Below are 243793 nucleotides of genomic sequence, written 5' to 3' on the forward strand. Positions count from 1 at the left end.
CCTGAGCGCGAAGTCGAGCACTTTACGGTAGCACAGTTTAACGAGGACCAATACAATGACATATATATATATATATATATATATATATATATATATATATATATATATATATATATATATATATATATATATATATATATATATATATATATATATATATATATATATATATATATATATATATATATATATATATATATATATATACTTTCCCTTGTCTGACAAAGCAAAGATATGACCAAAAAATTCGCGAGAAAGTCATAGAAAATCTCGCCAACTGTTCTTTGAAATTCTGTACTCCGAATTAACCTTTAGCCAGATAGAAAGTGATTAAAGCGACATTACAAATGAAATTCTACTATTCACAAGTCATGTGAATAATGAGGACAAGACTACACTGTAGCAAAAAAACTATATCTGCATCATTATCTATGGCTTTAAATAAAAATAGACATCGTCTTGCTGCTAAAAAACTTCATCGTGGTTAGCCCCGGGTGGTTTATGAACAATGCGGTGAGGTGAACATCATGTCGGCATATCATGATTACCGAGATTAGCTTTCAAGAGTAAAATCATGATTTATAATTTATTTTCCAAGGCCAAATATCAAGTAAAAAAGCTCAGAAACCACTGCCTAATAAACCCAAATCATTAATTGTATTTTTTGCGCACATTTCTGATAGTAACTGTAGATGAATGCTTCAGTTTCATTCTTACAGAAAGATAATATATATATATATATATATATATATATATATATATATATATATATATATATATATATATATATATATATATATATATATATATATATATATATATATATATATATATATATATATATATATATATATATATATATATATATATATATAATGAGATTGACCAAATTGATTGGTTTAAAGAGCATGATGCTATACATCAATTATTCCCCCTGATAGGAAGGAAAAGAATACAATACCCAAAATCATTTTCTATTGATATTGGACATTTAATTTCACAAAGTCAATTTAAAAAAAACAAAAGCGAATAATTGCAGTGACATATTATTTAAATCTCTCAGTGGAAATATATATTTGTTTGTAAATTACTCTTGAAATAAAATTAAAATTACGAATGAAATTAATGTTATAAATTAACTTAAGATTAATATTTTAAATTCAAATGACTGACACGTAAAAATTTCAACGTTTCAAGAAAGACATATTTTAAGGTATAATGATTATTAGTATGACTTCTATGTTTTGCTCTCATTAAAGGTTTTTCTTTCATTTCTTTTTATTTCAAAAAAGACATCAGCGTTGAGTTGAGTTCGAATGAAGGAACTAAAACTGATGTTACTGAAAGCGATGATGACTTAGAAGTTCTTCCTGATGAAGAACTTCTTGACATACTTGGTGTCAATGTGAGACCAATGTGGGTCGATGAAAAAGAACCGTCAATGGTGGATAATTTTGTCAGCTTGGGAGAAGTGTTGACGGATGAGGAGCTACTTGATATGCTTCATGTCACTTTAAAATCGATGTTGACAGATAAAACTGAGCAAACATCTGTTCATTCCATAGATGTATTGACAGATGCAGAATTGCTTGATATGCTTGATGTGCCACAGAGAATTTTAACTGTGACTCAAAAAGAGCAATCCGAGCAGGTCACTGAAAATATTGGCTTCATAATGGAACATCTAACTGATGTGTTTATTGCTGGTAAAAAGCATGGAATCATGTTAGTGGACATCAATGATCCTAAATTTGATGATGTGATAGACAAGTTGGGGCTTACAAACCCTTGCCAAATTGCTTATTTGGACTTGATTTTTGATGTCTCCAAAGAACTTTTGGTGGATTTATATCAGTGAGTAAAAAATTTCTATAACATTTCTTAACTTAGAAAGGAAAGGTTTGGATCAATAAAATATTACTTTTACTTTCATATCTTATCGGAAAATGATTTTAGTGCAAAATGCTACAAATTTCATCTGGGAAATAAAATGTTTCTCTGAATTGAGATCTTACCCAGTAGAAATACTGTAAACTTGTATATTACTTGTCTTGAAGAACTACTAAGGAACAATTGGATGTGAAAATATTTCAGTTGAAAAGAAAATGGTTGACGGCAAAATTGCCCCAATCTTGCGACTAACTTTAAGGACATGGCTGCTGAAGATCTTTACATCAAAAGAGCTGATCTTTGCACCTTAAGAGCACAGTTAGAATTAATAATAAAATATTTATTAAACAACCACTATTCATAGCTTTTCTTATGCTCTGCAGCCTTTCTTATTTTTAATATTTAAAGATGTAAAGTTAGGAAGACAAAATGTACAGAGCCAGAAAAAGTTAAAAAAAAAAAAAAAGAAATTTTTTTTGAAAAGGAACTTTAATTAATTATTGCATAAATCGTCATTTTTTACTCAACAAAAACTTTGAGGACAAATGGATAACGAAAACACAAAAATTAGGTCTCTAGTATTAAAAAAAAATTTTTGTGTTCTACTGCATTATTTAAGTTTGAGATATTTAACTTTTTGATCACACTGGTCCAAATTTGTTGTTGTAAAATGAAAAAACAATACAGATTAACGATTAAAGTACAAAAGAAGAAAAAACATAGTTATACTTGATTCATACAAGTTTTCAAAGCTTATCCTGTAAGATAAATTTGGTAGAAAGCAGACATACTGAAACATTATGAAAAATTTTCACACTTGGAAACAATACACCCTTACATTCATAGTAACATATTAAAAATGTTTTATTTTTTTTATAGATTTGAACTGTGTCATGTAGTTAAAATTATTTATTGATAATTATTTAATATCTCTTTAGAGAGACACAAGAAGTGCCTCAACCATGGCTGAAGCCAAAAAGGTTAACTCCACAGCCAACTCTCCCATGCGATAAAAATAAAATATTGCCGGTGCTTCAGAAAGAAGTGGAAAAAGCTTTAGGGCTCATACCAAAACATGAAACAAATGCATGGGAAAATAAGAGACCTCCATGGTCCATTATGAAACTAGGCTGCATAGAGAGAGATCTTGTGGATTATATTTTAATAGATGAGATCAAACAGGAAGAGCCAGATTGGATCAATTATGATCAAGAGGAAGTAATGGTTAAATCACAAATAGCCGATTCCATATTGGATTTGTTGATAGATGATACCATTGCAACTCTGAAAAAACTAGAGGAAAATATGAATGGTCAAACATCTGGCTTTCTTTGATCAAAGAGTGTGTAGTGGCAAATTATGTTTCAATGTTTAACTGGACTTGATAAATGGACTGGAACTGGACTTGATAAATGGATTGGAACTGGACTATAAATATTATGATCAAGATTAAGTAGCGGTCAAGTTCTTAACGGCCGATTTCTTACTTGATCTTTTGACTTGAACTTACTTGATCACGAATCGGTAAATATTGCATTTTCTTTGATTCGAATGGTGTGTTGTGTTTAATTATGTCATACATATTTGGTTTTAACCTCTTATGCCTGGATGGCGTTATTAAATCAGAAAATAAATATATTTAATGATGGAATTTCATTTTATCCGTATATAGTTGAAAAGTAACTGTTAGTTTATTGCTTATCCTCTCAGATGATGTTCTTCGGACACCTGATTTTCCCATATTTAATTTAGTTAGAATAGTCAACAGCTGTTTTATTTTATTTTATAACCGACCCAATTTAGGTTATACGACTACAAATATTCCACTGTGAACCCTTGTTTCTTGAACCGAATCTAGAAAAGAAGTAAACTCCAGGATTAAATATTACGAGAAATTTGCCTTAGTGGATGGGACTTACTTTTAGATGGGACTTACCCGCATTTGCGTTGCATTGTGAGGAAAACCATGGAAACCTCCCACAGTTAGTCTGACGGCAAGGGGACTCTAAACCTATGATCCGTCTACCACTGAGGATATTTAACGCCAACTTTATTGTCCGTGCGATCTGGGTGCGGAATTTAAATCAACTAGCCATCGCTGGGAGTTAAACCCTTTTTACTTCATTGGGAGGCGAGAGCTCTATCCCCTATGCCACCACGGATCTGTCAACAACCATTAACAATAACAGAATATAAATAAAATTTCACATGGATCTAGAATATGAATAATTTTGAAATTCATGGCATTGACTCATGTTTCAGCCTTTTGAGAAAATTCAAGTTCTATTAAAGTTTATTTAATATGCAATTAATTATTGTCTTCAAAATTAATGAAAGGAGCATACTCAAAAACAAATTTTAATTATTTAAAACTATCAGTTTTATTTTTAATTCTTAACCATACCATACTTAGTCAATTCATATTTAATTCTTAGTAACGAGTAACTGAATTCAGACCACTTGATTTAGCATTCAAGAGTGCAGAACAAATTGTTAGGCAAGGACTTATCAACTTTTAATTATAGAGTTTAATGAAACATTAATGAAAGTAAAAATATTCTTAAAAATGCTCTCCTCTTTAATTGTTGTGAAACTGGTCAGAGAGACATGTGATATAAATAAAGAACTCTTTGTTGTTGCTTAGCAACGTTTAAATAAATTGATAAATCATCACCTCTGTTTTCATCAAATAATGCATTGAGAAAAACTGATCATCTTTCTTTATTATCTCATTTAGAATATAAAGATTCCATAGCTGCAGAAAATCTTTGAGTGTCTAAAAACAAAGAAAAATAAAGTGAAATTCAGAATCTCAAAAAAAAAGAGAAAAAAAAAGAGACATTCATGTAATTTGAAGACAAAGGCTTCAAAGCTGCAAAAGATTATTTCAATTTATAGAGAAAAAAATTCACATTAACCGTATTATTGTAAAAAAAAAATTCAATATATAAATTGAAAAAATTATTATTACCCTCTATTAAGTTTTCGAATGAGCAGATAATTTGGTACTTTTCCATTTCACTCATCCAGGAGAAAAAATTGTCAATGCAAAATAATCGATAGCAAGTAATTTCAGCTGCTTTTATAATTATTATTTTAAGTGACAACCACATTTTAAGAAGCTTTCCCTATCGTGATCTACGGTAGACTAATCGCCAAATCTTGGAAAGTCCCGGGTAGAAGTGCGCGAAAACATTATAAAATAAAAAAATAAGAAAAGACCAACTTGGAAACCAACATACCAATCCTGGGCAAACTTCTCTACACTTCTTTTTTTTAAAAAAATCTATTTGCATTGACACATCACAATGCGAAAATATCGCCGCCATTTTTAATAATTAATATGAAATAAACATAGAACCTGAAATTAGCCAACCCTGGACAAGCTTTTCTACACTTTTTGTAAAAAAATTGCAAATTTGGAATCCATTTGCAGCGACATATTACAATAAGGAAATATCTCCATCATTTTTAATAATTAATATAAAATAAACAAAATACCTGAATATACATTAGCCAGCGAAATGGAAAAGAACCGTTATGTTATTATTCCTTAAGTATTCATAAAAAAAATTGCCAAATGATCAGTTTAAAGCTACAAAAAATGACTCTTTAAGGAATGGACAGTTAATACGTATTATTGTGGATTTGACCTTATTCAGCAACTATTTTTGTTAGTATGGTATTTTGTTAAACAGAAGGAAAAAAGTTCGAAAGGATTACAGTTAATTAAAAATCAAGTTTTTTTACTTACTTTTAAAGGATCGAAAAAAATTTGCTTTACCAATAAAACTCATAAGTTTGTTCTCAAAATATATAATAACAAATAGCAGCAAATAATTGGTGAACAAATCTTTGCACGAATCTTTGCACGAAATTGAATTTCACACGAAATCTTTGCGCTTCAAATTTAATAAGTTATTTTGAAAAATCGTCATAAAGGGTAAATTTAAAGGTAAGCTTAACGAAGTTTAACTTTCTGCACAAGCATTAACTTGCATTAAAAGTTTATAATCGAAGCTTTCACTTAATTCACAATTTCCGTTTTTGAAAAATAGAATTTTTTGAAATATATTTTTAATTAAGACTTATTTATTTAAAGAGGATTATTTTTACGCAAAACTGAAAGCAAATTTTACGTCTTGTTGGATAAATGCTAATCTAATTTTGTAATCTATCCAACATTAGTAAGTACCTGCCAGATTATATATTTTAAACATTTAAATAGCGTTTGGAAGCTAAACATTCAAATTTTAGTCTTCACTCTTTTCGAAAACAACATGAAAATCAGTTTTAAACGAAAATAAATTAAATAAATTATTCAAGTCCAAGTAGTTTCCTTTTCCAAGTAGCAACTTTTTTTCCAAGTACCTTAGTTTCCAACTACTTTCTTACGATCCTTTATTTTTGTTAAGAAAAATAGGCCGCTGTGGTCACTGAAAGAAAGATACTTATGGTAAAATAAAAAATTTATGAAGTTCTGTTGTTCCAAAAAAAAAGTCAACAAAAATCTGCTTTTACAAATTATTGACTCTATAGAGTAATGAAAATAATAACTGAAACTAAATGCTGATAGACTGATTCTTCAAATCCAATTTTATATTATTTTTTTTTATCAATTTATTTTGATTATTTATTTATTTATTTATTACTTGTTTATTCATTATTTATTTATTTTTTATTGTTTTCCTTTAATTTTTAATGGGTAGTGTTTTCATGATATACAAATAATAAATTGAATTAATAACATTCCTTTCGTATATCCGTAACCTAAACTATACAAGGAAATTTAAGTAAAAGGAAGAAAAAAAAACTTTTTAAAAGCAATTAACTCTTTCCAGCATAATGTTGCCAATCTGGCAGCACGTATTCCAAACTGCTAAAAATATAGAACTGATAGCTTTTATAGTTTCGCCGTTAGTGGCTACTAAGTTAGTCTACCGACCACTGGCTACTAACAGAAATTTTTAATTTTCAAGTCTATTAACAGTAATACATCTTAGGCATTACTTTGTGATATTTTCAAAAAGTTTACATATTGAACATTCTTCTGACAGGTTAAAAGTTATGTCGGTGATCCATTTTTTTCCGATTGTACATACAGTATTTTAAATTGATCAGTTCAGAAAAAGCAGTTTTTTTTTTTTCGTTTTATCGAAGACAAGTTCCATTTCAGATTTGATTGTCATGGTGATTGTAAATAAAAAAATTAACTCTCTGAATTTTGCCTCAGATATTATTGATGATTAACTCCAAATAAATCTATCATTAAGGCAGCGGGAAAAAAAATTGTCATTAACATTTTTGGTTATTTTTAATTTTATTTAATTTTGCTTTTTTGAAAAGTCAATAATAACGTTCACGTCATATCACTGGTATAAGAAAAATTTAATCATGAATCGAAGAAAGAATTAACCGTTTTTAAAACCAATAATAAGATAGCGTTATTATATTATTAAAATTAATTTTATAAAAGCACGATATGTTTGAAATTACTAATTAAATTTATTTTTAAAAAGTACAATTTGAATAATTTGGTAGGGTTAAATCTTACAACTCTTTTATAAAAATGAACTTATAAATCTATTAAATGTATCATTTCATTGTTTTTTACAAATGGACAAATCGAATGTATAAGTGCACGCATACAAATCAATATTATTTCTCAATTTACAAATAAAACTTAACGTCAGCTCATTCAGTCACAGAACTCGTTGAAAAAGAGTAATCAAAGACATAACAACAATAAACACGCAACCATTGATTAATTGTATTAAAACTCAAAGCTTTTCTGGTACGTATAATCTCAAAGACATAATCTATTAAAAATAAGTTTTACATAAAATATGATTACATTTAAGATTGAAATATGAAATATGTTTACGTTTCGCTTATGTTTTAAATATGCTAACGAGTGCTAATGAAAGAGTCGATTATTGAATTCCATTATTTGTTCTGTGGTATGAATGGTAAGAATTATTCTGAATAGTTTGAATGTCTCCAAGCATCGTGAAAAAGCATTCTTCATCGCTCTTATAAAAACCATATTTCATAAATATCTCAAAAATGTTTTAGATGCGTGTAAAACCATTTTTTGCTCTCTTTTTTAGATGTGGTGCTCTGCTTTACTTATGATGATAAATGGTTCAAAATATATCAAGTCATTAATTACGATGTTTGGATCAGGATTGAACTAAAATTAAAAAAAACTTTTTCAACAAATTCCTTTGACAACAATGGATAATCTAAAATGACTTCATTATAAGACTATCTGTTACATTAATCTTCTTTTCCGGGTTGTTTATTTAGAAAATATTGAATATATTATGAAAGACTTAGGGCATTCTGTGTCTGTAATCCTATCTAAACAGTTATAAAACCACGTTCTTTCCGTTGGAACTTCTGGATTCTGATCTCCTAAACACATCTAGATTTGGATTTAATCTTCATTTGTGTAACCATTACAATCTACATACTTGAATCACAGAATTTTATATAACCAATTGTATCTAAGAAATTATATCTAAGAATTTGAAACTGAATAAAACGTATTAAGCTGATGGACGAAATGCAAAGATACACTGGTATTCAGAAAAACTTGCGTATCAATATGGATCAATCCAATCATTTTGGCCAGTTCATTTCGTTGGCGATATTCAGATATCTAGGCTTTTTTGAAAATTACACAGAAAACTCGTGGAACAGGTTTATTTTTTACATTGTTCGAACTTTCCTTGCAATTGGTTATATTGATGCTATGATTAACGCTTGGAAATATTTAATGAATTATCGTTTTGTGAAGATTGGTATTTGTTACGTAGTGTACTCATTCACAAATCTTCTGTTTGTGATAATTATGAACTTGAAACGAAAGAGGCTAACAAAATTTCTCCTTTCCCAAAACAAAACGATGCCACCGAAAAATTTAAAATTTCTCATGGCAGCATATTTTGTATTTTTGTCACCAATTTTGGTGTCGGTTACTGAATTTTTCCTGAAAGATGCCAATGAATTTAATGAGTATGATATATACGGTTACACTGTAACAAATTATTCTTTAATACTAACTATTAAAGCAGTAAGAAAGGTTTTTGAAGGACTTGCGTTTTCTGTGTGTCATTTAACGGCATTGCTTTACTATACGCTTTGTGGTGCCATCTGTTGCCGTATAAACAACTTACAAAAAACTATATTGAACGTTTCTGCCGAGAACTTTAAGAGACCGATTCAAATTACTGTTATTGAACAACAAAAGGACATTTTCACGTTTCTGAAGCAAATGGAAGACATATTTTCGGTTTCAATCTTTTTAGTAATTTCTTCGTATTTTTGGCTGTGTTTCTTCTGTACAGGATCTTTGACTGTAATTGATATGTCACTTAAGGAAACATTTTTTAAATTTCAGTATATCTTCATGCTTTTCAGCAATTTTGTTCCTTTGGTTTTGGTTACTTGGCAGGCAGCTCAAGTGTCCATCGAGCTGGACACTTTAAAGGAAGATATCTCAGAAAAAATGGATGCCAGATATTTGCGGGGACTCAAATCAGAAACAGAAATAGATCGATCCTTGTTTGAAAAGCCCAGTGTCGTTCTGTCTGGCCTGGGAATTATTCACTTCAGTAGAAGTTTCATACTCGGCATTCTTGGCACACTTATTACTTATGCCTTACTCATGATCAATGTCTGAATATATTGGATGTTGTAAATAATAATGAGACTAATGTAAAATTTGTGTTAAAAAACTGCAATTATTGTACATTAAATTTAAGCGAGAAAAAGTCATTATGGCTCTCAACATCTATTTATTTTACTGTAACGAATGTGAAACGATTGCCCGGTATGCCCTAGATCAAAGCTTTCTTAAGGTCCAGTGCCACTGCCCTGTATGCATTTAACCGGTAATCTGAACACTGATGTGTCTCCAAATCAATCATCAGCAGATATTAAAATATCGAAAAAATTTTATAATATCAACGAATAAATTAATATCAAATCGTATATAATAAATATTTCGGACATTTACCGAAGCGACTATGTGACTGTTGACGTTAACCGGAGAAAGTCGACATTCTCTTGATTTTAGACATGCACCGTAACATAGACACACACTAGATATTTTTCATTTGAAATGTCATACTTTTGAAATTGTGAGCAATCTTTGCAGTTCACCCGATCAGAATAGAGATTAAAGGTGCAAAACATTACTTGGCATGATTTTATTGCTCGTGGTTCATTATTGTAACTGTCACAAGTTTCCACTATCTACTAATTTTCTCCGGTACATATCCCATTCAAGGGACCGTAAGACACGTAATTCCACCATAACGGAATGAAAACAGCTTAGTATTGGTGCATTATCAATATAATGCTTTATACCAACATTGGTTTATTTAGTGACGATTCAAGAGGGGTTGCCTCATTTGAACTTTCTACGAAATGCATTAATCAGTAGCAAATGACTGGAGCCGAAATTTCAAAAACAAATAAGACAAGTCTTAAGAACATGACCATTTCTCTATCTGATCATTGATATATGTTGAAAATATTTATAAGTAGTGGTGGAAAAAATGCATGGAAATATTAATTCACTTTTTTGCTACCACTGGAAAAACTATTGTCTAAAACTACAAAAAAAAGTTTGTAGAAGTTTTAATAAAACTCTACCAATTACTATAATACCAGTTGTACACAGTACTGAAATAAATAAAGCGATATCTGTGGATTACGATTTTCTACATGATTCCCTTTAACGAATTTTCGAATTATCTTTTCCCAATTAAATTTGCTTTTTAGTCTATGGCATAGATTTTTTTCTTTTTAAATTTCAATCAATACATATTACCAATATTAGGCACGAGGTCAATAATAATATGGCGATATTTTATGGTTTCCCAAATGAATCTTTTCACAACAAACAAAGCGAACAAACAAATGTTCTCGGCATTAATTTGCCTTTTGGTACTAAGTCATTTTTTTATTTCAACTAAAACACATTACAAACATTTATTTAGCATCATTGTCGTCAATAATAACGTCACGATTCTTTATGGTTCCTTCAGTCTTTTAGTGGTTCTTTTAGTACTTTTTAGTATGTACCTTAATTCTATTCATTTTGCTTTTTTGCAAAAAACAAAGCGAAAGATTATTTCAATTACTTTCCTCCACCGCTAATTACAACTGCTCGAGGCAAAACATTCCTAAACATTATTCCACCGCGCGAATTACACCTTATGCTCGGTGTTATTAACACTGTTTTCACGCATATGTAGAAAGAGTGTGAAAATGAATCACTGACATGGGCAAAAGCTTGTCACATTCAGCGTGAAATCAGACGATGATGTTCTGGGTTTAAAGGAAATGCATGCAAAACACTTTTGGATAAAGTAGACCTTCTGCGCCAGTTTAAAAATCTTGCAGTACTGAACTATGTTAAAGTATTTGACGAATTCAAAAAAGTGGTTTCTGCATGCTTCGGAAATAATCTTGACCAAAATTACAAAGCATGTATAGAAGCTTTCAAAAATAGTTACATGAACTTAGGTGTCAGCGTTACACCAAAGGTTCATGCAGTTTTTTTTCCACATTGAACAGTTCTGTGTCAAAAACGGTGAAGGATTAGGTAGCATTTTTTGGGGAGCAGACGATGGAGTCCGTACATTTTGATTTCTTAAAGTCCTCCTGGGAAATGAATAAGGTTGCTGCAAATCACCCGGATTATCCTAAACACCTTTTGAGCGCTGTTTGATGATATAATGCTTCAAATGCTTAAATATCTGTAATTATAATTAAATTATGTTACATTTTCATATTTTATCAGCAGTAAAATGTTGAAATGATAAAAGTTTAATAGAATTACAACAGAAAAATTATTATTACATAAATTTTTTCTTTCTATTGATATAAAACAACGCCAGATTTTCCAAAATATCATACTTCGTGAGCAAAAATGTTCAAAGTAGAATTTTTTAAAGATCTCCCCACTGATTATTTTGATTTTTTAATTTTTATTATTTGTCAACATTGTCAATTCAGAATCTCTTCTAATTTTCAAGATGTAAGATAATTTTATTTAACTTTGGTTAAGGCACACCTTGAGTAAATATATTGCAAATATATGAACAAATATATAGCAAACCCACCCTTTCTTACCCACCCTACGCACTACAAAAATGGTGACACTTAGTATTCACTCGAATGAATTTAAAAAAAAAAGTCCTGGTTTGGAATTGAATGTGATAGGGTGCTCCACATAACAAGCGAATCATATTTGAAAAGAAAAAAAAAACATTTTTTGTTCTTGTATACCTAATTGATGATAGGTTAAATTACAGTAATTCTTTTCCCTAAAGTTATAAGTCCTCTTCCCAAAGATAAGTAGGTAATATATTGAACCAATTACCTAAATTAAATAATTTTTATTAATTAATTTGTTAAAAATGAAAAAAAAAATTTAAGAGTAAATTTTTTTTATGCATTCAGAAATTTCAGACTTTTCATACCAATGCGTAGATTTTTATGTTGATTTGATTAAGAAAAAATTGCTAACAAATTTATTTAGAAAATTAGTTATTGAATTGTTATGAAATTTAATTCAAATTTGCAATTATACTGTCAAATTGAAGCACTTCGTTTTATATGTTTTACGAGTAAGACAATAAAAAAAAGAGTTTTTCTTTCGTAATAAGCATTTATTAAATTCATAAAAAATAAAATTTTTCGCAACAACTTAAATTTCATTAATTTTTCTTCTCTCTAGGATATTTTTATTACATTTTTACGTTATTTTTATTTCTATTTATTGATATATTTATTTTGATAGATAGTTACCAGTAGCAACGAAATTGTTTCTAAGGCAAGCAGGTAGATTGTTTAATTGCAACGCACAACGGTTCTGAGAAATTATTTTGCATAAAAAAAGTTCCTTTACTTGGATAACATTCAATTTATTTTTATTTCTTTATTCATACAACTGTTCTTTTCCTCTTGATTGTATTATAGGTTATAAAGTAAACTGGCATCGGAAATTTTTATCCCTGAGCTCCACTGACATAGCTTATGAAAGTGTTTCAAAGTAGTGATTGTGCTTTATATTTCGTCATTTTTTTTTCTTCATCGGAGAAACATTTATATTTTTTGCCCTACTGACAATATCTGCCTTAAATCAAATAAGTAACGTAGCTTTTTGAAGTGGCGGAAATGTCTGTCAAGTGGGTGTGAAATGAAGAATACAAAAAATTTATAATATGCTCTCTAGATTGACAAATTATTCGTCACAGACTTTTGGAAAGAATTTCCATCCGTCATGGCAAGCAAACCCTTTATAAATATTTTACAGAAACGGTTTCAATCAACCTGGCTTACAACTGCTACAATTAATTTAAAGCTTCGTAAGTGCTATGGTTTAACTCACCACTCTTTATGCGGAAAAGAGGGCTACTATGTGAGGAGAGGGCAAAACAGTTTTCGTTTTAAACTTCAAAGCTAATTAGATATATAAAAAATATCTTACCTTTTCAACATTATGTTTGAGATGAATAAAATACAATATGAAAAATTTTACGTTGCTTACTCTATAGATTTTAAAAGTTTTAGTAAAATAAAATCACTTTCATTCTAGAAATTATGGTATCTCGTACTGAAGTAGGCGTTACTTTCCTTCAAGTTCCTATTCCAAAGAAGAAAAATACGATCCGTCTTGTGTACTTGATATTATCCTAAGAAATTATTGTTTTATACCAAACGTAATGGTGGATTTACAATCATCAGACAACAATTTCCCTTCCCCTGACCTGAGAAACTTAATAGAAATTACCATTCCCAAACGTTTCTCTTCGCTTCCTCCTGCCCATCCGAGAAATAACGATCTCTCCCAGAGGGCGTTTTGTATTATCTTCTTGCATAAGTTTTTAGTTACCATCGAAATGCATTAAGGAATTAAAATTTGATAAAAAAAATTTTAAAAATAAAGCTGGTGAAAAAAAATTTGAAATATTTTTTTAGTGTTATTTAATGTCTAACACAGGTATGGCCCAGATCTTGGCCAGAGGATACTTCTTTGTTCGCCAAGGCCCAGATATCTTAGAGGAAACGTTGTTTCTGATTCAGAATATAGTAGTCACTTATAGTCCGTGAGTACAACTCATTTATCGTTCAAGTTCGCTCCGATATTTTGGGAGCAATTTTTTCTTTTGACAAAATGATTCAGAATGTTTTAGTATTTTTACATAATTTTATAAAGTTCTTCAAAAATTATTTGATCATAATTTAATAACAATACATTTTATGACGCACTCTCTTTTGCTGCGAAAGTGCGCTTTCGTACTCTCATCCAGTCGAATTATTTTTTCCTCAGCCAAGCTAACCAATCACGCATTATCTCCTCCACAACTGCTTACAGCAATGCTTGTAAGCAAATCGTTGGTAGCATTGATGCTAATTTTCTGGATTTCATTTTAATCCTTTGAAATTTTTTAGTTTATTTAATTAAAGGTTTCTTTTAAGAGCCAACTATATATTGATAATACTTCATTTTTCCGCTTTGTTGGTAAATATTTGATTTTCATTTCGAAATTCGAATTGTGGCGTGCCCTATTTTAATTTTAATAATATTGAGTTACAAATATAAAGCGGATATTTATATATAGATACCGCTAAAGGAAATCAAAGTATTGTGGTTATGTTGATAAAATATTAAAATAAAAAAATTTTAAACAATTTCCATTACTTTATGAAGATAAAATATTAGTTCCAAAATAATTTTAAAAAAACTACGAATAACGTTTATGATCCATTATTGTTAAAAAATTTTATTTTTGTTTCACTAACAAAGGTCCTATGGTAAGTATTGTTTCAAAAGATGGTTATTTTAATGGCTTATTTATCTTATATCTATGATATTAAACATTTGTGTAGAGTCAAGCGCACATCTTATGTTGCTGGCTTTTTAAATTGACTTAATTATTACTTCTTTTTAAACTTTGGTGTATAAATTCAAAAGAATTTTTTTTTTTATTAAGATGTCCTTATTCGGAAGAAAGAAAACACAACTTTTATATGCTTTTTTTTTTGCTCTTACGAAAGAGCTGTGAAAATTACTCCTCTTAAATAAATACTTTTCTTAAGCTATAGGAAATTTAAGGGGATTTATTTAGGTTTTCTCTGTAGGCTCTGCAACAAGAAATTCGACAATTTCATATTTAATCATTGAATATTTTTGAATTGAATTTGAAAACAATAGTGGAGGTTCAAAACATGATTTATACATTTAACTTCAGATAGTGGTTTAAAAAATGTGTTTAATGAATTTTTCAACAGGCACTGTTTCGACAAATAACTAAAGAATTTCTCAATACTTATATGTAAATGAATTATTAAATATCAAACCATAATGGAATTTTTAATTTTTAACTGAGTGGTGGAAAAATTTTCATATTTCACAGAATTCAAGTTTTAAGTATTTTTACAAAAATAAATAAAAAAAAACTGAAAAATTATCGCAGATACAGTGTCATCTCCCTTCATATTATAACTATAACTGCCATAATCTGTGTTTTACCTTTTTACATTGAATTATCAAATCATCATGATTTAAGATAAATAAAAAAGATTTTAAGATCGTGAAGTAACTATAATTGCATAAAAATTTTGAAGTACATACATATTTAAGTGTTTTAGTGCAAAAGAAACATGAACCAACGGGAGGTTATCGTAGTATGCAGACAACTGCTTTTGTTCTGAAACTTCTTTTGAAGAAAAATGTCGCGAACTGAAAAGTCAGAATTTTTTAAAATCAATTTGGAACTAATATTTTATCTTCATAAAGACTGTGGCTGTCGGCGAGAAGTCAGAGGCTGGCTGGTCAGAGAAGGTGGCTTCATACCCAACGCAACAGCGATACGAAACACTATTTCGCTTCTTTGCTGCAGTGTGTCTGTTGCAAGTGATTGCAATGCAAGTACCTTTACACCGCATGCGACAACAAACCTGTTTCCTGGCTAGTATATGCGCTATTTTCTTCTGTATCTAGTTTTTGTTTCATAGCTCATTTTATCATTATTTTTTCTTTGCATTTATAATATTTTTTATATCTATATTATTTTTTATATTTATATTATTTGTTATATAATTTTTTATATTTATTTTTCTTTATGATTTCAGTAGAAGTTTCTTCATAAATTGCCGAAATAAACTTTGCGTCACATTTTTACAAATATTGTATCCATAATTTATTCTAAATTATTTATTTATTTTTTTAAATTTTTGTCTTATAATTTTGTCCACTAATTTTTAATACTTAACTAATCTTTTTTCGGAAGGAAAATTCATTTTTTCTGTAAAAAATTTTTTTTCTCGGTTATAAACCCGTATTTTCATTTTCGTAAATAAAATAAATTATTGGAATTTTAAGAACAAAATAAAAATAAATAAAATAAAATAAATCAAATGATAATAGAAAATTAAATAATCCAAATACATAAGTTAGGAAAAATGAAAAATAGAAATTATTTTATTATCAAAATTCTTGTTAGGAAAAATATTTTTTTCCAAAAACATTGTTGTGAACAATATTTTGAATATTGCAAATATATCAAGTTTGCAACTTAACATTTTGTATAGAAGTGATAGAAAAGATTTTATATCCATATACAAAAGCCTCAATATAGTGTTCCGAATTCGGATTGGAGCCACTTATCCAATATTTTTAAATGGATACCTTTTATTATTTAGTGACCCTTTACAATATGAGCCTGAGATATTACATTATGAGAAGTACAGAAATGTGGAAGTGTTTTTCTTTTTTCATTTTCCAAAAATTGTTGAAAAAATTTAAAAAAAAAAAGGATTACATCTTACATCACGTTTTAAATATGCTAGATATCTTTTTCTTGCTGAATGGTACTGTCGCATTAAACCAGGCATAATCAGTCTGACAGAACCACTCGTAGCTATATTTTATAACACTCCAAATAAAAATTCCTGGAAGATAGGTTACGATACCTCAACTATCAACGACAGACACGTGAAGCCTATAGCATAACAGAGAAATATAATAAAAATTTAACAATTTTATAAGTAATTTCTGTTCTTGAATCTGGTCCATTCACTTAATTGGCGAAAAATTTCAAATATGTTCCTAATCTTCTTTGATTTTTTAAACTCCCAAAAGTTTCTCTGAGCAAATAAAATCAATTTACTTCTTTCAGGAGTGGAAAGCGAGACGGAAACGAGGAAAGGCTGGTAGTAAAACCATTCCAGTTATAGCTAGTTTTGGGGAGGAGCTTACTTACTCTTTTTATAAATTTTTCAACAATATCTACTTTATCTTGGAAAAGAAGCAGTTTTATATATATGCCAGAATTATAAAAGAAATCTTGTTAGTTACAGATATTTCATTTTTTTCGAAAAAAATGCTGGAATGAAATGTTTTACGTACCAGGTTTTTCTCTTTTCCGTCTTGCTATATAAGAGGTTTCACCCATGACTTCTATTGTTTAGGAAGCCACTCTTGTACAGTAACATCTTTTTTGACAAGATTTGAACTTCTATTTGAACTCTTATTATTATTCAGAACTCTAATTTTCCATACAGATTATTAAAATAAATACTGCATACTGCCCTTTCAAATTGAAGTTGATCATACTAGTTGGCACCACTAAGGCTTGACAAAATTTATGTAAAACCTTCACGCCTATGAATCACGACTTTTGTATATATATAATCATCATTTATTCATGCTCATATTCAATTTTCTGTACATATTTATGGCAATTAATGTAAATATCTCTGTTCAAGTTGTACTGTTTTCTAATCAAGGTTGTATTTTCTGTACATTTTTTCATGGCAATTACTGTAAATATCTCTGTTCAAGTTTGTATTTTCTCTAATCATGGTAATATTATTGTAAAGCTATCACAACGACTGCTTATATTCAAAATGTTTTTATCTCATCTTTGTAGTTTCATGATGAATGGGATAGGGGCCGCTGCGCGGCCCAGGTGCCCAGCTGTTTTTAAATAAAGTAAAGTAAGTAAAGACTTCTTTTGTTTCTATGAAAATATTTAAGTAGGAAAAAAGCGTTCTTTTTTCATCATTTCTATACGTATCCAATTTTATCCGATCATGATGAACAATACCGAGTTTTTTCATACTTCCATAGAATAACCAATTTTCACTAAAAAAAATTATTTTTTTGTTTGTTTTTAAATGTTTTATTTTTAAAGCCAAAGATCGATCTGATTTCATGCAAATACAAATTCAAGCAATTCTGTTAATGAAGTTGATTTTGAAAAGAAAATTTAAGAACCTGGTTTTGTGCACCATTTCCGTATTTGTAAAATTTTATGTAATCAAAATTTTTCACGAAATTTTCCAAAACTTTTCATTCAAAATTTTAGTTTTTGTAATAATTACCCATTTATGGTCCCTTCATTAAATAAGAGTAAAATTGAATTAAAGTAAATAAGAGTAAAATTGAAAATTATTTTTGTTAAAATTAACTACAATTTCCACAAATTAAAAAAGTTTGTCTGATTTCATGGCATTAACTCATTAACGTTAGCTTTGCATTTCTTTATGAAATATAATTTTTAGAAATTCTTTTCTAATAAAACAAACGTTCTAGTTTTTAATAATAAGTACTTTTTAATAGCAAATAAAAAACAAAATTTGTTCACCAAGAAAAATATATAATTAAAAATAATTAAATAAAAATAATTAACTAAAAAATACAGCTTTCTAATCTCTTAAGCGCTAACTATCCGCCATCTTTTCCTTATTTCACTGAACCTTTTACTTTTATTTTTTAACCATTTCAAGAATAATGCTTTAATTTTTTATTCAAGGTTTAATAAAATCAATTTAAAATTATTTTGACTAGCAATAAAAGAATTAATTTAAACAGCTTGATATTTATTTGAATGCCAATTTATATTCTAGCAAAATTCATCAATGATTCCCCGTTTAATTGACTATTAATAGCTATTTTACTACCACTTGAGAACATCTAAAATGAAGAGCAAAAAAAAAAAAAAAAAAAAATTAAACAGATATGCATTTAAATATATATTCTGTTCACTTGTGTATCAACAATTACAAATGTGTAAAATAAACTAAATGAAGAAAAGAATTATGCTATTAGTTTTTCGCAATTCAAATACTTATTCAAAATATTCAATTCAAATAATAATTCAAAATACTTTTAGAGAATTGAATAGAGAGAGTATATATACAATTCACTTTTCATAATTAACAAAACGCACTAAAAAAGCATAAACCAAAGTGAGATTAGCAGATTAATCCCACTTGAGAATTTTGAAAATTTATCTTAGGAATTTATGAAGTTAGAAACACTCTCAAAATCAAGACCTATCAATATATAATTTAAAAAATTTTTAATCAATGTTTTTAAAAAATTTATATTATTTTATATATATTTAAAAAAAATTCAACTAAGGTTTACATAAATAGGAAAATTTAAAATACATCTTCGTTATAAAAATATCGTTTAATGTATGGCAAAAAAATCTTCCAAATATTTTATATAAACATAAGTCAGTATGTTCTGAATGATGTTAACATTAAAATTATACATGATTTCATCGCATTTTCCCTTTGAGATTAGAAATATATCTTAATCGAATTGAATCTCTGAGTCTGCTATAGCGATGAAAATTGAACCCCATCCAATTCTTGAAACCAGTGAGACGGTGATCGTTCAGGGCTCGAAAAACCACCAGTCCGCCCGTCCTCGGCGGTCAAAAATTCACTGCGGGCAACAAATTTCTCGAATCCGACGTCTGCGCGGACGGCCATTTTCCCTTTAATATTCGTGATACATTTTAAATTTTTGTTATCTTACAAGAGTCTAGCGCTTCACTTCTAAAATGACCCTCTAATCTAGAAATACAGCAACATACTGCGCTCTTTGGAATTGATGTTTTCTCTGTCTGGGAGTACTGCAGTGGTTGAAAAAGGCTTTTCAGCAATGAGCTTACAAAAAAACACATTACTTACTGGTCTTAAACAAGAAGCATTAAACGCAATTATGAACATCCACCTAAATGGAAAACCCCTTTCATATTTCTGTGCAGAAATCTCTGTAAATCATTGACTTGATTGTGGAACTGGCTAACGTCATATTTGTTTCATTTAAAAAACGAAGTACCCTCGGATAAATTGACATTCCAGATAACTTGACCTTTGTCATTTACATTATTTCATAAACGAAATAAATTATTTCATAAACGAAATAAATTATTTCATAAAAGAAATACTAGGTTTTACTATTAGTAACCTAGTATTTGTAATCCTAGTAACTACTAATTCATTGTGCAATCTATATAAATGTTTGTAATAAATAAGAGAAAATTATATTTTTATTTATTTAGAAGCTACGGGTTAGTTTCAAAGGAGGACGGGTACATTGTTGGACAAGCCGTCCTCGGAGACGGATAAAATTTCTGACTTTCTTATTCGGATAAAATTTCTGACTGTGATCGTTGGTTGTTGCAACAACGGGAGTATGAAAAAAGTGCGCATGCGTTAAGTCATTGCAACATGCGATTTGTTGCTATTACAGTCGGTATAACTTTCATTCCCCCGGACCCCCCGGTTCAAGACCCCCGGTCTCAAAGAAGTGTTAGAGATTGTCCCTGTTTCCTACCCTTATACCATTGATATTGTAGAGGTGACAACCAAGCTTCCCAAATTTTGCGCTTTTATACAGTAAAGTATCTCTAGTGAGTCAGCTCTGCAGATGAGGAGATGACTTAGGCCTTCTTTAGCAAGGCTGTCAGCAATTTAATTCCCATAGATGTTAGCATGTGAAGGAACATTCATTCAGCACAGCTTCGAGTCCTGAGTGGATTGCTAACAGTTAACATCGAAACACAGATCTGAAGACTGGATTAGTTTGACTAAGGGAAAAACTGTCCAGTCTAGCAGACATTGCACGCATAAAAAATAATATTATTTATTACAGGGATCTCGTAACAATTATTAAACGTCTTTGTTTTCTATAGAAGAAAATTATTTTAAAAATAATTAGCGCACTATTTATATTAAATTAGCACACAATTTATTAAAGCTGCTAACTGGACTTAAATCAAATTACTGAAAGAAGAATTTTTATATTATTTTTGGTGTAATACCATGAATTTCTGACAATTTTGATCCCATGATTTGAGATGATTTTGGTCCCACACCAATTTGACATTTTGAGGTGAATTTTCATTCCCCCTAAAAATTCAAACCTCCTTGAATTTTCCTCCAATAATAACGTTCACGTCATGTAACTAGCATAAGAAAGATTTAATCATGAATAGAAGAAAAAGTTGACTGTTTTTAATACCAATCATAAGATAGCGTTATTTCCTCTTTAAAATTAAATTAATAAAATCACGATATGTTCAAAATTACGTATTAAATGTATTTTGAAAAAGTACAATTTGAATAATTTAGGTAGGGTTTAATCTTACAACTCTTTTATAAAAATTAATCTATCAGACTATTAATAGTATAATTTCATTGTTTTTCACAAATGGGCAAATTGAATATATAGGTGCAAGCATACAAATCAATTTATTTCTCAATTTAGAAATAAAACTTCGTGCCAGCTCATTCAGTCACAGAACTCGGGGGAAAAAGAGTAATCAAAGACATAACAACAATAAACACGCTACCAAAGGATGCTATTGTTGATTAATTATATTAAACTTCAAAGCTTTTCTGGTATGTATAATTTCAATGACATAACCAATAAAAATCCAAAATAAGTTCTACATAAAATATGATTACATTTATGATTAAAATATGATTACGTTTCGCTTATGTTTTAAATGTGAGAACGAGTGCTAATAAAAGAATCTATTATAGATTCTGAATAGTTTGACTGTCAACAGACATCGCGAAAAAAGATTCTTTATCTCTGTTATAAAAATTATATTTCAGAACTATTATATTTCATATAGTCATATTTTATAAATAGAAATTTTTGCATCTTTCGTGCGGAAATGGTTTAAATATATCTAACATTAATTACGCTGTTTGGATCAGGATTGAATTAAAATATGACAATTGTTTTCAAAAAATTCTATGGACAACAATGAATAATCTAAACTGATTTATGCATTAAAAATCTACCTGTTACATTAATTTTCTTTTTCGGGTTGTTTATTTAGAAAATAATGAATATATTATGAAAGGTTTAGAACATTTCGGGTCTTTAATACCATCTAAACAGTTATAAAACCGCGTTCTTTCAGTTGGAACTTCTGGATTGAGATCTTATAAACACAACTAAATAACTCAGATTTGGATTTAATCTTCACTTGAGTAACCATTACAGTCTATACTTGAATCACAGAATTTTATATCCCCTGTTGTATCTAAGAAATTGTATCTAAGAATTTGAATCTGAATAAAACGTGTTAAGCTGATGGACGAAATGCAAAGATACGCGGGTATTCAGAAAAACTTGAATATCCATATGGATTAATCCAATCATTTCAGCCGATCCATTTCTTTGGCCATATACAGATATCTAGGTTTTTTTGAAAAATACACAGAAAACTCTTGGAACAGGTATATTTTTTACATTGATCGTGCGTTCCTAGCAATTGGTTATGTTGATGCTATGATTACCGCTTGGGAATATTTAAAGACTCGTCATTTGATGAGGATTGGTACTTGTTATGCGGTGTACTTGTTCACAAATCTTCTGCTTGCAATTATGATAAACTTGAAATGAAAGAGGCTAACAAATTTCTCCTTTCCCAAAACAAAAAGATGCCACCGAAAAATTTAAAATTTGCCATTGTAGCATATTCTGTATTTTTGTCACCGATTTTGGTGTCCGTTGCTAAATTTTTCCTGGAAGAAACCAATGAATTTAATGAGAATGATATATACGGTTACACTGTAGCAAATTATCCTTTAATACTAACTATTAAAGTTGTAAGAAAGGTTTTTGAAGGACTAGCGCTTTCTGTGTGTCATTTAATGGCATTGCTTTACTATACGCTTTGTGGTGCCATCTGTTGCCGTATAAACAATTTAAAAAAAACCGTATCGATCGTTTCTGCCGAGAACTTTACGAGACCGATTCAAGTTACTGTTATTGAGCAACAAAAGAGCATTTTTACGTTTCTGAAGCAATTGGAAGACATATTTTCGGTTTCAATCTTTTTCGTAATTTCTTCGTATTTTTGGCTGTGTTTCTTCTGTACGGGATTTTTGACTGTAATTGATATGTCACTTAAGGAAACATTTTTTAAATTTCAGTATATCTTCATGCTTTTCAGCAATTTTGTTCCTTTGGTTTTGGTTACGTGGCAGGCAGCTCAATTGTCCATCGAGCTGGACACTTTAAAGGAAGATATCTCGGAAAAAATGGATGCCAGATATTTGCGGGGACCCAAATCAGAAAAGAAACAGAAATAGATCGATCGTTGTTTGAAGAGCCCAGTGTCGTGCTGTCTGGCCTGGGGATTATACACTTCAGAAGAAGTTTAATACTCGGCATTCTTGGCACACTTATTACTTATGCCTAACTCATGGTCAATGTCTGAATATATTGGATGTTGTAAATAGTAATGAAACAAATGTAAAATTTGTGTTAAGAAGCTGCAATTATTCTGCATTGGATTTAAGCGAGAAAAAGACAATATCCCTATCAAAATCACTTGAATGAACTGCAACGAATGTGAAAAGATTGCCCGGTATGCCCTAGATCAAAGATTACTTAAGGTACAGTGCCACTGCCCTGTATGCATTTAACTGCTGATCTGAACACTGATGTATCTATCTTCTGCAGATATTAAAATATCGAAAAAATATGAAAATATCAGCGAATAAATTAATATCAAATCGGATATAACAAATATTTCGGACATTCACAAAAGCGACTATGTTATTGTTGACGTTCACCGGTGAAAGTAGTCATTCTCTTGATTTCGGACATTCACCGTAACATACACTAGACATTTTTCATTTGAAATGTCATACTTTTGAAATTGTAAGCAATCTTTGCAGTTCATCCGATCAGAAGAGAGATTAACGGTACAAAACATTACTTGGTATGATTTTATTGCTCGTTCCTCATGATTGTAATTATCACAAGTTACCACTATCAACTTATTTTCTCTGATACATATCTCATTCAAGGGGCCGTAAGACACGTATTTCCACAGTATCGGAATTAAAACAGCTTAGTATTGGTGCATTATCAATATAATGCTTTATACCTATATTGGTTTATTTAGTACTGATTACAGAGAGGTTACTTCATTTGAACTTTCTACAAAATGCATTAATCAGTAGCAAATAGCTGAAGCCGAAATTTCAAAAACTTATATCAAAAGGCTTAAGAACATGACCATTTCTCTATCAGATCTTTGATATATGTATAAAATATTTCTAAGTAGTGGTGGGAGAAGTCTTTTAATTCAAATGCATAGAAATATTAATAGAGTCTTTTTGCTATCACTAGAAAAACTATGATCTACGAAATAAACTTTGTAGAAGTTTTAATAAAACTGCACCAATTACCATAATACCAGTTGTACACATTACTGAAATAAATAAAGCGATATACGATTTTGTAAACGATTCCCGTTAACGAATTTCTCAATTATCTTTTCCCCATTAAATTTGCTTTTTAGAACACGGCATAGATTTTTTTTTTGAAAATTTCATTAAATACCTATTACCAATATTAGGTATAAGGTCAATAATAATATGGCGATATTTTATAGTTTTCTAAATGAATCTTTTCACAAAATTATTGGCGAACGTACAAATCTTCCCGCCATCAGTTTTGCCTCTCATTACTAAGTAATTTTTTTTGGAACTAATACACATTACCAACATTAATTAAACATCATTGTCGTCAATAATAGCGTCACGATTTTTTATGGTTCTTTTAACCTTCTAGTTGTTCTTTTAGTATTTTTTGGTAAGTACCTTTAATCATTTTATTTTACTTTTTTGATGCGTAGCTTATTTCTTTTATTCAAATATGCATGTAAAGTAAATCATTTCTGCAACAGCCCGTTGTGCGCCATGGGTAGGTCAGAGAGTTTACGGCTTCAAAATTTCGTGACTAACAATCTGATCGTGACAATAAAGGAAGCACAGTTCGCAAGCTCTCTTCACTTTCCAGGCAAAGAAGTACCTATTGATTAGAAGCTGGGTGTGCTCCAAGCCGCCATTGGGGATCGAACACCAGTATATATAATGACAGTTCAGTGCCTTAACCAACCAGTATTTATTTATTTGCGTTTCGTTAAACGAATTAGTAGCACTTTTTAAATCACTTTGCCTGCAATAAGATGTCTTATAGATACGGTTGATTAGTTAAATGATAGGTTATTAGATGATAGGTTAGAATATCCATGCGGTATTGTTTAAAAACTGATGCGTCGATTTCACGCAACTCTCGCATTAAGGATGATGAACGATCAACTTTACTTTTCGTAAAATTAATATTTATTTTTCTGAATAGGAAGAAATTTACTGATGTGTTGCCGATTAACATGTTAGATAAATAGCGTTTCCAGGAGTCTTAGAAAAATTTAATTGAATTGAAGAACATATGTTTTTAAAATCAATAAAAAGACATCGTTTTTACATGATCAAGAATAGTTTAATAAAATCTCAACTCATATACAAGTACTAGTTAAATATGTTTTGAAAAAGATAACATTTTGATAATTTACTAGGAGCATTTAAGATTGCTTAGCTATTGTTCGATTAAAAACGATTGTTCGTGCTTTCCTTGTAATTCTTCATATTGATACTATTATTTACGATTGGGAAAATTTCATGATTGAGCATTTTTGGAAGATTGGGATTTGTTTTGTATTTTACTCTTCCGCGAACCATCTGGCTGCAGTAATATTGAATTTGAAACGAAAAAAGACTGACAAAGTTCCTTCGCTCGCAAAACAAAAAAATGCCTTCGAAAAGTTTGAAAATTGCTATAGTAGCATATTTTATACTTTTGCCTCCACTATTTCTGTCCATCACTGGAATTTTCTTTGAAGATACTTTATTGAGAATCATTTATTGAGTATGGCATTTACGGTTATACTGTATCAAGTTCTCATTATATAGTAACAATTAAAGTTGTAAGATGCGTTTTTGAAGCACTTGCATTTTCCGTTTGCCATTTAATGGCATTTCTTTACTATACACTTTGTGGCGCCATCTGCTGCCGCATAAAAAATGGTAAAAAAACCAAAGTTTCTGCCAACAACTTCAAAAGACAGTTGCAAATCATTGTTATAGAACAACAAAATGACATTTTCATGTTTCTGATGCAATTGGAAGATATATTTTTGGTTTCAATTTTTTTCGTATTCAATTCATATTCCTGCATGTGTTTTTGTTACATTGGCTTTTTCAGTGTTGCTGATTTACCACTCTTGGAAACATTCGACAAATTTTAATATCTGTATATTCTTTTTAGTAATTTCTTACCTTTGATTTTGATTACGCTGCAGGCAGCACAGGTGTCCATAGAAATGGACACTTTAAAAGATATTATATGCCAAAAGATCGAATCACGATCTTTGCGGGGACTTAAATTAGACACAGAAGTAGACCCACTTTTGTTTAACAATTCCAGTTTAGTTTTGTCTGGTTTAGGGATTATTTACTTCAGAAGGGGCTTCATTCTCGAAATTCTTGGAGCACTTTTCTACAGCTTACTCGTAATCAATGTCTGAAGTGTATTTAGAAAATAATAAATCAAATGTAAATTTTGCTGAAATGGACACTTTAGTTGCAAACATTGTGTATACGCAACTGAAAGCCTCGAAATCATACTGCAATTAAATGCTTACTAAAACACCATTGACAATACCAACTGAAAGAAAAATTTATTTTCCTTGCTTTTCTCTTTTCTTTTGATTTTTCTTGTAGTTATGTTTCTTCTATAAAATATTCATATTATGAGATTGTTCTATAGAAAAGGAATTTTTTTCAAAATTGCGTTCTGTATTGACTGATCTTAAGCATTCTTTTCAAAGCTTTTGTGAAAATTAAAAAAGTATACTTCTTACAGTTTACCATGCCGTATTTAATCTAGCAAAAGACAATATAGATATAAAAATCTAACAATTTACTAGTAAACAATTGTTAAATAAAATATATATGTAGAAACTAATTTTATATCTGATTGAACATGAAGGTTTTTTGCAGAATCATTTTAACTCATTTCAACTCTTCCTTGTAATCAAACTGCCATTTGAGCTTTTGTCTTTAGTAATTTTACGGCGTTTTCGCTTTGCCTTTTTTTGCCCGAAATGTTAATGTATACACTTTTTTACGTCCTTATTGATAAAGATTTTAATACACACATAACGAGGGTGGTTATTACGTTGTACCATGTGCGTAGAAAAAAAAGTATTTTAAATCTTCCTTCTTTTGTATGATAACTGTTTAAATTTTTTTTTAAATTTCTCGCGAAATCTTTGCGTTTAAAATTTAATTAGTTATTTTAAAAAATCGTCATAAAGGGTAAATTTAAAGGTACGCTTATCAAAGTTTAACTTCCTGCACAAGCATTAACTTACAATAAAAGTTTACAATCGAAGCTTTTACTTGATTTACAATATCAGTTTTTGAAAAATAAATTTTTTTAATATATTGCTCAGATAATTTCAATGCTCAGATAATTCTGGAAATTGTTACTGCTAGTATTAAGCTCATTGATGCAGTACCAAATATACTAATATCGATTCAAAGTATTATTTTCCATTTGGTCTGATTAAAACTGCACCACTACTGTACACTTTTGACAGAGAAATGTTTTTTTTTAGTCTTTCGAGAGTGATAAAAAGAGGAAAAATTCTTGATTTGGGTAACTTTTGGCCATGAGGAGATAGCTTCAAGAAACAAGCATCATGCCAACTAATACTGATCACAATTAAACTTTATTTTTAAGAATGAGCTATTAAAAACTGGATTTGGTTAATCTAATAACGGGAAGGCACTCAGAAGCTCATCTAATAACAATACTATTTTTTTTTTAAAAAAAACTACTTATTATTTTAACTCAGTTTATTAATTGTTTCGGTATATGTCTTTCAGATCTGTATATTATTTTGTAGTGTTGATAAGTAACGATAAATTATCTACTTCTATTCATCCTGTTCGAAGAATTAGTGTTCAGCTAGACATTATTAAGAATCATAATATCAATGATATATGGTACATAGGCAACATATTAAATAGGCTAATATTACATGGCTATTTTAATATTTAGAAAAAGGAGGAAAATATACCTCTTTTTAGTTAATTTCTTTAGACTTTTCAAGAATATAAGAATTTCAGCCAATAAAACTGGAAAGGAAACGTTAAAACTTAATTATTCTGAAACTAATTCGAAATTTAAATATCTTATTTACAACATAAAAGTATGTGGCAGAGAAATATATTGATTCTACTGTGTCCTCGGGTGTTAGCAGACAGTGTTTCCCTGATGAGGTGCTGTTTTTGCTAACATATATTTCGTTAGAATTTCGTCGTTGTTCGTTTTTTGTTCCTAACTTTTTATTTAAATGATTGTTTTTCCACTTTTTATTTTGATTTCTGTATATAATGCATTTTACATGTTTAATTCTTAATCGATAAAGTAATTTTAATCATGAAATTTAAGTGAAAAATTGTTCTTTTTGAAACCAATCATAGGAAGTCGTTTTTATAACATTACGAATAGTTTAATAAAAGCACGAATTGTAAAATATTACTAGTTAAATGCATTTTTGAAGCGATCGAGTTTGAATAATTTAGTCGAAGCTTTTAATGATGCTAAGCTTTTAAAAAACTTAAACTATAAAAATATGCATTTTTACATTTTATCGTTTTCCCGAAATGTGCAAATAGAAAATGTCAGTCGCACGCATACAAATCAATCTTATAATTGGTTTTGAAAAGCAATTTATTTTAAGCTCATTCAGTCTCAGCGAACTGGGGAAAAAAGCAATCAAAAACAAAATCGCTAAGAACAAGTAAGCAAAGGAACAATGAGATTAATTACACATTTGTGATAGACATAATCTAAAAGACATATGCGACACAAAAAGATAAGTTCTACTTGAAATATGATTGCATGTTACGGTCGTATCGCTTATGTTTTAAATGTGTTCATCAGATATTAAAATACTTCTATAACTTTTTAAATTAAATTAAATGTTCACTTCTATTAATGATAATAATTACTGAGAAAGTGTTGAATAAATAAAGATATCGTGAAAAATCATCTATCGCAGAAATGATTTAAATATGAATATACTGAAAGAGATGAATCATTTTTTTCTTCTTTTGTAAGAAAAGTTCTACATTATATTCTTGATTTAATTGTGATTTTGTACGATAACAGTTGAAATACATTAATACATTTGATTTAAAAAGTCTTTATCCATTTTTAGACTAGAACGAAGTAAAATATTGTGAACAGTGAAATCATTGTAAGAATTGCTGAAAAGTAACAAGATATTAATGCGATGATGTTGGATCATGATTAAAGCAAAATACCGAAATTCTTTTTAATTTACTCCATTGACATTAAATAATCTAAACTGATAACATTTTGATTATTTAAAGCTATTTCATTTGAAATTAAAACACTACTGTATCATAAATCTACAATTTCTGCTTGTTAATCAGAAAATAATTGAATATCGTAATTTCTATTTATATCTAAGAAAGTGTATCTAAATATTTGGATTTAAAAAGACGTGCCTGTCTCTAGGACGAGATGAAAAGAAACTCGATTATTCAGGAAAACTCTCGCATCCGTATGGAGATTAAATCCTATGATTTTAGCCGAATAATTTCTTTGTCGATATATAGATACCTGGGATTTATTGAAAAATATACAGAAAAACCTTGGATATGGTATAAATTTTTCATTGTTCGCATTTTTCTTGTAATTTGTTACATTGATACGATTATTTCAGATTGGGAAAATTTCTTGTTTGAATATTATTGGAAATTAGGGATTTGTTTTATACTTCACTCGTCAACAAATCTACTCGCTGCAGTAATGATGAACTTAAAACGGAAAAATCTGACAAAATTGCTTCTATCACAAAACAAAAAGATGCAACCGAAAAATTTAAAATTTGTTTTTCTAACAAATCTTTTATTTTTAACACCAATGTTTGTGTCCACAACTGTACTTATATTTGAAGATAACAAATCAATTAAAGAATATGTTCTTCACGGCTATACTGTTACTAATTATTCTTCTATAGTAACTATTAAAGCTGTAAGATGTATATTTGAAGCGCTTACGCATTCCGTGTGTCATTTAATGGCATTCCTTTATTACTCGCTTTGTGGTGCCATCTGTTGCCGCATAAAAAACTTACAAAAAACCATATTGAATGTTTCAGCAGAGAATTTCAAGAGACCATTTCAAATGGATGTTATTGAACAACAAAATGCCATTTTCCTGTTTCTGAAGCAAATGCAAGATATATTTTCGGTTTCAATCTTTTTCGTATACGTTTCATATTTCTGGATGTGTTTCTGCCACATAGGATATTTTCCTATTGCTGATACGTCACTTATGTATGCACATGAGAAATTCGAATATGTCTACAATGCTGTTAGCAATTTTGTTCCTTTGGTTTTGATTACGTGGCAGGCAGCTCAAGTATCCATCGAGTTGGATACTTTAAAGAGTGTAATCTGCCAAAAGATGGATGCAAGATATTTGCGGGGGTTCAAATCAGAAATGGAAGTCCATCGTTTTTTATATGACAAGCCCAGTGTCGAGCTGTCTGGCTTAGGGATTATTCACTTCAGAAGAAGTTTCATACTTGGCATTCTTGGGACACTTTTCACCTATAGCTTGCTCATTATCCATGTCTGATTATATTGGATGATTTTGAGAATAACTAATCAAATGTTAATTTTGCTCTAAGAAATTAACACTTTGGTTGAAACTGTTATGCATACTTAACTATAATCACCTCAAAACTAACTCTACTGTAATTAAATCTCAACTAAAAACACCATTAAAAGGCGCAACAGAAATTAGAATTTAATGTTGCTTTTATTTATATATTTAATGATAACATATATTACATTACATTTTATAACTGAAACAACTATTGTTGATGCATCAATAAGTTTGTTCACGTTTCATAAAATATAAGTAAACAAATAAAATACATTCTCACTGTTTTTACTAGCTTAATGAAACTGCTTTAATCGGTGTGTATTTTTTTGAATCATTTTTTAAACAAAAACTCGTAAAATAACCATATTTTCATTTATATATTCATTGTCTGAATTTGTTTTATTTATAGTTTAAATCAGTAGGGAAAACTAAAATTGGATTAGGCCTCTGATTGCTGATAATTTGATAATTTTAATCCAGAATCTTTTCAAAAAATGAATTTTTCACTGTTTTTTTTAACTTCTTCGCTTGTAGTAGAAACAGAAGAGGTTGAATTTAAAGACTCTGTAGAAAAACGTGATGGCACTAAGGTTACAATATTTTTTTTCATTGCTCATGGGGTAATTTATTTAGTATCAGTGGGATTGACGCCTAATTACGATGCATTAGTATGCTATATTTAAAGAATAAACTCTCGAGCATACATTCTTCGTATATGTTTTAAGTATATAATAAAAGTCTTCCAAATTCAACTCGACACCATACACGGCAATACTTTTACTTTCGTTACTTGAAAGGAAAGTAAAAATTATATACTTCGTTACTTTTTAAATTTATTATTTTAACTTGTCTTTTCGTTACTTTTTTTAGAAAAAAAAAGTATATGTATTTGTAACGAAAATGTCGAATGAAATCGTTTCTTTTTTTTTATTGTTTCATTATTTTTTTTTTATTTTCACCTTTTTAACATCGTTTACCCTTACCTAATAAAAATACTCTTTTTCCTCTCTTTTTACATCTCATGATGAGAGGTCTTGCAAAGAGGTCGAGGGTCACAGTGTAACCACTTGCAAGCTCCTGGAATTTTACAGCCACTCCACCTGCATGACCAATTCTGTTTATATCGGAAACTGAGTGTCCTGGTAGAATCTTCTGTTCTTGGTTTAAAAAAAGTTGTTCTTAACAGATTTTTAGCGGACGCAGCAACTGGATCAACGCCCGTCGAGGTGATAAATGTACCATTTTTAACCGACTGGAACATTTATTTCAAATGGCACTCGATCTTGTCTTTATTTCTTCAAGGAAAGTGTTGACCGTCTTCTTTCTGAATTTCTCCTCTTCTACTCATGACCTGGGGAGGGTGGTTACACAAGGTCCTTTGTTCTAATTTTAGAAGCAAATTTCTCCACTCTGTCCTCCAGTGAGCTCTAACTCGACACCACTCACGTCGCAAACGGCAGTGATTTAGAAGTGAGTGGAATGCAAGCTACAGGGCGTTTCGCTCGGAGCTGTACTTGAAGTAACCGATGAGCGACAGTTGTGGGACTGCAGCTCGAATGTTTGATGCAGACGCAGTTAGGTGGCCGCAGTCACATACCGTAAACGGCGATCTTCTCCTCTGAACAGTGCCGCTTGGGCACCCAAAACCTGGTCTTCTTGAAGCAGTCCCTTGGGAAAATTTGCTATAGCTTTGTCATAAAAAATGCCGTAGGATATTCCTATGGGGTTTTACCTGTGGTAAAATTTCGCCATACACTTTTGCCATACATGTATGGCAAAATTGACTAAACTGATTGGTCAAACTGATTTAAAATTATTATTATAATTCAAAAAGTTCAGTGAAATAACATGAGCTTCGCTAGCACTTTAAATATGAAAATAAAATCTTCCGGGAAAACCGGATGATGTTAACATTAAGATCATACATGATTTCATCGCATTTTCCCTTTGAGATTAGAAATATATATGAATCGGATAGAATCTCTGAGTCTACAACAGCGACGAAAATTGAACCCCATCCAATTCTTGAAAACAGTGAGACGGCGATTACTGGTTGTTCCAACGAAAGGAGTATGAAAGAAGTGCGCATGCGTCAAGTCATTACAACATGTGATTTGTTGCTATTACAGTCGTTGTGAAAGCCTCCGGTCTCAAAGAAGTGTTAGAGATAGACCCGGTTCCCTATTCTTGTGTCAGTGATATTGTAGAGGTGACAACCAAGCTTCCCAAACTTTGTGCTTTCATTCAGGAGAGTATCTCTAGTGAGTCAGCTCTGCAGATGAGGAGATGACTTAGGCCTTCTTTAGCAAGGTTGTCAACCATTTCATTCCCATAGATGTTAGCATGTGAAGGGACATTCATTCACCACAGCCTCGAGTCCTGAGTGGATTGCTGACAGTTAACATCGAAACACAGATCTGAAGACTGGATTAGTTTGACTAAGGGAAAAACTGTCTAGTCTAGCAGACATTGCACGCGTATAAAAGATTATTATTTATTACAGGGATCTCGTAACAATTATTAAACGTCTTTGTTTTCTACAGAAGAAAATTATTTTAAAAATAATTAGCGCACTATTTATAATAAATTAGCACACAATTTATTAAAGCTGCTAACTGGACTTAAATCAAATTACTGAAAGAAGAATTTTTTAATTAGTTTTGGTGTAATACCATGAATTTCTGATAATTTTGATCCCATGATTTGAGATGATTTTGGTCCCACACCAATTTGACATTTTGAGGTGAATTTTCATTCCCCCTAAAAATTCAAACCTCCTTGAATTTTCCTCCAATAATAACGTTCACGTCATGTAACTAGCATAAGAAAAATTTAATCATGAATATAAGAAAAAGTTGACTGTTTTTAATACCAATCATAAGATAGCGTTATTTCATCTTTAAAATTAAAGTAATAAAATCCCGATATGTTCAAAATTACGTATTAAATGAATTTTGAAAAAGTACAATTTGAATAATTTAGGTAGGGTTTAATCTTACAACTCTTTTATAAAAATGAATCTGTCAAACTATTAATAGTATAATTTAATTGTTTTTCACAAATGGGCAAATTGAATATATTAACGCATTATTGAATATATTGCACGCATACGAATCAATTTATTTCTCAATTTAGAAATAAAACTTCGTGCCAGCTCATTCAGTCACAGAACTCGGGGGAAAAAGAGTAATCAAAGACATAACAACAATAAACACGCTACCAAAGGATGCTATTGTTGATTAATTATATTAAACTTCAAAGCTTTTCTGGTATGTATAATTTCAATGACATAACCAATAAAAATCCAAAATAAGTTCTACATAAAATATGATTACATTTATGATTGAAATATGATTACGTTTCGCTTATGTTTTAAATGTGAGAACGAGTGCTAATAAAAGAATCTATTATAGATTCTGAATAGTTTGACTGTCAACAGACATCGCGAAAAAAGATTCTTTATCTCTGTTATAAAAATCACATTTCATAACTTTTATATTTCATACAATCATATTTTATAACTAGAAATTTTTGCATCTTTCGTGCGGATACGGTTTAAATATATCGAACATTAATTACGCTGTTTGGATCAGGATTGAATTAAAATATGACAATTGTTTTCAACAAATTCTATGGACAACAATGAATAATCTAAACTGATTTATGCATTAAAAATCTACCTGTTTCATTAATTTTCTTTTTTGGGTTGTTTATTTAGAAAATAATGAATATATTATGAAAGGTTTAGAACATTTCGTGTCGTTAATCCCATCTAAACAGTTATAAAACTGCGTTCTTTCAGTTGGAACTTCTGGATTGAGATCTTATAAACAAATCCAAATAACTTAGATTTGGATTTAATCTTGACTAGAGTAACCATTACAGTCTATACTTAAATCACAGAATTTTATATCCCCTGTCGTATCAAAGAATTTGAATCTGAATAAAACGTGTTAAGCTGATGAACGAAATGCAAAGATACGCGAGTATTCAGAAAAACTTGAATATCCATATGGATCAATCCAATCATTTCAGCCGATCCATTTCTTTGGCCATATACAGATATTTAGGTTTTTTTGAAAAATACACAGAAAACTCTTGGAACAGGTATATTTTTTACATTGATCGTGCGTTCCTAGCAATTGGTTATGTTGATGCTATGATTTACGCTTGGGAATATTTAAAGACTCGTCATTTGATGAGGATTGGTACTTGTTATGCGGTGTACTTGTTCACAAATCTTCTGCTTGCAATAATGGTAAACTTGAAACGAAAGAGGCTAACAAAATTTCTCCTTTCCCAAAACAAAAAGATGCCTCCGAAAAATTTAAAATTTGCCATTGGTGCATATAGTGTATTTTTGTCACCGATTTTGGTGTCCGTTGCTAAATTTTTCCTGGAAGAAACCAATGAATTTAATGAGAATGATTTTTTCGGTTACACTGTAGCAAATTATCCTTTAATACTAACTATTAAAGTTGTAAGAAAGGTTTTTGAAGGACTAGCGCTTTCTATGTGTCATTTAATGGCATTGCTTTACTATACGCCTTGTGGTGCCATCTGTTGCCGTATAAACAATTTAAAAAACTGTATTGATCATTTCTGCCGAGAACTTTACGAGACCGATTCAAGTTACTGTAATTGAGCAACAAAAGAGCATTTTTACGTTTCTGAAGCAATTGGAGGACATATTTTCGGTTTCAATCTTTTTCGTAATTTCTTCGGATTTTTGGCTGTGTTTCTTCTGTACGGGATTTTTGACTGTAATTGATATGTCACTTAATGAAACATTTTTTAAATTTCAGTATATCTTCATGCTTTTCAGAAATTTTGTTCCTTTGGTTTTGGTTACTTGTCAGGCAGCTCAAGTGTCCATCGAGCTGGACACTTTAAAGGATGATATCTCAGAAAAAATGGATGCCAGATATTTGCGGGGACTCAAATCAGAAACAGAAATAGATCGATCCTTGTTTGAAAAGCCCAGTGTCGTTCTGTCAGGCCTGGGGATTATTCACTTCAGTAGAAGTTTAATACTCGGCATTCTTGGTACACTTATTACTTATGCCTTACTCATGATCAATGTCTGAATATATTGGATGTTGTAAATAATAATGAGACTAATGTAAAATTTGTGTTAAGAAACTGCAATTATTGTGCATTGAATTTAAGCAAGAAAAAGTCATTATGGCTCTCAACATCTATTTATTTTACTGTAACGAATGTGAAACGATTGCCCGGTATGCCCTAGATCAAAGCTTTCTTAAGTTCCAGTGCCACTGCCCTGTATGCATTTAACCGGTAATCTGAACACTGATGTGTCTCCTAATCAATCATCAGCAGATATTAATATCAAATCGTATATAATAAATATTTCGGACATTTACCAAAGCGACTATGTGGCTGTTGACGTTAACCGGAGAAAGTCGACATTCTCTTGATTTTAGACATGCACCGTAACATAGACACACACTAGATATTTTTCATTTGAAATGTCATACTTTTGAAATTGTGAGCAATCTTTGCAGTTCACCCGATCAGAATAGAGATTAACGGTGCAAAACATTACTTGGCATGATTTTATTGCTCGTGGTTCATTATTGTAACTGTCACAAGTTTCCACTATCTACTAATTTTCTCCGGTACATATCCCATTCAAGGGACCGTAAGGCACGTAATTCCACCATAACGGAATGAAAACAGCTTAGTATTGGTGCATTATCAATATAATGCTTTATACCAACATTGGTCTATTTAGTACCGATTCAAGAGGGGTTGCCGCATTTGAACTTTCTACGAAATGCATTAATCAGTAGCAAATGACTGGAGCCGAAATTTCAAAAACAAATAAGACAAGTCTTAAGAACATGACCATTTCTCTATCTGATCATTGATATATGTTGAAAATATTTATAAGTAGTGGTGGAAAAAATGCATGGAAATATTAATTCACTTTTTTTGCTACCACTGGAAAAACTATTGCCTAAAACTACAAAAAAAAGTTTGTAGAAGTTTTAATAAAACTCTACCAATTACTATAATACCAGTTGTACACAGTACTGAAATAAATAAAGCGATATCTGTGGATTACAATTTTCTACATGATTCCCTTTAACGAATTTTCCAATTATCTTTTCCCAATTAAATTTGCTTTTTAGTCTATGGCATAGATTTTTTTCTTTTTAAATTTCAATCAATACATATTACCAATATTAGGCACGAGGTCAATAATAATATGGCGATATTTTATGGTTTCCCAAATGAATCTTTTCACAACAAACAAAGCGAACAAACAAATCTTCTCGGCATTAATTTGCCTCTTGGTACTAAGTCATTTTTTTATTTCAACTAAAACACATTACAAACATTTATTTAGCATCATTGTCGTCAATAATAACGTCACGATTCTTTATGGTTCCTTCAGTCTTTTAGTGGTTCTTTTAGTACTTTTTAGTATGTACCTTAATTCTATTCATTTCGCATTTTTGGTACGTCATTTCCACAGAAGCCAGTTGTGGACCATGGAGGGTCATAGAGTTTACGGCTTCAAAATTTCGTGACAAACGATCTGATTGTGACAATTTGGTCAGCGCAGTTCAAAATCCGTCTTCACTTCCAGAACAAACATGTACCTACTGATTAGAAACTGGGTAAACTTCAAATCGCTATTGGAGATCGAACACCATTTCTTCATAACGACAGTTCAGTGCCTTAACCAACGAATAATTTTTTTTATCTTTCTCTTAAACGAATTAGTAGAACTTTTTAATTCATTTTACCTTCAATAAGATGTCTTAAAGAGGTATTTTATTACATGTATTAAAGGTTAGACTAAACATGAGGTATTGCCTAACAAATGATGCGTTGATTTCAAACAAATCTCTCATTTAAGTTAACGAACGATTAACTTTTGTAACTTTAACATTTATTTTTCTGAATAGGAAGAAATTTACAGACTTGTTGTAGATTTACACGTTAGATAAATAACGTTTCCAGGGGGTCTTAGAAAAATTTAATTTAATTGAAGAACATAACTTTTCAAAATCAATAAAAAGACATCGTTTTTATATGATCAAGAATAGTTTAATAAAATCTCAACTCAAATAAAATTACGAGTTAAATGTGTTTTGAAAAAGATAACATTTTGATAATTTACTAAGAGCATTTAAGATTGCTTAGCTATTGTTCGATTAAAAATGAATCCTATAAAAATATCTATTATATTCACATTCTTTTCTATATTTATTCTATTAGGTTTTATCTGCATAAATGTAAAAATAAAATATGTCAGTTGCACGCATACCAATCAATAATACGATCAGTTTTGAAATGTAACTTAACTGCTGCTCATTCACCTAACAATACACAGGGGAAAAGGGTACTCAAAAACTTAATAGCTAGAAACAAGTAAACAAAGGAACAACGTAACATAATTACAACAACATAATTACATTGAATTTTAAAATTTTCTGGTACACGCAACTTCAAAAGCATAATCAATACGAAAAGAAACAATTTCCTTATAATATGATATCATTTTAAGGCTGTTTCGCTTATGTTTTAAAAGTGTCAGTGAGATATTGAAAGATTCGATTTATAAGTCCTATTATTTCTTCGCTTGTATTTACGGTAAAATGTATCCTCATTGGTTTGACTGCCACCAAGATTAATCTTTTATTTCTTATATATGTATATCACCCATCATTTGCTAACTAATCGACAAAAAATAAATAAATAAAAAATAAAAGAAAAAAGAAGAAAAAATTCTTTACTTTAAAGTTTACAACCAGCTTTTATTTCGGCTGTTTTTCCTATGACTGGTATTTAAAAAAATCGGATTCCAAGGGGTAAAAATGCTCAAAAATTGCCGAAAATTCTGAAAGCTTTGGTTTTTAAGTGTCTACCAATCTATAAAATATTTTACAAAAAGGGTAGTATTGGGCAGGCCCGGAGATCAGTTGTTATTATAGGTTCTATGGTGATCGTTGTTTATACACCATTATCTCCGTCTTGTGATTGGGGGGAAATTTAAATGCATGTGTGATTTTAAGGGGCTTCCTGGTCAAGAAATGTCAAAATATCCATTCGTTTTTATCGCATGTTTCGATACCTCATACTTAGCAGCATACGTGAACGAAACAGTCTCCCAAGGAAGCGGACCCTTCCAAGCTTTTCACACAAATATAAGGGATAATATTCAAAACATGGCAAACCTTCATTTATGTTTTGATATTGATTTTCTTTAAGCTCTCAACTATGTAGAATTTGTAAGTTGCAGGAAAGTCTTTTGAAAGGTAAAATTGCGAGTAAGTTCAATCACAAATTATAATAATGAAACTTCCTTGAATATTCAGCCTGTTCACACATCGCCTCGTAAGCATAACATAAGCGGAGGAATACACCGGAAGTTTTCTGAATTTCTTCAGGTTTAAGGAAGCGCGTTACTGCTTACATTCAGTATCCATACCAAGTGCTCAAAACTAGAACATGTCCAGAATATCGCAAACGCTCCAAGTTGGAAAACAGGTATCAAAAAGCTCCACTCCCCCACGCTTTACTTAAAAGTGATCGAATGATTGATCATCTTATTCACATGGCGAAATATTCTCAAAAGAGGTGCTTAAAGGGGAGAAAGATATTGTTTCATATCTGCCAACTTTTACACATATGGCTGAAAAATTTATTTCTATATTTAAAGTGGTAGTAAAATGCATGCTTTCTATGTATTCCTTATGCCAACCAGGTGGCCGAGTGGTTAGCGTGTCTGACTGCGGAGCCATTGGCCGCGGGTTCGAATCCTGCTCAGGTCATGGATGAATCTTTCTCTCTCTGTGTTCTATGTCCTTTCTTCTTTGTGTGAATGTGACCCACCCTATAAATGGGTTTGTGGTTGTGTGACGTAGGCGACGCTGCTCCACCGCCGTGACTTCGCCACAGGTGCCCACTGGGTAACGAGAAGAAAGCAGCATTTCTGTGGCCAATGGGACAAACCACCATAGAGTTGAAATACTGGGTAGAGAGAGTAGAATAACCCCCGACCCGTGGACAAGATAAAGTCACGTGACTGTAGCCCAAACTTGCCGTTCACTGAGACCGCTTCGATTCCCGTCCATTCGTTTAGCATTGCGATCGTCTGATGCAATTAACTGTCTGTCTTTTTAATTCAGAAATAAGAATGGTACAAAAGTCCTGAGCATTTTGCTGCACGGAGAAGTTTTCTAGGGACTATCCGATAACTTTTTACAAGAAAGGGCGACATTTTTTTTTCACTTTTTCTATTTTAAAATTGATTTTAAAATTTTTCCGATACTCAGTCATGCTCTGATAATCATGTTTTATTTGCTTTAATAATCAATTACGCTCGTTTTTGCTCACTTTTTTTGCATTTAACATAAGTTTTTATTGTTTCTTAAACTTTAAACTTATAATGTTTAAGTATATTTCAATATATATTCTATTTTTAGCTGAAATAGCTGCAAAGCTTTGTTGGCTTCCTTGGCGAGATACTTTAGCGCCAAGGAACAGTTGAGTAAACTTTCGGTTTTGTTTTAGTTCTCTTTAAATGTCGATATCATTTCTGTATATTCTGAAGATTTTGTATATCTTTACCTCTTGATTACTAAAACCCAATATTTATCTTGTTCTAAAATGTTTCCTTTAAATATATATATTTAAATAAAAAATATGGTACATAAGAAGTTGTGTTTTTTAAATTACATAGGAATGCTTAAAAACCAAATTATTTGTATATTCTTATATGTTTGATGAATAATTAAATTCTATGAAATATTTTTAGTATTTAAATATAAAATAGTGTATAGTAGTTTTAGTGTTAATTTTTAATAAAATTATATAATTCTGTTACTATACATAAAATGAATACAAATTATGTACTATTTAGAAAATAAATTAAGGTATATTTAATATAATCATTAAGTACTTGTTTATCTTCGTTTTATTTAAAAATAGTTGCTTTATTGGAAATACTTTATTTTACTAGTATATTAAAGCGTAGAATTAGTTTGATTTAGTGCAACAAATTTAGAAAACATAACATAGAAGTGGATAAGTTGTATAGGAGTAAATTAGTGCAGTAAATTAGCGCATGTTATGCATTGGTATGGAATAAACTGCTCAGACGGCCAAGGCTAACAGCTGGCTGTGGTGCAAAAATTTAGCATCGTGAACCTTTCTTGTAAAATTTCAACTGTTTTTACCTTTATCTAGATTGTATATATTTAATTTGCAGCTGCCTAAAAGATATAGTTTTAAATGCACATACTATTTTTAAGAAAATTACATTTTTTATGGATGAGCATTGTAATTTTCTTAATGTCCATAAAATGATTATGGTTCTTTTATTTGTAAAGTAAAATATGTTTAACTGCTACTTTTTGAGATACTGGTTTTCTGTATAAAAATTATTAAATATACATTGACCTATAATAGTTGCATAAATTTACCTCATAAAAAGTTGCATAAATTGCAATTTCTATCACAAATAAAAGTAAGATATTTTAATTATAAGTTCGTCATTAGTTTCAATCTACATTTAGTACAAAGTAAAAATTCTAATTGCTTTCTCTTTTATTTAAGTATTTTTTGTTTAAATTTCGAAAGCTTTTCTACTAGTCTCTTTGTGTGTACAATTTAAACTTCCTAGTAATTTATGGAATTAGATTGTACATGAAATACAAAGTAAAATTTCTAATTAAACTCTTTTATTATTTTCTTTGATTAGTTTAATGCTTTTAATCTTATATTTTTCTCTATTCGGAGCTGAAAACTTTTATATTAGAATAAATATTTTATTTCATATTTAGACAAATTGTTGAGTATTAAGTTAAAATGCAACAGCAGTTTATTTCTGAAAATATCTATTTTAAGTGTCAGGAAAAAAAGAAGTCAAAATTCTAAATTAATAATGTAAATAATCTTTATTGTATAAATAATTTAATGTATTCAATATATAAATAAAATTCTAAACGTAATTAAATTTAATCAAAAATATGTTTTCTAACTAATCTGTTCTACTAAAAACGGGTTTTATTTTCCCCGAAGCTATTTTTCCCGAAATTTGATATTACCTCTCGAGCAGTCTCTTGGTGAGCATAAATAAAAATGATAAAAGTGTTGCAACATTAACGTTATTTCTGAGCATCGAACTTTTTTCAGACAATCTGTTTAATTTTACAATTTGTTTTATCTAACAGTGATAAAACTTTTAAAACGTAAAGATTAAATTAATTTTTTAAACGAACTTGTGTTTCATTAAAAAAGAAGGGCAACATTTTCAAATTCACATTTTAAGCCCTGGTAGATTTAAAAAAAATCCTGATTTTTGTATCGAAGTTATTATTTTTTTTAAAAAAAATAACAATAGTTATTACAATATATATTAGTATTTTTTTTTTTAAATAGGTCTTTGCAATAAAAACATTTAAAAAAAAATTTCTGAATATAGTAATAAATATAAGTGATGCAGAATATCGTTTTTTATTTTTATATAATGAATAAATTTTAAGGAATAGTGTTAAGGGTACAGACGAGAACTACTGAATTTTTTTAAATAAAGGCAGTACTTTAATTAAAAATTATTTGTTAAGAGAAAAAAAACTCCTCATGTTTTAAAAACCCATTTAAATTTAACCCATTTAAACCCATTTAATTAATAGTAAAGAAATATGATTAACGAAAATATTTTTTTTCTCTCTTTCAAATGCTCCGATTATTTGCGCATCGGTAATATCGAAATAAAGCTGTTTAAAAACTTAGTGCGCCAACATTTGTGATACTGCGCCAAGTATTGCACTCTTTCCATCACGTGATTGTAACTCTTTGCTTGCTATCTGTGGCGTGTCTTTTCGGAAGGAATAAAGCGGACTTGGTTCCTCTACCTACTATATCAACTCTATGCAAACCACAAGTGCCCGCCATTAATATATATATATATATACATACCCTCCAACTGCTACGGAATTTCCGTAGTTTCAGAAATCTTCCTTTCAGACGGTAGCAAAATTAATGTCTTAATATTTAAAAAAAATTAATTTTAGCGTAACTTGTCCACTATTACTTATAAAAGTGCAGACCATATGGCTAGATTCTTAAGTTCTGATAAACGTTTTATGAGAAATCCATTTGCTTTAAAAATTTCTACTTTGGTTCGCTACCACTAGAAAGAATTATTTTCAAAATCCTCATAAGTTGGAGGGTATGTATATATATATATATATATATATATATATATATATATATTCCTCACATTCATAAACTTAATTTAAAATCTTTTTGACCACCACTATTTTCAAAAAAATTAAACGTAAATACAATACCATACCTGCCAACATTCACTCTTTTCGAGAATAGATTTTCCAAGTGGTAGTAAAACAATTACCGAAAAACTATCTTCCACAAAAATATATTAATATTTTAATCAGGCTGAAATTGCTATCGTAAGGAATAATATGCTTTTATATATTTGTTGTAATTATTTATATGTAATGGTGGTCAAACTGATTTAAAATTATTATTATAATTCAAAAAGTTTTGCGAAATAACATGAATTTCGCTAGCACTTTAAATATGAAAATAAAATCTTCGGTGAAAACTGGAAGAGTTGGCAGCTATGCAAGTGCGTAACAGTCCATTCTTATGTCAAAAGTCCCAGCAAGCTATATGATTCGCAGATGAACGCGGGCAGGTAATCTGGTCTACCACCTATTAAATCAAGTCAGTGTAATAGTCCAGTTTTGTAAAAAAAATTCCTTCTTGTAAATATGTCTTCTACTTTTCTATACGTTCAATTATTTGTTACTTATTACAAAGGCCTGCCAACGTTCGCCAAATCCATTGGCGCTAGTTTTCAGTTTTGGCGCGATTTTCGGATTCACTGATAATATCGGGTTTGGCGAAAATGGTCGAAAGGATAATCCCAAAGTACCGTTTTAATACAAAAATTATCTAGGTACAGTTGTTAAAATACAACTTATTTTCAATTTTTCATTAAAAATGATGCAGTGCCATGCAAAAATGACACATTTTGATTTATAGATATGTTTACAAAACTGTTTTCTTTCTTTTTTCTTTTTTTTTTATCGTGGTTCATGATTAGTTACGCGATTCTTATTTTTCATAATTTAGGTTACCACTTCGCAAATTTCCGCCATGGAACATCAATCCATTCAGTAAAGATGCAGCTTTTTTTCTTTCTAAGTTCTTAACCTTGAATCTAGAAGACAGGAAAACGCCAGTTTAAAAAAAAAAACAAAGTCGCATTCACATTCAAGAGGAATTCTTTTAAGATAAAATAATCACTAAATTTAGCAACAATGAATGTGAATATAATTTGAGGAAAATGTAGGCAAGAATCACGAAAACATCTTGTGGTTAGCCCGAATGTATGATAATTGTAAAATTACAAATGGATAGAGCAAAAGGAGAGATGATTAAAGTTAATGAAGTTGGCCAGTTTTATTAAATTGGTTCGTTAAAAAAAAAGGAATACATTTAAAATTAAAAACAAACACTTGAAAATGATTGATATAAAATTTATCAAAAAACAAACAAAAAATTCATTGTAAAACAGGAAGAAAAAAAACAATAAAAGTTTAGGTACTCAAGTAATATTTCTTAATTAAATTTGAAATATTTATTCCAAAAACTCAACTGCACACAAAATATACTTTGGAATAAGAGGAAGAAAAATGGATGGTAGCAGAATTTGGTAATGGAAATTTTTCTTAGAATTTCTGTATTGTTAAGTAAATAATGATATGGAAATAATGGGCGGAATAATAAAACTATTATACCATGTTTTATTATTTCATACATCACACAACAATAAAGGAAATTAAGTAAAATTATATTGCCGAATTATTCTACTACCAGCCAAATATTCCAAAAGTAAAATATAATGCAAGAAAACAGAAAATACAAAATCTAAAATTATATAGCATTAAAATCAATGCAAACTAATTTTATGGCGACAATAATGTTATGGCGACAATGTTAATGCATCATTAATAGCAAGACATTCCAATTCTGTGACAGCATAATTTTTCTCAGAGTTCCTTAACCCTTTCGCGCCGACTGTCACAAATACGTGACAGCAAAAAACCGTATCAATCAGGGTAAGAAGATAAAACTGGTAATCAAAGTATTTTTTTAGCAGTTTATTTGTAGGCGGAGTTATAATTGTTTGATTTATTTAATTCACCATTACTTTGTTCAAATTAAAACTATTTAGTTATACTTTGAATTAACATTGTTTATATATATGATTAAACTAACAATAATTAAAATAAAAGCAAAGTTAGTCTGTCAAATTAGTAACGACTACATTTAAGTTACCGTTTTTTATTTAATTGCAACTTGATTCTGATTTTGTACGAATGCTTTTCTGAATCACCCGTCCCCAAGGGGTTAAAGATCGAGAATGTAATGCTATTGGATGTAAGACACCTGAAATATCTGGCTGTTTCAAAATTGCTCCAACACCACTTTTACTTGTGTCAACAAAAAATGACTTTGTAATTTAGGATTAAATATTTTCAAAACAAATTTACGAATTAAAGCATTCTTTAAAATTTCGAATGCTTCTTGACATTTGGGAGTCCAACACCAGGTTGCATTTTTCTTTAAGAGTTTATTTAAAGGTGCTTTTATTTTATCATAATTATTTATAAATATATCATACATATTTATTGAACCCTATTTTACATTAGTTGAAGGTTTAAAATTTTTAATTTGCTTCGTTATCAGGAGTTACTATACCATTACATATTTCATGATCCAAAAATTGAATTTTAATTTTAAATTTTCAAATTAAAATTAAAATTAATTTTAAAAGCTTTTAATTTTAAATTTTCAAATCTCCATCTTTCAAAAAATTCTTTAAGAAGATTTAAATGTTCTTCAAAACTATTAGGATAAATAATGATATAATCAAAATAATTAGCTGGAAATGAAACGTTATGTTTAGTGAGTATTCTGCGTATTGTTCTTTCAAAAATACATGGGGAGTTCTTCCACCCGAATTTCAATCTTAACCATTCGTACAACTCACTGTTGGCGACAAAAGCAAGTTTTTCAGTGTCATCAGGGTTGTTTAAATCATCGGGGAAATCATGTTTAATACTTCAATTTTAATTGGCATTCGAGTATATTCTTAAAACCTTACAAATTAAAAGAAATTGAAAAACAAAACTTTTTTTTAAAAAAGTTTATTTTTTCGAATTGTTAATTTGTTTACATAAAAAAACGAAATATTTATCAATATTCAAGTAATGGTATGAGTTTAAGCAACATGCTGTACTCAAGCCAAATATCAAGCTATAACTTAGTATATTTATAAAAAGTCGAGAAATTTTACACACTAGTTGAAAGAATTTGAATTGGGAAAAACAGAAATATAAATAGAAAACATTTGCACCACTTTGTAAAAAAAATATTTTCCAGTGGTACCGAAACTGAAACTCATTTATCCACCACTATATATCAAAACCTCAAAGCATGTTCTCAAATACAACAGTGTTGCACTATTCTCGTGATGACACTTTCGAAGAGTTGGTGTAATTATTCTTATTCTTTTAGTTTTACTGTTTAATTCGCTACCAATTTCTTAAAAATTTTACAGAAAGTGGAGCAGCTGGCATCTCTGCTACCTAAAACTTTGTACCAAATTACTCAGAATAAAATAGATCATAAAAAATAATTTTTTTCGGAAAATCGAAAATTTTGTTAGTGAAAAAACTATCTAGACCTCTGAAAGCGGTAGCAAACTTGAAAATATAGAAGTTTTTAGTTACATCAATAAATTAAAAAAATTCCGTTTTATAGCAAATTTATTAGGATGCAATAAACAACTTAATCATTCTTATTTTCAAGTGGTAGCAAAATTTAAACATCTTACAATCTCGATAAAATTTAGTAACTGATTTGATTCTTCGCAACCTTGTTACAAATATCAATGCTACCACTAAGAAAAACATTCCAGGGAGAGTACAGATTTTGGAAGTTACGATATCCTAAAATGCAATGCGTTTGTGCTTACCTATTCTGAATATTTCAGCAACTGAAAAGAGGTCGGCTACAGAACTTCACATATCAAGAGATTTCGTAGTAAACTCTACAGTGGAGCAGGTTTCCGTAGCTGAATGCCACAGATTTATAAATGAATTGCTCTCTAAAGGAATTGTCTTTTTAAAGGACTGTATTCCTTCTTTCCCAATATGAACATTCATTAGTTCTTGAATTTCCACCGGAGTAAGCATCTCAGATTCTTCTGCAAATCTACACAAGATTTTGTGCAGCTTAGTGTTGCTACCACTTGCCATTGCTCTTTTAATACTTGAATATACTTTATAGAAATCAATTTTCTCTTCTGGTAAGAAAGTGGGTCTACTTTTCAAAAAACGTTGGAGATTTTCAGTAATCCTCAAAGCTTCAACTGTGGAATCATCTTCAAAATTAGTTTGCTTTGCTGTATTGATGTATTTTTCTCCAGTAAACTTTCTGACGAACACGTTAAACAAAAGCAGAGTCCCAATTGCATCAATATCCTGAAAAGACTTAAAACTTGAAATTCTGTTGATTGTTCTCTCTTGTTTATGATCTGCTAGACGAACTAGCTTCTGGTCTTCTTTTGTAATGGAATCAAAAGACCTTGTTTTAAAATTCATAGATTCATTTTTATTTAAAGTGCTTATCGTTAAACTTCGAAGGAAACGATTCCTTCTTGATTTGAGATAATCAATTATTAACTTAGATGACAAATTAACAGCCAAGTCGTAGGGAGTTTGATTTTTAAGATTTCTTGCATTCAAATTAGCTCCTCTTTCAACGAGATACTTGACAATATTATATAATTCATAGTGAACTGCCAAGTGTAGAGGTGTACTACGGAATACATCACTTGTAGGCTCGTTCACTGAAATACCCAATTCTTCTATAAAATATTTCACAGCACTCAGATCATTCAAGAATATAGCTTGATGTAAAGGTAGTTGGCCGCTTTCGTCTCTCAAATTTATATCAACTCCATTCATAGCTAACAACTTAATAATTTCTACTCTAGTTTCACTATCCACTTTTGCTTGAATAGCTCGATTTAAAAATCCTGCGTTGCATATGCCTTTAGCACTCGCATCCTTTTCTATTAGATATTTCACTATATTCAAATGTCCGGCATAAACAGCAGAGCAAAGTGGTGGGTCAGATGCAGATGACCCCTTCTCAATGTCAGCCTTTCTTTCTTGAATGAAATACTTAACTATGTCTATATGACCATAAAAAGCTGCTTCACTTAGTAACACGCAATCTTTTGGGTTTATTTTATCAAAAAAATACTTCATCATGTCTAGTTGATCGAACTGATTTGCATCGCAAAAAACCCATGGGCATGACTTGGGGCAACGCGGTGGGATATGCTTTTTAACAATTTTGTTGTAGTCATATTTTTTTTTCTCAAAACCATATTTTACTACATCAATATGTCCGTTTTGAATGGCATAATACATGAAATCATTACTCCGTGAGTCAAAATCATAAATGCCTCCTCCATTACTGATTAGATAATCAATCATGTCCAAATTTCCTCCTTTTGCAAACATATGTATGGGTGTTTCGCCGTTGCTATTTTTGACATCCGCAGATGCGCCTTTGACTTTTAAAAATTTCACAACTGCTGAATGCATATTTTGAGATGCCATATGAAGAGGAGTCTCCCCAAGATTATTTTTCAGTTCTAGTAGACTGTGGTCACGTCTTAGGAAGAGATCAACTACAGAAATGGCTCCATTTAAAGCTGCCTTATGAATAGGCGTGTTACCCATTTCATCTTCCGCTCGTATATCAGCCCTTTTATCGAGGAGCACCAGAACGTTTTCTAGTCTTCCACGATATGCAGCTTCATGCAATGGCGTTGAACTTTTAAAGGTTCTTGCATCTATTTTAGCTTTATTCTGTATGAGAATACTAAGTATATCCGGTTTTTCTCTCATTGCGGCTAGGTGAAGGGGTGAGTAACCTTCCTGTGTTTGCTGATCTATGAGAGCGCCACGTTTAATTATTGCTAAAAGAACATCTTTTCTCCCGAAAGTTACTGCAAAATGCAAAGCTGTAAGCCAACCATTAGCTGCTGTTCGCACTTTAAGTCTCTCATCTTCTAATAGACGTTTACTTACATTATCTTTTCTGAAAAATATTGCATAGTGAATTGGAGCCCATTTGTTATCATTAGTTCCTTCGTTTATTTTTATCCCTTCTGCGCCCAGAAGATAGTTCACCATCTCTAAATGCCCCATCATTGCTGCATGGTGTAAAGGAGTCATATTATTGTCATCACCAGCATTGATATTAACTTCTTTACTGTTAATTAAACTCTGTGCTACCTTCATATCGTTGTTTATCACTGCCAAATGAAAAGGCGTCAACTTTGTTTTGGACTGTGCATTAATCGAAGCCCTTCCAGTATTTACTATCATATTAACTACCTGTTCACCGCCCATAACGGCATTATGCAGAGGAGTGAATCCTGACATATCTTTGGCATTCAAGTCAACCGTGCTTGTTAACAGATTTCCCAATGTTTTTATGAAACCATTCCGGGCTGCCAAATGCAGAGGAGTAAAAAGTTGAGGATAGGATTGTACGCCAATGGTAGACCGATGTCTTATCAGCAGATTCGTAAACTCCTCCTGTCCAGCTTCTACAGCAACATGCATAGGAGTAAAACCAGCTTTGTCTCGTGCATTTTTCTCTGAATAAGGTTTTCCCAAGAGCAAACTTGATGCGATTTCAGTATTGCCCCATTTTGCAGCTGCATGAAGAGCTCGCCTGCCATTTTCAAACATCGCGTTTGCATCAGCTCCTTCTCGTAACAAAATTGTTGCAGCTCTCATACCTGATTCTTTATCAGGACTATCAACAGCATCGTAGAAATCTCTATTAATATCAGTGAATTCAGTCTCATAGCTTTTAAGTGTCCCAATTAGTTTCGGTGTTTCGCCTAAGAATTTTCTAAACACGAGTCTATCTCGCCGTAACTTATCGATTGGTATTTTAAGAGTTGGGCAAGCTCTTTCCTGTACGAAAACTGGATGGGACCATTCTCCAATCCTTGCATATTTATCACCACTTTTGTACTGAACCGCATAACTAACTCGCTTACCTTCTACCCAATCGCCGATCGGAGTTTTTATATTCCTTTTAAACGAGAATTGCACAAAGTTTTGTGGTTCTTCTTCTATTGCGGGTAAGGTCATATTTTGAACTTTTAATTTAATGCTTTCAAATAATCGGATGGAGTCTGTCAAGCGTCTAGCTTTCGTAGCCCAAACAAAATCTAAACTATTCACTTCTTGCAGCAATTCTATTACTCTAAGCAGCAATGGTTCCTCTTTTCCTGCTACGCCTCTTCCGATGAGAGACCTTCTGAAATCTTTGAAGGTGTTTATCATACCATTTAAGAATCTATTATAGTTATCAACGTCACTCATACGGAAAAAGTAGTTGACCAAATAAGCATATTGTTCAATTAAAAAGAACATAACATTAACATACGTATGCGAGCCATATATTAATGCATCAATAGCTTTGAATGCAGCCTTGTCATGAGATGTTTTCGGAATAGCGTATCGCAGCTTTATGATATTTAGCAAGAAGGAAAGCAATCCTTCTGGGGTTCTATAGTCTGATAAATATTTTAAAAAGTTATTTTCTCCATTTGCTAACCTATTGACATAATCATTGTTATTTAAGCCTTTTATTTTCTCGGATTCAGTGAAGAAATATTGAACGAAATTATTAATTTTCGATATTATCGGATCTACTTGGGTGATCTCGATCGTTTCTATGACCTCATCGAATCGCGCATGCATTTCGAGTCTGGTTTGTTCAACGGAATTCAATGTTTTATTTACTAACGTCATAATCTCCCTCATAGCTGCTGTTTGTTCATCCAACTTCCTGTCAATTTCGTTGAATCTTCTATTCATAATCTCTTTTATTTCGTCGAATGGGAGATCGCCGCAGTCCACTGCTGTTTGAACTATGTCTAATCCCCCGGAAAATAAATGAGACACCACTGAAATACCTGCAGTAAAGTCGGCCAAGAACTCGCCAATAATAGGAATAGAATTTAAATCATTCACAATATCATTAGCCGTTGAAGAAACTTTCGACCCTAATTCCATTGCTTTGCATGGCTCAGCCTTTGACGTTTCACGTTTTATCCTGCTTGAGACACTTAATTCATCCATTTTATATCTTGATGACGTTGCGGAGTCCATTTTGCGAGATTTTATATTTTAGAAAACGTCCGTAAACTTCAATTTTGTATCGTAGTTGAAGAGTTACGTGGAAAAAATGATTTAATTTCCTTATTTATATAACTTCGAAATCAATTATTACTTCCCCTTTGCTGCACCTGCAGGAACTGATACTCTCATTAATTGAAAAGAACTTTATTTGTTCTGTCAGGGATATTCAGCTTATATGACATATGTTGATGGAAAAACTATTAACTTTGCACAATGTTCCGAGACAAGTGTTTGGGTTGAGAAATAATTTTGAAATGGAGGTACAATAAGATATGATATCTACGCGTGCAGCTGTAACTTTGTGCTGAATATTTTAGTTCCGAAAGAATTTTGCGAATAATAATGTTATTAAGTAGAACATTTAATATTTTGCTTCGATAAATATATCTTATATTCAACCATTACACTGCAGAACAATTTCCTGCAGCAGACGTTTTTTTTAACTTATTTTAGATATCGTTGCTTTGCAAGGTTGAATCGGGCAACTAAAAAAAGGAAAAAAGTAGTGATTTATTAAATTTAAAAGATTATTACAAGAGATTAAAATTAGCAACTTTTTCTAGCATATTTTTGTTTTCAGTTTACTTTAAAAGGTATTTAAGGAAGTTTTTACTATGAATACTTTGAAATATAAGTCTTTGTGGTATTTCTGTTTGAATAATTAAATGAATAAATAATGAATAATTAATGAATTAAAAAGAATTAAGTTTCCACCACTTTTTACATTTTTATTCACTTGTGATATCCCTGACTTCAATACTGCAAGCGGTATTTAAAGTGTTACCACAATGTCACAAAAACAAAATGTCTTATTCACTGCATGATTTTCTCGATGCATGGTAGGCCGCTGCGTGGCCTAGGTACCCAGTTTGTCATAAATAAAGAAAAAAAGCAACCGTTTTTTTTTTATACAAGCAACAGCTTACCTGACAACTTGAACAGTCATTGAAAAAGATTTTTCGAAGTTGAAGTAAAACAACAATTAAGTTAGAAAGAATTTTCTCAAAACAAAACTATTGAGACATGTGTAAGCACATTAAGCAGTAAATAGATCTTATCTGCATTTTTTTTAAATTATTGATTCGTCGTGGTAGCTTAAATTTTTTTTATTCGAAACTAGCCAAAAGGCTAGTATCACTAAGAAAACAATTTCTCAATGACTGTAATAGTTGGCTACCATATAGGGCAGTACTTTTACTTTCGTTACTTGTACCGCCGGTACAAGTAAAAAGTACGTACTTTTACTTGTACTTCGTTACTTTTTAAATTTAGTACTTTTACTTGCACTTTCGTTACTTTTTCAGGGAAAAAGTACGAGTATTTGTAACGGAAATGTCGAATGAAATCGTTACTTTTTATCAAAACTCGGTAAGCTTTCTTAAGAGAAAAATTAAATTAAAAAAATGCTTATGTTTTTTTTTAATTAATTAGCAAGTTATTTTCATTCATTTTCGAGTTTTATGCATTTATTTAATACATTTTAAATATAAAATGTTGGATTTTGTTATTACGTTTTTCAATTTTCTTTCTAAACTCGCTAATAATGCATTTTTGTCTAAATAAATTTTTTGCTATATACATTTTTACCTAGTACATTTTTTACTAAAATTATGTTTATGTCCGACCTTGTCAAACAACGCCCAGTCAAATCTCTAAGAACTTCAGAACTATTTCTGTTATTAAAAAAGCTATAATAATTACTATTTTAACTCTTGAAAACTCGAAGCCGCTGATGCTGAAATTCGTTTACAAATTTTAATTATTCCGTCAGGGAGAAATGTTCGGAAAATTATTTTTTCGCATGATTTCAGCATTAGCCATTGTTACAAATAAAACTGTAGACTGTTCTGTTTCAACTTATACTGCACATTCAATTATTTTTTACTAGCTCAAAGATCACAAAGTTATCTGAAACTCCGTGTTTGCTTTGTTTATGTTTGTGCTTTTAAAACCCGTTTCTATAGAGTAAAACAATTTTAAATCAATGGTACTTTAAATAAATAAAAATAAGAAACTAAAAATTAAAATCAATAGATAAAATTTCTTTTTCGTGCAAATCCATAAAAAGTTTGATATTAAAATTATATCTGATTTTAAAAGTATATTATACGATTATATTATAAAATTATATAATAATATTGTTCCGAATTTAAAAATAAATGAATGTCCATAACCTTCAAAATTAAAAATAATTAAATAAATAACAACAATTTTGCAGAAACATTAAAGAACATAAGAATATTATTCAATAAAATTTTAGGTTACTTTGAATTTTCGATTTCCTAGAAATGTACTTTTAAATCGTTACTTTTTTTGCTCAGTACTTGTACTTTTTACTCGTTACTTTTCAAAAGTAACGTTGCCATATATGTTGGCTACTAAGCGAAAGATTATAATACAAGTCAACCAACTCACACTTGTTTAGTAAAAGTGATTTAAAAATGAATAATGATGCTTACATAAAAAAAAGAGGTAATTATTATTTTTTTTTTCAAATGAGATTTCTTTTGTTTCTTACCACTTTATCTTTAATAAAAAACACTATACGTTAACTTCAGCTAAAACATAAGTATTGATATTATTGTAGGAAAACCTATTTCACCTATGAGAAATTAATTTTAGAAATTAACTAAGATTAAAAATTTACCCCTACCCAGGATCTTTGAAAATTCTCTCAAGTGAATAGAAAGTGTCTCCACTTCTCTGCTGCGTAGGAAGAGGTAGGAAGAAGGCGTTAGTGCATTTCAGTATGTGATGCGATTCATTATTGTCATATGTTTTTTGTTTTGAATGTTATGTAGACAAGTGCATAAGTATATATATATATATATATATATATATATATAATTTCTTTTTACATTTTTTCTTTTATTTCATGATTTTTTACAACATAAGGTTTTTTGCGATATCGACACATATAAAGAATAATTTTTATCTTAGGATAATTATTCTTTATTCAGAAATATCGCATTTATAGCAATAGATGTGTCTTGATAACGACTATTTGCTTTCTATAACTGCAGTAAAAAATTTGCTCTCTAGTATTATTTATCGATATATCTTTCTGTAACAATATGAAAATGGGAGATAAAAAATGATTGAGTAGGTACTAAATACCAGGGTTCGTACAGTACGTAATTAATTTTAAAATGTTTACAAAATTAAGAGGATTGAAATATATTTTGGCATCTAATTATTACAAATTTTCAATAACTTTTATAGGCTCGGCTTAGGTTTACGCGTTTTAATTCGCAACTGTAATTGAATAATATTAAATTTGCAACTCACATGCAAAAAAAATTAAAGCTCTAGTTTTATTTTTTAAACACCATATAAATACTGTCAATATTTATACTCAGCTCTAAAAATGTTTTAAGTGGTAGCTATATTAATATATTATTTTTATATTATTCTGTTCTGAATACCAGGTAATTTTCTTTTCTTTAAGTAAATGTATAAAGATTCAAAGGAAGCAGGTATAAAGTTTAATTTTGATTGTGATTGCTGAAGTCAAAAAATTTAATTCTTCTAAAAATTTAAACTTCGCTTTAACAAAATTGATACCATTATTAATTTTTTCCAGTTGACAGGTGCGTACAAACCCATATTGTTTTGTTATATTATAATTATTTTTGACCTTGTCAATAGATTTGTGTCTACCGTACTTTTAAAAGCGCAGTTTAAAAGTTATAGTTTTTATTTTAGAAATTTAAAAAGTGGTAACAAAGTGATTAAAATTTAGAACTTAATTTCGTACAAACAAAGGCAGGATTACCACAGTTTGGAAAAATTTAAAAACTGGTTCAAAAAATTGATAAAAAAATATTTTAACTGAATCCCAAGCACAAGAATTTTTTTGTAAATTCAATATTTGTAAATTAATATAATATAATTATCGCACTGATCAACAGACTTTTTGAAAATATACTGTAACAAAATTTTTTATTATTTTAATCAGCTTCATTATATTTAGCTGACCACGTTTCTGACATAAATAGAAAGGTTGCTGCGGCAACTAATAAACTGCAAGCCTTATTCTATCAGCAGCACTTAAATCTTAAAATGAAAAAGCTTCTTTACACATCAATGATAAGAACTATCATGACATACGCATCACCTACTTGATGTAATGCCTCAAAAATGACTTAAAAACCTTTACTGTGCTACAGAATAAAACCCTATGTAGATTAACCGGTGCCAGGTGGTTTATCAGAAATGACGCCAACCACAGGGATTTAAAAATTTACAAATTTAATCAGTACAGTGAAACTTCTCCTAAAGGCCATCTCTACTAAAAGGCCACCTCTATTAAGGGCCAATATTTTGAGGAACGAAAATTTTCCCCATAGACATAATGTTAATTTTCCTCCCATTAGAGGGCCACATTTTCCTGACTACCTCCAATAAAGGCCATTTTTTTAAAAAAAAATTTCTCAAAAAAGCCATTTTTTTACTTTTTTCTTCTCGCAAAGGCCATAAATCTAAACAGGTGTGTCCAATTCTTCAGCTAAATGTTTTGTAATAGAAACAATATTGTCTTTAAAACTTTATGTGGTGAATCAGCTAATGTTGATAAAGATTTGTGTCAAGACTGGAAATCAAGGCTTCCAATCATTCTGGCCGGCTATGAAGATCGTGATGTTTATAACTTAGATGAGACAGGACTTTTTTTCCGTGCCTTACCCACCAAAAGTTTAGTTGAGAAAGCAGAAGAGGCCAAAGGAGGAAAACAAGCTAAATAGAGGCTCACTGTGTGTTTTTGTGCTAATGCTGCTGGTGAAAAGGAAAGCCCATCGTCATTTGGTACTCCAAGAAACCTCGTTGTTTTAAAGGTAAAGATTTATTACAAATGGGAATAAAATATCATTATAAAAAGAAGGCATAGATGGCCATGGAAATATTTAAAGATTGGTTGTTTAGTTTTGACAATAAAATTACAAATCAAGGCAGAAAAGTGGTTCTTTTTTTGGATAATGCACCATGTCACTCATTTTACGAAAACTTGAAAAGTGTAAAGCTTCAATTCTTGCCTCCAAATACTACGTCTGAAATTCAACCTCTAGACCAAGGAGTTATACGCTGCTTTAAATTAGAATACCGATGTTTTGTTTTGCGAAGACTCCTTTCTATTATAGATTGTGATAAAAATTCATCACAAATAATTCAATCTATAACAGTATTAGATGCCATTCGGTGGATTAGACACGCCTGGGAAAATGTAAAAGGACAGACAATTGTAAATTGCTTTAAAAAATGCGAGCTAAGCAATACAGCTTTAGAGGCCACTATCGATGCAGCTGATTTAGAAAATGAAGTGGCTGAACTTTCAAAAGCTGCTGCAATTCAATATGACCCAAATTCAGATAAATATGAAAATGGGCTAGAATGTTACGATGATTTATCGGAAGATTGGGAGAAAAGATTTATAGATGATTTAGATACAAGTAAAACATTAATATTCATTGTTTTAAGTTTTAAAAAAATACAATACATATTTTTTTAAACTTATTTGTTTAATTTTTTCAGGAGTTCAGTCTGATTCAGATAATGAGAATGAGTCCCCCGTGCCATATTTATCAAACCAAGAAACGCTAATAGAAGTAAATAAACTGATATCCCAATCCAAGGCATTAATAAATGATGCGAATTTAACTAATTTGTTTTATAGAGTTAAGGAATCATTAAAAACTAAAATTGTTTGCGAAAAAATTGTAAAAAGTAAACAAACTTCAATTGAAAATTTTTTTAAACATGTATAAAAACTTAAAATGTTAATAAACAGTTTTTTTCTACATAAATTTTGATTTCCTCATTTTATTTTTTGGTCACCCCCATTTAAGGGCCACCCCCCATAAGGGCCAATTTTCAATGGAACGACAGGTGGCCCTTACCGAGAGGTTTCACTGTATTTTATTAAACTCAACAGAAATTTCTTTGACAAGGCATTAATTTGTGACGCCTCCGATTAACTGTCTTCCGCCAAGTTAAAAGAAAATATTAATATCATGAAAAAGTATTTGTTTACAGTTTGCGATGGCACCGAATTCGAGTATATATTTTAAGACCACTTAAATGGTACGAAAGTTATTTGCTTCATCCCCTGAAAGAACGTTTAATGTTGCAACAGCATGGTAGAAAAGATTCTTCTTTAGTTAGTTACTTCTTTTAAGATAAAAAAAGGAACTTATTTACTGAAATGTTTTTAAAAAAAACAATTGTATAATTAGGGAGTTAAAAACTGAGGTAGCAATTATATCTTTTGACTTTAATTAATTTCTAACGAGTTGATAATTACACCGAAGATTTATCTCATTTTCTTAAAATAAAGAAAACTACTCAAATAACTAGCCCAAGGGTGTAAGTAACAACAAAAAGGATATATTTTAACATGAGGTAAACAGGACAATGGTTACTAATACAACTACATTAAAAAGCGTAGATGTCTTTTTTTACAAGAATTTTTTGACAATTAACGATGCCATCTAGTGGTGGTTCAGCAAGTATATTTCCACCAACGGGGACGTCCATAATATCTAGTTAGGATTAAATTCAAATAACATTGAAAATTGAAACAGCAATTGAGAATCGAGATAACACAATTTCTTGAAATATTTTTATTAATTTTTTATTTGAATTATTTTTGATTTTTGATCAAGACTTAAAATAAAATTTTATAATTATGTAATTTGAAAAAAAAAATGGTCTGTTGATTAATAATTTAATTTTGCATACCACACTCTTTTTAGAGAAAATGTGTTGATTTAAAACTTGAAATATAATAAAGTTTAGTCACAGCTTAATTTTCCGCGTTAGCAATATTTTCAATATTCACCCTTTTTTTCATAATTTCCTTTTAAATGATGGAATACAAAATTTTAAGTCTAATTGTTTTTAAGGAAGGAAAATTTCATGCACTACTTTTTTGTGTTTTTATTGCTCTGTAAATGCTGGACAAAAATCTATAAAAATCTCTATGTAATATAATTTAAATAGGTAAACAATACACTTTCTTTTTAAGTCTTTTAAGATAAGCACAATGAATCAACACTGACTAAAATTGAAACCGTTTGTAAAAAATCATGTACCTTCAATAACATTTTAAAGTAAATTGAGATAACCCCTAAGAACCGACCAACCTCCATCAACGACCATTTTACTGTGAAACAGGGAGTGGTCGCTCCCGAGAGGTTTCTCTGTAAATACATATATAACACTTTAAATTTCATTTGATCTAATTGATCGGATTGAGTACGTCGAGTTTTCTTCAATGTGAATAGTTCTACCTCCTTACCTTAAATAAGCTGTTTTACAGCTGTGACCGATGTTTTAAGTAACGAAGCGAAATACTTAGAAGTTCGGTCTCTGAGCAAACAAAACTTTTCTTTTACATGGATTTGGATTCTGGACCCTCAAAACATGGGGAGTGGTCGAAATTTAAGCTGTTGAAATTAATGAGACTGCTCAAAACTTTAAACCTCTTAGTGTGAATTTTATTTTTTACGTATTTTACAATATCCCCGGAGCATTTTAAGCAAATCGATATATTTTTGCACACAATTATAAAATTCCTTTGTCCAAAGATAATTCTTTACAAAAACTTAATTTTAATTTGGTCTTTTTCATTACTTTTTCTAATAACAGTCAAATCAATTTATGAATTGTGATGTATAAAAGTTTTTACATCTTTTCAAAGAATGTACTTTTTGGAGGTAAAATGCAAATTTTTGACGAAGTCAATCAAATAGTTCTCGAGAGATTGAATTGTAAATCTACAGCTATTTTAATGATTGATTATTTATAAACGATTAAACCGATTTTGAAATGGTTTGACAAAAATCTAATGGGTTTTATTAATGATCTCAGCAACTTTTGTCTAAAGATCTCGAATAAATACTCTTTAACTTTAGGTTTATTAACTGAATAAAAGTGGGCTATTTATTATTGCTATGAAAACTTTATTGGTAATAATAAGAAATTTTAAATAAAAATAACTATTCAGCAAATATTACTTCTCCTCCAGTAGCTTATAAGCTACTTAAAATACTTGCTCAGTACACCCATGCCCTAAACTAATAATAATTAAGCCATTTTCTGTAAAATATTCTGTGATGAACTTATAATTGAGGAATATATTTTTAATAAAAACATAAGCTCAATAATTTAAATAAAAATATTATCATTAAAAAAATTAGTTTCGATAAAAAGGTTAAAAGTTAAAATTAACAATAAACAATTTCAATTCTTAAATATCAGTCCAAAATGAAATCCTATTAAACTTGGGACAGTCACTTGTGAGTCTAAATCTTACTAAAGAAAACATACCACTATTTTCTTTAAGTACTTAAATAAAATTATTAATAATATTATTAAAGAAGATTTTTCTTGTATTATCACTATTAATCAACATCTATTTCAGAATTTATACAGCAAACTAAAATTAATTTTACTGTGACATTTAATTTCCACGATCTCTTCAATGGCTTTTTCACTTCTAAACAAAAAGATGTTCGTTTGAGTTTCTACTGTGATTATAAAAATATCTTAAGCTGTAATTTTGAATGTCAGAAAATCTAACTAATTAATGCCTTTATAATTATCTACGGTATGGAAAACTTTTTTTTAAAATTCAAATTGATGGAATAAACCAAAGATCTAAATTTTGGTCACGTTATTTTTGCACTTTTATGAAAAAAACTATTATCTAAATAATAAATTTGTTTTTAGATTAATTGAAGATTTGATTATCTTTAATTTCAAAAATTATTCCATTTTGTAAAATAGTATTTGCCCCTAGGAGATAGTCTTGCTTCGTATTAATAGCGATAATATTAATATTAATTTTTATTATTTAAGCAGTAAAAAAGAACTAGCACGATAATGGAAATGGTTTTACGTTTAATATTAACTAAATACAGAGAGTTATAAAGTTGCTAAAAAATGTATTCATTTTTGTAAAATAGAGCAAAAGATTTTACAATTATATTTATAAATTCGCTTCGTCGCTCATGAATTTTACAAATCCTGCCACAGAGATTTTGAGCAGGTTCCAGTACTACTTACCAATGGAAACAACGATAAAGTAACTGGTATCCACAATCATCCCGAAAATAAACGCAAAGAAGATGATGTCAAACAACTCGTTCCAAATGAAACTGATATTCCTCTCACAATATATTCCCGCATTGAATTCCAGTTTTTTTAGCAACGCAGAAAATCCTACAAATCAAAATTTAAGGATATTTTCGGCGAAGTATTCGCAACTGATAATATAATACACAGCCCATTGATAGCCTTTTTCTATTCGGAAGATATTTTTTGCAAACAATATTGTAATATCGCACATGGCCTTTTTTTCCATCATTTTAATACCATTCCTATATATCAGAATGGTGTAACTGGGAAGTAACCCACCAGGCGCTGAGGACAACAACTGGAGAGGTGGGTTTAATCGGCTTGTACCTATAATGCCATTGTTTTTTCTACATTAATGTTTCTGCCGTCCATATAGTAGATCAGTGTTTCCCATAGTGTGGTACGCGTACCCCCAGGGGTACGGGAACAGTTTAGCGGCGATAAGCGTTCTTATGCGAAATATCTTGCGACAAACATAAATTTTATTTACAATCGAAACTAGCCATGAAAATTTACGATTACGTATTTTTCTATTGGCTATTTTTTCGCGGAGTTAACAGTTAATAAATAGTGGTGTCAACAGTCAGTTATGATACTTAACTTTTGTGCTATTTTTTATAGTAAAAAATAAATTTATTTTTTTATTAGTGGTACACAGCGTTGCTGAAAATTTAGAAAGGGTACACAAAAGTCATAAGTTAGGGAAATACTGTAGCAGTCCGTATGCCTCTTGGCAACCTTGGGTAAGATGAAGAAGCAAATGCAGAATCCTCAAACAATACCTAAGGTCGAAGCATCATGTGATTAGTTAAGTCAAAATTAAAGTGAAAGCAAAAATAACATAAGACATACACATACTGATGCAAAAACTTTGTTAGTTTACTGATAATTATTTTTTTTCTCTTATAATTTTAGTTTCATCTTCAAAGTAATCGAAAGGAACAATTCAAGGAAAGGAACAAGGAATAGGAAGGAACAATTCAATTCCGAAACGGGTTGCTAGACACTGCAAATGGAAATGATTCAGTCTCTTGGAGAACTGGGGCTTATAAGTTCGATTCTGATAGCAAACGTTCGATTCTATAGCTGAAAGTCCTTATGTTGGATGTTGCGAAGAAATTTAGATGAGAAACGCTTACCTGAGCGATTCATCCCTGCTGTGTATGTTTGCGTATACACATGTGTATACACATTATTAACTGTCAGGTGAACCTGAAATATAAACGTCAAATTCCAGAAACACCCGTATTCAACAATTGAACACTATTAAAAAATAAAGGGGAGATTTCCCTATCATGACAAAATAATCGCTGGTCTTGGCGACTTCCAGGCAGCGACCAAAGATAAATTTAAAAAGAAAATAAATAAATAAATAAAACATCGCAGGAAAGGACTAAGAAAGGCAAAATTCCTCGATACCCCAAAGCAAATATCTAAGTTTTTTTTTTTTTTTCTTCTTTAAATTGCAAGTTTAACCCTTTGACTGTCAGGGAAATGAGCAGTTTTCGTTTCATTAATTCGCGCAGTATTACGAGCAAACAGTGGTCGAAAGTGGCAGCTGTTTTCCACCGCCGTTCTTCCGAAAATGTCACCCTTCTCTGGCTAAATGTCAACTGCTCCGCTTTCTGGAATTGTTATAATAGAGTGGTAGCAAATTATGTAATAAATTTCGCTGGAGAAGGACAGCTACGCCTACTATTTAATAGAGTAACCAGTAGATTGTTGCTTTAACGTTGCATTTCATATGTTACTTATAGTTTTTGATATTTAGTGGTGAGAAAATTACTTAAAAGGAAAAATACTAAACTGAAAGTAACTTGACTTTCGCTATCACTGGGAAATACTATTTTACATAGCGGAGCAAGTTGGCATCTCTGGATGCGGTAGATAGCTCGCCTCACGCGTTTTAAAAATTTCTTCAAGTATTCGTCGTACATAAATAACAGTTTTTGCATACTTTTCGTTTTTAACATAGTCAATGCAGAATAATAATGGCGAACAAGCTCAGCTCGTCAGCGCGTATTGGGGAAAAATTTCACTTCGCGAGTAGTGCTCGTTACTAACCATTACGGGCGAAATCTTGCTCCCGAGCGGAACTCGTTTGCGTGCATTATGAAGCACGATTCGATTGCAAGCTGAACTCGTCCATAACCGTCAAAGGGTTGAAAAGGATTTGGCATCTTGCCGATAGTAGTTGGTGCAACAGATGGCGATGCGGATGTTATGCTCAAAATAAATGCATAGATTTTTGTTTTCAAACCTTGCATTTCTGTTTTTTAGAAAGGACAAAAAAATTTTAAAGCAGCAATAAAGATATTTTAAATTTAATTAATTCAGTCATATTAAATGTCTAACAACATTACGTTACTTATGATTGTACTTTGCTGTGCATTTAAATAAAATAAAAAAATACTCTTTGAAATAAAAGATCGAAAACTTTTTAATCTACTAATTTAAATTGATGTAATCAAAAACAGTTTTTACGAGCTAATAGCTCACCTACCTAAATTACGAGAAACATTTGTTACTATAATAACGTTACAAAACTGAGTCACATTGTAAAAAATTTAGTTGCGAAAATTCTGTGGTTTGATTTATTTTTATATTTGATGTGAAGTATTATTCTTTTTGTTAGTTTAAAATATTCGAAGAATTAAAAAGCATATAAATATTAGTTTTTAAAACTCATTAATTGCTTATCATCACAATGAATATTATGTATAATTATGCTATCTTTAAATTCACTTTACATCAATTAATTTATCGATTAAAAAATTATATCGATTAACAGCAAAGATTTTACAACAGTTAATTGAATTATTTAAAATATATGGTATCGATTAAATTTATATTTGCTTGACACAGACGTTGCTACTGAGTCACATTAGCAGAAGTAACAGTGTGACAGACAGACTCTTCCCATTATCAGATTTCAATAAGAGGGCGTTGTTATCTTTAAATTCAGTCCTCCGTCAATTATGTCTACCTCCCGCCTAGTAGGGCATTTCAAAATATACTTACCTTCCGCGCATGTTGAACGCAGAAAGTGTTAATAATCTAATTTTAATTTTGGTATCTACTTTTGACTACTGATATCTTACTTGTAAATATGTAAAAAAAATTAATATATTTAATTACTGGTAGTTAAAATATTGAGTTGTGTTTTTGATATTTTAATGAAATTGGAAAACTATCCTATTTTTAAGATTATGTCCATTAGGTTTTATCGATGACGGTGGAAGGAAAGTACTATAACCTGTAATGATGGTATGGAACTCACTATTTTTTCCTAACCTCTATTAAAGTTATGATATTTCATAACTTTATTAAAGTTCATAATATAGGAGAATAATAATAGAGTTTAATAGTAAGTGCATAAATGAGCTAGAATTTTCAAAATATTCAGAATTTTTAAAATTTATTTAACAGTTTTAACATTGTTCACATTATGATATTTTGAAGATTAAATTTTATTCACGTCTTTCGTTGTTTCATTCAAGATGCTTTTATCATACCCAAGATGTTCGTACTGCAGAGGAAAGAATAGAAGAGAAAGTAGGCGTTACTGTCTAAAGTAAAGCTCACCATTTTTTGGACGATTAACTTTTAAGAAAATGACAAAAAGTTCATATATAAAATGCATACATGAATATTCCTCTTTACTCTCAATTAGAGCAAAAGGACTCCACCATTGCTTTTCATCTTCATCAACTCGTGGTACACTCCTTCCATGTTTTCCAGATGGCATTTAATTCATGTGTAACTATCCTTCGCCAAGTTGAAAGAAAATATTAATATTAAGAAAAATTATTTGTTTATAGTTCTGTTCTATTATTTGTTTATAGTTCTGTATCTGTTATTTGCACAGAATTCGAGTATCTATTTTAAGACCACTTAAATGGTACTTAAGTTATTTGCTCCATCCCCTGAAAAAGCGTAGACAATAAGCAATAACAGAGTAGAAAAGATTCTTCTTTAGTTAGTTACTTCTTTTAAGTTAATAAAAAGCAGCTTAACCTAGAAATTGAAAATTATTTACTGAAATGCTTTCAAAAAAAATATTTGTATAATTAGGGAGTTAAAAACTGAGGTAGCAATTGAGAATCGAGATAATACAATTTCTTGAAATATTTTTATTATTCTTTCTTTGAATTGTTTTCTATTTTTAATAAGGACCTAAAATTTAATTTTATAATTATATGATTTAAAAAAATGGTCTATTGATTAATAATTTAATTTTGCATACCACACTCTTTTTAGCGAAAACTCGTTGATTTAATACTTGAAATATAATAAAGTTCAATCACTGCTTGAATTTCTGCGTTAGAAATATTTTTAATTGTAAGGTAATCATATTAACTCTTTTTTTCATAATTTCTTCTTAAATGATGAAATACAAAATTTGAAGTCTAATTGTTTTTGAAGAAGGAAAATTTCGTGCACTACATTTTTGAATTATTATTCCTCTGTAACTGCTTGGCAAATATCTATAAAAATCTCTATGTAATATAATTTAAATAGGCAAACAATATACTTTTTTTTTAAGCCTTTTAAGATAAACAAAATAAATCAACACTGACTAAAATGAAAATCGTTTGTAAAAAATCATGTACCTTCAATAGCATTTTGAAGCAAACTGAAATAACCTTTTAGAGCCGACCAACCTCCATCAACTACCATTTCACTGTGAAACAGAGAGTAATAGCTCCCGAGAGGTTTCTGTATAAATACATATATAACACTTTGAATAAATTTTGATCTAAATGATAGGATCGAGTACGGAACTAGTAAGTTAGTACTTTTCTTCAATATGAATAGTTCAAGCTCCTTACCTTAAATAAGCTGTTTCATAGCTGTAACCGATGTTTTAAGTTAAGAAGTCAAATACATAGACGTTCGATCTATGAACAAACAAAACTTTTCTTTTACGTGGATTTGGATTCTGGACCCTAAAAGCATGGGGAGTGGTCGAATTTTAAGCGGCTGAAACTCCGGAGACCTGTCAAAATTTAAAGCTCTTAAAGGGAATTTTAATTTTTTACGAATTTTGCAATATCTCAAGAGCATTTTAAGCAAATCGATAAATTTTTGCACACTATTATTAAGTTCCTTTTTCCAAAGATAATTCTTTGCAGAAACCTAATTTTAATTAGGCATTTTTCATTACTTTTTTTAATAACAGTCAAATCAATTTTTGAAGAATGTACTTTTTAGAGGCAAAATGCAAATTTTTGATGAAATCAATCAAATACTTTTCGAGAGATTGAATTTTAAATCTTCAATTATTTTAATGATTGATTATTTACAAACGATTTAACCGATTTGGAAATGATATGACAAAAATCTAATGGGCTTTATTAATGATCTCAACAAATTTTGTCTAAAGATCTCGAATAAATACTCTTTAACTTTTGGTTTATTAAGTGAATAGAAGTGGGCTGTTTATTATTGCTTTAAAAACATTATTGTTAATAATACGAAACTTTAAATAAAAATAACTATTCAGCAAATATTTCTAAAACTGACCAATTAAGCTACTTAAAATACTTCCTCTGTACACCCATGCACTAAGCTAAAAATATTCCATGATGAACTTATAGCTGAGAAATTTATTTTTAATAAAAACATAAGCTCAATAGTTTAAACAAAAATATTATCATTAAAAAAAATTAGCTTTTGATAAAAAGGTTAAAAGTTAAAATTAATAATGAACAATTTCGATTCTTAAATATCAGTTCAAAATGAAATCCTATTAAACTTAGGACAATCACTTGTGAGTCTAAATCTTACAAAACAAAACATGCCACTATTTTCTTTAAGCACTTAAATAAAATTATTAATAATATTATTAAAGATGGTTTTTCTTGTATTATCACTATTAACCCCTTGGGGACGGGTGATTCAGAAAAGCATTCGTACAAAATCAGAATCAAGTTGCAATTAAATAAAAAACGGTAACTTAAATGTAGTCGTTGCTAATTTAACAGACTTACTTTGCTTTTACTTTAATTATTGTTAGTTTAATCATATATATAATCAATGTTAATTCAAAGTATAACTAAATAGTTTTATTTTGAACAAAGTAATGGTGAATTAAAAAAATCAAACAATTATAACTCCTCCCACAAATGAACTGCTAAAGAAATACTTTGATTACCAGTTTTATCTTTTTACCCTGATTGATACGGTTTCATGCTGTCACGTATTTGTGACAGTCGGCGCGAAAGGGTTAATCAACCTATTTTAGAATTAATTTTTTTTGACATTTAATTTCCATGATCTCTTTAATGGCTTTTTCCCTTCTAAACTAAAAGATGTTCTTCTGAGTTTCCACTGTGATTATAAAAATATCCCAAACTGTAATTTTGAATGTTAGAAAATCTAACTAATTAATGCCTTTATAATTATCTACAGTAAGGAAAACTGTTCTTAAAAATTCAAATTGATGAAATAATCCAAGAGTCTAAATTTTGGTCACGTTATTTTTACACTTTTATGAAAAAAAAATTATGCTTTGAATAATAAATTTGTTTTTAGATAAATTGACGATTTAATTATCTTTAATTTTAAAAATTATTCAATTTTTTTAAATAGTTTTTGCCTCTAGGTATTAGTCTTGCTTCGTATTAATAGTGATAATATTAATTATTTAAGCATTAGAAAAGAACTCGCACGATAATAGAAACGATTTTACGTTTAACATTAACTAACTACAGAGAGTTATAATGTTGCTAAAGACATTTATTCATTTTTTGTAAAATAGAACGAAAAGAATTTACAATTATATTTATAAATTCACTTGATCACACCTGAATTTTACAAATCCAGCCACAGAGGTTTTGAGCAGGTTCCAGTACTACTTACCAATTTAACCGGTTAACGCCCAGCGTCATATATTTAGGACAGTTCCTTTTTTCAAAAACATTCATTGTGGTGGGAAACTTTTTTCAGTACTTTCCTTTATCTGGGTGAATTAAAGGATTCTCAGATACCACAATGATTTAGTTATTTCTAATTAGATTTAGAATTCTAAGGAACAAGTACTTTTTGATCTATCAAAGACTTTTTGAATGCCTTAACAGTAGAAAAACCAATTACTTTCGATAATATATTATGAAAATATTTACCCCGACCAGCCCCAATTCAGGGCATACGGGTATTCGATAATATATTATACCACTTTTTCCATAAAACCACTTTTTGTTTCATTTCAATTTATAAATTCGGGACAAAACGGGTTAAACAACAATAAAGTAACTGGTATCTGTAATCTTCCCGAAAATAAACGCAAAGAAGATAATGTCAAACAACTCGTTCCAAAGGAAACTGATATATAGCTGGAGATTTTAACTGTAAATATTCCTTTTGGTGATGTAACAGAAAAAATAACTTTGGTGTGTAGCTGAAAGATATGATTAATAAGGATTATTCACTCGAAAATCAAACCACACCAATCTTTCCTACCATATGAAGAGTACGGCTTAGAGGAAAAGACTCGCATAAGGAGGGTTCTCCTCAACAATCAATCATCCATCTTTCTCGTGATTCACATTTCTAAAGCCTTTAGCCACATCTGGCATCAAAGAATACTGTTCTAACTCATGAAATTAAAGCTTTGTCCTGTTTTAATTAAACTCATTCACAGTTACTTAGTCAATCGATCATTCCAAGTTGTATATAATAATACCAAGTAACCCAATTGCGATGTTATACTTGGTATCATCCTAGGGTCTATTCTGTATATCTTATTCCCACATGACTTCCCAAAAATAGTATATATTATAACAGCATCTAGACATTTTATGCCGATGATACAGACGAAATCGTCAAATCCAAAATTCCAAATCACGCCCTCTTTAAACAACAGGGTGTGCTGTACAAAATCTAAGAGTGGCGTTTCGAGAGGAAGATTTACGTGAATGCACAGAATTCTCACATTTTAATGATTCAAAAAACCAGAATACAATTACTTCCATGATAATCAACTTTTTTCTACAATACTCTTATCCTAATTGTCAAAAGAGTCATTTGTTAAGTACTTCTAAATGACAACAAGTTGACACGCTCATATCAGACAAAACAAGTCACGCTCCAAGTTGCAGTTCATGAATAAAACCACTGATTTACAACTCCAGAGTGAGCCTCTAACTCAGAAACAAGACTTCAGTTAATATCACTGTTAAGACCTATCCTTACTTAAGCGTCACCTGCTTGGAACACATAAGCCGTCAAAACTCAAGACAATATAGCAATATTATAAACACATATGGCTTAAGACACATTCAAGTGGTCTTAAAATTAAATACATAATCGAATTCGGGGCTTCACAATCAATGAAAAATTCTAAAAAATAATAAATTATAAAAAATCTATAAGATTTTCAATGAAAAAAAGAATTATTTTCTTACGTATAGCTTTTTTTTCTTCATTAAATTAAAGTAGTGAGCAGAGGAAAAGGATTAAATACTAACTAAAGTATTCTATCTTATTCCTCTCTGTCATATGCAAGAAGAAAAGTTTTTTTTTACGGGAGGGGGGGGGGGGGATACATTCGTGTGAAGAAACATTTGTGTCGTTTGAAAAAAAATCAAGAAGTCTTAAAATAAAATATATAATCGAATTTTGGGCCTAACAAGGCATAGAAAAACTGTTCAACTTCATCTAAAAATTTTATTTCAACTTATCGAGGGGCACATGAATTTAAATTAATCTGCAAACCATGGAATTAGTCAACAATACATAGAGAAAGAGGAAGTATAATGATAGATGACCTATACTTTGAATGTATAGAGGAATATTTATTTTATATCCTCGCGGTCATTTCCTTGAAAGTTAATCGTCAACATACACAGTCAGCATATATTAGCCAGTAACGCCTACTTTAATCTTCCATACTTTACTCTGCAGTACGAACAACTTACATATGGTATCGATCTTATCTGCAGTAAGATCTTATCTTAACCGTTTAACGCCCAGCGTCATATATTTAGGACAGTTTCTTTTTTCAAAGACATTCATAATGGTGGGAAACTTTTTTCAGAATTTTTATTTATCTGGTTGAATTACAAGATTCTCAGATACCACAAAGATTTAGTTATTTCTGACTAGATCTAGAATTAAAAGGAGCAAGTACTTTTTGATCTATCAAAGACGTTTTGAATGCCCTAACAGTAGAGAAACCAATTAATTTCGATAATATATTTTACCACCTTTTCCATAAAACCACTTCTTGTATCATTTCAATATATAAAGTTGGGACAAAACGGGTTAAGTGAAACGGCGAGCAACGCGCATAAATTTTAAAGGCCGCAAGTTTAAAATATTTTGAGAATTCTCTTTTATTGAGGCAATCACAACCAAAAAGATACTATGTAATATCGTAACTTTATTCAAGTTCTGGCGATAAGATTGTATCCTACATCATCAACAATTTACTGTGTTTTTCCTTGCATTGTCATTCATAAAACATAATATGATGGTACTCGTATAATGTTTATTTTTTTCAACAAAAAAAAAATCAATAAAAATTAATTTAAAACCTTATTTTTTAAATACCAGTATATATAATATATAAAATTTATTAATATAATTTAATAACAAATAAATTTTAATAAACATAACAGTGACCACTCAACTCAATATATAAAAGCTCTCTGCGCAATAAATAGGCGCGGAGGGCATGACTGTAACGGCAATAAAACCTCAACTAATCGGGATAAAATCTAATCGCATTTCCTTCCTTTTCCATTGTCGCAACTGCCAGGGATTGACTCAATCGCAAACTAAAAGACATTAAATTATTTTAACTTTTCGTAGACTTACCAGGGACATGGCAGAAATCCAATAATATCAAGACGGGAAAGAGTAAAAACTGGTAGCAAACAATTTTTAGATTTTTTTTTCGAGAATAATAAAATATTGGAAACTATAATTTTTTTTTTTTACGGATAAAATTTATATGCAGAATTGCTTCTTCCCCGAGAATTGATTAATTTCGGTGAATTGTTTATAGTTAAGAATAGATTTACTCCTCCCGAATATTATCTAATATTGAAATAGTTCTACTACCAGTATTTTCTCTTTTCCGTCTCGCTTTGATTGAGTGTATATATATCAAAGATCAGAGTTAATTAAAGATTTGGTTAACTATGCTTAAAATTTAAGCTCCGGAGGGAATCAAAACTCCTTAATTGGAAGAAACTCTTTTTCGAAACAGAATAACAAATACGTATTAAGATTAATTTTTAAATGTTGCATAATTGCAATCTAGTTAAAATAATAGTACTGATTTCCAGGTTGTTCAATATATCAGGTTTTAAATTAGTGAGCTTTAAATAGCAACAATGGAATAAAAATTTTATTGCCTTCACGTTTTAGGTTTCAGTTTTAATGGGTCGAGGGGGTGACCTCAAATTGCCTAGTAAATAAGTGCAGACAATATTTTAAGTTACGAAATCAGACGTAAGAACATACTTTCTCAGTATAAACATACCTTTTTCAGACGGATTCAGATTTTTGATCCCCAAAATATAGGGGGTAGCCGCAATCTACAAAATATGGACCCAATAGTTTGGTGGAGAAAATTTTGACCCCTAAATGTTAATTTTACTTTTCGCATATTTCGTTATACCTCAAAAACTTTTTAAGCGAATTGAAAAAATTTTGCACACAATTGTAAAATTCGTTTGACCTAAGAAAATTCAATGCAAAAAATAATCTTTATTAAATATTTATTATTTTATTTAATTATATTCGAAACAATTTTTAATTGTAAAGCATAAAATTTTTTGCATTTTTTTTAAAGAATATAATTTTACCTGACAAGATACAAAATTTGATAAAAATCCGCTGAATAATTCCTGCGAAGTTGTATTTCACAAAAGTCAGATATTAAAAATTCTCTAAAGATGTCATAACCAAATTTTAAAATTTTGTTAACAAATAAAAATGGAGCACATACAGACATCAAGTAACGTATACAAACTTGTTTGTATACGTTTAATTTTATTGTTATTATTATTAATATTATTATTAGTGCCATTTTTTTAAGAAACATTTGAATTCAACTAAATTAAGGGTACAAGTCATATCCATTTTAACAACAATATTTATTTTCCAGTTAAATTAGGGAAAAATTCTGACATATCTGCATTCTTATCAGATTATGATGCACAAGTTATTTTGTTGTCAAGTGATTCATATATAGCTTTAATAATTATATGGAAACAAATTGTGCACCTTATTAATTATTTATTCTTGTATATGAAATTATTATTTCTTTTTTTGCTATAACTTTTGACTTTTTCTACATGGTTAAAAGATGTGAATTTATTATGTCTTAACAAGATGCCATTCCATTATTTCATATTTATATGAGGTTTACTTTACGTTTCAGATACAGAAAATGGGGTTGAGTTAGAAATTAACTCATCATTTGGTGATAACACTCAAGAAATATTAGTACAAAGTATGTTGAAAGCAAGTTTACTTTAGTATTATTAAAATATTGACTTTTGAGTTTGAAAACCATAGTTTATTCTTAAAATTGTCACTCACTTTTAAAGAATAATCTTTTTTCCCCCCTCCTATTTCAAAAGTAATATTCTATATATAGTCAATGAAGTAAGTGACATATATAGTCAATGAAGTATATAGTAAGTAAAGTAATATAGTATATAATTACAGTAATATTGGTTATATATTATATACATGATATATAATATGAGCAATAATTTAGGCAGTAATTATAATGCAAGTATTCTGAATGGTTTAAAACAGTTATGTAGTTTAACTTGCTTCCAATAACTGAAAAAAACTTACCCTAGGTTTTTGACAGGTTTCCTACGTGTCATGACCAGTTTTTGAATTTAATCTTGGAATGCAGTTTTTGAATTAAATTTAAATCTTGGACTTATCAAGCATATTACAACTTTTTACTTTCAAATTAAAGTATACTATTTTTTACAATTTCTGTAATGCAGTGTTAAATTTAATTTATGTATTTCCTTTACGTATTATAATTTTTATATTTATATTTTTGGCGTACCGTCTACCTCAAATCATCTAACAAAAAAAAAAGACTATTCGGAAAAGGAACACAGAAATAATTTTGCTTAGTCTGGAGAAGACAAACAATTTATTGAAAAAGCTATGCACCGAGCGAAATGAAGATGAACATTTTTCACAATTGATTTCTTTCTATGTAAAAGATGTGCCAAAAGATGAAAAATTGAACATTCATTTAAAACTTTTGTCCGTTTTAAAAGATGAGCTAAATAAATGCGATTAAAGAATGCTATGAAAAATATGTAATTATATACAATTCAATATCAATTACAAGCTTTTGCAATGTGCATTACACTTAAAAATCTAAACAAAACTTTTATCTGGGGCTATAATGTTAATCTCGGGTATATGATTGAATATTATGTATCTAAAGTGATTTGAAAAATAATGTATTTCTGAATTGATTTGAAAAATAATGTATTTCTGAATTTGAGATAAGTGCATACGTGCCAACTTTTACGCATTTGGCGTAAAATTTTATTTTCATATTTAAAGTGGTAGTAAATATGTACTATTTTTTCTTTTATAAACTTAATTTTTAAATGATTTTGATCACCACTATTCCTAAAAAAATACCAGTGGGGAAAATGGAAGGGATTAAAAGTTGGCAGGTATGTAAGTGGGTTTAAAGTTTTCATTGCTAAGGAAAATGCATAAGAAATGCTTTAGTTTGCTTAAACGAAGATTACCTTCAAGTTGAATTATGAGTTGTGCTGGTATTGCTGATGAAAGAATGTGTATTTTCATATTTACACCAATTCTTAGTCCAAAACGCGTGTTTTTTTAGTTGTGCCACTATTGAAGCCCATGAGCGATATGCATTACTTATTAAAGAAAAATCATAGGTGTCTTACATTTTAAGTTAGAATACACGCAATCTATGACGAATGAATACATACTAAAACATGAAAACAATATAATAAGACTATTTACAATAAAATTACAAACATTTAGTGGAGAAAAAAATAGGTCGTTATTCATTGATTACAGAATTTTCTACATATTTTACAAAAATAGTAATTAATATCATAATAATAGCTTAAATTGATTCTCTACATTACTTACTCGCCATGCAGAGAATTGAGAATTGCAGCTCAACGTAGAAAGAATGATTATTATCTAGATTAAAGTTCGATGTGTTTTGACATATCTCCATCGCTCATGAAGAAGGCTGTTGCCAAACTAAATTTGTTGTTGCTGTAATCTAATAAGAAATCGAATACTTACACAATTAAATACACTCGAAATCGAGTACTTGCATTTAGCATTTGCAGGCTACTATTAATATTGTCTATTTTTATGTAAATATATATAATATCATGTAGTTTATTTCAATGAGCTAAAGCTGAGGAACAGCTAAAAGTAGGTCGAGAGCATATAATATAAATATTCCTTTTTAGAAATATGCATTTTGGTATATAAAGTCATTTTCGAGACTTCTGCTAGCACTATGACTAAAGCTTTATCATTTTTACGGTTTTTTGGAAAATTGTTTGTTGTAAACAATTTGATTAAAATTTGTTTTAAGAGTCCCCATATGTATGTAAAATTCTTATAAAGTGGATTGTTTTTTCTTTTTCTCTCACGACGAAGCTCTTTAAATGTTGCCAAAACTAATCAAAATTCAAAAAAACTTCTAGTTCTAAATTGTCTACAATTCTATATAATATTTTGCAAAAGGGTAGTAGGTTACAGACCTTGTTATGACATATATAAAAAAGCATCACAGCATATTGGCACGAAGCGCCAATATGCTGCGACAACCATTTCATCGAATCTATTTCACATAGAATGAGAAATCCATAAATTTGTCAGCTTAAGCTGTAACATTTATTCTAAGATACAAAAAGCAGTTTATGGATGAGAAACATTTATATAAAAAAAAGTGGTTATGCATCATTGTCGCTACCAAGAGAACATTTCTGTTGGTCGGTTGTCACTTCAAAAAGGTAATGTGCCATTTTTCAGATCCAATTATAAACGATTATATCGTCAATATATTCTAGTAGACAGAACTACTTTGTTTTTTTTTTCAAAGGTTATTCTCGCAATGAACCACTCGTGGTACCACTTCTCTCTTTCTGAAAATGTAATTTTAAAAAGGTAGCTTATGAGGAAATGGATTACAAATGTTTGTAAAATTACCCCAAATTTCCGCAATCGTTTCTTTTTAATTGTTTACAAATCTGTATAACATTTTGAAAAACGCATAGTAATTACCCACCACAACGATCCTTTTAACTTCGGCCTTAGGCACCTCGACCTACCGACAGGATCAGGATCTAATCAACTCTCTACGACATTAGTCTCAGTCAACATTAAGTCAAGTTATCTAATTAACTATTGTTAAATATTAAAAAAGTATGTAAGAGCTTTCTGCGCAGTAACTGAGCACGGAAGGCGTGACTGTTGGAGTTGGTAAAACAGCTATTTCTATCTCCAGAGCATTGCTTTAAGCTAAAAGTAGGCGTTACATTTTTTTGTAGAATTTATTAAAAAGAAAATATCGTAAATTATACGATCTACTACCTATAATAACTAATAACATTTTACACTACTTTTTAAATTACCGATTAAATATCTAACGAAGTCAGAGTACTATGATAAAACTTATTTTAAATACCTAAGGTGGCCTGGTTTTCCATGAATACTTTGGGTTGCTAAAGAGGAACAGAGAAGATCTTTATCTGAACTACGTGCTGCTGTATGATAACCTCATACGTTACCATTTTGGTAATCATAGTCAAAAAAGTGATTTTAAAACCGTGTATTGGCAGGCCAATATACAGGGTGTCTCAGTTAAACGTTTCAGAACTCCTAAGAGAGGTAGAGTGCATCCTGACGACTCGAAATCATATAGCAATGCGGGGTCGGAAATGCTTTCCCGACGCGGTAGATGGCGTTGTACGAAAGTTCAGAGCTTTCCAGTGCGTTGGCCTCCTTGGTCACCCGACCTATCATGTCTTGATTTTTATTTCTGGGCTCATATGAAAACACTGGTTTATGACACCCCTATTGACAATGCTGAGGAGCTGGTTGCAAGAATCGCAGTAGCTGCCGGAGAAATTCGAGATATGCCTGGAGTATTGCAGAATGTTCGGATGTCCATGCGCCGGAGATGTGAGGTGCGGATTGTAGCCGGTGGCAGAAACTTCGAACACTTACTTTGACCCATGTACGTTATGCTTTTTTCAATGTATTTTTAAACGATTTTTTACTTACGGTCTCTTTTCTTTATGGTGCTTCTGTGTACATCACCGCTTCAGGAAAGCATTTCCGACCCCACATTGCTATATGATTTCGAGTCGTCAGGATGCACCCTACCCCTCTTAGGAGTTCTGAAATGTTTAACTCAGACATCTTGTATATTGTTTCATATCGAATTGTCATAATCTTAAAATAGAATTGAACCCTGCAAAGAGTGCAAACGAAATCGTTGTGTTCTCCGATATATAATTTAGGGAAAATCTTGCAAAGTGAATCCGTAAAATATTTCATCTTAGGGAAATCTTAGTAATTGTACTTGGTTTATCAGATAGGTCACGCGATTCCTACAAAGAGCAGAGGGGGGAAATGTCTTTCTCTTAATTAATGCATGCTTGAGCCAAAAATAGACTTTTTATGAACCACAAATGAACGATATCACATTAACAATTTATTTTGATTAATTATTTTATTTTTAAAAATAAAACAATGTAAGAAATTTGAAAAACAGAATAAAATGCAATGTCCATTTTCTGAAATATCTATATCCATTCCCTTAAGCACGTATTTCGAATTGTGTTCATTTTCTTAAATACGTACTTTGAGCTGCGTTCGTTTTCATGAGCACTCATTTCGAGCTGTCTCCATTTTCGTATGAGCTGTCTCTCTTTTTATAAACATTCGTTTCGAGCTGTCTCCATTTTCATAAGCACGCATTTTGAGCTGTTTCCATTTTCATAAACACTCGCTTTGATTTGTCTCCATTTTCATAAACTTATATTATAAACTCAGCCTATTTTCGTAAACACGTTAAAGAAGCTGTCTCCATTATCATAAACATGCAATTCGAGACCAGGTTTAAAAACTTACCAATGATATCCGCAATTTCATTAAATCCTGTTTTGGCATTTTGATGGATTTCCCCCCCCCCTCAGGTTTTTCTGTTAACACAGTTGTTCGATCTATGTTATAATCATACATTAAATAGTAAAAAAAAGTATTTCAAGTTAAATGTCTAATTTTTTTCATTCATTATTTTGTTTCTACTTTTTCTTCTCACCAGAGTTTTTATTTAGATATTCGTTCTCAAATTTATCGATATCAGTGTAATGTCAAAATTGTGTGTATATTAAACGATTTACAGAAAGATATTTTTTAAATACAGAAATAACTTGTTTATCATCAAATGATTTTGTAAATATGGAATATTACAAACTTTTAAAGAATCTGTATGAAAAATTATTTGAAAAAAGTATGCTTGAGAATTTTTTTTAAAATCTTTTTTTTATTTGCTCGTGTAGTTTTTTATGTATGTATTTTAATTAAGTTTTTTTTTCTTTGAAGATGTGGGTATTAAACGAAGTCGTTGTAAAAGAGTTAAATTAACGTGAAATACCAATAGCCTATATTACATGCCACTTAATATATTGATTGGAAACTTAAATATTTTCTCGTTAAGCTATTTTTGGAATGCTAAAATATTGCTTATAACGCTTTAGCAATCAAGTTCCTTAATTGAGATTATTTGATGTCTCTACAACTACTTAAGTTAACGCAACATTACACAAAAGAAATTTTTGTCTATGTAGAGCAAATACCTAGTTCTGGGAACTAAAATAGTTAATTTTTTACTATTTCTTTTGAGCCTGTAATACTTAATTTCGAAATACATTGTATAATACATTATCAATTTGGTTTAATTCAATGAGGAAAGGGAAGGAATAGCTTGAAGTAGGTCGAGTGCATATTATATAAATATGCCTATTTATAAATATGTATTTTGGCATATAAAGCCATTTTTGAGACTTTTGATAGCGCTATGACTAAACCTCTCTAATTTTTACGCTTTTTTGGAAAATTGCTTCTTGTAAAAAATTTGATTAAAATTTATTTTCCGCTTAAATATATGTACGTATTTTAAAATTCATTAAAAAGGCATTGTTTTTTCTATTTTTATTACGGCGAGGCTCCTTAAATGTTGCTAAAACTAACCGAAATTCAAAAAAACTTCTAACTCTAAATTCTCTAGACCTCTATATAATAGTTTGCAAAAAGGGTAGAAGGTTACAGACCTTGTTATGACAGATATAAAACAGCATCGCAGCATATTGGCATGAAGCACCAGTATGCTGCGATAACCATTTCATCGAATCTTAATAGTTGACATAGAATGAGAAATCAATAAATTTGTGAACTTAAGCCGTAGCATTTATGATAAGCAGTCTATGTATGAGAAACTATTATTTTTAAAAAAGTGGATATGCATCATTGTCAATACCAAGAGGACATTTCTTTCTGTTACTTTTCACTTCAATAAAGTAAAGTGCCGCTTTTCAGATCTAATTATAAACGTTTATATTGTCAATATATTCTCGTAGACAGAACTACTTTGTTTCTTCAAAGTTAATCCTAGCAATGAGCTCTCGTGGTACCACTTTTCTCTTTCTTGAAATGGGTGTCTTTTTAAAAGGTAGCTTTGGAAGAAATGGGTTAAAAATGCTTGTAAAATCACCCCAAATTTCTGCAATAATGAAAAAAATATTTATATTTTATGGTAACAAGGATTACCACCTTAATAGTCATGTTGAAAAATGATTTCAAAATCTGTGTGCTGCCAGTCATGCAAAAATATATGGTTACATTATCAAATAGTTAGCCATAAACTTGAGAAAGAATTGATCCCTGTATATACCCTTTCTCAGGTGTTTAAAAATTATGTTCTAAAATTGCTTTTAAAATTTTATCGGTTGCCATTCATTGCAAATTAAGAAAAATCTTAATTTTGGAAACATTCCGTTAGTAAGTTTATTTTAAAGAAAAAAAAAATCTGGAAGAGCTCGAATTGCAAGTTTACAAAAATCGACACAGCTAAAAATGTGTGTTTAAGAAATCGGACTCAGCTCGAAATGTGTTTACATAAATGAACACAACTCGAGACGTGTGTTTATTAAGTGCTAAAAATGAAAAAATGGAAGGAGTCAATAATAGATAGAGTAAGATGAAGTGCCATGATAGATGACCTATACTTTAATTGGGTGTAAAGAGGAATAGCTTATATACACTTGCTGTCATTTCCTTCAAAGTTAACCCTTTCGGGCCGACTGTCACAAATACGTGCCAGCATGAAACAGTATCAATCAAGGAAAAAAGATAAAACTGGTAATTAAAGTAATTCTTTAGCAGTTTATTTGAGGGCGGAGTTATGATTATTTGATTTATTTAATTCACCATTACTTTGTTCAAAATAAAACTATTTAGTTATACTTTGAATTAATATTGATTATATATATGATCAATCTAACAATAATTAAAGTAAAAACAAAGTAAGTGTGTCAAATTAGCAACGACTACATTTAAGTTACCGTTTTTTATTTAATTTCAACTTAATTCTGATTTTGTACTAATGCTTTTCTGAATCAACCGTCCCCAAGGGGTTAATGGTCAACAACATATATTAGACATTAACGCCTTCTTTAATCTTGCATGCTTTACTCTCAGTTCGAACAACTTACATATGGTAACGATCATAAGTAAGACAGCGAGCAACGTGAATAAAACTTAATGATTGCTATTAATAAAACTAATGTATGATGGTTACACCTTTTCAGCTTAATAAGCAATAAAAACTGCAACTACAAATATCATTTAAATACCTACCAGTATAAGTAATATGTACGAATTTTTATAAGAAATATTTTCATCAAAATATAGAGTAGGCAAATCGCGGGAAAAGCATTTATTAAAGCTATCTGCGCAACAGAGCGCGGAAGACGTGATTGCATCATGAAAAACTGCTAATTCCTTCCTAGTTTTAAAAAAAATCATGCATACAAGTGACGTAGTGTGGGTATCTCGATCCTTATTGGTAGTTGAAACGTGGCATTTTTTTTACATTAGCAACCTGTTTTTCTATTCTATTTCGACCAAGCCAAAACCGTCAAGCATCAATTCTCTTTAGTGACTCATTCTACATTCTTTCGCAAAAATTTCACTTTTTTCAATATATATTTCTTAAACACAGAGACGAACAGAAAGCCATATAGAACATAAGGGAGACCGCAATCGAGGTGATTCGGGTCACCGCAACTGACTCGTCGAAGACTGGGAGTCACCACTGATGACGAGCTCCTCACCGAAGTGGGCAGATTGGTGACGGATTTGAATATTCAGAAAATTAAAAATGTCTGCAAGGCAACAATGATTAAATTATTCGCCATCATACGTTTAGCATCTGGCAATCTAAAGCTTGTTTATTTCTTTAATTTTCTTGCATTCCTCGTTAATTTGATTTCTTTTCTTCAAATTTTTAAAAGATGGCTATTTAGTGAAAAAAAAAAAAGCTTTCAACTTCCGAATCAGAAATGATAATCGAACATTACAGAAGTGAGTTTTATTTTAGTAGCATTAATTTTAAAAGTTACAACAATATGATGAGTTCTAATAACTCCAGTTTTCGAAAAGTTTTATCAGTTAAAGTAAAATCGCTGAACTAACTACTAAAACGTTAGCGTTTTCGTTATCTATTTAAACTTAAAACAAATAACTAAGCATTAAAAACAAATAACTAAAAACGTCTTCACACTTGTATTGAAGAAGCTATAGATAGTTTATTATTGGCCTAGGCTTGAGCCCCTGAATTAGACGTAGGAGCCTTAGCCGCTAGGCGCTTATGACGCCATATCCGACGGCGAACCGGAACTTGTTTCTTTTTACCAGTGAATCACTCAGTGTCTCATAGCAAACCAGACAGAGACTGGAATCATTCGTGATTTCATCACCTCTATCGGGGTTGCCATAAAAAAAACTAATTATGTATCGAATTTGACACCCGGTGGCTGAGCGGTAACGCTTCGCGCTGTCGTGTCTCAGGTCCCTGGTTCGATCATCGGGCCGGGCAAGGTTGACTCAGCCTTTCATCCCTTCAGTGGGTCGATAAATGAGACGAGCGATTAATCCTCACTTCGGCCGGATCACGCTATTGATCGAAAATGACATCACTGTTAGGGGGCAGGGAGATGGTGGCTATTGGCTGGTGTTTGCATGATTTTGGCGACAAATTTCGTATTCACACGTGCTCGCTTGGAATTTATTCCTTCTTTTATCTTTTACAGTTATAAAGTAACAAAAATTGAAATAAATATAAGCTCAAATTTACTAATACATCGTAATTTAGTTGTGTTATGAATAATTTTAAGAACTTCATAATCAAGCAACATGCAAATTTAGTTTAAAGAATGACCAAAATTCTGGGCTAGACCCCCCCCCCTGCATTTCTAGATCAACCCCAGTTGCCCATGACGTAAAAGCAGTATAGTTTAATATCACTTACTTAGATTGTAATAAAAATTACCACAAAACTGTTAATATTGTCTTTATTACTTAACATTAATACCACGTGTAAACAGAGCGCGTTTGAAAACTAAATATAAAATCTGTCGCCAAAATACTATGCAATACACAGACAGCATGGGTCTTCCCCAAAACAGTGATGTAATTTTCAACCAATAGTGTGATCCGGCCGAAGTGAGGATTAGTCGCTCGTATAAATGAGTACCAAGCATGCTTGGGAACTAAAACTTCGGCTGACCGCCTGACCGTAACATCTGCTTCTGCACCCCAGAGCCCAAGATCAAGACAATTGAGATGGGCACAGTTGGACTTGGCCCTCTAGGGCTGTCGCGCCTCTGAGTTTAGCTTTATGTATCGAAGTTGCCAGGTACACAAAGCAGAAATATATCGCGGTTGTAAGGAAAGACATAAACAAATAATAAATCTAAGTTAAGTATAAGACGTTGAAGAGAAAGAATTATATTTCAACAACTTTGATGTGAGACACGTTTCTGTATTTAATTAACTTATCGTTAATTATTATTCTAACTTATGTGGAGAAACTTAGCTCAACTTTAACACGCCATTTTGCTTATAAACGAACACTTACGTCGTAAGTCACATGTTTGAGTGTTTGTGATCTTCTTCTTCTGCTTGAAGTGCAAGCACCCATTTTTTTTCCACTGTCAGTTGTAACTGATGAATCGATAGCTGTCATCAGCATGCATTATTTGTAACCGAAGTTAGCTATCATAATTTGATATCAGTGTTTTTTGTGTGAAAAATAAGATTTTGTCCATCGTTTCTTGTAGAAGATAATATTTTTGAATAACTATTTGTATTGATTGCAATGCTCTTATATTTCGATAGAACTTATCGCTAAGTTTTTTTATATGATCTCGTAAATATTAAAAATAGTCTCTTAAAAATTGTTTATATAACGCTAATTCAGTTACTGCAACAATCTGTTAACTTAATGTTAACGTGTTAATATCTGTTAACTTATACATCATTAAGGCATTTGAAGTATCAATTTTCGGTCACGTGTTAACGAAAATAATCGGGGGGGGGGGGATTAAAAAATGACATTAATTCTTTAAGGGGAGTCGGTAGGGTTGATACGGTCAATAAAGCTAAAACTAACCTTTTTCAAACTACCTTTTCTAAGAAACTACTTATGATATTATTTGAAAATTCTAGGGACATTTGAAATTATATCAGTCGTATGCTGTGATAGTGTTTAAGCATAAACAGGAAAACATTTTGAATTCTCAAAGATTTTTAATGAAAATGTTTTAAAAATTAAGAGTTCTCAGTTCATAATTTTTTTAAACAAATTTCTGTCGAAGATATGTATTAACAGTTATAACACTGTGAACGTGTATATGTAAATATTCTGTTAAAAAAGCTTAAGCAATATCTTGTTATGATTCTGAGAAAAGGTACTTCGAAAGAGGTCAGTTTTAGCATTATTGGCCCTTCTGACTTCCCACACGTTTTTATCAAGAAATCTCAAAATTTGACCATGAGCTCCTTATAAAGGGAAACTAATAAAAACCATCATTTCCATATTTTTTTAATATCGGAGTAATTAGCATAGTTGACAGTACGCGCCTAGTTGACTAGATGGCTAAACTGTGAATATGTGCATGTCTACCAACTGGCCACCGCATGCTAATAAATAATGGTAAGTCCGACCATCTTAATTCTTCAAGATAAATTTCAAGAATGAAATATTTGAGCTACCACCTACCAGTATTAATCTTTTTGAAATGAAATCTTGGGAACGGCTGCACTTGGTTCTACTCCCAGAGGCCCATTGCTTACATTACCGGCCGACCACGAACCATCATCCAGGAAGCCACGCCCCTTCTCAACTTTTTGTTTTTACAGTTCGCTGTGATATTTTTCCTATTTTTTCAGGTCTTACTAACAACTGAAAAAACATCATCGTTGAATCATTTTTGCTATTTCCAACAGATTGGTTAATTAACGAGTTTGATGAACGAACTCGCACAATATTTTTATTACCGATTGCAAATTTGCATTCGGTTTCTCTCTATAAGATAACGACGCGAACGTATCTAGAATGCGTTAAAAATTTCGTGCAACAGAAGAAAAAAAATTGTTCCTGAGTGTCAGTTGTAATTGTTTCTGTTTTTCGGCCAAGAAAATTTTAGAATTTTTTTTTTTGACAAAAAAATTAACTGATGTGAAATTATCATAGATAAATTCAATGAGAGAATATTTATATGAGCATTAAGTATTACATTTTCAAAAAAATAGGGGGAAAAAAAAGAAAACACTTTTTCAATAATTAATACAGGTACAAATGAGCAACATATAATGTCCTTTATTCAAATTTTTGGAAGAATGTAATATATTTTTTATTATTAGTCCTTCAAAATTTGCCCAATGCTTTAAATATTGATATTAACTATTTGAAAATACAAGTATGGAATTCCTAGGATAATTTCACTAAGAAAATGCCAAGCAATGTTTTCAAAATCACTTATGGAGTAGATAAGACATTCAGAAAACTGATTCAGAATGTTAAAGATACCGGTAAGTATGACGTTTCACAGTCAATTATTTCAAGACATGAAAGCTGAATCGTTATCAGATTTGGATATTTTCAGCGTTCCAAATTCCTTTATGAACTTAAAAACTTGAAACCTTTTCAGTTCTTGTGCAAAAGTAAATTATTCCCAGAACACCCAGTTACCGGGAAGAGAATATCATGAAGGCACAATAGTTCAAAGTTCAACGGAGTCAAAAATATTCTAACTGCAATTACAGACATGAAATTCCAAGACATAATTCCACTATGAGAATTCTTCGAAATTCATCCAGAATTGCTTCTGGAATAGCTTCTGAAACTCTTATTCAGAATGATTGAATACAAAGATGCAAAACATTTCTCAGTTATCCTATTTCGATAACTTCATTGTTCTGAATTCTGTATGAACATTAAAAACTTTTTATGAGAGCAATATCAGCTATCGTGGAAAAGAGAATTATTACAGCTGTAAGGGGATTATGGAGACAAAGGTTTCATAGTAGTGTGGTCAGCGCTGTGGCAATGTAGTCAGTATTGCTCTTCAGCCGTCTTTACTTCCAAGGGGAAGTTGATGCTTATCGATCCTGGGGGGACTTCAAGATAGCACCGGGTACAAAATCCTGGTTCTTCCCAACTTCAGCTTAGTGGGCCGAGATAGCCTGGTTGGTAGGGCACTAGGCCCATGTCCAAGAGGTCGTGAGTTCGAACTCCTTTGGTCGAAGACTCCCGTGTAGTAAATGGTGACTGATGCACGTTAAATCTATCGAGCCACAAAGTCCTCCATGTTCCCGTAACAAAACAAACCTCTGGGGGTACTGATCCAGGAGTTTAATTGTCTTCTGGTTTGGTTCAAAATTACAAGGCTACGGAGTTGAACATTAGAGTCGTAAGACCAAAATGGGGTTGGCAGCTCAACGACGGTTATAAAACAAAATAAAACGTCAGCTTAGTGGCTTAACTGTACTGGGTCATCTCAATTCTAGTGTCAAAGCTATAGAGTTCAATCCATTTCTATTCTTATCTGATATTCCAGTTTCTTATGTTCTTAAGGATAAGATATGTACAGACATTCTGCGAAAGTTTCAATAAATAATTTTCTTTTTTTAAAGTTCTTAATTAATAAAACCTGTATTATTTTTTTAATATATATATATATAAAAAATAATATAGTTCTTATAAATTTCTAATTTTTGAAATTTTTTCTTCGGGCATATTTGCCTTCACTATTAATTCTAAGGTACTTATCTGTTAAAGAAGATCGTAAAAAAATTGTATCCATTGCGTACCTATATTGTGCACCTATACTACTTTTTTAGGTGCCTAATACCACAGCACCTATTACTTATCAACACAATATCAGTAATACCATATAAAAATAATTAATTGAGCAACACTGGTGTCAAAAGCAGTATGGAGATTCTTTACTGCCTTCTTTAGTGGATTAAGTAACAATTTCAGTTTTTCATGTTCTTATAATTAATGCTTTCAAACATGAAGTTTTTTTTCATTTATCAAGCGAAAAATGCTTAATAATACATCATTCATTCGTTAAATACAAAATTTTAAAATAATAGTTACAATGTTTTTGCTAAAAAGAAACTACATATACAATTTATTTATGCATTCTAAGAAATTCCTTCTTCAAATAAATAGAATAACTTAAGCATCCTGCTGCTCATCTCAACAAAATTTCCGTAGTTTTGTATCTGTGGATTCATTTAAAAATTGTTTGAATACTAAACCAATAACAAAATACTCACAACATTCCCAAAATAAAATTAATTAAAATAAGTAATTAAGCTGCATAAGTTTTTTTTTGAATAAAAATTCAGCTGTAGTTTAATAACAAAGCATCTTTACTAGTATCAAGAATAAAATATTAAGCTTAAAACCTTTTTCAATAAAATTTAAATTTTTTTTTTCTTTTTGCAAAACATTGTTACAAATGAAACCAATATGGATTATATACCAATATGAATTAATTATCAATTGTACTGATACTTTTTTCAATAAAAATTCAGCAGCATTTTAATACAAAACATCTTTCTTTACAGAAGAAAAAGACTAAAGACTAAACATATCTCAACATATTCAACAATTTCATACCTCAACATATATTATAAGTTTTAACATACAAATTCAATAATTGCAATTTTTGTTCCAGATTCATTCTAACATAACAGCATATAAAATACCCATTATTTAAGTTTCGCTTTTACTTTAATAATAATGATATCGATACATTGCTTGTTAAAAAGTGAATCTTGTTGGTACAAAGATAGTTCTAGAGTATTGAAAGAGTTAAATTCATTTCAGTTATTTTTTTTAATTATATATTTTTCCCTATGAAAAAACAAATATGAATTTAACATGCAGCAGTGTCGAGATAAAAAATTTTCGACAAATGCAAAATTATTTTCAAAGTTTTACTATGAAAAAGATACTTATCGTAGAATAATCTGTCATACTATAAATGATATGTCATTCGTAAATAAAAAAAAAATGTTCATCTATAATTTCATTATCTGTAATGAAAAGAATAAATTAAATAATGATTTCAAAATTTTTTTAATAAAAATCGCATAAATTAAAAATATTTATATAAATTAAAACTTTTGAAAAAGCAATAGCTTTTAATAAATGATTTTACCTCAAACAAAATATAAAATATTTAAAACATTGTTAAAATCATTTTATATAAATATCGTACAGTATAATGCAATGAAGTATAAAGCACATACAATAATATTAATATATATTTCTGATAATTAATATAATAATATATATTTCTGGTAAATGTCAAACGAAAAATATCTAACAAATTATAGCTTTTATTAAATAATTTTATCTCAAATGAAATATAAAAGCATTGAGGATAAAATAATATACAGTTTATTGATAGTTTAGAATGTTAGTATATTACATTGCACAAATTAGCTGTACTTTATATTAATGTCTAAAAACATTTTCATAATTAATGACAGTGGTTTATTAAAGAAAAAAACATAAATGAATTATCGTTTAAGTATAGAACTACTTATGACAAAAGTAATGTCATGCTTTGCGTAACTTGACTTAAATTATTAAGAGTATTTCAGATATGTTAAATACTTAAATGACATTTATTATTTGTAAAAAAAAAGCATTTTTTCTCAAGAAAATAACATTTAAAAAAATATTATATATGCCATATGTATCGCAATCAAATTTAAATGACATTTTTTAAAAAATTAAGTTAAAATTAATTACTAATCGCATTAATGTGCAATTATCAATTTATTTAAATTAAGACTTCAATATAATTAATGTCAAAGTGTCCCAATTTGATCGAAAAATTTTTTGTTATACTTAAAAGGGTGGCAAAATGACCGTTATAGACAATATTTATTGCCGAATAGACTTTATTATCGCTATACATTTTGACTAGCTATATTTCTCAAACTACAACTGGAGATCTGTTGCCAAAGACAGCCCAAAAGTTCTACCCCCCCCCCCACAAGTATTAAGGGTAGTCGGTAGGGTTGATACGGTCAATAAAGCTAAAACTGACATTTTTCGATGTAACTTTTCTAAGAAACTACTTCTGATATTGTTCGAACGTTCAACGCTTCAAACGTTTTTGCCTTTTAATCTTCAATCGAAATTTCGACAACTTACAACCATGCGCATATAAACAGACAGTCGATATATGTAAAAAGAAAATGTTAAAATACGAGGGTTGTAAATTAAATAGTGGCAACTTAACCTTGAAACTCACAAAAGGGCGCACATGCGTAAATAGGATATGGGTGCGGTGAGGTGGCGCTGTTGTCGATGTGCAGAGTGCAAAAAACAGTCGATTTGCTTAGAAGGGTAGTTGTTGTGTGGCGTTAAAGTGAGGAGTTTCGTTTCCATCGCTCTAAAGCATGTTGTGAAAAGACTTAATGACGAAAAAAGACGAGATGCTTGAATCCATCGTGCTACTGTCCTATATGGTAAAGCATTTGCTCCAAAGGCTTCCACTAATCCTCGATAGCATTCTGTTGCATTTTTGCCACGGGCAACCTCGATTGTAAGCCACGACCGCTGATCACCTTTTGAAAACATGCTTTAGAGCGATGGAAACGAAACTCCTCACTTTAACGCCACACAACAACAACCCTTCTAAGCTAATCGACTTTTTTTGCACTCTACACATCGACAACAGCCCCACCTCACAGCTCCCATATCTAATTTGCGCATGCCCGTCCTTCTGTGAGTTTAAAGGTTAAGTTGCCAATGTTCAATTTACAGCACTCGTATAATAAATTTAAAAATGTCGTTTCTCATGCGGTTTAGTAAACAGAAAGTTATTATTTTTTTCTTTGAAAATAAAAATGAAACGTATCGAGCATCCCTTTTGTATTAAACTTCCAGCAAAGAATGTAAGGGTTGGTCAGTATATTCTTCCTGTATATTAATCCTTTGATTTTATAACCACCGAAATCCACTCACGTCTTGCAAATGTGATGCACCCTACATTCTTCGATTATTTTTTTTTAGTTCACTTTATAGTTCTTAAAACTTTTACTTTATTCTAATATTTCCTACTAAGATAAAAATTAAACTTTTTTTTTTCAAATGCTATTTCGTAGTACACATGAATTACCAAATCAAATTCGAATATTAAATTCTACTGATCCGTATGTTATGTAGGGTGTTCGGAAAAAACCTCTTTTAAATTGCACTTTTAGAATCTTTGTCAAACATTTAAACAAAAAAGTATCAGGAGAATCTTAAAATAATATTTAAATTAGAAAAAAAAGAACGAATCATACTACGAAATCTTATAAATCACAGTACAGCATACCCTCCAACTTATGAGGATTTTGAAAATAATTTTTTCTAGTGGTAGCGAACCAAAGTAGAAATTTTTAAAGCAAATGGATCTCTCATAAAACTTTTATCAGAACTTAAGAATCTAGCTATATGGCCGGCACTTTTATAAGTAATAGTGGACAAGTTACGCTAAAATTAATTTTTTTTAAATATTAAGACATTAATTTTGCTACCGTCTGAAAAGAAGATTTCTGAAACTACGGAAATTCCGTAGCAGTTGGAGGGTATGGACAGGAGGGCAAATGTAGTGAACAACAAGAAAGGTTTGAGTACGGGCTGAAACGGAGAGGAGTTACAAGACTATTGTTAGAAACAACTTCAAGATTTAACGTCCTGCTAAACCTCTTTCGATGTTTATTACGTCCACTGATCTCTCCTGTAATTTTTCAGATTTCCGTAGTGTTTTTGATTTTTCTACGATTAAATATTAATTTGAGATGTCCAATATGTTACTTATTTTCAATTTTGTTAACAATTCTAAAAATACGTATTAAAGGTGGTATTTAAGGAACACCCTGTATGTACAAGATATTCATTACTAATGCAAATTATCTTTCTATTTAAAAAAATTAGCACCGTTATCAATTTTATGGTTGAGTTTTCTGACATTAAATTATCTTTAACAATAAATTTAGGGGATAACTATTGGCGTCGTGATCTAATCACGAAATGAAATCCTCTCTAATTCATCTCAATCATGAAAGTGGCATTTTGCTCTAAAAGAATTTAATAAAAATATCGAAAATACACATGAAAATATTTGAGAAATGATTTTATTTATTAATTCATCAGTTTAAAATATTCACTTTAGAAATTTTTCATTAAATTGATAACGATGTTTATATCGTTTCATTTGGCCATGAATCAAAACTCTAGAGTACTTTGTCTGAAAATTCTTTCGTACAGTAAAATACAGTAAAGTCTCGATTATCCGTGGAATTGGGAGGCAAGGTTTATTTTTCTTCAAGTTCATAAAAGTATTAAGAAATCAATAGTTAAGCGATAAAGTTTTCTTTTTCTTTTTACAAATTCTGGAAAATACGTTCAGCTTAAGGTAGTCTCTTTCTCTATCAAATATAAAATATATAATTCGTTAATTATCTTTATAACTTTGCATAGCGTTGCCTAATCTGGTGCTACTCGCAAACGAAAAGTGAATAAGGAACCAATAGATATTTCCAAATTTAAATATTTTTAAAGTTAAGTACCAACACCCAAGAAATTAGGAAATTGTAAACAGGCACACGAAGTAATTTTTAATTTTAACTTAATTACTTATAAGATAAGAAAGACCTGTTTGACATATGTCTAACATATTCAAAACTTCTTTTGAAAGCAGGAGTGCGTAATTAAGCTTTGAAGCTTTTGATCAATCTTCCTATTGGAAATAATCATTTTGGGATCGTTTGATAAAATAACTTCTAAAACTTCTCCAACTCCTTCAGGTTTTAAAGATGAGAACTCGTTTATGTAAGAACACAATGTATCTAGAAATTTCTTTTCATTACCGCTCTGTATGGCTTTGCGTACATTAGTGTAAAGATCGAATGAATTTAAACTTTCCTTACGCTTCACAGAACTTATTTCATTTAAAACTTTATCCAGCTTCTCAGTTATTTCCAAAGCCTGAACTCTTGCTTCGAACGGAGAGTTTCCGTATCTCCAATTAGAAACATACTTTTCATTTGTTAATTTGCGAACGAGCAAATCCAACAACAGCAGAGCACCACTAACATCTACATGATCAAAGGTTTTGAAATCTTTCATTTTCTTATCTTCATCCAATTTGAAAGAATTGCTTAAAGTTTTAGCTTCATTATTTGCGTAATAATCAAGAGGAAAATCTCTAATAAATTTGCCATATTCTTCATCCTTAAATTCTAGCTTTTCTCCTTGCGTGTATTTATCAAAATGATTGTATTTATCAAAACCGTCAGGATTCGCCTCGAAGTATTTGCTAGAATTTTCCTCGAACTGAACTGGATACCATCTTTCTCTATCACAACGACCTTTTTCTACCAAATAATCAAACATAAAGTTTTGCTCTTCTGCTAATTCGCAAGCTGTTAAATCAACCTCTTGGATACTTGTGCTATTTGGCAATTTTTGAGCCTCTGTTCCCTCCCATGATACTATGTCCCGAACAATGTCTTCTTTTTTGTTAATGATCGCAATGGCAAGAGGTGTATAACCTTCAGCAGTCTTCTTATAAGTTTTAGCTCCCGCTGCAATCAGATAATCAACTGATCTATCAACACCACTCTGAGCTGCTAAATGCAATGGCGTCTGCTGTTGTGCATCTGGCTCATCCACCGAAATCTTTCCCTTTGTTTGAGTCCAAACCAACAAATTATCTACTAACCTTCCATGCTTAAAGTAGACAGCGAAATGAAGAGGAGTCCATTTTTTGTCAGTGGCAGGAGAATTTAAATTATCCATACCATAAGCAATTAATCTGCGAACTATATCTTCATATCCATACATTGCTGCAAAGTGAATCGCAGCCATGCCGTTTTTATCTTTCGCGTATAAATTGATTCTACTACTCTCCATCAAGTAGCGAGAATATACCTCAGAATTTAAAGAGACAGCTATATGCAAAGCCGTTAGTCCTAAAGAATCTTTAACGTTCACATCAACCTTATTATTTTTTATTAATAAATGCGCTATTTTCGGGCTCAATGATTTATCTGAAACAGCGACATGCAAAGGTGTTTTCCCAGATTTTTCTACCTCGTTAGGTTTGATTTTCTTACTAGACAACAAATGTTCTACGCTTTTTTCGGACTGAAAACGAACTGCCAAATGCAAGGGTGTTACATTATCCTCGTTCGTTTTGGCGTTGACGTCCGCGCCCTGTTTTACAAGCTCCTTCACGAAATCTGATCTGTTGTTTTCAATAGCTATGTGCAAAGGAGTGTAACCTTTCGAATCTTTCTGGTCAATGACTTTACGGTCGACTTCCAAAATTTGTTTCAGCATAGTAACCCTTCCTGATGCAGCTGCTGCGTGAATCACACCTCTTTCGCGTTCAAAAACAGTGGAAACGTTAGCACCCAGATTTAAAAGTTTATTCATATTCTGCATTATATTCTTATCGTTGTATGATTTCTTAAACGCTAAATCATATAAATCTCTGTCAATGTCTCTAAACTTATTTTGAGAACCAGAAATAATACGAATCAACTCTGGTTTGTGGCAGGCAAACATTCTAAAAACGAGCCTGTTTTTGTCACTCTTATTTTTAATTACTATCTCTGGGTTGGCAATATCAAACACATCCTCGTCTGTCCATCTGCTTATTCTGGAATATTTGCCATCTTTTTCGTATTGTGTTGCGTAGCTAACTTTTGTTCCTCTCTTCCAATCTAAAAAGTCCGTTTTGCTCAATTTATTTCCGGAATATGTATCAAAACGAACATCAATTTCTTTCGGCGGCTCGGCTTCGATTATTTTCAAACTCATCTTTTCAATATTTTGCTTTACAACTTTCAAGCTATTTGTTTTACTTACAATATCATTGTACAAATCCTTTTTAACTTCTTTAATGTTGTGTTTTTGCTGAACTTCCTCCGAAATCTGTATAACTTTATTAAGTAAACCACCCTTTGACTTTAGTAAGAACTGCTTAAACATTGTAAAATGAACTATAAGGAGTGTCATACATTGGTTAAACTTTAAAAAATCTTTTTCTTGATAATAATATTCCGAAATGTAAGTAAACTGATCTAAAAGGGTGAATAAAATATTCGTAAATGTAAGAGTGCCAAAACTCAGAGCAGTCAGAGCATTGTAAGCATTTTGATGGTTAATGTCCTTTGGAATTGCGTAACTGTTATTGATGATTGAAAATATAGCTTTGAACAATGTGCCCTTAGAATTAATGTAGTTATAAAGAAGCTTATCGCTAATCTCTTGCTCAATAAAATTGAAATATTCGTCATTTGGTACGATTTTCCGATTATTTTCACTAATTAGCAATGAATTATAAGCTAATTTTATGTCCGTAACTAATTTATTTATGTCTTGACGTTCGATGGAGTCTAGAATCCGTTCGAAGCCCTGATCCATCGAAACCCTTATCTTTTCAATTTCAGTTAAAGTTTTACTGACAATATCATGAGCATCTTTTAGTATTTCAGTTTGCTGATCTAACTTCTGGATTATCCCGTTTAAAGTTTTGTTTAGTCTCAGTTCCAACTCTTTAAATGATACATCACCGCAGTCTCTTTCAATGGAAGCGGAACCTAGAACTCCTTTACCTACTGCCGATCCAAACATGACTCCTGACAGCACCATTCCCAACCCGGGCATCGCTAGAATGCCCGCTACCCCTGCCGCAACACCGAAAAATCCCGTTATAGAATCTGACCAATTCATGCCTTCTTCTAATTTCTTGCATTCACGGGCAAGCCTCTCCAGATCAGTTTCTCTTCTAAAACGCGCCAGCATGTTTAAGTCACTGCCAGCTACCATTTTTCCAAGATTAGACTTTTTCTCAAATCTCTTCAACATGTTTATGGTGGTAGATTATTTTGCTGTTAGTTTTTTTAACAAGTGCAGTGCCGCGACGAAATTCTTAATTTCTATCGGAAAGCCGTAATTTCAAGAAAAATTTATACTTACTTCTTTTTCCAAACCTAAAAAGCCGTATAAAGATCCTCCTAAAAGGTTCAGTTTTACCCGTCATAATATCCATTTTATATACTTCTCTCAACGGCAGCTGACAGTTGAGAATTCGTTTCTTCCTTGATAAGTTTCTTAAAACAGCTGTTTGATAAGAAAAATATTTTAGAATTGTTAGATTTTATTTAAAAAGAAATCACAAATTTTACAGACAATAGACATTTTCGCAGCTGTTCGTATGATACTTAACTTCAATTTCTGACAAAATATCAAATCTGTGGCAGCAACTTTGAATATTTAATTTCAAAACATGCATAACAGAATTCATATGACAACATATTTTAAACATCTGCCTGTGAAGCAGAATCTTTATCATTATTTTTTAATATTATTGATAAAAAGTACAAAATATTATGTTACGTTCTCAAACAAGAATTCCTTTTTGATCAAACCTGCCAACTTTTACGCATTTGGCGTAAAATTTTATTTTTATATTTAAAGTGGTAGTAAATATATACTTTTTCTTCTTTTATAAACTTAATTTTTAAATGATTTTGATCACCACTATACTTAAAAAAACTAAGCATATATATTGTTATGTTTTGCTATCACGGTTATCAGCTTAAGCTTTTTCAAATACAATGTATTTTCTGGCTTAAAAATTAAATTTTAATTCCATTCTAATACCACTGGATAATATCAGAATGGAAGGGATTAAAAGTTGGCAGGTATGTTTTTGATATTCAGTTAACATACATCCTCCTGAAACCAAGGCTCAAATATATTGAACAGTTGGTATAATTTTATTATTTAAAAAATATTTTATGAGTTTCTTTCTGTTTATATACTTGTAAGAAGCGATTATCTATGCAAAAGTGTAATTGGTTTTACTCACAATCTGAGAGGTAGGGATCGCTAAATACAATTTTTTCCTAAAAAAATTATCTGTTAGAATCATGAATTAACGAAACTAGAAATGAACTTAAGCTCAAATTTACTAATAGATCATAATTTATTTGTATTACGTGTAATTTAAGTGCATTTTGCAAATAAAAAATTGGTAAATTTGGTTTAAAGTTTCGTTCATGGGAACTTGACATTTGTGTGCCAACCGATCAAAATACTCCAGTTGGTTAAAATTTTTAATTACAATAAAAAATGTCTAAAAAAATCAGGAAATTTGATTCAAGAAAATTTACAGCCAGTTTTATGACAAATAAAATATCAAATTATTTCAATCTATCGGATTCTGTTTCATGACCAAAACGTGAAGAAACATACCACAAAACTATCCTAAAATACATCAAAAAAATTCTAAATATAATAATTTAGCATTTATTTATGCAATAATTAAAAATAATAATAAATTTAAATAACATTTTTATTGCATTTATGTTTACTTCTTTTTAAGTTACATAAAATATCAAATTATTTCCATCTAGCGGATTCTGTTTCATGACCAAAACGTGAAGAAACATACCACAAAACTATCTTAAAATACATTAAAAAAATTCCAAATATAATAATTTAACATTTTTTATGCAATAATTAAGAATAATAATAAATTTAAATAACATTTTTATTGAATTTATGTTTACTTCTTTTTAAGTTACATAAAATATCAAATTATTTCCATCTAGCGGATTCTGTTTCATGACCAAAACGTAAAGTAACATACCACAAAACTATCTTAAAATACATTAAAAAAATTCCAAATATAATAATTTAACATTTTTTATGCAATAATTAAGAATAATAATAAATTTAAATAACATTTTTATTGAATTTATGTTTACTTCTTTTTAAGTTACATATTTCTAAGTAAAAGTTGCATTTCCATTCATAATTTAAATCTCAGACATGAAGAAAACAGCAAAAGGGATATTGTACCATTCATTTGTAGACTATCCATAATTGGGTACTTGCACTTCAAGAGGAAGAAGATCTCCTATACCCACACATATGACCTATGAAGTCAGCACCAGCTAATCTTTATCTGCAAAATGGCGTCTTAAAGTTGAGCTAAGTTTCATTACATAAGTTAGAAGGTTAATTAACGATAAGTAAATTAAATACAGAACCGTATCGCACATCGAATTAGTTGAAATATAATTCTTTCTCGTTTACTTCTTTTAACTTACACAGATTTATAATTTGTTTATGTATTTTATTGTAACCTATTCTATTTTGTATACATGGCAACTTCGATGCGTAATTAGTTTGTTTATGTTTCCCACGGCTTCGCACGTGTCTTTGTGTTAAGTTTCTGTGCAAATATATCGTGAAAGAATTGAAAAATTTGAAATAGAATCTTTATGAAAGAATTTAGAATGAGTCACTTAAGAGAATTGATACTTAACGGACTTGACTTACTCGAAAGAGAATGGGAAAAAAAAAACAGTTGCTAACGTAAACAAGTGTAACGTTTCAACAACCAATCACGATCGAGATTCCCAACTACGTCACTTGCGGGTATCCCATTAGAAAAAATTTCCTATTTGGCATTAGCTGTCTCATAAAAAAATAAAAAAGTTGCTTGCTCTCAACCCAAACAGAAAGAAACCTTTTAATTTATTTATACAGTTTTCATACTGAGTGTAAAAGTTGAAGATAATGTTGATATGAGAGAAATGGCGTTTTTAAATATGAAGAAGCTTTTCACAATTTCTAAGATACTAACGATTTGCAGTACGAAGACATCAAAACTAATTAAACAGTGGAACAATGGGTAATCCACATTTCTCAACAAAAAATATGTCTCATCTTTTTCCGTAACGAATCACTATACATCATTTTATTTTTTTGTAACCGTCGTTGAAAAGCCGAACCATTTTTTTTTTGAGTATACAACTACTAATGTTCGACTCCGAGGCCTTGAAATTTTGAACCAATCCAGAAGACAAGGAAACTCCTAGATTAATTCTCAAAGAGATATGATTTGTTCTGGGAGCTTGAAGGACTTCGTGATTCGACATATTTAACGTGCATCAGCCACCATTTACTAAGCGGGGACCGAATCCACGACCTCTTGGATATCGGCCCATTGCCCTACCTACCAGGCTGGTCTCATTATACTTCCTTACATAAACTAGACTTGAATTCCAAAAAAGTCGTATGTTTTTTTTAAAATCTGCAGCGGTGGTTATAAGTGAAGCTAAAAATTAATAAAAAAGATTATAAAACTACATCAATTTCATTTGCAAAGCACTAAGAATGCATTTTACAGACAAAGACATTCTACTTCGAACGACATAATAATTATTAATTGGGTAATTGCAAGTCGGGGGAAAAGAATGAGAGCCAACCATGATGTGATTTAAATCCCATGCTTGGACCTACTCACGTGGTTGTGTAGCAGTATATAAGTAATAGCATTCAATAGATGACGATCCGTTTGGGTCTAATCAATATTTGATTCATCATTTGAAGAAGATGATATTGATTTAGAAAAAAAACTCTAAAAATTGCTTTAGTCATGGAAAAGGCACAGAAAAGCGCTGTTGAGAAAGTATCGGTCCCAGAATGTTTATGCAGAATTAACTAATCAACTGATTATCCTCAAATTTTGTATTTTGAGAAGTAAAATTACATCTTTTTAAATGAGGAAAAAAAATTTAACCTTACAGTGCAAAATTGTTTTGACTACTATTTAATGAAAGTGTAAAAAATAATAAAATCTTTACTAAAATTTATTCTTTGCATGGAATTATCTTTGGAAAAACGAAAGTTGTATTTGAGTGTGAAAAAAAATTTTCAATTCTCTTCTAAAAGTAATATGGCGAAATACGCAAAAGTAAAATTACATTAAGGAGTCTAATCTTTGGATCGCTTTGAGTTATATTTGAAACATAAACCACACATCAACAAGCAAAAATAAATTGAAATACCAGTAACGGGTTAATTAAAACGTTAAATACAAAAGAAATGGAATCTTCACAAAATCATCTAACTCTCCGACATTCCAAAAATTATCTCGATGTTTCAATTTTTTCTTAAATTCGTTGTTTATCTCGTAGTACTGTTTTTCGATTAAAATATAAAGATTCAGAGGCTTAATAATAATAAGAAAAAAAACAGTGTATAAATTTTAAAGCTATTTTTGGAATACTAAAATATTACTTATAAAGCTTTAGCAATCAAGTTCTTTAATTGAGATAATTTGATGTTTATTGACATCTGGTCTCTAAAACTACTAAAGTTAACGTAAAATAAACAAAAGCTAGGAGGCTCCGCCCCCTGCACGCTAACGCTCGCCATCCCCCGAGAATTGCTACGCAATCCTATGTGGTTCACGCCGTGAACCATGGCACGCTGCGCTCGCTCGCCAATGAACACAATGTTCTAGCACAAAGACATAATATATTATCATCAAAGACATAGTATTTTATTATCAAAGACATAGTATTGTACTTATGTAGAAGAATTCTACCAATGTTCTTATTGGCTTTTAAAAAAGTATATTAGCTATTTAGATTGTACATGGTGAAAAAATCAAAACATTAGCTAAATAAGAAACATATTAGCAAAATAAACTAACAAATATTGCTTCACTAATATTCTGCATTTTAAAGCGTGAAAATTCAATGCATAAATAAACGCGAAATATAAAAAAATTCAATGCATTCAATACAAACAGTTAAATGTTTTTTAGACGTTTAGGTAGCTCCCAGTAGAAAAATATCACTTCAACAGCGGCCTTTTAAAGCATTCTCAGTTCAATTAATTAATTAATTCCTAATTGAGTTTAAATTAAATATTGTCATGTTTTTAGTGCATGAATCTGAATTGAACAATCTGATAATGCTCACTCTGGTTATTGTTATCTGGTTGCTCACTACGTGCTCTTGCACGCCGAATGCAATCAATTAAAAATGAAAACTGTTGCCAGCGCGAGAAAAGAAATATCATCGGTTTTATTGATACATACATACGTACGTATTAGCGTTTTATATAATATAGATTCTTTTTGACTATGTAGAGCAATACCTAGTTCTGGGAATTGAAATAGTTAATTTATTTATTATTTCTTTTACGCCTGTAATACTTTACTTAGAAATACATTGAACAATAAACAAATTCATTTTTTCATTTGTAACTGAATTTGTTTTCTTTTAAATATATAATTTCCATTGATGAGGAACTTTTGTTTAATTCATTGAGTACTAAGAAGTGTCATTTTTTTATTCTTTTATCTAATCTTTCGGGCGGTTTTATTATTAACATTATACCTTCAGTGATAAGACACGCAAGAAAGATAACATTTTAAGACTTTTGTCTCGTTATAACACTAAATGCATATCATCTCTTCAAAAGGTTTAATGTCCTTATGCTTCTGAAAGGTTACAATTGAAATAATTAATAATTTAATTTCTTTGGAATAATAATATTAATTATAGTTATTATTTTCCTTGAATTCGAGCAAGTGAAGATTCCATCCAGAAAACGGTGAGTTTTTTTTAATCAATTCATCGCTCAAGATAAAGAGTAAAAAAAAAGGTGTTTTTATTTCATCATTCTTGTAACCTATTTAGAATGCATTTTTTTAAAACTTGTTTCGATGAAATTAAAGATAAACCTCAACCTAACTGATGTTCGAACCGTTAGTCTTCTGTTTTCAACTATTGAGCAAAAAGAACTTTTAAATATTTTTTATTAACACTTGTATTAACTACAATTTTCATTTACAAATGATACCATGCTGATATTTGCGTCGCATATGGCGCGCCTACCAGGTATCGAAATTTAAAAATTCGCTCAATGTTAATTAAAAATTAACATTGTGACTATTATAAAATATAATAATTAATTTCGAACAAGTGAACATTCCATACAGAAAAAGGTTGCTTGTTATTTTTATTATTTCATTGCTGAAAAAAACGAGTATAACAAATAATATAAAATAAAAAAAATTTTAAATCAATTCCTACTTATGTCAACAAAGAAGAGCTTTATTTTAGTAACTTTTTATTAAATAATTTTAATTAACATAAATATATATATACATATGACTGAATCACTATATTAAGTGGCAAAATAGAGACCGAATTTCCTTGCAATTTTCCATTTTTCTTTCTATATATAGTGTTATTTTTGGTTGTTACTATTTATTCTGTTTCTATTTTTTTTTTTTCGTTCATAATTTATCAAGCTGATGGTAGTCTATAAAATCTCATTCTATCCATTTTTTTCTCTCCCATATGAAACTAAGATTAATTAATTAAATTTAATTAATGAATTAATATTTGAAAAAAAAACTATTTACATCAAGAGTTATTCACTAAAAGTTTAAAAAAATGTATTTGAACTTGAGTGGATGAACAAAATGTATTTTATTAACGAATTTTGAACAAGATATATATATATATATATGGGTCATTCTCACGAAAACTGTCATTTTTCAGTTCATAAAATCCCAAAAAAGTAAAGTGAATAAAAAGCTCTGAAACTTTTTATATTAATAGAAATATGTAATGGCATTATAAAGAAAGTATTTAACCTATAAATTATACTTAATATTTAAATTAATTAATTTTTAAATAATTAATTAATAATTAATTAATTTATAATAATTAATAATTAATTAATTAATTTAATAAATTAATTTATTACTTTTTTAATTTATTTTTCAAATTAATTAATAAGTAAATTAATTATTTTCACTATTTAAAAAGTGAGGGAATGACACTAATAGTGAGGGAATGATATTTTATTTTAATACATGTTTTTATCTAAGTTACATATACCTAAAGTTTGAAAATGATAACATACTAAGTATATCTAATATTTATTATAATTTAGTCTTATATATTTAATAGTTTTTACAGGTTTGGGAAATAAAATTGGCTGGCACGATTGAACAAAAAAAAATTTGATAATATACTCATCTTGAATCATTCCCTCACTTCAGCGTCATTCCCTCACTTTATACACTAGTGAGGGAATGACGAATTCAATGAAATTTAAAAATAACAGTTAGGCTTAATTAATTTCTGAAGTCAATCACATACAATTATATTCATACAAGAAAGCAACATATAATTATCCACTTTCTCGATGAAGTTGTATTTTATTTTACTCTAAAAAATGACGTGAGGGAATGACAAATGTAAAAAATTTTCCCTGGTTTGATTCATTCAAATTTATTCCACAGCAAAGCTTCTTTAAGTTGAAGATGGAAACATACTGCAATTTTGCTCTATGATGCCAGTTGTTCTGAAGTTTTTATTAAAATATTTTTATTCTAAGAAGATTGCAGGTGATAAGAACATTGTTGTGAGGGAATGACGCGAAACACTGAGGACAAAGTTTAAAATAGTGCTGTGTTAATATTTTTATCAGAAATTAAATATAAAATTGATTTTCTGAATTCTATATTTCAGTATTCTGAAATAAAAAACACGAATTTGTAAAAAAAAAAAAATTATTTCAGAAACAATTTTTTTCTTTTTTTAAATCAGCAGTGGGGACAAGTGAGGGAATGACATATTGGTATATTTTAATTACCTAAAATATATAAAAAATAAAAATTGATAATTTTATTTTTATTCTTTTGTTAGCTTGCATTCCGAAGGACACTTTCCCTGAATTTTTTTCTTTCGTAAGTTGTAAAACAAACATAAAATATACTGGGGACATGAAAATGACTGTTTTTGTGAGAATGACCCATATATAAAGAGAGTGCGAACTAATAGTAGGAATTGAAAAAAGGATATTTTTATTTCTTTTTACTTATTTACCATCAGTTTAATTCGAATTCATTGAAAGAATTAAACCTTAACCCTCTAACTTATATTTCAAATTTTGCTGTCTAATTTTCAAACTTATAATTAAAATTTTCATTAATTACAAATGTATTTTATATATATATATATATATATATATATATATATATATATATATATATATATATATATATATATATAAAGTGTCCTAAGAAACATTTTTTCCCATCGGTACTGAATATAGAAATTAAAATTAAAATAGAAATTTTTAAACTAATGCAAATTCCTTAAATCTTTTATCATAGCTCTAGTACACAAATATTTATGATATAGACTTGTCATTTCCGTTGTAAGTTAATTCCGTTGTAGTTTTAGGGCATAGCATGAGATGAACGGACAGCAAAACTTTATAGTAAAGCAACGATAAAAAAAGTAGGCGTTACCATTTGATCAACAAACCTACACGAGCAGTAGCTACCTAGAAATTTTTAAAACAGGCGAAAGATTGAAGGGGCAAATGATTTTGCTATTTCCTATCAATCAGAATTTCTTTTATAATAAAAGAAATGTATCTAGAGGATAAAAAAAAATCAACGTTAAAAAAGAATGTTGCAAAAGAAAAATCAACGTAAGCGACAAAAAATTCAAAATTGAGATTTTTTATACAGGGTGTCTCAGTTAAGCGTTTCAGAACTTCTAAGAGGGGTAGGGGGCATCCTGACGACTCAAAATTATATAGCAATGTGGGGTCGGAAATGCTTTCCTGAAGCGGTGACGTACACAGAAGCACCATAAAGAAAAGAGACCATAAATGAAAAATCGCTATAATAATACATTGAAAAAATTATATGGCCTCCTCGGTCACCCGACCTATCATGTCTTGATTTCTGGAGTCATATGAAAACACTGGTTTATGACACCCCTGTTGATAATGCTGTTTGCAAGAATCGCAGTAGCTGCCTGCGAGATATGCCTGGAGTATTGTAGAATGTTCGAATGTCCATGCGCCGGAGATGTGAGGTGTTCATTCTAGCCGGTGGCCCATGTACCATATAATTTTTTCTATGTATTATTATAGCGATATTATTGTATTAAAAATTATTATTATATAGCGATATTATATATTATTGCTGTTTAATTCGCACGGCAGAAATCTGGTCTACTTCATTCTTAAAATTAAAATCTTTCAAATTTGCAACCGTCTCATGAAACAGTTTTATTATTTATTTATTTTTTCATTTTTTCTGAGTTTTGTCCGAAAGTGTATTATATTAACACCGTTTCCAAACTAGGGGGGAAGGCAAGAGGGGAAAAAAAATAGCTGGTAGTAAAACCATATCAGTTATAGCTAATCTTTAGGAGGAGTCAATATATACTTTTTTTTTTTCAAATATTCAACACTACTTTCCGTGGAAAACTTCAGAAACTAATAAAATATGAGATGGAGTACCTGGCCAATGAGGCCACCTCAGTAGATTGTGTAACATTTATTGAATTAATGCTTATGAGTTAAAATTAGTTGGTTAGTTAAATTAGAAGTTAATTTTAAGTAAAGGGAAAAAGAAGAAAGGAAAGGACAACACAACCATAGAACAACATAAAACAAATAAATTAAATACAAAAAACGGGTAATTAGTAAGTTAGAGAAGTCACAGAATTTATTTATTATTAAATGAATTTATAAACAGTTTAGAAAAATATTTAATTATGAGAAGCGGAGATCGCGCTGTAGTCTGATTAGAGGGAGGTGCTCAAAGCTTGCGGAGATGGCAGTGAAGGTAGTTTTACATATATGCTATAATCGTTAAAAAAAAAATTCTAGATTGAGACATTTTTTTTCCTCGAGAAAAATGCTGGAAGGAAAGGTTTTTTGAACCAGTTTTTTCTATTTTCCGTAATCAAACGCAATTCTTTTTAGTGCATACATAAGTAAATAGTTTCAACTTTCGTTGAAAAAACTGTATATATACGAGGGTTGCTATTTATATTTCTGGCCTAATAATGAAAAAACAAATATGTAGGATCGAAATTGGTTTTATTGTTTTTCAAAATATTCTCCATGATGATCAATACACTTTTGCATGCGCTTGAACCAATTTTCGAAGCACTTTTTCCAGTCCGATTGAGGTAATTCCAAAACATGCGTTTTGAATGCATCAACCGCTTCTTCGGGGGTCGAAAATCGTTGTCCACGTAATTAATTTTTGATGTGTGGGAATAAGAAGAAGTCATTGGGTGCCAAATCAGGGCTGTACGGCGGATGACCCATCAGTTCGATCTTTCGCTCCGTCAGAAATGCCTTTGTTTGAGTCGATGTGTGAGAGCTCGCATCGTCATTAAATTGTCATTGTCATTGTTAAACCAATTTTTTACAGTGCTGTAGGGTGGCGCTTTATCGCTGAATAAAGAATTAAGTTCATCGAAGCACTCTTGTCTTGACAATCCACGTCGAAAGTTATGAAAAATAATGGCACGAAAATGTTCACGATTCAATTCCATTTTTTGAAAGAGAAGAACTTTTCAATTCACTGTCAACAGCACAAATGAAGCTGTAATGGTAAATCGTCTGCTGAATTTATGTTTAAAAATATCAAACCTTCGATTAAAATCGTCTTCGGTCGCCTAGCAACACTTACTGTTGCCAAGGCCAGAAATATAAATAGCAATTCTCGTATATATATACTGAGTAGCCAAATTATTATAACCACCTGACAGTTTAATGCAAAATGAGCTATCTCGTCACAGTGTTGCCGCTTTAGGAAGAAAAGATTGCTACAAGAAGGGAAGGCAAGGCAAGTGCACTATCAATTGTACAATGTTACGCGCGGAGATATGAGCAAAAAACATGTCTTAACTGAGTTTGAACGCGGGATGATTTTAGGACGCTGGGAGCGTCGGAACCAGTATCAGCAAAACGGCTGATCTTGTAAAGTGTTCGAAAGCAGCAGTTATTAATGGGTACAGAGAGTGGAAAATCAAGTTAAAAGCCAGGTCTGAACTTCACGCTTGTGGTTGTAAAGAGGGTACTGAATACTCGCGCTGAAAGAAGACTTGCCATAGTTGGCCATTACAATAGAAGAGCAAGAGTAAGTCAAATAGCGGGGGATCTTAATGTAAGTGTAACTTCGAACATCTCTGAACGAACTGTGATCCGCATATTATGGATATGGGAGTCGACGACCTGTTCAAAAGCTGTCAGCTTTGAACAAGAGCAGGCTTCTCCAGTTTGCAAGGAAGCATAAGGATTGAACACCAGATGACTGGAAAAGGGTCAAGTGGTTTGATGAATCACGTTTTCAATTACATCATGCAGGTGGCAGGGTTCGGATGTGTCAAAAACAGCAATAAAGCATGGACCCCAACTGCATTGACACAACGCTTCAAGATGGTGGTGGCAATGTTATGGTTTGAGTGATGTTTTCTTGGCATTGCATGGATCTTTTGATTCCTGTATAACAACATCTGAAGGACCAAGGGTATTTATGTTTTATCGCAAATAAAGTACATCCTGTTACGTTAATGGGTGTTAACCTGCCGGGGATAGATACTTTCAGCAAGACGATGCACCTTGTCATACAGCTCGTATTACCGTCAGATGGTTCTAAGGACATGACCGTGACTTTACCTTACTTCTTTGGCCCTCACAATCACTAGATCTGAATCCAATTTAGAATTTGTGGGAGGAGATCGAACGAAACATCAGACAGCTGGATCCAGTGCCATCTAATCTGACGGAGCAAAAAAGTGCAGTTTGTTGGATATCGGGCCAAATTTCTTCTACCACCTACCAATTTCTCTTAGAATCTATGCCAAGAAGAAATTGTACAGTATTATGAGCTAATGGTGGTCCAAAAGTGTATTGTATTGAGGAGGTGGTCGCAATAATTTTGCCAAGTGGTCATAATATATATTTCTTTTCACTCCGAATTGGAGCATAGGGCTTCTGTCATAACTTTTCCTCTCACTTTATTTGTGGCCAGATACTTTGTCGCTCTCCATGTCTTTCCTATCGTTTTTTTTTTTCAATTCGTTTACAATTGTCTTTGGCCATGTATTCTTAGGTCTTCCTCTTTTTCTATTGCCTATCTACTAAAACAATATTTTTAAAGATGGTTTTCCATGGATTACTACCAAAAATTTTATTATTTTAGAATTTATTAAACATAATAAAATAAATTCTATTGCGACATTTGATTTCCATGATCACTTTAATAACATTCCCTTTTCTAAACTAAAAGAAATTCTCTTGAGTTATTACAATGATTATTAAAATATCCGTAATTACGATTTTGATTTTTGAGAAATTCTAATTAATATATCATTTTAATGAAAAAAATTTTTTTATTCAAATAGATGTATGCCACAAAGATCTAATAAAGTTCTGTCTCACCTATTTTACACATTTATGAAAAAAATTATACTCTGAGTATTATTTTTTTTTTTAGAGATTTATTGATGATTTACAGAGATTGACCCAATAACAGCAGTAAAGCATTTAAAATGTACAATACGGTATTATTATACAATTTTTATAATGATGTGGTTAGTAATTATTAAGTTATAAGATTTCTTAATTTTAAAGTGGTGATATTGGAGTGCAAAGGGTTAAGATATTCTTCATGCGACCTGAAAAACCTAATATTTTAAAGTTTAACCCTTTCGGGCCGACTGTCACAAATACGTGACAGCATAAAACCGTTTCAATCAGGGTAAAAATATAAAACTGGTAATCAAAGTATTTCTTTAGCAGTTTATTTGTGGGCGGGGTTATAATTGTCTGATTTATTTAATTCACCATTACTTTAGTTCAAAATAAAATTATTTAGTTATACTTTGAATTAACATTTATTATATATATGATTAAACTAACAATAATTAAAGTAACAGCAAAGTAAATCTGTCAAATTAGCAACGACTACATTTAAGTTACGTTTTTTATTTAATTACAACTTGATTCTGATTTTGTACGAAAGCTTTTCCGAATCACCCGTCCCCAAGGGGTTAAGAGAAAATGTAGTCCTATAATATATCCAGACTATTGATGCGACCACTTTAACAAGTTCACGCCGGGGTGACCCACCGGTGGGTCACGCTAGATTGTCTCATCTTGGCAGAACACCGGAGTAAACTGGTAACAATAAATTTCATTTTTTAGTTTTTTTGCCGGGAATAATAAAAATCCATAACTACCTTTTGTTTTTAACGCATGCAATTTTTATATCGAATTGCTTCTTCGCCGTGATAAATTTCCTTACAGTAAAATGTTATCGTTGAGAATAGATTAACTCCTCCCGAATATTATCTAATGTTGAAATAGTTCTTCTACCAGTATTTTCTCTTTTCCCGGCGTGAACGTGTTATTTTCCCAGATGTAACTGTAAAAATGTCATTTATTCGCTTCATTAACCTCTCATGTAAAAGATAGTTATTAATATTAATATAGCTTCCTCATCAAATTTGAATTGTTCAGAAGATATTGTTTACCTACAATTGTGTTTTAAATAGATTTTAACTGCCACTCGAAAAATTCATTCTCGGAAAAGAGTAGAAGTTTTCAGGTACGTATAAATAATAAAATTCACTGTTACTACCATCTATATATATATATATATATATATATATATATATATATATATATATATATATATATATATATATATATATATATATATATATTTCTCTTACTCGGCGACAAAAAAAGCATCATTACAACTCCCCGAATGGCAATGCTAGAAAATCGACCAATGATTGCCGCTAAAAATGTCACATGACAAATCAAGCTGAGGGGGCTCAACGTATAGAGCTTTTAAAAACAGAAACTGAGATAACCTTTAGCTAGGCAGAAGTGAGTAGCCTTTGTCGATAGATTTCTATTTCAGTATTTTGTCGAAAGCGCTTTTTTGCACGAATTTATATATTACGAATTTATTTGACGATTTTTGATTTATATAACGAATTTATTTGTTTTATTATTGTTGTTAGTTATTCATTGAAAAATGAGTCTCAGTCGTGCTGCTACGCTTTAAGATTTTATACTATAGCACATTTCTAATAGGTTTAATGAATTACATGTCATTTATTTGAATACAAATTTATTTTAATGACTTAGTACTTACTAAAAAGATGTAATTTTTTTTAAAAAAAAGTTGTTATATGGATCTGAATGATTATTTTGAATTCTTAGAATTTTGTGTATTTGCAATGTACCTAAGTTAGTAGCGAGCGAAGCGATCTTGGTTTGCTAAATAAACCATATAAGATTGAGTAGCAATTTTCGGGGGATGGCGAGCGTTAGCGAGCAGGGGGGGCAGCCCACTAGTATTTCTTAATTTTTTTCTCTGAGCACGAACTCCTTTTAGGCTATTATTTCCTAAGAAGTGCATTCTGTGCTTTATCAATTTTCAAAAATATAAATCAAGCTATTTCCAAAGTTTTCTTAGACTCGATATTCTTAAATCGAAAATAAAATTTCATCGACTTTTTAAATACCATGAGTTAAAATATCGAAATTTTCGCTTTTAATACCTTTTTTGCGCATCCATTGTTTTAGTGTATATATATAGAGAGAGAATTACACTGTAAAAATAAAATACGCAAATATTTTTTAATCGTTGCATAATGAGAAAAAAAAAACATTGCAAGAAAAACAGAATCAAGTATAAGATTACCTTGTAGAATACGTCGTTGCTTAGTTTTATAAATAAAAATATTTTGATAATCGACGTTTCAACTTTTGAAAACGAAAAGGAATCGATATTTATTTGTTTCTATTATGTCCGTAGAATATATATATAATATTCGAATTTCGCGTTTCGAAATACTCACACGCAAGTCGAGATCACGTGATAAAGATGAATGTATAACAATACATGACACAAATCCATTACGTTAGTTTGTTTCTGTAAATCTTTATATTTTGTTTTTAAACTTCTTCTCCGGGCGAAAGATTTACATGCAGCAGTGATTGTGTCTATGTCCTCAGCAAATGTTTTTCGTTGAGACTCATCAGTGATTTTGTTTTGTATGTGTGTTGATTTGGTTCCTCAAAGGGAATAGTCATGTTTCAAAAGATGTAACTATATTCCACAGGTAAGACTGTGTTTCACATCTGTGTTTTACAATTTTACACTTTAGAGCAGTTGTTTAATTTCGTACCCTGTGAAAGAATTTAAATCTTCTTCGTCTCTCGGATATTGTAGATTACTAGGTTCTTTCTACCAGTTATAAGTTCAATTAAATTATAAAATTCTTCAATTCTAATTTCAATTCAATTATAAAGTTCATCAATTCTAAGTTCAGTATTATTCTAATTTTTTTTAAATTCTAAGTTCAGTTGAATTCTAAGTTCAGATGTATTCTAAGTTGAGTTCAATTCAGTTCAGTTGAATTCTAAGTTCAAGCTATAGAGCCTTATTTTTATTTTTTAATTTTATTTTATAATAGTAGCTGAACAGCCGACTCAACCTTCGCGTTTACGACTACTAATGTTTAACTCCGTAGCCTTGTAATTTTGAACTCAATTCAAAAGACAAGGGAACTCCTGTGATCAAGTATTGGGAGAAATTTGCCTTAGTGGAGAATATTTTGATAGAACTAACCCGCAATTGCGTTACAAGGAGAGGAAAACCACGAAAACCTTCCATGAGTAGCCTCTGTACCCCATGATTTGTTTACCCCTGAGGACATTTTACGTCAGCACTGTGATCTCTGCAAGTCGGATGCGGAATTTGTATCGACCAGCCATCGTTGGGATTCGAACCCAGTTCACTTAATTGGAAGGTTAAGTGAACTTCGCTGTATGCTCTGAGCTCTATAGAGCCTTAGATGTTTTAGTGGAACCATGATGACATAATTAAGTTAATACATTTTAAATCTTAACAGTCTCATGAATCGCCAGACTGCTTTCTTAGCTCTATCTGTTAAAGGTGTTTTTAAGGCTGTTTTAAAAATAAAAAAAGCAACGCTTCGTGTGTTTTAAGCCAGAAGTTAAACTTTTTCGGCTATGGAGCCTTAAATGATCAACCATCTCTCTTAATAGAAACTTCATAACACGTTGAATGCTACGCTAATTTTACTTGACTTGCCCGTCTGACCAAAAAGGATTTTCATGTGTTCTTTATTACATTAATTTCTTAAAACCATTTTAGTAACGATAATAATATTTTAGAAAAAATTAAAATTTTACTCAAATTAAGTGCTTCTAATAAACTTGGCTTCGCAGGTCACCGGTGACCCCCGTGGCAATCGACGCGTAAAGTTCATTAGCAATTGTGAATATAATTGCCTAAATAAACTATTAGTGATTTTGAAAATATTTAATATGACTAATAATTTTTTTTTGCAGTGTAAAAATTATCGAATATTAGGTTTTATGTCACACAGTTTCTCATAGATAGTCCGATCAAACCACTATGAAAGAAAGAGAATGTACGAAAGAGCCATGTAATACATAATGTAGTAAGAATAAGAAAGTAGTAGCAAATATATGTCTAAATTTTTTTTAAATTTATGAACATGATTGGTTTTTTTATTTACTTGTCAAGCACTTACAGATTTTATTTTCTCATATATATATGATAAATTTCTCTCAATTACTTTTAAAATAGAATTCGGGTTCATTCTCACAACTGGAACTTTTTTTAAATAGTCTACGCAGTTCTACTAATAAAATACCTTGTGCCATACCCTCCAACTTATGAGGATTTTGAAAATAATTCTTTCTAGTGGTAGCGAACCGAAGTAGAAATTTTTAAAGCAAATGGATCTCTCATAAAACTTTTATCAGAACTTAAGAATCTAGCCATATGGCCTGCACTTTTATAAGTAATAGTGGACAAGTTACGCAAAAATTAATTTTTTTTAAATATTAAGAGATTAATTTTGCTACCGTCTGAAAAGATTTCTGACACTACGGAAATTCCGTAGCAGTTGGAGGGTATGCCTTGTGCTACTAATAAAATTTCATTAGACTTGAGCAAATCTAAAAGTAGGACAAACATGAGAAAAGCCTGGTTGTAAAGCCAAGTCTCTTATTGCTTATCTTCGAAAGGAATAAGTTTTTTTTTAACTTCTTTAACACAAACTATTCATAACTATTTGCATTTCCCTTACAAGAAACAGTCGAATACAGATGTTAAAACAGTAAAAAAAATTATATTGATATTTATGGATATTTTTCTCTTTTCTTTTGAAATGTTATATACATATATATTATATATATATATATATATATATATATATATATATATATATATATATATATATATATATATATATATATATATATATATATATATATATATATATATATATACATGCCAACTACGGTGCTTTTTGAAAAATATTTTATGAGGGTAGAGATTTAAAAACCAAGAACTTTCAGAAATTTTGCCTATATTTTAAAAGCCTCCCCCAGAATGAACCTTTCTGATATAAGGCCACCATTAACCCCTTGGGGTCGGGTGATTCGGAAAAGCATTTGTACAAAATCAGAATCAAGTTGTAATTAAATAAAAAACGGTAACTTAAATGTAATCGTTGCTAATTTGACAGACTTACTTTGCTTTTACTTTAATTATTGTTAGTTTGATCATATATATAATCAATGTTAATTCAAAGTATAACTAAATAGTTTTATTTTGAACAAAGTAATGGTGAATTAAATAAATCAAACAATTATAACTCCGCCCACAAATAAACTGCTAAAAAATTACTTTGATTACCAGTTTTATCTTTTTACCCTGGTTGATACGGTTTTATGCTGTCACGTATTTGTGACAGTCGGCGCGAAAGGGTTAAACATGATATAATGGGATTATTAAGTGGAAAATAATAGATATTTTCCTCTAATAGATATTTTGGATAAAACACGATATCGTAACTTCACTGAGGATTTTTTTTCCTGTTGCTTGAGATTTTTTTAACGGTTCTTAGATATTATTTTCCCATCGATTATTTCAAATCTACATTCGATTCCTCTCTAAACGCTACAGTTTCAAACTCAATTTAATAATATATTACTAACCAGGATATTTTAAAATTTATTCCAACCAATACGCCTCCAAGTTCTGTGCTGCTTAGGGCATACCTGCCAACTTTTAATCCCTTCCATTATCATTTTTCCCAATGGTATTAAAATGGAATTAAAACTTTAATTTTAAGCAAACAAATACGTTGTATATGAGCAAACATAAGTTGACAACCATGATAGTAACGCATATTAATATATGTGCTTAATTTTTGTAAGAATAGTGGTGATCAAAATCATTTGAAAATTAAGTTTATAAGAGAAAAAAATTGTATATATTTACTACCACTTTAAATATGAAAACAAAATCTTCCGGAAAATCCGGAAGAGTTGGCAGGTATGTAAATATTTTTCTTTCATTCATGTAAATATTACGTAACATTTTTCACATTATTGTACTTATATCTCGGACTCGATTGATTCGTAGCCTAGGGCAAAAACTCGGATGAAGAGACAGGTGTCGTATGGCAGATACCTCGAAATTTAATTTTACATTCAAACTGCGTAGGGAGCATGGGTGAAAGCCATTATATAGCAAGACGGAAAAGAGAAAACCTGGTACGTAAAACATTTCATTCATGCATTTTTTTCGAAAAGAATGAAATATCTGTAACTATCAAGATTTCTTTTATAATTCTGGCATATATATATAAAACTGCTTCTTTTCCAAGATAAAATAGATATTGTTGAAAAATTTAAAAAAAGAATAAGTAAACTCCTCCCCAAAACTAGCTATAACTGAAATGGTTTTACTACCAGCCTTTCCTCTTTTCCGTCTCGCTTTCACCTCTGGTAGGGAGTAATAAAAAAAAGTGTGATAATACAGTTCAGCTTTGATGCGATACGTAAAGGTCTTAAATGCTACTTTCAAAGTAGCATACAAGTGTACGTGTCTGTAGACTTACTTGTACAAAAAGTAAACTAAACTAAACAATATCATTTTTTTTAAAAAAAAGATGTTTTGATTTCCGAACAAAACTATATTGAAAATCCCACACCCGAATTAGAGAAGATGAAGTATTTGTATAAATGCAAAAAATTTTTTTTTACCCCAGTGCAATCGTTGCCTTTTAAAATCATTTAGAGACAGAGAAATTTGTAATATTAAGTGAAATCTTAAAATTAAATTTCACTAGACATTTTTTTTAGCTCTATCTGTTAAAGGTGTTTTTAAGGCTCTATCGAAATTAAAAAGAAATGGTTTGTGCGCTTTAAAGCACATATTCCCCTTATTTTTCGGTTATCGACCCTCAGATGATCTCTAAATGAAGATTGTCCATATAAAGTTTCAGCAAATTATGTAAGAACTGATTCATACCAAAGTTTGAACTCTGGAAAACAGAAACTAATAACATTTCGTCGCTTTGAAACTAAACCGTGGTAACTCAAAAAAGCATGTTTTTCAGGAGAGCGATTTCAAACTTTCCGCGCTAATGCTAATCGCGGCAATGCGATGACGATTTATCTGCTCTCTAAATTAACTTTATGGAACTATAAAGATAACAGGTTGTTTTTCTAAAAAGATAACTTTTTTTACACAAAATGACCCAAAAATCTCCTTTTTCGACTATTTTGAGTTACAACGGTTTAGTTTCAAAGCGACGATTTAAGACGTTGAATGCCACGCTAATTTTACGTGGCTTGCACGTCTGGCCAAACGTTAAATAACTGCAAACTAAATTTGCAAATGTTATGTTACTAATTTTTTAAAAGGTTATGCATGGATATCTGAAAAGAGCAGGGAATTTTATAAGCCTGCAAATTGTTTAGTAATATTGGTGGATAAAAATCTACCAAATTGAATTTATTAAACCAAGAATCACAATTGATAAACTACCACTTTCAAATATATATTTGCTGTCCGGAGCAAGTTGTCATCTCTGAATATTTTATTCTTGAATAAATAAGTGTTATAGCTTACAATCCTATGTCAATGATAAATATCAATAAAACGATTTTTTTTCTTAGCTTTCACATTGTTATTTTCAATTCTCGATTATATTCGACAGTGAAAAATTATATCAGCACAAAATACAACGCCGCTCGAATTATCTGGAATGTGTACAATTTGGCCTGTTTAGCGCACTCGAATTAACTCGAGCGCACAAGTTAAGGGGTTAAATCAGCTCACTCTCCGCTACGCAAAAGAAAGAACAGTTCACCCTGAATAAATTTTGATCTAATAATCAGATCTTCACGATCTAGGACTCAATCCTTAAAATGTTTCGAGAGGGTGACCTCAAATATGCTAATTAATTAGTTTAAACGATATTTTATGTTGCAAAATTACATACAAAACATACTTTTTGAATAAACATACCTTTTTTTCGAGGAGATAGCCGCAATCTAGAAAATATGGTCTCCAAGATTTTATCAGGAGAGCGTTCCAAAGTTTGAACCCCTTAATGTTGATTTTATCACTGTATATCACCACCGTACTACATAATATCTTAAGCGAATTGGTAAACTTCTGCACACAATTATAAAACTAATTTACCTAAAGATAATTCCTTACAAAAAATAACTTTCAGTAAATATTTATTATTTAATTTAATAACAATCTAAAAAAGTTTTAAATTGTAAGGAATACGATATTTTACATTATTATAAAGAATGTGATTTTACATGGCAAAATACAAAATTTGTGCGAAATCAGATGAATAGTTCCTGAGAAATCAAAATTTAAAAATGAGACTATTTTAACACTCGCGTTATTCAGTTGACGCGGTTCAAACATTCTTTTATAATATGTATTGTTTTTTAGACATCAAAAAATTAATCAATGAAGGAATCCAATCCCTTTCTAATTATGAAAACGCTGGTCATTTTAGGAATCAAATATTTTGCATTCTATAAATTATTAATTGATTTAAAGTGAAAGAACCCTAGACGTGGACAATCCCCTTCTCTTTCGATTATTCTAGGCGTGTCTAGCTAAAACAATCTTTTAGATAATCAAAATGGATGAACAATTCCCATGGTGATCGTTGTCACCCCTGATTATCCATACCCTCCTCCCCATATTGCACCCTTTTATGAGTAAATCGAATAACAGGCTGGGTCTGTTCAGGAATGATTGCTGAGATTTAGGTATTACAAAGTGATTTCATGGGCGAGATACTGATATAGATAGCTAATAATTAGAACCACTAGAGCACCTCTCTTTGACTTAGAACATATTCTTTTTATTTATTTATTTTTTAAAATACGATTTATTACTCGCCGAAAAAGATAATGCTGCATTTACTCTTTAGATCATTTTATTACTATTTGAAAGAAAAAAAACCTGTAGTAAAGTTATGTGTGAAAAAAATCTGCAATATATAAGTGTTTGAATTTCATATCATAAATTTTAATATTATTGTAGTTAAACTAAACTAAACTCAGTGGCGAGACAGCCCATAGAAGGTCAAGGCTCGCTATGCCCATCTTAGTTTTCTTGACCCTGGGCTCTTTGGTGCAGTAGCAGCTGTTCCATGCGCTATTCTTGTTTCCATATCAGCAGACAGCCTCAGACTTAGTGGCGAGAGAAGTTCTAACCGTAGAAAAACTATACTCATTTATACTCATTACATTCAACTACACTCGACCCACCAAAGGGATGAAAGGCTGAGTTACCCTTGCCCGGCCAGAGAATCGAACCCAGAACAACTATTGTTAACCATGTTGGCAAGTATGACGGAATAGCAGGTTTTCTGAAGATTCTAACAAGCTTTTGTTCTAAATTGTTAACTATTTACCACTATTTACTTCTGGGGCAGCAGGGCTGAAAGTCCATTTTAATCAAGACGGAAAAGAGTAAAAACTGGTACTGAATAAATCTCATTCTTAGCAATTTTCAGAAATTATCCCAATGGAATATCAGACCTACTAGACTTTTTCATTACAAATGTTGATACAGTTACCGAGCTAACCAGTGATCACGTACCCGTCATAGCCACAATCGGTGATACTATTCAAGACGCCCCAGACCTAATAAAGAAAATTAACTGGAATATTTTCCACAATATTCTCACTCTCGATGATAAAAACTATATCATACAGGACGTAAATGATATTGAGCCCTCAATACAGGCATTAACTAATAAAATTTAGGCTGCACACTTACATGCAACAAAAGTTTCTGTTGACAAAAAGAATTACATGGCCCTGCCACAACATATAAGAGAGGAAATTGGATATAATAATTATATCAGAAAAAGATGGCAAAGAAACGGTGATCCTAAAGATAAACAGGAGTTAAAAAGCTCACAAAAATCCTAAAAGGAAAATGCCAAGAATATAGAGACAATAATTGGAATGATAAGGTAGCAGAGCTTTGCACCGAAAATCAGTCAGTATGGAAAATGGCAAAATCACTCAAATCGTCTAAAACTAGAACCGTCAACAAACCAATTGTTGATAATAATCGAAACATATATAGTGATAAGGATAAGCTAACTATCTTTGCCAATACCATTGAGAACCAATTCAAACTCAACCTGCAACCAACTGATGATGATGAAGAAGAGAATATTAATAAAATCTATGATGATTATCTTGCTAATAAAGACATAGGCTCTATAGATACAATAGATCAGGTTGATATAATCAACATTATTAACAAACTAAATAATAAAAAAGCTCCGGGCGAAGACAATGTAAATAATAAGATGATGAAATAGCTACCAATTAACCAGGTTAACATTTTATGCAACATTTACAAAGCTTGTCTAAAATATAATATATTCCCGAAGAGCTGGAAAAATGCTACTATAATTCTAATTGCCAAACCTGGAAAAGACAGCAGAATAGCTACAAACTTTCGCCCAATAAGTCTTCTCCCAACTTTTGGGAAAATCTTTGAAAGGTTATTACTGCAGAGACTCTCACCTCACATAAACTTTCTACCAAACCAACAGTTTAGATTTAGAAAAGACTTATCAACTTTAAACAGCTGATTAGGCTAATAGATTTCATAAGCGATGGGCTCTACAAGCACGAAACTACAGCCCTCCTTATGCTAGACGTGGCCAAGGATTGAAAATTGGTGCTCAAAAAATAAGATTGTCATAAATACAGACAAGTCAAAACTCATGATAATTAGGAGAAGAAGGAGAAGCAGAAAAGTAACAAACAAAGTTTGCCTTTTCTCTGATAATATCCCAATTGTGAATAAAGCCGATTGCCTGAGACTCAAGCTAAATCACAGGCTAAATTGGAACGACCACATTGACAAAATAATTACTAATTCACAAGCTGCTTTCGCCAGCCTGAGACCGATATTAAACTCCAATTATAAGCTCCCATTACATATTGAAGGGCATCTCTACATAAGTTGCAAAAGACCAATATTTACATGCGCATGCCCTGCATGGAACTGTCTAACTAGCACCCAGATAAAGAAACTGGAAACACTCCAAAACAAGTTCTTACGAAGAATTACTGTTGCCCCTTGGCACATACCCAATAAATATGTACGCAAAGACCTAAATATCGACACCGTTAACGAATATATAACCAACTAAGCGCCAGCTTTTTTCATAATGCAAAGAATACGGATACTGTGAATTATAAGCAAATAAAGAACTAATTCAAAATAGTAGGAATCACAATCCTATTATAAACTTCCTGCTCTCAGATGGAATTCTATCACGCAGATTTAATAGATAAGCCCCCTCCCTACACAAAAATACACAGTTATGACACTAGGCCAACAGCGAACCCGGTGAAGGAGCAGCCCTGTAGGGTCCCATCCGGGCAAGCTGTAGGTCTATTAACATTAGCACGATGAGCAACCCGGCACGAGCGGTCGAGTACCGGGACAGCCGGGTCGTCGTATTAACAGAGACTAACCATTTGTATATAATGTAAATACTTGTAAATAATGTAATATATCCTTATCAATATCAGACTCGTACAAATTTTTTTTACATATTTTAAACTTTCATTACTTTGTTATTTCAACTACTCATGTCCTTTATATTTTATTTCACATGTTATTTCATATACTAAATCATGATTTGATCTGCCCCTGCAGAAATTTCGAGCCGCCAGCTGCCTTGAACTCCTCCACTTATCTTATCCTTCTATGCCACTAGATCCAGTCGCCCTAGGACGCAACATAGATTGAGAGGTCTGGTGCCCGCTGACGCGGGCAGGCACCTTACAAAGCACAGATCGTCGTCGTCGGATATATTATGCAAAATCCGTTTAAAAAGCTAGCAAATTCAGTCTGTAGTTATTTACCGTTTGGCCAGACGGGCAAGCCATGTAAAATTAGCGTGGCATTCAACGTGTTAAAGAAATTTATGTGGAAGAAATAAAAATTAGCAACTTTTACCAGCATTTCTTTTTTCAGTTAATAGTTGAAGATGGTTCCAAGAAATTTTTTATTTTTTTTTTAAGTAAGTATAATTTACAATTTATATCATGGTGGTAGTTAGGTTTGAATACGACCAATTAAATTTCAAACTAGCCTGGCTGCTCTATAGGTCGCAAATGTTATCACTACTTGTGGTCCACAAGTTGTGATAAAGGAGATGGTTTGAATCGGCGTTGATGCGATTTTGAGAAATTGCTAATAAATTTAGAACTTTAAACAAGTTATTTTTAATTTTCTTTAGTTCTGTTTAATATTTTGAAATTGATTTTATTGCAGTCACAAGATGTATAACTACTTTATTTTCAAACATGTTTTTCTTTTGACAAATAGTTCAAAAAATTTTATTTAAATAAAAGAAATGGCTGTTCAATAAAAAACAAGAATGCAATTTATTGATTTTTAAAAAACGACGGATGGCAAGAAAAATAATAAGAGTGTAACTTAGATTATGCTATTATAACACCTGATAGGTAATAAATATAACTGCTGTTACTGTAGACAGTACTTTGTTTATTTCTGCTTCAAATGTTATAATGCGTAAGACTGAATAAATATTTCTTTTAATTTTTAAAATTGTTCAAAATAAAAATACTATTCACACTTTGCCCAACTTTGTGATAATTCCTTTTGGAGTCATAGTCCTGAAAATAGAATAGAATAGTCATATCACGTAAACATTTATAAGAATCAAACAAATTTAAGCACGCGGGAAGACGAAATCTGCAGCCAAAGTTAAGTAAACGCCTGCCATACTATCTCTGTTCTCACGCATAGTGATGTTATTTTCGACCAATAGCGTGATCCGGCCTCTTTGAAACTTAATGGCGCGTGTTTGAATAATTAAATAAATAGAAAATAATCAAAAAATTATTTGAGTTCTTTCAGTTTTAGTGACTTATGGCATCACAGCAAAAGTAAACGTAGTTTTAAATATAGCAAGAAAAACTTTAAAAAAATCTTCGTAGCAGTGGCTTTTATATTCTTTTTCTATTTTACAGGGATGCCACGGGTGAGTAAAACTGTAAAAAAAGGAAGAAATTCATTCATTTGTGTTTCTTTATTATCTCTTTAATTATTCAATCATTACTACCACTACGACTATTTCAAATTATTCATATTTAAAAAAAACATTTTATATTATACTTCTTCAAAACCAAACTGAAAAAATTATGCTACAAAAAGTAGCTAATTTTGATTTATTTTGTTAAAATTTTGAATTTTTAGTAGTCGACACTTTTTGCATATTAGTCAACCGCGGCAACCCTGATTTTAAGCTATGATAAAATGATTTTTTTACTAGTTATTGCTCTTTTCCGTCTTCATTGTTATCACGTGTCACTATAATTGCATAAAGAGCTAATTAATAAATTCAGAATCCTATTAAAAGTATTCTAAGTTAGCAACGTTTTATTGCACATTTTTTTCAATTAACTATTGAAAGCTAATGTAAAAAATTTTCGTTCTAAAAATTAATAATTTAAAATGTAAGTCATAGTGGTAGTTACAATTGAATAATTAAAAAGATAAAAAATTAATAAAAGTGAATTCAGTTTCTGCAACTGTTATATTTTTAGTATATATATATATATATATATATATATATATATATATATATATATATATATATATATATATATATATATATATATATATATATATATATATATATATATATATATATATATATATTCATTTTGAAGTTAACGTATTAACTCCCATTTTTTTACACGGCACTACCACGAAAATGGAATTTATGAAAAGAGTATAATTATGCTTAACTGTTTAACGTAATAAAATAAAAGTAACCATGTTGAGACTACATTTCGAAATCGCAACAAGAAAAACTGAAAGTTAATATTTTTTAAGAAAATCTATCTTGTAAATCACCAATAAAAATGAAACAAAATTTTCATAGATTTGATCAAGCAGTGAGTACTTATTTAATTATAAATACCCTTAAATGTTTCAAAAAAAGCTGTTTCACTGAATTTTTTTCCTTTCAAATTTAAATGTTTTTTGCACCACACACAGCAATCAGAAAGGAATTATTTACTAAATTTATTAAAAAATTTAATTATAAGAAAAAATTGTTCGCATCTTCAAAATACAAAAGATATAAAAGCTTTCATTCATTACACTGAGTAGCTTTTTTTTCTGTGGCAGGAGATTTTTGAACGAATTTAGATTGCTTTTAGAATTTTTGGTAATTTTGCCAGTATTTTTAAAAGTTTCATTTCGATTGAGCTAGACTCATACTCACATGTGGTAGTTATCTTAGGGTCAGCCCCGCGAGGGGCTCTAACTAATTCATCTGAGTGGGAATGTGTAATTAATCTCCGAAGCGCAATTGAATGGTGAACGTTGAAGCAAGAACATAGTGGATTTGCACAAGAACTTTTAAATCATTTATATGTAGTGGTGTGGAAATGTAAGAAGTTGAAAGTGAAGAAGACTAAATTGAAGTGGTTGCGAAATTAGGAATAACTCAAATTGCTTTGATAAGAATTTCTACCATTTGAATATTTTTGGAAGCTCCGTGTATCGAAAATCGACATAAACTTTCCGAACAAACTAATATTTCAGAACCGTGGAGTCTCAGGGGAGAGAGCGTTCACCCTCAAATGAGGTGAGTTGGGCACGAATCCCAACGATGGTTGGCCGATGTGAATTCCGCACCCGTCTCGCACCGACCACAGTGCTGACTTAAATACCCTCAGTGGCATACCTGCCAACTCTTCCGGATTTTCCGGAAGATTTTATTTTCATATTTAAAGTGGTAGCAATACTCAGGTTCTTCCAATTAACTTTTTGAATTATAATGATAATTATAAATGAGTGTGACCACCACTACATATAAATAATTACAATAAATATATCAAAGCATAATAATTCTTGCGCAAGCGAATTTCAACGGGATCAAAATATAAATATATTTTTGAGTCAGATTGTTTGTTGTTTTACAACCACTCAGAAAATCCATTATCGGAAGGAGTGAAAGTTGGCAGGTATGCAGTGGTAGACGGATCATGGGTTAGAGACCCCTTGCCATGTGGCTAACCATGGAAAGATTTCACGGTTTTATTCCTCATGTATCGCAAATGCATACCTGCCAACGTTTACGCATTTGGCGCAAAATTTTATTTTTATATTTAAAGTGGTAGTAAATATATACTATTTTTTCCTTTATAAACTAAATTTTTAAATGATTTTCATCACCACTATTCTCAAAAAAATTAAGCATATATATTAATATGCGTTACTATCATGATTGGCAGCTTAAGCTCTTTCAAATACAACGTATTTTTTTGCTTAAAATTGAAATTTTTGTTCCATTTTAATACCACTGGGAAATATCATAATGGAAGGGATTAAAAGTTGGCAGGTATGCAAATGCGGTTTAGTTTTATCAAAATTCCCCCACGAAGGCAAATTTTTTCTCAATACTTGATCAAGCAATTCCCTTGACTTTTAGTTTGGGATAAAAATTACAAGATTACGGAATTGAATATTAGTGGTCGAAAACTCAAATATTGGGTCGGCTGTTCGAAGACGCTTATAAAATAAAACCAATATTTTAACTGACAGCAGGAAGCCTAATATATATTATATTTTTCAAAGAAGTGAGACACGAAAAAAGTTTTTAAAAGTTTACAAAGTAACTTTTAAGAAATTCAAACTTGAAGTGGTTTTCTAGCTATTTATATTACTTTATGTGCACATTTGATGTTTTGTGGCATCAAAGATGAAACGAGGAGGTGGGTGGGAAGTGCATGATCTTGCTGATCTCATTTTCATCTTCATCAGTTTGTGTGGGGTGGGAAAAAAGAGAATTTAAGGGTGTGTCCCGGCAAAGGAGAACTTTCGGTGACGTCACAGGGGCGGGGCGTCCAGATCGATGATAACATTCCCCCCCCCCTGCCCAACAATCCGGGAGACAAGACAGGTGAATCCGGCGGGACAATTTATCCGGACAGAGCAGGACGCAGGTAATTTGATGTGTTTTACGACTTATTTCATTAACTTCGCTCTATTTGCAATGCTGACAAATTTGCGATTTTTTGAATATCTGTTGTATTAAAATATTTTCTGCAAATTCCTGTCTACTGTTCAATATTTAATAGACATTTCAAAGGATTTGTTTGAAAAGTTGGGAAAAAAAACAGATTATTTATTCATTGGAATTGCTAAGTTTCCATGTATGTATCTTTCATTTATTTATTTATATATTATGATTAATTGTAATCGTTAGTGAGAAGTTCATTGGGTACTAAAACACTTCACAAACAACTAAGGGATTAATTGTTTTCAACCAGCTCGACAGAAATCTATTAATATATTTGTCTAAAAAAATTTTGCAAAAAATTTTTGTGCTACAATTAAAACTAAAAATCAAATTTATTAAACCAAGATTCAAATATTAAATAATAATATTTGATACAGCTGGAAATTTTTTTTACACTAAGCAGAGCAAACTGGCATTCTCTGCTTTGAATGAATTATTTTCATATTTATATCCCAAATTAAAAATGTTGTACTTAATCTTTTTTTTTTCAGAAAATTTATTTGTATAAAGAAACAAATAATCTCTTATATTTCAGTAATAAAATAGGCATCTGAAAAAGACATCTAAATTTTAAAACAGTACTTGCTCTGAGAAAAAAACCATACAATCCTGCCATATTTAGAGCTATCATTGAAATATTAAATATATTTCCATTGAGTTACATTAATTTACGAGTTAATTTTTAGGTGAAAGTAAAAGCGGGGAAAAAAACTGCTAACCTATCTGATTCAACGGCTCAATATACATATTCCTTATTTATTTTATTTAATTTTATTGATAGCAAAATTGTATTCAGCGAAGAAGAAAAAATGAAAATGACTGACAAAGCATTCCCTAAAAAATAACTTAAAATATCCCTAAAATTAAAAATAAAAAACACTTCTCCTTTATTTATTCTCTCTAAAACTAATCGGAAGATCTGAAATTAGAAAAAAGTATTCCCGAAATTTCTTTGCTAACTGATTTAACCCTTTAATGGGCCATTTATTTCTAGTAAAGGTAAGTTAAAGTATTTTTGGAATTGAAATTGATATAAGAATAGTAATTGATGTAAGAAAAAAATACTCATTTAGCTTATAAAAAAATTTTCTAATTTTTAATGCCATTTTTTTGGTGTAAATATATTTACCATGACCTATTAGGAACGTATTTACTTTTGTTTTCAGTTATTTATTAAATAAATTTTATAAATGCTACAAACTTCAAAAGGAATTATGCATTTTATAACTTTCATACGTTTTCTTAAACTAACAAATTTTTACCAATTTTATTCGAACTCACTTTAAGAAAGCTGAAGTTATTAACAAATGGAAACCTAAATTAAAGGTGGTAAAAAAGTTCATTACGGACTTTAAAAATTGGTGGTAAGCATACTTACCACGGCCTTAGAAAGGGTTAAGTGCCATTTGTAAACAAGTCTTGTAGTAGTCTTTGTTGTAAACAAGTATTTGTCTTGTAGTGCAATTTTCCAACCTCTTCTAATTAAAATGCTACTAAGTTAAAAATACTAGATGTTGTTAAACTTATGTTAGCAATAAATGTTTTAACACATTTATTGCCAGCAAAGTGCATAGTGGTTATCCTACGTCATTGAAAAGTAATAATCCATAAAGATAAAATCAAAGTTAAATGTTCTTATTTTAGCTACGATTTTAGTATTTGAATTTTATAAGTTTATTTTAATATAAACAATATGCAAAAACAGTTGGATGATAAAAACCTCAAGAAATCGTTTTAAAAATATAGTGATTTTGAGAACAACTTGGATACCCGATAGAACAAAAAACGCTCGAAAAGTCACTTGAATTTTTCTATAATTGGCATTAAATAGGCACCTATTTCCAAGAGAATGGGTGCCTATTTTTGAAGCGCTTGAAACATGTCGACTGTTATTTCATATTTGCGTATTTTTGAAGGAACTTTTCAATTAGGAAATATCTTCAGTTTTTTAGAATTATATATTTAATATTTGAGGTGATTGTTAAAATTTTTTGCTGTAACAATTAACTAAAGTAGTAATTTTTGAAGAATTGAGTTTTTTGCAAATTTTTATCAGAATTTAAGAACATGAAAATTTGTCTATCGGATTAAGCATACAGTCTAAATTAATAGGTAATGTTTAGAAAAAATCTTAATTGTTTTGGGATTTTATAAGTTTATGTTAATATAAACAACAGGTTATTTCGTGAGAAAACCTATTTTTTGCAAGAACAGATGGATGATAAAAACGTCAAAACATCGTATTAAAATATCGTGATTTTAAAAACAATTTGGATATCCGTAATATCGAAAGGCCAAAAAGCGCTCTAAAAGTCACTTGAATTTATGATTAAATTGTCATTAAATAGGCACCTACTTCAAAGAAAATAAACGCCTATTTGTTGGCTTAAAATTAAAGTTTTAATTCCATTTTAATACCACTGGGAAAAATTATAATGGAAAGGATTAAAAGTTGGCAGGTATGCGTCTGTTTGAATTAATCATAGGTACTGGTGTGAATAAATCGTTTAAATTTTAATCTATTAAAATAACTATACATTTTTTTTTGTCGCTAAGATAAATATTTCTGAAACTACAGAAATTCCGTAGTAGTAAGAGCATGTCCTTGCGAAAACAAGCTAAGAAGAAAATAATTTTACAACCAGTTTTATATCATTTCCCGGTAAATAAACAACCCTAATTTCAATTTCAGTACTCTTCCCGATTTGGATGTTAATACAGTGATCAAAGACTTTAATTCTTAAATTTTTCTGATCGAACGAGTCACAAATGTAGTGTTACGGAATCAAAATCAGGATGGATAAAAAAATGAAAAGTGGTAGCTTAAGTTTGGACATAGCATATTTTCGCTTTTACTTTAAATCTTACGTGACCAATCATAATCAATAGTTGTTAAAAGTGTAACTACATACCCTCCAACTTATGAAGATTTTGAAAATAATTCTTTCTAGTGGTAGCGAACCAAAGTAGAAATTTTTAAAGCAAATGGATCTCTCATAAAACTTTTATCAGAACTTAAGAATCTAGCCATATGGCCTGCACTTTTATAAGTAATAGTGGACAAGTTACGCTAAAATTAATTTTTTTTAAATATTAAGACATTAATTTTGCTACCGTCTGAAAAGAAGATTTCTGAAACTACGGAAATTCCGTAGCAGTTGGAGGGTATGTAACTATATAATTCTTAATTTAAACTAAATAGTGGTGAATCAAATAAAGCAAACTAATCTTACCCCTCCCAGAAATAAACTACTATAAAATAGATTGGCTACCAGTTTTATCAATTTTACCCTGATTATATCTGAGAATGCATATATGAGTCTCCCGTCTCGAAAAGACGTTTGTTTGTAGGTTGTTTGAATGTTTAGGTGATCAAAAACATTTTTGTGTATGAACTGTTACCTTCCAGATTTTAGTTATTAACTTTCTCAAATGCAATTTCTCAGCATTTTAGGTCAATTGTCAAATAATACTCCACAGCTACTAACTTTTCTACGCTTTTTGTAAAAATTTATTCTAGTGGCAGCTATGTTTTCCTGTATTATTTTTTATTCAGGAAAACTTCTTTTACACACTTCTTCATATAATTGATTTAAAAGTTCATATGCTACGCCACTTTGTTCCAGCTCATTGATAGTGAAGCTTATAAAAAATACTGAAATAACAAAAAAGCTCTGAAAGCTTTGAACTCCCTAAAGATTAATGTCTTTGCGAAATAGAATGATTTCCCTTTTTTAAAAGAAATATTTTTCAACTCAGAAACTATACTTTCGGACCTCAGCGAGTCCAACTGCTTTGAAGACAACAAAATATTTTGGAAAACGCTAGAAACATACAAACTAAGATGTACAGATTTTCGGTTACTTTTGCCAACTTATAGAAACTATCAACAAGACTTAACTGTAATTAGATGGCGTTTCTCATAGGCCCTTAAATTATTTAGAAGAACTGGTGAGTAAGAACCTTATAAACTGATTATATTAAAACAAGAAACATACATTATGAGACTACCACTCAAAAATATTTATTCGCTATCCGAGGCAAGTTGGTATCTCTGCGACTTTAACGCATTATATATTTAAGTTGATTACATTAAGTAGTTGTTAAGACGAAATTTATTAAATCAAAAATAAATTTGTTACTCGTAAATGTCTTTTTGCTATTTAATTATTAAAAAAAATATCCTATTAACCGCTTTGGGGGGAGGGGGAGAAAACTTTAATCAAAAGTGTAGTTAGATAAGCCAAGAAAACTGTGGTCATAGCATTCATATCCACAATAAAAAGATTTGAGTTTTTATTATGTACATATTTTGCAGAATAAACAGTGGATTATTTGAGATATTCGAACTGCTTCGGATTCGTCGAAATATTTCAAAAAACGGTGGAGAACTACGCACCAAATTTGTCGACTTTAGGCCATATTTTACAAATTTTTGAAAGGCTCAGCACTGCTTAACTATAACAAAATGACGTACCACATAAGCCTTTGAATTACTTAGAAGTAGTGTTGAATAAAAACCCTATAAATCGAATTTACTAAACAAAAAATTATACATTAAAAGACTACCTCTCCAAAATATTTATCCGCTGTCCGGAGCAAGTTGGCAACTCTGGATTATGAGCCCTTTTCGGCGCAGTGATGCCAGTTTGGCCATAAATGTTACAAATATCGAGAAATGAACTCTATTTGGTTCTAAAAGTTCACCAATTTTTAGATACCACTATTCCTTATGCAACAAAGAAATGTCTCTTTAAAAAAATATTTGAATTAATATGCAGGGTTCCCACGGACTCATAAAAACTCAAAATTTTTTTATCAAACAAGATTAAAATTTGCAACTTTTCATAGGATTTTATTTATTTATTTTACAATTGAATGTGAATACAAAGAATAGTTTTGCTTTAAATATGAATAATTTGAAATGTAAATATTGTAGTATTTTAAAAAGATAATAAATCGAGAAAAGTGAATTGAGTTTTTACCACTTTTTGCATTTTTGTAGCCTGCGGTACCGTTGGATGAAAACAAGACGGAAAAGAGGAATAACTGATAGCACGATTTCAGGTTTTAATAGTTTTCGGTAGAACTAAATCAATGCTATTTCTTATTGCGCCAGCACCAGTCACGGGCCGTCGCAACGCTTTTAAGTTTATAGATTTCCTAAAGATGAATCAGATGTAATTATGAATCAGTATTATATATATATGCTATAATTGTAAAAAAATCTCGGTAGTTACAGAATTTTAATTTGCCCAGAAAAATCGAACTAGATTGAATATTTAATACTCGAAATGGGTTTTTTTTTTAGTCTTGGTGTACAAAGCTTGTTTGCTGTTAATATTCCTATTTTGTTGGAAATTTTTCCACTGATAGGAAAGAATATTATTTGTCTTGCGGATTCGATTTTAAATTATTCTCCGCACCGCTATATGTGAATGAATCAACCGTTTACATGTAAAGCCACTTAGTCGCAGTTCTCTTGAAATTTTGATGGCAAGTCTTCCTAGCAAACCGAGGAATGTTTCCCTGACCATCGTCATTAGCCCATTGTGCAGCTCTAGTGCGAAGTAAATAAAGTACCTACTCAGCTCTCTTGAGAAGAAGCTTTTAAAATGTTAGCAAAATTGCCATAATTTCTGAAAGCTGCAGCTTTTAACTGTCAACTACTCTATGAAATATTTTGTATAGAGCGTAGTAGTTAATTGACCTATAAGAAAACACTGTGTGCGGTTGCAGTTGCTAATATGCTGGCTGACTAAAATTTTCTATTCGGCGAAGTGATAAAAAATCACGTTGAGATATTGTTGAAGAGGTAAAAAGTTTTATTATTAAAGTTGCTTATATTAATTTCAGAGTTACCCCAGGAAACTATAATTTTAAAAAAAAATTGTGAGTAATGAAATTTAGGATTTTATTAAAACAGATTAATATTAGCAACTTGTTTATGTTTACTATTGAAAGCAATTGCGATGAATGATGTTTGCTTGAAATTTGAAATGTAAGTATTACTGGTAGATACAATGGAAAATTAAAGAGATAATAAGTAAAATTGAATTGAGTTTCTACCATTTTTATACTTTTAGTAGCCTGTGGCATCCGTGCACTGTTATTGGAACGGTTTAATATCCCACCACCCATCTTTGTTATTTTCCTCTTAAAGATTAACGCAGAACATGTCAATTAAAAAATTCCAAAGTAATCCGAAAGAATAGTGGTCAGCTCATACGCATCCCCAAAGCTTTATCTTGACATTTTTCAAAATAAAAAGAAGTTGATTGAAAATAACATTATTTAAGAGATAAAAACTAAACTTTAGTGATTCATATTATAGCTAAGCATAAGTGGTGCAGTTTTTAGACCACCGCTCCAGGAAGAGCTAGAGTACTCTATAAAGGATTACGACAGCTAAAAAATAACCTAAAATAATTTGATATGTTATGCCACTTTCTAGTAACTGGTAGAAAATGCAAGAGGAAACAATTGTAGCTGTTGTTGTTTCCAATACCACCTGCTAATACCAACAAACCTGCTTAGTAAAACCAAGCAAATTTTTGAGGCAGAGGGTGGGTTTCTTGCTTTCCTGTGGCATCATCTATGCCAAGAATATGATTTCATCCACACAAACATCCCTGCCCTTTTATAGTGTGGACCCATTCCTGTTGTTGTTGTTGCTCATCCTGTCTGTCTGCCGGAGTCTGACAAGATCCACGAGTTAGTTGACTGAAAGGAAGTCGAAGACTAGGAGAGGATTGCTACAGAGATCCTCCTTAGAGAGTCCCATGCCAAGAGGTGCTCAGGAGAAGCCTGATGGACCCATTCCTATATCCATTCAGTCATTCACAGATCGTAATTTTGACCTGAACCAGAGAGCGATTAATCTCCAATTTAGTACCCTCTGAGGTATGATTTGTCATGGGTACATCGAGGACTGTATGACCAAACAGATTTAACATGCACCATTCATCATTTACTACACAGGAACTCACGACCACTTGGACATTTGCCCAAACCCTTACCAACTAGGCTACAACCAACCAAAAATATTTGTAAATTGTGTTACAAATTTATTACAACAAATTACAAATTTGTGTTAAAACTAACAAAATATGGTCCTAAAATTTAATTGAAATTCTATCCTTTAAAATTTACGATCTCATGTTTCAGGTGTTACCACTTTTTGAATCTTTCCGGACTGGTGCAATCCGTAATATATTTTACGATACTGTAACCAGTGTTAAACAGTCGGCCTAATTCTGAGTTTGCGATTATCAATGCTTAACTCCATAGCCTTGTAATTTTAAGCCCTACCAAGAAGAAAGGGAAGCTCCTGGACCAAGCATTTGGACAAACTAGCCTTCGTTGAAGAATTATCGATAGAATTAGCCCTCATTTGTGTTATATGGAAAGTAAAAATTCAAGCGAAAGCTCTCTTCCCCGCTGTTACATCGCGTTAAAATACATCATGTTAAAATTGTATTGATTTGTGAAAAGTAATGATGTAGTTATTCGTTGAGTGCTGATCTGCCAGCTACAGCGCTTTTTACAAAATATTTTATAGAGTGGTAGATAATCACAAACAAAGCGTTTCAGCAAATTTGACAACATATTATTTGGCTTCACCAAGAGAGAACTGGAACAATTTCTTTTCATAAAATTCTGAATCTTTCACATATAGTGGGGTGTAAAAAATAATTTTAAGTCAAATTTACTGAACCAAAAATCATACATTGAATCTTAATTTTGCTACCACTATAAATTTTAAAACAAAGTTGCAGCTCTGCACATGACTTTTGAAATAATATAATTTACTAAATAAAGAATTACACATTCAAACATAAAATTTACTATCATTAGAAATTTGTCCACCCTGCATTTGAGTTATAACTTCTTCAAACCTAATTTGTCTCGTCCCAATCGCTTCCTGGAAATTGCTTTTAAGTGGTAGCTAAAATAAAAATTAATAAACATACATTGAAGTATCCAAGCCCATTAAAAATAGTTTCATTTCGTTTATCGTGATGGGAAAATTTCAAAATTAAATTTCTATAAATAATTGAAGTTAACTTAATCAAATTTTAAACGGTATTGATAAAAGTTCGTCATCACTCTCTAATTAATCTTCAAGGAATATTTGGTGATGAATCATAAAGACTCAAAAGGTTATTGTAAAAATTTTATATAAAAAAGAAAGAATTACAGATTAAAACAAAAAATTTTCTACCTCTAGTAGAGATCAGATTATTATATAATAGTAAAAGTTTCTAATTCTACATATTTTCTAACTTTCAAGTTTTAGTTGTCCAAAACATATTAAAATAATAATAATGGGCTGTTTTCCTCCGGAAACGATATTAAACTGGTAGATTATCATTTTTTTGTTTGCGTTCACACAAAATACACAAAGCAAAAAAGAAAAAAAAAGAAAAAGATCTTAAAAAATAATTGGATCTTCACGTTCTAGGACTCAATATTATTGGCTGAATGGCCTTCCAGATTGCGGCCTGTATTTTGGGGGTCAAAAATCCAAATCCGTCGAAAAAAAGATATATTTATTCACAGAAAGTACGTTTTTGTGTTTGATTTCTTAACTTAAAATATCGTATGCACTACTTAATTAGTATATTTGAGGTCACCCTCTCGAGCCATTAAGATGGAGACTCGGAACGCGAAAATCCAATAGATCAAAAGTTATATTGTGTGGTCCGTATTTTTATTTTGCACACTGTGCATGTTAGGTAATATTTAGTTGGAATTACTTTCAGTTCTAATCTGTTAAGATAGAGCTGTTTGAAGGTTAAATTCAAAATCCAATAAGTCAATCATTAAAATTTAAGAATATTGGAGAATTAAAATTGAAACACAATACAACAATATGTGGTTGAATTATAATAATATAAAACGAATTAGTCTAACTATTGTTTATAATGAATTAAAAGTTTTGACTATTTTTCCAATTTCAAGACGAGTTATGCTTGTTTAGGGAAATATGAGGAGATTATTTTAGTTTAGGTTAATATTAGGTAAAGCGGAAAGAATTGGTATGTATTGCAGCAATGTGGTCAAATTTTTAAAAGATAAATATATTTAGTCTAAAAGTTTACCAAAGTAAATTGAGTATTTGACTGTTTTTCCAATTTTAAAAAGAGTTGCTTTTGTAGCTAACATTAGTATAAGTTAACAAGCAAATTCTTTATATGTTTTAATATCTTATAACAATCGTTGAACAACCAACCAAATTCTGAGTTTACGACTACTAATGTACAACTCCGTTGCCATGTAATTTTGTACCCAACCCAGAAGACAAGGGAATTTCCGAATCAAGTACGCGAAAATATTTTGAATTCGTGGAGGACTTTCTGATGGAGCTAAACCGCATTTGCGTTACATGGAGAGGAAAACCTCCCGCGGTTAGCCTGACGGTAGGAAAACTCCAACCCCTGATCCGTCGACCACTGAGGATATTTTAAGTCAACACTGTGGTCGGTGTGAGCAGGGTGTGGAATTGGCAGCAACCAGTCATCTCTGTGATTCGAACCACGGCTCACCAATTCCTTACATTAGCAAAAAGAAAAAGAATGACGTAGTTAGAAAAATAATAAGAATTTAATATGTTTGGCGTAATTTGAAATCCACAATTTTTTCTCAAGGTCAAATAATTAATAATAACTTAAATGTTTTAAAACTAATTTTTAATTTTTGGGATAGTGCTTTAATCGTTAAATAAATCGATTCTAAATAATAATTATTTTTTTCATTCGAACATTTGTGTACGTTCGAAACATCAATAGTTGTTCGATTCGCCGATTCAAGCCTTTTCCATGTTATCTTTTACGACACGCATCGAATAATATAAAAAGAGCTTTCAACATTTTTTTTCTCCATGGTATCTTCATGTAATATGTGGAAAAAACTGTTGACTCAGCAGATCCATAATTTATTTATTGATCTTATAAGTTTATCTTCATTGCTTTACAGGAAGGGTTTCCAAATATGTGTGGGTTTTATGCTTTATTTTTACCATTCCTATAAGCTCATTCCCAGCCATTTCAAATTTGAAAATATAACTACAGGGTTTTGAATAAATAATCTAAACATTTCTTTACTAACTCTATGTAAACAATTTTTTATTTAGCAGCAAATGTCTTGGAAGACTTTACATGGCCAAATTGTTTGCACAATTTGAAAAATCATGCTTGAATTTTCAGAAACGGTGTTCTTTTTACCCTTGCAAAATTTGCATATAACAAAATAAGCGGAGAAAGTTAAGAGTTGATTTCTACTTCAATGTCACTATAATCAAAAAGGCATTCTGATATAAATATTGTAATTCGATAGAGTAGCGATGTTAAATTTTTGTCTTCTACGGAGCCCTAATTAATTAACATTTTTTCGTAGGAACCTGGACTTTTTAAATAAAGTTTATTGAGGTAATAGTGAATGTTACTACCTATAGAAGATTATTTTAAAAATATTTAATAGGAGGAATTAAACTTTTTATTGTTTTGCCATTAATAATCTTGAGTAAGATTTTATAAGTAGCTGTTAAATTTGAAGTCCTTGTGCTGAATCTTGTATATTCATACCTGTCAACTTTTCCGGATGATTTTATTTTCATATTTAAAGTGGTAGCAATACTCATGTTATTCCAATTAACTTTTTGAATTATAATTATAAATTAGTTTGACCACCACTACATATAAATAATTACAATAAATAAGTAAAAGCATAATAAACCTTGCGCAAGCGAATTCCAACGTGATCAAATTATAAGTATATTTTTGAGTCAGATTGTTTTTCGTTAATTGTATTACAACCACTCTGAAAATCCATTCTAGGAAAGAATGAAAGTTGGCAGGTATGTATATTTATGCTATCCGTAACCACTTGAAAGCCTTTTTATTTGTTGTAAAATATATTTAACACGTTGAAAGCCATGGGGCTCACCGGTCACCAGCACTGAATTTGTTCGTAGCGCCATGGGGGTAACCGGCGAAGCCAAGATTATTAGAAACACATTATTCGAGTAATTTTTTAATATTATTATCGTTCCTAAAATGCATTCCTGCCAACTTTTACGCATTTGGCGTAAAATTTTGTTTCTATATTTAAAGTGGTAGTAAAATGCATGCTTTCTATGTATTCTTTGCATTTATAAACATAATTTATAATCTTTTTGACAACCACTATTTTTAACAAAAGTTAAGCATATATGTAATACATTCGTGGTAGACCGTATAAGCTTTTTCAAAAAGCTAAGTATGTTTCTGCCTAAAATAGTAATTTAAATTCCATTTTACTACCACTGCGGAAAATCATACTCGAAAGGATAATAAGTTGGCAGGTATGAAAATGGGTTGAAGAAATTAATGCAATACAGAACAGACGAAAATAGTTTTATTTATATACACAGAGATGTCAACTTGCTCGGGACAGCGAATAAATATTTTCAAATGGTAGCCTATTAATTGTGATTCTTGGTTTAATATATTCAATTTAGTAGATTTTAATCCACCACTATTTCTAAACAATTCATAGGCTTATTTTATACACCACTTTTTTTTCTTTACATGTATCATGCTAAACCTTTAAAAAGACTGGTAAAATGTGTCTAACATTTACGAATTTAGTTTGTAGTTATTTACCGTTTGGCCAGACGGGCAAGCCATGTAAAATTAGCGTGGCATTTAAAGTGTTAACTTCCACGAGGCATCGTTTGCTTTCGTATCTATTGGTTTAGACAGATATAATTTCTTAAAATAAAAGTTTTTACCTCTGTTGATATTCGTTGCCTAGGGACTCAGAGGACACGGATGCGTAGTTTTAGTCTATTTGTACAGATTTACCTAACCACGTGACACGCTTCAACGCCCCCGCGTAGTATTCCATTTATCTTTCACTCCCGCCATTTGCATGTGGATGTTGAATCCTTTTTAGTAATTGACAGCTATTATATCAATTGCATTTCTAATTGTATGCCAAAAATAACAAATTATGTGGTTCAGATCCAAGACATATTCATTTTGTAGAGATCTAATTAACAGTTGATTTTTTAATTACGTTATTTTTAACTGTGATAAACTTTCAGGATATATTTTTAAAAAAAAGACTCAATATTTTTAATTTAAATCTTAACAGAAAAATCTGTACTTTCTACTAAAATAAAAGATATTTATAAGAATACACTGGAAATTTCTTAAAGCTGATAAAGAAATTTTTTCCATTTCCCCACAAAAGAAAAAAAAAACACCATATTTTACACTAGATAATAAAAAGTCAATGCTTTTAAAAACACTAAAGAATTATAATAAATGTAATTTTTTTTTTCATTTTGTAACTGAATTAAAGAGAAAGAAAAAAATTTATTCTCTTTACACTTTTAAAAAAATCTGTTAAAATACATTGTCAAATTTCTCCACTAGCAAGAAATTTGTATTCTTTTTCCGAAAAATACTTTTACTTTTCGCAATAGTAAAATAAAATATTCGTCTTAAAAGGATTTTTTTTAAAAAAAAAATAGATTTATTGAAAAAAAGGCAATTTTTTTAATTAGTTAAATAAAATAAAAACTTCATACTCTGTATACTACTGAAAACTATAATTCTTTTGAAGTCCATAACGAAATTGAATAAAAAAAAAAAGAAAAAATATCTAGGTAAAGAGAAACAACTCTTAACGAATTAAAAAGAAAGAAAAAATCTATATATGTAGAAAAAAAAGGAAAGAAAAACGCCTAAAATTGTATTAAATTTATCAGTGTGCTTTGTGCCCAGAAAAACAACAAAAAGGCTTCATAAGCAATAAATTTGTCAATATTATCTGTAGCGATAAAAATAATTTAAAATGGTATTAAACTTATCAATAAATTTCGTGTCGGCAAAATGAACAAAAACGCATATTATATGAAATTCGTCAATATTTTTTGTGTCGGCCAAAGAAGAAAAAAAAATAATAATAATAAAATTCTATTAAACTTGCCAATGTTGTTTGTCCCAAAAAATTAGTAAATACATTTAAAATTGTAATAATAAACTTATCAATAATATTTGTGCAGACTAAAAATTAAATTGTGCTGCCGAAAAATTAAAAAATACACTTAAAAGTATAATCAGAAATTTGTCAATATTATTTGTGCAGACTAAAAAAACAAACACTTAAAACTGTATTAAATTTGTTACTATTATATGTGCCGGTAATAAAGAACTTAAGATTCATTTATTTAACACGTACACGCCGGGGTGACCCACCGGTGGGTCACGCTAGATTGTCTCATCTTGGCAGCGCACCGGTGTAAAAACTGGTAACAATAAATTTCATTTTTTAGTTTTTTTCCGTGAATAATAAAAATCCACAACTACCAATTGTTTTCAACGGATGCAATTTTTATATTGAATTGCTTCTTCGCCGTGATAAATTTCCTTACAGAAAATTGTTATTGTTGAGAATAGATTAACTCCTCCCAAATATTATCTAATATTGAAATAGTTCTTCTACCAGTATTTTCTCTTTTCCCGTACCAGTCGTTTCACTTTTCCCGGCGTGAACGTGTTAAATGTATTGATCTTAAGAATTTTTCACCAGTTAAGAAAACTTTAGGCTTATAGTTGTGTGGACAAGATCTTTTTGAACATATAGTAAATAATATTTTAATTAGCCATTCAATACACAAAAGTTTCATAAAATTTTGCTACAATAAATCAGATGATTCAAAAAAAAAAAAAAAAAAAAAATAGCGGAACAAGTAGAACTTTCCAACAACTACGCTTAACTAATCGGTTTCTTTGACCAATGTTGAAAGAAGAGAAAAAGAAAAGTTTAGAAAGAGTTATGAATTAAAAGTTTTTTGAAGTTTAAGTTTCGTAAGTTAAAAAGAATAATGAAAGAGGAAAAGCATATTTCAATCAATCATATAATTGCAATGAAAACATGCATTGTTGGTACAGCTACCGAGGAAATGAAAAGGGAAAAAGAAAAAAAAACTAGAATATTTAATGCTTCCGTGACAAAAAGTTAAATAATTGTGTTTTTGACCACGAAACTCTATTAAATCATACAAGTTTGAATTCCAATGAAATAGAAGGCATTTAACATCCGTGTTCTTCCTAGTTTTAGTGTCGACTAAAGGTGCAGTAATTCACTTTTAATTATTTATCTCTTTGATTATTCAATAGTATTTACCACTAAGTATTCATCTACATTTCACATTATTCATATACAAGTAGTTTTGAAATCACTTTCAATAGTAAACTGAAAAAATTAGACTTTAAAAAGTTGCTAACTTTGATTTTTTTTTACATAATTTCAAAATTTTGAATTTTAATAGTCAGAACTTTTTGAAACTTTAGTCGCCCATGGCAACCTTGTATTTGATTTAAATCGAAAGATACTAAAATCTACATACAGAAATGTTCCGGACAGCGAATAAATATTTTCGAGTGGTAATCTTTCAATGTATGATTCTTGGTTTTGTGAATTTGATTTATAGGGTTTTTTACTCACCACTACTTCTTCATAATTCAAAGGCTTGTGTGACACTACTTTGTTTCAGATACGCCGTGTCATACCTGCCAACTCTTACGGTTTTCCCGGAAGAATTTTTTTTTTTTTCATATTTAAAGTGCTAGCAAAATTCATGTTATTTCACTAAACTTTTTGAATTATATTAATAATTATAAATGAGTTTGACCACCACTACATATAAATAATTACAACAAATATATAAAAAGCAAAGTAGTCATCACGAAAGCGAATTTCAACCTGGTTAAAATTTAAATGTCTTTTTGAGTAAAATTGTTTTTCGGAAATAGTTTTACTACCACTTGGAAAATCCATTCTCGTAAAGAATGAATGTTGGCAGGTATGCCGTGTTGAGATTTTTGAAAAGTAAGCAAAATTAACCGAAAATCTGAAAATTTTCGTTTACAGTCCTCTAGTGTTTTTTTTCCTTCTTTTAAATGTTTTGTAAACACTATCAATTTGTTTCTGAAAAGTAAATAAAAAGCATTAAAGAATATTTAAAAAAATTTCTCCAGTGTTTTTATATGTTACTAAAAATTTAAGAAATCAGAATTCGCATGTAATGTCATCAACAAAAAAGAAAAGAAAAAACAATTATTCAATTAATTTTTTTTAATTTCTTTATTTGAATAAATAAAAAATTAAGTAAATAAATAAATGAATATACTAGTTGCATATACTTGTTCCGCGTAATTAATAATCTTTAAGAAAAACTGAATTTGATCAAAACGTTATTCATAAAAGTAGTTGTTACGGTCATTACATAAGAAAGAATTCGAAAATCTTATAAATAATTGTTTCTGGCAAATTTATAAGGTGCATTGCTTTCTGTCGTTTCAAGAATTTATAAATAATTAAGTTTAAATCCTAGGCTTTGTGACAGTTTGCAAAATGAATTGATAAAAAGTCAGAGAAAAGAAACAAAATTTCTACTTCGGAAAAAAAAAATGCGGCATTGTTTACAGGTCTCAAAACGATTTTTCATAACATTTAGATGTCGTCTTGGTGATAACTAGCAACACAATCAACTTTTTAGGAACTTAATAATCTCTTAGATCGTTCAATAATGGTTGTATATACAATATTTACAAAAATTTCAAAAGCAAAATCAATAGTGTAAGAAAATGTATGCTATTTACTTGTAATTTTCCAGTGTTTATGATAATTCTTTTAAATTGTTTACTCAATTTAAGTATAGTCATGACTTTTTTTTCCCCTGCTTACGAGCTTTTATTCGTTCCGAAGGTGGTTTTAACAAACAAAATAGCTGAATTATATGTAAATAGAGACTTCAGACAGAAATACATGTTTTTAATTCACTAGAGATTTGGCACACTACTGACTATTAACGTTAATATATCTATCCATGCCCTCCAACTTATGAGGATTTTGAAAATAATTCTTTCTAGTGGTAGCGAACCAAAGTAGAAATTTTTAAAGCAAATGGATCTCTCATAAAACTTTTATCAGAACTTAAGAATCTAGCCATATGGCCTGCACTTTTATAAGTAATAGTGGACAAGTTACGCCAAAATTAATTTTTTTTAAATATTAAGACATTAATTTTGCTACCGTCAGAAAAGAATATTTCTGAAACTACGGAAATTCCGTAGCAGTTGGAGGGTATGTATATCTATCCAGTTGCCCTCAGCTACGCATTGGAATATCCGTATTTAGTTTTTATATTAAAAATGGTCATGAATTTTATAGACTTCTTTTTAAAACTTACATTTATAAATTTAATTTAATATGATTTTAGCTACTACTAAATGCAAATAAATCAATCCTATATGTAAAAGCAAGTTATAGAAACGAAAATTAGTGTAATACAATATAAGAAAGCACTCTTTTTTGAGGATATAATCGAGTGGGCTGATGAAAGGATTATATCTTTTATTTTCCGGATTTTGTAAAAATTTTTATCCTTTTTCTTCCTCTAGTCGTTTGTTATTTTTTTAATATTATTTTTCTTTTCCCCTCCTTTTTTCATATGTCTGTAATTTTTCTTTGTTTTATCGTCATTTTGAACATATATATATATATATATATATATATATATATATATATATATATATATATATATATATATATATATATATATATATATATATATATATATATATATATATATATATATATATATCACTTTGTTTATATGTTATGGTGGTTGTAAGTTGTAAATAATTATTCACATTATTCCATAAACTATATCTATACAACAGTTAAAAATCACGAATTCATTAATGCTTTCAGATGTTAGTTTGTAGCAAATATTTGTTTAAACGTATTGTTATGGTTACCCATTAGGAAAATGTTTTTCATATCCGAATTGCATTCAACTACAACATTATAATCACAAATTGAGAGTTTGTGTGAACTATGAACTGTACGTATTATCATTTTTAAAAAAAGGCAAATTATATATTTGAAACTTCTTGTAGTTGATTGCTTTTCCCCCTGAGTTCTTTTCTTTTATTTTCACCAGAGTGCATTTTAAATGTTTTTTAAATGAAATTAATTTAAATTTTTTTATGTGCTTTTTATAATTAATTTATTCAGAAATGGTTACTTTAAAGAGGCGTAACATGTGGGTAAATCGCGGCAGGTTAAGAATAGCGTTTTCGTTTAAGGAAAACGTAATAAATCACCATGTTATTATTGACTCCCATGATGCTTAGTTAATTTAGGTAATACATGCATATTATAATTACAATTATAACAGTCGTTGATAAGCCGATCCAATTTTCAGTTTACGGCTACCAATGTTTAACTCTTAGCCTTGAAATTTTGAACTCGATCCTGAAGATAAGGGAACTCCTGGAACAAGTATTGGGAGAAATTTGCCTTCGTGGAGGATTTTTTGATGGAACTAAATTCATTTGCTTTAAATGGAGAGGAAAACCACGAACCCCTCCCCCGGTTAATCTGACGGCAAGGGGAATCTAACACAGGATCCGTCTACCACTGAGGATATTTTACGTCAGCAATGTAGTAAGTGCGAGACGGGCACGGAATTCGAATCAACCTGCCATCACCGCGATTCAAATCCGGTTCACCTTATTGGGAGGCAAGCGCTCTATCCCCTTAGTCACCACGGCTCAATAAATGCATATTGAAAAAAAAATTAAATTTATTATGTACTGAAACAAAAATTAATAGACTATAGATGCTTATTCGTTTGGAGGAGCCGTGAAAGATCACCACACTATTATTGACGCCGACGATAATTAATGCTAAGTAGATGTGAAAAAAAAAACTAACCTGTACACTAAAAATTAAGTTAAGTGAGAAAAGATACTTATTCATTTATGGGGTACTGTAAGAAATCGCCATACTGTTATTGACGCCAATGATGCTGAATTAATTAAGGTAATATATGCAAATTTAAATAAAAAAAATAAGCTATGTACCAAAAAGGAAAATTAGAGGAGTAAGGTTACTTACTTTTTTGAAGGTACAGTAAAAAATCGCCATGCTATTATTGAGGTCGATGATAATACACGTTGGTAAGATGTGAAATAAAAAAAAAACTAACCTGTATACTAAAAATTAAGTTAAGTGAGAAAAGATACTTATTCATTTATGGGGTACTGTAAGAAATCGCCATACTGTTATTGACGCCAATGATGCTGAATTAATTAAGGTAATATATGCAAATTTAAATAAAAAAAATAAGCTATGTACCAAAAAGGAAAATTAGAGGAGTAAGGTTACCTACTTTTTTGAAGGTACAGTAAAAAATCGCCATGCTATTATTGAGGTCGATGATAATACACGTTGGTAAGATGTGAAATATAAAAAAAACTAACCTGTATACTAAAAATTAAGTTAAGTGAGAAAAGATACTTATTCATTTATGGGGTACTGTAAGAAATCGCCATACTGTTATTGACGCCAATGATGCTGAATTAATTAAGGTAATATATGCAAATTTAAATAAAAAAAATAAGCTATGTACCAAAAAGGAAAATTAGAGGAGTAAGGTTACTTACTTTTTTGAAGGTACAGTAAAAAATCGCCATGCTATTATTGAGGTCGATGATAATACACGTTGGTAAGATGTGAAATAAAAAAAAAAACTAACCTGTATACTAAAAATTAAGTTAAGTGAGAAAAGATACTTATTCATTTATGGGGTACTGTAAGAAATCGCCTTACTGTTATTGACGCCAATGATGCTGAATTAATTAAGGTAATATATGCAAATTTAAATAAAAAAAATAAGCTATGTACCAAAAAGGAAAATTAGAGGAGTAAGGTTACCTACTTTTTTGAAGGTACAGTAAAAAATAGCCATGCTATTATTGAGGTCGATGATAATACACGTTGGTAAGATGTGAAATAAAAAAACAACTAACCTGTATACTAAAAATTAAGTTAAGTGAGAAAAGATACTTATTCATTTATGGGGTACTGTAAGAAATCGCCTTACTGTTATTGACGCCAATGATGCTGAATTAATTAAGGTAATATATGCAAATTTAAATAAAAAAAATAAGCTATGTACCAAAAAGGAAAATTAGAGGAGTAAGGTTACTTACTTTTTTGAAGGTACAGTAAAAAATCGCCATGCTATTATTGAGGTCGATGATAATACACGTTGGTAAGATGTGAAATAAAAAAAAAAACTAACCTGTATACTAAAAATTAAGTTAAGTAAGAAAAGATACTTATTCATTTATGGGGTACTGTAAGAAATCGCCTTACTGTTATTGACGCCAATGATGCTGAATTAATTAAGGTAATATATGCAAATTTAAATAAAAAAAATAAGCTATGTACCAAAAAGGAAAATTAGAGGAGTACGGTTACCTACTTTTTTGAAGGTACAGTAAAAAATCGCCATGCTGTTATTGAGGTCGATGATAATACACGTTGGTAAGATGTGAAATAAAAAAAAAACTAACCTGTATACTAAAAATTAAGTTAAGTAAGAAAAGATACTTATTCATTTATGGGGTACTGTAAGAAATCGCCTTACTGTTATTGACGCCAATGATGCTGAATTAATTAAGGTAATATATGCAAATTTAAATAAAAAAATAAGCTATGTACCAAAAAGGAAAATTAGAGGAGTAAGGTTACCTACTTTTTTGAAGGTACAGTAAAAAATCGCCATGCTATTATTGAGGTCGATGATAATACACGTTGGTAAGATGTGAAATAAAAAAAAAACTAACCTGTATACTAAAAATTAAGTTAAGTGAGAAAAGATACTTATTCATTTATGGGGTACTGTAAGAAATCGCCTTACTGTTATTGACGCCAATGATGCTGAATTAATTAAGGTAATATATGCAAATTTAAATAAAAAAAATAAGCTATGTACCAAAAAGGAAAATTAGAGGAGTAAGGTTACTTACTTTTTTGAAGGTACAGTAAAAAATCGCCATGCTATTATTGAGGTCGATGATAATACACGTTGGTAAGATGTGAAATAAAAAAAAAACTAACCTGTATACTAAAAATTAAGTTAAGTGAGAAAAGATACTTATTCATTTATGGGGTACTGTAAGAAATCGCCATACTGTTATTGACGCCAATGATACTGAATTAATTAAGGTAATATATGCAAATTTAAATAAAAAAAATAAGCTATGTATTAAAAAGGAAAATTAGAGGAGTAAGGTTACTTACTTTTTTGAAGGTACAGTAAAAAATCGCCATGCTGTTATTGAGGTCGATGATAATTCACGTAGGTAAGATGTGAAATAAAAAAAACTAACCTGTATACTAAAAATTAAGTTAAGTGAGAAAAGATACTTATTCATTTATGGGGTACTGTAAGAAATCGCCATACTGTTATTGACGCCAATGATACTGAATTAATTAAGGTAATATATGCAAATTTAAATAAAAAAAATAAGCTATGTATTAAAAAGGAAAATTAGAGGAGTAAGGTTACTTACTTTTTTGAAGGTACAGTAAAAAATCGCCATGCTATTATTGAGGTCGATTATAATTCACTTTGGTAAGATGTGAAATAAAAAAAAACTAACCAGTACACTAAAAATTAAGTTAAGTGAGAAAAGATACTTAGTCATTTATGGGGAACTGTAAAGAAATAGTCATACTATTATTGACGCCAATGATGCTTAATTAATGTTGGAAGATGTTTTAATTGAAGTAAAACAAAATAACCTAGGTACTAAAAAGTAAAGTTAATTAAGAAAAAAATAATTTTTCGTTTTGGGAAACCGTAAAAAAAAATTGTGTAGATGATGCTTAATTAATTTTGGTAATATGTAGTACTGGTATAGTGGTGATTGGTGCAATCAAAACTATGGAAATAAAAGAAACTTCGAAAGGATTATGTACCGGGGAAAACTACTTGATAGTGGTAAATATTGATTTTCATGAGTTGGCTGCGAGCAATAGCATCAAGGCGAGTGATGATGAACATAGTTAATCTCTATTCTGCTGGAAAGAATTACAGAAAATAATGTTTGCTTATTTTAATAACATAAAGCCACCAGGAAAGGTAACAAATAACAATAAATAAATAAAAAATTGAAATTATTTTAGCTTTATTAATTGCGTCGGCATAAGCCTTTGAGTTCGATGCATGATTTCGTAGTTTTGCTCAATACCAATTACTGATTTATTGATTATATTTTATTTTTTAAATTCACTTTGAACTAAAAATGGATGTTCAGCTAATCGTGAATATTAAAAAAAGTGTTCCGAAGTTTAAAGAGAATTATATTTTGATTATAATATCTGTTTAAAGAAGAAATAACGTCAAAAGCAATAGTAGGGATTGGTTAGTGAAATGAACAGGTGGCAGAACCAACAAGTATAAAGATATTACACGGTGCGCATGTGAAACAATTCTAAAATTCATGTGTTAAGTGCACTCTCTGAAGTAAATGTTCATTATCACTCCCTCATTAAAAAAGAAAAGCCGAATCAAGAATAGAATAGTGCGATTTATAAGTTTAGAAAAAATATATTGAGTGATTTCTACTTATTTTGATAGTTTTGATGTACATTAGATTTCTAAAAGATAGGTATTTTATTTTTTGTTATAACCGGTGTTGAATAGCCGACACATTTTTGGAATTACAGCCATCAATATTCAACTCCGTAAATTCCAGTAAATTTGAGCCCAACCGAGAAGACTTGGAAAGTCCTGTGTCAAACATTGGAACAAAATAGCTTCGGTGGAGGACTTTCTGATGGAACTAACTCGCATTAGCGTTACATGTATAGGAAAATCATAAGAGCCTCACACGGTTAGCCTGACGGTAATCGATTTCAACCCATGGTCTGTCTACTACTGAGGATATTGTAAGTCAGCACTGTGTTCGGTGCTAGCCGGGAGCGAAATTCATATCAAGCAGCTACTGCTGGAATTCAAACTTGGTTCACTTCACAAGGGTGGCGAACATTTCATCCCCTGAGCAACCATGGCTCTCAAGGATGGATTTTATTTAATTTTTATAACCGTCGTTGAGCAGCCGATCCAATTTTAAGATTACGACTACTAATATTCAACCCCGTAACCTTGTATTTTTGAACCCAAACCAAAAGACAAGGGAACTCCTGGATCAAGTAATGGGAAAAATGTGCCTTCGTGAAGGACTTTTGATGAAACTAACCCGGATTAGCGTTACATGGAGAGGAAAACCTCCCACAGTTAGCCTGATGGCAAGTAAACTCTAACCCATGATCCGTCGACCAATGAGGATATTTTACGTCTGCTCTGTGGTCGGTGCGAGTCAGTTGCGGAATTCGTATCGACCAGCCTTCACTGGGATTCAAACCCGGCTCACCTCTTTGGAAGGCAAACTCTCTATTTCATGATCCAAAACGGCTCTTCGGGGATGTATTGTCGAAAAGTAAACATGTATTAAAAATTTAAACGTCTATATTATTTTTGTTATTTTCTCACATATTTCCAAACACAGTTTGAAACAGTTGACTCACATTATTTTTCGTTGTGTATCTTCTTGTAAACTCGCTTAGGAATCCTGTATATTTTTAGATTTCGATAGTTCTTTATATTATTTTCCTCTTAATTTCCCTATTATTTCGACAGTTAAAATAAATTCTCAATAGAATTTATTTGAGAAATTTTGTGAGAAATTTATTTGAGAATTTATTTGTATAATGGTGTTAACCTATGTATTTGGAATAATAATTTCAGTATAATAATAATTTAATATTTATGTTAATAACTTAAGTTAGCCATTAGATTCCATCTCCTCACATTTAACCAGAGTATCTTATTTTTAATTTTTCTTTTTTAAAGCAGATTTTATACTTTACCATTAAATTTTTAATCTAATGAATTTTATTTATAAAGATATTCACCAATGCAATATGAGAACAACTGAAACATAATAGACCCGACAATCGCAAGTTGTTTGTAGCCTATGAGCTGGTAACAGATAATGGCAATATATGTGACAAATATAAGTGACGGTAAAATTAAAATCTGTTTACCTCTCCCGCATCTCTGTTTACCCAGCGTTACGTCAAACTCGTATCTGTTGTGATTGTTATAATGAAAAAACTCAGATTCTGCAAAACTTGCCAGGTTTTACTCGGCGAAACAATATGTCCTCCAATATTTATAAATTTGCGAAGTTTAGGTAGGGAATAGTTGCTTTTACTGTATAAAAATTAAAATTTCAGTTAAACTTTTCGTGTTTTAGAAAAAATTAATTTTTAGTCTAATGTCACAATAGACACTACCTCAACAAAGTTCAAAGCTTACACGAAAAATAACAAATGCTGGAAAGATAATCATTTTATGCCACCATATTGTAGCATAACTCAAAATGTTTTAACTCATTGTAAATATTTCATGATGTATGGGTTAGGGGCCGCTGCGCGGCCCAGGCACCCAATTTGTTTCAAATAAAGAAAGAAAAGTAAGGTAATCATTTTATTATAGATAGTTTTCGGCTGCCACGGGCAACGAAAATGCAGAAAAAAAAATAATAATAAATTGCGACTTATAAAACTCGATTTTTTTTCTATATTAAAATTAAAATTAGCAACTTTTTATAGCTTATTTTTTCAGGTAATTATTGAACGTAAATGCAAGGAATGTTTTGGTTTTAAATAAATTAAGACGTTAGTCATAGTGGTAGTTACGTTGGAATTATTAACCTCTTCGAGACAGGCCAGTCATATATGAATATGCATTCTCACGTTAGCGACAATCAGGGTAAAAAGGATGTATGGTGTATAAACCAGAGATGTCAACTTGCTCCGGACCGCAAATATTTATTTTCAAGTGGCAGTTTATCATTTGTGATTCTTGGTTTAATTAATTCAACTTAATAGATTTTTATCCACCACTATTTTCTGACAAGCCGCATTACAGATAAATTTTGCTACCACAAGAAATATTATTTCCACTAAGTGAAGCAAGTTGGTGCACCTATATTCCTGTGTTATTTATTTATATCTATATTAATGAGGACTTCTGTGTTATTCTAGACTGCTATTAGATTCTAGACTATTCGATTAGATTCTAGACTATTTCATCGTTTTGAGTCATATTAGATCCGATGAATCAGTGAGAACCAGGCTGGTCCTGAGTAGCCAGAACAATTGTCCTGAGTAGTCCAAATTTCTGCAGATCAGGAAAAACAGATTATGTAGAATTGTAGACACTGTGTAGATCATAAATGCGATACAAAACGTGATTAATTAATAATGATAATTATTTTTAAAAAAATCAGTGAAACTGTCACTTAAGTTTTCTACAAAAATTAGCATTTCAATGAGATTTCTGAGGGAAATAAGGATGTTTCTTAATTAATACTTATAGTAGATCATATTTCTTTGAAATAAATTATTAGATTAAATAATTGATTTACCAAACCACATCTTTTTAAAAGTAAAATACACGCACACATAAAAGAAGCTTAATTCATCAGCAGGTTAATCTTGGGTATTTATTTTGATAATTTGATACTTAATGATTAAATACAACTCTAGTGAAAATCATTATTGCGTGTACCGCCCACCGTGTACAATGCAGGATTACACTTCTAAAATTTTCATCTGAATTGCTGAAAAGTGTACAACACATCTGCAAACATAAATGTTGGTCAAGGTCTCACTCATCAATATTGTCTATGGTTGACACCCAAATGTGATCACTTTCAAAGAGGAAGACCCTTTTTGCCAAATTATCGTCCATCTTCCCTGGCATCATTGGGGGTGGGGGTGCAGCCAGGTGCACTTTTTTATTCTTAACATCCCAAATAATTGTTGTCTTCACGCAGGTTGCTCGTCAGCAGCCAATCCTTCCTTGCGCTTGCTCCTCCATCGGAAACTTTGCATCCCATAGATCACGTGACCGGCGCAAGAGGGTCTAAATAATTAACGAATTCTTTTGTAACTAGTATTTATCGAGATCAAAGTAGCAACGCCCTTTCTTCTTCTTTGGCTCCACCCTGCGGCAGCTTTCGGAGCCAAGGGGAGTCTAAACTGCTGCTGGCTCGCCAAAAACCACCCACACCCTTAAAAGAGATAAAACTATCTTTTCGCCTTGTCCTAAATCTTTGTTGCTAACTGGCTGAAGCAGCTATTAATCAAGCTTGATCCGAAAAACTTTATTTCAGTTTTAAACTGATTTATTATGATTCTAACTAATTGACAATTAACAAAAATCTTTTGGTTTTAAATTTGAATTTGTTTCAAAGAGGGAGCTGCTCTATCCTATCATAAACTTGCTAAATCGTTGTAAAGCAATTTTAATCAGAAATATCTTATATTCAGCCATAGCATAAACAGTTCCTCGTTTGTTTATTTTATTTGTTATGGGCTCAACACAGTGAAGGCTTAAAAGTCTATGACAAGTTGAAAAGTTTGCATCACAAAGATACCTCCACACTCCAGAGGTACGGTATTTTAATTTACGTTGCACTAGAGTTATACAATGGGCTATTGTGAACGGGCTAGAAAACATCTCTGAGGATGATCCGGGACAACATACATACGTCACACCCCGTTTTATAGAGAGAACAGACTCACTCACCATCCATCCGCAAATCGTAATTTTACCTGAACCAGAGCACGATCAATATCCGATCCAGTATCCCAAGAGGTATGGTTTGTTATGGGAACTTTAAGGATTTTACGACCCAGACAGATTTAGCTTGCACAAGTTACCATTTTGTACACGGGAATCTTCGTCAGCAGGGATCGTAATCAGGACCTCTCGGACATGGGTCCAACGCCCTACCAGCCTATCAAGACCTCTCACGCTCCAGAGCATTTGGTGGATTGGAGAAAGCGTTCGGGCAGGGATATCCAGATCCAGAGATTTTATTGATCGGTGTTGTACGGCTGGGCTACTCCTGCCGCTTGCGGCCCTTTTCCTATTCATCATGAGCTTGTAGTTTAGGGTATGGAATGTAAATGGTATTGAGGAAGAGGGGAAACAAATCCTAATCAATTAGATGAAAAGTTGAAAGTAGTTACAGCAGTGATTTTTATCTTTTTTATGTAATTCATCTACCGCGCTGACTGTGGGCAAAGATCATGTTTGGCTCAGGTACAGTTGAAGTGAAAAGAAATTATTTCAAAATTGCTTTTAATAAAGCTAGAAAGAAATTAGTAACCCCTTTGGTGAATCTGAATTTTCTTTATGTAAAAATAAACATTTCTAAAAGCTTCAAGCATGATCATTTAAATTGCACCAACATTTTTGCCATGACATCTCATCATCAAAACATTAGCCGCTGAAATAAAAGATTACTTACATTGTTTGAGTTAAATGTTTCCATAGCTTTATGCTTGTACCCTTTTTATTAACATAGATGTGAGTAAGATGCAACTATTAAGAAGAGACTGTTAGTGTTGCTAAAGTATAAAAATTTCAATTATTAGGATGATTAGCAAGTACCATTGATAAAAGTGTTGTCGGACACAATATTTTTTTTTTCGGTAAGAAAATCATGTACAAATTACAGCGCAAAACATAGAGACACGTGCAGAATTGCATTTGCTTTAACCCTTTTCCACACGAATTTTAAAGAATCGTCTTGCCGTAATGTAACTAATATTATCAAGAGAAGTATAAATTTTAAAACTTCTGATGTAACGAAGCCATTCTTAAATTAATGAGCTTGGACAAAAAAATGGTGTAAAAGTACTAGATAACACAGCTCTTGATGTTAAAATTTAGCATTTAACTCTGTAAAAATTAATTTCATTCAATTTTTAAAAAAATAATTAATATTTGAGTACGGATGATTACGCATTTGTTAAGATATTTAGAATCAGCCTAATAACGAGTAACCTTATAATGAGTATGTTACAAGTTCTATCGCCGTTGGAGACTGTTTCCAATTGCCTTTTCTTTAAACTGAAAATAAATTTCATTTTACAGTTATAAAAATATTTAATAAGTTTAATGATTTAATATATATAATAATATTTTTTTAAAGTGAAAACTTTAAATCATTAATTTTATAAAAAAAGTTTCAGTTAAAATCGTTTAAAATTTTTACTTTCGCTTAAAATAGTTCCTCAATTTTAGTTCGTAAGTAAAATGAAAAATTTTATGTTTCAAAAATAAAATACACAAAAGTAAATTTTATAAATAGTCTTATAATATCAGGAGAAGGGGCTAACTTGGAGAATTCCTGTAAAATTATCAAAAAAAAAATTTTTATCTCAAATTTGTGCAAATACAGTATTTTTTAAAGCAAAATTTGAGCATTTATCTTCAATTAGAATGAATGTTTAGAAGATTATTAGAAGTTATTAGAACGTTTTTTGAAATCCCTTTAAGACAACCCAAAAGCTTTTTAAAAAGATTTTGTCAAAGAAAAGGGTTTTCTTTGCACATTATCCACGCCCCAGGGTTTCATCTTTTAACTTTTCCCAAGACAATAACTGTACAAACAGAGAATGTTTTATACTATTTCGGACATCTGTCCGAAGTCACTACTGTTTAAACAAGAGTCACTACTGTTTAGTCCAAAAAAATACCTACCAGAATTTCTCCAAATCATAGTATCAATGTTAGGATAGGGACATCACTTTCAGAGAAGGATTAATTGATAAACATTAACCCATAAACCGACAAAAACTCTCATCTCTCTCTCTTAAAACTTTTTTTTTCAATCTGAAGGTAACTGACTCAATTATTGCATTTTATACATATATATTTCGGTGAAATCAAAACATTCGTTTTTACCAAAATGTATTAATAACATTGACAATTTTATCGAGATCATAAATTATGTTACGTCAATGCTTTTAAAAGTTAATGTTTTAAATGGTTTCCCAACCATTTTATTTATTTATTGACTTATTAATTAACTAACGAATTTTGATTTATTTATTTTGTGTAAAAGGTACATTACACATCATACCTTTGTTGCGCAAATGCAACATAAATGGGAAATGAATTAATTCAAAATTGATGTAAGCTAATTGCTTAGTTCGTAATTTAATTAATATATTTAATTCTTATTTCTATATTTATACACCTTTTTCTCTAATTTCACTTTGTAGAAATGTGACAGTGGTTTTCTTGAAAAAGCGTTTATAAATTCATAATTCTTCTCGTTTTCAGGATGGCCAATTTATAATGATATCAGCCACCAATGGAGGGTGATAACAGCCGGCCATGGCGAAATGCTGGAGACGCAATGAGGAACAGAAAGGTAAAAGACATTATAATGCTTACAAAAAATACGGTTTATTGTAGAAAACGAGCATGATATCACTCTTTTACCCTTACACCCGCACATTTATGATCATCTTATAAAAGAAGATTCTACAGTAAAAAAAATACAATAGAAATTGTTAAATAAGATAAAACAAAAGCATAATTAGTTCCGTCTTCCAATATATCAATCATAAAATAGTTCGGCATTATTTTCTTTCTTCTTACGTTGATTATAGCCTCTCTGAAAAAATCTCACTTTCGTAAATACACAAGTGGGCGACCTTTGTGCTAAAATACAAACTATGGTAAACCACGCTTAGGAGCACTTAAATAAATAATTTTTTTTGTGCTCCTAAACGTTGTTTAGCTCACTTTCGTAGTTCCTCCATTAAGCTATTTAGTTGTTGGCAGTTAGCAGTAGGTTGTTTATTTATTACTTATTTTAGTGTTATTTATATTAATATTTAATTTATAATTATTTATTTTTATTTTAAATATGCTTTCTTAAATGAAAAGATATATAAATACTTCTATATTTGAATAAATGAAAAATATACAAGTAAAAAAAATGTAATCTAAGTCCCCAAAAATTTGAATGACCTACGGCCCCGCGTACGCATAATCCGGCATTGGTTATCGAAATAGTTCTTCATAATACAAAAGTCTTATATTATGGCCGTAAGACCAAAGACCAGTCCTTTTATCAACCAAAAGGATTTGTTTTAAAATGAACTGGAACTTTTTCTTCTTCAACTCCGAATATTAAAAATGTGATCGACGCACTATAAGATTCTTTGAAAAATATTAAGTATCAGGTGATACTAGCATTATTACTTTTACTCTACTGAAACCGGTTTGCACTTGTTTATGTTCGTGTATAAATTGGTTAACATTGTTATGCAATACGTTAAAAATAAATACATATAGGAAGTGTATTAAAAATATTCTGAATAAAAACCTATTACATGTATGTTTTAATATAAAAAAATTACATATAAACTGGTGCAAAACATGTAATTATTAAACACTACAGTGCGTCTTATGATTTGGCCTAGTTATTATATTATACTAGTATAATACCTGATATAATAAATATTCCATATTTATATAATATATCGTCTAATATATCCAATAGTCGAATTTATATTTTATATCGCCTAATTTATAACTAAATGATATACGAACGCAAGCAAGTGCAAACCGGTTTCAGTCACATTCAGTCACAGACTGCTTAGTATCACCTGATAATTACATAGAATCTTATAGTGCGTCTAATAATTTGGTCACGGACTGTTAACTTTTAACTCTACAGCCTAGTTAGTTCTGTACTTTTTGAAAAGTATGAAATTAATTTTAAAAAAAACCCAAAAAAACAAAACTTTCAAACGTGTCGCCATTTCGTGATACATTGTTTAATGACAACTCACGTGATTCCAGTAAACGCACGAATGCAAAAGAAGGGGTGGAGACAGCAAAGAAAGAAAAAAACTCTGCAGATTGGGAAGAAAATAAAGATAAGGAAGATACATTATCTAAATAAGACCGAAAGTGAGGCGGAATGTCCATTAGATATTATAGACTTTCTCTAAACCCAATCATTTCTCACGCAAATGATTCCAGATTGCGTGCCATTTATGACGTCATTTCTAAAGCTCCTTTCCTGTTTGGGCATGATTTCTTCGACAGTTGAGGTATTCTGTTTGTCAGCTGTCACTTTGAGCAGGATTTTTATAGTAATGTCTAAAACACCCCTAAGATAAGTAAAGTTTTATAAAAGTTGTGTTAAAGCTGGGAGGTTCATGCATTTTTATTTACATTTTCTGTAAAGTATTTCTAGGAGATGTTGCGATTGTGCAAAAGGATTCTGACCAAATCTAAGAAACACGAATTAAATCTTTTCCTGTTTTTGACGTAATATTACATTGCAGAAACTCTTGTCATTTCCTCTTATTTTTGACTTATTAGTTTCTTCCCTACGTTTCGCCTGTATGCGAGAAGCAAAAGCAAACTAGCATTGGAACAGGTAAAGGGTTAAATACGACTCATTTTATTGAAAAGTAGAGCCTATTATAGTTGCCTGCTTTTACGCATTTTGTGGAAACTTTTATTTTTACTCTGAGATTGGTAATTAAATACATGCTTTTTATTTTATTTCTTGGATTTAAAAACTTAGTTTTTAACGAATATTATTCATCACTGCATAAAAATAAATTAAGCGAGCATAATAAAAACACTTAGGATCTTACAAACTAAAAAAATACATTTCTACGTGTGACTGTAGCAAAATTTAATTTCATCTCAAGTTACAAGAAATCATCGTCGAAAAGATTAAAAGGTGGCAGGTTTGTTAATAATTAAATTCATTGGCATTTTGCATGAAGAGGTCGCTCCTTCAAGCTCCCTTCCCCACGAATTCATCTGTCAAAAAAATGGAGACGGGAAGGGAAAACTACAAATATGCTGCTTTGAATCCTCTTTATTTAATTGACATCAATTTACTCTATTTGACTGTATCTTCCAAAGCATCTAAAACACAAGGCCATCACTCAATCAAAATTATATATATATATATATATATATATATATATATATATATATATATATATATATATATATATATATATATATATATATATATATATATATAAAAAATTATATTTTTAAAACCACGCTTTTGTAGTGGAGAATAATAATTAAAAAGCAAAATTTTGAAAAACGAAAAACGTGGGATGCATGAAATACATAACAGTAACAGTATGTGTACTCATGAGAATATGTGTATGTATATCTGTAATTGTATCTGAATGTGCATGTGGAATATTTTTGTGTATATTCATGCGTATGTGGATGTGGTTGTGCATGTGTATGAGTAAGAAAATGTGTATATGTATGTGTATATGTACTGTTATGTATTTCATGCATCCCACGTTTTTCGTTTTTTAAATTTTTTTTAATTAGTATTCTCCACTATACAAACATGGTTTTTAAAAATTTTATTTTTAATTTTGTTTTATTTTTGTACTCACTTCCAAAATCTCAATTTTTTCACTCACTGTACACAAAACTTTTCAACTGACTTGTGACACAAATTTGAAATAATCGAATGGACAACAAAAGACAATCGTGAAAATATAAATTTTTCTTTAATTTTTATTTTATTTTACTTTGTATGTCTTTTTTCTCTTCATTTTTATGCATTGTCATCCAATTCTGAACTATGTACGAAATTTGAAGTCTGTAGCTAGTCGGAAAGTTAGTTTAAAATCGATTACAAAATTCCACCCGAACAGACATATACGAAGGCAAGTTGATATAAACGTGGTAAAAAGCGCCGTACTTTAGATTCTCTATAAATTTTTTCTGACAAAATAACGCGTATACAATGCTGCAATCAAAAGTTTTTTATAGGTACAGTACACTCTCGATTATCCGTGCGCGGATTATCCGGTTTGCGGATTATCCGTGCTCATTCCGGAATCACACAAAAAATATAAAGAGAAACATTTTCAAGATTAAAAAAAATTTGATTCATGAAGTTATAACACTACCAAATTTTTGGAAGCAATATTCGTTATTGGATTCCAGTATATGAAATATCAGCAACATGGTCAAAGGTAAAATTGTCTAAATCACGATCTTGGAGAAAGATCATACCGCTTGATGAACAATCCTCTTCAGATGTTCAAGAAAAATATGATAACAGTATTCTCGAACAAGCAAAAGAAATCTAAGGTTTCGAAATTCTTGATGAAGAAAATTTAGAAGATTGGTTTCAAAGTGATGCATGTGAGCTTGGCTTCCAGTATTTGACTGATGAAGACATCGTTATGTTGTTAAATCAAATAGTGATGATAGTAACTGATGCAGAAGATGTAGTAAATGAATGAAATACAATTTCTCATTCTGCTGCTCTGAGGAAACTTTATTAGATTATATGGGAGGATTTGATTACGGTGACATTACTGCGGTTCGTAAAATATGTGTATCGATATACGGCGAAGACGCATTACACATTTTTTAAAAAGGAAAATTCCTAGTTTGATGTTATGCATGCAAATGTCAGTCATTTTTATATTTTTTGTACTGATATTGAATTTTTCTTTAACAAAAGGAGCTTTCGGGTTATCCGTATTTTTCGATTGTCCGTGCGACCTGTCCCGGTGATTAACCCGGATAATCGGGAGTGCACTGTAGTTAAATAGTATACAGTTGCCTGTTTTTAGATTATTGATAAGTATCCAGCTTATAAGTAGATAAGTATTTTTTAGCGTCATCCAAATCTTTTTTCATTGATGATGTCTTACCATCATAAGTTAAATCAGTTTAAAGTGTAATAAAATTAGATTTAAAAAAAAATCTAAAGACTGAGAAACGCGCGTAGCTTTAAGTTACTTACTTAAAGCCACAAACCGCATTATTTTTTTTTCTTCAAAGATGTGAGGAAAAATTCCAAGATGGTCGAAAAATTATCAAGTGCTATTTCTTCTAATCTAATAAAGCGATTCCTTTATTTTCTACCTTTTTTATGAAAGTCAAAGTGCTGTCTAATTACATTTCCTCACCAAAATTTTATTTTAATTTCATAATCGTCGTTGAACAGCCAACCCAATTTTGAGTTTATGACTACCAATGTTCAACTTCGTAGTCTTGTATTTTTGAACCCAATCTAGAAGATAAGGGAATTCCTATATCAAGTGTTGGAATATATATGCCTTCGTGGTGGACTTTTGATGGGTGATGGGACTAACCTTCATTTGCGTTACAATGAAAGGAAAACCATAAAAACCTTCTACGTTCCAGCCTGATGGCAAGACATTCCAACCCATTATCAATCTACCACTGAGGATATTTTACGTCACCAATGTGGTTAGTGCGATCCGGATTCGGAATTCGTATCAACCAGCCACCGCTGGGTTTAAAACCCATTTCACCGTATTGGGAGACGAGCACTCTATCTCCTGGGCCACCACGGATTATCATAAGTACAAAAAAAAAATCAAGAAAACAGGAGTTACAAATGCAACCTGAAATCCAAGATTCCTTGGAACACCATTTAGGAATCACTGATCTTATTAACAGTGGTAAAAAATTGCGTTAAAACATTAAACAGAAAAGTCGAATAATTTTTCTCTTATAAAAATTTTGATTTCAAACATATTTAAATTTACATTTCCAAGAAATAAATGTTTCATTTCAAGGTTAATATGGAAAGGAAATGATATCCAGTTTCCAGAATTAGAATAATCAATGGTTGTTAAGAAATGGAAATAAAAATCATTGTAAATAAATGAAAAATGTATCTGCGACTAGCTTGTGAAAATATCTAAGATGATTACCCCCAAACATCTGCCAAGGAAAATTTTCACAGCCATCGAATAAGCTTAATTCTTTTTTACTGGTATATTTTTTTAACGTTGCCCCCCTTTTTTTTTGTAATGAGTCTACACATCATAGAAGATGATGAAAGAACACGCAACTCTTAAAGTAACATGGTGAGATATTTGCACTTTATACAATGCTTCGAAAGACGCTTTCTTACAGCTTTAACCTCTTTCAAAAAAAAATTTGTTGTTTCTTTTGAATTATGATCAATCTTATTCTGTTAGAATTCTGAATTTTCATAAATGCTTTAAGCTTTTTTAACCCTCTGCATTCCGATGTCGCCTTTGAGTAACGCCTGCTATAACTGAAAACCTCCACACGGTTTTTTGTTGGTAGTCCGATCAGATCACTATGTAAGCAAACAAATTAACGAAAGAGCCATTTAATGGATAATCTGGTAAAAATAAGAAAGTGGTAGCAAATATATGTCTAAAAATTTGTTTAATTTATGAATATAATCGGCTTGTTTTATTTACTTGTCAACCACTACAGATTCAATTCTCAAATATCTATATATATATTTCTCTTACACGGCGATAAAAAAAAAGCCTCATTACAACTCTCCGAATGGCAACGCTAGAAAATCAACCAATAATTGCCGCTAAAAATGTCACATGCCAAATCTAGATTGGGTAGCTCAACATAGAGCGCTTCTAAAAACGGAAACGGAAATAACCAGAGTGTAAAATATTATGTGCTTATGCGCATCGTATTTTTTGTTAAATAATTTATTTATTATATATCAGTTTATAGATGGTAACTAAAAGAGTTTTGTGGTTGCTATGGTGACTAATTAGAAGGTAAATTGTTTTTTTGATTGAGTGTGAGATTTGTTTTTTGAAACTGCGATGCTGTAATTTTATTGTTTAGTTAATAAATCTTCCTTTTATATTAAACGTGATAGTAGTTTCCTTAATTATTTGATTCGAAGTCCTTGGAGTTTTATTTGAGGTCAGTTTATTTTGTATTTTTTGACAAGAGAGAGCATTCTCACCAAACGAGATTTCTTCCGAAATTCAATGTTTTGTTTATGCAGGGTTTTTCCATTGCAATTTCTCTTATTTAAATTTTTAATAGACTTAATTATAGCCAAAATTTTAACCTTTTTAAAGAGATATCAGTTTTAGAAATTTTATCTTAAGATTTTATACTATAGCACATTTTTAATAGGTTTAACGAATTACATGTCATTTATTTGAATTCAAATTTATTTTAATGACTTAGTATTTACTAAAAAGATGTAATTTTTTTTAAAAAAAAAAGTTGTTATATGGATTTGAATGATTATTTTGAATTCTTAGAATTTTGTGCATTTGCAATGTACCTAAGTTAGTAGCGAGCGAAGCGAGCTTGGTTTGCGAAGCAAACCATATAAGATTGCATAGCAATTTTCGGGGGTTGGCGAGCGTTAGCGAGCAGAGGGCACAGCCCACTAGTATATAATAAATTTCTCTCAAGTACTTTTAAATTTTTGTAAATACTGTAAACATTTTTTCTTTATCTTTATCTTAAAATTTTTTCATTTATTATGTATCAACTTGCGATTTATTTTTATCTATAACCCAGACTTGATTTTTTGATTATCAATTATTGTTCATTCTGAGACTTAACTTAATGTTAACGCCTCCCTTCCATTCCACCACATATTCTTCAATTTAGATGAAAGAGCAGATATCCATTCCTGGATAGGTACTCTGAAAAACTTGATTTGTTAGTTAGTAGTTTTAAAATAGAATTTGGGTTCATGCGCGCAAGTGGTTCGCTTTTTAAATAATCTGCGCAGACTACTTATAAGAAACCGTGTGGAAGCTTTCTGATGTGGGAGGTGATGCTTAGAGGCGCTATCAACAGTTACAACTCTAAAAGTTAAATTTTTCATATCTTAATAATTAGTAACCACAGTATCTAAGAATATTACAAATTACGTTAAAATACTGTATTATGTATTTTAAAGGGTTTAGTGCTTATATTAGTTCAAATAGTATTTTAAAGTACTCGGAGCACAAAAAGTTAAAAAGGAATAACGAAAAGTTATGAACTCTACATTGCGCTTGGCAATTATAATTTTGTAGCGAGTTTAGGGAAGCAAGACGTTTTCGATGTCGAAAAAATGATTTTTTTCAACCTTATCGACAAGTTATTTTTTCTTAATATTAAATACATTTTAAAACTTTAAACTTTACATTTATGACAACTACATATTAATATAATTCAATAACAATAAAAAGGAATTTAAAATGTTTATGAATTTAATTTTTATAAATACTTGAAAATTTAATGTAAATATAATTTTTTTTTTACCAGACATGACTTTCGGTACGCTCGTACAAAAAACAAATCATTGTAAAGTTATGAAACTTTCTATGCTTGTACATATACCTTATTTACATTTAATTAACTATATAAAGTTTATTTTTTTCATTATAATTTTGTTATACAGGGGAAGTTTTTCAAAATTTGAACGAAATTTTGCATTTTTTTCAGAAATACTACACTTATTTTGCTTATATATAATATATTCTGTACATATTATGAAACAAACTATTTCACTTGATTTTTTAAACATATTTACATGAGTGTATGCCAATTTTTTGTTAATATTTCATGTAGAAAATTTTTTGAGCGTACCGAAAGCTATGTCTGGTAAAAAAATTATTATATATACATTAAATTTTCAAATATTTATAAATATTAAATTTATGAACATTTTAAATTCCTTTTTATTGTTATTGAATGATATTAATATGTAGTTTTCATAAATGTAAAGTTTAAAGTTTTAAAATGTATTTAATATTAAGAAAAAATGGCTTGTCGAAATGGTTGAAAAAATCATTTTTTCGACATCGAAAACGTCTTGCTTCCCTTAACCCCTTCACTGGTTTTCCCCTACACCGTACGTGTGAGCCTGAGCATCCCTCATGCCTGGAAGTAAGACGGAAAAGAGAGAAACTGGTAGTAAAACCGTTTTATTTGCTGCTTGTTTTGGGTTTACTTAATAAAACTGAATTACTGGAAATAACAATGAAAGTTTCTAATCATCAGAGGATTAACTACAGTTTTTATATTTGTTTTGCTCAATTTTAAAACACTTTTTATCTTTTAGAAACGGAGAGAAGAGTACGTGCCAATGATCCAGATTTTAATGCACAGTTCAAGTATGCCGTAAGTATAATTCCTGGTTCATTTATTCCTAGAAAACACTTTTATTGTTTATGAACTGTCTGCAATGCCACTATATACTTTTTCTTGAACAGGAAGCAATTCCATATATGTGTGTATGCATACAATGCATATACATACATATATACATACATACATACATATGCATACATACATATACATATATACATACATACAAATATATTTAAAAAGAAATTAATATCATTAATAAATAAAATTTGTAAAATATTAAAATTTAAAAGATGAAAAACAATGTAAGGAAAGGATATAATTTCGTCGTCAGCTCACACGATTATATCAGCACAGAAGTGTTTTCTAATATACTAGGAGGCTCCGCCCCCTGCTCGCTAACGCTCGTCAACCCCCAATAATTGCTACGCAATCCTATGTGGTTCACGCCGTGAACCATGGATCGCTGCGCTCGCTCGCCAATGAACACAATGTTCTAGCACAAAGGCATAGTATATTATCATCAAAGACATAGTATTTTATCATCAAAGACATAGTATTGTACTTATGTAGAAGAATTCTATCAATGTTCTTATTGGCTTTTAAAAAAGTATATTAGCTATTTAGATTGTACATGGTGAAAAAATCAAAACATTAGCTAAATGAGAAACATATTAGCAAAATAAATTATCAAATATTGCAGTTACTCATCTAAATTCAACTAAATGTGTATAATAAATTAGTTAATGCTAGAAATTCTGAAAGTTTTAGAAAAAAATTTTATGATTTAATAATATAAACTTTAAACCCTAATTTTTCCTTGTGAGATAATAACCCTCAAAAAGTCTTTCATTTTCAAGAACACAAAAATTTGTTTTATCGCCAAATGAAATATTTTTTGGTGATCAGCATTATTGAAATCAATTTCTATATTAATTAACATTCGTGATAAAGTACATAACATTTGAGAACAAAATAAGGATGTTTTACATACAATAAATTAAAATGCATGGCTGTTAGCATTACCCGAGTAATACCACGTGGAGGTCGCCATGCTGCATTTCTAATCGGGGAGTTTTAATTTTGGCAGTTCCCCTTGCCTACTGCCAATAGAAGTTTCAATTAAATTTTTTCCAAAAAACATTTTTTTTATGCAAAGCTCTAAGAAATTGACACTAAGCATTTAGAATTTCTTTGAAAACACAATTATAGATTTGGCATCTTGGAGCAATTACTGAAAGGCTGTCAAATGACTTAACTCTTGACAGGCCAACATAAAGTTGTCCATGACTAAAAACTTGTTTAATCAATACTAAACTGATTTTCTCAAAAGTCTGACCTTGTGACTTATATATAGTCATGGAGAAGTCCAGCCTAATTAATTCCTAATCGAGTTTAAATGAAATATTATCATGTTTTTAGGGCATGAATCTGAATTGAACAACCTGATAATGCTCACTCTGGTTATTGTTTCCGTTTTTAAAAGCGCTATATGTTGAGCCACCTCATGTGACATTTTTAGCAGCAATCATTGGTCGATTTTCTAACGTTGCCATTCGGGGAGTTGTAATGAGGCTTTTTTTTGGTGCCGTGTAAGAGAAATATATATATATATATATTGTATTAATATATCCAAAGCAAAATCTGTCAATACAATAATGTATAGGGCATAAAAAAATCAAAATGAAAATGAAACATATGAAGCAAAAAGAAAAAAGAAAAATACAAAATTAAAGTTAAAATTTAAAAAGCGTGTGTTGACTACGAGATTATATATTTTCCTTATTTTTTTTAAAAGATTCTAATTTTCTTAGTTTCTTTTTTAATTCTTTTAAAAATTTTAACAATGTTAATATATATATATATATATATATATATATATATATATATATATATATATATTATTTTTAAACGGTCTCAAAGACGCAATTTTTTTTAGCTGAATTTTAAACTTTAAATTTAGGATTGCATAACTAAAGATATTTATTTTTAAAAAAATTGAACCACACATTACAGTATTTTTATTAGCATTATTGAGTTTAGATAAATCACATCGAAATAAGCTGATAACTTTCTGAAGCACTTGTGTCAACAATTCGAATTGTTCTCAGAGAGTTGGAGAAAATGGCGGCAAACATGACGGACGGGTCTTGAGTTCTTTTGAACAAGCTATATAAAAGAAATCTAATTTCGTTTTATTCCCTGCTGTTAACGAAATAAAAAGGCTTAGAAATACGGAGAACACTACATAAAAGAATAAATTTACATTTTGCATTTTCTTTTTTTTCCTGTTTCCCATTTCATGATTAAGTAAATGGCCAAAAGTGTCATTCACATTTATCTATTGGTTAGAATGACAAATATTTAATGAAGCTCCGAGTCAACGACTAAGTCAAGCGGGAAAAAAAAGAACTTTCCTCTTTTATTCTTTTGTAATAAAGTTTTATTTAGTTACAGTTTCATTTAAACCGTACATAATTGTTGTTTGAAGTTTTTAAATTCTGCAAAAAATCTATAAAATGACTAAAATTTCGTAGAAGATCAAAAAGAATTTTTCATTAAATAGAAACGTTTTCATTTCTGCATTCTCCTTCTATTTTGATACAATTCATTTTAAATAAAATGAATAATAGAAAGCACAAAATTCTTTTCGAACATAAAAGTAATCTCAAACGATTTTTGAAAGTTTCTAATATGTCAATTTGGGGTGTTTCCTACATTCTTAGAGATAGGCTGCTGAGGAGTTTAAAAAATATACTTTTAAAAAAATAAGGAAAGAAAAGTCTCCATAAATCATCAAAAAATACCTTAAAAAATAATTTTCCGTATTTTTCGTAAGCATTTTTTTTTAAACTTCAAATTTAAAAAAAATTACAAATGTGTATTTATAAATTAATTAAATATAATTTGGTAGTCAAAAATTAGCAATTTATAAATTAAGAAAAAGGAAAATATATACCTGACAAAGATAAGTATGGATTTATTAATTTTAATTAAAATATCCAGGGGTGGCGAACCAATGGCACGCGTGCCATTTATGGCACGCGACACACTATTCCAGGCACGCCACCGATGACAAAGTTCACGTGAAGCGTATTAAAAATTAAAATAAATTCACAAAAAACAAACAAAATAAATGAACAGTTATTAACAAAAAAATTAACAATTAATGCCAAAAAAACAATTTATGACCATAAAAACCAAGCTAACAATAAATAACCGGCAAAAAAAAAAATTCAGCAGTCCTGCTTAAACTAACATCTTACAACCTAATATAAGTTATTTGTCATCTAATTAGCAGCAACAGAAGTCACACTGATGTTACTTTAAGTCGAATAACGCTGATAACTGACACATTGCAAAATGTTTTTTTTTCTTCATAGTTTTGAGTCGATAGTATTTATTATTATTATTTTCCCAACAATCACGAAGTCAAAATTATTTGACGGCACGTCTATGGCTTCATTAAACAATTTTTTGAAAAAATGGTGCGTTGGTGCATAAAGGTTCGCCACCCCTGTCCCAGAACATCCGAAATGTATTGCATCGAATGTTTTTAGATTTTCATAAAATAAATACATTTCCAACTTTAATGAGTTAGTTTCTAATTTTATTAATTAGTTTAATTTAGATACCAGCAATTATCTTTTTTAATAAGTGACTTGTCGTAAAATGGAATAAGAACTTCATATAAATTAAAATGCCTACTAGGTGCACATTCTAGAACAGTGGTTACCAACTGGCGCCCCGTGGGCCTCATCCGGCCCGCGAAGCCTTTTTTATGCCCCCAAACCAAAATACATTAGTTGTCATTTCTTTGCGTACAATTTTCTTAGAAAATCTACATGAGTTTTAAATAGTTTTAAATTTTATATCTTAACAATTTGATATCCGTTGCAAATTAATTGTTTAATACATAGGTGCACATTAAAGTTATTGCAGTCAGAATTTTTTAATATGCAATTAAATATTTTTAAAAATCTACTTCTTATTTTTATTTTTAATTCAACACTTTTATTTTGTACAACTTGATAAAACTCTAAAAGTGATATTTAATGTTTTCTTCAAACATAAAAGAATCCTATATAAAATTTTTATAAAGTGGCGACCCACCCGTTGACTGGAGTTTTTAATTGCGGCCCCCAAACTCGTGCAAGTTGGAAACCCCTGTTCTAGAATGTATACTAAAATAAACGCTATATCATCTTATTAATAAAAACCCATTTATTACTTTGCGCATCCCCTGACTGGGACGAAATTAGTAAAGAACAAACCAAAAACTCAATGTATTCCAAAACAAATTACTATACTTAAAAATTAGTAGTATCCTTTATTTTAACTCTTAATGCACAACTCTTCACAAAAAAAAAGCACAAAATTGCTCTGCAACTAACTGCAATAGTACTTATAAAGCTGAAACGCTTAGATATATGCTATTTTATCTAGCAAACTTAACTACTTTATTACTTAACTGGTCATTATTCATTATTATACTTTGTTGCAACATAAGAAAAAAAATTTATATATATATATATATATATAGCATTTAAGTGCACGCCAAATTGGTGTCAATCTCCCAGTCAGAACGAATATCGAAACCGACAACTCTTGAAACAACGTTTCACTGACTTCACCATAAGACTTAGTGGTATTAGTGGTCCGATCAATTTTTATATAAATATATGTAACTTCATTTTCTACTGGTGAGATATTTTTAATACCTGTCAACCTCAAAACAACATCAAACACACCTAATTTTTTCGTAAAAGGGACTTGCTAACCACTTCTTAAATTTTATCACGAATTTTACTATTATAAAAACGTGAAATTGCGTTTCATGATGTGAAAGTAGTAAGAATAGGACTATTTCTCTATAATTCTCGTTGCTTTAACTAAAAAATTGAAATCGCAAACAATTCTTGTTTTTGTATCCGAGAAAATGGCTAAAACACACGCTTTGTAAAGGTCTGTGTAGCGGGAATAATTGGAATTGAGAAAACCTTTGCCTCGTTGTTGCATTAATAAGAGATACTTTTGACGCTTCGATGACCCTTTACAGTAGATGTGGTGGGTCGTTATAGAAACCTCCATCAAGCATCAACGATTCTCTACAAAAGGCCAGAAAGATAACGAAGTGCTTCTTATCCATATTTTATGACCATTTCCACTCATTCTTTCGATTGATCTCTACTATCGCAATTTGTTCTTTTTGGCTTAGTTTGTCTTAAGTAAACCCACAAACATTTTGATTTATTCCCTAAAAAATCTCGATCACAAATTATATATATATATATATATATATATATATATATATATATATATATATATATATATATATATATATATATATATATATATATATATATATATATATATATATATATATATATATATATATTAAACCTAACACATCCGATCCTTGTGTGTTGAAAGTGTAACCATACAATTTTTAATTCGAACTATGTAGTAGTGAATTAAATAAAGACGACTATTTTTTAACAACGCACAAATAAATTGCTATAAATATAGTTTGGCTACCAGTTTTATCTTTTTTACCCTGATTATCGACACCATGAGGTTGCATATATGACTCGCCCGTCTCGAAGAGGTTAAAAAGAAGTGTAATAATACAATGCCAGACCTGCCAACTTTTAATCCCTTCCATTATCATTTTTCCCAGTGGTATTAAAATGGAATTAAAACTTCAATTTTAAGCAAACAAATGCGTTGTATTTGAAAAAAATTAAGTTTACAGCCATGATAGTAACGCATATTAATATATAAACTTAATTTTTGTAAGAATAGTTGTGATCAAAATCATTTAAAAATTAAATTTATAAAAGAAAAAAATAGCATATATTTACTACCACTTTAAATATGAAAATAAAATCTCCCGCAAAATGCGGGAGAGTTGGCAGGTATGCAATGCAGAGATGCCAACTTGCTCCGGAGAGTGGATAAATATTTTTCAGTGGTACTCTTTTAATCTATGATTCTTGGTTTAGTAAATTAGATTCATAGAGTTTTTACTATCCACTACTTCTAAATAATTCAAAGGATTATATGATATGCCAAAGTATTATATGATTAACCAAATTCATTTTTTTTAAATTTATTCTATATAGTTATATAGATTTTATATGTTGTGTATCTACATATATTTACATTGTATATATTTACATTATATATATATTCTAATATAAGTTTTTTTTAAATTTATTCTAATATCCTGACTTTTTTAATGGTTCCTTTCAAAAATTTCGCTTGCTTTTTGTTTTGTTCTACAACAAGGCCTTAAAACTATTTATGCTCACAAATTGATCTTAATAAAATCATGAAAGAAATGTGTGGAAGTAGGGAACTTGATCAAACAAGAATCTTTCAGTACATACATTTTAAGTGATTAATTTCAACCTTTGAAAAGTATAACTGTCTTACGCCCAGAAACAAAAATTATCGGATGAGAAAATCATGGGGTTGGTGAAAGTATTACCTCCTACATCAAAAAGCCTCCACACGGTTTTTTATAAGTAGTCTGCGCAGACTATTTAAAAAGTGAACCTGTTGCGCGCTCAAACCCAAATTGTAGTTTAAAAGCGTCTGAGAGAAATTTGTCATATATATTTGAGAATGGAATCTGTAATGGTAGACAAGTAAATGAGACAAATCAATCATATTCATATATTAACATGTTCACGCCGGGTGTTGCTCCTGAAAGCGGGACGGAAAAGAGAAAATACTGGTAGAAGAACTATTTCAATATTAGATAATATTCGGGAGGAGTTAATCTAATCTCAACGATAACAATTCACTGTAAGGAAATTTATCACGTCGAAGAAGCAATTCAATATAAAGATTGCATCCGTTAAAAACTATCGGTAGTTATGGATTTTTATTATTCCCGGAAAAAAAACTAAAAAATGACATTTATTTGTTACCAGTTTTTACTCCGGTGCGCCGCCCGATGAGACAATCTTGCGTGACCCACCGGTGAATCACCCCGGCGTGAACGTGTTAAACAAATTTTCAGACATATATTTGCTGCCAATTTTTAATTTCTACTAGATTTTCTATGAAAGGGCTCTTTCACAAACTGGTTTACCATCATAGTGGTCTGATCGGACTACCTACAAAAAACCGTGTGGAGGCTTTCAGTTGAAGGAGGCGTTGGTGAAAGTCAGCGAACAGAATTCGTTGGCCCATATCAAATAAAATATTCGACGAAGCCTAAGCTGAAATCAATCATCTCTGTTAAAGAATGACTTTAGATAACCAAATTAAAATGCAGATGCAGTAATAATTGTTTTTGTTTCAGAACAATTTCATCAAAACATCCAAGTATTCTTTGGTCACCTTCGTGCCTCAAAACTTGTTTGAACAGTTCCAACGTTTGGCCAACTTTTATTTTCTTTGTCTCCTCGTCCTCCAGGTAATTTTTTTTTATTGTATTTTATTTTTGGATCGATATTTGAAAAGAAAGCAGATAGCAAAAATCATTTACGCTTATTTATTGATATCTGTAAAGCACTCAAAATATTTTAAGTAAACCACATCTAAAAAAATATCTCCCGTCTTTGATGAATGGCTTGGAAGAATCATCCAAAAGTATATTCAGGGCAGAAACTTTGCAGGCTGTCTGCACACCCTGATGAAGTGCTGTCTTGCAAACACACATTTTTATTTTATTTTCATTTTTAAAGATTTTACATGTTTCTGGATTATATAAAGCAAATTTGGCTTTAGCTGCTTTAGGCGCTTTTCCAATTTGATTTAATGTTGTAATTTTTTAATATGTTTTCTTACCTTTAGTGTTTCAACTTGGCTTTTGTAAATTGAATTTATTTTTTGATTAGATTTGTAGGAAAATATAATATTCTGGCAGTAAGAAAATTTATTTTTCTCTTTTTTTTGGGGGGGGGACGGAATTAACCACCCCTAATTGCCACCTACTTTTTCATCACAATAACATACATTTTGTGTAATATCTCTCACAAATCACCGATTCAAACTTACAGTAAATCGACAGTTAATCAAAATATAAGTGTATTTTTATTACAAATACATTTTGGTGTACGTAAATGTCTCTGATTTGCAAAATTAAATTTTTCAAACTAAATTAAATGCAAAATTAAAAACTGCTTTGCAAAATTAAAAATTTAAATTGTAAGGTTACAATTTTTTGCTAACTTTTTGAACCCCAATGTTTCGCAGAACACTAGAGTTCCGTGAAAGAGCTCAATATGTTCCAAGAGTTAGGAATTTTTAAAACAGTATTAATTTTTGAAACCTTTAATCATAGTTAGATATTTATTTAACATTTCTATCGCCTTTATGAAATTAAAATGTTAGCAAAGGACAAACGGCAATCCTTTTTACTTTAAAAATTGAGTTTTCTCATAACATTATATATAATTAACTATGAAATGGACATGCAATTCCAAAAAAGTGCATTCGTTTTTCTCGTTGCGATTTTCATATCAAAAGAAAATAACTAGATTTGTTAACAAAGACATATATTTCCCTTATACAGTGAAACCTCCAGGAGTGGCCTCTGTGTAGCGACCTCCTCTATTTACGACCACTTATGGAAGGCACAGAATTTTTTCCATAGACTTCGTGTTGAGGAAAATCTTTAGGAGAGACCATCAAAACCTCTCCCAGCGACCGGGAAAACCTTTGCACCAAATGCGGAATAGGTCAAATAAGAAAACACGAAAAAATATCGAAACACAAAAGATTAACCAACAACAATTAGTAGATTAAATATTTGTGTGAGTTTCTTATTAAGAGACCTCTTTCTGACGTTGCAGTCAGAATGCGCTAAAGACGAATTCATACTTGCCAACTCTTTCGGATTTTCCGGAAGATTTTATTTTTATATTTAAAGTGGTAGTAAATATATACTATTTTTCCTTTCATAAACTTAATTTTTAGATGATTTTGATCACCACTATTCTTACAAAAATGAAGCACCTATATTAATATGCGTTACTATCATGATTGTCAAGTTACGTTTTCTCAAATACAACGTATTTGTTTGCTTAAAATTGAAGTTCTAATTTAATTTTAATACCACTGGGAAAAATAATAATGGATGGGATTAAAAGTTGGCAGGTATGCGAATGCTATCAATGATTTATTTTTAGAATTGAAAGTTACATTAGAAATAAAATTTTATTTAGAAAAAACTAAGCATCTCAAACAAAACAAAAAACACTTCTCATTTTTTAAACCTAACTAATTTTTATGATATAAAAAATTAAATGAGAACTTTTTAAGACGGGGTGGGGGGGGGGATATTTATTTAAAATAGTTCTATTATTCATTACTGGTAAATTTGTTTTTACTAATAATTGTATCGTTTGGGATCGTTTTTATTGACGCTAAATTTTATTGATCGATCCAGTTTTCATGAAACCAAAAAAAAATGGGTTTTTTTTCACACCAAGGAAATGACACAGACTGAATTTAAAATCGTTTGCGAAAAATCATGTACCCTCGATAACATTTTAAAGTCAATGGAGGTAACCTTTAAGAACGACCAACTACCACTAAATACCATTTTACTGTGGAACGTAGAGTGGTCGCTCCTGAAAGGTTCCATTGTAACAATGTTTATTGCAGTTCTTTTTAGTTTTCATTTTAAAAAAACACGTAATTTTGCTTGTTTTATTCATTTTCCGCTTATGTATCTGGCGCCAAACGCAAATTAATAACTAGACCAGATACAGCTCGAGGATTGACGGACATAAAATCTAATATTATATTATAATAGAATGGAAAAAGAATGAAAAAATATCATTCCTCTTATAAAATATTTTCAAAATAAAGTATTTTATTGATTAATTCGTTCACAATTGCACTTATATACTTCATCTACAAAATCGGGGTTCCGCCAAAAGAAGTTTCATTTCTTAGTGATCGACAGTCGGAAAAAATTTCGAGCCCTAAAGAATCAAACATGACTATGTATTATTTTCCAGTTTACGCAAGTCTTAAGGTCTGGTTTCTTAGGACTAGCGACTTATCTGGGCGTCAGCGGGACGTCAACGTCCCGCTGACTCCAACAAAATACTGGTTTGTTAGCTCAAGGCCTGGTTTCTTAGAACTAGCTCCTTATCTGGGCGTCAGCGGAAAATTGATGTAGAGTTAACTCAGAGTAGTTAACTCAGCGTGAGCAGTCCATCCAACGCAGACATTATCTCTCATTGCGCATGCGTTAATAACGTAAACAAATATTTATTTTGAATTTGTATTGATTTTGTTTTTGTCGACCAGTGTTTTAGAGAACAAATAATGACTTTCTCCAAGAAAAAACACATTATAGCTGAGCTAAATGAAGAGTGCTATGATTAATGTCAAAATCAGAATCTTGGCTGATTTCAATGTGCCGTTGGATGTTGTCCGCCATTGCTTCTGTGGTTAACGTCACGTTGTAATCCAACTGCAGTTGAGTTGGATGGCAATTGTAGTTCAAGATGAGCGTTCGATGACGTATACTATCAAACTCACAAATGGACCAATCAGAGGTTAGCGCTGATTTCCAGCTGACGGCGTCCTGTCCTAAGAAACCAAGCCTTTAGACAAAGCCTCTCAATGGAAAACTATTCGGTGCAACAATACAATAACAATAGGTCAAACATAAGCACTTCGGCAATCCATTAGAAATGTAGCTATCAGTTTTCGTAATAATAATTGTAAAGGTTGTTAATAGTTAATTCTGTGTTGCAGCTGATACCTCACATTTCTTCCCTGACTCCGGTCACCACTGCAGTGCCTCTAGCGGTTGTACTCACAGTGACAGCACTAAAAGATGCCATCGATGACTTCGTAAGTATCTTCCTGCTTTTTTTTGCCATCATAAGGATTCGGGTGACTCTGATTATGAGCATTGGTGACATCCGTGGCTCGCAAATAGGTACTTAATAACTGTCGTTGAATAGCCGACGCAATTTTTCGGGTTCACGACTACTAACGTTCAAGTTCGTAGCCTTGTAATTTTGAACCTAATCCAGAAGGCAAGGGAACTCCTGGATGAAGTATTGGGAGAAATTTGCCTTCATGGAGGACTTTTTTAATGGAACTAACCAGCATTTGTGATACAGGAAGTGGAAAACCATGAAAATCTCAAACGGTTAACCTGACGGCAAGGGGACTCAAGCCCATAATCCGTCTGCTAATGAGAATATTTTACCTCACCACTGTGATCGGTGCAAGCCGGGTGCGGAATTCATATTGACCAGCCCTCCCTGGGATTCGAACCCTTTCACCTCTTTGAAAAGCGAAAGCTCGATCCCCTGACTGAGCTAGCACGGCTCACAAACAGGTACTTGCAATTAATCACATGATCGTGTTAACATTACAGCTTTCAGGTAGCAGCAATCGAGGTAATGGAATCACGATGATTCCAGCTACTGCCAACTTCAATGATTACGGACTATGATATTTCGTGATAAAGGAAACAAGTTCCGATTAACGGCCGGATATGACATCACTAGAGCATCGTCTAATAATAAACTATCTATAATTATTTATGTATATTGAACTGTTTATAATTATTTATTATTATTTATTTCCCTTCCCGCTGGCTTTACCTTATACGATTAAGAAAACATGTTTTGCGAATTGCATCCCATCGAAATAAGTATTAACTATATTCAGTATCATTTATCATAATGCTCAAGATAACTCCAAATAACCAAAAATGATCATACTCAATAATTTTCTCTCGTGCATATCCTTTTTATTGGACCGTAAAAAACTTATTTCCACATTAGCAATAGTAAGTATATTGATACTTATATTTAGTATCTTTCAAAAAACAGCAATTTTCATTATACCAGTAGTACCTGTTAATAAAAATTATTTAAGTATGATTGGAGCCATTTTTAATATGGCGATTTCGTCACGTTTCTCCTAGACAATTATGTACATTTTCTCACTTAATTTATCTATTTAGTACATTTTTATTTCAATTTGTACCTATTATCTGAATTACTTTAGCATGATTTGCGTCAATGACAGTAAGGCAATTTTTTACAGTTGTCATATACGAATGAGTACTTTTTCTCTGTTAATTTAATATTTTAATACAATTATTTTTTCATTTCATCTATTACCAATAATGAAACTTAATTAATTATAATCGTCTATAATTAGTAACAACACTATTATTTTTATAATCGCTATATTTTCGGGAGAGTTATCGTTATTTTTGTAATGTTTGGCTTGTTATTTTCTTCTGTTTCGCAGTGTCTCCGAACATTTGTATACCATCTTTGGTGCGAATTGGCTCAAAATTGCGGATTTATATTAGGTGCATACATACACATAAACATTCTGCTACATTTATATAGATTTATTTTACGATTTTGATGTTTCATCGAACTAAACTGTTAGAAAAACATTCCCCAAATTTACCAAATTAACCTTTGATTATATAGTTAAATGGCCGACTGGACTGTGTAGTGGTCAGGAAGCTGGCCTCATATCAGAAGAGTCCAGGGTTCGAATCCCAGACAAAAACATGGATGTTCTTTCATTCTCAGTACCATCTGTGTACGAAACATGTTGTCCCTGAAAGAGTGGCCAACAAATCTGGCACTTGAACCAAATGAACGAATGAAACTGTGAAACAAATGGACAAATGAAAAGGCACTATGAAATCAGCAATGAGCAAACGGAAGATTTCGATCGGCTGTACTACTATTTTCTTCGAAATGCAGCTAATTAAAACAATAATTACTATTTTTTAAATGTAACGACTGCAAATTACTTTTGAAATGTAGTCAATATTTCACAGCTTTTTTTGGAGACGAACTCTGCTGGAGAACTCATTTACACCTATGCTCGAAACGATTTTGAATAAAAGAAATTAGCTTATTTAAACACTGAGAAATTATTAGGAAATATTTATTCGTGTTTACATCAGCCAGTTTTTCATTCTAAACCATTTTTTGAGATTTTGTTCTTTGAACCTTTACTTTTTTTCGTGCCTTTTTTAACAGCGAATAATCAATTTTAAAAAATGGTTGGAAATAATCAAACACTTTGCAATTTTATAAGTGTTTAAAGCTCTTTTATTTACTCAAAGAAATAAAGTACATCAAAAATAACAAAGAAAATATGTTTCTTTCCATTGAAATAACATTGATTTTTTTAAGTGTATATTCACATTTGAAGGGAGGCCAAAGTGATAAATTAGCAAGTATTCGTAATGGCTAGTTAAGATATTAGTAACATGTAATGTGTCTTTATGTTCAGCCACAGGGGAATTCTTATTATATCTATTGACGAAGAAACAAAGATTTGTTCCAATAAGATTCGAAAAATTTGTTGCGTTTGAATCTTGTTTTTTTACTGAACTAACATTAAAAGTAGTTGCCAAAAATTGCTACAAACAACTTTTTCTTTGCGTCACACTGCTCGCTAACCTACTTTTTTAAACTTTAGCACACAAACTTTAGTACAAACTACAAAAAAAAAAAAAAAATACCACCTACAGTAGTTTCGCTACTTGTAGCTTGCTACTTTTGACCACTGAACTAACCATTGTTTAAAATCATAACAATTAGAGCTTAATATTTTTACTTAATATGCTTTGTACTATTTTTTTACCGACCGATATTAAGACATCTTTTCAATATTTTAAATATTTGTTTACACTTTTATTCTTTTAAGTAACATTGCGGTGCTTTTGAGTTTTGTAAAGTCAGACATTCTCAAATTATTAACATCGATAGCCTTTTTAACACATATGTTAATGGAGAACATCATTGTGATTATCATGTTCTAATGTTAATTTTTAAAAGAATGCGTCGTATTAGGAATTTTTCTCCTTTCAGACCGTCGCCAATAGCCCATTGTATAGCTCTAGTGCGATGTAAATAAAGTGCCTACCTATAGTTTGTCTATAGAGCGAACTCCCTACGCCACGTAGTCTAAGGCCGTCCGCTGCTATGGAAAAAAAGAAATAGCGCATTTCAAAAAGGGGAGCTTCTTTCTCCCCTGGTTCCCTTTCTCTCGTCAACCCGAGTCAAAGTCTGTCTTAAATAATGCCCAACACCTATACTTGAAATAATTAAACCTCTTTACCATAGCAACCGCCACTACTCCAGACGAATGACTAGGGGACAAGCTCAACCAATTTCCTTTGAAAAAAAAAATTTTCTACTTTGCGTGTGTTTTTTAATTCTTAGATCAATGCAATGTAAGTTATACTTTTTATATTTGCAGCAACGCCACCGGAGTGACAGCCAAGTTAATAACAGATCTTCACAAGTCTTACGTGAAGGTCACCTCATGGACGAAAGATGGTACAAAGTCCAAGTTGGGGACATCATCCGAATGGAGAATGACCAATTTGTAGCTGTGAGTCCTGACTTTCTTTGTGTTCAGATGCTCATAGATTTTTAAGACTGTTTTTCACTGGCTCTGACGTTACAATACGTCATATGAATGATACTAATGCTTTCTTTTTCGCAGGCAGATCTCGTCCTTTTGTCCTCCAGTGAACCCAACGGACTCTGTTACATCGAAACAGCGGAATTGGACGGGTCAGTTTCTTTTTTATTACATACTTCACTATAGCTACTTCTTCTTTTTTATTGACTCGTCAGACATTTGTTGGCCAAGACCATTTTTTTCCATTTTACCATACATTGTGAGGTTTTCCAATGAGGTGAACCGGGTTCGAATCCCAGAGATGGCTGGTAGATACGAATTCCACATCTGGTTTGCACCGACCACAGTGCTGACGTAAATATCCTCAGTTTTTGACGGATCATGGGTTAGAGTTCCCTTGCCGTCAGGCAAACTGTTTGAGGTTTTAGTGGTTTTCATCTCTGTGTAACGCAAATGCGGTTAGTTCCATCAAAAAAGTCCTCTACAAAGTCTAATTTCGCCCAATACTTGATCCAGGAATACCTTTGCCTTTTAGGTCAAAATTACCAGGCTACGGAGTTGAATATTGGTAATCATAAACTCAAAATTGCGTCGGCTGTTCAACGACGGTGATAAAATGTAAAGAATTAGCATGTTAATTCTTTTGCTACAGTTGTTCTTTTGTTAATTATTTTGTTATCTTTAAAATACCGTTTTCATAGTTGGGGATAGATAAAAAGGGATAGCTGGATTATTGGGAACGTACTTGTCTCGAGAAATCAATATTTGGCATTATAACGTAACGTTGGTAAGAAGAATTATTATTTTTCTACCATTTAATATTTTATGAAGGACTGTTAAGATACTAATATATATATTAACGTGATAGAGTTAAAACTTATTTTAAGCTGTCATATTTACCCACATTCGTTTTTCTTTACGATCTTTGATAAATTCTTCTAAATATTTGATTACTGTGTGTATGTATTTTTCCCTTCAAATGAAGTATATTTGTCTTGCAGAGAAACAAACCTGAAGTGCCGACAAGCTATTCCAGAGACAGCAGAATTGGGGGAGGATCACAACCTCTTTGGTAAATTCAAAGGTAATAAAACAATACTTTTAATTCTTAGTACATTCTTGTTATAATAATGTGAAAAAAATCTCAAAACAGTTGCACCTCCATTTGTTGTTGTTGTAGTTCATTTACGTCGCACTTGAACTGCACAATGGGCTATTGACGACGGTTTGGGAAACATCCCTGAGGATCCGAAGACATGCCATCGCAAATTTGATCCTCTGAAGAGGGGATGGCACCCCCGCTTCGGTAGCCCGACGACCTGCTCGTGAAATGGAGCACTTTACGGTAGAACAGTTTAACGAGGACCAATACCGCACACACTCGGTCCCTACGCAGACTGATACAAGTGGTCACCCACCCGCACACTGACCGCAGCCAGTGATGCATAACTTCGGTAATCTGTTGGGAACCGTGTCCTAACGATCTGTCCACTGCGGGACTTTAATTCTTAGTTAGCTTATTATGATGATATGAAAATATCTGTCATCATTCTTACGGAAATCTTAGGTAATATTATGTATATTTCTTCTTCATTATATTCTAGAACTTTTTAAGCATGTTCATATGTTCCAATGAGGAATCAATTAATTTCAGTTTTTTCCCTGCGCTTTGCTTTATTATACCGAGCAATATTAAAATCAAAATAAAACTAAACGATAAAACAAATTATTTATATATATGTAAACAATGCAGTATCTATCTTTTTTCTATCAGTTTTCTAAAAATTGTTTTTAGCTTTCATAGCGTTTGCAATAGGTAGAAACCTGTTGTCAATCCATTTTTCTCGAAATCAATCGTAAAGCATTGTTTTTTTTTCTAAATTGCAGGGCAAATTACGTACTTTTATTAATCTAAGTTGTATAAGTAGCTAAATAGACAAATTAATTACTTAATGGTTCAATTTTCATTTTGTCACTAAATATTCTCTCAAACACAGCTCATTTGAATAGGTTCAAGCAGTAAAAAAATAATTAAACGTAGAGTTAATCAAACAGAATAATAATTAACCAAGACACATCAAAGAACATCTGAAAAACGTTTTATAACACTAATGAAAATAATTGATGCCCAGGGAACTTTTTGAAGTTGCTGAACATTGAAAATGTCATTGTGGGTGAACGCAGCTTTTTCAACAATGCATATTAATTAACACGTTGAGCGCCACGCTAATTTTACATGTCTTGCCCGTCAGGCCACAACGGTAAATAACTACTAACTAAATTTGCAAATATTAGACAGATTTTGATAGTTTTTCAAAAGTTTAGCATTACGCATTTAAAAAAAGTGGTAAATTTTATAATCCTTCGAATTGTTTAGAAATAGTGGTGGATAAAAACCTGGTAAATTGAATTTATTAAACAAAGAATCGCAATAATAAAGTAAATTTTGAATAAATTTTCTGCAATTCCATAAAAGAGTGCAAATTTTATAGTTCTATATCACGTTATACGCTGTCAGCCAACTGTTTTTCGCGGCTTATGTGTATGGTCAGTGTCAGTCACCGGTGGTTGACGCAGCCTAAATGTAATTTCAGTGTCAGCCACCGATGGCTGAAGCGGCGCTCAACGTGTTAAGAGCTTTTTAAATTATCATCATCATCATCGAAATATAACTGGGCGCCTGGTGGTTCTTTCTGGTATTTGGAATGCAATGAGCTTTTTAAATTAAAACTTTTATCAAAAGTTATTAACAAAAGTGGTTTGTTGTATAACAGCAAGTATTACATGTGAATTTTTTTTAGTTTCTCAGAAACCAAACTTATAATATTTAAATACGTTTTCCCATTTTTCATACACCAGCTTTCGATTTTTGTTAGATTACGTGCTAACTAATGTCAGCATTTAACTAAGACTAGGATTTTTTACAGTAATTGTAAACTTATTAGGAATAATAATAATATAAAAAATAACTTTTAAATTATAAAACGGTAGAAGTTTAAAGTACTTTTTTAATTTATTATGATTAATATTTTAATTTATTATGATTGATTAAGTTCATCGACAAACACTGCATTCGAAAACTTTTTAAAAAATAAACTTTGAGCGTTTTAAGAACATTCATTAACACATCAACGTCCGTCATTAATATTTAAGTTTATCGGCAATATATTTTAAAACGTTTTCAAAAATATATCTAAGCGTTTAAAGAACAAAAACAGTAAAAAATTAACATTCGAATTTATGAAGCTGCGAAATCTTAACACTACCAGAGATGCCAGATTGCTCCGGACAGCACATATATATTTTAAAGTGGTAGTTAAGCAATTGTGAGTCTTAATTCAATAAATTCAATTTAGTAGATTTTTATCCACCACTATTTCTAAATAATTTATAGGCTTATATATTTTACAACTTTATCGTAATTATGTCATGCTATGCCTTTTAAATAGCAAGCAAAAATAGTTAAATATTTGTCAAATTTACTTTGTAGTTAATTACCGTAATTTTAATTATTTTGGCATGTCCGGAGCAGTTGTCATCTCTGCACTACCACTACAACTATTAAATAATTATATTTTAATGAAAAGTTTCAAGAAAAAATTGAGAAAGTAACAAAATTTTTATACGTTTACATAAATAAACAGAAGAAAATTGGCAGTTCGTTATTACGTACAGAGATGCTAACTGCTCCGGACACGCCAAAATAATTTAAAAAACGGTAAATGACTTCAAAGTAAATTTTGCAAATATTTGACTACTTTTGCTTACTTTTTAAAAGGTATAGCAAGACATGCAAGCTATAAGTGGCGAATTATATAAGCCAACGAATTATTTACAAATAGTGGTGGATAAAAATCTACTAAATTAAATTTATTAAACCAAGAATCCCAATTGATAAACTATCACTTTAAACTATTTATTTTCTGTCCGGAGCAAGTTGGCAACTCTGGGTATGTAACTACAAACTAAATTCTGCAAATATTTGACTATTTTTGCTTGTTTTTAAAAGGTATAGCATGATGTAATTACTTGTTTCTTTATTTATAAAAAAATTGGGCACCTGGGCCGCGCAGAAGGCCAATATATACCTGCCAACTTTTAATCCCTTCCATTATGATTTTTCCAAGTGGTAGTAAAATGAAATTAAAATTTCAATTGTAAGCAAATAAAATATGTTGCATTTGATAAAGTATCAGCTGATAGCCATGAACTTGAACTTGAACTGAAGTTATTTACGCAGTACCTGTGTCCGCGAAGCGGACACTTCACTGCTTCATCGAAGATAGTGCCCGTGGGCGCCTAGAATAATGTCCTTAGGAAAAAATTTTTGAAGATGGCTAGGAAGAGTAGTTGGCCTGGTGGATAGAAGTGATGTCACTATGGCTTGTTTTCTGGTAAGAGGGAACGGAGAAGTTGAACCAGCTCCTCGTTTCGTAGAAGTTCTTGTACCTCTCGGAAGATATGAAGAAATCTGGTGGCAGTATAGTTAGCACTCCTGTGCTCTCTATTTTTTTGAGGTGGTTTTCGTCTTGGTCTCGCAACACAGCCTGTAAAACGGGCGGGATGCTCTCCCTTGCAGTTAATGCAAGTTGCAGGCAGGTTTCTTGGTTTAGTGCACTTGTATGTGAAATGATCACCCGCTCATTTCATGCAGGCTGGATCAGATGAGTAGTTCTTTTGTGTATGGCCAAATTTTTGGCATCGATAGCACTGTATGTCAAAACGACCTCCTCTAAATCGCTCTATCTGAACTTTAGATGATAGAATCTCTTTGGTGCTGAGGAAATCCATGTTCTCTGGGCTATCTGGCAGTATGATCAGAAAAAGGGGGAGGAGCTTGTATCCTTCGTTCTGCCTCTTCTTCAGTTGTTCCACTCTAATTGGTCGTCGACCATTTGCTGTAAATTCTTTCTCCAAAGTCTCTGTTTTGGAATCTTCTGATAGTTCATTTATGAGAAATTTAAGTTTTCTGCTGATCTTATGCAGTTTCTCAGTCTGTTTATGATCTGTGATCTCTTCTGCTGAATGGGCTGCAGGTGAGACTACAGGTTCGGGAATGTTGGTTGCAGGTGGGATGCTTTCTGAGGGTTCTGAAGGAGGATTTTTCTTCTTCCTTTTCTTCTTCTTTTTTGGAGGTTCGATTTCCTCTTTCTGTGTTTCTTTTTCTTGTTCAGATGGCTCAGGCTTTCCCTGTTGTTCAGCGGGATAACTATCAGTGATCTTAGTTGAAGGTGTAGGAACTGGCTGCTCTGGCTTTGTTGGCTCGATTGGATTAGGCGTCATTTCAGATTCCATTGCCTCAGGGGGGAGTAATTCTGCCTCGGCTGCGGGCTCTTTCTCCTTCATCTGGTCATCTGTAGTGGTGGTAGTTTGCGAGTCTTTCCCAGGTGGTGGCTCCATAGTCTTAATGGAAGAGAGCTTCTTCGGTCTGGCATTTAAGGCTTGAATGGCATGAAAGGCTCCACCGGCGAGACCCAAATAGTATCGATCCTGTGTTTCGAGGAAAGTCTTTACGTAAATACTGCTCAATCTATTCATTTCTTCAACATCAGATGTAATCGATAGTAGATGATCTTTAATCTGATAGGTGTCATAATCACTAGGCGGTAGAAACCGTTTGTCTAACTTAATTGCAACATCAGTAGATAAGGTCCGTGAGCGGCCGGGAGGGCTAACCTTCCCGCCGCGGGCAGTACGATGAGACATGATTTGAAAATCATTTAAAAATTAAGTTTTTAAAATAAAATATAGTATATATTTACTACCACTTTAAATATAAAAATAAAATTTTACGCCAAATGCGTAAAAGTTGACAGGTATGCCAATATCCCATGCATCATGAAATAAAATAAAAAGTTAAAATAAAAGACGTTTGAGTTTAGCAGTCTACGAGGTGGCTGTTAATGTAATTACAATAAATTGGTGAATCATATAACCCTACGAATAATTCAGAAATAGTGGTGGATAAAAATCTGCTAAATTGAATTTAATAAATTAAGAATCACAATTGATAAACTACCACTCTAAAATATTTATTTGCTGTCGGGAGCAAGTTGGCATCTCTCTATGCATAACAAGGCGACGGAATTGAGTCGGCTATTCAACGTAAAAATCAAAACCAAAAATTTTGTTCTCTAATATATTTAAATGTAGCCGTTTTTTGGAAATACCGTGAAATCTGGTTTACATCTACCACCCTTTCGGCAATTTTTAAAGTCCGTCGGAACTCGGTAACAATATTAATTTCTTTGAAAAATTGTACTGTTTGGTTGGGATTTATATGGAACGGAGGAAACAGTTGTAAACGTTTATGCAGAGTTAATGCATGACTGCCTCACTAGTACTTAAATTACTTTCAACAAGAAAGCTTAATTTTTATCCTCATCTGAACAGTGCACAATCCGTAATCACCACTAATTATTAGTTCCATATATTCTCTTCCTCTCTCTCTCTGTATATATATATATATATATATATATATATATATATATATATATATATATATATATATATATATATATATATATATATATATAACTCATTAGATAAGTTCAAAATGAAGATATAACAAAGAAAAATTATAGACATATGAAAAAAGGGGGGGGAATAATAAGTAAAAAAATAACAAACAACAGTTATTTCTTTGTTAATTTTTCCATGTGCAAATCCATTTCGGGCAAATCCGTGTTAAAATTATCTATTAAAAAAATTTTTCCTTGTTAATTTATATAATTTTTCCATGTGCTAATCCATTTCGCGCAAATCTGTGGCTAAAATTATTTGCAAAACAGGCAATTTATGTTTCTCTTTTCTATTTTATATTTTTTCTTAAATAAACATCTATTTTCTAAAACTATTTATGGACAATTTTTAAAATTATTCAGTGTAATATTACTTTGCGCAGATCCATTTCGGGCCCATCCTTGGTAACTAACAAATCAATGCACAGAATAACAAATCACTTCAGCAGTGCAGTAAGAACGGCACTTTAAAACCCTCTAGTTACACTCAATTTGCGCGTTTGTTTTCATATTTTGTAATCTGGCAATCTTTCTGCGAAAACATTTTTAAATCATTCTTGAAAAATTTCCCGTCCATGTAAGTAGATCTGATTTCGCTACTCGCGTTATTGTCCATTTTTTATACTGTTTTTCCCTTTTATTTTGTTTTATTTTCTGTTTTTACATGTTATTTTTACTTATATTTACTTTTTGTGTTCTATTTTGTTCGTTGTAATTTTTTTTAAAAAAAATTTCAGTGCGGATATAATCGTGTGGGCTAATGAAAAGATTATATCTCTTTTTTTCCGGTTTTTTAAATAAAATTCCCTCCTTTTTTTTTTTAAACTGTTGTTTGTTATTTTTTTACTTATTATTTCCCCCCCTTTTTCATATGTCTATAATTTTTCTTTGTTTTATCTTCATTTTGAACTTATCTAATGAGTTCTGTTTACTTGCAGCTTAAGCGCAATAAATGAAACTTATTGTTTTTCTTAACTTTCTTCGTGTTTTCTTATATATATATATATATATATATATATATATATATATATATATATATATATATATATATATATATATATATATATATATATATATATAAAAGTTAACTCCATAGAAGTTAGAAGCCTTTTTTTTCTTTAGGACAATTTCCTGACTGAAAATATTTTATTTTACTCCTCCCTGAATAAGATAATAAAAAATAATTACTAATTTTTCCAATTTTCCAGAAATTATCGACTCAAAATCTGTCTTCAAATGATGATGTTAATATCACTATATTTCAAATGTTCTTACTGAATACTAAAGGATAAAAAATGTTTCATAAATCGAATAACTTAAACACGTTTCATTCACCCTCTCTAATCTGGTAAACAAACTAATACATCCCTTTTACTAAATCAACAGTTTAACGTGCTTTTTAATTAGTTTTAATTTGTATTTGAATTTGGAAAATTGTTTAAATAATCTAATCTCATTTCACTTGCCCACTAACAGAATGAAAAAAATGGACCTTCTTAGGGCCCTAGACAACTAGACAAGCACAAATCACTTTACAATCTATGGTCGGGTCGCAAGTCGTAAAGCGCTTGTGTACGAACTACAACTACAGGGGATTACGGACTAAAATTTGCAGATGGTCGCTTAATTTTCCAAGTTCTTAGAAGATTCAGTTCAGAATTTTGGTGTTAATTTCGCGAGCATTTTAAAAAACTTACCTAGATAAAAACAAAATGGATAAAAACTTTCTATATGAAATTTCGCATGATTTGCATTTAGAGATTAGGAAAATAACTTTAAGTCAAATTTATTGAACTATGAATCTCACTTTTAAATATGAAATTTGTTACTATTTGAAAAAAAATTTCATACAAACCGTAGAATGCTAGTATCCCTGTGTACTTTATCATGCTGTTTGAACTAATATAAGCACTAATTCATTTGATATATGCACAAAACAGTATTTTTACATAATTTTTAAAATTCTTAAAATAATGTGGTTGCTAGTTATTAAGGTATAAAAGTTTTTATTTTGGAAAGGTGACTGTTCCTGGTGCCTCAGAGCAACACGGTTTCTTATAAGTAGTCAGATCAGACAACTATGAAGGTAAACCAGTTAACGAAAGAGCCATGTAATCGAAAATCTTGTAAAAATAAAAAGTGGTAGCAAGTATATGCTAAAATCTCTTTGAATTTATGAATGTAATTAGTATGTCTTATTTACTTGTCAACCATCGTATATTCTATTCTCAAATGTATATGATGAATTTCTCCCGGTTACTTTTTTAAAAAAATTTGGGCTCATGCGCACAACTGGTTTACTTCTTAAATAGTCTGCTCAGACTACCCTATTGGAAAAAAATCTTAAAACCAGTATCAAAAACCAGTAAAAATGATACCAGAACCAGTATAACCATACTGGAAATTTTGAAACCAGTATGGCACCATACTGGAAATTTTAAAACCAGTATAGCACCATACTGGAAATTTTAAAACCAGTATAACACCATACGGGAAATTTTAAAACCAGTATAACACCATACGGGAAATTTTAAAACCAGTATAACACCATACGGGAAATTTTAAAACCAATATAGTTCCATACTGGAAAGTGTAAAACCAGTATGGCACTATATCAGAAATTTAAAACCAGTATGGATCATACTGGAAATTTCGACACGAGATATAAAATCGTACTGGAAATTTTTATACCAGTTTTCAAACATACTGGGAGTTTTAAAGTAGTTTTAAAATATAGCTCCATTCTTAGTAAGTACATATTTTTCTGGAAATCTAACAGTTTTGACATTATCAAACTTCGTCTATTTTTTTTTTTATTATTATATACTTATTTCAAATACTTAATTTCTTAGATTTTTATTAGAATTCTTTACGTATACGATATCAAGGGCGGTGAAAGCATATATTTTCTATATACATTAATTGAAAAAAATACATATTTAAAAATATTAAAATCATTTTATAATTTTGAAGAAAAAGGAAGTTTTTGAGTAAGATTTTTACACATTTTAATTACTTTAAAATCTGCTTAAAGTCATTTAAATGTTAGTAATTTTCCAAGAAAAGTAATTTAATAATAGATTGTGTTTTTATTCGTGTATTATTTATTTACTCATTTATTTTTTGATTTGCAAAATTTATTTTAATCAAAGTCATGATGATAAAAGAATATTATTAATTGTTAAATTTTTTTATAAAATGTTTTTATTTATTTATTTATTTTATTTGAATTTATTCTAGAACAATGTTATTCCCAACCGAAACTAATTTATCAATTCGAGAAATAAATTAATTAGTTCAGGTTTCAAACAAAAACAACTTCGTAGCAAAGGAAATATGTTTACATAAATTAAAAATTGATATAAAATCTCAACTTTTTATTTTCAAACATACAACTCTCCTTCATTAATTTATAAATTTCAGTCCGTTTTTGAAATTTGTGATTAATAAATTTAAATCATAAAACAAACTAAACTTTTTTCGAATGAAATAAATAAATTTGTTTTGTTACTATATAGTTAATTCAATTGAATCTATAAAAGAGAAAAAGAGCGATTAATTCAGAAACGAATAATCACGAAAAGACGAGAATCGACTTTTAGTAGTTCGTTAAATCCATCGAGCTAGCGTGAAGCAATGAATTCGTTCGTTAAATCTATATCACGCTAGCTGATCTATACAGCTCAGTTTTTCTAGTTCTTTCCGTTCCTCTGTCTGAACTTCACAGCCAACTAATCTTGTTTACATCATGGAAGCATCGTGGGAAGAATGACGTTATATTCTAGTAAGTGTATTTTTATCTTTATTTCTTGCTTTTATTTGCATCTTTGTTAGTTACAATAATGTTAAAACGTATGATTCAGTAATATTTAAAGTAATCAAGACATATATATTATTCTTGAATTATTACTGCATGTGCATTTGATATGGGGTTCATTGCATTGAGACTCCATTGCATGAGAGGAAAGTATTTTTAATGTTTTTTCCTGGGTTTCTTAATGAAACTTTAATTGAAATAATTCTCTTTTTACATAAATTCTCATTAATATCACCGTTATTGACAAATTAATTATTTGTTTAGTTTTATATAATATTTGGAAACTTCGCGTTATATAATTAAGTGTTAATCTCAAATTCTTTTGTTATTTTTAATGTTTAATTTTATTTTAAAGCATTTAATTATAATTATATTTTATTAACTGTTGGTACCATGAAGTTTCAGATAAACTAAAATAACATTTTAAAAACAAAGTAGTTGATACTTAAAAGTTTGATATTACTGCCTAGTTAATAGTGTACATATATTTTGTAATTGTATAATTTCTAAATCAATTTTTTTTTTCAGAAATGATTTGGAAAACAGCCTATTATTTTTATTTCAATAGAGGTATGTTTTTCTTGTTCTTGACATATTCAACATGCAAACTATTATAGAATTTTTTTTAAAAATTCGATAGTTATTTTATCCTTTATAAATCTACATTTAGGGATGTTTCAGAGTCAAGATCCATTACACCAGATACAACTGTCAAGATGCCTAAAAGATTTTAAGCTTACAAATTTTATTTATTATTTAAAAAAGAAAGACTAGTAGAGATTTGGCTGGGATGGCTGCGAGTTACACTCTTTAAATTGGTCCTGTTCTTTAATGTTTTTGTTTTAATTTCGCCTGGAGGTTTTTTTTTCTTGTTTTAATTTCTCCTTATTGATGCTTTTAAGATGTTTGCAAAATTCCAAGAATTCTGAAAGTTTTAGTTAACAATATCAATAAAACATTTTGCTAAAAACATAGCAGTTGGCAGTCCTGAATTCATTATATTTCTTTGTACATAAAAGTGATACAGTGTACATAAAGATATTCAGTTTGTTGATAAATTGAATTAGTGAAGCCTGTTTGCAAGTTTTCATATTATAGTTACAAATTAATTATAAAATGGAACTGAATGCTTCATTGATTTTAATGAATGTAAAAAGTATATGCAGATTTAAATGTTTCAATATTTTTACTTCTAAGTTCTGCCTCTGAAAAGTTCAAATTTTAATTTTATGTTTAAAACCTTTAATATGCTTTGCCATGATAATGTATTTAAATGTTAACCTTTTGACAAAGTTATGAGCTGAACTGTTTAAAAACTATTGTACTGAAACTAAAATGGTCAAAAGTTACTTCAGATCATTCATACTTAAATTTTTGCATGGAGTCACTCTAAAAGTAGGTTGGTAATGTGCTTTCATGATGTGGGCGTTTGTGAATTCTTTTGTGTTGTCGACTAGAAGTGGGTAGTATGAGAGATACCTATGTTAGACATTAACTTCCCTTTATTAGAAATCTCTTTCAAATTACAAAAATAATAAAATTTTGGTGGACCATTATTTTTTCTTACTATTGTCGCGCTGATCTAAGTTTCAATTAGCCAGTTGAAATATTGAGTATATTTATAATTGATTGGTATAGTAGTTGAAAAATATGTAGTATTTGCAATTGCATTTTTCATACTTAATAGTTATTCTGAAAAATTGTTTTTACTGTATAAATTAGTTAAACCCTAATGTATCCCTAAATGTATAAATTAGTTTATTTACTGTATAAACTGTTTATTCTTAATTTAAAATAATTTATTTTAATCTTTTATTTATTTGCAGTCTGTGTATTTCAATATTACTTAATGTTAAAAATGTCTAATGGAATTAGCACTGCAATCTGAAATATTAACTTAATCAACATTGTAATCTAAAATTTAGCATAAACAGATAAAGCATAATATTAAAAGATAAGGTATGCAATGTTAAAAATGAGATTTTTTGAAATTGTTGTTTAGTTTACAATTAATGTTAATTGAAATTTTGTTTATATTAGGAGCTCTAAATGGAGACATTGTTGCTGGCTCTTTTTTGGTGAAGTGAGAAAGATAATTCTAATAAGAGGTCGACATTAAAGAAAAGTGAGGGATCCTGCACAACCAGACAACCTCCAACTAGACTGGAAAAGTGACTGTTGGAAAGTGCATTTTTGTCTCTATCTTCTTTGATATTGAGAAGGCTTACGATCGGACATGGCGGTACGGAATTTTGAAGACACTCTACGACATAGGACTTCGTGGAAATCTACCCATCTTTCTCAAGAACTTTCTGTCGAAGCGGTATTTTCGAGTAAAGATGGGAACTATATTTTCTGATCTCTTCAGTCAGGCTGAAGGCGTCCCTCAAGGCAGTGTTTTAAGTGTTAACTCTTCATTATTCATGTATCACAAATCTTGAACGTGCTGCCGCCTTCCGTATTTGTTTCACGATATGTTGACGATCCGAACATGTCATGTACAGGATTTGACGTGCGCATCATTGAACGTCAACTGCAGTTGACTGTGAATAAAATTGTGGAATGGTGTGAAATCCTACAAATCTCATCCTCTAAAGCAAGATGTCTTTCCATTAAGCTTGGAACGATTGTATGACGCTAGACCTTCACACGTCCGTCCATTTCATGCTCGCGTGCGCTCAATCATACATGGTTGACGCAGATAAGGCCTGCAAACGACGGTTGCATTTGTAAAAAGTAGAAATGAACTACAACAAGGAAGATATAATATTTTAACTATTTGAATCAATCAACTATTTGAATGCTATACTTTTTATTTTGCTACTAAAATATGACTATACTGATTTCGTTTGATTATAAAAAGATTAATATTTTTTAGGCTGTTATGGTAATGTTTATATCATTTAGTAATTGTGTAATTCTTATATCTTATTGAAGGCAGAGTTTAAATTATGTCATATTCAATGTTTAAAAGTTTTAATTTTGTGTCGTGTGTTTTTATTCAGTATGTATGTTAATTATTATATTAATTATATCTTGTTGAGTTCAAAACAATTGTGAGATAAGAAAATCCTTCTAAAATTTAGGCTTATTTTATTATTTATGAACATGTGTCGTTATATAAATAATTCGCTCTTGAGATTTAACTTTTGTAGGCGATAACTTTCTTTCCTAATTTAATTTTCAGATATTATGTGATAGGTAAATTATAAAAATTAAATACTTCAAATAGAAAATGACTATATCAAATTGTGCTTTAAGTCAAGGGATCTTAAGTAAAATGTCAATAGAATGACAGAGTAAAAGAATTCAAAATTTTTATTTATATTAGTTAATAACTTGTGTCATTTAAGATTTTATTTGTAGCTATAATTACTACTCTAACCACTATTATGTTTGAATGATTAAAGTTGACTATAATTTAAATATCAAATATATCTAAAATTAAAATGGTTTGTATTTAAATCTATAGTGGCAAGCAAGTACATTGATCAAAATGTAACATAACTATATAATTATATTTTACAATGCCTGATTTCAAAGTAAATGAACAGTGTCAAATTAGATTCATTTCAAATATTTTTTGCGGCATTTCGAACATTAAATATTATATGTGTTATTTGCATTCAATTTTATTTATCAATTACAAATATAAACCAAAGATAATTGATTTATATGAAATCATAATTTTATAATTAGATTGTTTAAATTTATATTTATAGATATATACACTTCACACGGTCTCCTTATTGTGCATATGAATTTGCATTTGTCAAATATTTCCGAGGCTTATTTAACAAAATTTATCATTCAAATTTGTAATTACAAAGGATATAAAAATTATGATTTTGACTTTAGTCAGTTTTTGACTATTCATTACATAATATTTCTAATCCCCAATCAATTTTCATAAAATATGAAGAATACATTTACACTTTTCTTATGTTGCTGCAAAACATTTTTTGTGTAGTATTTTAGATTCAAATATTATTGACAATTATTTCTAATATATTAATTATTAAAAAAATTACATTAACTGTGAAGAAGTTTAAAAAAAAAACAGTTTATTTAAAAACAGTTTATAAACATAATGCAAACTATAGCTTTTGACAAAGTGTTTTAGTTCCCTGTATAAACCAGGTGACTTTATTTATTTACTCGTATCAATGTTTTATTTTCCCATTCAGAGCAGTTCTCTAACCTTCCTGTATTAAACTGTAGTACCTCACTATACTTGTGTTAAAAATAAATTGTTACACCATCCCAGTTTACTGGGTGTAGTACACTAGTGATACTGGGTTCGATATCATACTGGAATAAATTTTATACCAGCTTATGAAACACCGGTTCCGGTATGATACTGGTTCCGGTATCATACTGGGATCAGTTTGATACCGGCTTATGAAACACCGGTTCCGGTATGATACTGGTTCCAGTATCATACTGGGATCAGTTTGATACCGGCTTATGAAACACCGGTTCCGGTATGATACTGGTTCCGGTATCATACTGGGATCAATTTGATACCGGCTTATAAAACACCGGTTCCGGTATGATACTGGGTCCGGTATAATACTGGATCCAGTATCATACCGGAACCGGTGTTTCATAAGCCGGTATAAAAATTTTTATACTGGGAATTTTTTCCAATAGGGTACTTACAAAAAACCGTGTAGAGGCTTTCCGATGTAGATGGTGATACTCAGAGATGAATGACATCGGAGTGCAAAATGTTAAAGGTTGATTGATAATTAATCATTTTGTATTCTGTTGCAGGTGATATCATTTGTGAGCCTCCCAACAACAATCTTAGCAAGTTTGAGGGTACATTGAAGTGGGAAGGGGAGACATATTCCCTTGACAACGACAAAATCCTGTATAGGGGGTGTGTTCTGAGGAACACACGTTGGTGCTACGGAATTGTCATATTCGCCGGACGTGACACCAAACTGATGCAAAATTCCGGGAAAACAATCTTCAAGCGCACAAGCCTTGACAGGCTCCTCAATATCATCATTATCGGTGTGAGTCACTTTCTTACTAATTCCATTATCAGAGTTTCTTTTTAATAAATAATTTTTGTTTGTGTAATTTATGTGTTTTAATATATATCAAATGATTCGTAAAAGAAGAACAAGAAAAAGCGAAAATGATGTCGCAGAAACAGACATACAATCGCTTCGGTACTATAACGAAGCACCTTCTTTAAAGTAGAAATAGGGTAAGAACATTTAAGAGCTTTCAAATCGTAAAGACATAGTTAAAACATCGCGAAAATAAAGCACATTTAATGCTTTACAAGCCTTGAACGATCCTTAATATCATCATTGTTGGTGTGAGTCATTTTCTTAATAATTTCGACATTAAAATATTTTTTTTTCAAACAAAAAAAAGTTTTTTGAGATTTATGTTCTCTAATATACCAAACGATTCGTAAAAATAAGAAAAAAAGGCACGAATAATGTTACAGAAACAGATATACAATCGATTAGATACTATAACGAAACACATTCTCTAAAGTCGATACACAATAAGATCATTCAAATTGTTAAAGACAAATTTAAAACAGCACGAGGGGAAAAAAAAGCACTAATAATGCTACATAAATCAGAACTCTCAACTTTCGCTCTTTCTGAAGAGGTATTTTCCAAGTGGACTAAGTTTAATGTAATTGTAAATGGCGCGAAACAATGGTGCGAGCGACTATGGTTTGCACTCATTTTCATTCATGTAGTTTGCTCTCATATACAAGGTTCATTTAGTTGCATTTAGTGGTTGTCAAATTTATAATAAATTAAATTTATCATTCCAAGTATTAAAAAGAAACTTCATTACCACTTTCAATATTAAAATTAAATGCTACGAGCAATCCTTAATTGTTGGCAGCTATGCATAAACAGACATACGATCATTTTGATACCATAACCAAGCACTTTAATGTAGAAACAGTGTGAAAACATTTATTGTTTTTAGTACGTCCAACAAATTGTAAAGAAAAAAAGTTAAAACAACTTGAAAAAAAGCACAAATAATATCACATGTTATTACGGTATCATTACAAAACATCTTCTTCGATTCATTAAATAGCTTTTATATTTAAAAAAAATTATAAATAAAGTTATAACAATGTGTTCTAAACACAAATAATGTAATATAAACAGACAAACCAACTCTCCCTATAAATGAAAACCTCTACAAAGTTTCTTGTAGGTAGTTCGATCAAACCACTATGAGGGTAAACCAGTTTACAAAATAGCCATTTAATACAAAACTTAGTAAAAATAAGAAAGTGATAGCAAATATATGTCTAAAAAATTTGCTTAATTTATGAATATGATTGGTTTGTCTTATTTACTTGTCAACCACTACAGATTCAATTCTCAAATATATATTATAAATTTCTCTCAATTATTTTTAAAAAAGATTTTGGGTTGATGTGAACAACTGGTTCACTTTTTAAATAGTCAGCGCAGACTATTTATAATAAACCGTGTGGAGGCTTTCTGATGTAGGAGGTGATGATTAAAAATGAATCACGCTTTTAAAAGTCAAAACACAATACTAACGTCCTAATAATAAGATATGAATAGAAATTTCATAAGAAAAAATAGAATGTTTTTTTCTACTGACCCTGGATTTTGAAGAAAAAGTTAATTCAATTATTGATTTGAATAGTGCTCACTAACCGCTTTCATCATTTCTCGCTTACTCAATCAACTAACTACGTAATCTATTAACGTTAGCTTCTGAGCAACAAAACAATGATGGACTCTCCCGAATTCCTTCTTTAGTTTGAAAGAGTTTGAAAACCAGTTAATTATATTTCCTATTGCTGTTTTTTAGCTCTTTTTTTTAGAGAATCAAGTCTTAAGCAGATGGATGACTGCTTTTAAATAAGAAAAGTAAAAGATTGTTGAGCGAAATGCTGGTTTGGGGCTCTGTCCTCACCGTTGCTACATTGTCATTTTAATTGGTCAAGCTGAACCATAAAAACATGCATTATGTTCTCGAAATATCTACATTTCGAAGTGTGTGTAATTAATAGCTAAAATCTCCTACCAGTAATAAATAGAACTCGTTTACTTAAAATGTGAAAGATTTTAGAACTTGTTGTACCTTAATACCGTTCAAACTTGCTGCAACCTATAAAAATAAAAGGACCTATATAATAAAAGGACCTATTTATAGTACTAGTAAATATTACATACTAAGGTTTATTTAAACAGAAATAGGGTACAGCTTAACACCTTTCAGAGACGCCAACTTGCTCCGGACAGCAAATATGTATTTTAAAGTGGTAGTTCATCAATTGGGATTCTTGGTTTAATAAATTCAATTTAGTAGATTTTTATCCAACACTATTTCTAAATATTCATAGGCTTATATAATTCACCACTTTATAGTACTTAGGACAATCAATACTTTTATTAAAAAACTAGCAAAAATAGACGAATATTTGCAAAATTTACTTGAAGATACTTATCGTTTTTTTAATTATTTTGGCGTGTCCGGAGCAGTTGGCATCCAAATATGCTTCCATCTAATATATACATACCTGCCAACTTTTACGCATTTGGCGTAAAATTTTATTTTCATATTTAAAGTGGTAGTAAACATATAGTACTATTTTTTCTTTTATAAACTTAATTTTTAAATGATTTTGATCACCACTATTCTTAAAAAAATTAAGCATATATATTAATAAGATTTAATATCGCAGTTGTCAGCTTAAGCTTTTTCAAATACAAAGCTTTTTTTTTTTTTTTTTTTTTTTTTTTTTTTTTTTTTTTTGCTTAAAATTGAAATTTTAATTCCATTTTAATACCACTGAGAAAAATCATAATGGAAGGGATTAAAAGTTGGCAGGTATGTATGTATATATATATATATATATATATATATATATATATATATATATATATATATATATATATATATCCAAAATTAAATTTAAAAAAATTTACCTCAAAAGAGGTTCAGATAAAAGTTGCTAAGGGAAATTTGATTTTTAATTCTAGTTTTGTAGAATATATTGGTATTTCAAAGTTAATATCAAAAAGTTAAGATTCTGAAATAACTGTCATGTTTTTCGTCATTATAGTTGCTGATTCGTTTGAAAATAAACTATATAATCAATAAACAAAATTGAGAATTTTCTTTAACACGTTGAAATAATTTTACGTGGCTTGCCCGTCTGAACTGTAATTAACTACAAACTAAAATTGCAAATATTAGACAGATTTTGCTAGTTTTGAAAGGTTTAGCCTGACATACTTATTAGGCTTAGGCTGAGGTTATGTACGAAGTCCCTGTCCGCGAAGCGGACACTTCACTTCTTCACCTGTAGTAGTGCCCGTAGGCGCCTGGAATAATGTCTTTATCAAAAAGGTGTAGATGGCTTGGTGGGAGAGGTATAGTCCCTATGTCTTGTTTTCAGGTAGGAGAGAACGGAGAAGCTGGACTAGCTCCTCGTTTTGAAGTAGCTCCTGCATCTCTCGGAAGATGTGCAGAAATCTGGTTGCAGTATCAGTAGCACTCCTGTGCTCTTTCTTCTTTGGTAGTGGCTTTCGGCTTGGTCTCGCAACGCAGCCTGTAAAACAGGCGGGATGCGCTCCATTGCAGTTAATGCAAGTGGCTGACAGGCTTCTTGGTTTTGTGCATTTGTATGTGAAGTGATCCCCCGCACACTTCATGCAGGCAGGATCGGCAGAACAGTTCTTTTGAGTATGGCCAAATTTTTGGCATCTAAAGCACTGTATGTCGAAGCGACCTCCTCTGAATCGCTCTATCTGGACTTTTGTAGAGAGAATCTCCTTGATGTTGTAGAAGTCCCTGTTCACTGGGCTATCTGGCAGTATGATCAGAAAGAGGGGGAGGAGCTTGTATCCTTGGCCCCGCCTCTTCTTCATCTGCTCCACTCTGATTGGATGTCGACCAATAGCTATGAGTTCTTTCTTCTAAGTCTCTGTTTTGGAATCTTCTGAAAGTCCTTTAATAAGAAATTTAAGATTTCTGCTGATATTTTGCAGTTTCTCGGTCTGTTTCTTGTCTGTGGTCTCTTCTGCTGGATGGGCTGCAGGTGTGACTACAGGATCTGGGTTGTTGTTAACGGATGGAATATCCATGCTTTCTGATGGTTGAGGAGGAAGATTCTTCTTCCTTTTCTTTTTCGGAGGTTCGGTGTTATCCCCTATCTGTGATTTTATTTCTTGTTGAACTGTTGGCTCAGGCTTTTCCTGTTGTTCTGTGAGAATACTATCAGTGATATCACTTGGAGGAGTTGGAGCTAGCTGCTCTGGTTTTGTTGACTCTATGGGATTAGTAGTCGTTTCAGATTCCATTGGCTCTGGTGGCAGTATTTCTGCCTCGTCTGCTGGCTCTGTTTCCTTCTTCTGGTCATCTGTAGTAGTGGGAGTTTGTGGGTTACTCTCGGGTGGAGGCTCCTTAGTCTTTGCAGAAGAGAGCATCTTCGGTCTGGCACTAATGGCTTGAATGGCATGGAAAGCTCCACCGGCGAGTCCCAGGTAGTAAGAATGACTCGTTGTTAAGTATGTCTGTACAAAGATATCATTCAGTTTGTTCATTTCTTCTAGATCAGAAGTAATCGAGAGTAGATGGTCTCAAGTTTGCCAAATATCATAGTCGCTGGGCGGTAAATACCGTTATCCAACTTAGATGCAGCATCAAAAGATGAGGTCCGTGGGCGGTAGGGCTAACCTTTCCGCCGCGAGCAGTTCGATGAGACATGATTCGCACAGAGCTGGTTATAATACAACCGCACTCTGCAAAGGCTTGGACTGGAATGACATACTTATTGAAAGTGGTGAATTATATAACACTATGAATTGCTTAAAAATAGTGATAGATAAAAATGTACTAAATTGAATTTATAAAGCCAAGAATCGCAATAATTAAGTAAATTGTGAATAAATTTTCTACAATTCCATAAAAGAGTGAAAATTTTATTATTCTATATCATGTTATACGCTGTCAGCCTGCTGTTTTGCGCGGCTTATGTGAAAGGTCAGTGTCAGCAAGCGGTGGCAGACGCAGCCTAAATGTAATTTCAGTGTCAGCCACCGGCGGTTGACGCGGCCTAAATGTAATTTCAGTGTCAGTCACCGGTGGTTGACGCAGCCTAAATGTGATTTCAGTGTCAGCCACCGGTGGTTGACGCTGCCTAAATGGAAAGTCCAGTGTCAGCCACCGATTTCTGACGCGGTGTTCAACGAGTTAATCTTATTGCAGTTTTTTATTGTTCTAACGATATTTTCTTCCTCTCTGCAGATCGTGTTTTTTCTAATGAGTCTTTGCCTGTTTTGTACTGTGGCCTGTGGTATATGGGAAACAGTAACAGGTCAACATTTCCGTGAATATTTGCCTTGGGATTCAGCAGTGCCTGAAACAATAACAGGTGGAGCCACCGTCACAGCTGTACTTGTATTTTTCTCTTATGGAATCGTAATGAATACCGTCGTGCCTATATCTCTCTATGTAAGGTGAGATTTTCGTCAGTTTTCCATGAATAGCGTTTTTATCATTCAAGACTATTTTCATAATTTGATTCAGTTATGAATATTCTACACTAAAAGATAATAATAAATTTTTGTTAGATGTAGGTTTAACTGCCACTTTTTTTTATAAAAAAAACTGATACTTATTATCATTTGTAACTGAGACAAGGAACAGGGGTGAAAGCGAGACGGAAAAGAGGAAAGGCTGGTAATAAAACCTTTTCGAATATAGCTAGTTTTTGGGAGGAGTTTACTTATTCTTCTTTTAAACTATTCAGCAATATCCACTTTATCTTGGAAAAGAAGTAGTTTTATATATATGCTAAAACTACAAAAGAAATCTTGATAGTTACAGATATTTTATTTTTTTCGAAAAAAATGCTGGAATGAAATGTCTTACGTACCAGATTTTTCTCCTTTCCGTCTTGCTATATAAGGGCTTTCAGCCCTGACAAGGAACATGGCATCTGAAAAAGTAACATACAGTAAAATATGTTAAGTTGACCATCTGTTTAAGTTGACCTTTATTATATTTGTACGACAATAAAGAACCGCGGTGATTCAGGGAATAGAACGTTCTCCTCTTAATGAGGTAGTCAAATTCGAATCCCATCAGTGGTTGGTTGATATGAATTCTGTTCCTGGCTTGCACCTATCACAGTGCTCACGTAAAATATTCGAAGTGGTAAACGGTTCATGGGTTAGAACTTCCTTGCCATCGGGCTTACCGTAGGAGATTGGCGTAGTTTTCGTCACCGTGTTATGCAAATCCGGGTTAATTCCATCAAAATTCATACACGAAGGATAATTTTTCAAATGTGTAATCTAGAAGTTCCCTTGTCTTCCGGATTGGGTTCAAAATTACTAGGCAAAGGGACATTGACAGTCATAAACTCAAAATTGGGTTGGCTGTTTAATGAGGGATATTAAAAAGAAAAACCTGTGCGACTTGACTACCTATCTATCTTTTATAGTGACCAGTGAACTAAATTACATTTGTCTAAATTACATTACATTAAATGCTATTCTATATCCTCCACAAGTTTATCAGACATTTTTTTTGTGAAAAGTTTTATTATTTAGAATTTCAACGAAATAGGAAATTACTATTAAGGTTATCTTAATTTTCTTAGTGGGTTGACCATATGGAGAAACAATTAAAGGCCTTTGTAACAATTACGAATATAAGTAAAACAATGTAAATTTTAAAATGTTGATATTTTTATAATTTTCAGCATTATTTTTGCATATAGGTTCTTGTATGCTGATTCTTTTAAAGAAAATTATCTGAAAATAAAGGCAAACACTAAAAATAAAACATTATTTTTTTTAACTTATCTGTTTAACATCAAACTTATTGAACAAGCTGTTATTAATGATGGTAATAAATTACAATTCTTCTTGGTATTTGCAACATAGAAAAATTAAGAGTCTTGTTAAATTTCTCAGTTACATTTATCTTTAATTTGATAGGCAATATAGAAGAAATATAGGATTTATGTAGAAAGGGCACGATATAAGAAATAATAAAAATAAAAGACTCCAGTGTCGCAGCCTCGCTTCCACCACTGGCAGAAGAGCTGGGGGTACTGAGTTCGATCATGACAGATGACAAAACATCTGGCTAGCATTCTTAGCAAGGTACGCGTTTAACCTGGAGTGGCAGACAGTCCTCTTGTTGGTTGTGGTGTGGAAGTTTGGAGAGATGGGTACCAGCTCATGGACTGTCCACGTCGTCCGATAGGTGTCAGAATTACGTGGCATTTCTATCATGGTTATTAAGAGATAGAGCCTTAAAAAACGGAACTGGGTGCTTGACCACGGTTGATTGACATGTGTGCTTAGTTTTAACTGTTTTTCATCTGTGTTCTGTTTTAGTTCTTTATCATTTGAGACTGGCTGATTTTGAAAAACTCAAAAGCATCGCAGTGTTACTTCAAAAAAAAAAAAAAAAAAACGTAAACAAATCTTTAAAATATCGAAAAGATGTCTTAATGTCGGATGGAAACGAAATAGTACTAAACATATTAAGTAAACTTATTAAGCTCTAATTGTTTTGGTCCCACAGTCAACTGATCGTAATGACCCAGTTCCCAGTAGAACACTATAGTCAAGCATCACTGGCTGCGGTCAGTAAGCGGGTGGGTAACTACTCAGATCAGCCTGCGTATGGACCGACGGTGCGTGTTACTGTTAAACTGTTCTACCGTAAAGTGCTCGACATCGCGCTAAAGTCGTCGGGCTACCAAAGCAGGGGAGCCAATCCCTCTGCAGAGGATCAAAATTGCGATGGCCTGTTTTCAGATTATCCTCAGGGATGTTTCCTAGACAGTCGCCAATAGCCCATTGTATAGCTCTAGTGCGACGTAAATAAAGTACCTTCCTACCTTATCTTGAATAATGTTGGTTTCGTGGAAATTTAGAGTGTAGTTCCTTATCTTGAACAATAAAATATCTAAATATGATGATTTTTTGCAGTTTTTCATACAAATATTTTTTTTTATTGAAGCGGTTAAAGAAGCACTGTCAATAATTGTTATTGAAAACAGTATGTTTATTTTTGCAGCGTCGAAGTGATCCGTTTCTGGCACAGTTTGATGATTAACTGGGATGAGAAAATGTACTACGCTCACAACGACACACCGGCCAAAGCACGCACCACCACCCTAAACGAAGAACTCGGACAAATCGAATACATTTTTTCGGACAAGACAGGAACACTCACCCAAAACATCATGACTTTCAATAAGTGTTCCATCAATGGAAAGCTCTATGGTGACGTCATCGATGAGGTCACTGGAGAACCGATGGTTATCAACGAGGTAATTAATAATTATTATTTTTTTTTTACAAATCTATCTTTTTAAACAGTAATTCAATTGCTTGATTAAAAACTTCATTCGTTTCATAAAACACAAATTGTAAATAACAGTCGACATTTCTCAAGCGCTCAAAAACAGGCGTCCATTTTCAAAACTTATCAAGCATGAATAAGAAGAAACAAAAGAGATTTATGAATAATTTATATGAATTTTTTATTTGGTTGAATGCTTATTCTTTTGTTAACGACATTAGTTTCTCCTAACCTCTTGATGATGAGGGGAAAGGTATCTTACCCTGATTTGCCTCTCTCAGTCACTGTGACATCACTTGTTCCGTTTTTAAACTTTTTCCCCCCTGGCTACTGTGGTTTTTTCAGTTTCGTTTCTAGTCTTTATTTTTCCATTTTTTGTTGGCAACTTAACATTTTTATTATATCACATATTTTACATCATATTTGTTTTGTTGCATTCACGTTTGGCAGTAAGTCTGGAAGATAGGTGCCTGTTTTTGAGCGCTTAAAATGTGTCAGCTGTTATTTCAAGTTTTTATATATTTTTGAAATGAATGAAATTTTCAGTGAATAATATCTTACCACTTCAGTTTCTTGGGATTATTTATTTAGTAATTCAGGTCAATATCTAAAAGAAAATAATCATGTGGTTTAAAAAATTTTGGTTTGTTAAATTTTTGCATTAAAAATTATATTATTATGTAACTTACTTTAAGCTAACAGTTACGAAATGAACGATTACATGGATTTGAGAAATAATCAAATGCGGTTGGGAAAAAAAATTCTTCACCTTCGGAATACAAAATTTGTGGTACAATAGGGAGCAATAAACAAAAAGTAAGTTTACTTGTTAACAACCTATAACGATTAATTTATGTCATAAACAACAGTTAAAATAAATAACAGTTAAAATATGAAATGATTTTTATCTATCTTCAATTATTTTTTTCTTTTTAGAAGTTTTGATATTTCACAATAAATATTTCAATTCATGTCTGGCAGCATCTCGCTCTCTCTCATTTTTTTCCATTTTGTTATTTTCGAGATTAATTACAACCCTATCATATTAAATAAAGATCTTTAGAGATGGAAATGACACTGAAGAAAAAAAATTGCGTTTATACATCTACTGTCTAGTTCGTGAGTAGAAGGAATTTTAAATCTGAAATTAGCTTTGTTCGGAAAGCTACAGACTGATGATTTTAGTTTAGTATATTTATTTGTCTAAATGTACAGACTTATAAATCATAAAATACATATAGGTTTATATACTTCCATATTCACTTGTCTGCTCCTATGAATAAAGCACTTAAAACAAAAAACAAATGATCCCGACGTATCGAATCTTAAATTGAATTTAATTATCACCTTCTACCGACTACTCCTTATGTAAGAGAGAAGTAGGGACTCAGTATTCATGAGGGTAAATTTTAGGTTTATAAAAATTGTAGCTTGTGGAGAGTTACCAAATGTAGAGCTAAAATAAGGTACGCAAAAATGCCGGAGATCCGTTCAAAATTCTCACTAAACAGAAAAGGAATTGTTCTACAGTGTATTAGTTATTAAAAAATAATTCTATCACGGGGCACGAAACCGGTCGGCCTATCTTTCAATTATGTGCTTAAACGCAAATTTAAGTTTCATAATTATGTCTTCCAACAATAATTCATGTATTGTATAATAGCATTAAAAATATTTATTAGCACGTTGAATGCCACGCTAATTATACATGGCTTGCCCGTGTGGCCTAACGGTAAATAACTACAAACTAAATTTGCAAATATTAGACAAAATTTGCTATTTATTTTGAAAGGTTTAGCATGGCTGGCTGGAAAGGTGGCTGGGTGGCGCAGTTGGTTTGTCGTCGGCCTTCTGAGCCCAAGTCTGCGGCCCAGACACCGGATTTTTGGGATGCAGAAAATCCTCAGCGGCCATGTCGTATGATTATGCGGCATGTAAGAGATCCCTGAAATGCCTTATTGGCTCTTGGCATTTCCGGCAAAATTAAATTCCCAGTGCACTTTAGCATCCAAATAGAGTCTCGGTGCTGCCATCTAGTGTGGCAGAAACTAGACGTCCAAATTAACATGACCAACGGTATCTCACCCACTGTGGTGGTCCTGAAAGAGTGGATACCACCTCTGGAGAACGCACTAGGTCTGCTCATCGGCAAGACCGATTGTGCAGCTCAATGGAAATTAAAAAAATAAATAAAAAAAGGTTTAGCATAACATATCAAATAAAAGTGGTAAATTATATAAACCTACGAATTGTTTAGAAATAGTGGTGGATCAAAATCTTCTAAATTGAATTTATTAAACAAAGAACCACAATTAACAAACTACCACTTGAAAATATTTATTCGCTGTCCCGAGCGAGTTGGTGTCTCTGTGTATATAAATAAAACTATTTTTGTGTAATCTATATTGCATTAATTTCGTCAAACCATTTTAGTAAAGATAATAATAAAAAGTAAAATAAAAATTTACTCGAATTATGTGTTTCTAATAATCTTGGCTTCTCTGGTTACCGGTGACCCCCCTGGCATTCTACGTGTTAGTATATTTTTCTGTGATTCCATGACAGGACTCGAAGCCGGTGGATCTATCTTTTAATCCATTGCGTGAAGAAAAATTCAAGTTCTATGACAATAACCTAGTGGACGACATCAAGAGCGGTGATCCAAATGTCTTCGAATTTTTCAAACTGCTTGCATTATGCCATACTGTCATGTCTGAAGAGAAACCAGGTAATTCGATCATTTATCTCATATTTCCATATGCCGTAGGCTGATCCAGCTACTTGCAAACATTTGCCGTCATTTCGCAATGCGCCAGGCTAATTAGAAAAGCATCTAGTATTTACTAATCAGCCTAAAACATTTTAGTCATAATTTAGTGAGCATGAATGAATTCAAGATAGTAAGAAAAAATATCCCCTGCTCAAGTAGCCTGATTTGTATTTTTATCAGACAGTTTGCAATAAGACCAGTGTAGTGAAAGCTTAATGCAATATAAAGAACTCTTTCTAAAAATATTGAAATAAGCCTAAGAAAATTTTGTCTGGTTGAATAAATCTTCGCACTTTTCCTTAATAGCCTAAGGACTTATAGATCGATTGCAATAAGCAGAAACAATATTAAATCATATCAGAAAACAATTAGACTTTTCCAAATAGCTTGTCGCATAGCAAAATGCCAACGTCAGTTAGAAAATTTACAAGTAATTGCTAAAATCCTTGGATTTATTTCAGGTAGTTGGTAATAAATTCAAAGTAGTGAAGGTTTCATATTTAAAAACTTTATTTTAAATGCATTACCAGGCCCGTCAACTACTACGCTTTTATTTAAATACATTTTATTGAGTGGTAAATATATTTTAAGCCAAAGTTTACGGAATTTTTGGTAAATTGACCAATATTTTCAAAGCCTCACCACGATAGTGATGCACAATGTGGCAATGCATATGAACTTTGGAATCATCTATGTACAGTGGTGGGGAAAATTAATTCAAAAGAATAAAAAATGATAATACATTACGGCATAAATTTAGGAACCACTTGAATAAATTTTTACAAAAAGCGTATAAAGTTGGAATCCCTGCATTACAATACGACAAAGCGATTTCAATTTCAGTAAATCTTCGTCCACTTTCGTAATAACCTAGAGCAGGGGTGGCGAACCTTTATGCACCAACGTGCCATTTTCTCTAAAAAATTGCTTAATGAGGTCATAGACGTGACGTCAAATAATTTTAACTTCGTGATTATTGGGTAAATAATAATACTAAATACTATCAACTCAAAACTCTTTATTTACATTGAAAAAAATATACATTTTGCAATGTCTCATTTATACACGCAATTCAACTTAAAGTAACATCAGTATGACTTCTGTTGTTGCAGATTAAATGACCAATAAGTTATATTAGGTTGTAAGATGTTAGTTTAAGCAGAACTGTTGATTTTTTTGCTAGTTATTTATTGTTAGCTTGTTTTTTACGGTTATTAATTGTTTTTTTAGTATTAAATTTTTTTTTTATTTATTAATAATTGTTTATTCTTTTGTTTGTTTTTTGTGAATTTTAATTTAATTGTTACATATGCTTCATAGCGTAATAACATTTGTGTAATAACAATTCATAGTGTAACAACAATTGTGATCGGTGGAGTGCCCAAAATATTGGGTCGCGTGCCATAAATGGCACGCGTGCCATTGGTTCGCCATCCCTGACCTAGAGGCATTGAGGCTGATTTTAACGAGCCTCGTTAAATCAGGCAGCTTAAAAAAATATATTGGAGAATTTTTCCTCTTGACCAATCGCATAGCAAAATGCCGTACGATTGGCAAAATGATTGCATAACAAAACGCCATGCTAGCAAAGAATCGAATTTTTTAATCAGCTTACGACAATTTAATTTCATCCATGAAAATATTATTTTCAAAAATCATATGATATCACCTAAGTTATTCATATAAATTAAACAATATCTTAATTTGATATTCTCACCGGTTGACTATTATATTTCAGTTTTCGTAAAAAAAAAATTATTTTACTTTTTAGGGGGAATTTTAGAATACCAAGCTCAGTCACCAGATGAAGAAGCGCTTACGTCAGCGGCTCGCAACTTTGGTTTCGTATTTCGAGTGAGTTAACTCTCACGTGACTTATAAACACATGATTTAGTAATTTATATAGTCTGGTGAACACGAGATGAACAACCAATCTCACTGACAACAACCTCGGGAAAAACTCAACTCGTGTTTGCCAGGCAGTATTTTTCTAGTTTTGATCTTGCTCATTCCTTTTTTTTGTTCCTTCTTTTCAGAATCGTACACCAGCCTCTGTACTCATTGAAGTGATGGGACATCAAGAAGTTTACGAACTCTACTGTATTCTCGATTTTAATAACGTCCGTAAAAGAATGTCTGTGAGTTTGATATTTCTAGTTATAATTAAAACTACATGAATCGCTTGACTTTTTGATACAGTGTTTCGAATGGACCAGATCCGTTCATCAGGGTTGCTACGATCTGTAAATTTCTTAAATGGCGAAAAAAAAGATATATATATATATATATATATATATATATATATATATATATATATATATATATATATATATATATATATATATATATATATATATATATATATATATATATATATATATATATATATATATATATATATATATATATATATATATATATACAATACAATATATATATATATATATATATATATATATATATATATATATATATATATATATATACAATACAATATATATATATATATATATATATATATATATATTGTTTACGTTAATGTATCAATTGGTCAAATTAGACGATATATAATATAAATTTGACGATAGGATAGATTAAACTATATAATATAGAATATTTATTATATCAAGCATTATATTAGTATATTATAATAATTAGATCAAATTATTAGACGCACTGTAGTTTTTTAATAATTACATGATTTGCACGAGTTTATAAACAGTACTTTTATATTTAAACATACATCTAATGGGTTTTTATTCAGGAGATTTTTTTATATACTTATATGCTTCCTATTTATATTTATTTTTAACGCATTGCATTACAATGTTCAATAATTGATACAGGAGAGTAAACAAATGCAAACCAAGTAAAAACAATGCAGCTGTATAGTACCACCTGATAATTGTAATTTTACATAGAATCCTGTAGTGAGTCTAATAATATGGCTGTATATAGTTTTAGTTGATTCGTATCTACCAGGTTTCGAAACGCATATTGCCCGATATGCCCAGAGCATGTAAGAATTCCGATATATATCCTGCAGGGAGTGCAAATATTTAATCAAAAAAATACCGATTAAGCACCCTCAAGTTTCGATAAAAAGCTCGCATACATTATATTATAGCTCAATTACTTGGCTCCGTTGTCAATGTAAAAAAAGAAATTTCATCTGTTTTGTGACACTATACTAATTGACGTTTCATATGATATAGATTAGCGATTTGCATACAAGTGAACATTGTGAAACTTGGTAATAATATAACAAGTTAAATGTTTAGACTTTTTGTACTTTGGTAGGAAAATATATGATTTTTGCGTAGGCTTTTCAGTGGTAGTGAGATATACCAAAGCGTTCATTTAAAATAAAATTTTAACATTTTTCTCAAATATTTTACAAGATTACAAATTAAAAAATCAAAATTCGCTCTCTTAATAGAGTGTATAAATTTTTAATATTTTAATTAAATTTTCTGTTTATTTTTTCAGGTGATATTAAAAAAAGACGGTGTAATGAAGTTATACTGCAAAGGGGCAGATTCTGTGATTTTTGAACGGCTGGACGAAAGTTGCGCCGAACTTAAATTCAAGACTTTGGAACATTTAAATGTAAGTCCGAAGTAAAATAGAAAGATATTCTATCGAATCTCTTGTCAATAACGATATGAGAAAAGTGTATACTACCAAAATAAATATTAAATAAAATTATTATTGTTATGACACAGCTAAGTTTTAAGTAAGACATAAAATATGGCTTTTCAAAACGTACCATTGCATAATATACATACAGGTGTAGCACGTAATTCTAAATTTTAGGTTGGTAAAATATTTGCCAAAATTGGACGTCCGCCCTATAAACGGGTGTGACAGAAATCGAATTCTTTGCCCTAGATGGCGCCACTGGAAAACAAGAACAATCGCTCCCATTGCCTCAACAGCCTACGACAGCAACGACAACAACAAGCTAAACTTTGTTTCAATTTAAGCAAAGTTTATTTGTCGTATCAGAACTGCAACATTTAAATCAAACATATACCACCATGCTTACAGTTAATCGTTAAACACAACTTAAAAGGTTATTTTGAGATACTTTACTGAATGAAAATCCGACCGACCATTCAAAACAATGAAGTGATCCAATATTTTTAATTGTTTAATTTTTGCCGACTCTCTCTCTCTCTTATATATACATTCATAGATGGCATATTCAATTTATTCAATAAAATATTTTGTTTATCTACCACTAAAATTTGAAAAATAAAATTAATATACAATAAATGACACTCTAATTCAATGAAACATCAGCTAAATAATGGCAACTTACTAGCGTTACTAAGCATTACAAACAAGCTTAAGTAATGGATATCACATCAATACAGTTACAATAGTTTCGTTAATAACAGAAGAAGTTATGGAAACACTTCTCTGCCTAATCATATTTCTAAGGAAATACTCAGAAATTTTTTTACTTATTAACCGGTTAACGCCCAGCGTCATACATTTAGGACAGTTCTTTTTTTCAAAGACATTCATTGTGGTGGGAAACTTTTTTCAGTATTTTCATTTATCTGGGTGAATTAAAAAGATTCTCAGATATCACAATGATTTAGTTATTTCTGATTAGATCTAGAATTGTAAGGAGCAAGTACTTTTTGATCTATCAAAGACTTTTTGAATGCTCTAACTGTAGAAAAACCAATTAATTTCGATAATATATTTTGCCACTTTTTGTATCATTTCAATATATAAATTCGGGACAAAACGGGTTAAAGTACTTACGTTATGCGATTTCTTATACTTATCACTAAAGTTTAAAGCTTTTGGAAGTTTGAGGGACTGGCAATAAATTACGAACTGAAAAATTGTTTTTGAAGACCCTGAGTCAAAAGATATAGCAATAGATTCTGCCCGCGGAAGAGGGCACCACACTTCTTCTTCTGCAATTTGCCCTGGGGCTGTTATCACAGATAATTGAAGATAAATGAGGCAATTGGCCGGTGAGGTTGCATGCTCTGCTACACAGTTAATGTAATGATTTATAAGTAAAAGATATAAGATATAATATATGAAAAACTTAATTAGTTCTGATAATGAGAGTTAAGTTTTAATACAAATTAATCATCTAAAGGGGATAAATTAGTTACATATGTAGGGATGGTATACTCCCGAATTGAGTATCACTTTTGCTCCTATTCTCTTCTCGGGAGTATCCATATGAGTAACAAGAAGGGTGGGGAGCTGTCTATTGTATCTACCTGTTACATACATGGGTGAAAGCCCTTATATAGCAAGACGGAAAAGAGAAAAACCTGGTACGAAAAACATTTCATTCCAGCATTTATTTCGAAAAAAATGAAATATCTGTAACTATCAAGATTTCTTTTATAATTCTGGCATATATATAAAACTGCTTCTTTTCCAGGATATTGTAGATATTGTTGAAAAATTTAAAAAAAGAATGAGTAAACTCCTCCCCAAAACTAGCTATAACTGAAATGGTTTTACTACCAGCCTTTCCTCTTTTCCGTCTCGCTTTCACCCCTAGTTACATACCTGCCAACTTTTGGGCATTTGGCGTAAAATGTTACTTTTATATTCAAAGTGATAGTAAATATATACAATTTTTCCTTTTAAAAACTTTTTCCTTTTATAATTTTAAAATGATTTTGATCACCTCTGTTCTTAAAAAAATAAAGCATTTATATTAATTTGTGTAAATATCATGGTTGTCAGCTAAAGCTTTTTCAAATACTACGCATTTTTTTGCTTACAAATAAAATTTTAATTCCATTTTACTACCACTGAGAAAAATCATACTAGAGAGGATTAAAAGTTGTCATGTATGCTGTTATAATACCATCTAAGTTCAGGAAGCTAAATATAGGGTTAAGGTGTGAAATATCTTTTATTTCCAAATGTATATTGGTAGCGAAGCTGTTAAACATTTTTAATTATAATAATAATTATGAAGGAGTGTAACCACCACTACATAAAAATAATTGCAAAAAATGTATATAAGTATAATCTTCAACAATTCAAAGTAGTCAAAATAAAAATATATATTTTTGAGAACTACTGTTATTTGGTAATTATAGTTCTACCATATGAAGAAACTTTTTGTCGAAAATAGTGAAAATTTGGATGTGAGTTGATGGAAGTAATCCTTTAAAATCTTTTTTTTTAGAAATTTGCTAGTGATGGATTGAGAACTTTATGCTTAGCTGTGAAGGAATTGGATGAAGATGCGTTTGAGGAATGGAAAGAAAAGTTTCACGCAGCAGCGTAAGTAAGCATACATTTAAATTGGTTAGCAAAGAAATAATTCGATGGCAATTGTCCGCATGCAATGATTGTCAAATTTATTAAATTTAATTTATTAAAACAAGACTGAAATCTTCGTTGAGTCACATCCCTTTACTCCAACTCATATAAATTCAATTCGCAAACAACCAACCAAGCATTAAAACACGTACTTTTCAGGAGTTCTAAACTAATGCTTAACCACATCCAGGACTGAAAGTTTATAGTGGTCGAAAAAGGGAAAACTGAAAAGAAAATCATTCTAATCTAGATGGGGGGTTTTTTCGGGGAGAGTACAGTAACCAGGACTGAGCCGTAGTGGCTCAGGAGACAGAGCGTAGCAACCACAGTGCCGACGTAGTCTTACCTCGAGAGACATGGAGCAATATGGCGTTGCATCTGAAATTACTAATCATTTATGCGTAGTGGTGAGGAAAAAAAATTTAATGAATAAAAAAAATATATTGAAACATAAACTCAGACTCCACTAGAATAATTTTTAACGAAAAAGCGTAGAAAATTGGCAGCCCTGCACGATTTGCAAACCCATACCTAACCTTGCCCCTTACCACGAAAACCACCCACTATTAGCGTGGGTGGTTTTCGTGCTTTCTGTCTCGATGTAATGCAAATGAGGGCTAGTCCATCACCTCCTACAACAAGAAGCCTTCACACGGTCTTTTATAAGTAGTCCTCGCAGACTGTTTAAAAAGTGAACCAGTTGTGCGCATGAACCCAAAACCTTTTATAAAAGTAATTGAGAGAAATTTATCTTATATATTTGAGAATTGAATCTCTAGTGGTTGACAAGTGAATAAGGCAAACCAATAATATTCATAAATAAAATAAATTTTTAGTCATATATTTGCTACCACTTTCTTATTTTAACTATATTCTGTATTAAACGACGCATTCGGTACGTGGATGTCCTTCACAGTGGTCTGATCGGACTACCTATAAAAAACCGTGTGGAGGCCTTCAGTTAGAGGAGGCGTTGGCTAGTCCCATTAAAAAGTTATCCACGAAATCTACTTTCACTCACTACTTGAGGTTCAAAATTGCAGGTCTACGGAGTTGAACATCGACACAGTCGTAAACTCAAAATTGAGCCAGCTGTTCAGCGAAGGTTATAAAATAAAATATGAAAGATTACCAATATTTTTTAATAATTTTAACATATATTTAAACTGTTTTGTTTCACTAGAACTTAATTTAACTGGTTAATGCCCAGCGTCATATATTTAGGACAGTTCCTTTTTTCAAAAACATTCATTGTGGTGAGAAACTATTTTCAGTATTTTCATTTATCTGGATGAATTAAAGGATTCTCAGATACCACAATGATTTAGTTATTTCTGATTAGATCTAGAATTCTAAGGAACAAGTACTTTTTGATCTATCAAAGACATTTTGAATGCCTCAACAGTAGAAAAACCAATTACTTTCGATAATATATTATACCACTTTTTCCATAAAACCACATTTTGTTTCATTTCAATTTATAAATTTGGGACAAAACGGGTTAATGATGAATGGGATAGTTTATTTAAATAAAGAAATAAACTAGAACTTAACTCTAGTCTTCATCAGATTTTCTTCTCCAATTTAAGTTATAAAATTTTCAAACACAGATATCCTTCTGGTGACTAGTTTCGCTGGAAAAGCAAATGCCGTAAGGAAGGTAACCCGTAAACTACAATTACATTAAAATATTACTTTGGTAAACAGTGATGGCTTTAAAATTAACAATTGTATCAGTGGAGATGCCATCTTGCCCCGGAGAGTGGATAAATATCTTCGAATGTATGAATCTTGGTTTAGTAAATTCGATTTACTGAGTTTTTACTCACCACTACTTCTAATTAATTCAAAGACTTTTCTGATACGCCACTATGTAACGGTTAGGCCGTGTTGAGCTGTTAAAAAGTTGGCAAAATTAATTGCGAATCTGCAACTTTTGGTCTGTAGTTCCCTACCGTTTTTTTTAAATATTTTGTCAAATCCGAAGCAGTTAAAATCTATATCAAGCTCCATAAACTTTTTAAGAGAAACTATTAATAGTCGGCAATGAAAATTAGACGAAATTTGCTCATTCAATAAATTTGTTCACCATTTTATGTTATTTTGTAAAGAAAACATATCTGCATGAGAAGTAAGAGCTACTATATCTCTAAAGGTTAAAATGGTGGCTTAAAAAATGAAATTTACTGCAACTAAAAGAGTCTGTTGAGCTTAATATGTCCACACTGGCTTGATCTTGATATGTAATTGTCGTGGGGTTGACACAGGCGACTAAAAATTTTGAAGTGGTTGAGACACAATTCATTTTTTATTTATTTAATCATTCACTCGTATCTACCAACATGAAATTATATGACATTGTAAATTATTCATATTCAGCGCTCTCCAAACTCTGTACAAAGCGTGGAGGTAGCGTGTTCGATTCCCGTGTTACCCTGGATGTATCTTCGTGCAGCCCTTCTCTGCTCTGTGCTATCCGTCCTTCTATTTGACAAAGATTTATAAGGCTTAATTTAGTACACAAGTCTGCCAATGTATGTGATTCCAATGCTCTTTGCAATAATCAATGGCATATTAAAATAAATATGCTAGAAAAAGCTATTAATTTCAATCTGTTTTTATAGCTTATTATCTTTATTAATTATTTTTAATAGTCTTTAACTATCTTAAATAATTAGTTTTAATGTCCAAAAAACAATGCAGTACGAATCGCCACGTTTAAAAATCCTTCTGGATCTCGGGCCAGAGGAAGATCTCTAACCATGGCTGAAAGCCCTTATATAGCAAGACGGAAAAGTGCAAAAACTGGTGCGAAAGACATTTCATTTTAGCATTTTTTTAGAGAAAAATAAAATATCTGTAACTATCATGATTTCTTTTATAATTTTAGTATATGTAAAAAACTGCATATTTTCCACGGATAATGTGGATATTGTTGAATAGTTTTAAAAAGAATAAGTTAACTCCTCCCGAAAACTAGTTATAACCGAAATAGTTTTACTACCAGCCTTTCCCCTATTCCGTCTCGTTTTCACCGCTGATTCCAACTAGATGGCTGGATGACACTACTAAAGATCTGAAAGTAATAAAATTAACAACTGGAAAAAAGTCGCCCTGGATAGGAGGCGTTGGAGCCTACGTGTGGTTGAGGCAGCCAAGGCCTGTAAGGGGCTGTCGTGCTGAAGAAGAGGAAGAGGAATTAGTTTTAATAGTAATTTTATTAGTCACCACATTTTACCCTTTTAGTCGCCTGTGGCATCCCTGTCATTAGTTCTTTTAAGCTCATTATCCGTTAACGTTTTCGAGACGGGCGAGTCTTATAGGCATTCTCAGGGTGGCGATAATCAGGGTAAAAAAGATAAAACTTGGTAGCCAAACTTGTTATAGCATTTTATTTGTGGGCGGGGTAATGATAGTTTGCTTTATTTTATGACCACTACTTAGTTTGAATAAAAAATTTTATAGTTATACTTTTAACATACGTGGTTTGGATGTGTTAGGTTTAAAGTAAGAGCAAAAATAAGTCTGTCAAATTAGCTATCCCCAAACTGAAGCTACCGCTTTTTATTTTTTAACATCCTGTTACTGATTCCTTATGAATACATTTATGACTCGCCCATCCCGAAGCCTTTTTTTTGGCAGCTTTTAAAGAGAAAGGTTTCTTTAAAAGCTGACAACAATGAATAATTAAAAATATTGTCCTCAATAAATACCTATTAAAGACCTATTTCTTTTTAACATTGACATTCTCTTCGGCAATGACATTGAAAGTGCTATGAGAAAATAATATTAGTAAATTAATGTATATAATATAGGGATTGGTCGCGAGCCAGAAACTGTGAAAAGTGATGACTGAAATATATATATATATACATGTTTATTCAGAAAAAGGGATTGTTTTTTGGAAGTCAAAATAAGCATAGTTCGCCACGGTTATAGTTAACTGTTATAAATATCTTAACACATTTTTTGAGATATTGTCATAGCAATCTACAGAAAGAAAATCCGCCCAACCGTTCAAAAGTCATGAGGGTACTTCAGTTTATGTATAATAGTTAACTCTAACCGTGGTAGAATATGCTTATTTTGTCGGGAAAAAACGCCTTCTTTTTTGAAGGTAACGCCCTCCTTTTAGAACGTAACGCCTTCTTTTTTGAAATGTACTTTTCGTGGAACCACTGGCTCTTCTGTCATTCTTCATATTCATGTACATTTGTTTTATTTATATAGTATTGCCCAGAAACAAACTAGAGGAGTTCCCTACTCAGATTAATAAAAATTTCAATAATGATTTTTAAATTTAATTACTTCTTTGGATTGTTATTAAACGAGTAGTATTTTCATAATAAATTGAAATATTAAAATATTTATCTTAAAAATATTCATATTTCATACGTGAGTCGAATAATGAACATTGTAAACTGTCTATCTTGTTTAATAGTTTTTAAGAAACGCCCGGTTGAATAAAAGTCGGCGTTCCCACGTACGAGTTTATTTCAAATATGATTGGAGAAAACTAAATTTCTTTAATAATTTGAAAAAATACTAGGCGTTGAACAAAACATGATTATTATACATTAAATTTAAAAAGCTAGTAAAATTAATTATTTTCCAGCTTAAATGAAAGAGTTTCTTATCCATTAATTTGATTATAAATTCTTATCTTAATATATATTAGTAACTACCAGTAATTTTTGAATAATTAGGATATCAATTATAGATGGAATCCCATTAGTAAAGTAAAGATAAGCATAAATTCATAACAACGTAAAGCTCAATCAGCAGTCAAAGCTTGATACCCTCTAACAAGTCTGATTGAGCAAGAATTGATAACATAAAATTTTAGCCTTTGGCAACTAACGGGATTCATTTGTCCCATTAAATGTTTAAAATTTTATAATGGGGTGAAAAGCACTTAGAAACTCATTGTAATATGTCCCAGTCATAGACTCGAACCAAGTATACACGCTTCATGTGTCAAATATCCCTTAGATGACTCTAAAGAGTTTCTTGCATGAAATAGCATTGTGATTTTGCGCTGGGACAGATATATCCAACTAGTATTCTTCATTGGGACAGATATATCCCACTCGTATTCTTTATTGGGATTGTTATGTTCATTCATATTTTATTTATATTTTCTCAAATGAACATAGAAAAAAGAACAAATATGAGTTGTCCAATGCGTAATGTCGGGTTATGCAAAGATTGCTTCACCATGTAAAAAAAAGTCCATATAATAAATTTTTCCGGAATGATAGATTTGTTTGTAGTAAGTCAATCACTACAGGTGGGACATATGTATCCCACCATTAAGTACATATATATCCCAGCCTCTAAATTGATAACCGCTTGTCTGAAAAATACTAAATTTGCCTTATTTGTGACCCCTTTTGAATAATAAACGGGACAGAAAAATAATTTTTAAAAATTCGTAGTCAAAGGGTTAAATTCCCTTCTCTTCAATCCCAAGATACCCTCAATCATATTACACTACTTTTGAAGGTAGAGAGGGTAAAATTTACTGTGTTGCGCATGCTCCGAAACTTCGCTTCAGGCTAACTTTAAAGACATAGATATAATGCAATTACTTTCGTTACTGGTAACGAAAGTAAAACTGTTTCCATCATAGGCAGTGTGGAGAGAACTTTCAACCTCCCATCATTTTCGGAAACTTAGAAATTGTTTGCTAGATTATTACTTTTTTAAAAACCTCAACAGCTATTTTTGAATTTAAAATCCTTAAAAAATCACAAATTTTCGATAGCTTACAAAATTCCACAAAATAAGTTTATGATTATCATTTTTTATTAATGGCTTTCTTACGAAGGTGTTAAAGATTTTTTTATTTAACAAAATTTAAGAGCAAAACAATTTTCAAATGAAACAAATATTTTAAGAATTATTTTCGTCATTTTCTTTTTTATCAAAATTGTAGCTAGCGGCTGCTTCAGTTTGATTTATTCGAAATTTAACTTTTTTTTAATAGTAATGATTATTTAAAACCACTTTAAATTAATGTCTTAAGTTATTTAGTAGCATTTTAATATACTAGGAGGTTTCGTTCATCAAATTCCATGGTCGCCTTTCAACCATCTTGCCGGAATTTTAGTAGATATTTTTATTTAAGAAAAGAAAGATTATTTGTTCAGATAATACTACATATTAATTATAGCCTTGTGTAAGAACGTTATGTTAATATGTTAATCGCAACAAAATAAATGATTACGTGGAAATGACATCTAACAATGCTAATAGAGGGTTACTATATTTAACTATGCTTGAATACAGAGCGCGTGCCCTAATAAGCAGAACTTGTGTAATATAACGTGCGTGTCTATTTTAATAACATTTTGTTAATATGTTAATCACGATAAAATGAATGATTACTTCGTTGGTAGGGCACTGGGCCCATGTCCAAGAGGTCGTGGTTTCGATCCCCGCTGGCCGAAGACTCCCCTCTTTGTAAATGGTGACTGATGCACGCTAAATCTGTCGAGTCACAAAGTCCGCCATGTTCCCAAAGCAAATCAAACCTCTGGGGGTACTGATCCAGAAGTTTCCTTGTTTCCCGGATTAGTTCAAACTTACAAGACTACGGAGTTGAACAATAGTAGTCGTAAACCCAAAATTTAGGTCAGCTGTTCAGCGACGATTATAAAATAAAATAAAATGATTACTTGGAAATGATATCTAATGAAACTAATGGACGATTACTATATTCAACTGTAACTTGAAAAAAAAAAACTTAGTAATACAGGACTCTAGATAGAATAAGAAGAACTTACGTAATATAACGTGCGTGCCATGTGTAAGAACACTTTGTTTAAGATGTTAATCGCAACAAAATGAATGATTACTTGGCATCTCATGAAATGACATCTAATAATAGTAATGGGTGATTCCTTTGCTCAACTGTACTTGAAAAAAAAATTAGGAATACAGAACGCTAGATAGAATAAGAAGAACTTGCGTAATATAACGAGCGTGACTTGTGTAAGATCATTTTGTTAATCGTACCAAAACAACGCCTCCTATAACTGAAAGCCTCCACACGGTTTTTTATAGGTAGTCCGATCAGACCACTGTAAAGGATTTCCACTTACCGAACGAGTCATTTAATACAGAATATAGTCAAAATAAGAAAGTGGTAGCAAATATATGACTAAAAATTTATTTTATTTATGAATATTATTGTTTTGCCTTATTCTCTTGTCAATTACTACAGATTCAATTCTCAAATATAGAAGATAAATTTCTCTCAATTACTTTTAGAAAAGGTTTTGGGTTCATGCGCACAACTGCTTCACTTTTTAAACAGTCTGCGCGGACTACCTATAAGAAACAGTGTGGAGGCTTCTTGATGTAGGAGGTGATGACCAAAATGAATGATTACTTGGAAATGACATATAATAATACTGATGGGTGATTACTTTATTCAACTGTGCTTGGAAAAAACTTAGGAGTACAGAGTGCGTGCCACAATAAGAACTTGTGAAACATAACGAGCCTGTCACAATGAGAAGCGATAATTATAAATTAGTTTTGCCTTTTAACTAAATACAACGATAACCTACAGAGGCTGAAAAGAATAATGAAATCCCTTCTAACTATGTAAACAATCTTGATTTTGCAAAGATGCCAACTGCTCCGGACATGCCAAAATAATTAAAAAGGCGGCAAATAACTACAAAGTAAATTTTGCAAATATTTGACTATTTTTGCTTGCTTTTTAAAAAGTAGAGCATGACATAAATATTCGTTCATTCGTTGTTTTAGAACTGGGCATCTGAGGCCTAAATGGCCCTTATCCCATTCACATACCTGCCAACTTTTACGCATTTGGCGTAAAATTTTATTTTTACATTTAAAGTGGTAGTAAATATATGCTATTTTTTTTCCTTTATAAACTTAATTTTTAAATGATTTTGATCACCACTATTTTTAAAAAACTTACGCATATTTAGTATTATGCGTTACTTGCACCTAATTTTACTCCACCATGCCGACTACCCAGCCCAGTCACCATCTTTTACATCTTCAGTCTTTAATATTACCTAAATTCCAATGCCATTAGTCTCAGTCGCCCTAGGGCATAACACAGATCAGAGGTCTAGTGCCCGCTTGCGCGGGCAGGTACCTTGCCAAATTACATGATCTAGCTAGCACCTAATTTAGCCCAAGTTTTTTCAATTACAACGTATTTCGTTGCTTAAAATTGAAATTTTAATTCCAGTTTAATACCACTGGGAATTCCGGTTTAATACCATTTCGATTTGGACTGGTAAGGACAGAAGATTCTTTGTGAAAATAAAGTGCCGATGTTCTGGGAAGTCATGGAATATCACTAGAAAAAAGGGGAGGAGCTTGTATCCGTTGTCATGCCTCTTTCTTAGTTGCTCTATCTTGATGGGTCGTCGACCATTGTCCTCTATATCTTTCCGAAGATCTTCCATTCGGATGTCTACTGTAAGGCCTCGCACGAGAAATTTAAGTTTTCTCGGGAGGTAATTCTTCTTGGTCGGCGTAGAAGGCTCCGTCAATTCTGGTTTGGATGAAGTGATCTCAGGTGTTGACTCAAGATGGGTAGAAATGGTCTCCTGGTTTCCGCTGGCATTTCGGCTATTCTTTTTTCTCTTCCTCGGTCTTTCGGGAGAGGAAACTTTAGGAACAGGCTCCTTTTCTATACTTATCACAGTAGATGACTCGATTTGGGTAATTTCTAGTTGAGGCTCGCTGGAAGAAACAGTTTCTGTAGGGTCCGTCGTCTTTTCAGGCAGATTTGACTTTTCCGCTTCCATGGGCGTGGTCGAACGGACATAAATATTTAGAATTGGTGAATTATATAAGCCTACGAATTATTTAGAAATAGTGGTGGATAGAAATCTAATGAATTAAAATTTATTAAATCAAGAATCACAATTAATAAACTACCACTCGAAAATATTTTTTCGCTGTCCGGAGCAAGTTGGCATCTCAGTAATTGTTCTGGAATGTATTCTGTTGGCCCAATTTGAAAGCTTATGCGTGAAGAATTTGGAAATGGTGTTTTTTTTTTTTTTTTTTTTACCTCTGCAGAATGCCCATCAAACAACGGGCGAAGTAAAAGCTGGAAGCGTAGAAATTTAATAGCTTTTTTTCTTTTACTTAAACCAATATATTTTTTAAAAACTTTTTTATAGTATAAGTAAACCAAAATTAAATCTTCTGGTATAATAGCTCAAAAGAAATTATTATTTTCATCTCCTCACTTTGATCAATCCAAATTTGGCATGGGTAAAGAACATCCTTTCCAGAAACTTCAAGCGTATCTTTCAAAATGAGTCAATAACTTGGCCATATAACATCTTCCAAAACATTTGCTGTTAAAATAACTGTTTACTCAGATTAACATAGAAGTATTTCCATATCCATGTCTAAACCCCGTACATTATATAACTGTTGAAATTGGATGCGATTTCTCTTTGACTTGACTTGATATGTAGTGTAGCAGAGTAACTACCCGCGAAGCGGGCATGTCACTCCTTCATAAGATGGAAAGGAATAATAGCTAGAATCCGAATTTTCTGCCGTATTTTTAAATATATCTATAGAACTGTTAGGTTTTATAACTGGTAGCATCTAATGTCTCTCACGTTTTTTTTTTTTTTTTTTTTTTTTTGCTTTTGAAATCAAGTCAAGTGCGAGTTTCTAAGATGAAAATATCTAGAGAAATAAATTATTTTACCAGTTTGACTAACAATAGCATGCACGATCTTAAACTAATTTTCAAAAAAAAATCTTCCTAATAAAAAGTCGTTTATACCATGGTAATCCATCACCTCCTACATCAAGAAGCCTCCACACGTTCTTTTATAAGTAGTCCCCGCAGACTATTTAAAAAGTGAACCAGTTGTGCGCATGAACCCAAAACCTTTTATAAAAGCAGAGATGCCAACTGCTCCGGACACGCCAGAACAATTAAAACAACGGTAAATAACTACAAAGCAAATTTTGCAAATAATTGACTATTTTTACTTGCTTTCTAAAAGGCATAGCATGATATTGGTACTGTAAAGTGGTGAATTATATAAGCCTACGAATTATTTAGAAATAGTGGTGGATAAAAATCTACTAAATTGAATTTATTAAACCAAGAATCACAATTGATAAACTACCACTTTAAAATATTTATTTGCTGTCCAGAGCAAGTTGGCATCTCTGTAAAAGCAATTGAGAGAAATTTATCTTATATATTTGAGAATTGAATCTGTAGTGGTTGACAAGTGAATAAGGCAAACCAATAATATTCATAAATAAAATAAAATTTTTAGTCATATATTTGCTATCACTTTCATATTTTAACTAGATTTTGTATTAAGTGACTCGTTCGGAAAGTGGATATCCTTCACAGTGGTCTGATCGGACTACCTATAAAAAACCGTGTGGAGGCTTTCAGTTATAGGAGGCGTTGGGTAATCCCTATAAAATTATCAACAAACACTTTCTTGAGTTCTAAGACAAAACAGGGGCGTTTGAGGCTCCCACAATTTTTTTAAAATTAAGTTTGTCTTGCTTCAACAGGAGCAAATAACTTTAGCATGTCTTAATCTAGAAGTTTTTATTCTGATTCTTTTCATGCAAAAATGCATATGTAAATTTTGAGACATTTTTTTAGTGTTCTTATAATTATCACACGTGAAACCTATTTCATACGAAATATCATTTTTGTACAACTTAATTTAAATGTAGTGTAATTTTTTTTTTGCTTGTTTCATTTTAATGTGTTCTAAACTATTTTATGTTCGTATCAAACTATTTTATTTCATTATCGTCGTTGAACAGCTGGCCAAATTTTTTTGGGTTTACCACTATAAATGCACAACTTTGCAAATTTTGAATCCAATTAAAAAGACAAGGAAATTCCTGGATCAAGTATTGGAAGAAATTTGCCTTAGTGGAAGACTTTTTGATGGAACTAACCAGTATTTGCGTTACATGGAGAGGCAAACCACTGGAACTTCCATGATCTATATACCACTAAGGATGGAAGTTTAAAATCTAAAATTCTTAATTAGCATTAAATTATAAATGTATGCTTCAATAAATAATTAATGTATGCTTCAATTTTATTAAAAAATATATTTTATATATTACTTTATTTTAATAAGTTCAAATTCATAGTTTGTTTTATTTAATTTTAATGAAAGCAAAAATATTAAATTAAATATATAGATGTATATATATTTTTTTATTTTTTCAATTTTCAAGAAGAAAAAAAAGAGAATAAAAAGTTATGGCAATGTCAATTTAGAAAAGTTAATATTTTAAAGCGTTAAATTCATACATAATTACACTTTAATAAAAATAATAAATTAAATATTTAATTACTTAATTAATAAATTAGGTATTGCTCATTATTTCTAGCAGAAAAAGTAGCTTGAGAATAGCATATTTGATACTTGTGCTATTTTTGTTTCATAGTTACATAAATAATTATAAAAATGTAATGTAATTAAACTTTGAAATCTCATTAATTAAATTTTGAAATGCCATTATTTGTATTTCTTACTAATTTGCCTTCGAATTTGTTTCGTTTAATAAAAAGAAAGCATCAAGTACTACTTATCACGCTCCTAAGCCCGAGAAAGTGTGAAGAGAATTTTTGTTACAAAAATATGAATTTGCATGATACTAAATAAATAATTAAAATAAAATTAAATAATTTATCATTGAAAAGTAATTTTTTCATTAGACTGTTGAATCCGTACGGGGAAATCGCTGAAGAATTATTCCCCTCCCCTCCTCCTCCCAGTAAAAAAAATTCTATCTACATTTCTGCCTGCTTAGATATAATTTGGCGAAGTTAAGTTCCAACGAAGTTTTGTACACGCCAAGTTATAAATCAGCGAAGTTTTGATCTGAAAAACACATTTTATTTACGTTTTCTTATCTCTTTAGAACATCGATGGAAGACCGTGAAGAAAAAGTGAATGCTGTCTATGAAGAGATCGAAACGAATCTCATTCTACTGGGAGCAACTGCTATTGAAGACAAACTTCAAGATGGTGTACCAGATGCTATTGCAAATCTCGCCATGGCTGACATCAAACTCTGGGTACTGACAGGAGATAAACAAGGTAAGAATACAAGAGTTCAACATTCTTTATAGATCTACAGTAGAAACTAAATTGAATTTTATTGATTTTCTTTATTGAAGTATTAATTTGTAACTACCCGTAAGTTTAAAACTTTCAATTAATACTCTGATAAAAACAATTAAAGTTTGGATCGATTTATTTAGTTTTTTTTTTTTTTTTTTTTAAAGAACAAAATGGGTGATGCCTTTACGGGAATGAATATAGTTTGTCTAAAGTAAGAACTCCCCTATACAATTGTCTGGAGCCGAGGCGGTGACTATGATGACGAGTTATAACTATTTCGAGTAGGGATGTGGGGTCATTGCTTCGGACATTATTTGGGTCGGGATGGTGTGAGAATGGGAATATTTTTCTTCTGTATATTGTGTTAGCCCTGAATGAAGAGAAGCTACCCTCCCTGAAATGCGTCATTCTTGTTTCCATAGCAAATACATTCTAAAATAGGTTGATTAATAGTGATAATCGAAGAAAAAACCTCTTTAATAATATTGTTAATAATTTTATTTAAGTACTTAAATAAAATAGTGGCATGTTTAGTTACGTAAAATTTAGACTCACGAGTGATTGTCCTAAATTTAATAGGATTTAACTTTGGTGATATTTAAGAATAAAAATTTTTCATTATTAATTTTAATTTTTAAATTTTTTATCGAAAGCTAATTTTTTTAAGATAATATTTTTATTTAAATTATTGTGATTGTGTATTTTAATTAAATTATATTATCAGTTTCATTAAAAATAAATTCCTCATTTGAGAGATCTGCATAGTATATTTTACAGAAGATTGTATAATTATATTTTGGTTAGTTTATGGGTGTACTGATGAAGTATTTTAAGTCGTTTAATTCATCAGTTTTAGAAAAATTTGTTGAATAGTTATTTTTATTTAGTTTCCTTATTATAAAAAATAAATTTTTTAAACCAGCCCAAGAAACAGCCCATTTCTATTCAGTTAATAAATATAACGTTAAAGATAATTTATTCGAAATCTTTAGACAAAAATTCTTGAGATCATTAATAAAGCTCATTAGAATTTTGTCAAATCTTTTCAAATTAGGTGAAATAGTTTGTAAATAATCAAACATTAAAATAGTTGTTAATTTAAAATTTAATCTATTTGAATGATTTCATCAAAAATTTGCATTTTGCCTCCTATAAGTACATCATTTAAAATGATGTAAAATTTTTTACACCTCACAACTAAAAAATTTATTTGACCATTATGAAATAAAATAATGAAAAAAAACCTAATTAAAATTAGGTTTTTGCAAAGAATTATCATTGGACAAAGGAATTTCATAAATGTGAGCAAAGTTATATCGATTTGCTTAAAATATTCCGGAGATATTGTTAAATACGCAAAAATTAAACCTCACACTAAGAGGTTTATAATTTCAACCGCTCTCCGGAATATCAACCGCTGAAATTTTGACCATTCTCCATGTTTTGAGGGTCCAGAATCCAAATCCGTGCAAAAGAAATGTTTTGTTTGTTCAGAGACCGTATTTGACTTCGCAACTTAAAAATCGATACGCCTACTACAGCAATGAAACAGCATATATAACGTTAGGAGTTCGAACAATTCATATTGAAGAAAAGTACCAACGTACTCAATCCGTACTAAATCCGATCAATTAAATCAAAAGTTATTCAATGTGTTATATATTTATACACAGTGAAACCACTCGTGATCAATCCCTCTCTGTTTCAACGTAAAATGGTAATTAATGTAGGTTGGTCGGTTCTTAAGGGTTACCTTAATTTACTTCAAAATGCTATTGAAGGTACATAATTTTACACAAACGATTTTAATTTTAGTCAGTGTAGATTTATATTGTTTATTCTAAGAGAATTAAAAAGAAAGTATATTGTTTACCTATTTAAATTATATTGCGTAAGGATTTTTATAGATATTTGCCAAGTAGTTACAGAGGAGCAATAATAATTCAAAAGAGTAGAGCATGAAATTTTCTTTCCTCGAAAACGGAGTTAATAATCAGTGGATCAGTCTTTTTTTCTTTCTGAGAATTGCATAATTATAAAATTATACTTCAAGTCCCTATTAGTAAAGCCAAAGATAAAAAATGTTGAAAGAAAAGGACGCAGTTCAAGAAATACTATTATTTTATAATTCCCTAATTATACATATTACAAATATCTTCTTTTTTTTTAAAAAAAAAATAATAATATATATAAATTAATTTCAATATCTATGTCAAGCACCTCTTATTATCTTAAAAGAAGTAACTAACTAACGAAGAATCTTTTCTTCTCTGTTATTGCAACGTTAAATGTTTTTTCAGGGGACTTTATAATATAATAATTTTATACTTTATCAAATAACTTTAGTACCATATAAGTGGCCTTAAAATATATACTCGAATTCGGTGCCTTCACAAACTATAAACAAATAATTCTTCTTGGTATTAATATTTTCTTCTAACTTCGCGGAGGACAGTTACACATGAATTAAATGCCATTTACAAAACATGGAAGGATTGAACCACAAGAGGAGGAAAGTGAAATCTATGGTAGCGTCACTATGCTTTAATAGAGAGTTAAGTTGAATATCTTTTTCTTAAAAGTTAATCGTCCAAAAAATGGTGAACTTTACTTTAGAGAGTAACGCCTACTTTCTCTTCGATTCTTTCCTCTACATTGCGAACATCTTGGATATGGTAATAACACCCTCAATGAAACCATGAAAAACGTGAATAAAATTGAATTTTCAGAAATATCATAATGTACCAAATGTTAAAGATTTTTAAAAATCCAGAATGGCTTGAAAATTTTCCCTTATTTATGCACTTACAAGGAAGAATGAAATATCATAACTTCAATAGAATTCTGTTAAAAATAGTGAGTTTCATTCCATCACTGCAGGCTATTGTATTTTCCTTGTATTCCCATCGATAAAACCTAATGGACCTAATTGTCTAAACTAAAACCTAATTGTCTTAAAAGTAGGAGAGTTTTCTAATTTCATTAAAATATCAGAAAATACAGTTCAATATTTTAAACTACCAGTAATTAAATATATTAGTTTTTATATATATTTAAAAACAAAATGTTTATTTATCCCACAAAACTTTCTTTCAACCATTAATAAAACTTTCTGCGCAATATATGCGTGGAAGGTATGTTTAATTTGATTTGAAATGAGCTAAGAGAGGGAAAGACAGGAACTATAGGTGAAAGCCCTTATTTAGCAAGACGGAAAAGAGAAAAACCTGGTAGCCTGGTACGTAAAACATTTCATTCCAGCATTTTCTTTCGAAAAAAATGAAATATCTGTAACTATCAAGATTTCTTTTATAATTCTGGCATATATATAAAACTGCTTCTTTTCCAAGATAAAATAGATATTGTTGAAAAATTTAAAAAAAGAATAAGTAAACTCCTCCCCAAAACTAGCTATAACTGAAATGGTTTTACTACCAGCCTTTCCTCTTTTCCGTCTCACTTTCACGCCTGACAGGAACAGCTACTCTTCTGTCAATGCTACTTCTGCTACATGATTAAAAAGTGACAGTGACAAATAGCTGTGTTCATTTCGATATAAAATTAATCATATTTTTTATTGATCAATTCGATTAATACTTATAATTATTAAATTTGATATAAAGTAATCGATGATATTTTTTTATAAATAATCGATATAATTTGTTTTTAGTAATGTTAATCGTGAACATCTAAATGAGATTCGTTGCCGCTGAGGTAACAAGTAACAAGTTTTATACACTATTGAATTAGAATTATATTTTTGTAGTGGTAGATATTTTACAGTTATTAATAGTTATGAATTTTATTAATGGATATTAAAAATTTAACTCCTTTACGCGATTATAATTCTTGTTGTAATTTTCAATTAATCATTACTTTTGTAAAGCAGGCATAGATGTGCGATAGAGAATATATGAGTAATCAAGAAGATGCACTCTAGAGCAGTGTTCCCCAACCTTTTTATCACCGCGGACCCGTCAACGTTTGATAATTTTACCGCGGCCCGCTGGTGGTGGTGTGTGTGTGAGTGGGAAGGGGACGTTGATTGTTTATTTTTTTAGATTATTTCGATTTGTTAATTTTAATTTAATTGTATTTAAACATGCCTTCAAAATAAAATGCAGTTACACCAAAAAATAAATATAAAGTGATTTAACATTTTAGCTTACTAGAGCTTTAAATCAATGAGAACCCTGAGCTTTTTTCTTTGCAATGAGATTGTTCCATCCGGGGGTAATCGGATATAATGACTCCCGCAGTGTGTTGCTTGTGTCCAGTTTATTCCGTTGCTTTGTTTTGGTAAGTAGTCGGAAATGACAATAGGGATTTAAGTGTTGTGGTGGCAATCTCGGGGTATTTTGCCATGTCTTTAATCCAGAACACCGGCAGAGTTGTTGTTTCTAGCGTAGTTTTAAGGCTGCCGTCGTCATTTGCAATCTCCAGCAGTTGATCTTCTTGCACACACATGCTAGATTCGCCCGATTTGTTGAGAAATGGGTGGCACATCCATTCCTTACCAGATATTTTTAATTTGGGGAACCTAGGAATTTAAATTCAGTTTCAATGAAATGGACGGCCCGGTACCATTTGTACCACGGACCGGTACCGGTCCGTGGACCGGGGGTTGGGGAACACTGCTCTAGAGTATTATAGACGAATGCCCTAAAGATAAAAACGGATTATCACATTCCGCGAGGTCCGAAAATTTCACTGAATTCATATTTTACAATTTTCAAGTTATTACATTTTTCATTTCAATCTTAAACTTTCTTCCTGCAAAATAGGACAGGCAGGAAATTATAAAAGAAAAAAAAAGTCGTATTGTTCTCAAAAGAAATTACTTTATGTTTCAAAAGGTGTATAATAAATAAATCAAATCAAATATTACTTCGATATTAGATATAATATAGAATTTGGAAATGGAATTTATTTTTTAAAAAAACTTTTAATTTAGTTGTTTTAAAACTTCAAATAAATTTTTTAATTATCGGATATTTTATTCACTATATTATTTCCTCAAAAATAATTTTAAAATTTGTGACATTTATAGCAGTAATGTAACACAAAATTTTGATAGACGCAAAATTTTGGCAGATATAAATCTATAAACAAAAAATTACTATAGACATGTAACCTACAGGATTTGAACGCGAAAACTCCCGAATGCAAGGATAGCTTCGCAACCACTATACACTTTCTCTCACGCACGGCAAATTATAGTTAACATTATAAATAGGCAAAAACGTAAAAAAAATTTAGCATATTTCTTAAAATTTTCTTGCGTAAATTATTGTTGATGTGTTTATTTTTTTCAAATTTCTCACTCTCTCTCTGTTTTTCTTTTTGACTCATTTCTTTTCGTTCATTTTCCTTTTTTCACTTCATTTCACAAAAACAATAACTCGCCGAATGAAGGGGAGGGGAAAGAAGATAGAAAACTTTATTGATTTCACACCTTAAAATATAAATGTCAATAACTTGATGTAAAAATACCAAGTCTTTAAATAATATCTTTTGTTTCAATCATATTTCATATTTAACAAACGCGCAAAAATATACATTTTTTTTTAAATTTAGATTTTTATATACTGTATAATTTATATTTATAATAAAACATCCAGTCTCATTTAAAGAAAAAAACAATCAATAAAAAATATTTTTTGCCTTAAATTTTCAGATTAAATAAAAATGTACGTATATTCAAATGTACGCAAGAAAAAAAATATTGTAATAAGATTAATTTAAAGATTCTTCATTATATAACAAATTTATCATACCACAAATTATAGAAATCCTTACAAATTATACAAAGTGTGGAATTACCACATTTTCTCACCAAAGCTTGTAGCGTAAAGACGTATTGAAACATTGTAACTTAGCTCAAATCCTTATTTTTTTTTAATTTCTAAGTTTATGCATCGTAAGTATGACAAGTCATCGTCATCTAGAAAACTTCCCAAGATGGCGGGTAGTTGGTTGACTTGAGGCGGGCCATTTACAGGCTACCTGATGTAGGGATTTCTGGGTTTCGACGATCTAGTCAAGGCCGCAAAAGGGCAGCCATGCCGGCTATATAATGCAATCCATTTTACGCATAACAGTGGCCGAGAGACTTGATGCAGGTCACCTGCATACTTGTCTCCGTGTAGTTTGCATACCTTAGACTATGAACCAAAAAAGGACCATCTAGCATGGTGCCAAGAGCATCTGTCTCGGGCAGAGGATGATTGGGGGTGAGCTAAGTCTGGGTTTGAGTTGGACAGCTACTCAAGACGTGCTCTCATATAGAAAGAACCCGGGAGTTAATATCGGCGCTTTAACATTCTTAACTATATTCAGTGTAGTCTGATGATTTGAGTAGGCATCATGGCAGACGGTAATATAGGCCTTCATGTGTCCGATAAAAGTTTTCTGATAGGACAGTGGTACGAAAAAGAGATCCCTGCGCCCTATGTGAGCCTTTTCCGTGGAGCATATGTTCCACGTGAAGTTCTACATTTCATCTCTATGGACAATAATGCCCGTTCAATCTGGGGCTCAGTTGATGATCCAATACCTTCAATCGGAGGATATTCAACGATTGGAGTTGTCTGCAATGTCCCCTTGATTTAATCCTTAATACTTTTAACACGTTGAGCGCCACGTCAGCCATCGGTGGCTGACACTAGACTTTCCAATCTAAGGTGAACAACGTTTAAGAGCACAAAAAAATATTTATAAATGTAGACAGCTGTTTCGGATGCTCAAAGGGCAACCTTTATCAGTGCAACAGAAGGAAATGAGAGAAAACAGGGTAAATATAGAGAAAGGTGACGTCACAAGGGGGGTTAGGGCAACGGCCAATAGGAGGGAAGAGTGAATGAATGACGAGGAATGGGTGGTGAATGGGTGATAGGGTGGTTAGTTACTTAAAGGGTGCCTAACTAACCACCCTTTTTCGTTCCTTGCTTCCCATTCGTCGTCATTCATTGGCAAATTCACATTTAATATTGCTAATATTGGCAAATTTAGTTTGTAGTTATTTACCGTGGCCAGATGGGCAAGTCATGTAAATTTAGCGGGGCGTTCAACGTGTTAATTCTTATTAGGAGTTTGCCGATATTATAAATTCAGTAGTTAATACATTACCGCTGGTAAAAAGCTCCTTTCAAGCGCCTAAAAGTTGGCAGGTAAGATTTATTTTTTTAAATAATATATACCCCACACAAACACTAGAAATCCTACTCATGGCTGAAAGCCCTTATATTGCAAGACGGAAAAGATGAGAAACTGGTGCGAAAGACATTTTATTACAGCATTTTTTCCGAGAAAAATAAAATATCTGTAACTATCAAGATTTCTTTAAGATTTTAACATATATATAAATCTGCTTCTTTTCCAAGATAAAATAGATATTGTTGAATGATTTAAAAAAGAGTAAGTAAACTCCTCCCGAAAACTAGCAATGACGGAAATTGTTTTACTACCAGCCTTTTCTCTTTTCGGTCTCGCTTTCACCCCTGATCCTACTTAATCAGTAACCACCACGAGAACTAGAGATTACAAAGAATTGGAGATGCCACTTGCTCCCGACAACGGATAAATATTTTCGAGTGGTAGTCTCTAAATGCAGCATTCTTTATTTAGTAAATTCCAACTTTATGGTTTTTACTCACCACAACTTCTTGATAATTTAAAACCTTATGTAAAATGCCACTCTGAGTGGCATTTCTCAACATGATTGTGCCCGAGTCACTCGGGTGCAATCATGTTGAGTTTTTTGTTATATATATATATATATATATATAAAGTTTTTGCACCAATTACTGTAATTATATTACTTAACATTACTAATAGATTCATTACTAATAGTACATTACTTAATAGATTCAAATGTATGAACTTTTGAAATCTGGTCTTTCATTTTCGCTGACATTGAATAATAGAGTCATTTACAATTTCAGAAACCGCTATAAACATCGGCTACTCCTGTCGGTTGCTCTCAGACGAAATGGTCGATATTTTTATCGTGGACGCCAATGAATTCACCGAAGTTGCCAACCAGTTGAGACGCTACAGAGAAGCGATTGCCAACGTTCTTGCTCATGGCAAGGGAGGTGCAATAGGTGGATGTACTGTCATCAGATTCGAGAACGATTACAATGCTCCTGCTGAAACTCCAGTCGATCCTTCCGGTGGCTTTGCACTTGTCGTCAACGGGCACAGTCTGGTGAGTGCAGTCATAGTAGTCAACGCATGACTTTTTTTTAATTCGTGACGTAGCAACGTCAACGCTTCATATAACTTAAAGCCTCCACACGGTTTCTTAAAGGTAGTCCGATCAGACCACGATGAAGGTAAACCAGGCTACGAAAGAGTCATTTATTAAAAAATCCAATCAAATTAAGAAAGTGGTAGCAAATATATCTCTTAATTTCTTCTTATTTTATGAATATGATTGGTTTGTCTTATTTGCTTGTCAACCACAGCAATATATATATATATATATATATATATATATATATATATATATATATATATATATATATATATATATATATATATATATATATATATATATATATATATATATATATATATATATGATAAATTCCTCTCAGTCACTTTTAAAAAAGAATTTGGGTTCATGCGCCCAACTGGTTCCCTTTTTAAATAGTCTGCGCAGCGTGGTGTGAAGGCTTTCTGACGTAGGCTTTATTAATAATTGTTAAATATTTACATCCACATTGATCTTATCTGTCACTCTCACTCAGTATTTAAATACTTCGCCTTTTACAACTGCGATATTCTTTCTCACACAAACTCGTAACGTCATGGAACCGATTGAACTATTTTCCCTCTTAAAAAATTGTGGCAAATGCTTACATAGAAACCGAGGCAGTTAAGAAGTTCCATCAGCTATGCGTTTTCTCTTTGGATGCTCATGTACTCTTTGTAATAACGTTTGGAATAACCCTGAATAACATTTGGATCTAATAATCTGTTGATCTAAACGGATCATCGTATATAAATATCTTACTTTTTTGAAATTCAAATTCTCAGGAACTATTTAACAGATTTTGCTTAACTTTTTTATTTTGCCATGTAAAATGAAGTTCTTTGAAATGATGAAAACAATTGTGTGACTTGTAACTCAAAATTTTTTTTGACCATTAATAAATAAAAAAATAATAAATATTTAATAAAAGTTATTTTCTGAATGGAATTATAGTTCAATGGACGAATTTCATAAGTGTGTGAGAAACTTTTTCAATTCACTTAAAAAGTTCTCGAGCTATGGTGAAGTACACAAAAAGAAAAATGAATATTTACGGGTCAAAACTTTGGATCGCTCTCCAGACCAAACTATTGGTAGTATATTTCCCAGATAGGGGCTACTCGCTGTATTTTGGGGGTCAGAAATCCGAATACGTCGAAAAGAAGGTATGTTTATTCAGAGAAAGTACATTTTTGAGTCTGATATATTAACTGAAAATATCGTCTGCACTAACTAATTAGCATATTTGACTTCACCCCCTCAAACTATTAAGGTCGAGTCCTAGAGCGTGAAGATCCGATCATTAGATCAAAAGTTATTTTGCACATTGTACATAGTGCAGGGCCGGATTAACCTATAGGCACACTAGGCACGTGCCTAGGGCCTACGAAATTCAGGGGCCTACGAAAAACTTGGGAGAAAAAAATTTGTTGACAAAAATAATTTAGCTTTAAAAACAACAGGTGTATTTTTGCACAAAATTATGAAGATACAAATAAAAATATAATATTTTTCGGTAATAAATTATTTTGCAGAATCTTATGATCTAAGATATTACTTTTTTGCGATTTTTGGATTTAACGAAATCTTGTATTATGCTGTCGAATTGCAGATAAAGTTCGATAAACAAATTTTTAAATTGAAATCCATATTAATAAAAATGTAAAAAAAAAAATATGCAAGAAAATTTTAGCATATATTTTGAAAAGAGGGGAGGGGTGGGGGAAGGAGGGGAGGGCCCAAAAACGGCTGTGCCTAGGGCCTACGAAAGGTATAATCCAGCTCTAACATAGTGGTAATATATTCATTTTAAAACAAGTTTAAACTAAGTAGAAAATTGTTCTCTAAGCACTACTAATTCAATGTTAAAAATAATCATAACAAATATGATATTAAATCGCATTATAAATAAAGCGCACTAGTAATATGAATAATTCCAGCGCTCACGGATGGCCTTTAATTTTTCAGATTAATACTTATAACAAAATTAATTTTTTTAAGCTCCTTTTACGTTTAGAGCTATAATTACAAAAATAAATAAGTACTTTAAAAACTGATTCAGGTCTTCAATTTTTAAATCAATTTCATTTTGAATCAGGTCTTCAATTTTTGTGCAGTATCATGATATTAGTAAATAATATTTATTTCAGGTGTACGCATTAGACCCTAGTATGGAAGTCTTATTCCTTGAAGTGGCTTGCCAATGCAAAGCTGTTATATGCTGTCGTGTGACACCCCTGCAGAAAGCCCTGGTGGTTGATTTAGTTAAACGTCATATAGGAGCCGTCACCTTGGCTATAGGAGATGGTGCAAATGATGTGTCTATGATCAAAAGTAAGCTTTGATAAACTATTGATGCAAATTCAAGTATCATAAATGCATAATAATTAACAACAATTTTACATTTAAAGGAAAATTTCACTTTGCCTAAAATTTTGTACAAATTTAAAAATTATTTTTTTATTGCTTGCACATTTTTTAAATTATTTACAAAAGCCATCAGGATAATTAAAGTGAAAAACTTTACTTTTGTAACGCATTTATTTTTATGGTAATCATTGTCTCACAATCAGGATTCAAATCTCTTTCCTTGGACATACCCATAATAGTATGGACATCATTTTTTGTCCTTACCTGGTTATATATTGTTTGTTCTAAATGAAGTTTTTTATTATTTTAGTGGCACACATTGGAGTCGGCATAAGTGGACAGGAAGGAATGCAAGCTGTCTTGGCGAGTGATTTTTCTCTGGCACAATTCCGTTACTTGGAAAGACTTTTGTTGGTCCACGGCCGATGGTCCTATTTCAGAATGTGCAAATTCCTTCGTTACTTCTTTTACAAAAATTTTGCATTCACGCTTGCACATTTTTGGTTTGCCTTCTTTTGCGGCTTTTCTGCACAGGTAAGATTCAATTATTCACTATAAGAACCTATTTTTTGTGGATTTTTCTAAGATATTATTTTAATAATTAAAGACTTAGCAAAATTAATACTTCTCGATTGAAGTTTCATTTAAATTTAAATAAATTTTCCCCTTATTATACAAAATTAAGTTAACCACACTTTCTCGCATATTACCCTTTTGAGCCTAGGTTTATTTTACACCAGTGGTGAGCAGTTCGGGATCGGGGAAAAATTTTTTCTAGTGGTAGCAAATGTTATACTTTAATATTTAATTCACAATTTTTCAAATTTCATTTAAATTAATTTTGTCGAAAACACTGCATAAATAATTCAATCATTCACACACACACACATATATGTATAGTAGAAATTATAATTGAAATATTAAAAAGATAAAAGATAATAAATAAATAAAAATGAATTAAATGTCTACCACTTTTTACATTTTTGGTCACCAGTGGCATCCCTGATAAGGCAGCGTTGCGACCTTTAATTCTTTCAGAGGAAATATTTCATAAGTGGTAGTGAATAACTAATTAGAATGCAATTGTAAATAAAATTAATATTTCACATGTGCTTTGGCTTATACTCATTTTCGATTTTTTAACTTGCTCTTTAAGATTGATTTATTTGTTTTTAGAGTTAGTCTGAATCATATTAAATATAAATTATAATCCAAGAAATAAAAAGATATTTATGAGCCACATTAACACATTAAATTTTTAAAAAAAAGGTATTACAACGAACTTTCCGTAGTTGTTGGTAGCAATGTAGCAGGAAGCAATATGCACTTTATATAAACAAATGTAAATTAGAATTTTTCGAATATTTGTTTTTATGTTTAGACGACTTTTTTTGGTTGAGCGTGAATGGGTTCTGTTTTGAATTCATATTAAAGCAGCATTTTGAGCGTTCAATCGCGATTCAAAGCAATTGAAACATGTTTTACTTTTCCTTTATACCAGACATAAATGCAGTAATTTGGCTACCAGTTTTTTATTTATTTTTTTTATTTTCACACCTATAGCCAACCATAATCTATCTATATTATATAAAACGCTAATACGTACGTACGTATGTATGTATGTATCAATAAAACCGATGATATTTCTTTTCTCGCGCTGGCAACAGTTTTCATTTTTAATTGATTTGATTCGGCGCGCAAGAGCACGTAGTGAGCAACCAGATAACAATAACCAGAGAGAGCATTATCAGGTTGTTCAATTCAGATTCATGCACTAAAAACATGACAATATTTAATTTAAACTCAATTAGGAATTAATTAATGGAAGTGAGAATGCTTTAAAAGGCCGCTGTTGAATTGATATTTTTCTACTGGGAGCTACCTAAACGTCTAAAAAACGTTTAAGTGTTTGTATTGAATGCATTGAATTTTTTTATATTTCGCGTTTATTTATGCATTGAATTTTCACGCTTTAAAATGCATAATATTAGTGAAGCAATATTTGATAATTTATTTTGCTAATATGTTTCTTATTTAGCTAATGTTTTGATTTTTTCACCATGTACAATCTAAATAGCTAATATACTTTTTTAAAAGCCAATAAGAACATTGATAGAATTCTTCTACATAAGTACAATACTATGTCTTTGATGATAAAATACTATGTCTTTGATGATAATATATTATGTCTTTGTGCTAGAACATTGTGTTCATTGGCGAGCGAGCGCAGCGAGCCATGGTTCACGGCGTGAACCACATAGGATTTCGTAGCAATTCTCGGGGGTTGGCGAGCGTTAGCGAGCAGGGGGCGGAGCCTCCTAGTATAAATTTATATCTTAAAAAAAAGAAGAGAAAACGGTTTTAGGAAGAAGAAAAAAGTATGTGATATTTTTTTAAAAACTGCTTTTACTTAAAAACACTGAACTTTTACTTCAAATGCAAATACACACAGGAAAACCTCCAGGAAAGAAAAACCCCTGTGTAGCAACCTCCTTTATTTACGACCACTCTTGATCGACATAGGAATTTTTTCCGTAGATCTTGTGTTGAAGAAACCTTTAGTAGAGACCATCAAAACCTCTCCCAGCGACCGGACAAACCTCTGCACCAAACGCGGAAAAAGTCAAATAATAACTTTGATCCGGCGTGAACGTGTTAATATCCATTTTACTGTGGAACAGTGTGGTCAGTCCAGAGAAAATTCACTGTATATCGAGGAAAAAAAACTATTTAAAGAGCTTAAAGGATAAAGCAGACAAATATTTATGCTTAAATAAGTTTTTTTTTTTTTTTTTTTTTTTAGTCCTTTAAATTTTTCCCATCTCAATTATAAAAGATTTAGAAGTTCTTATGCAACGCCTCGTTGTTTTTGTTCATCCCTGGTGAGGAGTGAATAATTTGGCTAAATTACCAAAAAATCTTAAAGCTTTGGTTCTTAGATGTCTTTCACTCGATAAAATATTAAGCGTAGAAGTTGGCAGGCATGGATATGCAGAGCTGTCATCGTTCTATACTTATAGGGAAAATTTCCTTCAGTGGTAGCTAATTTTATATTTTAATGCTTAATTCTTTGTTTCGTAAATATTATTTAAAGTTATTCTTCACACGAATACTTGGAAATGATTCAAAACTTACAATGACACACTTTGTTTAGCTTTTAAAATGTTACCAAAAATGCTCTAAGAGTTAGTTTTTACACAGATGCCACTTGCACCACTTTCTAAAAAAAGAATTTTCCAGTGGTAACGAAATAAATAGTTTGCTATTGTTTATTTTCAGAAATTTTTTTCAACACTACATAGTGAAAATTCGAAGTATGATATACAATGTAACTTAATCACAATTATCTTGTTGTTTCCCTTTAAAAGAATAGGAGTTATTATCCTTTCTCTACAAGTTCTACAATTTTTATTTGCAACCGATTTCTTAAGACTTTTGCAAAAAGCGGAGCAATCGGCTGTTCTGAGAGAGTTTTTTTAACTTCGTAGGGACAGGCGAGTCATAAAATGCTTTATCAGGGTGATGATAATCAGGGTAAAAAAGAAGAAACGGGTAGCCAAGCTATTTCTTTACCAATTTATTTGTGGGCTGAGTAATAATTTGCTTATATAAATTCACCACTAAATAATTCAAAGTAAAATATATAGATGCGTCAGAATTAAGGGAAAATTAAAGCCTTGTCCGTCGAGTGAGCTGTGCCATCACCTCCTACATCAAGAAGCCTCCACACGGTCTTTTATAAGTAGTCCGCGCAGACTGTTTAAAAAGTGAACCAGTTGTGCGCATGAACCCAAAACCTTTTCTAAAAGTAATTGAGAGAAATTTATCTTATACATTTGAGAATTGAATCTGTAGTGGTTGACAAGTAAATAAAGCAAAACAATAATATTCATAAATAAAATAAATTTTTAGTCATATATTTGCTACCACTTTCTTATGTTAAATATATTCTGTATTTAATGATTCGTTTGGTAAGTGGATATCCTTCATAGGGGTCTGATCGGACTACCTATAAAAAAACTGTGTGGAGGCTTTCAGTTATAGGAGGCGTTGGCTGTGCTCTAGGTATGCTGGAAAATATTATCCTGTGTTAAAGAAATTTAAGTAATTCTTAGTTTTGCATTTTTCATTTTAAGTAATTTATCCACCCTGACATATTCAAAGTAACATATGAAATGCGACGTTTTTGAAGTTATCTTCTTTCAAAACTCATGACGAAAATTACTTCACAAATCAAGATGAAAAGGTAAAAGGCCCTTTCGGGGCCCAAAGGCCTTGAGCAGTAATATGACTATGACTGCTATTAATTTAAAAATTCATGATGAATATGCAACATGATATTTCAAGTCAATATGAGCAGCTAAAAGGCTCCTTCTGAGCCTAAAAGCCCCGGGAAAGAAAAAAGACTATGAAGTTATCTCATGGTGAGGCCATTAAAAAAGTAGGCGTAATTATCATCATTTAACACGTTTTGTTATTTAATTTCTACTTTTTATGATTTTTTTTTCCGAGTCTCGCAGACATTCTCAAAAAAAATTGTAAAAGTTGGTCTTAATTTCATTAAATAAAATTCTGAAAAAATGCATCTATCATTTTGAAAGAGATATTTTTACAGAAGTATGGTTGTGGGCCACTAAGAGACCACATTACCTGTTGACAGCAAGGAACTCACACATCACACAACGCTAACTAGCTCAAGGTGCATGGGATAGGAGCCACTTCTTACTTCTTAGAGTTATAAAATTCCACGCATTCACAAGCTTGTTACAATACAAACTCACAAATGCTTTATTTATTTTACAGAGATAAAGGAAACTCATACGACCGATAATAAATACTAATATACTTTATAATTTTAATTCTTATTTTAAAGTGGTAGATTTTAAAATGTAATATTGTGTTGCATCATTGATAAAAGTAATTTTATTAAGCTTGCAAATCTTATTTTGACAAGATTAAAGGTTTCTATTTTTCTGATAAATAATCGATGGTATTTGAAAAACAGTGCTAAATATGCAATCTCAATCGCCTTGCTACATTCTTATACACTCAAACATTTGAATTTTTTTTTTGTAAAATACTGTTACCAGTGGCAATGAATTACATAGATTTTTTAAATCAAATAGAATTCGCACAAAATTTTTCAATAAAACCAAACTATTACTTTTTATAAATTTGGTATCAAATCCATCTTTTTTTCCTGTATTGGAAATTAAATGAAAATGTAAGTAATAATAGCAAAAATTAAATTAAAATTTGTAAAAGCAGATATAAAGATGAATTTACAGCGGTAACTCAGCAAATTGATTAAGTGTAAGTTTTATCCAAACGGAATCAGACATTTAATCTGTGAAACTAAATCTGGGTTTCAAAAATTTAGGTTTTTTTTTGAGTATTTTTTTTTTTTTTTTTTTTTAATTTTGATTTAAGAAATACGATATTTTGGTTTATGTGCTCTTTGAATGGTTTAAAAAATTATTCCATTATTTCTCTTTCGAAAATAAAAAATGTCACTTACCTGGTTCCTCCACTCTGCTCTTCAGTTATTAATTGCTGTATTTTTACGCGCCTACAATAAAGCGACATATCGTTATAGCTTCTGATTTTGCCTGAACTACAAGGTTCGTTATATCAATCGTAGGCTGTATATTCTAATATAAGTTCACCTTGTCCTTCAAAGCATAATAATAGTCAATTCCTTAAAGTTTTTAACTTCTTTTTAACCATGCCGCAATATATTTATAACCATTTTTATACAGTCACCATATGATAAGACTGCACAAAAATTTTTTAACGATTACATGTATTTCTTAAATTGTAAAACTATCACGCGAAACACACTTTTAGCATTGTTTTTCGTTAAGAAGCAAAAACAATCGCCAACCTATCACCTAAAAAAAATAATTATCGCCAACCTCCAAAATGCATGCTGCTAGTTGGCGGGTAAGGGACGAAATCCCGTAGTTTTTTTAATGGAATTTTATTTCTAATATGTATTATTATTTATTTAGACTCTTTATGATCCGAACTTCATATCTTGCTACAATGTCTTCTATACTTCAATGCCTGTCTTAGCTCTTGGAATATTTGATCAGGTGAGTCAATTATGGTATTTAGAAAACATCAAAAAATACTTTCACAATCAAATCACACCTGTGGACCAACCCATGTTAATTGATGTAATTCAAGGTTTTTGTGAAATATTTGTAATTCTATGAAAATCAAAGCTTAAAAAAGTGTGAAAAAGCACCGGTCTTAATTGACTTGTAATTTAATTTTTTAAGGGGGGGAAAATAAAACAAATTTCCTGAATGATGATTTCAACAGAATAGGGTGCTATATAATTTATTTCAGTAAAACCTTCGGGTTATTTGTATCTGGTCTACTTCCTCACCATTAGAATAGCAAAATATTTATTTATTGATTGTAATCGATTTTTGCATATTTCTTGAGCCAGCATTTGTTATTTATTATTAAGCTAGAATGACCCTTTGAGAAAAAAAAACACTTCATGTAAGGTGAAATCCATCAAGGTGCCTGCTCTTTTAAGTGGACCACCAGTGTAAATTGAGCTCTTTTTTTTTCTTTCTAGAACTGAATTTATCCTATGGAGGGAGTATTTCTAAAGTAGAGAGCGTTATTTTCTTTACTTCAGCAAAATTACGCAGTTATTTGCATCTAATCTACATTTCGGCCATTGCCGAGTTGCTTTTCTGTGTTTTCCCAAGCTAATTGCTTTCGATTCGTTATTTATTACCTGAGCAATCATTTGTTATTTTTTGTTAAGCTAAATTTTCATGTTCATATTAGCAATATCAAGAATATTAATTAAATTTAAAACTGAATATTGCGTTGAATATATCAGACAATAAGCTATGAAAAATATATACTTTGCCATGAATAAGCTTTCTTAAGATTTTAACGCTTCTCACAAACTTATTACTCAAAAAACCTTAATCGTTAGCTGAAAAAAAAGGCATTAGAGAAAAAAATCACTTATCTATGCTATGCACACAATAACACATTTATCTTACATTTGTCTTTCAAACTTATAATTTCAGAGTCACCATCATTTCTTCTCCAACCTCGATCTTTCAAACTTATGGTCTCGTAGAATCTCGTTTCTCTGCTGAGCATGCGCAGAACATTGTACACGTTAACTAATAAGTGCTTCCTGAAAGCGATAAATATCTCTATTCACGATCAGAATCCAATCAAGAATTATGGATAACAAATAAAAGCAACTTTATATGCATAAAATTACCTCCTTACTTAATTCTACTTCAAATGTATACATTATAGTATGTTGATAACGTCAAATTTATCGTATATTTTAGCTATACGGCGGAAAAGTTATCAACTACTATATTTTCCACAGTATTATATCACGTCAATGGGACAAAAGTTACGTAAATTTGACTGAAAATGCTTAATATTACACTTAGGTAATTAATTCATTGTAAATAAAAATGCTACTTAATGTTTCGATAAAAGTTACCAGTTCTAAATAAAAATATATGCACATAATTTCAGAATTATGACTTGATATTTTTCGCCATCCAATGAGATGACAGTTGATATCAATCCAGAGTTATAAAAATTAACATACTTCTTTGTCCTCAAGACTGACAACTTTCCCACCCCACCCTTCTCAGCCCTTCTAGTATGCATGCCCCGTTATGAGTTCTAATATTTTGAGCACTTTCCCCTTCAAACGTATAAGATGATTGAGAATTTTGAGCCGTGCTGGCTCAAGGGATAGAGAGCTCGCCTTCCAATGAGATGAACCGGGTTCGAATCCCAGCCACAACTGATCGATACAAATTCAATACCCGGATAGCACAGACCAAAATGCAGACGTGAAATATTCTCAGTGGTAAATGAATCGCGGGTTTGAGTACCCTTGTAGTGAGGCTGATCAATGATGGTTTTCGTGATTTTCTTCTCCATATAACGCAAATGCGGGTTAGTTCGTTCGAAAAATCCTCAAGGAAAGCTAATTCCACCCAATACTTGATCCAGGAATTCCCTTGTCTTCTGGATGGGATTCAAAATTGCAAGGCTACGGTGTTGAACATTAATCGTTGTAAGTCCGAAATTGGGCTGTTCAACGACGGTTATAAAATGTTCAATAAAGTTTGTGGACTTGATACATTCTACTTTCGTTCAGCGTTTTTCTCGAAATATGTGAATTACAATGGCATTATGTGTCGATGACGTGTAATCAGATTGTGTTTAGTTTATTCAGTCTTTATAGTACACCCAAATTGTTAACAATTTTTTAATAAACTTTTTTTACCAGTAATTAATAACACTCTTTGTTTCAGGATTGTAATGACAGAAACTCTCTGCATTATCCTAGACTGTACACACCAGGCCACCACAATTTATTCTTCAACAAAAAAGAATTTCTCAAATCTCTGGTGCATGGTGTTTGTACATCCTTCACCCTGTTCTTCGTCTCTTACGGAGCCTTCAACCAGCTTATCAACAAAGATGGCCTCAACATGGACAGTCACCAATTGTTGGGCACAGTCGTCTCCACGTTGCTTGTACTGGTCGTCACTGCCCAGGTTTGTGATAGAATCATAAATATCGCGTAAACAATATAAGTTCCTTTGTAAAGTGAAAAGAAAAGCCTGTAGTACCTTTCAGACTTTATTAAAAGATAATAAAAAATTTGCTTTTAATCTGCATTTACAGTATAAAATTATACAAATATTTAAAATATTGTCTCAGTAACTTACTTTCCTTTTATTATTTTTGCTTTTTAAACGTAAAAAAATTACATGAATTGTAATTGTATCAAAGAAAAGAGAACCATTTGTGGTGATTAGATTAAATAATATTAAATAAATTGATTCAATAAAATTAATAATCACAACAGTTTAATAATAATTAAAGAAAGAAGAAATCATATTAAGTTACAATGTAAAAGACTGACAAGATTAACGACAGCAGCATTTTAAGAGAGGTGAATGTTCGCCGGCTAGCAAGCCCGAATGAATGTTTATATTCAGCTGTTGCCAGATTCTGGAAACTAAAGTTTGAACACAAGAGATGTTGCCATCACATAAAAAGGTTGAGGGAAATGTTTTGCACTGCCATCTGGCGAGCAGAGTTCATCGCCATCTGGTGAGAAGGTGGTTCACCACAGTACTCCCCCCCCCAAGTGCCTTGGCACTGAGGTCACAGATATTTGGAGTTGAAACGGACCCTCCTCCCAGATCGAGTCACGTTTGTCTTTGGCAGAACAGTGTTCGTTTCAGCATTTACCATGCTGGAAGTTGACTCTGGGGAAGTAGGTCTGGAGATAGGAACGGATGCTTTGGAAACACTTTCTGTTGAGCTGGTTTTGTCGAAGTTCACAGAAAAACTGGGTTTTAGACGGTCAACACTAATAGTTGTCGGTTTGTTGTTGATGGTGATGGTTAAGAATTTTTCAGCTCTTTCTATGACTTGAAAGGGCCCGTCATAGGGAGTTTGGAGTGGTTTCTTAACACCACCATGACGGACAAAAACATGGGTGCAGCTCGCAAGGGAAGGGTGGACAAAAGAGCCTGGCTCGCTGTGTGAAGATGCTGGGGTTGGAGCTAGAGACTGCATCATGTTCTTCAGTTGTTTAACAAACTCGGACGGGTGAGGTTCGTCGCTATTTGATGTAGGAGCAAGGAATTCACCTGGGAGACGAAGTGTCATACCGTAGACAAGTTCGGCAGAAGTGCACTTTAGGTCCTCTTTAAATGCAGAGCGTAGTCCCAGGAGAACAATGGGTAGGGATTCAGTCCATTTAAGTTTGTTGTGGCACTTGAGAGATTGCTTGAGCGAGCGATGAAAACGCTCTACCATGCCATTGCTGACAGGGTGGTAGGGGGTAGTTCTAATATGTTTAACCCCAAGCAATCTTGTCAAAGATGTAAAAAGGGAAGACTGGAATTGTCTCCCTTGGTCCGTCGTGATGATGGAGGGAACACCAAATCTGGACACCCACTGTGACACAAATGCGCGTGCCACAGTCTCAGCTGATATGTCACCCAAAGGAATGGCTTCTGCCCACCTTGAAAAACGGTCGATGCAGGTAAGAAGATAGGAGAATCCTTCAGAAGGTGGCAGGGGTCCAACGAGGTCTACGTGGACGTGGTCGAATCGACGAGATGGCTGAACAAAAGGTTGTATCGGACTACGGGTGTGTTTGACGACTTTAGATTTCTGGCAGTCCACACAAGCCCGAGTCCAAGTGACAACATCTTTTGCAATTGATGGCCACACGTAGCGATCTAGAATTAGCTTCTTGGTAGCTCGTATGCCAGGGTGAGACAGGTTATGCAGCTGGTCGAAGACTAATTTTCTGAAGGCAACAGGAACGAAGGGACGCAGCTTGTCTTTTTCAATGTTGCACCAAAGTTTCAATTGGCTTGGTATGGTGACGACTTTCAGCTGAAGCGAGTTTTCGCTGTTTTTTAACAAGTTTTGCAGCTCGGTGTCAGTTTCCTGCGCTAGAGCTAGATCCTCAAATGTCAGGACTTTTAACTCAGAGATTCGCGATAAAGCATCGGCAACGACATTTTCAGAACCGGATATATGCCGAATGTCTGTACAGAATTGAGAAATGAAATCGAGGTGTCTGAGCTGTCGTGGGGAGCAAGAATCAGAATTTTTTGTAAATGCAAAAGTTAAGGGACGATGATCGGTAAATATAATAAAATTTTGTCCGTCTAGCTGGTGCCGAAAATGTTTAATTGAAATGTAGATAGCTAGAAGTTCCCTATCGTACGTGCTGTATTTCATTTCCGCTGCACTCAGTTTACGAGAAAAGAAGGCCAATGGTTTCAGACCATCGATAGTTAAGCAATTTAAAACAGCGCCGACCGCGGAATTTGAAGCATCTACATATAAATGCAGATGTTGGTCGGGGGCGTGGTAAACAAGAGTCGCAGCGTCAGCCAGAGCGGATTTACATTTTTGAAATGCAAGATCTGTTTCTTGAGTCCAGAAAACTGGCCGTTTGTCGTTCTTTTTACAATTAGTTAGAAGATCATTTAAAGGCGCCTGTGTTTCAGCTGCATGGGGCAAAAAGCGTCTATAAAAATTTAACATGGCTAAAAATCGCCTGAGCTGAGAAATTGTCTCAGGTTTTGGGAATTCTGAGATTGCGATAACTTTTTCGGGAAGAGTTTTAACTCCTTCGGATGTTATAAGGCAGCCTAAAAACCTTACGGACGATTTACTTAGGACACATTTGTCAGGATTTAATTTAAGACCATATTTAACGAGGCGCGAGAATACTTGATGGAGGTGCTCTACGTGTTCTGTTTCAGACGAGGAGGCAATTAAAATATCGTCGAAATATGGTACGCAAAATTCGAGGTTAGATAAAACTTGATGGATATGTCGTTGAAAGGTTTGACCTGCATTTCGAAGGCCAAATGGCATAGTGGTGTACTCAAATAAGCCAAATGGAGTGGTTACAGCAGTCTTTGGAATGTCCGCAGGGTGAATAGCAATTTGGTGATAAGCTCTTGCTAAATCAATAGTAGAGAATATCGTTTTTCCATGTAGGTTTTGTGTACAATCGTGAATGTGGGGAATTGGGTACTTATCGGGTACAGTAATTGAGTTTAGTTTGCGGTAGTCACCACACGGACGAATGTCACCATTCGCTTTTTTCACGACGTGAAGAGGGCTTGCCCACGGACTTTTTGATGGTCGAATTATGCCTTGAGAAATTAAATATTCGAATTCTTTCTTTACAGCATTTTGGACATTTGGCGCGAGTCTGCGGGGTTTTGAAGAAACTGGAGGGCCTTTCGTTTCGATATGGTGAAATACCTGAGTTGTTTGGTTATTAGTAATAGGTTGAGAAGGGTTGATCAACTCAGGATATTGACTTAAGATCTTATCAAATTGAGTATTTCCGACTAAAATAGCTATATTAGATGATTCGGAGTCGATATTTATAAGTTGACCGTTAGACGAAAGTTTAGTATTTGCATCAATAACTCTATGGTTTTTAGCATCAACAAGTAAGTCAAAATGTTTTAAGAAATCAATTCCTATGATAGGTTGTCGCACGTCAGCAATAACAAAAGGCCAATTGAACTGGCGTCGCAGGTTTAAATCAAGCATAATACGTTTAGTTCCATACGTTGGTATTTTTGTGCCGTTGGCGGCATACAAAGTTAAATTGTTTAAAGATTTCGAGTTAGAGGCATAGGTTTTTGGAATTACAGAAACGTCTGCACCAGTGTCAATTAAAAAAGTCATTTTAGAGGAGGAATCGGCCAATAAGACACGGTTGACGAGGCGGTCGTTGTTTTGGCCAGGAGACGATCGCCGATTTAGTTTTCCGAAACAAAACAGCACGGCGGCGTACATTTCTTTGCCCTATTACCGAAGTTTGTGTGGTAAAAACATTGACCATTAATTGGTTCTTTAAATTGCCGGTACTTTTGCGAATTACTGCGTCGTCTAAAATGTTTGGCTGGTTGATTTCGAGACTCAACCATTTGCTTGTGAACCAACGTAGTTAACTCACTAACTTGCTTAGATAATTGAGCTATCTGAGCTTCCATTTCGCCTGAGGTTTGTTGTTTATCCGTTGTTGCAGCGTTAATCGAATGCGGATTCCAAGTTTCATGAATTTTGTCTGCAACGATAGCTAATTGGTTTAGCTCTTGATTTAGGGCTGCCAAAATGGATTGCGTATTGTTTGGCAATCTACCCAACCATAGTTATTTAAGCAGCGCTTCTCCTACGGACGAGCCAGCTAAGGAACGCATGCGCGCAAGTAACTGTGAGGGACGCTGATCGCCCAATTCCAAACCTTGAAGCAATGAGCGAATTTTCGAAGATTCGCTCTCGGAATGCGAATCTATTAAGCGCTTTTTAATAGCAGAATACGGAAGATTGTCAGGTGGAGTAATTAGTATGTCACTGACAGAGGTTAGTACGTCAGCGTCAAGAGCTGCTACAACGTGATTAAACTTTGTTAGTTCAGTAGTTATATTAGCTAATGAAAATTGAGCCTCCAACCTAACAAACCATAGCGTAGGATTTGATTTCCAGAAGGGGGGTGGTTTTACAGAGACATGTGCGATTTGTGCCTCTGGGGTGATGGGGCCATCATCACCAGCCATTATTACAAAATCAAAATTTGCCAAAAACAAATGAAAAAGAAATTTAGAATGTTTTTTCTAAGGGTGAAAATGAAGAATTACGATCCGGAAATATTTTACGTGAATTTTTTACACATTTTAAAGCTAAATTCAGAATTTTACAGATAACACGGTAAGTAAACAATTATGCATGAACTGAGTGCAGGGAAACACAAATACACAGTATTTTTTTTAAAAAAAAAATCAAAGAGTAAAAATTAATTAAACATACCATTTTGAAGCAGCTCGAGGATCGATTTCACGTGCACATACGATACATGAAAAAAATAATAAATGCTTGCATCTTTATATAAAAAAAATTGTTGTTAACCTTAATTTTTAAGAAAACATTTAGAAATATTTAAGGTCGAGAGCAATCGGCATAAAATTTGAGCCGATGATTAAAGATTTAGAAAGTTACGCGTTATATTCATTGAGGGTCACCAATCTGTGGTGATTAGATTAAATAATATTAAATAAATTGATTCAATAAAATTAATAATCACAACAGTTTAATAATAATTAAAGAAAGAAGAAATCATATTAAGTTACAATGTAAAAGACTGACAAGATTAACGACAGCAGCATTTTAAGAGAGGTGAATGTTCGCCGGCTAGCAAGCCCGAATGAATGTTTATATTCAGCTGTTGCCAGATTCTGGAAACTAAAGTTTGAACACAAGAGATGTTGCCATCACATAAAAAGGTTGAGGGAAATGTTTTGCACTGCCATCTGGCGAGCAGAGTTCATCGCCATCTGGTGAGAAGGTGGTTAACCACACATTAAATAGAAATACTATAATCAAAAATAGAATAAAGACAATCGAAGAGTATAGCTACAAACAATGCATCGTTTTTCTGATAAGTAACGCCCACTCAAGCAAAAAATTTACTTGGTAACGCCCACTTCATCAAGAGAAAAGAAAAATTTATAAGGAATTTACGGATATGCTAACTTGTACCACTAAAGCAAAGCAACTGAAGTGTTCGACTAACAAGGGTTTCGAGGTCTGCAGGCCTCTCAGTTTGACTATTAAAAATTGACTTCGAAACGTATGACATTTGAAGTTATTGATGTAACAGAGGTTTGAAGTAACTAAGTTTTAAAAATACTAAGCATCGAAATAATTAAGTAACCGAATCAATAACATAGCCTCCCTTCGTAAGTTGATCTATTTAAGTGGACCAAAAAAACAAAGCACCACAAGTTTACAAAGGTTTCGTTGTTTCTTAAACTCTGGAGGTCTTTCAGTTTGAATATTAAAAATTTACTTTGTAACGCTTTTAAAGTTATTGATAGAAAATAAGTTTGAAGTAACTAAGTTTCAAATGATAAATATCGATATAACTGAATATCAAAATCAATGATATATCCTCCCTCCATAAGTTGACCTCCTTAAGTTAACCACAAAAACGATGCAATTAGTCAACAAACTGATTTCATTATGGCGGGGAGAGTCTGATTGGCAGGGCGCCTGACTCACGTTCATGAGAATGGGAGTTCGAATTCAGCCTGCCGAAGATTCCCCAAGTAGTAAATGATGACTGGTGCATGTTATATCCGTCTGGTCACAAAGTGCTCCATGTTCCCCAAACAAATTATATCTCTGGGGGGGTGCTGAATTGAATATTGATCGTACTCGGGTTCAGGACAAAATTACGATCTGTAGATGAATGAACTTGTGTTTGAATGGGTCTACCCTGTAAACGGTTGTGACGTATGAGTGTGGCAGAAGTCGAATTCTTGCCCATAGATGGCGCCACAGGAAAGCAAGAACAATCGCATCCCCTCTGTTTTAATAGCCGACGACAATAATAACAACTGTTTTCATTGTATCTTACTTTAAATATTAAAAATTGATTTCGAGACGTATAAAATGTCATAATACACTAGATTCAAATGTCTCTTCTAGGTATCCTTAGATACATCTTACTGGACCGTCTTCAATCACATTGTAATTTTCGGCAGCCTCGCTTTCTACTTCGCTTTGACACTTCTCATCAACAGTGACTTCATAGCCAGCAAGTACCTAGGGGCATTCCGGATGACCCTGAGCTCACCCACCTTCTGGCTGACCACACTTCTGGTCTTCGTTGTCCTCCTCATACCCATTATCACCGTCCGATTTTACTATGTCCACATCCATCCAACTCTCTCGGACAGAGTCCGACTGAAGCAGAGGAGAATCAGAATCCACGCGGAATCTGTTGAGGAACATCCACAGATTCTTCTACCACAACTGATGAGAAGACCGAGTAGGCGAAAATCTATGAGGTCAGGTTATGCTTTCGCCCATCAAGAAGGCTTTGGAAGACTGATCATGAGTGGAAAGATCATGAAGAAGTCCAAATCAAGCTCCATCGCCAACAACATGTTGCCACCCTTGCTTCCAGGAACAATTACCCAGTTCAGACCGACCATTCGAGTGTGAATTTTGAACGGGTAACTATCATCACTGCCTCACTGACTGAAAAATGTAATTGAAACAGCGCCAAACCTTGTTGGCGAATCCACAACTTCCTTATGACTCTGTGATGGCGTTGAAAGTTAAGCGCGATTGGTAATCTATTCTTCCAGCTTGAAGCCGAAGTTCTAGGACTTCGGCAAATATTTTAAATGTGTCGATACAAAATATTTACAAAAATGGGTCAAAGAGAATGATTTGATTGCAATGAAACACTTTTTAATAAAGATTTAGAAAATTTCTAGTCTGTAATATTTGTTTCTGAAATATTATAGATTGTGAATTGTTGAAGTATTTTTAAGTTAAAAATTTTTTCTATTTATGAATAGTAATTTTTATAATTTACTCTTCTTAATTATAAACTCCAAGCTCCCTAATTCTCGGTTCTACAAAAATAAAGTTTTATAAATTTATTTTCATTTCATCATTAATTAATGTAATGTTACTTCCTTTTGGAATGA

The 243793-nt window shown here is 31.1% G+C and overlaps 3 protein-coding genes and 1 long non-coding RNA gene across 7 annotated transcripts; 2 read left to right on the forward strand and 2 right to left on the reverse strand.

Annotated features, from left to right (window-relative positions):
* Positions 1 to 4646: 4646 nt before the first annotated feature.
* Positions 4647 to 51181, reverse strand: LOC107445259 (alpha-latrotoxin-Lp1a-like). Of its 2 annotated transcripts, none has more exons than XM_043047455.3 (2): positions 46854 to 51181; positions 4647 to 4666 (listed from the first exon to the last, which is right to left on the reverse strand). In XM_043047455.3, the coding sequence occupies exon 1, from the start codon at positions 51088 to 51090 to the stop codon at positions 46900 to 46902; it is 4191 nt and encodes a 1396-aa protein (XP_042903389.2). In that variant the 5' UTR covers positions 51091 to 51181; the 3' UTR covers positions 4647 to 4666; positions 46854 to 46899. The 2 variants fall into 2 exon arrangements, with proteins under 2 accessions (XP_042903389.2, XP_042903388.2); XM_043047454.3 differs by lacking the exon at positions 4647 to 4666 and adding an exon at positions 38781 to 44030.
* A 38403-nt stretch (positions 51182 to 89584) lies between these two features.
* On the reverse strand, positions 89585 to 92782 carry LOC107445871 (delta-latroinsectotoxin-Lt1a-like). The gene has a single exon (XM_087162654.1). It carries the CDS (start codon positions 92780 to 92782, stop codon positions 89585 to 89587), a length of 3198 nt encoding a protein of 1065 aa, XP_087018780.1.
* Positions 92783 to 93626: 844 nt separating this feature from the next.
* On the forward strand, positions 93627 to 243500 carry LOC107445874 (phospholipid-transporting ATPase ID). Of its 3 annotated transcripts, none has more exons than XM_087163486.1 (23): positions 93627 to 93684; positions 149138 to 149228; positions 157719 to 157777; positions 165060 to 165173; positions 168476 to 168574; positions 171980 to 172114; positions 172229 to 172299; positions 173149 to 173231; positions 187262 to 187509; positions 192773 to 192984; positions 195566 to 195821; positions 198419 to 198581; positions 200395 to 200477; positions 200660 to 200761; positions 202113 to 202232; positions 204808 to 204905; positions 216885 to 217063; positions 225031 to 225296; positions 227495 to 227678; positions 228025 to 228248; positions 233726 to 233809; positions 236042 to 236287; positions 242781 to 243500. In XM_087163486.1, the coding sequence occupies exons 2-23, from the start codon at positions 149192 to 149194 to the stop codon at positions 243297 to 243299; spliced, it is 3582 nt and encodes a 1193-aa protein (XP_087019612.1). In that variant the 5' UTR covers positions 93627 to 93684; positions 149138 to 149191; the 3' UTR covers positions 243300 to 243500. The 3 variants fall into 3 exon arrangements, with proteins under 3 accessions (XP_087019612.1, XP_087019611.1, XP_087019614.1); XM_087163485.1 differs by lacking the exon at positions 93627 to 93684 and adding an exon at positions 98134 to 98338; XM_087163488.1 differs by lacking the exon at positions 93627 to 93684 and adding an exon at positions 107575 to 107703.
* LOC147808648 (uncharacterized) lies at positions 182375 to 186101 on the forward strand. Its single transcript, XR_015433630.1, has 3 exons — positions 182375 to 182452; positions 183014 to 183055; positions 184526 to 186101. It is a non-coding gene; the product is annotated as an uncharacterized LOC147808648 (long non-coding RNA).
* Positions 243501 to 243793: the final 293 nt, after the last annotated feature.

The sequence above is a fragment of the Parasteatoda tepidariorum genome, chromosome 5 (assembly GCF_982258835.1).
Source record: "Parasteatoda tepidariorum strain Cologne lab strain chromosome 5, Ptep-v5.0, whole genome shotgun sequence".
Taxonomy (NCBI): Eukaryota; Metazoa; Arthropoda; class Arachnida; order Araneae; family Theridiidae; genus Parasteatoda; species Parasteatoda tepidariorum.

Coding starts and splice junctions, on each gene's coding strand:
- LOC107445259 (XM_043047455.3), bottom strand. CDS start 51,090: ATGGACTCCGCAACGTCATCAAGATATAAAATGGATGAATTAAGTGTC.
- LOC107445871 (XM_087162654.1), bottom strand. CDS start 92,782: ATGTTGAAGAGATTTGAGAAAAAGTCTAATCTTGGAAAAATGGTAGCT.
- LOC107445874 (XM_087163486.1), top strand. CDS start 149,192: ATGGCGAAATGCTGGAGACGCAATGAGGAACAGAAAG. Junction 192,985..195,565: donor CCTATATCTCTCTATGTAAG/GTGAGATTTTCG, acceptor TTATTTTTGCAG/CGTCGAAGTGATCCGTTTCT. Junction 198,582..200,394: donor CATGTCTGAAGAGAAACCAG/GTAATTCGATCA, acceptor TTTACTTTTTAG/GGGGAATTTTAGAATACCAA.